Consider the following 208,689-nt stretch of genomic DNA (forward strand, 5'->3'; position numbering starts at 1 on the left):
TTTATAGGGTCATCAAAAAAAAAATAACCCTAACCTACCTATCTCTGGGAGCAGTTTCGTTTTTAGGGTCATCAAAAAAAATAACCCTAACCTACCTATTTGAAAAAAACCTGGTTATTTTTACCACTAGCATTAAAAAAAAGAGAAAATATGGAGATAGAGAATATTTAGTTAGTGAAAAAAAAACCTACTGGTTATTTTAACTACTGGGATTAAAAAGAAAAGGGAATAAATTGAGAAAAGGAAAATTTAGTTTATGAAAAAATGTACACGAAAAATTAAATAAAGCGAAGAAATTCCACTGGGAAAAAATGAAAACGGAGTAATTGCCTCGAAGAAAAAATGATTTGCGGAAATTATGGGCCATTTTAGCGAGGCGATCCAAATTAAAAGGCTCAAAGTCTAACTAACATTATTGTTAGTTAGACTTTGAGCCCGGGAAAGCGCAACGTACGAGCAACCTACAGCTAGTTCCTTGAGCCCAAGGTCGCCCACTACCCTAGGCAATGTTAACCCCTGCGATTTATGGATGGTGACCGCCCATGCTATAAACGTAAGTGGAAATTGACTCCTGGAACAGCCATGCCCTTGAACTAAAATCGCTAAAAAAATTTTCAAACAAAAACTCAAACGAATACGCTTACCTCGCGCTTCGCGCTCGCTTGATCAATCAGCAATATGATGATTAAGTGCAAAACATAAATAAAAAAATTTGCATTTACTGGGGATCGAACCGGGTACCTATCCCATATCCTTGCTTGTAAGCGTCTTTCCAACTGCGCTATGATAGCATTTAGATGAGCTGACGAAATTTGGTTACTTATTCTCGAGTAAGAATTTAAATATCTAATCTAAAGAGAATAAAGTGTATAGGGGGCAGCACAGGAGCCGTCAGATCTTTGGCGTGAAGCGTAGATATGTAGTTTATGATTCCGATGTAGCCCACGAGATGGCAGAACCTACTATGCACAAGGAAACGTACTTACGAGAACGGTAGATGGTAGCACTTGCTTTGGCAATGTACATGTGCACATATGTTTCCGATTCAGGCCACAAGATGGCAGGCCCTCCAACGCGCACGGTCCCTATAGTGGGCGCGCGTGAACTATAGGGGGTAGCATAGGAGCCGTCAGATTTTTGGCGTGAGGCGTAAATGTGACGTTTATGCTTCCGATGTAGTCCACAAGATGACAGAACCTACTATGCATAAGGAAACGTACCTACAACAGACCTACAAGAACGGTAGATGGTAGAACTTGTTTTGGCAATGTCCATGTTTCCGATTCAGGCCACAAGATGGCAGACCCTCCAACGCGCACGGTCCCTATATGTAGTAGAGGGTTATTGTCATACTAAATTTTGTAGTCACAGTAAATTTACTGCCATCTTTCGATACAGGATTAAAATGAAAATGAAAAAAAAAATCAATAAATGTATATATGTATGGATAAATGATTTTTTTTTATTTTTAGAACGCCATATGATTTTGACCCGTGTTCTTTTACTGATATGAGTAAAAATTGTTAAATATAAAATGGTGTCGCCATCTAGACGAGCATAGGCCAAAGGTATGGCGCCGTATATTGAAGAATCAAATTTTCTTTAAAGCGCAAAAAGCCATCATCTCTTGCAAAAAATAAACGAATGCGCTTAGCCCGCGCTTGATAAATAAAAAATACGATTTTTTTAATTTTTTCAAAATAAAAAATAAAATAAAAAACAACAATTGATACGAAATTTAAGTATAAAAAAATACAAAAAGTTATGTAGCAGCATACAATTACTGGGGATGGAACCAGGGACCTCCCTATGCAAACAAAAAAGCGAACGTTTGCAAAACGCGCCATGATAGTTCTTACTAAAGCTGACGAAATTTAGCTACTCATTCTCAAGTAAAAACTAAATATCTAAATACCGCCGAAACCAGAGATACAAATTTTCTGAATTTTTGGCCATTTAATCTATAAACATATATCAAAAAGAAAAAACTCTTATGATATCGATACGACTATTTGTTTAGGCGACAGGTATCACGACTCCGCCATTTTTTAAAATTTCCAAAAACTGGATTGACAAAAAATTTTTATTTAGTCATAGAATCTGGTCACAAAATTTCATGAGAATCGGTTAAGAATTGCGACCTGTAGAGGAGAACATCCGGACATACGAAAGCAAAATGCCCGAGTCAAAACGTAGACCTTCGCTTCGCTTCGGTCAATTATACTGTGGCTATATGATAATTTTCTCAAACATGCAATGAAATAAATAAAATAAAAAATCCACGAAACCCAAGTTTTATTTATAGAAAAAACTAAAAGTAAACTACACCCAAAATATAACCAACACGTACCTATATCATTATCACGCGTATGTTTTACACGAGTCGTGTATTGTTACTACCCGTATATTTTCATGTATCTTTGATTTTTTCGCCTTGTATCCGTCTGTCGTTTTCGTCACATAAGTTTACATAGTCTTTCATGTTGATATCATGTTTCACATATACATCGTTGCTTTATGCATGGAGTAAATAAGTATAATTTCCACAGTGTTGACGAGTTTGTAGTTACATTCATTTAAAATATGCCACAAAACTGTTTCTAATAAACTGTAAGCCATTTTTCTTAGTTTCTCAAATAATAAAATTGCCATAAGCAACCATATACATACTTCGTCTTTGACTTGGTGGCAGAGGCAGCAAGTTATTAAAATCAATTCTGCTTACGCTGCCAATTCCAACACCTACGATTACAATTAATATTAATTTCATTATGTCGTCGGAACTCATATTAAAGTCAAAAAATCAACAACGCACCATAAATCCAATAAAACAGAATGAATATTTTTCAACTTTACCTGCATAACAATTTAAAAAATATAACTACGCGTGTTTGAGTAGACCTTTTTACCGCTAACGTTTAGATGAAATATTTTAAATGTTTTTATTTGTGTAGTTAAATTTATAATTTAAAATTATAAAATTATTGAATGTATTATTTATTAAGTTCATGTTGATTTTATACAAATAAAACTGCAAATTATAGCAAACATTGTTTATTGTTTTTTTTTATAGGCGTAGTGGCAGAGTGTCATTACGAACCATAAAGCAAATACTGCCTTATGTAACGAAAACGACAGTCAGACGGATACAAGGCGAAAAAATCAAAGATACATGAAAATATACGGGTAGTAAAAATACACGACTCGTGTAAAACATACGCGTGATAATGATATAGGTACAAGTTGGTTATATTTTGGGTGTACTTTACTTTTAGTTTTTTATAAATAAAACTTGGGTTTCGTGGATTTTTTATTTTATTTATTTCATTGCATGTTTGAGAAAAGCACTATACATACCTCGGCGGGAAATGGGTTGCCCGCGCTCAGACCTATCCGGCCTCGCTTCGCTCGGCCGTCTATATGTCTTCGGCCGGCAACCCCTTTCGTCCCGGCCTCTGTAGTAATGTACTAATGCGATAGCGCTATATAAAGTGGCAATGTTATTGTGACGTAGGCTTGTGGCACTCTGGGAAGAGAAGACCATGTTATTAGACTATGCGTGGAATGATGATAGAGTAACACCAAGAAAAGTCTGCAGCGATTTTGATAGCCCACGCAGTGCAAGTGTTATTTACACGTCATAATTTCATAGAAGTTTGACGTTTAAAATAACACATGTACTGCGTGTGTTGTCAAAATCTTTGCAGACTTTTCTCGGTCTAACTCTATACGTCATAATTACGAAGAAGCTTGAGGTTTAAAATGACACTTGCACTGCGTGGGCTATTAAAATCGCTGTAGACTTTTCTTCGTCTAACTCTAATGATTGACAAAAATTATCGTAATGTCCTTCCCCGGGCCTCAAGCTATCTCCATACCTAATTTTCGGTTTAAGCGTGAAGAAAAGTGAAGTGATAGACAGAGAGAGTTACTTTTGCATCTATCGACCGAGCGTTAACGAAGGTCTCAGTTTCACAATGTTTAAATAGATGTAAATTGGCATAAAAGACTTTAGTGCCAGTAGGATCTGTCTTAGACCATAGTGAGTTCGCTTATTGACCATTGTGAGTTCGTCCGTGATAATGACTCAACGAAATTGTATTTTTATTTTTTATGCTTATGCTCATACTTATGCTTATGAAAACTTATATCGCGAGATCTACAGGTCACAGAGGCACTAGTAATATTAGTAGGGATATTTGTCGATTTCCTCCCATACAACCATTTCCAGTCGCCGTTACGACGCGGTGTTGACACATCTTGTGTCGACACCGTCTGTTTCGGTCACAATTCCAGTCGCAGAGTCGTCGCCGTGTCGACACAGTTACCAGAAATGGGGAAGGGTCGACACATGACACAAAGTGACATAAAGTGTGGTCGCCGTGTGCACACATTGTTTCGGGTTTGCGACTACTTTATGCCAAAATCATTCGTTCATTCGTTCATTTTGTTCCTGTCAAATGGAAACTGTCAGATGGAAAAATACTTAAATAAAAATAAGTGACATTAATACGCCATCTCTAAAACGGATTACAAGACGTAATTATATATTGTTTGCATTTATATTACAATAGGACTTAAATTATTATGGGGAATTAAACTGCTCGAGTGATTTGATAAACTGAGTGTAATATAATCAACGCGCCACCACATTGTTTTAGTTTAGCCGGAAATGAAATTGTTTACTTCTCAGTGCCTGTGTTCATAACTATATTATTTGAAGCATTTTTAGTACTTCGATGAGTATACTATACTTAAATAACAGAAATAACGCTTTACATACTACGAAACTTGTTAATTATGATGTATAAATATGGTTTAAGGCTGAGAAATATTGCAGTCACAAAGTAGTTGCAATGTTTCGACTTTGTGTCGACTCTGTGTTGACACATGACACGCGCTGTCAAAAGTAATAACAAAGTTACTGGTATGTTACTGGATTTGCAAAATGGCTCCTTGTGTTGATTTGTTTTCAGATATTCTCAAAGTGTAAAAATGCCGTGGTCAGAGATGGGCATTAATCGATTAACTGTTTATTCGACTAATTAATGGAATAAAAAAAGTTAATTCTCAAATTTTAATCGCGATTAGTTTAGTCGACCTAACATAGATTGAAATTGAATTAATCTGAATATTAATCGAATAAAATATCGATTAAATCTCGATTGAAAGTTGACAGGGGGCTATTTTTGTACGTAAAAATAATAGAAATGTCTTGCATGCAGATGGTAGCAAAACACTTTGTCATAAAAGTCGGGATGGGTGTCGATATATAGGTTTTAGGGAGTGCCGATTTCGAAAATAATGACCATTTTGGAATCCGAAATGGCGGCCATGCACTGTGTCATAAAAGTCGTCATGGATGTCGTTTTATACGTTTTAGGGGGCCCCAATTTTGAAAATGATTACCATTTTGGAATCCAAAATGGCGGCCATGCACTGTGCCATAAAAGTCGTCATGGGTGTCGTTTTATAGTTTTAGGGGGCGCAGATTTCGAAAATGATGACCATTTTGGATTCCAAGATGGCGGCCATGCACTATGTCATAAAAGTCGTCATGGATGTCGTTTTATAGGTTTTAGGGGGCCCGATTTAGAAAATGATGACCATTTTGAAATCCAAAATGGCGGCCATGCACTATGTCATAAAAGTCGTCATGGGTGTCGTTTTATAGGTTTTGGGGGGCGCAGATTTAGAAAATGATAACCATTTTGGATTCCAAAATGGCGGCCATGCACTATGTCATAAAAGTCGTCATGGGTGTCGTTTTATAGGTTTTAGGGGGCGCAGATTTCGAAAATGATGACCATTTTGAATTCCAAGATGGCGGCCATGCACTATGTCATAAAAGTCGTCATGTATGTCGTTTTATAGGTTTTAGGGGGCCCCGCTTTCGAAAATGATGACCATTTTGGAATCCAAAATGGCGGCCATGCACTATGTCATAAAAGTCGTCATGGGTGTCGTTTTATAGGTTTTGGGGGGCGCAGATTTCGAAAATGATAACATTTTCAATTTAAAAATGGCGGCAATGCACTATGTCATAAAAGTCGTCATGGATATCGTTTTATAGGTTTTAGGGGGCGCAGATTTTGAAAATTATGACTATTTTGGATTCCAAGATGGCGGCCATGCACTATGTCATAAAAGTCGCCATGGATGTCGTTTTATAGGTTTTAGGGGGCGCAGATTTCGAAAATGATAACATTTTCAATTTCAAAATGGCGGCAATGCACTATGTCATAAAAGTCGTCATGGATATCGTTTTATAGGTTTTAGGGGGCGCAGATTTCGAAAATGATGACTATTTTGGATTCCACTTTTATGACAAAATACGTAGCCGCCATCTTGGATTATAAAATGATCATCGTTTTCGAATTCTGCACTCCCTAAAACCTATAAATCGACATCCGTGACGAGTTGACGACGCAAGTTATCTTTATTTTCAGATCTAACAAATTGCTACAGAATACAAAGGACAAAAAAGAAGCGAGGAGGTAATGAAACAAGCAAAAATACAGATGATTCCTCGACGCAATTGGGTGATTCTTAAATTGTGTCCAGATTTTTTTTGTCATAAAAGTTTTTATTTTTCACATATTACTCTCACAAGTTCCGTGACATTTCGACCTTGTAATTTTTTAAGTAAATGTTTTTGTTTATCTATGAGGATCTCACTAGAATAGTATAATCAAGGTATGTTTATATTTGATGAATGAAATAGTAACGCAAAAAAAAATATATTTGTGTCTTATATTCCTGCCGAAGACTTTTATTTTACCTTTTCCTTCTACACAAGTTTGGCCAAGTAATAAGAATTTAGGGCTCTCAATTTTATTTTGACTTCTACAACAGTAAAGCTACGAGGCCATGTTTGGTATCGTTTTCGTATAAATTCGCAGTACCAAATTTAGTTAAGGTATCACATTGACACCATTCCGAAGTAAAAACATATAAACTTATTAAAATACTTTCTTTTAAACTCCTCTTCACGCTTAAACTGCTGAACAGTTTTAATTTAAATTTGGTACACATATATTTTGAGTCCCGAGACAGGATATAATAAGTTATCTCAAAAATCATCCTTTAAAGGTGTGAAATGAGGTGTAGGGGGGAATTCAGAATTGACTTCTTGAAGTTAATACTGTTTAAGTTTAGGTTTGAAGTCATGTTTTTTCATCATTTTTAACTAAATCAATGATGTAGACCATCCCAAATATCATATAAATCGGTTCAGCGGTTATTGATTTCCCGTACAAATTTCCACGCCACTTTTCAAGATGATTTTGGTTATAAGATCTATCCTATGTCCTGTTCCGGGACGCAAACTATTTCTGTACCAAATTTCAACGAAATCGGTTCAGCGGTTAAGCGTCAAGAAGAGTTTAAAAAAAACCGGCCAAGTGCGAGTCGGACTCGCGTATTAAGGGTTCCGTACATTAAGTCCGACTCGCGCTTGACTGCACATTTCTAATAGGTTTTCCTGTCATCTATAGGTAAAGAACTATTTTGTGTATTCAGACGGACATACATACAGACGCACGAGTGATCCTATAAGGGTTCCGTTTTTTCCTTTTGAGGTACGGAACCCTAAAAAGATTTATTTTTATTTTGTGGAATGGTGTCAATGTGATATCTTAAATGGATTCAGCACCCCAGATTTATACGAAAACGATACCAAACACGGCCTAGCACCTTCACTGATATAGATATATCAAGATAAAATTGAGAGCCCTAAATAAACTTTCAAGAGCGGATATCTCAAAAACTATTCAACATATCGAAAAAATTGACTGAATAAACTTGTAACAAATTAAATTAACTTTCATTTTGTATAAGTAGCCATGTCGCTGAGATGCATAGTTTCCGAGATATAATCGAAAAACGGGAAAATGGGACCTTCAAAGCCCCCTCTCTCCCCCCCGCTCAAGGGCTACGGCCGGGGACTTTTGATATGTTCACCTCCTAACTTGTCAAACCGAGTTACGGAGTCAAAAATTGTGTTCCGAGCATTTCCCTCTACAACTTTTGGAGCATTCGTTGCCTGACCTAAGTAGCTTATTGAATTTCTTTAAAAACTTTTATGTAAAAGGTTGACGGGTGTTGGGTGTTTATATAGTTTCGGTCGATTATTATCATTTGCATTGCCCATGATGACTTACTAGAATTACGAGCACACGAGACACTAATAGTAGTTTGACAAACCTTGGTTTTCAAGAGGTATTTTATATTGACATTTGCTGTCACAAATTTGCTGTCAGATTTAGTCGCAAAACGCACGCAAAGTGCACACAAATGTGTCGACACCTTGTTACGGAAAAGTGTAGACACGGCGACGACACTTTGTTTCGAAACAATTCTAGACACATTGTGTGGACTCTGTTACGACACATCTGACATTTAGTTACCACTTTGTGATTCTGCGACTGGAATGGTTATATGGGCTGGTCTAGTCGGTAAGTGACTCCAGGGTTCACTTCCCCTCCTTCCGATCCCGAACCTGTTTCTTATACGTGTTTAAGTACATATTTATAATTATGTTATATTTAGATTTTACCCAATGTAAAATATTCTTTAGGCTCTCTTAAACTAAGTACCGTAGACCGGGGTGACTTTGGAAAATTTGGGGTTACTTTGATAGATTTAAAACGGCCATAGAATTACCATTATTCATTATTTACTGAAAATGTTCCTGTAACTAGTTAGATTACTATATATTCATATTCACCTACTGTAAAAAATCTCGCATAAATGTATATTATGGCTTAAAAACTAGAATTTTAAAGTCGCCCCTGCATTTGAAAGTCACCCCGGTCAATGGTACCTATCAGTTTTCAGGTTTTCAGAAGTTCTCGTTATACATTGTACACAGTTGTACTCGTATACTCAACAACACCTGCGGGCTCAGCACGGTTCCATTTTTATCGACTATCACTATGCGCGTCCCTTTCGCACTTACATACTTGTTAGAACGTGACAGGCATGGTGACAAGGGAGAAAACGCGACCGTGCTAAGCCGCCTGCTTGTTGTGGCTTTTGTTGATTTAAATCCACCTGTGAAATGAATTTATAAAAAGTTTCGCAAAAGTATTCAGTTTTAATTAAGTACCTATATATATCTAAGATAATTGAGACACATCTATATTAAAGGGACCTTTCGATGGCGCTTACGCCGCCCAGCGTCGCGCAGCATTGTATTTATATCGGAACATCGTTAATAATGGCGTAAGCGCCATCGACAATAAGGTCCCTTTTCATAGATAACGTCACATATAATTAAAACTAAGTACTTCTAAAAGGTAGGTTAGATACTTACATATTTTAACAGAATATTAACTAAATTAAATAATAAAATAGAATAAATAAATAATAGCCTAATGACGCGTTTAAAACCTCTGTTGGTTTATTAAGTCCTTAAAATAAATAATTCGGTATCTAATGGTACCAATTATTTAAGTAAATTACTAATGTCGTAAGTCATGAAAGAAAACTATTTTCCACTAATTATTCTACACACAATTAATACACGTTTTATTAAAAAATCTGAAGGCCATTGATAATTAAACTACACTCTAGATGTAAGAATGCGTGATTTTGTATGAAAACTTCTATAGGTAGTGGCCCGTTTATATTGATCTTTAGTGTATGGGGAACCATTACTCATGCAACAGAATAAGACGATGATTGGAAAGCAAATAAGGTTCTATTCATGAAATCACGGAACCTTTGAACCACCAAGACTATATGCTAAAATAGATGCGAAAAATAATAAAATACTCGTACTTCCCCATCGGCTCTACACATTGAACTATTGTTAGGGTTCCGTACCCAAAGGGTCCAAACGGGGCCCTATTCTAAGACTCCGCTGTCCGTCCGTCTGTCTGTCCGTCTGTCTGTCTGTCACCAGGCTGTATCTCATGAACCTGACCGTGAGTAAACTTATGTGTTCGCTGTACAGTTTTCTGTCCTGTGGGCAATACAGTTAACAGCTTGTGGGCATGTAGGTAATATTTTTTTATCATACTTATCATAGATTTATAAGGCATAGATTGAGTGTTCGTACATCCCTAGTGAAGCCATTTCAAGTGCGACGTCACGTCGCACTCGTGTCACCGTATTCGATCGGCCCTGGCAGTACTCAAGGTCACGTCGGTATGTGTTCACCTCCCGTTTAAAAATCAAAAACACAGGAAAAATGGTTGTTTGTGCATTGAATGGGTGTCACAACGCATCATATCATAAAAACAAACCGACTTACATTACATTTCACGCGTAAGTATAGAGTTTAATGTGATATTTTTACGTAATCGTAACTACAAAAATCCAATGTTTCGTCAGCCGCCATTTCTTATAAATGTTGCCAGTGTAGTGAATATTTTTTCCTCCAAATGGGACATGACGTCTACATTCTAAAATAAATACGCTCAATTGAATTTCATTGTAGAATTATAGAAAATTATAATTAAGTTAATTATTTAGGTATTTAGTTTTTTTTTATATATTTATTTTGTGTAATTTTCGTTTTAGTTTTCTGACTGTTCTGCTTCTGTCTGCGAGATGGAAGGAAAAAATTAGACTACTTAAATGGGAATGACGCAATATGGAAACATTGGAAACCGACTAAACACAGTCGAATATGCTCTGTCCTATTTAAATTTATTCTTATTATTATATGCACATTTGTTAAATAAAAAAAAAGGTGTCTTATTTCACAAAGTACAGGAATGCAATAAATCGCAAAATAAACAAAAAGCTTTTGCTACAAAATCGAATCTACACACTTCCAAATTATTAATAACCAAGTGTGGATGTTGTTAAAATTCCCCTACTTTGAGAGAAGTAAATGAATACTGGCAACATATTTTGTATATATGTGTTGTGTTTGCTGAGCGTAAAACACGACCGTTCCACGCACACATCGATCGTGTTTCGGCTTCACTTTTGGCAGGTTAGCCGTATGGGGACTATCTGTCTATGCGTTATTAGTTTAAGATACTTATCCAAATAAAAGAGTACCTTTTCATGTGGATAAGGGTTAAGAGCTATGAAGGTTATTTTCTTATTTAACCTTAACTTTATTAAGCCCTTAACTTTAGTGTATGTCTACAGGAAAGACGCGAGCTCAGTTTTGTGTTTTGCCCCTAATGCTATTGCGGCAAACTTTCAAATATTAATTTGTGTAGTATAGACATGTCAAATCAGTGGTCAGTGCTCGGGTCAACGGCCTTCGTCACCCTCTGAGTGTCATCCTATATCATTTGTACCTAGTTAATTATTGATAAGTTTATACAGCACAGTATGGCACGCAAAAACAGTTGGGCAATTTTAAACTACTATACCTAACTTACTAGTATAACACAAGTGAAAAATATGTTTCACATCACCTATTCGCAAAAAGGCTTTTTCACCTCAGCAGCTCGAACAAGGGTACTTTGCTTCTTAAAAACAGTGAGCAAAATGCGATTTTGCTCACTGAGTCATTTTGTCTCACTCAGTGAGCAAAATCGCATTTTGCTCACTGATTGTGTCTCACTCAGTGAGCAAAATGCGATTTTGCTCACTGAGTGAGACAAAATGACATTCAAGTGACCTTTATAGTAATTTCAACATGCGGGGTCTAATACAAGTTCGATATACTTGGGTTCTATTATCTCTGTCCCTCTAGGTATGTTCTCACTGCTTAGGGTGAAAAATTTTGTGTACTACACGAGATCAAAGTTATTTACATCTCGTGCGCTTTTGAATCCCTTACTACGCTCAAGATTCTAAAGTAGATTCACTCGCTACGCTCGTGAATCTATTATAGAATCTTTCGCTTGCACGGGACTCAAAATAAGCACTCGAAGAAATATCAAACTTTGATCTCTTGTTGTACAAATAACTATTTCTTCCCTGCTAGGAGGGATCAAAGTGGCACTTTTCTTCCCTGCTAGGAGGGATCAAAGTGGCACTTTTCTTCCCTGCTAGGAGGGATCAAAGTAACACTTTTCTGTTCTAGCACACTATTTTTACATTTTTTTGCACATTATTTTTTTAGGTTAAATAATCTGTTTAAGCATCAGATTGTGTCAACACGAAGATTTTTTTATTTTCCTCATAGTTGATGTGAAAAGCAGTATGTGTCACACGGTATCAAAATTATTTCGTCTTGGGCGTTAACACTCGAATCCCTCATTACGCTGAGGATTCTACTTTAGAATCCCTCACTACGTTCGGGATTCTATTGTAGAATCCATCGCTTCATTCAGGATTCAATGTACGCCCTTGACGGAAATATATCATTTTGATCCCTTGTAACACAAACTACTATTACAGGTCACCATTTCGAAAAAGGGCTTCTTCCTCCCTGCTATGAGGGATGAAAGTGGCTTTTAAAGGCTCTTTGTTATCAACAAAGGCGTGGCAAAGTATTAGGATGCAAAAAAATACACACAATGACCTTGTCCATTACAGGGGCTGTCCTCCAACGCATAAAAACATTCGGGTGGTGAATAATGTCAAGTGTAAACTGAAATAGCGTCAAAGCTATGGAACTAACAGCTGACGGCCCTCATTACTCATAACCTTCTTGGTTTATTAACTACTTATCAGACAATGTTAATTTATTCCCAAACTTTTCGACCTTTTAGTTGTTACACGATTTAAAATTCACTTTGAGAAGGACTTTGGATTTGGGGGGTGGTATGCAATGCATAATACATGTATTAGAGTAGTGACTTGAATAAATTCCTTATGAAGCATTATCATGGTTATTAGTATGTTTACGAATTATAGAGTGGTAGAAAAGTATATGTACATAGGGTTATGTATAATTTGTAAACATCTGGTCCTTTTCCTACCTTTTTTCTTTTCGGGTTAGTAAAATAGATTTTTATATCCACACGTTCATGACAGGTACATATTATAATGATTATCTTAAAGGATGACTCACGCTTATACAAACGGGCCGGGCACTTCAATTTTCTATAGAAAGCGTCACGTGATTACCGTCACCCATCATAGAAAAAGAAGTTTAGTGTCGAAAGTCACTTCCGGGTCCGGCCGGGTCCGGACCGTTCCAGCGTAGAGTCATTCATTCCTAATCCGGAATAAGTTATTTCCTCAGCCTATTTTACTTTTGAAAAAATATGAATGATTAAAATATACCAAAACAAAGTAAAGTATGGTTGGTAATATGTGGATAACTATAATTATTAAAGTGATGGAAAACGGCACCTTCGTAAACTCATTGACGCAAACGTGTTTTACTAAAACTATAAAATTTTAACCTTGATTGATAGATAAACCATCCCCTACGCCCACGAGAAAGTTGTAATAATGACGTTACTACATAGGAAAGGCTGTAACATAACATAACATAACACTTATGAAATTGGGGTTTAATTGACGCCGAAAGTAGTTCCAGCTATTTAAACAATGTTACGCGAGTGTGAAAGACTATGGCGGTTATTAATTCATTAGATTGGTTGATTTATCGTTTTAAGCATACGACAAATAATGGTGCGTCTTTGTAGATACTCGTAACTCTACTGACATGATCAGTTACGTGCTTTGACCAAGCCTTAACAACCTCCCAAATAATAACACTTCTCCACTACCTATACCTATCATAACTCTACCCTTTTCGACATAAAGCCTAATTTAGGGGGTTACAAGGAACAAACGGGAGAATATCACTGGACATGTTTTCTACCGGCTAAAAAGACAAAACTGGTTAAAATCCGGCCGACCGGGCTGACACCACTTTTTCACTGCAACTGAATAACTTCAAAAAACCATGGTATAATAATATACTCCGCCTGGTACTCCATTCCCGTCTTTTCTAGGTCACCTAACTGACACGCGCCTACGTCATCATGCGACAGCGCTATATGATAATATGCGATAGCGCTATATATAGCGGCCATGTTGTTGTGACGTAGGCCCGTGTCACTCTGGGAATGGAAGACCATGTTTTATTAGACTATGCAAAAAACTACCCTCCTTAGCCTTGCAAACATTTCTACTTATGCAGGTTTGTATACCGAATGCCTTAATTGTTAATTTTATTTTTGGCTTATTATAGTCAAAAGCTCTCTTTTCGTTTATCCTTCTTTTACCCAAAAATAGATATGACTGTGCTGAAACAGCACTGCTGTTAAATATACCTACTTAACTTTGTGGAAACAATAAAGTTGTAACACTATACTTATAACGAGTATAACGACTCACCCTTATTAGAAGAACGTCTATTTAACATACACCCCCGGCCCACACCATTACAAACTATGAAATTATAGTTGTATCGACGAAAAAGCTTTGGTAGAATTAACCCCTCTGGCTGAAAGCAATTCAGTCTAAGCCTCGCGCGCATTGCCGCCACCCGCGCCGCCATATTGAAAAATTTCCCGCCTTTCCACTCGACCGCGTGCAAGTGAAATATTAAAAAAAAATTGTACTGTCAACTGAAATAGATTTTACTTTTTAATTTTATGTATAACTTTTTGGACTTTTTAGTGTTGTGCTGGCATAGACAAACATATGTGTTATTGATGTCCATTGACACTCGGACGTTCACACGACACTGAGGAAGACGATATTTAAATCGATTGTTATGTTGTGACATGACATATTTTGTAGGTCAGACAATGGGGTACACTTTTACAATTCTGATATTTGGTTCTATCGATAGTTATTACAGAAAATTGGCCACCATTTTATTTATTTTACACAATTAAGTATTAAGTAAGGTAGCTGCATGTGTAAACCAATTGAAAAATACCTACTTTTCAGCATAGGTGGCGTAAATAAAAATGACTTGTTGATTTATCTATTGGCAGTCAATGAAACCTTATCAGCTTATCGCAAATAGAAAACAAGCAATAAATTCACGTGTTATCAAGACATAAAAATATTTTACTGTCTACTTTCTACGACCCGCATTTGTTAACAAATTAGTTAAAACTCTATCATTTCACACTCCAAGTTTACAAGAGGGGTCCACTGATTAACAGTCCGCCGGACGGTATCGGCCTGTCAGTTGTTCGGAACTGTCAAAATTTTGTTCTAACTGACAGGCCGATACCGTCCGGCGGACTGTTAATCAGTGGACCCCTTTAGTAAACTTGGAGTGTGAAATGATAGAGCTTTAACTAATTTGTTATTTGTTAACAAATGTGGGTCGTAGAAAGTAGACAGTGGACAGTTAATCAGTGGGCCCCTTAACGCGCGACTCAATAGGTGTCCAAACGCCTTCCAATTTTAAATAATAACGCAGTGCAGTTTTAGACAAGAACTGTCAAAAGACCGTTGAGTAAAAATGCAAAACCAAGATGGCGCTGAAAAATTTACAGCTGTTGCAGCCGTTGAGCCGTGATATGGTGTACCACCATCGCCAGACGCCCATGCGGGCGACTCCAACGACTTTATCGAGGAGCATTTCGAAAAGTGCTGAAGCCCTGGCTAGTACGAAAGGTGAGGGTTTTGCAGCTGTTCTAGTTGTTGAGCCGTGATACGGTGTACCACCATCGGGAGACGGCCATGCGGGCGCCACTGAAAGCTTTATCTAGGAGCACTTCCAAGTGTGACGAAGCCCTGGTTAGTACGAAAGGTGAGTGTTTTGCAGATATTCCGGCAGTTGAACTGTTATGAGATGTATCGCCGTCAGCAGACGCCGTTAACATACCTGTCCAGGGGAATTTCTAAAATTGCTGAAACTGAGACTACTGTACCGACGACGAAAGGTAAGGGCATTGGGAAAAAATAATAGTGTGCCAAAAGTTTGAGGTATGGTGTAAACTAAGCTATGGTTATTGTATAGTGTAAAGTTTCCTAGGCTTACGATTAAGTACGAATTGTAAATCTGATCCCGACGTCATCTACCATTTATATTTGTTGTTTATTATTTAATATAATATTTTATTGATTATTAAATTCTGATGGTAATAATAAGTTTCAGGACTTTCAGGGTAACCCTTGAAATATTAGTCTCCATAAAAAAATCAAAACATAAAAATTTATTGCAGGGAAAGAAGTAAAAACCCGCAAAGCGCGCAGCACGGAGCAACCTGGCGCCGCGGGGCTTGCCAAAGGCTCCAGCTCCTTAGGCCTTCCAGCCCTGGGCAAGACCTGGGGCAGAGATAACGACAGCCTGCGCAGCCGGTCTAGGAATGGCAGGTGAGTTAGGTTCTGTACTCTAGCTCTAGCTCCTCTAGGATACGTGCTAAAACTCGGTTCTCTGAAATGTTTTTTTTCGAAAGCTTTTTTCTGTACTGTTGGAAATCGTCTAAGTCTGCAGTCAAATATATTTGACAAGACCCCCGAAAACAGCAGAATTTCATAGAAATTGACATTTATGGTGTTCCCAAATGTATAATATTTTATTAACAACTCCAGACTTTACTCCGTAAAAAAAAGTTATTAACTAACTTAACAGCTCTTTGGGACCTTTCCTGACATTTTATGAAATTTCTTATCAACACAAAAAGGCTTTCGGAAGAAGGAATGAATGGTACTTTTGGAGAAGTGGGAGTTTTGTGCACATACGCCGCTCTCATTCTACCAGTATGGAGGAAAACAGTACTACCGTGAAGAGATCAAACTCCCTTGACTTACTTGCGATAAACAAGAAAAAAGTTAGGTATGTTCTGCCTAAAATTTAATGCTCGACGACCTTGGCCCATCTTTTGTGAAGTAGACTATTAACTTCTAACGGCTCGGCCATGACATCGAGCGACTTGCGACGGCGAGCGATAACCATAGGTTGGAGCGAAAGATCCCATCGCTGTGTCACGCTCCAACCTATGGTTATCGCTCCCGCCGTCGCAAGTCGCTCGATCTCGTGGCCGAACCGTAAAAAAATCTGCGAGGCATTTTCCATGTCTGTGCCTTAAGGTTTACAGTTTCTAAGTCATTCAAAAATAATTGCACTTGAAAGATTGTACCTCATATGACGAATGTCCTTTGCTTGTCCATCAAATCTTCATCGAAACCCTTTTAATGAGCCCAAACTTGATGTGGTTGCATTTTTTCATCGAAGTGTCCTTTTGACCACCTTCCAACTACATCAGATCCGCGTTATGGATGACTCACGCTAGACCGGGCCGGAGCTTCCAGCGCTTCGTTTTCTATGGAATGCAGCACGTGATCATCGATCAGCCGTCATAGAAAATGACAGTCGGATGCCTCAGCCCGGGCCCAGCCCGGTCTAGCGTGAGTCATCCTTTATCGTCTAAATCACTGGAGTATGCTAAATTTCACCTCAGTGATACCTATATTTACCTGATATATGTTATCGGATATACCTTCCAACTTTTAATCATTCTTTAAAAGTAGGTACATAATTGGAAGTAGGTATATATTTTGTGGAAAAAATCGTTATGTTTAGACGTAAGATAGCAGGTACCTATGTAGGTACCTATCTGTTTAAGTAAAAAGTAAATCTTGCGCTATATTTTTACCCCAATACAAAAATAACAATCAATCCCCCAGCACTTACTGGTAATATTGGATTGGAAGACACCTTTGATATTGATTAAATAATGAAGGTTGTAGCGGTAATGGCCATAGGGGCTGGCTACTTGACCCCTGTACTGCACGCGAGACTTACATATTATGGCTGTTGTCCAAAGGGGTAAGGTAAATTGGTAAAATCACATCAAATTTTTATCTCTCAATAAGTATTTATATCTTAAAGTGACATACATACATATATATATACATAGTGCAGCTCATTGAGTAGACAGATAGACAGAAAACCCTCGAGTTGTGGATGTGTCAACATGAGGGATTCGGCGTGTAATGGAGTCACAGATTCTTCTCAGCGATTTTACCTCTGCTTAGACTGCTTACCTTCTTACCTACCATGTAATGCGGCTCATTGCCAGAGCGAGTTCTGCAGAGCTTAAAATAAATCGAATACCTTTAAACGGGCAATTCTTGTTTCTTTACATAGCTATGGAATCTCGAAAACGGCTCTAACTATTTCGATGAAGTTGAAGTTCGGGGGCGACACATTGATCTAGCTAGATATTATCTATGGGAAAACGCGCATTTTAGAGTTTTTGTACGTTTTCCGAGCAAAGGTTGGTCTCTCAGATATTTATCATAAAGTATAATAGCAGTAGAAAATCCCACTGACCAAAGCTGCTCCATAACAAAGCAGAGATTGGAAAACCAACTTGCAATTTATTTCACAAGGTAACTAACTTACTGTAAACAATTGAATGAGTTTGCTTCAATTGCTTATTATTACGTATCAATTAAAGCTAACGTTTAAGACTCCCAAAAACAGCGGAAACGGCAAATATTAGCCAAACTCCAATTTGTAAGACATAATATGTTTCTCACACAATGACGGTGCGTATTAACGATTTAGACCAAGGTTGATATCAATGGAACTCATTAAGCCCTTCAATGCGCGGAGTAGGTTAACCTTTACCGTTTTACAACCCTAATATTGAATGCAATTAGTTATAAGTGCGTTCAGGAAAGGCCCCAATATTTGCGGGAATGAGTAGAAAGTTAATTGAGTTGGTATTTTTGCGTTCCTTCTTCCATTTCAGTGAAGGAAAACGTCGTGAGGAAACCATACTAATCCCAATAAGGCCTAGTTTCAATTTGGGTAGGAAAATCGTCTAATTAGTGCCAGCGCTAATTCTTGGGATTACCAGGTGACCGAGCCGATCATAAGCTTCCTTAGAGAGCCGTAGCAAAAAGCTGGACCAACTATAGGAAGAACAAGAAGCTGAACTTATTTTACCTAAACTAACAGACAAAATCTCAATTTATTTTATTCTAAATTTATAGGCTTCTAGTTTGATGCCTGAAAACTGCGTTATTTGTTTTTACTTCTGTTTTAAGACTTAGAGACTACAGTGTATTAAGATACAGTTGCTATGTTCGTTTTAAATTCGGTATACCCGTTAAAAGTTTCGCCAGCGTACAAGGTTGAACTTGACCAACTCATTTGAACCGATGTATGAACCATATAATTTGACACATAATACGTCATCCTTATCTACCATCTATGTAAATCAAGTGATTCAAGTTCTCAGTAATCCCTCAGTAATACAAAGAACTATGATCTCACGCTTAAGCGTAATGGTAGTGAGAAACTGAGAACCTCGGCGTAATGGTAGTGAGAAACTGACCTCGCGTGCGGCCGAAACGCTCCATCAAGTGATTCAGTTGAGCTTAGCGTGTTGCGGATTGCGACGTTTGGCTTGTTAATGCTTTCAAGAAGTTGAGTGGTCGTTCTAAGAAATTGGTGTAGGTAGCTGTGAGATACGATTGACACTTGTCTTGAGGTCTACGATCGATAAAAGGAACTTAAATCGATTAGTTTTGTTTATATATTTTTAACCCCCGATGCATAAGGGTCAAACAGATCACTGTGTTATGTCTTTCCTGTAGACATACACAAGAGTTAAGGGCTATAAAGGTTAATTTTCTTATTTAACCCTTATCCACGTGAAAAGGTCCTCCTTTTATTTAGAGAACTATGATAAAATCATTGCTTACATGCCCACAAGCTGTTAACTATTGCCCACAGGAGAGAAAACTAGTGTGTTATCGCGAACAGCACATTTTTCTCTCCTGTGGGCTATAGTTAACAGCTTGTGGGCGTGTAAGCAATGATTTTATCATAGTTCTCTAAATAAAAGGAGGACCTTTTCACGTGGATAAGGGTTAAATAAGAAAATTAACCTTTATAGCCCTTAACTCTTGTGTATGTCTACAGGAAAGACATAACACAGTGATCTGTTTGACCCATAAAGAGGGGTCTGTCCTATCTCTCTGTGTCTGTGACCGATTTCCATGCGATTTTTACGTGATTTAAAGCGAAGTTTACTTGTTTGCGGTGGTTCTTAGCTGTGTAAGGTCTTGGTTTTGGCAGCTCAGATGGAAGAGCACTGGGCTAGCGATCCAGTGGTCTTGGGTTCAAGTCCAAGACAATAAATTTTTCCACTTTTAATTTGTTTCTAAGTTTAGTTCTGTACGAGTAAGGCACCTTTACGTATACCTAGGTATCATGTTGTGATTACTGGTTAGCTCCACCATCTGCCTTTGCTCAGTGCTTTCAGCGAATTAAGTCTAGTCTACCTAGAAATGGTTTTATTACAGTCAACGGGTAATTTACCCCTTCTGCGTACCTTCAGTTTGATTGACTAAATCAATCATTGTTAGCTGAAGCTTAAGCCATGTACTACTACTGAAACTAATTTACTTTTTATTTTAGTGAAATGTCGTATACAAGGCAGGGTGTATATAACATTTCAGAGACTAAGCTGAAAGGATGGTGTTATCTAAGTGAACTAGTTATTATAATCCTAATATATAGGTATATAAAAAAAAGTAAAACAAAATCATTAAAATAAAATATAAAAAATATTATAAAATGTACGACTGTACGTGTTAACTTTAAATTAGAGTTTAACCTAGAAGCATTATAGATATTGTAATATAGGTAACAGCAATAAGTACATCCTTTAGGTACTCTACATATCCAGAACATTCGAAAGCATTTTCTTTATAACTCTGACGCTGAAAACTCTCCCCCCGTTGTTTACTAGTTTCCCTTACAAAAACATATTATAATATGAAATCGACGTTGCTTACCCAAAACTTCCTTCCCAATCAATTATGTTCACTAAAAGCCTATACATATTAAGCAGGGCCCTTGACATTTCGACGGCCAGCGGCTGTCACTCCTAACTGGACTTAAATATTAACTCGGCTACTTGGGGAAATGGTTAACCAGACTTTTAAAGGGGATTTTAGAATTTTAATAAATAGACTGACATGTAAAAAACAAACCGGCCAAGTGCAAGTCGGACTCGCGCGCGAATAGTTCCGTATCATTTACGCAAAAAAATCACGTTTATTGTATGGGAGCCCCACTCAAATGTTTTTTTTTGTATTTGTTATTATAGCGGTAACAGAAATACATCATCTGTGAAAATTTTAACTGCCTAGCTATCACGGTTCATGAGATACAGCCTGGTGACAGACAGACAGACGGGCAGCAGAGTCTTAGTAATAGGGTCGCGTTTTTACACTTTGCGTACGGTACGGAACCCTAAAAAGATAACCTCGTTTATTTATTGAAGAAGGATTCAGAATTTTTTGGATAGCTAAAATTTACCGACTGCCGTTAAAAAAGGGTACATTGCAATGCGTAGTTAAAAAGTACAATGAGCTGCAAAAGTGCATAGCCACTTTATGAGTGGAATTTTGCAGCTGGGTATGGAGTTTTGTAGATGTTATTTAGTATACTCGATCTGCCATGAGCATGATTAAGTTCATAAACTATTAAAGTGTTTTATCGAGACAGAGAATAGACAGGACGAGGTAGTTATTTTTAACCGTTCTCAAACAATACTAACAAAATATAATTAGCATAACTAAAATTAAACTACTTTGCATAAACTCGCAAAATATGGTTGCTTAACGATTTATCTGATCCTAAAACTAAAAATACAATAGGTGCAGAATATAATAAAGGTCAAATGTGGTAGAGATATTTTTATGAGCTGCCTAATTAGGCCTAGGCTTATACTTAGACGACTTAGGCAATAGCGCCAACAGCTGAATAGACTAGCCATTTATTCTTGGCGCATCAGCACGTAATCACCATTTAGAGTTTGTTCGGAAAGAGAAGAGGCGTGGAATGTATTGGGCCCCATATATTCTACGACTCTTCTCTTTCCGCACAGACTCTAACCATAATATCTGGGACACCGAGCTTTGCTGCTTTGCTCGAAAAACATCAAAAAAACTCAAAAATGCGCGTTTTGGACAGATAAGACCTACCTATAAATCGATTTTGCGAGAAAAAAAGTGGTTCTTCTAAGTTCCTCCACTCCATAGTATTTATAGATTTATGTAATAATATATGAATAAGTAATTCAACCGCTGTTATCGTGCGATTTGAATCGATACACCCTTGGCATTGGCAGTGACATGCATAAACTATGCTCATCCAAGCAAACACGATTGGCTAGAGTGGGTTCACGGAATCTGGAATAAAAAGAAAAAGTATATATTAAAGGAAAAATGGAAAAAGCGGTGAACTTCGGGTAAAAAAAACTCGAACCTGCGAATTTTAACAAGTTCAAGTCTTATGGGAAGCGGTGAATTTTGATTTTTTTTTCTTTAATGTAAAAACGTAATATCGCTCACAGACCTGTTTCATAAAACATTGTTAAAAACAATACGATTTTCACTTTCGCGGTGGCGATAAGTTAACATCGCAATTGGCAAAATATTTACAGAGGGCCGAATAGTAGAAACTATTCCCCGATTCTGGCCCCACCTCTCAGTGGTCGCCGATCCTGACCCCAGGGCCGATCCACCGCCCGCGCTGAACCTAAAAAAAAAAAAAAAAAAAAAAAACAAAAAAAAAAAAAAAAAAAAAAAAAACAAATAGCCCCCCATTTCAATTGATTGCGCTAGGTCTCAGCAGTGCCCGGCGCCTCCTTCAGGTACTTACGAAATACGCTAATTAAACAATACACCTTGCTCACCACGGTAACAATAGGCTTATCGACCCTTTTCTATTGTTCGATCTCGACTCGGGCGCATTATTGTGTTACCGAGCATACTACCTGGATGGACCCTTCACCCACCGACGTCTTCATTCATGCCTTCTTTATGTGTGTATTATACTGTAGGTGTTTGTGATAGGTATTAGCGATAGGTATTTGCAATAGGTATTAGCGATAGGTATTTGCAATAGGTATTACCGATAGGTATTTGCAAAAGGTACTTATTTGCGATTCATTATCTTATTATCTTACAACCTCTTGGAGCTATTTCGATTTATAAGGAATACAGTTCTAACCTAACCTAACCTAATTAGAATTTACACAAGTAATCCGTCGGTAGCCTAAACTAACCTAAACCTTCTTTTACCAAACCTAACTAAAATCAACCTAACTTCTCATTTCAAACTAACCTGCTTTCACCTAGTCTTCGTTCAAGTTATGTTTTAACCTAAATACCTAAACTTCTTACCTATCCAAACTAAAGCATCCTACATATCGTATACATACTTACCTATATTGTGCATATTGTATTGTGTTATTTTATTTAGTTTTACCTATTTCTAATTCATTATTTTTGTCTGCGATAAATGCAATTCAACCTAATGTAGCCTTTTTTATTCTTAAACTATTCTATCTTCTTAAACTTAGTATGTAAGTATGTCTCATTATCTAATACTTTATAGTTTATTTTCACATACATTTTTATGTTCTTTGTAACACGATAGAAAGTAAACTCGTAGCTACTTGTTTCTTTGTATTATTAAAATAATAACTAGGCGTGTGAGGCATTTCTTGTGCACTTGTTTTCATTGTTATAACAGCTTAATTGCTTTATTGATAGACGTCTATTATATTTTATGCTGACAATGGATTATTATGTGGATATAATTTGGGTTTGAGTACAGGGAGCGTCTGTTTAGATGAACTTGTTGAGACATGTTACTTTGTATGATTTTAAAAAAATTACGAGACGTGTCAACTGGTTTCAACATGATTTAGTCTAATACGTCGGCATTTCTTGTGTATTGGTATTCATTGTTATAACAGCATAATTGCTTTATTGGTAGACATCTATTATATTTTATACTGACAATGGATTTATTGTTTCCTATTATGCTTTTGAATTTGGGTTTTAGTAAAGAGAGCGTCTGTATTAGATGAACCTGTTGAGACATGATTTGAACGATACTGTATCCTGCTCACTATCACAGTATAAAAGCCGAAGAGAAATGGCTTTGAGTAAGTATTACTGTCGTGGCAGTCCTCTGTATCAGAGCTCCTTGTATCTACTGCAGTATATAGAAATATAGTGTTAATTCAACAGTGAAGTGTTTAAGTGTTTATAGAAAGACCCAACAATGGATGTAAGTATGTCTTTTATTACCGTAACTTACTTTGTTTTGTTTTCACTTGTGTTCTTTGTGTTTTAATTATCAAGATTGTAGACAGTGTGTAAATTATTGTTTTATATTGTTTCAGTTCACTGAAAATACTTTCAAGAACTATTACTACCCGGATGATAATAAAGACGAATCAAGCGATGAAGAGGGTACGCTTGGTCTCAAAGTTAAACAAGCCATCGCAAAGAAACGTTCAGGAAACAATATCGATAGCTTCTTTGAACGACCTAAAAAGCAGTCTAAAGTTGTGAAACGGTCTTCAAATGTGAGCAAAAGTTCACCAGACGGTGTTGCAAACTTGTCATCCGGACAAGACGACGGGGCCTATGCATCACATTTGATTAAAATCGAGATATATGATATGCATAAAATCAAAAACGTCCCACCCATGGAACACTGGAAGCATGCGGACTTCAGATTGAAATATTTTGCGTTGGAAGACGATTTGGAGCTACAAAATACGCGAAATATTATTTATAACATAACAAAGCAATTAGCTTCTAAGGACAGTAGTGTGAAATATTTTATAGATAATAAGAAACAGTGATAGTTATAATTATTAATGATAGTAGTAGCTTAATGATTGTGTTAACGTATTTCTCATTTTTTACCTCTCCTTAAGTACATTTTCCATGTAACAGATTATTTTTATTGTATCACATTACAACAAGTTTTAATTTAATACTTCTCATTTGTAAAGATTACAGTCCCCACTCTTAGAAATCTTATACCTGTAGTCAACTATTTAAATGAAAGAAAGCACTGTATGATTTCTCATTTCATAATGGACTCTTTGAGTTGTGATGTCTACGATCTTGAACTTATCAGACTCTGTGAAGAAATAGAAGAAAATGAAGATCTATGCGAGGCTGCCCGTCTTGTGAGCCAACTACATCGAGAGGCGTAAGTAAAAGTATTCCTGTTCATACATGTTTATAACTCTTAACCAGTACCTGTTTAACAAAGGATGGGTTCCTCCTAACTTGTTGTGACCAGAACTTATTGTTAGGATAAACGTGGGGTGGGAGAGTGCTGGTTATATAAGCGGGGTATCTCGAGTTCATATCATTCAGTGTTTTGGTGCCGTGCTTGTACTGTGATATCCTTTTCCATAATGGTGTTTACTTACTATCATATTGGTCTCACTTTGCCTCGTGATAAGATTGAGGAATTAAGTAAAGAATTTATTTTAGCATATTTTCATAGAAATATAAGAATGTGGTATATATCAAACAAATTACCTCACTCGTTACTGGAAGATTCTGATATTATACCGTATTATACACCATGTGATGGGCATATCAAAAATTCCAAGGGGAATACTCAGTCATCAGATGTGATTGATGGAGTTTTGATGATGCGGGCCTATTGTCAGCAGTGTCGAAAAGACTTACGTTAGTATATACAACCAACCGTTTTAGTAATTATTTTTATTTTATCTGACATTAAGATATTTATGTTTATTATGTATTGTTATAGATCTTCTCAAATAGGACGGGGAGTAAAAAGGACAGCTGCAGTTTTGGAGACCGAAGAATTCTTGGTGAAGAAAAACCGTTCAGCAGCTGCTGAACCTGTAGCATCAACATCATCCGAACCAGTTCCCGATGTCATTGTGAGTACAAATAATAATCATGAAATTGAATGTTCTGTGTGTAATAAGTTTGTTTCTAAAAGATATTTTAAAAATCATTTAAATAGTAATCTTCACAAAAATAATGTTTTAAGGGCTGACATTGAATGGGTTAATGTTCAGTTAATTGAAAATGCTTTTAAGAATAGGGTGGCCACTTACAGAATACTATTAAATGAAAATGTTCACCAACCATTTACTCCCGAATCCATTTTACTAGGAAATAAAGAGAAAATCTTTGCATTATTGGATCGTTCCCTCACTGATCACCATGCTTTAAAAGTAAACTTTATTTTGAATGCGGATTTTACTCAAGAGAGCAAACAAGTAAATAATACATTTGATTTCCAATTATGTAACAATGTAGTTGATGTTAGCAGCGACAAAGATGATATTTTCGAGTCAGTTGTTAAAGATATATTAACAAAATTATTTAACTTTGAGAGAAAAGACAGTGGATGGAGTTTAGTAAAATTTAACTATCTAGATGTCAATGTAAACAAATTTAATCCATTGCGTGGTTCTTCCTATATCGAATTACCACGTGATATTCAGAACAGAAAAGCAGTTATTAATGTAAAAAATAATGATCATGAATGTTTTAGATGGGCTGTATTGTCAGGCTTGTATCCACCTACAAGTCATCGTTCAAACACTGCGAAATCGTATATAGCGCATAAAAATAAATTAAATTTTAGAAATTTAACTTTCCCACTTAAGGTTGGAGATATTCAGAAATTTGAAAAAATGAATGATATAAGTATAAACGTTTTTGGTCTTGAATACAATTCGAAAAGTAAAAAACATGACGTAGTAGGCCCATTACACTTAACAAAGTGCAAAAAAGCTACCCACTTGAATTTATTGTACATATCCAAAGACAGTAAGGGGCATTATTGCTATATCAAAAATTTATCTAGGTTAGTATCTAAACAATTATCAAATACACAGCATGCTGCACATATTTGTGATGGTTGTTTGTCGAACTTTACAACTCGCAACAATTTAATGAATCATCAAAGAAACGATTGTTTCCATGTTTGTACACATTTACCTTCAGAACAGGATAAAAAGAAAAACTGGTTCAATGAAAACGTTTCCTCCAATATACTTACTTTCGATAATTATGAACGTAAATTAAGGGTACCTTTTGTTATTTATGCTGATTTCGAGGCCTTTCTAAACCCGATTCAAACAGGTACAATTAATCCTACTACATCCTCAACAACAAATGTACAAAAACATGAGGTATATAGTTTTGGATACTACATTAAATGTTCTTATAATGATAAATTGTCAGTGTACAGAACATATAAAGGCAAAAATTGCACCCAGGAATTTATGAAGTATATGGAACAAGACTTAAAGGCCATTTGTAGGAGAAATACTTTTGTAAAAACTCCATTGCCTTTATCTAATGCAAATAATGTGCATATTGCTCAGAGTAGTACATGTTATATTTGTGATAAAAATTTAAACGAGGATTCAGTCATTTCCTATAATTACCATACTGGTCTTTATGAAGGAGTGGCACATACATTTTGTTCTGAAAAATACAGGGCACCTAATTTTGTACCTGTATTTTTCCATAATTTGTGTAACTATGATAGTCATTTTATAGTGCATGGGCTTGGTTTGGCGGAAGGCGACATTGAACTGATTCCAGAGAACAAAGAGAAATACATTTCATTTTCTAAGAGCTTACAAATAAATAATCGCACAATTAAATTGAGATTTGTCGATTCACTTAAATTTATGTCCAGTAGTCTTGACAAATTGGCAAAAAACTTGTTGCCTGAACAATTTCATGAATTAAAATTGAATTTTTCATGCGAGGAGGATTTTAAACGCTTATTACGAAAGGGTGTCTATCCCTATGAACACATGTCATCATACGATTCTTTAAACTTAACAGCTCTTCCCTCTAAAGATGATTTCTTTAGTTCCTTGTCTGATAGTCACATCTCAGAAGAGGATTATGATCACGCAAAAGATGTTTGGTCTCATTTTCAATGCAAAAATATGGGTGATTATTCTGATTTATATTTAAAAACTGATGTTCTATTACTAACTGATATATTTGAAAATTTTAGAAACCTTTGTCTTAAGACGTATGGATTAGACCCCGCTCATTATTATACTGCTCCGGGATTAAGTTGGGATGCAATGTTAAGAACTACAAAAATAAAACTAGAACTCCTAACTGATATCGATAAAATAGCTTTTATATCAAAAAATATTCGAGGTGGCATATCACAATGTAGTAATAGATACGCGAAGGCTAATAATATTTTTTTGGAAGATTATAATCAAAATATCCCATCGTCATTTCTTATGTACTTTGATGCAAATAACCTTTACGGGTGGGCTATGTCTCAATGTCTTCCTACCGGTAAATTTGAATGGGTAAATACAGATACTGACTTTAATATATCTGATGACGCTGATCATGGTTTAATTTTAGAAGTTGATCTCGAATACCCTAACGAGTTGCATGACTCTCATTCAGATTTGCCATTTTGTCCTGAAAACGTTTGTTTGGGTAATTCCAAAGAAAAAAAATTAATTCCTAATTTAAATAAAAAAACGAATTATGTCATTCATTATAGAAATCTAAAACAGTGTTTGAAGAATGGTTTGAAATTGAGTAAAATCCATCGCATTCTTAAATTTCAGCAGTCTATGTGGTTAAAAAGTTACATAGATTTGAACACCCACATGCGATCACAGGCATCATCCGATTTTGAAAAAGATTTCTTTAAACTAATGAATAATTCAGTGTTCGGTAAAACCATGGAAAATGTTGCAAAACGCGTAAATGTCAAATTATTAAATCACTGGGAAAATCGAGGAAAAACGCAGGGGGTTCAATCTTTGATAGCGAAACCTGAGTTCCATAGTTTATCCATATTCTCTGAGAATTTAGTGGCCGTTCAATTGAATAAAACTAAAATATTTTATAATAAACCGATTTATCTGGGATTTTGCGTATTAGATATATCGAAAACTTTGATGTATCACTTTCACTACAGCTACATGAAAACCAAATATCCAGACAATCTTAAGCTTCTTTATACAGATACTGATAGCTTAGTATATCAAATTTTCACGGAAAATTATTACGCAGATATAAAATCAGATCTTAATTTATATTTTGATACATCTGACTATCCTCCTAACAATAAATATGATTTGCCGTTAATAAATAAAAAGCGATTAGGGTTTTTCAAAGATGAAAATAATGGTAGAATTTTAAAAGAGTTTGTAGGTCTGAGATCTAAAATGTATACCTTAGATGTTGAAAAATATGACGAGAATGATGAGAAAACCGAAAAATACGGTGTTTTATCAAAAGCCAAAGGAGTCAATAAATGTGTTACAAAAAAATTTACTCTTGACAATTACAAAACGTGTTTATTTAATAAAAATTTGCAACGCGCTCAAATGCTAAGATTTAAGTCTATAAAACATATAATATTCACTCAAAAAATAAATAAAATATCATTATCGCATGAAGATACAAAACGGTACTTATTAGAAAACTCTTCTGACACTCTAGCGTGGGGTCATTATAAAATACCGCAATAATGAAAAAGTTTCAAAGTTGTAATATAATCACACAGAACATTCGAATTCCAAATTATTGTTTGTACATTGTATATTTTTTAAGGTATTACTTGTAAACATGTAAAAAATGTATGAATTTTATTTTATTGTATCTTTTAAGGTATTTTTGTAAATATGAAACAAAAAAAATAATGTTAAAAGTGTGATCATAAATAATAATAAAAAATTTACGTAATCATTTTGTTTTGTTTTTTTGTCTACTATATCTGAGTTGTTTAAATAGTAATCATCTTTCTGAATATTACCATTTAAAGTCCATCCGTTAACATATCAACACTCACCCACACACATACACATAGATTACAATATTTAATAATGATTCACTTTTATCATCCTTTCACCACCATTGTCGCAGGTCCTAGTGGGTGTGGTAAAACGCAATTTGTTACAAACTTTTTGAATAACTCCAAAGAGATATGTAATGTTGAATTTGATGAAATTATTTGGTGTTATGATGAAATGCAACCTTTCTACAATCTGGAAAATGTAAATTATAGTCAAGGAATACCAGATTTTTCAATTTTTGATGGGAAGAAACCTAAACTTCTTATTATAGATGATTTGATGAGAGAATCAGATGGACGAATAGTTGACATTTTTACGAAAGGTAGTCATCATAGAAACTTAAGTGTTTTTTATATTACACAAAACGTATTTCATCAAGGTAGAGGTCAACGTGATATTTCATTGAATACAAGCTACATTGTATTTTTTAAAAATCCCAGGGATAAAACTCAAATACGCTACCTGTCACGACAAGTTTACCCAGAAAACTCAAAGTTTGTGGACGAAGCCTACAAAGATGCTACAAAGGAGGCTCATGGTTACCTCATGATTGACCTGAAACAAAATACAAATGACATATGCCGTTTTAAAACAAAAATATTTCCGTTTGATGGGCATTGCACAGTGTATGTACCTAAAAAGGGGTTTAAATATGATAAAAATCACCATATTTTAGTCAGTTCTACATGATGCATGCAAGAGTAAACACATATAAACATTTACTTGAAGCATTGCAGTTGCTTAAACCCAAATATCGTACTGCATTACTTAAATCTTGTGACGATGAAGAGATCAACATTATTTGTGAGTGCATTTATAACGTCCTAAATGGGAAAATTCCATTAGAAAAAAAAGAAAAGACGAAACTAAAAAAATATAAAGATATTTTAAGAAAATTAGTTTCGAAAGGGAAACATAAAATAAGAAAAACTGTTATAGTTCAAAAAGGAGGTGCATTTCTACCTATTATTTTAGGTGCAGTTTTAAGTGCTTTAGTGAACTCTTTATCATAAACAAAATGGAAAACACAAAAAAAATGTTATTAGTTGAATCAGATTTTATTGAAAGGCTGAAACGGAATGAGAGTCCACCCGAAAATTCCTCATCTCGGCTAGATGGAGAGATGCAAAAAATCCTTAAAAGTAAAATGAATGATCGCGAAAAGTGGACGTTATATTCTCAAGCATTACAAAGATTTCTACATTTTATTGAAACAGATCGAAAACCGTTTAGAATACCCATCGTGATGGAGGGGGTAGATCAAGTAATCAACGAAAGTAATGATATTATAAAAACAAAAGTGAACAAAAAGGAGGAGATTGAAAATAATGAGTCAGTTACAGATAATGTAACTGAAGCAGCCACACCGTCATCGTTTAATACACCACCTGGCGAAATAAATCAAGAACTAATGCCAATTAGTCCGTCAAAAATTATAAACATATTACCCAAATCTTATGAAAAAAAAGCTCGAACGTTGTTAGATTACATTGTTTCAAGTAAACCGAAAATTTGGTGGAAACAGACTGGTGAAGTTGTTATAAATAACCAAACCATTCAAAATAGTAATATTACTGATTTGGTAAGCGACACCGTTAGATGTCTTAAACGTCCTAAGCCAATTGGATGGGAAGTGTTTGCTTTACTTTTAAAAGATATCGAAGTTCCTAGGTCATGCATAGGTAATCCTACAAATTTAGCATTTATTAATGGTACTCCTTTGATTGAACCCTTTACCCCCTCTGTGAAGACGAGAGCCTCAACAGATAAAGATAATAACACTTCTATGCCTCTTGCTACACGGGAGCAAAAGCGATCCGGAAAGAAAATAGAGTGGGAAAGATGGACTCCTTATTAGATATTAACAGAATCTATTATGACGTCTCTAATCCAGCTGGCTATAGCAGTTTAAATAATTTATCAAAGGAAATGAAAGGTCAAATGAACAAAGAGGAAGTGAAAAAATGGTTACAATCTCAAGATACGCACACGCTGCATAAACCTATTCATAGACGATTTACTAGAAATAAATACATTCTCTCGAACTTTAATGAACTTTGGCAAGCTGATTTAAGTGATATGAGTACTTATAGTCAATATAATGATGGGTACAAATATATTCTTTGTGTTATTGATGTGTTCAGTAAATATGCTTTTGCAAGAGCCATGAAGAAGAAGGATTCAGCAACTGTTAAACAATGTTTTGAAAGCATATTTACTGAAGCCAACTCTGTTCCCCGTCACATCCAATCTGATAAAGGTACAGAATTTGTTTCAAAGGCGGTTAGAGATTACTTTAAGAGCAAAAATATTAATTATTATACCACTAATAACCCCGACATTAAAGCAAGTATAGTAGAAAGGTTTCAAAGAACACTTAAAATGAAAATGTGGCGTTACTTCACTCATAAGAATACATATAACTACACAAATATATTACAAGATCTTCTACATTCTTACAACCATAGCTATCATTCTAGCATTAAAATGCGCCCAGTTGATGTTAGCTCTAATAATATTATGACTGTTTGGTGTAATTTATATGATCGCAAAAAAGATAGGCAAATTTCATTAGAAACTAAAAAACTAAATGTAGGTGATCATGTTAGAATCACTAAATATAAGCATGTGTTTCAAAAAGGTTATGAAAGTAATTGGAGTGATGAAATATTTATTATTGATTCGATTATTAACAGATCGCCACGAGTTGTTTATACAATAAAGGATTTAGAAGGTGAACCCATCATTGGTACATTTTATTCTAAAGAATTACAAAAGGTAACTTACCTCCCCTCCAACGAGTATAAAATTGATAAAATAATACGCTCGCGTCGAGTTGCTGGCAGAAAGGAAATACTAGTTAAGTGGCAAGGTTATCCTAATAAATTTAATTCTTGGATACCTGAATCAAACTTAAAGAAAATATGAGTGAAAATAGTTTTTATCTAACTTTGTTAAGTAATAGTTCATCAGATTACTACACGGATAACACGACTGCACATTTCTTAACTAAATTACCAAAGACCATTAAATTGGATGGAGAATGGGTAGTTGGGTTGGTGGAATTTCAATATCCTTGTTCCATGTATAATGTTCAAGAGCACGAAAACATCATTTATTTAAAGAAAAAGGTGTTATCACCCACCGATAAAACTACAAAAATAGTAGATATAAAAACTCATATACCAGCCACTACATATGATAATATAGATCATTTTCTTCAAGCGTTTAATGAAAACCCACAGTTAAAAAATAACGTAAAATTTCGATATGATGGATTAACAAAACTGGTTGGAATAGCAACAACAAATAAAGAAATAACATCTATCATTACAACTCCGATACTAAGTCTGCAATTGGGTTTTAAACCGAAAACAAATTTAAAACAAAATACATTAGGAAAAAGCCCTGCAAATTTATATTTAGGTTTACCATCTCAAATATTTGTTTATACTGATATAATACACCCACAAGTAGTCGGAGATGTTATTACTTCATTACTCAGAATAATACCTTTAGATCCAACTAAGTTCATTTATGGAGCTTATAAAACTCACATCTTCTCACCCGCTCATTATGTACCAGTTTTACGAAGAGAGTTCGATACCATTGAAATAGATATAAGAACAACGACTGGTGTCAGAGTACCATTTCAATTTGGATCTTCTTGCGTGAAGCTACACTTCCAACGAGTAAAATGATTTACAACAGATCGTCAGTCTCTTGTCCTTACGAACATTATTATTCACACCAAGCCGGCTCTGGGATAGGTATTGTCTATAAGGGAGCTCCATATCAACGAGGACATGGTATAGGCAGTTTTTTGGGTGGACTATTTAGATCAGTGCTCCCTTTGTTATCTAGCGGTTTAAAAACCATTGGAAAAAAAACCTTAGGGGCAGGGGTTGGTTTGTTAACTGATATGGTAAATTCTCGTCCTATGGATAGTTCCATTCGATCACGATTTAAGGAAGCGAGCGCTAACCTAAAAAGAAAGGCTGATGAAAAAATTGATTCTCTCATGTCAGGATCTGGGTATAAAATGTCGAATAAAAGAAGAGAACCGCTCATTACTCGAAAAGCATCGCGACGAAGAGGAAGTAGAAATAATAATAAAAATAACGATATATTTTCAAGTTAAATAATGTCATTTCTACACAATCATTCATGTGAATGTGCAAAATCTGAATTAGATATATTTGCCCTTCCATCAACTCAAACAAGTATTGAAAGCGGACATTGGATTCATTACAAACCAATTTCATCTTTAAGTGATGATGGCCCCATTGAATTTCAAGTACCTGGATCAGGAGATGACTACATTGATCTATCACACACAATGTTACATATTACTGCTAAAGTATTGAATCAAGATGGGACAAAATTAAAAGCAGATGCCGGAGTTGGACCCACCAATAACTGGCTACATTCCCTTTTCAACCAACTTGATGTATATTTAAATCAAAAACTCATATCACCCCCAAACAATACATATGCTTACCGTGCTTATATGGAAAATCTTCTCAACTATGGACCGGCAGCCAAAAAAACCCATCTTACTTGTGGGTTATGGTATGAGGATACCCCAGGTTTTATGGATACCGTTGACGCCAACAACAAAGGATTTCAGAAAAGACTAGAATTTATCAAAGAGAGTAAGGAAGTGGAAATGATTGGACATTTGCATGGCGATATATTTAACCAAGAGAAATTCTTGATAAATGGTGTTGAATTGCGTATTAAGTTAGTCCGATCAAAAGAATCATTTAATTTAATTTGTCATCAAGATAAAAAACTTAAAGTACAAATAACAGATGCTAGTCTCATTGTTAGAAGAACAAAAATCAATCCTAGCGTTTTGTTAGCCCATCAAAAAGTATTGGCAACAACGACTGCGAAGTACCCCATTACGAGAGCAGAATTTAAGGTTCTCACAATACCAACAGGGGTCCAGGGTAAAACATTGGATAATATATTTCTCGGACAAATTCCTAAACGCTGTATTATTGGATTTGTATCAAATTCAGGTTTTAATGGAAATTTAGCTTTGAATCCATTTAATTTTCAAAATTATAATATGAATTCATTTAGCTTGTTTGTAGATGGTCATGAAATTCCTTCTAAAACATTACAACCGTCATTTAGTTCTGGTTTAATAGCGGCGGCATATCACACCTTATTTTCTGGAACTGGTATTCATTTTCACAACGAAGGTAATGGAATAAGTAGAACAGATTATGGTGGAGGATATTGTTTGTTATGTTTTGATTTAACCCCTGATTTATCTGCTTGTTCAACTTCACACTGGAATCTTGTTAGACATGGAAGTGTTCGGATAGAAGTACGCTTTGATTCGGCTCTAACTAGCACCATTAATTGTATCGTGTATGCAGAATTTGACAACATTATTGAAATAAACAAAAACCGCGATGTATCTGTAGATTATAATAGTTGAATAACATAATTATATAAATACAATGTTTTCTTTCGTTTACTTTATTTTGTTGTAGTCATTGTTTGCAGCATCATCAAGACATAAATTGTTATTAATTAAGTAATTATGGATACTAATGAGATTCAATTTTGTATGAAGAAATTAAACCCACTTTTTGAATCAAATGTTTTTGCTGCTAACAAAATACCTATTTGGGTCGATCTACCTGTCTTTATTGTTAGTAATTTGGACCCTGACACGAAACCAGGCTCCCACTGGGTTGCCATACACATTGATGTTACTGGTATAGGAGAATATTTTGATTCCTTCGGACGGAAACCTTCAGGTTACCATAACTTATTTTTAAAAAGAAACACCAGACAGTGGTTTTATAACAATAAACCTCTTCAAAACCATTTTACTTCAGTTTGTGGTGAATATTGTCTAGTTTATTTGTATTTTAAATATCATGGAAAAACTATGACAGATATGCTAAGTTTGTTTTCTGATAATTCTGTATGTAATGACCTTATATTAAGGAATATGTTTAAAACATTTTTTGTGAAATAAAATAATACGTGTACTTAAATAAGATTTTTTATTTTTTCATATAATACAAAGACCTTTTAAACCACACATTTTTTTTTAAATTTTATTATTTACAAAATATTTCTTAACATTCTTTGTTACTTAAAAAACGAGACGACACAAAAAAAATCTGTTACATGGAAAATGTACTTAAGGAGAGGTAAAAAATGAGAAATACGTTAACACAATCATTAAGCTACTACTATCATTAATAATTATAACTATCACTGTTTCTTATTATCTATAAAATATTTCACACTACTGTCCTTAGAAGCTAATTGCTTTGTTATGTTATAAATAATATTTCGCGTATTTTGTAGCTCCAAATCGTCTTCCAACGCAAAATATTTCAATCTGAAGTCCGCATGCTTCCAGTGTTCCATGGGTGGGACGTTTTTGATTTTATGCATATCATATATCTCGATTTTAATCAAATGTGATGCATAGGCCCCGTCGTCTTGTCCGGATGACAAGTTTGCAACACCGTCTGGTGAACTTTTGCTCACATTTGAAGACCGTTTCACAACTTTAGACTGCTTTTTAGGTCGTTCAAAGAAGCTATCCATATTGTTTCCTGAACGTTTCTTTGCGATGGCTTGTTTAACTTTGAGACCAAGCGTACCCTCTTCATCGCTTGATTCGTCTTTATTATCATCCGGGTAGTAATAGTTCTTGAAAGTATTTTCAGTGAACTGAAACAATATAAAACAATAATTTACACACTGTCTACAATCTTGATAATTAAAACACAAAGAACACAAGTGAAAACAAAACAAAGTAAGTTACGGTAATAAAAGACATACTTACATCCATTGTTGGGTCTTTCTATAAACACTTAAACACTTCACTGTTGAATTAACACTATATTTCTATATACTGCAGTAGATACAAGGAGCTCTGATACAGAGGACTGCCACGACAGTAATACTTACTCAAAGCCATTTCTCTTCGGCTTTTATACTGTGATAGTGAGCAGGATACAGTATCGTTCAAATCATGTCTCAACAGGTTCATCTAATACAGACGCTCTCTTTACTAAAACCCAAATTCAAAAGCATAATAGGAAACAATAAATCCATTGTCAGTATAAAATATAATAGATGTCTACCAATAAAGCAATTATGCTGTTATAACAATGAATACCAACACACAAGAAATGCCGACGTATTAGACTAAATCATGTTGAAACCAGTTGACACGTCTCGTAATTTTTTTAAAATCATACAAAGTAACATGTCTCAACAAGTTCATCTAAACAGACGCTCCCTGTACTCAAACCCAAATTATATCCACATAATAATCCATTGTCAGCATAAAATATAATAGACGTCTATCAATAAAGCAATTAAGCTGTTATAACAATGAAAACAAGTGCACAAGAAATGCCTCACACGCCTAGTTATTATTTTAATAATACAAAGAAACAAGTAGCTACGAGTTTACTTTCTATCGTGTTACAAAGAACATAAAAATGTATGTGAAAATAAACTATAAAGTATTAGATAATGAGACATACTTACATACTAAGTTTAAGAAGATAGAATAGTTTAAGAATAAAAAAGGCTACATTAGGTTGAATTGCATTTATCGCAGACAAAAATAATGAATTAGAAATAGGTAAAACTAAATAAAATAACACAATACAATATGCACAATATAGGTAAGTATGTATACGATATGTAGGATGCTTTAGTTTGGATAGGTAAGAAGTTTAGGTATTTAGGTTAAAACATAACTTGAACGAAGACTAGGTGAAAGCAGGTTAGTTTGAAATGAGAAGTTAGGTTGATTTTAGTTAGGTTTGGTAAAAGAAGGTTTAGGTTAGTTTAGGCTACCGACGGATTACTTGTGTAAATTCTAATTAGGTTAGGTTAGGTTAGAACTGTATTCCTTATAAATCGAAATAGCTCCAAGAGGTTGTAAGATAATAAGATAATGAATCGCAAATAAGTACCTTTTGCAAATACCTATCGGTAATACCTATTGCAAATACCTATCGCTAATACCTATTGCAAATACCTATCGCTAATACCTATCACAAACACCTACAGTATAATACACACATAAAGAAGGCATGAATGAAGACGTCGGTGGGTGAAGGGTCCATCCAGGTAGTATGCTCGGTAACACAATAACGCGCCCGAGTCGAGATCGAACAATAGAAAAGGGTCAATAAGCCTATTGTTACCGTGGTGAGCAAGGTGTATTGTTTAATTAGCGTATTTCGTAAGTACCTGAAGGAGGCGCCGGGCACTGCTGAGACCTAGCGCAATCAATTCAAATGGGGGGCTATTTGTTTTTTTTTTTTTTTTTTTTTTTTTTTTTTTTTTTTTTTTTTTTTTAGGTTCAGCGCGGGCGGTGGATCGGCCCTGGGGTCAGGATCGGCGACCACTGAGAGGTGGGGCCAGAATCGGGGAATAGTTTCTACTCCGAATCGACCCGACATCGACCTGCATGCAGCGGACGTGTTAAAGTAAGTGTAGGTACTAGGTACATTAGGTACATTCTGCAGCACAAACTTAAAAGCTTCTTGAAATATCATTGTGAGATTATTTTCAATCGAATACTAAATGTAATCAATTATAGTTTTGTTCTCTATATCTTTGTCATTCATCATTCCTTGGCGAGATGTAACCGAAACTGAGAATCTTTATTGACCGAGAGAGGACGAGGGCTTCCATTTCAGCTTGGGAAAATGCTGGTACATACATATACGTTTCTCTCCTCCAGCTCGCATTTCTCCACTTGTTGTAGTGATATTTTGTGAACAGATACCCCCCTGCGAAAAACGTAGGAGAGTACTAGATTGATTCCAGCTCTGGGCACTGGAGGTCTTGGTCACTTTTTCTTTCGTAATGACATATGAGCATTGAGTAATCGAGCCAAAACTCCATCTCCAAATTACCTCCACCTCTGACATATATTTCAGATTACCACAATTTAACTCGCTGGTTGGAAACTGTTAAAAGCTAATGATATGTATTGACGCTGTACCTGCATGCTTCAGTAATAAACCAGTCATTGGTCCAAACGGTTGTTTTACTAAATACCTCAGCTAATAAATAACAAACGGCACGTATTTAACCGGTCAACTAATTAATCGAATTTGGGTAGTTTAATTTCTTTTAAAATATTTTGTTTGGTCATTACACGGTCAACCTAACACGCCCCTCCTCGCTTTGCTCGTCGTCGCACCTATCTGATGACTCTAGCAGAACACAGTGGTAACTATTGAAATTAGTAATTAAAAATTTAAAGAGCTAATGGTATAATGGCCATTAAGCGTTTCATGATTAGAAATTTCGACTATAAGTATATTGACCATTACGTATTGGTAAATTCATTTGAGGTGTTTTGTGTAAAAGGTGACCAATATTCATTAAATTTAACTGCTTTCGTGTTAAAATACTACCTAGCTGAAACGACATGCTCAGTTATGACTATTCGCTATGTGCACGACTGGTGCTGCCCTCATTTTGGCGGAATTTCTACGAATTTAATCTTATGGAGTAAAATTAGTTCAAGCGGCTGCCGCTGGTACTAATGTCGTACATTCCATAAGATTACCTGTGTTTGTGACGATCAGCGCCACCGACTTCGCACGTTCCCAATAGATGATTACTTAAGTGTGAACAACTAGATAACAACAAAATTTTATGATCGCTTTACAATATTAGTTGCCAATTTATTATTTTAGTCGCCAACCTATCACTTTAAGTTCCCTATAATTTTTTTACGAGGCTTGATTTTGCTGCCAGTTTTTTATTAATATGATGATTATATTTGAGCTGATATATATTTTTTGGCGCTAAAATATTAATGCACAGCCATATTATATTATTATATGCCCAATGAAAGTTCCTGTTTAATATTTTAGTTGCCCGGTTAATAATAAGCCATAACAAACTATATGTACGTATCTATCGGTAAAATAATAGAAGTTGTTTACCGATCGACACTATGTAAACAGATGAGCGGACAAACAGGCAATTGTCGTCCGATCCATATCTACAAGGCTCTGTTTGCTGCAGTCATTACGCCATAATGATTCTTATCTTTATTGCAATAAGGCATATTCCGCAGTTAGGTGACATTGTCAACTTTGTATATTTTAATGTCCGATATCGGCGGATGCAAAATGCAGTCGGATATCGAGTTGCAGTCGCTACCAGATGACTTATATTTTGTTAATCTATTCAAAAACAAATGTTTGTACAAATAGTGAATGAGTGATTCTCAAAATAGTGGCATCTTAACCTGTCATCGAGTCTTTGAATTGAATGTATCTTTATTTGCTCTTTTTCATATGAAACAAAAATGTATTTAGATAAACTAAAACAATGTTTATCGAGGCCAAGTCATTATTTTTATTTAAATTTATACTTATATTTATAAAAAATAAAGAGTAGCACTTTTCACTGTAACCTGTCTTGTTCAAAAGCACCGCTCTTCCAGTTTTAGTTCTTTAGATTTTATAAGCATCAATTTATGTAAATAAAATATCATGCTATATAATAACAGGGTCGAAAAGTGCTCGAGTGGAGACCACGGACAACCACGGACTAGCAAGCGCAGCGTAGGACGTCCACCCACAAGATGGACAGACGACCTTGTTAAGGCCGCCGGAAGACACTGGATGCGGGTCACTTCCAACCGGTACGAATGGAGGTCCAAGGGGGAGGCCTATGTTCAGCAGTGGACGTCTTATGGCTGAGATGATGATCATGATGATAATAACATAAACAATACCTTTTAAAATGTACTTTGCACAGGCCTTATATATATATATATATATATATATATATATATATTTTACAAAAATATTCACGCACGAAGTTTATCCAAGGATATTTTCTCTGTTAACCTGTACCAACCTGTACATGCGCGGTATTGCATTTGACTCATACACAGAAAAAATAATTTAGATCATAACTATGGCAAAATATTAGGTAAGTATCAAGCTAACCACCGTAGGGTACCATCATGACCCAAGTGTCGTAGTTTCGTAGAGACAAGTGGTTAAAGGCAGACATCTGGAGTTTTGTAACGGAATGTTAACTTTAACTTGTCTCGATTATTTTAAGAATTTGGTATGGGGCCTAATGTAATAATATCATTTTAATATTGTATGAAGGTTTAATCATCTATGCTAAAAGTGAGACATTCGTATTATTATCCGTTCAAAGGAAAAAATAAAAATGAATGTATTTTTCACTGTAACCTGCTTTACTTTAACCTGTATTCAATGTATAGGTTATTGTAAGTCTTGAAAATAACTTCTTCATTTTCCGTTCCCTTTTGAAAATTTTGGGTACTTGAAGTAGTAAAACATATTTTTCATTCTTAAAAAAAAGTACAAAAAATTTTTTTTCATTAACTTTAACCTGTCGATGCCACTTTTTTGAGAATCACTGGAATAGAATCAATATTACTTTGCTAATCCGCGAAAAGATACCTAACGTGCTAGTCAATCAGTGCTAACCCGTTATACTTACTTGTGTATTTTTTACATGTAATTAATGTTCCCCCCCTCCCACCGCAAGAATAAATACACAAATAAATATAACAAACCACCACCAAAAGAACAATACTCGTCACGTGTTTCGCCTCTCTACGAGGCATCCTCAGAGCCTCTACCATCAGTTGGCAGAGTATTTTTCACTTACTTTCGGTGAATAAACGTGCCGTATGTCACGTTTCACGTTTCTTTAGGCCCCATTCGCACGACAGCTTAAAAAGCGTTGCGTTAAAACCCGACGTTGGCGCTTTTTTACCGTTTCCAATAATTGTGTTCATATGAACGCTTAAAAATCACTTGTGAGTCGTACTGCCACGTACGCATCTCAGCAAAGCCATACTTTATTTGCTATTACGACGTATTATTTGAATATAGCTTGAATATTTCAGGAATTTGTAAGCATAAGTTGACATTTTTAAGGTGAAACTAATAATAATCTTGACGATTGACACCAAAAATTGACACTTGACAGCCAACTGACAGCAGCGCCGGCGCTTTTTTAACGCTTGTGAGAACAGATACACGGAGTTCCGTATGCTCTATTCAATTTGACGCCAACGCTCAACGCCGAAAATCGAACAGTGCTCGATAAAAAAGCGCTGCGCTTAAAAACCGCCTTCGTGTGAATACATACATGGTTATCCATTTGTGTCATTCAAACGCTTTTTTAACGCGCGTTGAAAAAGCTGCCGTGCGAACGGGGCCTTACGGTCTTATGTGCTTCACTCCACTCCGAACGATACTGTCCCTTTCTAACTATACTAAAAAAAGAGCAAAAATTATTATTTAATTAGTACGAGTAAACGGTAAATTACCTATCCAAAGTAAATAACGTTCACGATAGCGTTTATGTCAATGCCAAACTGATGGTAGCCGTGAATATGGAGGATAGAGGTAAGGAGAATCCTTTATGACTTTATGAGAAAACTCCTTTATGGGAGAATATGTATTTGCAAAAACTGGACACGCTGTCAGCTATTATCAGTTCTAAATCTCTCCAGAGTAGCGAAAAAAAGAAAACCCATAAACCTAGTTTTTCATTGTATCAATACCGTACTAAAAATCATGGAGAATGGAAGATTCTCGTATTTAGAAGTGGAAAAACGCTTTCTCTTTTTGTATGGACGATTACGTAGTATACTTCTCTCTTAAGGTTTTTGACGGACACTTTTTCATTAATTAATTACATGGAGATTGTATTCCTTACCTCTGTGGAGGGTCCACTTAGAGCATTTAGAAAGGAGATGTCATCGCTGTCATTTTCTTTACAAAACAGTCTGCGGATTTTTGCGGGGGAGGGGACGTCAAATGTATTGCTATTTCTTCATGATTTGTACGTAACGTAGAAATAGCCATGTCAGTCCATACAAAAGTTTGCGCAATAGTGCAAGTTTCTCGGCAGAGGAGTAAGTAATAATGTCAAAAAAAAAAATATTTTAAACTTTCGCGTTTTGAATACATATTAACTCACATTATAGACGGGTCTAACGCGAATTTTATTCAATTACCTTGATTTACCGACGTTTCGACACAGGTTTCACTGGTCGTGGTCGCGGCTGACTGATGTCCCAGCAAAATGTCAAAACAGAGATTTGTGCATCTACCCGACGAAAAGTGTCTGGAAAAGTTTGGGGTAGACATCACATTTTCAAACCACCCACCACACATAATGTTAATTTGTGCCAGATGTAAGAAGATGTTCGGCGATTGCGGATTTGTGTAATTGGCGATTTTTAACTGCCTAATTTTCAAAGTAGCAGATCTGTTGCGCAGTCCAAAAGATGTCATCCCGTACCAAAATCCGGGCGTTTACAAAATAGACTGTCGCTGCGGAAGTGTGTACATTGGACAAACTAAACGGAGCGTGCAAGAGAGGGTGAAAGAGCACATAGCGGCAACGAAAGTAATAAACACATCAATGTTAGTAAACAATGTATAAAATAAAATATATTGTATTCAAAAAAAAAATTGCAAAATATGATAATTACGTAAACATCATTAATAATCGAGTTAAAATTATATTTTGCGTGTTAAAAAATAGGAAGCAAAGTACCTATACGGCGCGATTACACAGGCTACTTTTGGCTACATATTTATTAGTTTATTACCTATGATGAAAATAGTACACACATGAGAAGGAATATTAAAATAGGTATGTATTATATCATGGTACGCTTCCGTTCGCATCATAACAGCGGCCGTCTCCTACTGCTAAGTAACATTATCTAATAAATAGAGTGTGCGGAAAGAGAAGAGTCGTGAAATGTCGGGGAGCCCATACATTATACCTACGACTCTTCTCTTTCCGCACAGACCCTACGTATGACCTTAATAGCGATCTTAATTTTATAGTAAATGATCTCGAGTATATTTCAGTGCCAAGCGCCCCATTTCCAATACAAAATGAACCCACGTATCGGGTTTTTGGCAATAAATGTGTTTAAACCTTATTTAAATTTTCAGATTCTGAACCACCACCAAAAGTTTTTGAAGAATGTTTTACATTTCCTGTTACCAAATTGACATGAAAAACGATTACCTAGGTACCAAACACAAGAATTTGAACATCGGAAAATAAACTATAGTTCCTTAGTAAAGAAAAATAAATAAACTCACAGAACATTTGTATGTTTTATTTTATTTAAGATAATAATACTTAATAAAATACGTAGGAATTCTTGTGTACATATTATAATAGGTCTAGCGGTATGTTCTTACTATGTGTTATGTGCACCCAGCAACAAAAATAGCAACATGTAACTTCTACATGCATACGCATGCATACACGATGCCATCCGGGTTTTCATGGAAATGTTGTTTTCAAATATAAGTTCATGCCTAAAACCAAAAACTGCTCGTAAGCAATGTGATCTTCGCAAATGTAGCAGTAGAAAATAAGAAAATATGATGTCAAGTATAAATCATTACCTTTGTACTAAATCAGCCTTTTATCGAGCTATTAATTGATTTATCCCTTAAAGTGTTGTTTGAAGTGCACGTACTGTTATAAATTTATACATATTACGTTGAAAATTGCATATTAATTCGTGAAAAATCTGCGTATTTGTTGTGTTTACAAGTTGACAGAAATGTCACGTTGGAAACGCACGTATTTTTCGATAACATCTGTCACGTTTACTCGCGTAAAGTATTTACGTAGAATAATTCTGGCTCAGTTTTCATTGATCGAAGCGAAGGTCTACGTTTTGACTCGGGCGTTTTGCTTTTGTATGTCCGGATGTTCTCCTCTACACTTCGAGCAACACGGAAGGGAGGCGGCATTCGCACTATTTCCCCTCTGCCGAGGTACAAGATTAGCGCGTCAATCTAATCTAGCGCGGGTAATAAAACTAGTTGCACTTGGATTTTTCACTAGACCGAGTCCAGACGCGCGCGTGAACACTGCTGCACAAAAATGCCTGTTTGCTCGGTGTTTTGTTATAAAAAGAGGTCGGGGACATCAAATTTACAAAAAGAAAGTGTTACATTTCCCATGTAATATTTTTTTTTTACATATCATACGTTTAATTACATTCAAACACAATTATTATATTTTAGTCTCATGTAATTGTTGGATTTATCGATTTTGCTCGCTCAGTACAAATTGCGGATCGGTCGAGCGACAAATCCGACTTCTCATCTCTCAGAATACAATAACATACTTCAACGAAAATGTGTTAGTGTGCGTGTTGTGACACTTGTCACTCGTCCGTACACAAAAAGAGATCGAGGTTTGCAAGATTTGTCTTTGACGTGTGTAATTTTCTATGTATTTGTGTCGTCATTACAGATTGGATTTTGTATGTAAGTGTGTGAGAAGTGCGACTGTGTACACCTTTCCCCCCGCGAAAAATGGCAGAAAGATTTGTACGGTGAGATATCGCTTGGGCCCCTCCAACTCCCTTCCGATGTGTCGGAAGCCGGTGTTGCTCGAAGCCTCTACAGGTCGCAATTCTTAAGGCGACGGTAGCGGTGGGTAAAATTTCAGATTCTGTCAATTTACCCCATTTCACACACAAGCGCACTTCACGCACACTACCTCACTTTACTGGGACAGGTCAGTGACCCATCATGTTTTTTTAAGATTGTACTTTTAGTTTAGTATTGAGGGTAAAAGCTCCTCTGAGGGTAAAAGCGTTCCATTTAAAGATGAAAGAGAAACAATGCATTTAATATTGCTTTCCTTGTCTGTTCATGGCACACGTGACGTACCTATAATTCATTTGATTATTTGATTGTTGACTATTTTACTACCTAATATTGCTTTGTCGAGATATGCGTTTTGTACAATTAAAGCGAATAAAACAAGATGTCATTAAGTCAGATGTAAAATGTTATTTACTACTCTATACGGTTTTTCATAAGGTGCAATATCCATTCAATGGGAATTTAAATAAATAAAGTTTCGGCAGGGTGGCAATTCCATTTTGGCGGATAAAGCGAAACAGAGTAGTTCTATCGAACCTGCTTACAAATTTTCACGAGAATCAGTTGAGAAATGTGATCTGCAAAGGAGAACATACAAAAGCATTTTTGCCCAAACTGAAATCGAGACCTTTGCTAACGCTCGGCCAATGATGGTTTAGGTACACCTATAAAAAATGGTTGTCCCTGCTGTAATTTTAATATCTTTATATTTCAACCGGTATAGTTTTACCTTCAAAAATAATCGGTATCGCTAAACAATAGCGGTACCTTACTACTTATACGTTCACGAAATCGGTATCTGCATAACTTGATTGTTAGTAAACTAACCTGGAAAATAATCTCAAAATCACCGAAACATTTATGTACAGTCACCTGCAATAATATGTTACGTCATTAGCGCCAACTTTGCCTCCAGGGAAACTTTGGCCAAAACGACAATTTTAAACAAATTCGTTAATGTAGAAAAATTGATAATAGTTATGGCCACCCTGCTGTTTTTAGTAGAAAATAGGTTATATTTCTGACCAAACTTGTGCATAACTGATATACCAAACTTGTGCATAACTTGACTTGGGAATTTTGAGCGAGTTGTTTAATATAGGGTATATTTCGGCGGGCAAAAAATTGATAAATAATGAATGCAAGTAGAAAAAATTGAGAACCCTTTGACAAATATTTCCGGGTTTGAGTTATAACACATGAAGCATAGATTATGTCTATTCAGATTTAAACTACTTAAAAAGGCCTAAATACACAAAAGTTTTAGCGGTGGGCAAATTAATCCGGTAATTTGGCATCCATACCAACATTGCCCACCACCAAAAACGGATTAGGGTTGTCACTTTCATCTAATTTACCCAACTTCGCAAGTAAAAGAAGGTTATGTTTGTACACTATAATAAGTTTATAAATATATACTGTATTTAATTTGTCTTATTATCCTTTATTTAGATGTTTTATCCCGTTAACGAATGAAAAACACAAAAAAAAACATATTTTTGGCCATTAAACTATTGTAACAGATTTTCTCAAAAGTGACAACCCTAGCCTTTGTAAAATGCTTAGGCGAGCCTTACTTGGAAATAGGCAAAAACGGGTAGGCAACATTGCCCAGCAAATTTATTTAAAAGTTTTACGCTTATCGCTAAGTTATTAACAGGGAATGGTAGGATTGCCCAAAACCTTTAAGTGATCCTTAGACATCATCATCATACGAGCTGTATTTGAATACCAAATTGACGTGGGCAATGTTGGCGAAAACCCCGGATATCTTTGCCCGCCCTCTAAAACGCAAAAAATGGGTAAAAACACGATAAAAAAATTTTTTCTTCAAAACTGATGCGTTTGATCACAATGGAAGTGCTGAGCAAAAAAAAGTCATATGATGTGATATTTTTTGAGAAATTCGCGTTTAAAAAAAAAGCGGGCAAAGTTGGTGATAATGACGGTACCTACTCTTCGAAGGCTGCAAAAATATGTGACATGCTCTTATGGTTCTACAAATAAGATCGTGTCAGATATTTTTGCGGCCTTCGTTGTGTAACATAAACGCTGCAGGTGCAGGTGACTGTACATTTGGAATCATTATTTTATTTAGTTTCAACGAAAGTTTCAAGTTTAGTACGAAAATACTTCAGATATGCAATATGCACAAAATGTAGACCTAATCGAAATAAAACATTGCTTTTTATAGTAAATTTATACAACATTCGATACATAGGTATACATAACAATAACCAGTCCACAGCGCTAATTGGCCTGTAAGCTTCATCCCGGTCTCCAAAGCCGCAAAAACTCGCTAGTACTTAGTGCTGGTCTAGCCGTTATTTTTTCTTGAAGATTTTCAGAGAACAGCACGTACACGCATTATACATATAGACGGAACGAACGGCATAATCATAATAATTTATTCGTCGCAATCCATGGTATTACAGATCTAGGTACAAGACTTTCAGGTATTACTTATACGAATTACATAACTCTTCCTGTTAATAGGCAATATTTTAATATAAAAGTTCTATAATATAATACAAGATTACAATTGTCATCAAAATTCATTGTACGTTTTTAAAATGACGCAAAATGATACCAGCATAATAAAAATTGATCCCAATCAGTAAAGATGAGTCTTCAAACTTTTTTCATTTTAGGCGAGTTTTGAAGGAACATAATACTTAAATTCGACTGTAATCTTATTGTTTTAAGATAGTTTACTGAGGTTTTCAACCATTATGACTCGTAAATAAGAGCAAATCAAATTTAAATGAGACGCGAGCTGATATTTATGTACCCTATTTTTTGAAATACAATTTATCTACTGGTATGCTTTCTCGTGTGCGTATATGATTTAATGTCAATATAATTGTCAAAAGCATGAAAACCAATCTGTCATTTTCATTTGAAGAAGTACACGTGTGCTCCGGTGTAGCCCCAACGGGCATCTTTACTATACATATATTATTATACTCTTTGGGGCATCTGACTTGAAGAAGAATTTTGAGTGATGTCGTCAATGTATGGAAATTGTTCGAAAGTTTACATTTGAGATTGAATCTCTCTGTTGTCTTTGTGAGTAAAAATATAAATCGATAATAAATTGGTAGCTGAATTATCTAGCTTTCAAAATCATACAATAATTCAATTACTGTCAAAGACAAAATTGATTTGCTTCTGTCTCAAACGGAACGCCATATTTTGATTTTTTGATACTTTTAGTGTCGATTTGTAGAGAATAACAGCAAATTAAAAATATAATGGCATTATGAGTCGGTACACGGTTTCTTCGTGAAAAAATATACGTGTAATTTAATGCAATTATTAAACATTTATTGAACAAATTATGGTTACAAAGTGAGGTCTAAATCGAAAACGTCATATACCGGCCCCTTACCGAATTCTATGAACAGATGAAATTTTTTTGTCGAGCCGGTTTTTGAAAATTTTTCAAAATGGAAAAGTTGTGATAGCTCGCGCTTATACAAATAGTCGTATCGGTATCATAAGAGTGTATTCTTTTTGAGACATTTTTACAGATTAAATGTCAAAAAATTCAGAGAATTTATTTCACTGGGTTTGGAGGTATTAAGATATTTAGTTTTTACTTGAGAATGAGTAGCTAAATTTCGTCACCTCATGTAAGAACTATCATGGTGTATTTTGCAAACGTTCGCTTTTTTAGTTTGCACGGAAGGTCTGGGTTCGACCCCCAGTAATTACATATATGCTGGGATATATATAAGTTTTTGTATTTTTTTACACTTAAATTTCATATAATTTTTTTATTTTTATTTTTATTATTATTTTTTTATTTAAAAACATTAAAAACTTCGTATTTTTTATTTATCAAGCGCGGGCTAAGTCAGGTTGTAAGCAGGTTCGATAGATAAGGTTTTAATTGTCAAATTAGGTTCTCTAAATTCTTCTAAACAACGGCGCCATACATTTACTCAGTTTTAAGCTCTGCTCGCGAGGTCTACAGCTCACAGAGCCACTAGTTATACAATTAGAAAGAGAGCGTTTTAGGTGTGAAGTTAAGCACGTATGGAAAACTCGCGTAAAAACGTTTATAACTCATGGTACCAATTGAAATTTTTAGTTCTTTAGATGACCGGTAGAGGCACTGTAGAATTACTCCATACATTTTCCTTAACTTTCTCACTATCGACTGTCATTCACGGAACTCATGGTAGAGCATGAGATGTTGACGGCCCATACAACCATTTCCAGTCGCCGTTACGACGCGGTGTTGACACATCTTGTGTCGACACCGTCTGTTTCGGTCACAATTCCAGTCGCAGAGTCGATGCCGTGTCGACACAGTTACCAGAAATGGGGAAGGGTCGACACATGACACAAAGTGACATAAAGTGTGGTCGCCGTGTGCACACATTGTTTCGGGTTTGCGACTACTTTATGCCAAAATCATTCGTTCATTCGTTCATTTTGTTCCTGTCAAATGGAAACTGTCAGATGGAAAAATACTTAAATAAAAATAAGTGACATTAATACGCCATCTCTAAAACGGATTACAAGACGTAATTATATATTGTTTGCATTTATATTATAATAGGACTTAAATTATTATGGGGAATTAAACTGCTCGAGTGATTTGATAAACTAAGTGTAATATAATCAACGCGCCACCACATTGTTTTAGTTTAGCCGGAAATGAAATTGTTTACTTCTCAGTGCCTGTGTTCATAACTATATTATTTGAAGCATTTTTAGTACTTCGATGCGTATACTATACTTAAATAACAGAAATAACGCTTTACATACTACGAAACTTGTTAATTATGATGTATAAATATGGTTTAAGGCTGAGAAATATTGCAGTCACAAAGTAGTTGCAATGTTTCGACTTTGTGTCGACTCTGTGTTGACACATGACACGCGCTGTCAAAAGTAATAACAAAGTTACTGGTATGTTACTGGATTTGCAAAATGGCTCCTTGTGTTGATTTGTTTTCAGATATTCTCAAAGTGTAAAAATTCCGTGGTCAGAGATGGGCATTAATCGATTAACTGTTTATTCGACTAATTCATGGGATAAAAAAAGTTAATTCTCAAATTTTAATCGCGATTAGTTTAGTCGACCTAACATAGATTGAAATTGAATTAATCTGAATATTAATCGAATAAATTATCGATTAAATCTCGATTGAAAGTTGACAGGGGGCCATTTTTGTACGTAAAAATAATAGAAATGTCTTGCATGCAGATGGTAGCAAAACACTTTGTCATAAAAGTCGAGATGGGTGTCGATATATAGGTTTTAGGGAGTGCCGATTTCGAAAGTAATGACCATTTTGGAATCCGAAATGGCGGCCATGCACTGTGTCATAAAAGTCGTCATGGATGTCGTTTTATACGTTTTAGGGGGCCCCAATTTTGAAAATGATGACCATTTTGGAATCCAAAATGGCGGCCATGCACTATGCCATAAAAGTCGTCATGGGTGTCGTTTTATAGGTTTTAGGGGGCGCAGATTTCGAAAATGATGACCATTTTGGATTCCAAGATGGCGGCCATGCACTATGTCATAAAAGTCGTCATGGATGTCGTTTTATAGGTTTTAGGGGGCCCCGATTTAGAAAATGATGACCATTTTGAAATCCAAAATGGCGGCCATGCACTATGCCATAAAAGTCGTCATGGGTGTCGTTTTATAGGTTTTAGGGGGCGCAGATTTCGAAAATGATGACCATTTTGGATTCCAAGATGGCGGCCATGCACTATGTCATAAAAGTCGTCATGGGTGTCGTTTTATAGGTTTTAGGGGGCGCAGATTTCGAAAATGATGACCATTTTGGATTCCAAGATGGCGGCCATGCACTATGTCATAAAAGTCGTCATGGATGTCGTTTTATAGGTTTTAGGGGGCGCAGATTTCGAAAATGATAACCATTTTGAAATCCAAAATGGCGGCCATGCACTATGTCATAAAAGTCGTCATGGGTGTCGTTTTATAGGTTTTGGGGGGCGCAGATTTAGAAAATGATAACCATTTTGGATTCCACTTTTATGACAAAATACGTAGCCGCCATCTTGGATTATAAAATGATCATCGTTTTCGAATTCTGCACTCCCTAAAACCTATAAATCGACATCCGTGACGACGCAAGTTATCTTTATTTTCAGATCTAACAAATTGCTACAGAATACAAAGGACAAAAAAGAAGCGAGGAGGTAATGAAACAAGCAAAAATACAGATGATTCCTCGACGCAATTGGGTGATTCTTAAATTGTGTCCAGATTTTTTTTGTCATAAAAGTTTTTATTTTTCACATATTACTCTCACAAGTTCCGTGACATTTCGACCTTGTAATTTTTTAAGTAAATGTTTTTGTTTATCTATGAGGATCTCACTAGAATAGTATAATCAAGGTATGTTTATATTTTATGAATGAAATAGTAACGCAAAAAAAAATTATATTTGTGTCTTATATTCCTGCCGAAGACTTTTATTTTACCTTTTCCTTCTACACAAGTTTGGCCAAGTAATAAGAATTTAGGGCTCTCAATTTTATTTTGACTTCTACAACAGTAAAGCTACGAGGCCATGTTTGGTATCGTTTTCGTATAAATTCGCAGTAAGTACCAAATTTAGTTAAGGTATCACATTGACACCATTCCGAAGTAAAAACATATAAACTTATTAAAATACTTTCTTTTAAACTCCTCTTCACGCGTAAACTGCTGAACAGTTTTAATTTAAATTTGGTACACTATATTTTGAGTCCCGAGACAGGATATAATAAGTTATCTCAAAAATCATCCTTTAAAGGTGTGAAATGAGGTGTAGGGGGGAATTCAGAATTGACTTCTTGAAGTTAATACTGTTTAAGTTTAGGTTTGAAGTCATGTTTTTTCATCATTTTTAACTAAATCAAAGATGTAGACCATCCCAAATTTCATATAAATCGGTTCAGCGGGTATTGATTTCCCGTACAAATTTCCACGCCACTTTTCACACCTTCAAAAGATGATTTTGGTTATAAGATCTATCCTATGTCCTGTTCCGGGACGCAAACTATTTCTATACCAAATTTCAACGAAATCGGTTCAGCGGTTAAGCGTCAAGAAGAGTTTCAAAAAACCGGCCAAGTGCGAGTCGGACTCGCGTATTAAGGGTTCCGTACATTAAGTCCGACTCGCGCTTGACTGCACATTTCTAATAGGTTTTCCTGTCGTCTATAGGTAAAGAACTATTTTGTGTATTCAGACGGACATACATACAGACGCACGAGTGATCCTATAAGGGTTCCGTTTTTTCCTTTTGAGGTACGGAACCCTAAAAAGATTTATTTTTATTTTGTGGAATGGTGTCAATGTGATATCTTAAATGGATTCAGCACCCCAGATTTATACGAAAACGATACCAAACACGGCCTAGCACCTTCACTGATATAGATATATCAAGATAAAATTGAGAGCCCTAAATAAACTTTCCAGAGCGGATATCTCAAAAACTATTCAACATATCGAAAAAATTGACTGAATAAACTTGTAACAAATTAAATTAACTTTCATTTTGTATAAATGGCCATGTCGCTGAGATGCATAGTTTCCGAGATATAATCGAAAAACGGGAAAATGGGACCTTCAAAGCCCCCTCTCTCCCCCCCGCTCAAGGGCTACGGCCGGGGACTTTTGATATGTTCACCTCCTAACTTGTCAAACCGAGTTACGGAGTCAAAAATTGTGTTCCGAGCATTTCCCTCTACAACTTTTGGAGCATTCGTTGCCTGACCTAAGTAGCTTATTGAATTTCTTTAAAAACTTTTCTGTAAAAGGTTGACGGGTGTTGGGTGTTTATATGGTTTCGGTCGATTATTATCATTTGCATTGCCCATGATGACTTACTAGAATTACGAGCACACGAGACACTAATAGTAGTTTGACAAACCTTGGTTTTCAAGAGGTATTTTATATTGACATTTGCTGTCACAAATTTGCTGTCAGATTTAGTCGCAAACCGCACGCAAAGTGCACACAAATGTGTCGACACCTTGTTACTGAAAAGTGTAGACACGGCGACGACACTTTGTTTCGAAACAATTCTAGACACATTGTGTGGACTCTGTTACGACACATCTGACATTTAGTTACCACTTTGTGATTCTGCGACTGGAATGGTTATATGGGGGTCTGACGCCCGGCAACGGAATGACCTGTCTAGCACGTTATCTTTTCGCGGATTAGCAAAGTAATATTTTTGGTTTTAATTAAATGTAATTTGTACGGCAACTAAATTTAAAACATGTCACCAACCTTATTCAGTCTTAATCTGGTTGAAATTAAATTTGATTGGAGACGACCAATGGTCTAGTGGGAATGACCCTGCCTGTGAAGGCGATGGTCCTTCCTGGGTTCGGATCCCGATAAGGGTATTTATTTGTGTGATGAATACAAATATTTTGTTCCTGAAGCCATGGGTGTTTACTATGTATATATGTATGTATTTATCTATGTAAGTATGAATATTGTCGCCTAGCCTAGCACCCATAGTAGGTACAAACTTTGCTTAGTTTGGGGCTAGGTTGATCAGTGTAAGATGTCCCCTAATATTTATTTATTTATTTTATTGTCAGTTTGTAATGTACGCTCGCATATACTTACGTCTCGTCTGCCGTATGTATATGGTGATGGGCACCTTTGCGTCGGAGATTTTAGATTTTATACTTATTTGGTTTATATTTAAGTTTAGTTTTTAATTCGTTTTATCTATGTTTAGTTTATGTGTTATTTTAATGGGAAAGTGTGTATGGATTGTCATACAATTTAGTTACCCTACTATCAATTAATCAATAGCCCATCCTGATGACCATGGTGTTGTTTCAGTGGCAGCCGGGCCGGCAGCCTGGACCGAAGCTCCCGGGGCTCCAGCACCACACTCAACTCGGACGAAGACAATATCAACGTCGTCGTCAGGTAAACTAATAGATACATTATTATTCTAGTAACGTTGATTAGCAATCACACAGTATGTAATACAAACATCTTGTTATCAAAATTGTATGGGATTGGCATCCGAGGAATGACACATAAATGGCTTGCGACATACCTGTGGAACAGAGAGCAACTGGTAGAACTGGAACATTTCGACTACAAATCTGGTGAAATAAAAAACATACAATCCGAAATAGCAATAACAAACGCATCAATACTACAGGGAAGTGTTATCGGTTGCCTCTTATTTTTAATTTACATTAACGACCTGCCAAAAATCATTGAAAATCATTGCGTACTCTTTGCCGACGACATCTCTATTTTAACACCATATAACAAAACCTCCGACCTAAATACTGAAATCAAGCCAAGAAAGTGGTCTACCACTTTTCGACTCTATCAATCAGATGATAGAGTCCAAAAGTGGTAGACCACTTTATTAGCTGACCGTACATATACCTACTTCACTAAACTTACAGAAGGCCGCTAGAGCCAAAGAAAATTAAGGGTATTCGTTTGTCTATGTTAGAGCAGAAGGAGCGAAAGCGAAGTGAACCTTTTCCTTTCTCACTGTGTCTGAGCGCAGTACGTACTCCTATACAGATACAGGAGTTCTTCTTGCCTTATGACCGCTTGACCAAATATTTTATAAGCCGGCCTTTTAAGAGATAAGAGATCTTTATTTGCATACCATAGTACAGATGTTATATACATGGACCCTAGAAAGGGTGTAGCAAAAATTGATGGTTCACAATTTCACAGTTTTGGTTATTATTACTACTGACTTATACTTAGGTTTCGATATTATAATACTTATACATTTTCTAAATTGCACTTTTAAGTTGTAACAGCCTCTTCTAACGAATACTTGAATCTTATTACCTATAAACAAGGACTACTACGCTTAAAAACTGTTTAGGGCAAAGACATATGGATTTGAGACTGGATTGTCTATACTTACAGGTCAGCCAACCCAAATTTCATCTTAATCGGTTCAGCAGCTATTAATTCCTTTTCACACCCTAAAGGGTTGATTTTTGGGATAAAATCTACCCTATCACAGTCTCCTTTAATTTATCCTATAAATGCTTTATTCGCCCCTTTTATATTCCAAACTACACGTTGAATCGGTTGAATAGGCGTTAAATGTAAACATTAGTTCAATTGAAAACAAAATTTTCGGAATTGAAATTTGTCCTCGACATTTTACGTTTCACATACGACAATAGCAACCATCCACAATCTATGTTTGTCTAGCCTCGTGTTAAACCTGAAGCTAAAGTCAAGTGGAAGGCCAAAGCGAATTCCGTTAAATAATCGCAAATTGCAGGTGAAAAACCTTTTCCTATAGTACAAGAACAAGGAAAGCCGAACAAAGGCGGCGAATGGTCACCGAATATTGACAGCGGCTGCTGACACAGACTTCGCATTAAAGTAATCGATTTTCATTTGAATGAAGCCATGTTTGTGACGTTGTATTGTGAAAAAAGTGGAGGTCTTACAAAACAAAAGCGGTAGCGGCATGTTCAATTGTTTACATACATAATTATACTCACGCCTATTTCCCGGAGGGGTAGGCTGACACCACAGATTTCCACTTGCTACGATCCTGACATACCAAGCGAACTCTGCACAATGGCAAAGACAGTGTGTGAAAAGATCACAGCAAACGTGAAATTACTATAAAAATTATGACGTTTGATAAACTTGGTGCAGATGGTGCAGATTTAGCTGAGACTTTTACTTTACGGTACCTACGTTATTTACAAAAACTCTGCATCTTATACGTCTCCATCTTATACTATCCTGATACTCAGCGGCTCATGTATTTGTGTTTTTGCAAATTCGCCTATGGATTGTGCCATGAACCCAATGCCGCATACCATACATCGGCGAACACTGTAATTATTTATATTGGATTGTGTCACAGCACGCCAGGAGTGAGTGACAAACTGTCATGGACGTCATGGTGGATTCCACAATCCACAATGTTGACTTGTTTCATAACAAACTTTGTATAAAAACACTTAGGTACTTTTACAGTTTAACATACCATTAAAAGTAGGCAAAAAATTACATGAAATGTATTACAAATAGCCCAAACCTCTAGAATACATTGTTTTTATGGAGTTTCGTTGATAATTGGTAAATAATAATCGCCTACGATCTTTGCTATAAGTTCCAATTTACCTGAGCATAAGTTGTTTCCGCTTATAAAGAAAATAAACATACGGTTGAATTGAAACCTCCTCCTTTTTTGAAGTCGGTTAAAACAAACTGTCAAAGGACATCCTTTGCAACAAAGAGCGCTGTTGGTAAGGTAAGGTAAAGACAGCAAAAGAGGGCACGACTGGGATTTGAACCCGGGACCTCTCACACCCAAAGCGAGAATCATACCGCTAGACCATCATGCCGCTCTGTCGGTTTATAAAACTATATACAACTATATACAACACAAATGTTCCAGACTTTTTGTGTTGAAACCTGGTGATATAAGGTAAGGCACGATGGTCTAGCGCTAGAATATCGGTATGATTCTCGCTTTGGGTGTGAGAGGTCCCGGGTTCAAATCCCGGTCGTGCCCTGTTTGCTATTTTCGCAGAAAAAAGTAATAGGCACCAGTGCATTTCCTAATTGCGTATAAATGACGTTTTTAAGGTATACGGCGATGGGGGTACCTACTGAATCATAACGTGTTACAACCGTCGTCCATCATCAACATCATAACTTAAGAGCTTTGCTCTTGTCGGTGGACTAATCCACTAATTTCTTTCTTGTGCCGTCTTTTAATTTCCTCATAGGACGCATTATTTTTTATTTGGCTGAGATAAGTAATTCTAGGTCTCCCTTCTTCCCTTGTTTTTTCAATCCTGCCTTCCAGAATGTTTAGGAAAAGTTGTCGTCCAACACAGCAGCCATTTTTAAAAACCTAAACTCTTCTTTCAGAGTTCGTCCGCTCAACGAGAAGGAGCGAGCGATGCAAGAACGTGACATGTTGGAATTCCCAGGCAAGGGACAAATCATCTGCCAGAACCCGGGACGAAAGACCAAGCTGTTTTCGTACAATGTGGTCTTTGAGCCTGCAGCCACTCAGGTGAGAAGGAATATCTGATATCATATTATATTTTAGAGGTAACTACAAAATTATAGGTGATCTGTGAACCCTGGAGAAAGAAAACGTGGTATGAGTATCGAGCCAAAAGCAAAATAATCAAATTAATCAACTAAGTAGGTATGTGAAGAAAAACGTTACCCTCATTTATTTTTCGCTCAGAGCTTTGAATTTATTTGATATCACCTATATCTACTTACGTATACAAAAACAAATATTTGTTTTATTGTATTTTTTTCACAAACGTATTTAATGTATTTTTTTAAAGTCGTATTTGAAGTATTTAGCCATGTTTTTTATGAAATTTAGGTATGTTTGGGGACTCGTACAAAATTACATATCTAGCGCACTTGTATCAAAATGTACTATAATTATACATATACCTACATAGGACACATAGGTACATTGTAGATATGTAACGGTTGTTCATCAAATAAAAATATGAATCAATACACCGTAGGTACGTATGTACAGTTTGGGGAAGTGACTGGCATGTTGTACTCTTGTTATGGCCGCCCATTTCCTGTCATTATTAACGATGTTTTTGTTTTCTCAATTTGTTGACTGGATATTTTAAACCAATTAGACGATGTTGGTTGGTATTTTAAATAGTTAGGTACCAATGCAACACTTACTTATTAGTTATGGTAATTATCATATCAATCGTAATGAACTTAGTAGATTTGTTATGACTCTTCATTTAATGTGAGTTTACCCATAGATTGGTGATAATCTCGATTATCTATGTATTTTGAGTGAACTTAATGTTACTATAACCACTAGATTAATATAATGCTTGTTCCAAAGAAAGTTGAATCGGAAACGCCGTTTACAGTTATTATCTTTTTTGATGTGCAATTTTAGAGCTAAATCCGGTTTTCCGAGACATAACCAATGTAGTTGGTACCTATCATACTTAGCAGAGCTATGTTATCATCTAAAATTGTTTTTTTTTTATATCTCAGGAGGACATCCTGGAGTACTCCGGTGTGAAGCGGCTCCTAGAGATGGCAGTCGAAGGATTCTCCTGCACGGCCTTCTGTTACGGGCAGACTGGCAGCGGGAAAACTCACACATTAACCGGCCCACCGGGCTTGGTAAGCCTAATTGAACTACATATATAAAATATAAGTTTAGATTATGATGACGTCCTAAAATACTCCGGTGTGTAGTGGCTCCTAGAGATGGCAGTCGAAGGTTTCTCCTGCACGGCCTTCTGTTACGGGCAGACTGGCAGCGGGAAAACTCACACATTAACCAGGCCACCGGGCTTGGTAAGCCTAATTTAAGTAGATGATTAGTTTGGATTCCCCAGGAGATTTAGAATACTCCAGCTTAGGTTACAAGTCGAACATTTTCCCTGTACGCCTTCTGCTACGAGCAGACAGGCAGCGGCAAGACGCATTAACCGGCCCACCTGGTAAGGTAAGAATAGCGAATCCACTGGGCTTCGTTCAAATTCAATTCAATTCAATTTCTGGCAATATTAAGAGCCACCCCACACTAGCGGCTTTTGAGCGTCGGCGTCTAGTAAGCGCTATGGAAAATGGCGTTGCTGCCAGCCATGTAGAGTTGGCCGCTCGGAAGACGCTAGTCGGGAGTAGCCCTAAGAGCTGACGCGATCTACAGCCGATCTGCCACTGAAGTGATGCCTTTTACCTGGTTGTGCCAATTCGGGCTAGTGAATGTGAAATTGTGACTAGTAAAGCAATAAAATCGGGCTTTGGTAATCGTTAGAAGGATCCCGCGAAAATCGGTTGTACGTAGGTACTTCATATACAAATAGAGTTAGGATTTCAACGTATTTCCTAAATGTGAAAGATCTTCCATTGATTAACAAATATCTTACATTAAATAGATACCGTACTTTTTTACGAAAGTTCCTTGAAGAATCCATATGTAAGTGTTAAAACCTACTATAATGATGATGTACAATTATTACGCAATTAAAACTACGTTAAGTATTGCAGTCAAATTATGACTCATAAAACAATGATATACAGACATAAAATGAAGGTGTATTTACACAAATGTTCAATACAACCTTTTTGGATTGGACTGGAAATTTATAAAAGGAAAACCGAGTGTCATGATGGTCTAGCGGTATGATTCTCGCTTTGGGTGTGAGAGGTCCCGGGTTCAATCCCGATCGTGCCCTGTTTTGCTGAAATACGCATTATCATAATCCTGAAAAATGTGGAATAATTTATTTAAATGCGAAGAAACCATCCTAATCCTACTGGCAGTGGTAGAGTACCTATCTGCATCTCTTTTGCAATACACAGTTGGGTATTATCCAAGTCACGATATGCACTTGTCACTGCGGCGCGGCGGCGCTCGCCCTACGTTTTCACATACAAGTTTCTTTGCCCTGTAAGTGTAGGTATACATTAGGTCGTATACCACGCTTTTCACCTGAAGGTCATTTTAACAGCTTGACAATACACTAAACAAATGAAACCGTCTACTTTCCCAAATCACAATCCGACACCCGAAATCTTTTCACCAAACCTCCACTCGACTTTGCCTCTTCCTACACTGTTGTAAAGTTTAAATTGGTTTGAATTTTAAAGGTAGTTACGACAGTAAACTACCCTCGATTATTTATGTATGGGCGCTGATTACGTAGCGTGACGCTGCGGCCATTTATCTGTGTCCTTTGGCGCATGGTCATTATTCAAATCGTGTTATGGAAATGGACATACGTCACGTGTTGCACTAAAATTCTTTGTGTCGTGTTAAACATATAGGCCATTGTTGAAGGAGTAATTCACGGACGGGGTGATTTATTGGGAAAGCGTCAATATTGTTAATAGCTGAAGATAAACATGATGATAACAAGAACCGACAGGATCGTATTATGTATGTATCTATCAACAAATGTACATACTTAATTTGCTTTGATATTTTGACCTTGAAGTCGATTCTAATTCTTTTTTTTTAAACATTAATAATATATATATTAACATAAATATAAATATTGTATAAAAACTTATAAACTAAAAGTAACTATCCTAAATAAATAAAAATAAAACATCCCTAAACCTAAACTTCAATAAAAAATCATCCCTCGGCAAGGTGCCGTAGACGCTGGCAGCATTACCTCGCTGAATTGCAATGATTGATTTGATTGTTATGGTTTTGATACGATCTAGACGATAGTCTCGACGCACGACTTTCACTTCATTTCGCATGCACCAATCAATGCGAGCTATCTTCAGGGTCATATTAAAATATGATCAAAACCGTAACTAATTCTCAATCTGAATCAGGTTTCTGTAATATGTTATCGCCGCTGAGGAAAAAACTTGTGTTGGTCCGTATTTCTGTATTTCGCTTGCTTGGGGTTCAAAATCAGCACTCACAGCGAAAACCAACTTGTACCTACCTATTTTTATCAGTCAATTTGCATGCGATATAGGTTATTTATTATTACAAGCTTTTATTTAGTTTTACTTGACCGTTGTCTGTCTGTCTGTGCGTGTGTAATCAAATCTTGCAAGTTAAATTTGATCCACTTCCCGGTTTCCGATTGATCTGAAATTTTGCATACATACGTAAGTCGGGTGACAATGCAATATTATGGTGTCATCGAGCTGATCTGATGATGGAGACCGGACGTGGCCATAGGAACTCTGTGATAAAACAACGAAACCTAATTGTGTTTGGGGTTTTTAGAATTGTCTCGATGAGTATTAGTTGCCTGTGAAAAAAAAGTACAGTCAACGATAAAAGCTTGTACCAAAATAGAAATTTTTGCCAAAAACTTATGTTATATTTTTAGTTACCTATACAAATACATATGTACATACTCGTGTATTTTACTTTTTAGGTATAAAAAGTTCATTACCTGCCTCAACAACATCCATAATTCCATACCTATATTATCGGTTCTTGAATGGAAAAGTACATTTACTCATAATCACCTAATCATCCTAAATACATATTTCATACATAAAACGCCGTCAAAAACTGAATTCTGAAAATGACTAAACGAATTGAGTAGTTGCTAGGTAGATTTAACAGCACATCTAAAAGCTATTTGGCCGCAATCTGACGATGGAATCTAAAACTGTCCCCGTTAGTTACTAGGCTATTACCTATCATCGATCGGCGTAGGTACAAAACTGGTTGTGTCAATTTGTTATATAGTCTGGCCAGCTAATCGTGACAAAAGAAAACTGTCGGCTACGTTCGCGTCAGTAACGATGCCCGTCTTTTGGTTATAGGTCAACACAAAGTCACTTGGACTAACAAGCTATGGATTATAGGTCAACACAAAGTCACTTGGACTAACAAGCTATGGATTATAGGTCAACACAAAGTCACTTGGACTAACAAGCTATGGATTATAGGTCAACACAAAGTCACTTGGACTAACAAGCTATGGATTATAGGTCAACACAAAGTCACTTGGACTACAAGCTAGAGCGTTTAAACTACTCGAGATCACCACAGGCGCTCTCATTTTGGACCCGTACTTAGATTTAGATTTATTTATTTCATAATATGAAATTACAATATAAATTATTTTACACTATAGATCTATACGAATTTATATTATGATCGTCAAGTAGGAAAATAACATTTGATTATAATTTTATACCATTTAAAAACCATTATAAGCAATCAATTAATTAACTGAATTATTATGACAATGTCAAATAATATAAAATGAAAAACAATGTCAATATGGCCATGGCTAAGCTAAGCATGGATATCTCATAATGAACTTCAAATTAAAATAAAATAAAATGAAATACAGGTCAATAGAAAAATTAATTACATTCAATTTAGATTATTACATGTCATTTCCATATATTCATTTACGGAATATAATGGATTATCCAATAAAAAGAGTCTCAATTGGCGTTCTTAAAGAAACAATTTAGTTTTAGGGATGAAAACGCTAAAGGGTCCAGGCGGCCTAGCCAAGGTGACAATCGCTTGCGCTTCGCCATCGAATCGCTTTGTGTCTCTCTATCACTCTTCCATATTAGTGTGACAGTGACAGTTGCGATTCGTTCGCTACATAGCGTTAGTGATTGACATGTTGTCTACGGGATCAGGCCATACAGGAATAGATTGGACGACAGGCAGGGGTAGCTTTAGCTGTTGGTTACAAACAGTTGAAAGCTGCACCCCTACTTTTTTTGTAGGGTTCCGGAACCCTTATAGTTTCGTCATATCCGTCACTCCATATAGGCAAAGATATATGTAACTTCGTATAAGATGAATAAAGTCTAAGGAAAAAACGTGTCTCGGAAATAAAGAAAAAGTCATTCTCGGATAGATGGCGCACACACCTTTGGCCTATGCTCAGCTAAATGGCGTGACAACACCGTTTCATATTTAACAATTTTAACACATAGATATCAGTGAATGAACATGGGTCAAAATGATATAAAAATAATAAAATCATTTATCCATATAAATACATTTTTTGATAATTTTATACGTTTTCATTTTGAGTTTTAGTCGTGTGTCGATGGCAGTAAATTTACTGTGACTACAAAATTTACTATGACAGGACCCCTCTATACTATCTATTATCTTTGATATAGGTATGTAATTAAAAGTGAAAAAATATCAAGTACCTTTAAAATCAACGTCGATAAGTCTTTAGAAATAACATCATCATCTTCCTCGCGTTGTCCCGGCATTTTGCCTCGGCTCATGGGAGCCTGGGGTCCGCTTGACAACTAATCCCGAGAATTGGCGTTTTATGAAAGCGACTGCCATCTGACCTTCCAACCCAGAGGATAAACTAGGCCTTATTGGGATTAGTCCGGTTCCCTCACGATGTTTTCCTTCACCGAAAAACGACTGGCAAATATCAAATGATATTTCGTACATAAGTTCCGGAAAACTCATTGGTACGAGCCGGGGTTTGAACCCGCGACCTCCAGATTGAAAGTCGCACGCTCTTACCGCTAGGCCACCAGCGCTTTTTTAAGTCTTTAGAAATAACATTCCGATTGTTAATAGGGTCGTCTCCGACTTTATTGCGAACCCAGTCGACCCTTATAAGGATCCTTATAAAAACAGGTTACTTTGCACACTTGTACCTTGTAGAAAGTACTAAAGTAATTTTCTCAAGCTAACTGTTCTTTAATACCGGCGTTAAGTTAATTTTATTGCAACATTAAATACAGCAGTAAAGTTAAGGTAAACTATGTAAAATGAACGAGGAACGTTAACGGTGGAATGTATCTAATAAAGCTTGTTTGATATTAGATTTCTCATCCACCGACAGTTATATCCATTAATATAAATAATAATGGATCTTGCCTAAATACAGTCAGCAGCAAAAGTTGTTAGGTGAGCGGGGTTCAATGAAAATCCCTCAGAGACATCACTCATCAATTATGCGTACAAGGTTCGTGTGAAAGCCACATACCTAAGGGAAGTGTTCCTGCATTTGCAGCTGAGTAGGTACAGGTACACATTAATCGTCAGGTTCCTATCTAACCAATTAATGAACAGGCAAAAGAACAATTATTCATGTTGCGATAACTCGTAACGAGCGGGCCGCTTAGCGACAGACAGTTAACGAGTAAGTAAAGCTTCTAAAAATATATATTCCATTCCAACTAATGACCCTTTATTATGGACCTTACACCAACTTATATGTAGATTTTAACTTTTTTCATTCATCACGTAAATTTTACTTCAGTTAAATTGTGTGTACCATTATGTATTACCTATGTAGATAGGATAGGATCGGGACAGGTGACACGCTCTCGTTTCGGAGGCCAAGATTCTCTTTGGATCGCTGAGCCAAAATAGTTAGTTATGTAGATAGGTAAAGGTTTTAAAATTGATTTAAAAAATATACATTTTCATACTATTGCGGCATTTTGTTCAATCTTTATGTGTATAGATACTGTGTGTTTTGGAGGGTCTGCCAATCGAAAAATTTAACGCATATAAACATGTGCTGCCCTCTACAGTTAATTGAGCACACGCACACACTTTGTGCGTTGTAGAATCTGCCATCTAATAGCCTATTTTGGAAACTTAAACTCCTACTTTTAGGTATACTTCGCGCAATAACCAGGGGGCTCTTTTACAGCCTCATACAGCATGCATCCACCCTGTGTTTCATAAATTCATAATAAAAGAGTGATTTCAATTAATATAGGTCACAAAGAGCTTACGAATCGTGGCCTTTAAGCAGCAGGGTATAAATATCATTTTCGCCTACAGGTGGAAAGGGGAGCAAGCCCATTCTCCAAAGAACACGGGCTGGTGGTGCGGTCTTTCGTGTACCTGTTTCAGCTGATACAGGACCGTCCTGAGTGCCACTTCATTCTCAAAGCCAGCTTCCTTGAGATCTACAATGAAAAGGTCAGTTCTGCAGGCCAAAAAGTTTTGGCATAAAGTATTACGCAGTACGTACCTATATGTACCTAGTAAATGGTAGTGGTTTAGGCGCTATAATGAAGACCATCATGTCATGCTGCCCTCACATAACATTCTTGATATTACATAGGACGTTGATTGTTGTTTTGGGAACGTAGCCTAACCTAAACCAATTTGGGAGTTTCACCAAATTATCTCTATTTGCATGAAGCCAAAGGGCTCATTTAGATGATGCGAGAACTCGCATGCGAGTTTCATTACATTTACATTGCGTTATTTGATCGATCGGTTGAGTATGATGTAACCCCAATGGTCCGCAATGTAACTAAAATAGCATGCGCGTTCGCGCGCCGTCTAAATCAGCCCTAAATGGGACACAAATGTTAACTAATATTAATATTCAGGTGATAGACCTGCTGAACCCAGGCACCGCTCGCAAGCCGCTGCAAGTGCGCTGGTCGAAGGAGAGCAGAGGGTTCTACGTGGAGAACCTGTTCACTGTCGACTGCGAAGAGCTAGACGATCTCTTCGCTGTGCTGGAGGAAGGTAATTACGTAAGGGAATTAGGGAAGAAGGGGGTCAAGCAGAATCTCATGTGGGGTGGGGGAGAGAGGGGGTTTCGGCAAATATCACGAAATTGAACGGGGGGAAATCCTCAAAACTGGACGCTTCCGTAAGCTCAAGTTAAAGATTTGTATGTAAATAAAGTCTGTCAAGCCATTCCGTCAGTAGAAAAGAGCGGCGTTAAAAAGGGTTATCGTCCCATAGAGAATGTGATTTTCGCGCCTTTTTATACTGACATAATATATATATTTGACCGGTTTGACCGGCTATCTATATGCACCTAGATTAGGTTAATCGGAAATGAGCAGATGCCAGTCGGGGCGTGTGTGCTTCACAAAAGTCCCTCTCTGCTGACAGGACTTTGGGTTTGACCTCCTGACTCTCGTCTGACCCCTATTATGTCAATTCAGCATGTCCTGTTACCACGGCTAACTTTGAGAGTCTATATTCAACTAGGCAACCGAATTCCAAGAATTAGCTCAGGCACTAGCTTTTGAGAAATAAACTTTGGCATTTGTCCGGTGTATGGGAAAGTTGGACCGCCTGCGCAGGGGATGTCGACGGGCCACGTGGCCCTTGATGGTCACTGGAGAGGTTGTGGTGGAAAATAACCCCATATATACTTACCTAAAGGTAGTGAGGTTAAGAGAAGGCAGGCCTAGGCTATCACTTCAGGACTCGCGTATCTCTGCAGTTGACTGACTTTAATTCAACATTTTCCTCAGGCATGCGTAACCGCGCAGTAGGCTCGCACGCGATGAACAGCCATTCATCCCGCTCGCACACGCTGCTCTGCGTACGGGTGCGAAGAGACTTGCGTACCGATGGCGACGTCACTTGTTCCACCCACGGCAAGATCAACTTCGTGGACTTGGCAGGCAGCGAGATGACCAAGAAGACGCAAAGCACGGGAAAGACGTTGGAGGAGGCCAATAATATTAATAGGAGTCTTATGGTTTTAGGTGAGTGCGTGTAATGGTGTTTCTTTTCCTTACATGAAAGTGTTATCTTATCCCATCACATCCATAACCTCGGTCAGAAACCACAATGTATCGGATGTCCCTAAAACCAAGGCCAAGACTTATAAAGGGCATTTAGAACAGGTGAGTGTATGGGCTATAAGATTAAGCAAATTTACCCTTAATTAAAATCTCATAGATTTGACATATAGGCACTTTTATGATATACCTATATGATTGTCACCTTCCTAAGGGAATTAGGGTATTCCCAACTTTGGCGTGAAATAGAGATAGTGATAAAATTCTTCTATGCTCTTCATTCTGACGCCGCCATAGCCGTAGCTTAATGGGACTTAGGGTATTCCCGACTTTGGCGGGAAATAGAGATGGTAATAAACTTCTATGATCTTCATTCTGACGCCAGCATAACCGTATCTTTTAACGCATTCACTGACAGGGGGCGTGGCCTAGGAACAAACTTACATACAAACTTACAGACACATGTGCGTCGGGGTCAGTGAATGTGTTAACTAAGTACTCAATCTTTCAGGATACTGCATATCTCAACTAAGCGACGGTAGGAAGAGAGGTCACATACCGTACCGGGACAGCAAGCTGACGAAACTGTTAGCTGACAGTCTAGCGGGCAATGGTGTTACTCTAATGGTAAGATAAACCTTTAAGGCATTCTGGCCAGGACAAGACAAAGGGCACTGCCTGGCCTGCCTTATGAACCCTGAGTTTAATAGAGTTAATTAAAGCTGTTGTAAAAAAAGATCATACCTATAGAGTGAGTAATAAATTTTTCAACAATTACTTTTAGCTGTTTCAACCTTATTGTACCTATACCGATTTCTCAAATTCTCATGATTTTCCTGTTAAAATTAATTGTATGTATTTTCGTCAAGTGATCATATGTGAAAATTATTTTTATCACAGATAGCGTGTATAGCCCCTTCGAGATCGAACATAAGCGAAACGATCAACACTTTACGATATGCAGCCCGAGCTAAGAAGATCAAATCCAAGCCTATCGTCAAAATGGTAAGAACTTCGTCTATGACAAATCAATACTCAATTCAAGGTTTTGCACACTACAGTGAAACCTGTTTAATTGGCACCTGGATAAATGGAAAACCTCAATAATTGCAACCAAAAGTCCGGTCCCGGTCCCTTGAGACCAAAAGGCCTCTATAATTGAAAATTTGGAACCTCTATAATTGCAATTTAGATTTTAGGGCTTTTCGTAATTTTGCCTCTGTAATTGACCACATCGCAACTAAGACCTCTATAATTGACACTGTGCTAAAAAAAATCCGTTATTTTTGCTCTTCTTTTTACCTCTATTATTGAATCGAGTCTTACTTATTACCTCTGTAATTGAAATAATGTAGTTGTAGACAGCAGAAACAATATTTTAATAGCAATGATCATTTTATTTATATCTTCATCCAGAATTCAATTTATTTATTGGGTATCTATCACAGCCTGTAGTAGGTGAAATAGTTTCGATTAAATCAAAAACAAAGTATGCTTTTTACATTCTAATAAAACTTTCTTCTAGAATTCAAGGGATTTTTTAAAACCCAAATGAGTAATAAGAAACTAAAGTAGTAATTAATGTAGTGTAAAAGTGCAAGTATAAACAGAAGCTATATATAGACCAGAAACCCAGAACGTAAGCGTGTAAATCTACTTTCAATGGTTATTTGCACCTCCATAAAAGAAATTTGTCAGAACGCAACCTCTATTAATGAAAACCTCTATAATTGACACAACGATTTTTTGAACCTCGTTAATTGACACGACCTGCTTAAATGAAAAACCTGGTTAATTGACAAAAAATGGCCGGTCCCTTGAGATTGCAATTATCCAGGTTCCACTGTATATAAGTTATTCAAGAATAGTATATGTACCTAGTACCTAATATGGAACAACAAAAATGTAAAGAGACATAATACTAATTAAAATATACTATTAAATACGGTAGGTACTTTTACTCTCATAACATTACCGCTGCAGTAAATCGCAGCCGCAACTGTAAATCGCTGTAGGTACGGTCAACAACAGAGCTATGAATACAGGCAAAGTGCCAAAAATATGTATACACGACCTTAATGTACAGGCAATCAGGGTTGGGCAAAATACTGGCTTCCACGTATTTCAAATATAAATTACAAAATACATTTTTAAAAGTATTTGAAATACCAAATACAAATTACTTTGGTGACGGGTATTTGAAATACAAAATACAAATTACAGTGTTTAAAATAATGTATTTCAAATACAAAATACAAAATACCTTTCAATTTTTTTGTTTAATCATTTAGTTTTTTTAATGAATATCCTTTCCTAAAAACTTATAGGGTCATTGCGCTAGTTTTCGTCCACTTGACGAAATTTGAATATAAACCTACATTGCTGCACAAATTTGGACTGATTTCAATCCTTAATGTCGAAACAATATATATATCTGTCTACATATCAAAATTATGGACCAGACCAGGACTGGTCCATAAATTCAAAGTCGCTCAGCGAGCTATGGAAAGGGCTATGCTCGGAGTCTCTCTGAGGGATCGTATTCGAAATGAAGTTATCCGTCAGAGAACTAAAGTCGTCGACATAGCGCACCGGATTAGCAAGCTGAAGTGGCAGTGGGCCGGTCATATTAGCCGTAGAACCGATAACCGTTGGGGTAGACGAGTTCTCGAGTGGAGACCGCGCATCGGCAAACGTAGCGTAGGACGCCCTCTGACTAGATGGAGCGATGACCTTCGCAAGGCGGCTGGCAAGAGCTGGTCCAGAGTTGCCGCAAATCGTGCTCAATGGCGTGCAATAGGAGAGGCCTATGTCCAGCAGTGGACGAGAGCAGGCTGATGATGATGATGATGATATCAAAATTATATTTCGCAAGTAGTAAATTAAAAATGAAATATATTATTTGCTAATCCGTCAAGTAGTCTAAAACTAGAGCATGGACGGAAACTACTGCAATGACCCTATACCCTGGCTGTTGACGAAAAGTTCCGCGCAGAATAGCTCGCGCATTGTATTTGCCCTCGTACAAGTCGTACATTATATTTAAATAAACGTTCCATTTTAGGATTATAGAATTTAATTAAATGTATTTTGTAGAAATGTATTTTGATGCTTGAAGTATTTGAAATACAAAATACAAAATACATGTGAGTGCAGTATTTGAAATACCAAATACAAAATACTTTTCCAGGTAGTATTTGAAATACAAATACAAAATACAAAAATGTATTTCAAATACGTATTTCAAATACATGTAATTGAAATACTGCCCAACCCTGCAGGCAATAAAGTACTGTATACATATTTTTGACACTTTGCCTGTATTCATAGCTCTGTTGTTGACTGTACATATCTAAAACCATAGGTAACACAGTAGGAAATTAGGTCGCCAAAGGCTAAGTTTGGCAATCCTCTGTCAATTGTGTCTCTTCATGTCTTTATAGCTACAATAATTTACAGAATTTGTTCGCATCTTTAACCTTTTCGACGCCGTGTCAAACACAAAAGCCGTCACGCGGATGCCACGTCACCGAAGTGACAAAACTGAAATTGAACTTTATGCATATGCACGTAGGTCTATGTTGCTCTGTGGTCTGTGACCGATTAATCAGTATTTGGCGTTGAACCTCCGGTGCGGATATATCGGTCATTGGCGTCCAAAAGGTTAATAACTAATCATGAATTGCACATATTCAACTATTGATTGCAGGACGCAAGAGATGCACTCATACTGAGTCTAAAGCGAGAGGTGGAAGCTCTCCAAGCAGAAAACCACCACCTCAGAACTGCGCTACACGTTCATTCAGATTACAATGTGGATTACAGTAAGTACCATCACATCGCCCACACTCTTACTGTCCATCGGTGGACATTATGATGCCTCATGTAATAAGGTTTATATTGCTGTTTGTGCACAAAATACGGCTCGAAAGACCGAAACTGAGTTTATAGTCCCTGCTAATTTTTAAGTAGAAATTATCCATTGACATAAGGAATAATTGCAGACTTTAATACACTATAAGTTCTAGTCTTATACATAATAGAGTCTATTAAGAGCGCTATTACATTTCGGCGTTGAGCGAGTTTAGGTATTTTACGCGCTGCGGCAGGCCGTGCGAGCTCAGTATGCCGATCCCTTCTACCACACTCGCACTACAATGATGGATTAAACATTCTTGATCCTTCGCGAAGCATATTGAAATCAACCATAACAACACTAACTGTGCTTAACTTTTAAAGTCCTAAAACTGTTATTTGGTAAGTACGAAAATACTAAATGCAGTGCAAATGTAAGTGTGTGCAGTGTTCATAAATTAATTTTTCATCTATTTTTGACGATTTTTGACCCCCCCACCCCTCAAATCATCCAAAAATCATGCTTTGAATGACTCTGTTTCCTCCTACGTCATACTACCATCTTCCGATGTCCATACCCCCCCCCCCCCCCCTCCTTCCATTTGAAACGACGTAATTTATGAATAGCCCCATACTCGTACTTATGAAGGTATAAGTATTACTCGAAATAAATTATAGGTACTCGCTTATTTACATGTTTCGTCATAGCATTTGGTACCTATAGGTTGTAAAGTTTGTATCAACGAGGGTTTAAAAACGAACTAGTATTGAGGATCTGATGATAATGATGATGATTAAGGTGGTCACGGATACCAATCAACCATGTAGTAACATGATTAGGCTCGTTTGATTCGTCTCAACAAGATCTTTGACACTGAAGATACACAGGGTCTGATGATGGAGCTGGAAGGTGGCCACGGGTACCAGTCTATCATGTAACTAAACCACTTCGTGTTTGGGCTCGTTTGATTCGTCTCAACAAGATCTTTGACACTGAAGATACACAGGGTCTGATGATGGAGCTGGAAGGTGGCCACGGGTACCAGTCTATCGTGTAACTAAACAACTTCGTGTTTGGGCTCGTTTGATTCGTCTCAACAAGATCTTTGACACCAGACAGTACTCAGGGTCTGATGATGGAGCTGGAAGGTGGTCACCATTACCAATCAACCATGCAACTAAACCACATCGTGTTTAGGCTCGTTTGATTCGTCTCAACAAGATCTTTGACACTAGGTGATACACCAAACACGAAGCCCAAACACGATGCCCAAACACGAAGCCCAAACACGTAGCCCAAACACGAAGTGGTTCAGTTACGTGATAGACTGGTACCCGTCGCCACCTTCGAGCTCCATCATCAGACCCTGAGTAGTATCTTGTGTCAAAGATCTTGTTGCGACGAATCAAACGAGCCCAAACACGAAGTGGTTCAGTTACATGGTAGACTGGTACCCGTGGCCACAGTCCAGCTCCATCATCAGACTCTGAGTACTAACTTTTGTCAAAGATCTTATTGCGACGAATCGAACGAGCCCAAGCACGAAGTGGTTTAGTTGCATGGTTGATTGGTACCGGTGACCACTTTCCGGCTCCATCATCAGACCCTGAGTACTATCTTGTGTCAAAGATCTTGTTGAGACGAATCAAACGAGCCCAAACACGAAGTGGTTTAGTTGCATGGTTGATTGGTACCGGTGACCACCTTCCGGCTCCATCATCAGACCCTGAGTACTATCTTGTGTCAAAGATCTTGTTGAGATGAATAAAACGAGCCTAAACACGAAGTGGTTTAGTTGCATGGTTGATTGGTACCGGTGACCACCTTCCGGCTCCATCATCAGACCCTGAGTACTATCTTGTGTCAAAGATCTTGTTGAGACGAATCAAACGAGCCCAAACACGAAGTGGTTTAGTTGCATGGTTGATTGGTACCGGTGACCACCTTCCGGCTCCATCATCAGACCATGAGTACTATCTTGTGTCAAAAATCTTGTTGAGATGAATAAAACGAGCCTAAACACGAAGTGGTTTAGTTGCATGGTTGATTGGTACCGGTGACCACCTTCCGGCTCCATCATCAGACCCTGAGTACTATCTTGAGTCAAAATTAATACATATAGAATGTCAGGTCGTTTCAAATATTTTTAATCCTGTCCGGTAGTTTATTAAACTGTACCATTATAAATTATAATACTATAAAAACAGTGCTAGGATCAAAGTCTCTCGTTGCGGTTTGCACGCACACAGTATAGCGTTTTACACGGCGCCCGCCGCACACAATGATAAAAAATCTCGTTGTCGCCGTTGAAAATGTGCGGAGCCGACCGACACACGTCCTGCCTCTACAAGCTCTGCCGCGGCACTGAGCTGGCGCAGCGCGCGTCATCGGTAATATAGAGTAGTTTTCAAAAAATTGCCAAAAAATTATAGTAGAATTTCATAAACACTAATGTATACCAACAGTATAAGCAAACGTTGCAGATTGCTTGAGTATGAAAATGACTTCGATATTAAGTAGATTTTCGTAGGAATTGACACTTGTTTCGGAGAGAAAATTGAGTTCGTTTTACTTTGATTTTCTCTTTCTCAAAGGTGTGTAGGAAAAATATCGTTTGATATGCCTAAAGTACAGGGTATTAGTAATACAAAATAGCCAGGTTTAGCAGAGTAAACTTCTCAACATTTCCAAATAAGAGCTTGCCATTCAGTGCTTCACGGGGTTTTTCGGAAACGACCATCAGAAAAAAAATCATTACTAATTTAATAAGTCCTTTTTCTAATATTTACAACGATATTTAAAAAGATAAGAAGACGCTTTTACTGGAACAAGTACTCATTGTTTCTAATAATGAGCACAAAGTCCTGAATTTCGTCGACTAGTATCATCAATTTTGCGTTATTTCGACTTTTCTTGTAAGAGCGCTCTTAAGCCAACTTTGCACGGACCACCGACTCGAACAGAACAAAAAAAGTAAAAAAACTTTTTACAAAAAAAAAAACCGACTTCAAAAAGGATGAAATAAAATATTATTCGGACTTTTACTTAGACTTAAAAAATATTTTTATTATTAATATAAAAATCATACTTCAAACATATCAGTTGGTAACGAATAGACTTAAAAATATTTTAATATTAATAATAAAAATATTTTTTAAGTCTAAGTAAAAGTCCGGATAATATTTTATTTCATCCTTTTTGAAGTCGGTTTTATTTTTTTTGTAAAAAGTTTTTATTTTACCATTTTTAGTTTTAACGCATTGTTAAGAGCGCGACGCATGAATGAAAAACAAGATCATGTTTAACACTAAATTCGTGTACCTATTACTTTAGTAAATATGTAATCAGGAATTTTCTTGAGTCCGTCTGGGAAATTATAATTCCTGTCAACTAAATCCATCCTCCGCCCCGCCACTGACCCAATCCCTCAACCCTCGATCACTCAACCTCACAGCGCATCAACCCCTGATCCAGGAACCCCTCGACCCTGGAACAGCAACCCTTCAACCGCCATCCCCCGACCCCTTAATCCCTGACCCCTTAACTCCTAACCCTAACCCCCGATCAGTAGCCTTACCAGCTTACCACGAGTTTGACATTGATATATTCGCTAGCGTGTGTGTAATTAACTTACTTCCTATGCATCTCGCTCGTACTAACATTAGTGTGAGCGAGATGCATAGAAAGTAAGTTACGAAGACGTTAGCGAATATGTCAATGTGAAACTCGTGGTAAGGCTACTGATCGGGGGTAGTGCCACTCATGGTAAGGCAGTTGCAGTAGATCAAATTGGTGGTGTTCGGAAGCAAATGCTCGAGTTACTTTAGAAAACCCCGAAATCACTTTACACGTGCCTTTAAAAATTGAGGAGTTCCCTCAATTCCTCTTGGATTCCATCATCAGACCAGAACCAAAAATAATACGGAAACACCTTGAAGGTAACTTCTTCCAAACAAAAAAAGAATTACTCAAATCGGATCACAGGTGCCGGAGTAATCGCTGAACATACTACATTTAAAAAAATCATCATCATTATCATCAAAACAATCGTCATCATCAGGTCTACTTCATCAAATTGGTGGTTTTCGGGAGAAAATGCTAGAGTTGCTTAAGAAAACGCCCAAATCCCCATGCATGTGCCTTTAAAAATTGAGGAGTTTCCTCAATTCCTCATGGATCCCATCATCAGAACAGAACCAAATTAGTATGGGACTAACTCAGAGGTAATAGCTCCTTTCAAACAAAAAAAGAATTACTCGAATCGGACTACGGATGTCAGAGTAATCGGTGAACGTACATAGAAAAATAAAATAAAAGAAATAGCCACAACCGAATACAGAACCTCCTCCTTCTATGAAATTGAAGTCGGTTAAAAAACATACAATCGAGATGATAACCTCCTCCTTTAGAGATTTGGAAGTCGTTTAAAAATGAGAGAATGTCATTATATATAAACATATTTTCATAGAAATTAATGATGACTTTTCTGCACTGTGTTATTGCAATGCCATACAGAGTTAAGTTAGGCTTGGTCAGACTATCCCATTTTAGTTCTTTTTTTTTTTTCATTTTAAACGTCTACTCTGACAAACCCACTTTGTCAGTAGAAAAAGGCGCGGAATTCATATTTTCTACGGGAATAAAATTCTTCGCGCCGCTTCAGTAGAAAATGGCTTGCCTTGTAGTTGTACTAATGTAATATGTAATATGTATGTGTATGTATGTAACGTGTATGTGTAATATGTGGCTTGGCTTGTAGTACCTACCTAAACTTATATATAATTAATTAATGACTATTCCCAGACCAACGTCCACGCGACACCCCTCCAACACTCGAAGCCAACAAGCTCTACCAGCTTCCTCAACCAGAGCTAGTCGAGCTCGTCCAGCTCCACATGGACGAAAACTCCGCCTTGAGGACCGAGAACCAAGAGCTGTTCGGCATCAGGGACCAGCTGCTGAGAGACCAGGAGTTGCTGAGCAGGGAGAACGAGCGGCTGTTGAAGAAACTGGAGGATGTCAACTCGTAAGTTTGTATGTATTGGTGTGTTTTTGTCTTTAGAAGGTAGTAGACTTTAACAAAAGCCCGATAGAAATAGAAATAGAAATAGTTTATTCGTGGCATAAAACATAGGTAACAGACAAAAGAGAAAAAGAAAAAAAAGAAACAGAGGAACAAAAATAAAATTTACACTTAACATTACAACACATATCATTACATAACAGAACAAGTAAATATAGCCACGAAATGGTCCCGACTCAGCATGGTGTTAGCCTTGATGGGCCAACGCTGGTCTTCCGTCGGGGCCATGGACGAGTGAATCACGGAAACGGAAAGTACACAATACAATACAATACACGATACCGTTATTGCTACCTTTAACCTTTTCGACGCCGTGTCAAACACAAAAGCTGTCACGCGAACGCCACGTCACCAAAATGTCAAAACTGAAATTGAACTTTATGCATATGCACGTAGGTCTATGTTGCTCTGTGGTCTGTGAACGATTAATCAGTCTTTGGTGTTGAACCTGCGGTGCAGCTATATCGGTCATTGGCGTCCAAAAGGTTAATAAGGGGGTTCTACAGAAAAGATCGAAAGAGCTGCTTCCAATGTATGGCCAAGGAGTAGGCTGTTGCTATCAATCACTTGGTCGGTAAGTTTCATCATTTCATGTAAGGTGCAGGGGGACAATTTCGACTGCGGGATAATTTCAACTAATCGAAATATAGATGGTCAAGCAGATCTTGTCAGTGAAAAAAGGCGCGAAATTCAAATTTTCTATGAGACGATATCCCTTCGCGCCTACATTTTTCAAATTTACCTCCTTTTTCTACTGACAAGATCTGCTTGACCAACTATATCTATATATGTTTTACATTATTAACTATAGAGTCCCACACAACACATCTTTTTCGCTATCTGGACATATATGGCACTCTATAGTTAATAATGTAAAATATGGAAGATATTTCGATTAGTTGAAATTAACCCGCAGTCGAAATGGTCCCCCTGCACCTTACCTTAAGTCTATAGTTTAGTCGACTGCCACAGAAGATTTCTACGTAACGACATAGCAAACTTGAGGATCTGCCAAAATCAGTGAGGTTATTTATTTGCCTACTCGGATAAAATGTGTCCTACAATATCTGAACTTAATATACCATTGTAATCATTTATAAATGTTCGTAGGACTATATTCGGAAGCTGATACCCCGACAGGTTAGTCGTAAGACTTGCCTGTGCATGTCTAGCACAAAGATTTAACAAAATTAACCTCTTATTCTTAGTCAGCAATCGGCAAAGCCGTCAGCATAAGGCCCGCTCTACACTCGAGTTCGCGGCTTCGCGTCGCGATTCGCGCACGAGTGTGGAGCGGGCTTATTGTCCGACAACCAATGCCCACGATTTTGGGGTTTATTACTTCGGCAGCGAAAAATATGCTGACGGCTATGACCTTTGATGACTCTAAAAATGATATCTAAAAACTATTAACTTAAATGCATGGTTAAAATTACCTATTTAAAGCATAAAATATCAAATAAACTACTTAATAACATGTTATAAACGTCTAATATTTTTTCAAGCACATTCTCTTATCACGTGTGAAAACTAGATCAATTTAGAGTAGGTAATTTAATTTCATTACTCTTAAAATAATGCATTAATTTACTCTGGCTAACTACCTCCGTTATTAAAAAGGCGGCAAATTCAAAACATGTAAAGTGCGACTACGCTGAAGATCGGTTTTCCTAGGATAGCGGTGCCGTCGTATAGCGGCCGTCTCCATACAAAATACTCTACGACATCCATAATTAGCCTTATTATTTTGTATGGGGACGGCCGCTATATGACGGCACCGCTATCTAGCTTTAAACTTAACTTTACTTACGTTACCTATTTGATTCTGTCTACCTTCCGCGTCAATAATGCTTGAATTTCGCGCCTTTTTATTAACGCAAATGGCCAGATTACGATTACATAATCACTTTTGACGCCCTTATTCATCGAAGCACCAAGACCTTAATATAGGTACAAATTGGTCAAATTAACTGTTACACTCTTTTCAGCGTATGCATTCGTTCACCGATCATACCCGCGCGCCCAGCGTATTCTGACATGGGGTCATCGGATCAGCCTAACATCTGGACTAATCCCGCTGGGTCGTCCACCAATAGCGTCGCCAGCGCCGGCAGTAGAGGCAGCTAGAATTTACTGCCACGTAGGTTACAGTTACAGAGGTCGCAAGAAATGAGGTATTGAAGTGAAGTTGAGCTCATATCTGATGAACGTTTTTCCACTCCACCAGTCTAAGCCGAAAAGTTTACCTAATAGGTATTAGCTTCACTCACTATAGGGTAATTGCGTCAGTTCACCGTCCAGTGCCTGCTGTTTCCGTCCACTTGGCGTAGTTGCCACAAAGAATTGTGTATAATTTCAAGAATTGGGTATTTTTTTTTTATATTATATATGTATATAGGACATTCTTACACAGATTGACTAAGTCCCACAGTAAGCTCAAGAAGGCTTGTGTTGCGGGTACTCAGACAACGATATATGTAATATATAAATACTTAAATACATAGAAAACAACCATTACTCAGGAACAAATATCTATGTCATCACACAAATAAATGCCCTTACTGGGATTCGAACCCAGGACCATCGGCTTCACAGGCAGGCTCACTACCCACTAGGCCAGACCGGTCGTCGAAATATATAATATAATATCAATATATAGGTATATATTAAAATTATACACAATTCTTTGTGGCAACTACGCCAAGTGAACGGAAAGAGGCACTGGAGAGTGAACTGGCGCAATGACCCTATAGTGCTGTGAAAGGTGACTTCTCTGAGCTGTAATGTAACCTGAAGTGGTATACACTGCAAAGTACCCTAAGTTAAAATTGTAATGTGAGATATATTAGGCAACTTAACCCTTTATAAGGCAATTAGGTGCAAAATTTTAACGACTTGACTAAAAAAAAAATGTTCAAAATTGCTACAGGAAATATATTGCCTCTGCCTTATAAAGGTTTAATCCTGTTTTATTACTTGTGCAGTTGATTGTATAGTGTATATATTTGTGTAAAGACACTATTCAACATAATAATACTAGTTTTTAGTAGTAGGTAAATATTATACTTGACAATAAAGTGTTTCCTTGTAGTTTTAGTATAGGACTTAGTTTTCACTAAGCCCTCCATATAATTTGTAGATGTAGGTATAAATAAAATAAATACAATACAAAATGAGGTTTGTCATTAATTTTTTAATGTTTTTATTTCCTGAATAGATGGAAATGGTATGTATTGTAAATAAACGCTTAATAAAACCAAAATTACATTGGAGTTTTTATTTACAAATATTTTGGTTTGACTGATCCATAGACTAAGAATCCTCTAGAGTCTAGACCGAGTTTAGAGCAATTATTTCATGCAACCGATGATGGCAAAAATGCGGGGGTGCGCGGGACGAGGTGAGCGAAGTCCCGTGCCGTGATTGGTCCGTTCAAAGACACGGACGTCACACAAATACACTTTCGACTCGAACATGGAGTAAATTACCGTATGCGTGGCAGAGGGGGTAGCGCGACTATGCTAAGTCTGGAGGATGTTTTGTCTGTGGACTGATCTTACAAACCAACAACTTTTTTTTTGTACCAGCAGATTTTATGGAAAAAACACTTCATGGAACAGTAAGTAGCAACGGTTTTTTGTAGGCAACTAAATTTCAAATAGAAATATTTTGTTCAATATATTCACTGAGGAAGTTATGACCAAATATTTTTATAAATTAAGATATACATTAGTGTCAGGAAAGTAGTCTTATTTTTAAACAAAATTTGCACTTAGGTATTTAGGTCATGATATATAAATAAAATCCCCCTCATCAACCGCCATCAGCAGATTGGTAAACATTTTACCAGAGTACCATGAACCTTAAATTGAAGAAAAATTACCAATGTCCAAACCATTAGTAATTTTTCATGTGGCCCTATGGGTGGTTTGTCACCTGTTTAATTTATTTGTCCAATGTGTATTGCGTCTCACATTTTTACTTAATGAGAGAGTGAGATGCAATGAGATTGGACAGGTGGAATACCACCCTAAGTTAAATCCATCTTTAAAGTCCAAGTCACACATTTAATAATACAACAAATAGCCTAACATCACAGCTACTACTAGTGTCTTCTGAAGCCATACTTCTTTCTCTCATAGAACAGATCAGTCTTTGAGCTTCCCAGGTTCACAATCTTTGGACACCCGTCTCTCTGAAAAGTAAACATAAAATATCAAGACATGCAGTGGAAACTAAAGTAAAATAAGGCAATGATATTACAGCAATTTACCCAACATTCACTGATTTAACATTTCTAAAACTTGACTGTGACAATGTAAAAATATAATAATCTCACTAGAGGTGTTCTTATAAGTTCGGTTTATTTTATTGTAGGTGACCTACATTATTTGCGAGTTAGTGGAATTTTAACTTTCTGTTAATTAATTAAATAAAATTCCAAATAGACATGTCCCGCTGAAGGAATAAGTCATGCAAAGCAATAAAATTAAGCAATAGCCCTGTTTTAGAAATGTATTGTACTATGCAATCTTTATGGCTCAATCTGTTACAGCATCCTGCATGTCCCTGCCTCCATTTGCCTCATAAGTTTTTTTTACAAAACCTTAAATTAGGGCAAGGTGCCCTTAAAAGTGGACTTTACATCCCTGTCAACTTGCTTAGTCATTCAGAGGGTTTAGTTACCAGTAAGTATTGTTAAGTATGAGCTACTTACATCTTTTTCCTGGATAGTGCATTCTTTGCAGTAATACGCGTCAGACACGCCGGGCCCGCCGCAGATAACGCATCGTCCCTGGTACGAGCCGTAGTTGCACTCGTCGCAGATGCGCACCAGCGTGCACGGCCGCACGTACGAGTCGCATATCACGCATTTACCGTCGCATTTCTCACACAATCGGCCTATAGCTGAGAAAACAAAGTGAAACGCTGTATGATTCTATTGTTGTGAAGGTAGACACATTTCCAATGGAATTATTCATACTTACCGACACCGGGCTGTTTCCTGCAGAAAATTAAATCTGGATGATGCTTAGCCATATTTTCTGCCTTATATTTTATTAAAATAAGCACAAAATAACACTACTATAACCTCTTTAGGGAGACGCCGAATTTGACGTCGATGACGTTTCAGTTTAGAAGTTTTTTCGAAAAACTACTGCGAGCACGCTTGGAGTAGCCAAGATTTATCTGAACAAGCACGGTTCTTATTAAGCATGCTGAAAAACACCTCAACAAAATTGTTCTGGACTGTTTGAGGTATGATTTATAACGCCAGATACGTGCCATGCGTCATTAAAAAAAAAGTGACAAGTGAATAGAATTGACTGCATTGACAGTGACAGTGACAGTTGTTTACGACTTGTCTGAGAGATCTCACGTGTTCCGTGTTATTTATTAATCATTTTTAAACAATTACATTAAATAAATATGACTGAAGAGAATGATTCTTCCGGCAGTGGAGAATCCGGAGATGAGAGCCAGGATGAAGAGCAGCAACAAGAACAACCGCAAGAAACTGTCGAAACCGAAGAAACAGTAACTTTTAAAGATTTGGTATGTGGTGCTTTTAATTGTAGTGTTTTGTAGAATTTCCCAATTTTAACAATATAAATGTATAGATTTTTTGGATACCAACAGCGTGCGTCAAAATCGCACATCTGCCTTATTATATTTGTACATTACGAACTTTTAGAAACAATTACTTTGAGGTTATGTTACTATTTTTTGTATTCCATTTTCAGGGCGTAGTCGACGTATTATGCGAAGCATGCCAGGAGTTAAAATGGAAGAACCCATCAAAAATCCAGAAAGAGGCAATACCTCTAGCACTGGAGGGCAAAGATATCATAGGTCTTGCAGAGACAGGATCTGGCAAAACTGGTGCCTTCGCACTGCCTATCCTGCAGGCGCTGCTCGAAAACCCACAGAGATACTTTGCCCTCGTACTTACACCTACCAGAGAGTTGGCATTCCAAATTTCAGAACAGTTTGAGGCACTTGGTGAGTTCTAGATTTTTTTTGTTTTTTTTTTTTGAGATACTTTGCCCTCGTACTTACACCTACCAGAGAGTTGGCATTCCAAATTTCAGAACAGTTTGAGGCACTTGGTGAGTTCTAGATTTTTTTTTTGAGATACTTTGCCCTCGTACTTACACCTACCAGAGAGTTGGCATTCCAAATTTCAGAACAGTTTGAGGCGCTTGGTGAGATCTAGATTATTTTAGATACATGAATTAAACAAGTGGTATGCAATTAAAAATTACCAGGGGTTTTAGGCGCAGAGCAGGGGCTTGTTTGCACAATTTCTATTATCCACATTAACAGAAACATGATTGATTGCGATGTTAACTAATTACCTTAGCAAATGTGGTAACATGTTTTAGTTAAATTTAAATTTTTTGATAACTTAATTTTAATTTATACAATTGTCAGTACAATATTGGATTGTATTATTAAAACTGTATGTTTGTCTGCCTCGATTATAAATTTATTGTCTTTTTTCTGCAGTACTTTCTTTAATTTTGGTATTTCTATACTTCATTCATTCTACATTTTATTATAGGAGCGAGTATAGGAGTAAAATGTGCAGTAATAGTGGGAGGCATGGACATGGTGGCGCAGGCCCTCACTCTCTCCAAAAAACCGCACATCATCATCGCCACGCCCGGTCGACTTGTTGACCATCTGGAAAATACTAAAGGATTCAACCTGAAGGCTTTGAAATATCTGGTAAGTGGGTTAATTATCCTGTTTATTTTGTCATACATTCATCCTCATCATCAACATCTCAGCCATAAGACGTACACTGCTGAACATAGGCCTCCCCCTTGGACCTCCATACGAACCGGTTGGAAGCGACCTGCAACCAGCGTCTTCTGGCAACCTTAATAAGGTCGTCTGTCCATCTTGTGGGTGGACGTCCTACGCTGCGCTTGCTATGGTAGTCATGGCAAAGTCGATGGAGGAACTCAGCATGATGCTTGATGACCTCAACCAAGTTTCACAACGGGTGGGTTTGAAAATGAACATGGACAAGACAAAACTTATGTCAAATGCCAATGTTGTGCCCATCCCAGTCTCTGTTGGGAACTCGGCACTCGAAGTTTTTGACTCGTACATCTACCTAGGACAAGTAGTCCAATTAGGTAGGTCTAACTTCGAGAAAGAGGTCAACCCCCGAATCCAACTCGGTTGGGCAGTGTTCGGGAAACTACGTAATAGACGTGCGCGCCGACCTAAAATTTGCCGGCGGCGGCGCGCCGGCAATTTTTGGTCGGCGCGGCGCGGCGGCGCCGGCGTGTAGTAATTTTTTTCATTTAGGTATTACCTACTAAAAACTGCAAAAATTAACTATTTATAGTTTTTCACTGCACAGCACTATACTCACGCACACGCTGTTCTTGTACATATCCCCGATTCTAACATATTTTTTTAAACAAAAGGGGGTGGCTGTCTTCACGATACCCACCCCAAAAGACTTTTTGTAAATTTTGTATGATTCTTTAAATTCTCCACATGAATGGAGTATCACAAATAAGCTGCTTTTTCACCCTGAGAAGTGTTCCGTGATGTCCTTTAGCCGTGCTCGTTGTCCCTTATCTGTGAACTACACCGTGGGATCTGAATCTATAAAACGCGTTGACACTGTCAAGGACCTGGGTGTCATATTTGACCCAAACCTTCATTTTCATGGCCACATAAGAACCCTAGTTTCCGACTGCTATCGGAGATTGGGCTTCGTCATCCGCAATGCTCGTGAATTTGACAACCCCTTTGTGATTAAACTTGTTTACACCGCCCTAGTTAGGAGCAAACTCGAGGCAGCGACTGTAGTGTGGAACCCCCACGAGGTCACGGCCCTGCTTGTAGAAAAAATCCGAAAGGCGTTTTTGCGATTTATACAAAAAAACCTATGGGTACTATCACTTCCTTTACCCGACGAAATTTCTGCTTGGCACCCTGGGCTTTAACTCCCTGGAAGTGAGGCGTAAGTAATTATGCTCTCGTGACCGGGTCGTGCCGAATACGTGGGGATTCAGACTGTCCACAGCTGGTATCGCAACTGGTACGCCTTCTTGTGCCCCCTCTGCTTCAATCAAAGATTAATTTTAGGCCACGTAATCGCGACTTACTGGCAGTTCCCAAAGCGCGCACTGTGGCGTACAGGAACTCTCCATTAGTTCGCGCCTTACAATACCTAAACACGCTTCTCAAGTCAGCACCTGAATGCGATGTTTTTGCCAGTGGTTGGAAGACGTTATGTGACGAATGTAAGAGGTTATGTGAGGCGATGGATGATCACCCGTCTTCAGTTAGTATTTAAGATTATTGTTATTGTATAACACAACTTTATGTTAACGTTTTTGGGGTTTTAATAAAAAACCCATACGTGTGGGGTATCTATGGATAGGTCTTCAAAAACGATATTGAGGTTTCTAATATAATTTTTTTCTAAACTGAATAGTTTGCGCCAGAGACACTTCCAATGTGGTAAAATGTGTGTCCCCCCCCCCCCCCCCCCCTGTAACTTCTAAAATAAGAGAATGATAAAACTAAACAAAAATATATGATGTAAGTACATTACCATGCAAAGTTTCACCGAAAATCGGTTTGAACGAGATCTAGTAAGTAGTATATTTTAATACGTCATAAATCGTAAACCGCAATTTTATTATGTTACTTGCTGCTACGGAACCCTTCATGGGCGAGTCCGACTCGCACTTGGCCGCTTTTTTTTTTTTTCAAAGTGGGGTGGCTGTCTTCACGCTAACCACCCCATCCCGAAATCAGCCAAACTAACTATGTGAAGTCATCGGGCGACGTTAGTTCACGTTTTTTCAGGCATTAAAATCGTTAGGATCTCATTAGATTTGCCATAAAAAAATAAAATCGAAAAATTCATATATATGGACATGCACCGGCGCGCCGAGTGGACGAGTCGGCGGCGGCGCGTATGAATGGCGGCGCGGCGCGCACGTCTTCTACGTAATGTCTTTTCGTCCGACATACCTCAGTGCCTCAAGACGAAAGTCTTTAATCAATGTGTGTTACCAGCGATGACTTACGCCTCCGAAACGTGGTCATACATTATAGTTCGTTTTTTTTAGCATTAGAAAGAACTTGTAAGAAGGTAAGCGATCTTGACTTGTCTTTTAAATGAAAAACGCTTTTTAAAAATCAATAACTATTACTTATGAAAGCAGAAGAATATAAAACATCGTATTAGTTTCATAATTGTTACATATTTGCCGTAACTTATTTTTAAAATGTGTTTTTCAATTAAAAGACACATCAAGATTGTTTACCTTATTTCTAATGCTAAAAAAAACGAACTATAGGGCGTAGAAAATACAGATATTGTGCATAATTATTTTCCATCGTATTTTCACGGAAACGTACGAACGCGTCTTGCTATTTCAGTCAGTCTCTGTACAAAAAGTACTGAGACAAGAATTAATGCAAAACTAGCAACTCAGTTGCACAACACATGTTAGAAATTACCATTGTGAACACATACTTAGGGGTCATCCATAAATTATGTCACACGAATTTCAGGATTTTTTCCCCCTTGTCACAACATGTTACATTTTCTTGACCCCCTATCCCACCCCCTAAACGTGTGACGTAATTAATGGATGACCCCTTAGTTCTATAAGAAGGTATTTTATGCACTGATTGAAATGGCTTGTGACTTATTTATTTATTTATTTGTTAGCCTGTTGTGTCCCACTGCTGGGCAAAGGCCTCCCTCTCTTTCTTCCACGCGTCTCGTTCTATGGCAATATTAGGCCAATCTTTCCGAAAGACGTCGAGATCGTGCCGCCACCTCCTTCTAGGTCTGCCGTGCCGCCGCACTATGTTTGGTGTCCACTCGGTAGTTTTCTTGGCCCACAAGTCGTTTGGCATACGGCAGATGTGTCCGGCCCAGTCCCATTTAAGCTTGGCGGCTGTCAGGGCTACGTCGGCTACTTTGGTTTTGGAGCGCAAGATGGAATTTCTGATTCTGTCAGTCAATTTGACACCAAGAATACTGCGCTCCATCGCTCTCTGGCAAACCTTGAGGGAAAGCTTTTGAGCATTAGTCAAAGACCAAGTCTGAGCGCCGTAGGTGAGGATCGGTAGAATACACATATCCATGAGTTTGCGTTTCAGCGATGTAGGAAGGTCTCCCTTCATGTATTCTTTCATGGACCAATAGCTCTTCCAGGCATTTTCGGTACGTCTTGCGACCTCCTTGTCTTGTCGTGCCTGGAAAGAGACTATTTGGCCCAAGTAAATGTACTCATGGACATATTCAATTCCTCCGCCGTCTACTTGAATCCTACGTTTGGCGCTGTTTGTCATTAGTTTGGTCTTTGACATGTTCATTTGCAGTCCGATCTCAAGGCTTACCGTGCTCAGTTGTTGGAGCATGCTTTCGAGTTCTGTAGCCGACGCTGAGAAAAGGACGATGTCGTCAGCAAAGCGAAGGTTTGTTAACCGTCTGCCGCCGACTTCAACGCCCCTATCTTCCCAATCGGTCGCCAGCTTACGGAAGGCCTGTTCCAAGGTGGACGTAAATAATTTGGGAGATAGCGGGTCACCCTGTTTGACGCCTTTTTCAATTCTGAAAGTTGGGCCAGAAGACTGTAATTTTATATTTGTTGTGCTGTTATTGTAAATGTTGCGTTGTTGTGACTTATAGCAAAAAGAATTGATAGTATAGAGGGGTCCTGTCATTGTAAATTTTGTAGTCACTGTAAATTTACTGCCATCTATCGACACACGACTAAAACTCAAAATGAAAACGTATAAAGTTATCAAAAAATGTATATATATGGATAAATGATTTTATTATTTTTATATCATTTAGATCCAAGTTCATTCACTGATATCTATGTGTTAAAATTGCTAAATATGAAACGGTGTCGTCACGCCATCTAGCCGAGGATAGGCTAAAGGTGTGTGCGCCATCTATTCGAGAATGACTTTTACTTGAATTCCGAGGCACGTTTTTTCCTTAGACTTTATTCGTCTTATACGAAGTTACATATGTCTTTGCTTATAGCAACTAAGGGCTTCTATGCTGTTTGTAAACTTCCAAACGCAAAGTCTGTCAATCATAGAAGCACTTTACAAAAATATTACAATATTTGCAGGTCATGGACGAAGCAGACCGCATTCTCAACATGGACTTCGAAGTGGAAGTGGACAAGATCCTCCGTGTGATCCCCCGGGAGCGCCGCACGTACCTGTTCTCCGCCACCATGACCAAGAAGGTGCAGAAGCTGCAGCGGGCCTCGCTGCAGAACCCGGTGAAGGTGGAGGTATCCACTAAGTACCAGACGGTGGATAAGTTGCAGCAGTACTATGTGTTCATCCCGGTCAAATATAAGGTTAGTACTGGATTAGTACATAGTACTTTCCTAAGAATTGGGAAAAAAACATGTAGATTTCTATGAATTGGAATTCACTCCTGTAGTCTGTACTCTTTGATTAATACTATCTTTGTCTCTTTCATGCAAGAGTGAATACTCTATCATTACTGAAGCAGTGCATCGTACAATAGTTAACTGTAAAGTTAGACTGTAACTTTCTTAACTCTGCTGTTAAAAATTTTACAACTCCAAAAACGTCATCTGAATACCTTGCCATGCAACATAAAGTTTATAATGATGCTTACAAAAATGACAAATACATATGTTTTTTAATGGTAAAAAAATTACAAAGTTATAAAAAAGACTGAAAAGATGTCTTCATGTCATTTGTTTTGAATTATAAGTGTTAACGCGGCATAACATAACATAGCGGCATTTGATCGATCGAATGAATTCGTTGCTCCAATAAAATTTGTTGTTTGTTGTTGCGAGGTTTGTAGAGGCCTTAAATAATAAATGAATCTCTTACAGGACGTATACCTTGTGCACATCCTAAACGAGCTCTCCGGCAACTCGTTCATCGTGTTCGTGGCCACTTGCGCCGGCGCGCTGCGAGCCGCCCTACTACTGCGCAACTTAGGCCTCGCCGCCGTACCGCTGCACGGCCAGATGTCACAGAACAAACGACTAGCGGCCTTGAACAAGTTCAAGAATAAAAGCAGATCGATTTTAATCTGTACTGATGTAGCGTCAAGGTGAGTTTGTCTCGGGAAATCATCACGAATTTTATTGGCTTGTTTTGTATTTTATATACCTATGTACTATCTACTGGTTAGGGGCATAGAGATGATAATAGATAAACATTAAAGAACACTGAACTTTTTACAACTTCCAGTTTGCGGTTTCTAATGCAGTAGGCTGTAGAATTTCAAACTAGCTCAATTTGAAAACTAAAGACTACAATTTCGTTCCTACTAATATTTGTATTAATCCAAAATGTTAGTTTACCTAATAAATACCCCTGTCACACTTTTGTTTAATTATGCTCAATGTTTAAAACATTTTGCCACTTTTCCTTCCAAGACCGGCGACATATGTAGTAAATTGGCACACTATGATGTTGTGATATAATATTATACCTACTTATTCTATTTTTCTTTTTGTGTCCTAAGCAAAGCAGACTTCTTTCAAGGCACTCTTTTACCTCACCTGGTCATTAAATGAAAGTCCAAGTTTTATCAACTGTGTTAGAATCTCACAATTTCTTATTGTGCAGAGGTCTGGACATCCCTCACGTGGACGTTGTGATCAACCTGGACATCCCCCTACACAGCAAGGACTACATCCACCGCGTGGGCCGCACTGCGCGCGCCGGGCGGGCCGGTAAGGCTGTCACCTTCGTCTCGCAGGTGAGTCACACACCTGTGAACTGACTAACTTTTACATAGACTTTTCGTCGGTCTCTTAACTCTATATACAAATTTCTATTTTGGCATTTTGCTGGTACATCAGTTATCGACGACCCCGATCAGTGAAACCTGCGTTAAAACGTTGGAATTAAAGTAACAATAAACAGATAAATTCGCGATAAACCCGATTTTGTTTTATCACTAGGTTAGTAAGGGTAGTATTCCATGGGTCCAATTTCTTTGTCTAATGTCATTGCGTATCACTCTCTCATTAAAGCAAAATGTGAGACGCAATACACATTGGACAAAGATATTGGACACATAGAATGGTACCCTTAGTTATCAGTGCAATGAGTACAAAGTTGTGAACTGACTGATGTGATCCTCGCGTTTTACTGAACGTTTGCTGTGTGAGGTTGTATCGGTATAAAAATAAAAGCAAATCTAACTCAATATTAATCTACCCAATCCTTTATCTGTTTTCACATTGATTAGCGTTATAGTCTGTATCTTTAGGTATTTAAATAAAAGTAAACAAATATGTAATTTGTACATTTTCGGGTAGTTTATAACATTTATTGGTTAACCAACCAAATACAAAACCACCTGGATCTGTCACTGAACGATCTGACTGTAACCTACATTATTTGATCATGTAATGTTTTCATCTACCCTCAACTGACTTAAGGAGCCATCTGAGGGTAGATTTTGCTACTTTTATTTAAATACCTAAAGATACAGATAAGTGCGCAACTTCATACAATTGCCACCAAACGCGAGTAGCAAATGTGTGACCTCTCTCTCGCACTTAACATTAATCATAATCAATGTGTTAACAGCTTTTTTTTTTGTTAATTCTAGTACGACGTGGAACTGTACCAGCGCATCGAGCAGCTGATCGGCAAACAGCTGCCCCTCTACCCGACTGAAGAAAGCGAGGTTATGGTGCTACAGGAGCGAGTAGCTGAGGCTCAGAGACTTACGAAGATTGTAAGTATATTGTATGGTTATTTTCTCTGCAATTTCTAGAGTCGATTATACAGGGTGGAAAGGCACGACGATCCTTTCCGGAAATGGGAGATAGTTTAGCCTAAGCTCTATATTTTCTCCATAGAAACTATGTTAATATGGGCAACCGTTTCTAAATTATGACCTTTTAAACATCCACGCAAAAAACTACTTTGTTCTAACCCTAACAGGTGACAGGGTCAATGAACTGACTTGTAAACAATCAGTATTCGACAGGAAATTATGCTAATTTGTTGCCATCTAACCATTTTTAGGTCTGCTTACAGCACGGTAAGAATCATTGCAGGATTTTCGCTTTCTTAGTGGTTCCACTTGTTCAATACTTGAATGAAATAGTTATGTTATTCCTTAATATTAATAATACTAATCACAACATTGTTTACAACGACAGTTCAAATGGTGACATTGACAACCACTCAAAAGTACGCAATCGTCTTATAAATATCTCTGGTTTCCTTGACTGATAAATAGGTTTTAGTTTCTTAACACGTTTCACAAAATTATTTTCGAATAATAGGAAACTATCTAAAATAATAAAAAATTACATGTAGGTTGTGTTAGTTGCACCAAATGAACTTGCAAAAATGAAATACTAAGAATAAATCAAGAATAAATACTTCTTCAATACCAAACTAACAAACCTTCTTGCGTGGTAGGAAATAGACAAGACGTCTAATGTTTGAAATTAAATTTTCATTGAACTATACTTATTGAATGTCATATTCTTCAAATAAAAATGTTAGATGCTCGTGGCTATTTAAATTTGTGGGGCTGTGTAAAAGATATGGTGTACCAAACCAAACGGAATGTGAAACTGCGGACGAAATGAGACAAAGGCTAATTGGTGCTTTCTGCGGAGGATAAATGACGAAGAGCATACACTATATCGCATGTGCATCGACATACTCGGGTACGGGCTGCGGCGGCGTTGTAATACACGGAGGTACATTTGAACACCGTATGTGAAAAGAAGATAGTATTAAATATTGGAAAAAAGTAATTATCTAAGAAAGTAATAAAATTGTTTGTAATATTTTTGCATGCATTTGATTTATTTGACATTTATGCGTCATTCATACATCATTGCGATACTGTCAACGATCGGAAAAAAGTGTAAAGTCCCGAGCTTTCCCGACGGAGATCCTTAATCTAGCCGTCATGTGCACATGCTATAGGGTTATCACCACAGTTAAAAAGTAGTATTTTTGCAATTTTTATTTTTTACTCAATTAACGATTCTTACCATTACCAATAGTCTCTGTATCACTTAAACGACCTAATACTTCCGGGAAGGATCGTCGTGCCTTTCCACCCTGTATAAAATAAAAAACTAGGTACTTAATATTCACACTCGACAGAGCAGATTCTATCCTATAAGTATAAGTATTTCATCTACTAGCAATGGGGAGACACTCCTGACTTCGGGCAAACTCGGCTCCGTTCGGCTCAGCATTGCTCCGAGCAATTATTAGGGTTCACACAACTTGACGTCCCTTTGCGTGCACGACCACAGATAATTACTTGAATTTTGACAACCCTAAATCAGCGGTTCCTTAACTTTTTTGGTGACGGAACTCTTTTGGAAAGCGAAATATTTGACGGAACCCGAAACTAAATATTTTCGTTCGTCACTGTCGACCAGATATACATACCTATTGTTTTTTTCATATTATTACAAGTATTTTCGCGGAACCCCAACAGAGGCATTGCGGAACCCCAGGGTTCCGCGGAACACACTTTGAGAATGGCTGCCCTAAATAGTCGAAAGGGATAGTGCCATAAGTTAGAAAGGGATATCATGGTTCGACCCTGAATCGCTGTCAAACTTCGGTTTTGTAGGAAGTGTCCTTTCTGTACGGTAGCACAGAATAAATAATAGTACTAGGTACAGAAGGCTCACTCTCTAACATAACACGTCTGTTACGATCAGGACAGATATGGCCGCTAGGTGGCGACAGCGCCACGCGAGCCTTATGGCTAACCACCAAAATTGGTGTGGAACGGATGTACTTTTAGCTACCTGTAGCAAAGCGACAAAATCGCGGAGTGAGCCACGCCTGACGGTAGTACTATTTATTACTTATTGTGTGCTACTAGTAGACAGAGCAGAAATCTACCGAGTATTTAAATAATAGTAAAAGCATCTTTCATTGACAGACAATTTGATATGAAAGCTGTTATTTATCTCTCTCTTGTTATCCCTAGGAAATGAAAGAGCTAGAAGACAAGAGGAACACAAAGGGCCGCAAGCGCGGCGCGGACGATGATGATGATGACACGGAGAACGCGGCCGGCGTGCGCCGCCGAATCAAGGGGAAGGGGAAGGGAAAGGGGGGAAGTAACCGTGGCGGGAAGAAGAAGAAACGATGAATATACGGTTAAATATTACGATGGGTTTTATTCAAGGCAGTCACATTATAATAGTAAACCCTGTAAGCTACTCTGCCGAGCTTAGGGGCTGTCCATAAACTACGTCATCGATTTTTGGCGATTTTTGACCCCCCCCCCCCCCCCCCCTATAATCATCCAAAAATCATGCTTCAAATGACCCCATTTCCTCCTACTTCATGCTACCGTCATCCGATGTCCAGACCCCCCCCCCCCTAATTTGAAATGACGTAATTTATGAATAGCCCCTTAGCATAATATAATAACGACGTATGTATTATACTTGTAAGTATGTACACGACTACTATATTTTGAATTCAACATAATTTACATGATACACTATAGATTTAAATTCAAATGTACAAATTATACACAAAAATGACACACATAATGTTACAATGATGTTCAAAATTGGATGCGAGTAAATTGCCGTTTGCCATGTAACTTGTGAGATCATAATTATAGACGTTATACTCGTAGTACAGACCTACGACCTACTTACCGCTATAATGCCTCTAGAAACCGTCTTGTATTATAGAATCAAAAAGCTCGCGATGAACATCTTTCAACCTATGACATCGAAAGTCAATAGCTATGCAAGCCGGAGAGTTACCCTTATTGTCTATATCTCTATACTGTACCGCCTTTGACTTCACTTCTATTAATATATCGTTCAAACAAGCACACTGCCATGGATTCCGTTCGAAATATAAATACTCGAGCCTACCAAACTGAGAAACGAAATTTATCGGCAAAAATGTTAACTTGTTGTAAGATAAGTTGATATGAGAAAGGTTTCTGCAGCCGCTAAATGATTCAAGAGTTATGTATTTAATACGATTTTTCTCTAAATTAACGGTTTTTAAACTAGTTAAATTCGTAAATAGTTTATCTGGGAGGTATCGAATTTTATTACGACTCATATCTATGTTTTCTATATTTTTAAGAGGCCGAAAGAAATCATCGTGAATAAATTCAATAAGGTTGTTATATAGATGGAGTTTTAGTAAGTTTTCAAACCAAATACATTTGTCTGGATTGTCCAGTGACTTAATGTGGTTATCATAGAGGTATAACTGTTTGAGAGATGGGTGTGCGGCGAAAAAAGGTATTTCTTGCAAGGAACTATTGTCTAGCCATAGTGTACCTAGTGAATCTAAGCCCTGTAGTAAAATTTGAGGCGTACCGGTCATGTTATTTCCCGTAAAACCTATTCTTTCCAATCGTCGAGTATTTTCGAAGATGTTCGGAGGTATATCTTTGCCTTTAATTCTGTTATAGCCTAAATATAACGATCTTAGTTGGGGGAGAGATTTAAACACGTCGGCATTTAGGTTTGTTATATCGTTCGAGCTTATAGCAAGTAACTCAAGATTGGGATGTGCGAAGTTGTTGGATTCAATGTGGCTGATGTTGCATTCTTTGAGGTCTAGAATAGTGGCCTCTGGGTCTGGGTTGTTGGGCTGGATGATTCGTTTGACGGTTGCCAATGGGCAGTCGGGCCAGGTGACGTAGTCAGCGGCAGTGAGGGTCACCAGTGACAACCACCATACGCTTGTAAAAAACATCTGAAAGTAAGTAAAGATTCGAAGTGCGCTTGAAGAACTCAAGAGTCACTAATAATTTTAATTAGGATAAACATGCAAAGCTTAACGTAGATGTCGGTGCAATCAATCGTTAAAAAAATATGTAAGGATTTCTAATAAACCTCAATTACTATATCATATTTGATTTCTGGAATTACCCGACATTTTGAATTCTTCGGAATTACTCAAATACACCCTTTATGACAAATTCAAATAAACATAGAGGGTATTACCTAACTAGACTATAAACGTTTGTTTTGTTTCAAGACAGTTGGAAATTACATTATGTATGTAATTTGTGGGTTTTTAATCACATTTTAATTTACTGCACCCTAATTAAGAATCAGTCAAATTAATAGTACATTATTGTCGAGGTTCGGAAGTAGCTACTTGCAGGCTGAGGATTCGTTTTAAACGGACGACCTTGGGAGTCCGTTTAATTGAATCCGAAGCCAGCAAGTAGCCTTCCAGCCGAGTCATATATAGTGCTTTTCTCAAAAATGGTGCAAGAAATATAAATATCATAGAAATATTTTACAAAAGCAACGTTCTTACGTATATATTTTCACAGAAAAAAGTAGAAACAATTGAAAAAATTAGCTTTGCCGCCTTTTTATTTTTTTAATAAAAAAATAGAAGTGTATTTTTCTGCCGAAAATACGCCAACCTATTTGAGACAGCTAAATAGTCGCGGTACTAATCATCTGTTTGGCTGTTTAATGGGCCTGTGCCTTCATTTGATATGGCCATTTCAACTTTTAAAAAGTTTGGAACTCGACAAATAATGGAATTTGTATGCAACATTGCAGTCCCAAAATCGAGACTGCAATGTTTTTAACTTTTTAATTTTTGACTGACCATAAACTACGCGCTTCGCGACGTATTTTTTAAACGGCAAAGTCGACTTTGCCGTCCATTTTTGAGAAAAATACTTACCTACAGAACACCTAGTCTAAATACACGAAATGTAACAAGGTAAATCAGAATCTTAATAAAATCGCAACTTACCGTAATTAACTGTATAAGGCAACCGGTATGGTCCTGTCCAAGTGTCCAGTTCAATTTTACCGTTTTTGTTTGAATGAAATTGTCGCCTGTCGTATGCACATGTCAGAACATAATATTGCCTGTGACTGAGGGAAAATTATCCGGAGCCGTATTATATTACCTACTCAATACAAACCAACCGCATCTGCTTTTGGCACATATCATAATAGATGAAGTGCCTATATGCGTTTCGCGGTTACAACTCATTTTAAAGTATGAGAGCGTGAGCGCTATTAAAAAAATCAGGTACATTCACGTTTACGACCGTTTATTAGGTGAAATTACTCATGTAAATCAGAAATATAGACAAATACTGAGTTTTAGTATACCTATACAATATTGCAGTTTAAAATAATTACCTCCTTGCAATTTCAACTTTAGCATTCCGATTTAAGGTTCAAATTAGATTGCACTTTCAGGAAATGTGACTTGTCTCTTCAAATGAATTATCAAAGCTGGATTATTAGTGTAGTAAATGAAGCAAGTTGTTGTATGGAGACCCATGCATTAATTTCTCAGTCGATGAAATTTAGCTTGGTTATTGTATAGTATGAGCCGAGGCTAACATATAAATATCCAAAAAAAAAAAACACTCCTAAGTTAAGTAAAAACACAAATCTGATTATATATTGAACCGAGTAATTCCTCAGTCCAAAATTATTTTACAAAATAAGTTATTTGTATCAGTATGTGATACTAGAAAAAAATCTAAAAGTTTTGTCAAACATGACAATATTTTTTTATGAGAATTCCTTTCTTTGACGCTCATTTTCATCGGAAAATTGCTCTGTCATTTTTTTCTTTTTATATGATCTTAGAATATAATTTGGCGCAGTCGGTAAAAAAATCCAAAAAAAAAAATGCGTACCCAAATGTATGTATTATAGAACTATTAAAAACTGAGAGTGGAATTTTTTAGATTTTCATTTTGTAGGTATAAAACGGCAATTAAATGGCATTCCAGTGTAAAAATTAGACTGAGCAATTTTCCGGTCCAAGACACGCCAAAAAATTATGTTTTATTAATACTGGTATTTCTGCTGGGATATTTTTTTTGATATTTCATATATTGTTGCAATACGTTACATGAATATGTCTGGTGAAGAAAGTTTGAACGGAGCATTTTTCCGTAAAAAGATATTGACTATTTAAGACTTTAGGTATTTACTTTAATTCTATTATTATTATTCTTTGGAAATTTATACAATACTTTTTATTTATTGATACTTTATCATACTGTAAAGTTTTTTCTGGCTGAGGAATTACTGCGGGGTCCACTACCTTTATTTACTACACTATATGTAGTGGTTATATTCTTTTTGGCTGGATTAATTGGAATATTTTCGGATTATCTGGGAAAACCTTGTAGATTGCTGCGGCTTGGAAATGGGTTAAGGGTTGTTGGCGTTCAAAGTAGTGTTCCAAAGGACTCGAGCCCTTTTAGCCCGAAATTTAAGGCTCCCGAGTTCTTTTTAGAGCTGGCTTAATCAAAAAGGTTTCAAAGGGCTAAAGGTTTTAATAAAGCTAGTCTTAAAAAAGGCTAGAGGCCTTTTTTTAAATATATAACCTTTTGGGGGGGGGGGGGGGGGGTAATTCGAAGCATGTTTTTTGGATTTTGATTATTTATTTTATTTAGTGGCAGAGAAAAACGGCCGCAATTGACGAACTTCGATTTTTAATCAATGTCGTAGTAAACAAACTTGAGGCTTTTTGATTCAATACACCACGCGCAGAACGCGTCGAGTTTACTTTTTGTGTAGGCTTTGAGGCTAAAAGGCTTTGGGGCTAAAAAAAGGTTGAGTCTTAATATTTAGATAAAGACTTTTTAGCCTTTAAATATGTAGTCTTTTAAAAAGGTTATTAGCTTCAAGAGTCTAGGCTCTTAAATAGAACTAGGCTCGGGGGCTAAAGGGCTAAATAGGCTTTTAGCCTTTTAGGCGTCAAGAAATGAGACGAGCTCTAAAAAAAGAGCTAAAAGGCTCGAGTCCTTTGGATCACTAGTTCAAAGTGTTAAGTAATATTATAGTTAATAAAACGTAGTCTATGGGTGGTAGTCTATGGTTGCGGGTTATCCAACACCCCATATAACCATTCCAGTCGCAGAATCACAAAGTGGTAACTAAATGTCAGATGTGTCGTAACAGAGTCCACACAATGTGTCTAGAATTGTTTCGAAACAAAGTGTCGTCGCCGTGTCTACACTTTTCCGTAACAAGGTGTCGACACATTTGTGTGCACTTTGCGTGCGGTTTGCGACTAAATCTGACAGCAAATTTGTGACAGCAAATGTCAATATAAAATACCTCTTGAAAACCAAGGATTGTCAAACTACTATTAGTGTCTCGTGTGCTCGTAATTCTAGTAACTCATCATGGGCAATGCAAATGATAATAATCGACCGAAACCATATAAACACCCAACACCCGTCAACCTTTTACAGAAAAGTTTTTAAAGAAATTCAATAAGCTACTTAGGTCAGGCAACGAATGCTCCAAAAGTTGTAGAGGGAAATGCTCGGAACACAATTTTTGACTCCGTAACTCGGTTTGACAAGTTAGGAGGTGAACATATCAAAAGTCCCCGGCCGTAGCCCTTGAGCGGGGGGGAGAGAGGGGGCTTTGAAGGTCCCATTTTCCCGTTTTTCGATTATATCTCGGAAACTATGCATCTCAGCGACATGGCCACTTATACAAAATGAAAGTTAATTTAATTTGTTACAAGTTTATTCAATCAATTTTTTCGATATGTTGAATAGTTTTTGAGATATCCGCTCTTGAAAGTTTATTTAGGGCTCAATTTTATCTTGATATATCTATATCAGTGAAGGTGCTAGGCCGTGTTTGGTATCGTTTTCGTATAAATCTGGGGTGCTGAATCCATTTAAGATATCACATTGACACCATTCCATGAAATAAAAATAAATCTTTTTAGGGTTCCGTACCTCAAAAGGAAAAAACGGAACCCTTATAGGATCACTCGTGCGTCTGTATGTATGTCCGTCTGAATACACAAAATAGTTCTTTACCTATAGATGACAGGAAAACCTATTAGAAATGTGCAGTCAAACGCGAGTCCGACTCGCACTTGGCCGGTTTTTTTGAAACTCTTCTTGACGCTTAACCGCTGAACCGATTTCGTTGAAATTTGGTATAGAAATAGTTTGCGTCCCGGAACAGGACATAGGATAGATCTTATAACCAAAATCATCTTTTGAAGGTGTGAAAAGTGGCGTGGAAATTTGTACGGGAAATCAATAACCGCTGAACCGATTTATATGAAATTTGGGATGGTCTACATCTTTGATTTAGTTAAAAATGATGAAAAAACATGACTTCAAACCTAAACTTAAACAGTATTAACTTCAAGAAGTCAATTCTGAATTCCCCCCTACACCTCATTTCACACCTTTAAAGGATGATTTTTGAGATAACTTATTATCTCCAGTCTCGGGACTCAAAATATATGTGTACTAAATTTAAATTAAAACTGTTCAGCAGTTTAAGCGTGAAGAGGAGTTTAAAAGAAAGTATTTTAATAAGTTTATATGTTTTTACTTCGGAATGGTGTCAATGTGATACCTTAACTAAATTTGGTACTGCGAATTTATACGAAAACGATACCAAACATGGCCTCGTAGCTTTACTGTTATAGAAGTCAAAATAAAATTGAGAGCCCTAAATTCTTATTACTTGGCCAAACTTGTGTAGAAGGAAAAGGTAAAATAAAAGTCTTCGGCAGGAATATAAGACACAAATAATTTTTTTTTTTGCTTTACTATTTCATTCATCAAATATAAACATACCTTGATTATACTATTCTAGTGAGATCCTCATAGATAAACAAAAACATTTACTTAAAAAATTACAAGGTCGAAATGTCACGGAACTTGTGAGAGTAATATGTGAAAAATATAAACTTTTATGACAAAAAAAATCTGGACACAATTTAAGAATCACCCAATTGCGTCGAGGAATCATCTGTATTTTTGCTTGTTTCATTACCTCCTCGCTTCTTTTTTGTCCTTTGTATTCTGTAGCAATTTGTTAGATCTGAAAATAAAGATAACTTGCGTCGTCACGGATGTCGATTTATAGGTTTTAGGGAGTGCAGAATTCGAAAACGATGATCATTTTATAATCCAAGATGGCGGCTACGTATTTTGTCATAAAAGTGGAATCCAAAATAGTCATCATTTTCGAAATCTGCGCCCCCTAAAACCTATAAAACGATATCCATGACGACTTTTATGACATAGTGCATTGCCGCCATTTTGAAATTGAAAATGTTATCATTTTCGAAATCTGCGCCCCCTAAAACCTATAAAACGACATCCATGACGACTTTTATGACATAGTGCATGGCCGCCATCTTGGAATCCAAAATAGTCCTCATTTTCGAAATCTGCGCCCCCTAAAACCTATAAAACGATATCCATGACGACTTTTATGACATAGTGCATTGCCGCCATTTTTAAATTGAAAATGTTATCATTTTCGAAATCTGCGCCCCCCAAAACCTATAAAACGACACCCATGACGACTTTTATGACATAGTGCATGGCCGCCATTTTGGATTCCAAAATGGTCATCATTATCGAAAGCGCGGCCCCCTAAAACCTATAAAACGACATACATGACGACTTTTATGACATAGTGCATGGCCGCCATCTTGGAATCCAAAATGGTCATCATTTTCGAAATCTGCGCCCCCTAAAACCTATAAAACGACACCCATGACGACTTTTATGGCATAGTGCATGGCCGCCATTTTGGATTCCAAAATGGTCATCATTTTCAAAATTGGGGCTTCCTAAAACGTATAAAACGACATCCATGACGACTTTTATGACACAGTGCATGGCCGCCATTTCGGATTCCAAAATGGTCATTATTTTCGAAATCGGCACTCCCTAAAACCTATATATCGACACCCATCTCGACTTTTATGACAAAGTGTTTTGCTACCATCTGCATGCAAGACATTTCTATTATTTTTACGTACAAAAATGGCCCCCTGTCAACTTTCAATCGAGATTTAATCGATAATTTATTCGATTAATATTCAGATTAATTCAATTTCAATCTATGTTAGGTCGACTAAACTAATCGCGATTAAAATTTGAGAATTAACTTTTTTTATTCCATTAATTAGTCGAATAAACAGTTAATCGATTAATGCCCATCTCTGACCACGGCATTTTTACACTTTGAGAATATCTGAAAACAAATCAACACAAGGAGCCATTTTGCAAATCCAGTAACATACCAGTAACTTTGTTATTACTTTTGACAGCGCGTGTCATGTGTCAACACAGAGTCGACACAAAGTCGAAACATTGCAACTACTTTGTGACTGCAATATTTCTCAGCCTTAAACCATATTTATACATCATAATTAACAAGTTTCGTAGTATGTAAAGCGTTATTTCTGTTATTTAAGTATAGTATACGCATCGAAGTACTAAAAATGCTTCAAATAATATAGTTATGAACACAGGCACTGAGAAGTAAACAATTTCATTTCCGGCTAAACTAAAACAATGTGGTGGCGCGTTGATTATATTACACTTAGTTTATCAAATCACTCGAGCAGTTTAATTCCCCATAATAATTTAAGTCATATTGTAATATAAATGCAAACAATATATAATTACGTCTTGTAATCCGTTTTAGAGATGGCGTATTAATGTCACTTATTTTTATTTAAGTATTTTTCCATCTGACAGTTTCCATTTGACAGGAACAAAATGAACGAATGAACGAATGATTTTGGCATAAAGTAGTCGCAAACCCGAAACAATGTGTGCACACGGCGACCACACTTTATGTCACTTTGTGTCATGTGTCGACCCTTCCCCATTTCTGGTAACTGTGTCGACACGGCGACGACTCTGCGACTGGAATTGTGACCGAAACAGACGGTGTCGACACAAGATGTGTCAACACCGCGTCGTAACGGCGACTGGAAATGGTTGTATGGGACTCTTGATAATGATGGACAGAACAATGTTATTGAATTATCAACATGGTTAATGTATTTGATAATGGCACAGAATAAATAATAGTACTAGGTACAGAAGACTCACTCTAACAAAACGCGTCTGTTACGATCAGGACAAATATGGCCGCTAGGTGGCGACAGCGCCACGCGCGGCTTATGGCTAGCCACCAAAATTGCCCATACAACCATTTCCAGTCGCCGTTACGACGCGGTGTTGACACATCTTGTGTCGACACCGTCTGTTTCGGTCACAATTCCAGTCGCAGAGTCGTCGCCGTGTCGACACAGTTACCAGAAATGGGGAAGGGTCGACACATGACACAAAGTGACATAAAGTGTGGTCGCCGTGTGCACACATTGTTTCGGGTTTGCGACTACTTTATGCCAAAATCATTCGTTCATTCGTTCATTTTGTTCCTGTCAAATGGAAACTGTCAGATGGAAAAATACTTAAATAAAAATAAGTGACATTAATACGCCATCTCTAAAACGGATTACAAGACGTAATTATATATTGTTTGCATTTATATTACAATATGACTTAAATTATTATGGGGAATTAAACTGCTCGAGTGATTTGATAAACTAAGTGTAATATAATCAACGCGCCACCACATTGTTTTAGTTTAGCCGGAAATGAAATTGTTTACTTCTCAGTGCCTGTGTTCATAACTATATTATTTGAAGCATTTTTAGTACTTCGATGCGTATACTATACTTAAATAACAGAAATAACGCTTTACATACTACGAAACTTGTTAATTATGATGTATAAATATGGTTTAAGGCTGAGAAATATTGCAGTCACAAAGTAGTTGCAATGTTTCGACTTTGTGTCGACTCTGTGTTGACACATGACACGCGCTGTCAAAAGTAATAACAAAGTTACTGGTATGTTACTGGATTTGCAAAATGGCTCCTTGTGTTGATTTGTTTTCAGATATTCTCAAAGTGTAAAAATGCCGTGGTCAGAGATGGGCATTAATCGATTAACTGTTTATTCGACTAATTAATGGAATAAAAAAAGTTAATTCTCAAATTTTAATCGCGATTAGTTTAGTCGACCTAACATAGATTGAAATTGAATTAATCTGAATATTAATCGAATAAATTATCGATTAAATCTCGATTGAAAGTTGACAGGGGGCCATTTTTGTACGTAAAAATAATAGAAATGTCTTGCATGCAGATGGTAGCAAAACACTTTGTCATAAAAGTCGAGATGGGTGTCGATATATAGGTTTTAGGGAGTGCCGATTTCGAAAATAATGACCATTTTGGAATCCGAAATGGCGGCCATGCACTGTGTCATAAAAGTCGTCATGGATGTCGTTTTATACGTTTTAGGAAGCCCCAATTTTGAAAATGATGACCATTTTGGAATCCAAAATGGCGGCCATGCACTATGCCATAAAAGTCGTCATGGGTGTCGTTTTATAGGTTTTAGGGGGCGCAGATTTCGAAAATGATGACCATTTTGGATTCCAAGATGGCGGCCATGCACTATGTCATAAAAGTCGTCATGTATGTCGTTTTATAGGTTTTAGGGGGCCGCGCTTTCGAAAATGATGACCATTTTGGAATCCAAAATGGCGGCCATGCACTATGTCATAAAAGTCGTCATGGGTGTCGTTTTATAGGTTTTGGGGGGCGCAGATTTCGAAAATGATAACATTTTCAATTTAAAAATGGCGGCAATGCACTATGTCATAAAAGTCGTCATGGATATCGTTTTATAGGTTTTAGGGGGCGCAGATTTCGAAAATGAGGACTATTTTGGATTCCAAGATGGCGGCCATGCACTATGTCATAAAAGTCGTCATGGATGTCGTTTTATAGGTTTTAGGGGGCGCAGATTTCGAAAATGATAACATTTTCAATTTCAAAATGGCGGCAATGCACTATGTCATAAAAGTCGTCATGGATATCGTTTTATAGGTTTTAGGGGGCGCAGATTTCGAAAATGATGACTATTTTGGATTCCACTTTTATGACAAAATACGTAGCCGCCATCTTGGATTATAAAATGATCATCGTTTTCGAATTCTGCACTCCCTAAAACCTATAAATCGACATCCGTGACGACGCAAGTTATCTTTATTTTCAGATCTAACAAATTGCTACAGAATACAAAGGACAAAAAAGAAGCGAGGAGGTAATGAAACAAGCAAAAATACAGATGATTCCTCGACGCAATTGGGTGATTCTTAAATTGTGTCCAGATTTTTTTTGTCATAAAAGTTTATATTTTTCACATATTACTCTCACAAGTTCCGTGACATTTCGACCTTGTAATTTTTTAAGTAAATGTTTTTGTTTATCTATGAGGATCTCACTAGAATAGTATAATCAAGGTATGTTTATATTTGATGAATGAAATAGTAAAGCAAAAAAAAAAATTATTTGTGTCTTATATTCCTGCCGAAGACTTTTATTTTACCTTTTCCTTCTACACAAGTTTGGCCAAGTAATAAGAATTTAGGGCTCTCAATTTTATTTTGACTTCTATAACAGTAAAGCTACGAGGCCATGTTTGGTATCGTTTTCGTATAAATTCGCAGTACCAAATTTAGTTAAGGTATCACATTGACACCATTCCGAAGTAAAAACAAATAAACTTATTAAAATACTTTCTTTTAAACTCCTCTTCACGCTTAAACTGCTGAACAGTTTTAATTTAAATTTGGTACACATATATTTTGAGTCCCGAGACAGGATATAATAAGTTATCTCAAAAATCATCCTTTAAAGGTGTGAAATGAGGTGTAGGGGGGAATTCAGAATTGACTTCTTGAAGTTAATACTGTTTAAGTTTAGGTTTGAAGTCATGTTTTTTCATCATTTTTAACTAAATCAAAGATGTAGACCATCCCAAATTTCATATAAATCGGTTCAGCGGTTATTGATTTCCCGTACAAATTTCCACGCCACTTTTCACACCTTCAAAAGATGATTTTGGTTATAAGATCTATCCTATGTCCTGTTCCGGGACGCAAACTATTTCTATACCAAATTTCAACGAAATCGGTTCAGCGGTTAAGCGTCAAGAAGAGTTTCAAAAAAACCGGCCAAGTGCGAGTCGGACTCGCGTTTGACTGCACATTTCTAATAGGTTTTCCTGTCATCTATAGGTAAAGAACTATTTTGTGTATTCAGACGGACATACATACAGACGCACGAGTGATCCTATAAGGGTTCCGTTTTTTCCTTTTGAGGTACGGAACCCTAAAAAGATTTATTTTTATTTCATGGAATGGTGTCAATGTGATATCTTAAATGGATTCAGCACCCCAGATTTATACGAAAACGATACCAAACACGGCCTAGCACCTTCACTGATATAGATATATCAAGATAAAATTGAGCCCTAAATAAACTTTCAAGAGCGGATATCTCAAAAACTATTCAACATATCGAAAAAATTGATTGAATAAACTTGTAACAAATTAAATTAACTTTCATTTTGTATAAGTGGCCATGTCGCTGAGATGCATAGTTTCCGAGATATAATCGAAAAACGGGAAAATGGGACCTTCAAAGCCCCCTCTCTCCCCCCCGCTCAAGGGCTACGGCCGGGGACTTTTGATATGTTCACCTCCTAACTTGTCAAACCGAGTTACGGAGTCAAAAATTGTGTTCCGAGCATTTCCCTCTACAACTTTTGGAGCATTCGTTGCCTGACCTAAGTAGCTTATTGAATTTCTTTAAAAACTTTTCTGTAAAAGGTTGACGGGTGTTGGGTGTTTATATGGTTTCGGTCGATTATTATCATTTGCATTGCCCATGATGACTTACTAGAATTACGAGCACACGAGACACTAATAGTAGTTTGACAATCCTTGGTTTTCAAGAGGTATTTTATATTGACATTTGCTGTCACAAATTTGCTGTCAGATTTAGTCGCAAACCGCACGCAAAGTGCACACAAATGTGTCGACACCTTGTTACGGAAAAGTGTAGACACGGCGACGACACTTTGTTTCGAAACAATTCTAGACACATTGTGTGGACTCTGTTACGACACATCTGACATTTAGTTACCACTTTGTGATTCTGCGACTGGAATGGTTATATGGGTGGTGTGGAACGGATGTACTTGTGAGTGACTTAAATCGCGGAGTGAGCCACGCCTGATAATGGTTTAGTTTCTCATATTGTATACTTCCTCACTTTGTTCAATAGTAGGTAGTTAGTTCCATGAGCAGTACGGTTACCATCAGTTTGTTTAACGAAGATATTGCAGCTTCAATTAATAGCTATTTCGTTCCGCTGTGTAGCGTCCCGTTTGCACTAATATGTGAGTGCGAGCGAGATGTATAGAAAGTAAATTACGTTCTCGACGGCGTTTATGTCAGTGACAAACTGATGGTAACCGTACTGAAGACTTGCCCCCTTATTCATAAACGCGCTACAAGCATCAATTAGCTAATAATAATCGGTTGTCTTTATCTGTCATTTTGACTTATGCATTTGTAAGAAAGGGTAAATAGTTATTTGTTTCACTCGGGGGCAAAGTTGTCGTTTAACCGCTCGTCCTAATATTGATACCCGAGCAAGCGAAATATTCCAAAATTGAACCACGAGCGTAGCGAGTGGTTCGAAAAATGGAATCTTGAGCGTTGCGAGGGTTTCAAAGCACGAGGGTTAAACAAAATTTGTCCCCGAGTGAAACACAAAATTTTTCACCACACCAACCCGAAGCAAATAAACAAAATCATATTCAAATGCATGTTATTAAATATTTATCATTCAAAATCATCATTTAATAGTCAATTCTACCAGCAAACATAAGAAAACAACTCAAAATTTGCATTTGATTACTTTTGCCTCACATGTGAATTACTGATAGCAAAGTGCAACTTTGCTATCCGTTTTTAAGTGCAAAGTAAGCCTTTCCGAGCTGGTGGTGAAAATATAATTTAACTAAATCAGGACCGTAGTTTTATGAATAAGGGGGTTAGCCAATTATCTGGCAGGGTTAGTATAAAATAAACGTCAACTTTCTGAAAATATATAACGTTTTTAAATCGTCAAGTGACAACTAAAACTAACACAAGTTAACCTTTCTACGCTAATGACGGATAAATCCGCACCAAAGGTCTAACGCCAAAAACCTTAGAGAATATAACCAAGGCCCCAACGTTTTCTGTTCTCTTTGACGGCGCAGCAACTAGTATCATTTCTCTCTCCTCGCTCTTTTAAAAATGCCGTTTGTCAAAAAAGGACAACTATACTGGTGACAAGATGTACTTCAAATCAAAGTGTTGCCTTTTTTGGTGCATCCAGGCTGTGTATGTGTGCGTAAAAACGTGTATGTGTGCACTTTTAGGGATGTGAAAAGTCGATTTTAATCATGTTATATATCGATAAACGCTACACAGCGGAACGAAATAGCTATTAATTGAAGCTGCAATATCTTCGTTAAACATAAACATAATTGAAATGCTAATGAATAATAAATATATTAGAATATAATAAAATAATTAAATTATTGCGGAACACATATTTTAGTAGGAATTTATGTATTTTAATTAATTATCTGAACTTTCCCTTCGTTCCCTGCTGGGGCGTGACGATAAAATTGTGATCTGATAACCACAATAAAGAATAAAAGCGTTTTTGTTCATTTTAGGTATCGTTAAACCTTTGAAGTAAAATTAAAATTGCAAGAAATGTCGATATGACTTTATCGACATGGCTACAGCAAGGTGGTGTTAAATTGTTAATCGTACACTAAACAAAAGTGGCAACAGTGACAGCTCGCTGAGGCGTCATCTAAGTATATCATATATCTATGAATATAACCAACGGAGACGCCATGTCTATCATTTTCGGTACAAAATAGTCTGCCATTTTTTGCGGGGGAGGGGCACATCAAATGTATACGTAACGTAAACATAGCCATGTCAGATAAACGTCAGTCCATACATGTGATTGACATGAGGTTGACCATTGGCCGCCTATTTTCGACAGAGGGGAACGCCTGTTCATGACCACTCCGTTTGGTTATATTCTCTAAGCCAAAATCGGATTATCCGTCACTAACCACAGAGCAAAATAGACCTACGTTCTATGTGCATATGAATAAAGTTCAATTTAAGTTAGGACACTTCGGTGGTGGTCCGAGTAACAGTTTTTGTTTGATATAGCGTCGAAAAGGCTAATAACCATAGTGAACCATATTAATACCTAAATAAGGTTGATTTTTGATTATTATTTGTTTAGTACATAATTAGTGAGTTTTGGTTGTCACCTGACGAAATAGAGGTGCTGCATGTACTTGTCGTTGTAGTTAGATACCTTACAGTCCTTACACAATCTTTCTCAATCAATCAGTTGCTAATCATTGGGTAGTTTATCTTATTGTTAGCACATTGTTACTATTCATGTAGAGTCCTAATGATATCCTAAAACAGCGACAGTGCTAAAAGATCAGGCACACCAACTGATTTTTATCCGTAGATCTTTTTATACTTACCACTTTTATCCGAAGAATACAAGTCCCAGCAAAGCTTATCAGGGCTACGTTCCTCCTAAGTCCTGAGTTCCTTTAAAAATAACAAACTAAAATCGAATTTTGAACTTTAATGGAATAAAAGGTTCCAAATTAAAAACTGCAAATATGACTCTGGGTCTTAGGAGGTATACTTATTGCAAAGAGTAATTTCTAGTGTTCTAAATTATTAATATTGATAATTATAGAAAATTTTGTCTACGAAAAATGTTGTAGATAAAAATGAATTTTATATGATAGTTGCTGCATTGTATATATTTGCTTTAGGATTCAATATCACGTATAAGACTACATTACTTCAGCGTGAAAATTGTTGGTAAAATCAACCAGAAAAAAAATCAATAAAAATGTCTCGTCAAAGCAAATAATTCAAATAGAGGACCACAGCCAGGTGATCAATTAGTCATAAAATAATTGTTGACGAAGACGAATCGGGAATCAGAGAGATTCTCAAGCAAACAAAATGTTAAAATGGTTTCTTACAGTTTATTCTACAAAATAAACAGTCATCTCTTTCAATAAAAAAATAAATAAGAAAAGAAATGCCAAAAAGCGCCGCGCCTGTAAACGACGCCCGCGCACTTAACTTAACCGTTTAGAAGAAATCACAACATTGTTTTAAATTTTTTTAATCGTTATTTATTATTTCTATACAAATAGAACTGTACAGATAATTTTTTAAATTATTATTTACCACATTTTCAACTGCTCTCACGATAGACTTTTTACAAAAGTGAAAACTATCAACATCACGCACGGAATAAACGAGATCGCGCGCTGCGTCCGCTCGCCGCCGTCCGGTCCGGTCCGGCGGGATCCGGTCCGGGTCCGGTCCGGTCCGGTCCGGCGCAGCTCCGCGCAACAACCACCCTCACACAACTCACACGGAACGAGACGGAAGGCTTCAATGTTCGCGCAAGGCAAGTGCAACAATTCTGGGAGAGCCCCGTACGTACAGCGGTCAGATGTACGGTCGACGACAAGGCTCGCGGCCGGCAGTCGACAATAATACACTGTCTCACCCCCCACCCCCACCCCCCCGAGTGTCTGACGCATACAAATAATTTATCACAAATAAATAAGTACAAATTAAACCGACGATAATTCTAATTATCCGAATATAATACAATCGTGGCAGTGATTTACATACAATGCTCTTACACAATTTATATACTTTTGTTCAATTTAAATGCACTAATTAAAATTAAATGTACAAATCACATAGGTTTCTTTTTATTAAATTTCACAATGGGCGGTGAAAAAGTGTATTATTTCTATGTAATGAATCACACTGGATGTCTTACAGCTAGGCGGCCGCGCGGCCTTTATTGCTATGTATCGGGGCCGTCAGCGCGGCGCCATCCACACGTGTCGACTTCGCGTAACGTCACGTACGGAACGTTCAGAAAGTTTTCCCGAGCAGTACAAAAAACGTACTCAAGGTGAAAAGTAAATTAGTTTCTGAACGTGCCAGTCGACTGGGTCTTTTACATAAACGTTGGAATGTTAAATTTCATACGTTTTTTCGCCGATAGTATAAAATTTCGCCTCGTAATGTAAAAAAACTCGATACACGATATCTTCAGTGGATGGCACCGCCTGACAGTAGGGAGGAGACACCGCGCGGTCGCAAAGCCAGCTTTACCGCTCGAGCGGCGCGAGGCCGACATGCGGTCGAGCCTCGCCTCCCCTAGGCGACTATACACAAGTTAATAAATCAAACACCCCGGGCTCTGCGGCAGGTTATAACTGACTTACCTAAATAGGCACACTGTTGTTGAATACTACGACTAGCATATTATTTAGTTGCTCGGTGATGCCGCGGCGCTGCGGGTGCGTCATGGGCCTCATTATACTACGGATGTTCTATAACTATACGGGTCCCACTGAGCGGGTCGAGTTAGGTACTAAATCTAAAGGTAGCCTAGACAACATAATTCACCTAGCGTTTTCCTAATTGTGATGTCTAAATGTTTGAGCTCGGCAAAAAAGGCTATAAAACTATTTTATAACCTTTTTTCGTAGCTGTGAAAACCGAATACGTCATTGGGTTTATCACGGCTAGGCTTTGAGCTCGGAACTGAAGACTACAATAACATGTTTAGTCGCGAGTCTAGTGGAGGAGCCATGTCGCAGACGCAGCGCTGTAAGCCCGGGGTCCCTATATCAATATCACATTGTTATCTATAATAACCGACCAACGGCGGAAGCTAGTTGCATCACATGATATCTTTCGCTTACTTCGTTCACATGCAAATTCGATACAAAAAACCGTGTACAACAATAATACAAACTGCCAGCGTGCAAAGTTATTTTACAACAGATCGATTCAACGTTTACTTAATTAAAAAATCAGACATTACCATCTTTTTTTTTTCATTATTGGAAAATTCATCACAGAAATACTTAACTTACTCTACTGAGAAATATAAAAAATACTGACGCAACGGAATCCGCGATACGGCGACGCTAGCGTCGTCAGTGATTGTGACTATTTCAAATGTTACTCATACTTTTTAGTGTCCATAAAAAGTTGCAAATTGAAACTAGGAACGAACCGAACCGACCGTTCTGTGGAGTTAGACTCCTGCACCATTGCACTAGACACGGGTTGTTGCGCTACTGTCTCTGTCGCACACCTCGAGGGCTCAGTTCAGGTCTCGGTCCTCTAAGTACTTGTATTCGAACGTGAAGCCCTCCTTCTTGCGCTGGCCCCACTTCTCGTAGTCGAAGTAGATGTACGTGCCCTGGAATATATATAATTACATTTTGTAAAAAAATATAAGAAAAGAGGTCGGAAGAGGGTCATCTAATATTTTTGGGAGGCTTTGAAAAAACATGTGTAATTATTATTTTCTAAAGAAATGAATTTACTACAGGTTAGCCGTTCAACTACTTTATATAATTATCAAATTGCAATCAATGGTATTAGAAAATAGAACTGTTTTAAAATCGAATGAAATGAAACGCCTATCGTGCGCGGTGCGTCATTGTGAACCTTGCTGGAATGTAGATTGATATTGGGTTAGTTGCGGAGTTAAAGCTTCGAAGGTTAAGCGATTAGCCGAGTCCACACAGAGCGAGCATACGCGCGAGGCAATATCCTCGCGCACAAAACTGCCGGTGTAGACGCGCCTCGGTCTCGGAGCGCGCGCGAGGCACGTCTACACCGGGAGCATTCCTTGAAATTGTCTACCGTTTGTGCCGTACAAACGCGAATTTTCTAAATATTTGCAGGTAAAAGTTTCCTTTTCTATTACAAATGGTCAAAAATATGCACACAAAAATAATCGCCTGCTTTAAATACCGAAAAATAAAACTCGCAAAATAGGAAATAAAATGCGTTTGTACGGGACAGCCCACGGGCTCCACCGGCAGTTTTGTGCACGAGGAAATTGCCTCGCGCGTATGCTCGCTCTGTGTGGACCCGGCTTTTTACATCATACCTGCTCGTACTCTTCGTTGATGAGCTTGGGCTCCTCCTGCCGCTAGAACTACATCATGTACTTGGTGTGGAGCGTGTGGAGCCAGCTCTGGTCCTTCAGTCTTCTCTGACAGTCGCCAGGATTGGCACAGACATGTCGTACATGTACGTACCAGCTCGTACTCCTCGTTGATGAGCTTGGGCTCCTCGTGCCGCTTGAACTATATCATGTACTTGGTGTGGAGCGTGTGGAGCCAGCTCTGGTCCTTCAGTCGTCTCTGACAGTCGCCAGGATTGGCACAGACATGTCGTACATGTACGTACCTGCTCGTACTCCTCGTTGATGAGCTTGGGCTCCTCGTGCCGCTTGAACTACATCATGTACTTGGTGTGGAGCGTGTGGAGCCAGCTCTGGTCCTTCAGTTGTCTCTGACAGTTGCCAGGCGTGGCACAGACATTTGTACATGTACGTACCTGCTCGTACTCTTCGTTGATGAGCTTGGGCTCCACGTGCCGCTTGAACTACATCATGTACTTTGTGTGAAGCGTGTGGAGCCAGCTCTGGTCCTTCAGTCGTCTCTTGACAGTCGCCAGGATTGGCACAGACATTTGTACATGTACGTACCTGCTCGTACTCCTCGTTGATGAGCTTGGGCTCCTCGTGCCGCTTGAACTACATCATGTACTTGGTGTGGAGCGTGTGGAGCCAGCTCTGGTCCTTCAGTCGTCTCTTGACAGTCGCCAGGATTGGCACAGACATGTCATACATGTACGTACCTGCTCGTTCTCCTCGTTGATGAGCTTGGGCTCCTCGTGCCGCTTGAACTACATCATGTACTTGGTGTGGAGCGTGTGGAGCCAGCTTTGGTCCTTCAGTCGTCTCTGACAGTTGCCAGGCGTGGCACAGACATTTGTACATGTACGTACCTGCTCGTACTCCTCGTTGATGAGCTTGGGCTCCTCGTGTCGCTGGAACCACATCATGTACTTGGTGTGGAACCGCCAGCTCTGCTTCTTGAGCGCCTTGGCGGCCAGGTACTGCGCCTTGCTGCCCTCCATGTAGTAGAACACGAAGAATAAAGTCTCTGTCGATAGTCGCTGGAAGAACTCCACGCTGTCTGAGTGCGGGACTACCACCTGCAATGTTAACATAAGGTTATAGTAAGTTTTTCGAAGAACTTCAGAATCTTAAGTCAAAATTTGGCAGAGCTTGGCGGCGATTGCAGAAACAGAACTATTATTTGTTAGTCGTGCACTTTTCAAGGTATGTAAGCCTGTTAGTCTGTTCGGAAAAAGAAGAGTCTGGAATGTATTGGGCCCATATATTCTACGACTCTTCTCTTTCCGCACAGACTCTATTTACTACGCGCGGCAACAACGTGCGGTTAAATATAGTGTTGTTACGCCAGGTCGTGCGTTAAAGCAGCAGCTGATATTCGCTTTTTCAATTTGAAAAAGTATCTGTTCGTATTTAAAGTATAGATTGACAGAGAAATATAACAGCGGTTGAAAGAAATGATTGAAATAAACGGGGGGAGGCTTTTACCTGTAGAAGATAATGAGTCAAATATTTAAAGCATTTGATTAGGGCTTTGAGCATATTGTTCTCATTGTGTGCTCAATCCTATGAACGCCACTACCTGTACAAGATAATGAGTAAGGAACAGGCAAATATTTAGAACATTTGAGGGCTCTGAGCATATTGTTATCTCATTGTGTGCTCAATCCTATGAACGCCACGCCTATCATACGCGGCGGGTCATTGTGAACCTTGCCGTAATGCACTAAGATTGATATTGAGCTGTAGCGCGTCGGTTAACGTTTGGCGCTCAAAGGGTTAACTCTGCCTAAACTAAACACACACCTGGTTGTAGTACTGTGGAGTCTGGCAGATGTTGCGGGGCAGGTAGTGTCGCGCTCGCTCCGAGTCGCTGGGGTGCGGCATGTGGTAGAACGACGCCTCCATCATCTGGAACTGTAGCTGGTGCTCCTGGAATTACACACAAAATTTGTTAAGTTTCTTTTTCGACCTTTTATTACTAAAATGTTGTTGGAATGCTAACTTGCAATGATTGTGGCATTACAATGCCCTACATTCACTGCTAAAATAGGCTACGTCAGTCACCTGAAAGCGACTAGGTCATGGTCAAAACCGTCCATGACCAGAGGGCCTACCACAAACCACGTTCGACGTGTTGCCTCTCTGTCGCACTTGTAAATTCGTACGTAAGTGCGATAGAGAGGCAACACGTCGAACGTGGTTCGCGGTAGGCCCTCAGGACCCGATGATGATGAGTCGATAGAGATGTGTAGTTACCGAGTTGAGAAGTAGCGGGCCGAGCGGCGCGACCCCGAGTAGTGGCGGGATGTGTAGTTACCGAATTAGATAGAGAGATGTGTAGTTACCGAGTTGAGAGGTAGCGGGCCGAGCGGCGCGACCCCGAGTAGCGGCGGGATGTGTAGTTACCGAGTTAGATAGAGAGATGTGTAGTTACCGAGTTGAGAGGTAGCGGGCCGAGCGGCGCGACCCCGAGTAGCGGCGGGATGTGTAGTTACCGAGTTAGATAGAGAGATGTGTAGTTACCGAGTTGAGAGGTAGCGGGCCGAGCGGCGCGACCCCGAGTAGCGGCGGGATGTGTAGTTACCGAGTTAGATAGAGAGATGTGTAGTTACCGAGTTGAGAGGTAGCGGGCCGAGCGGCGCGACCCCGAGTAGCGGCGGGATGTGTAGTTACCGAGTTAGATAGAGAGATGTGTAGTTACCGAGTTGAGAGGTAGCGGGCCGAGCGGCGCGACTCCGAGTAGCGGCGGGATGTGTAGTTACCGAGTTAGATAGAGAGATGTGTAGTTACCGAGTTGAGAGGTAGCGGGCCGAGCGGCGCGACCCCGAGTAGCGGCGGGATGTGTAGTTACCGAGTTAGATAGAGAGATGTGTAGTTACCGAGTTGAGAGGTAGCGGGCCGAGCGGCGCGACCCCGAGTAGCGGCGGGATGTGTAGTTACCGAGTTAGATAGAGAGATGTGTAGTTACCGAGTTGAGAGGTAGCGGGCCGAGCGGCGCGACCCCGAGTTGCGGCGGGATGTGTAGTTACCGAGTCAGATAGAGAGATGTGTAGTTACCGAGTTGAGAGGTAGCGGGCCGAGCGGCGCGACCCCGAGTAGCGGCGGGATGTGCGCCTGCGCCAGCGCCGCGCCTCGCCGCACGCTCTGCAAGTATTCATAAAACATTGGTTAAAGTAAATATGTTTGATGTAGTATGATATTAGGGGATACTACGAGTATAAACCATGGACTTGAAATACCACGAGTTTATCGTCGCCGACACAAAACTGTGACTTTATAACATGTCGTTTTTTGTCGTACTTACGCGCGTATTATACGTAAAAGAGCGGCATCCCTATTGCATAGAGTGCAGGGCAGCACCAACAGTCTCCTAAACGCATTTGTCGACAGAGTAGACTGCCCATTGATGAGGCCCGTTGGAATCAAGTACACGAACCCAACGCATCATCAAAATAAATAGTATTAAGTAGTCTTAGGTATTTATTATTTTACATATTGAAATAGAAATAGTTTATTCGTGGCATAAAACATAGGTAACAGACAAAAGAGAAAAACAAAAAAAAAGGAAAGAGGAACAAAAATAAAATTTACACTTAACATTACAACACATCATTACATAACAGAACAAGTAAATAGCCACGAAATGGTCCCGACTCAGCATGGTGTTAGCCTTGATGGGCCAACGCTGGTCTTCCGTCGTATTGTACACTAACATAGATATACCTAGTAGTTAAATTATATTTTTTGTACTTTTGACACTATATGGGATTTGTGCCTGAAATAAATAATTTCAATTTCAATACACATTGGACCACGAAATTGGACAGGTGGAATAGTGAATACCAATCTTAGCTACGTGATATCCTTCTTTTCTTCGTCTATGCTATAAACATAGCCTATATTTATATTTCTTGCAACGTATTTGTCACAAATCGAAAAACAGTTCGGATTTTTCGGAGCTCAAATATGTACCATCAGCCGTAAAATTGCATGGCGAATTTATCAATGAATTCATTCATAATTTCTCCAAGCTATTTCGCAGCTCACTGTACAGCGAGCTGTAAAAGTGCATACCCACTATGATTAGATTGAATTCATAAAGTGGGTATCACAGACAAGACATCCTCCAGACTGAGCATAGTAGCGCTACCCCCTCTGCCACAAATATACGGTAGTTTTACTCCGTTTTCGAGTCAAAGTGCCTTTGTGTGACGCGCGTGTCTATGAACGGACCAATCACGGCACGGGACCTCGCTCACCTCGTCCCCCGCACCCCCGTATTTTTGGCAGCATCGGTTTCATGAAATAATTGCTCTAAACTCCGTCTAGAGGATTCCTAGTCTATGGCGGGTATATACGTTTTCAGCTGTGTGTATATTAGTAAGAGCGGCCTTACTTGTCCTTGTGTGGTTAGCCCCGCTCGCTGCACTGCCTCCTGTGCCATGCTCTTGAGCGACGCGGTGCCGCCCGCGCCGGCCAGTAGTGGCGTCGTCGCCTCACCTCGCCCACTAGAAACATTAACACTCATTTAAACAAAGTTTCACGAGAATCGGTTGAGAAATACCACCTATAAAGATTCACCCCATCGACATATATCTAAGGACGGGCCTTACGGGCGCTAAAAATGGTGCTAGTTAAGCGGTGTCACCCACGAATTCGAGCCAATCCTGCAGTCTAATGCAAAGAGTTGCGACCAATCGCGCGCGTGATGCGCACTCATCAATCAACCAATCGCGTTGTGGCGTTAGACTGCACGATTGTGCGTGACACCGCTGTACTGGCCCCATTCTTATTGCCCGTAAGGCCCGTACTTAGATATATGTCCATGTATCAGCCTCTTCAGCCGCGAACAGACACACGGATACATTTGTAGCCAAGCTGAAACGAAGACGCTGCGCGTTCGGCCGGACATTATTGATATTTTTTAACGTGTTAGTACGTCAACGACCTCATGAGACGAGGAGTATTTTCGAGATAACTACCAATACAGTAAATAACTTACTTATTGACTGTGTGTTGCGGCGTGTGTGGATGGTGGTGGAGGGGGCCGTTGACGGTGAGAGGGGACACGGCGGGTTCCGTGGGAACACTGGGCGCGGGCGCGATAGAACTCTTTGACGTCTGTAAAATAAAATGGTAAAAATACTGAGTTTCATTGTATCATCTCATCTCATCTCTTGCGGTTACGGTTCACTTAGAAAAACTAATGTCTGCTTGGCAATGTAATGCCAAGAATTGGCACAAACAATACTTGAAACCAAAGCCAATGCCGTTTGGCATCCCAACCCAAACCAGGGAACCCTGGTCTAATTGGAATTAGTCTGGTTTCTGCTCGATATTTGACGATCGATGACGATGTCGATTGGAGAGGGTTGATTGCATTCTAAGTATAATTTAACAGTTTACACATGGTTTAGCACCCTTTCTCAGATTCCGCTACATTGATTGCATGGTAACAGTTTTCTACAAACTACAAGAGCCAGGATCGAACTGTTTGGAAGGAATTCACGTTCCTAAAATATAAGATTACAAGTATTATAATCAAAAAACAACAATTTCCATTCCACTTTCTCGAAAGTGCAATAGGTAAAAACAGAAATATATAGTAGAAATGTTCATGACTATTAAAAATAATGGCAGTAAATACTGGTCGTTATGGGTCTCCTGCAGGGTGGAGCAGAATGGGACTGATCTCTATTTGCTTGTATGATGGCAAGTATGTAGAAGGTACTGAGTGTACTGACCGGTGGCGGCGGCGCGGGCGCGGGCTGCGCGGGGTGCGGCGCGGCGGGGAGGGGGCCGTTCTCCACTAGTTCTGCAACACACACACGCACACGTCACGTCAGATACAGAAATATAAACACCTAATACCAATTACTATTGGTCTTTTCATCCATCGGCCTTAAAAGGAATGCACCGCGACAGAACCTAGCACGCGAAATAGACTACCCATCGTTATCTGTTATTTAAAAAGAGGCGAGTAGTATATGTCGCGCGCGAGAAACAGAATCTTTAGCAGTGCACTCGTGCTAAGGTTGCAATTGACGCCTGACACACGAGAACGATTTAAACTAACGGTGTATTTGTACAATACAATTTTATAAAATATGTGTATGGCGAATCGATGTAGATTATTTCATGATCGTATGCGATTTGTTATACACGCGTTCGATATAACTGCGGAACGAACTACACATACAAATCGTTCACATGGATGCTGTAAAATCATATATAGCACGCTCGACTGATTAGATTTTATCACATCAGTGTCGTGTTAAATTTGATTAAGGTGCAGCGGGACAATATCGACTGCAGGTTAACCTCAACTAATGGAAATATCTTCCATTTTTTACATTATTAACTAAAGTCACACACAACACATCTTTTTCGTTATCTGGACATTTATGACATTCTAGTTAATAATGTAAAACATGGAAGATATTTCGATTAGTTGAAATTAACCCGCAGTCGAAATTGCCCCGCTGCACCTTATAGCCATTCAAACTCAAAAAAAGTTTTGCGTTTAAAATTCCACAATCTTCTTTCATTTTATTATTATAACCGTACAAAGCAGGATTTCAATGAAATTTAATGGGGTTGGCAACTGTCAAAGGTTTGCATAGATGGCGCCACCGTAGCTTGCCCCTTTTTCTATGAGATTTGGCTTAAAGGGCTGGCATCCAGCGCATTAAAAAAACAAAAAAATGACACAATTCTAGGGATTGACAGGGCAAGCTATGATGTCGCCATCTGCTGAATACTTCGACCGGCCAACCCCATTCATACAAGTAGATATGCTGGAACTTACGAACTTTATCCGAAATCTTTCTATAGTTTAATTTCTTTAGTTTAACTTTGAACACAGCTTTAAGTAGTATCACGTTTTCATTTTTACTAATAGATTACTAAGAGATAGAGAGCAAAGAAGACTCATGGCCCATTTGCTAATCAAAACGCAGAAAAAATGTAGCCCTTGTTCTTCTGACCTCATCTTCCATATACATAGTTGAAATTATTTGAAATCAAGTAAATTAACCGAGCCTCACTACATTTTTTCTTTATATAGTAGACTATTCAGGTACTGGTAAATTATATTGTTAAACAAATATTTTTTGCGTTATAAAACCAAAGAAAAAAATCGTACATAGATATGTTAATAAGTTCATCTCAGGTAATTTCAACCACACAAAAAACCTATTCACTTAGGTATAAAACTATAAACAATAAGTATGCACTAAAATGTTCTGGTACTTATTACACATTTAAAAAAACACTGAATATGCATGCATTCCTAATACATAAATAAAAGGTACTCGACTGTTAGGTGTATTACAACCCACGTAGGGTTCAAGTTCGGTCAAGACAAGTTCTTATTATCAATAAACTGTACGTGGGAATAAGACGCGTCTTTACATTAAAACTTCGAAGTACCTGTTAGTACCTATACGACGTATTCATGATTTATTTAGATAATTGCTTTTTTCCGAAGGCAAAACGCAATACCTAAAACTAGACCTTATATCATCGCAATACGGTTCACAGTAAACAGTATAATTGAACTATCAATTCAAGTTTACGACTTCTAACCTCACATGCATCTTTCATAAAGCACGTGTTGTTTACAAGAAGGTTGGCATGGCAACCCACACAACATAACGGTCTGTCATGTTTGTAACTTTGCTATTGAAAATGCAACCTTAAATACATCAAATAAAGTTTAAACTTAAACGTGCAACGAAAAAAATTAGAAGCAGTAGTCGATTTGCAACGTCCTACTTCCTTATAATTAGATATCTGAATCGATAAAATGAAGAATTGAGTACAGTCGAAAAAAACAAGTGACTCATTACTTGAGTCATGAGTGACGCCATAATGCGTGTTACTTGTCGTGTATTTATTTACGCTGGGCGGTTTACTACAAGTCAATGCACTTGTTTATATCTAGATTTGGAGCGCAGTGAGTGATTTCAGATTGAGGTTAAATAATATAATTAACGTTATAGTGTCATAAACGTATGTTTAAATATTGGAGATCAAAACACATTTGCACTTGGAGGATTGTGTGTCAGCATAACCGTTCTTGTTTTCGTAGCACTTAGAGACTAAAATCTATCATTATTGTTCATAGTAATTTCATGATATCAATATTTTCTTTGAAACTTAAAAATATTCATAGATTAAAAACAAAACTTTCTTCCTGTTTCCTTTCCGTTTTTAGCCTATCCTCAAGTTCATATGTCGTCACAAAACATCGTCACATCTATAATGGGCTGTTGTACGTAAATGAAAGTAATAAAGTCCTTTGTCTTCCACGTGGAGGCGATAACTTGCGAACAATCAATTAACACGTATATCGATAACTACACTGCTACGCGTATAGCTTCTAAACAATCACAAACACAATTACATAACGAGCAACTTTGCGTAGAAACTATTAAAAAACACACACCGAAAAAAACTAAATACGCAACACATCGAAAACATACCACATATCCGCGCAACACCGTCAAAAACTCATGCACACACGAAACTTATTTACCATCGTCCATATTTTTAATCTATCCGGTATTTAGGCGGGAAATCATGTTTTTATTTTTTCTTTTATTTATATATTTTTTTCTAATTAGATGCTGGCCGGTTGGAGGACGGGTGGCGACTGTTTGCGCTCGGTGGCGCTGGCGCGAGGCCAACTTCGCTCGGAGAGCGCTAGGATTGGCGCGCGGCCAATGGCGGACGGTGTAACGTTGTAATGTGGCGAGTCGCCATTCACGCGGCGATAACGTTGTTTATTTGTAAACAATGCTGATAACGCTCGCTGGATAACTCTAGATGTTTGATAGCGTGAGTATGAATCACGTACACTATCTATAAATCGCTACACTTACCTAATTGCATTTTTATCTTGGACTTGTTGTTCTAACCTTAGTTTTGCACTCGCTATCTTTTAAAACAACTGATTGCGAATTCGATTGGCAGGTTACTAATGTCATATATGTTTTTCTTATGCGTAAGCGTTGTCAACCGCGGCGCTTGTCAAGGATTATGTTATGAGTAACAGAACTGTCAAATTTTGAAAGATATTTTTTTCTAAAACTCTAATGTGCATTCGGAAAGTTTTCTAAATTTGTCATACATTAGTACGGGAATTGAATTATTTTTATTATAAGTTTTGTTTGTTTCCTGTAAAAAAAATCACCGAGGACTTTCGAATCTTTAGAAACTTTCCGCAACATCTGTATTCTAAAATGAAATGTACTTGTAACGTATCCGGGTAAGTTAGAACCGTATTGCGGTTTCAAACGTCATACTTCCGTAAATAACTTTAGACACATAGGGCAAACGATACCGCTGTTATGATAACCTTGGGAATGACAACTTCTCGATATAACTAGTTTGCGGATAGATTAGACAACGTGCGCGTTTTCTACTTATTCGAACATCTAGGCATAGGGATCGCCCAGAAATCATGTGATCATATTTGGCCTATTTTTGACTTGAATGTTATTTATTGGGTAAATACACATATAAAATAGAGCGGATTATTTGATCTGATTCAATTTTTGTTGTATTTCCCACTTTGAAAAAAAAAAATTACAACTGATATCTGATCTGACCCCCCCCTCCCCCATCGTGATTATTCGTGATATTTTTCATACCCCCACCCCCCCTCTAAACGATCACATGATTTCTGGACGACCCAATATAAAAACTAATACTGCTTTAACTAGATACAGATACACATACACCAGTATCAAAGATAATGGGGCTCTCTAGAAAATTGTCGGGTATGTGACCTAAGTATGTGAAGCTGTGGTATTCCACCTGTCCAATTTCTTTGTCCAATGTGCATTGCGTCTCACTCTCTCATCTCATTAAGCAAAATGTAAATACACATTGGATCAAGATATTGGACACGTGGAATAGCATCCTAAGAAGCCGACATTTGGCATGATAACGTTAAATAACTAAGCTTTGAATTCAACGGTATACAATATAGATTTCTATAGGTTATTAAGGTAGCTGCCACGCGCGTCACGTTGGCGACAAAGTGCACCTTTTTTGTGGAAAGCCCTAATTAATCTTTTGGGAATTTTTCGTTATATATTCATTAATTAACCTACAACCTTTGTTTTCGTGTATTTCTAATACAAAACTCCCGTGAGGTATGATATAGGGTCCGCCAGTAACTGGCCGGTTTTAGTAATTGGCCACCAAATGAATTATAATTCACCTATAAACAGAGTTCATTTTAGTATAAGGTTTTAATAACTTGCCAGCCTTCAATAACTAGCCGCCTTATACTAAAAGGAATTCTGTTTATAGGTGAATGAATAGAAGACCCTACATAAAAATGTCATATTAACTCATGTTTTACCTTATCGAGAAAAGCAAGCAACTTTTGACTAAAAAACCTGTACCTACAACTAAAAAGTACGTATATGCATGCTTTGCAGTAAATACCGAATTAAAATATCAAAGTATAAATAAATCATGAATCGTGCATAAAAAACCGACCCAACTACTTATTCGAAACTAATAATTACGCATAGCCAACAAAAAATCTGTGCTTCTAGACATGAAGTCCACTTTTCAAGCTGGAGAGTGGAGAGGATATGTCATTAAATTACTAAATGAGGGCTAATTATGATTAATTTTGACGCAATGTCTATTCTAATCTTATTAACGTATCGAAGGAGTGATCAGGGGGCTTGGACATTTTAGACAAAATGACAATCGTTGATAGAAAATGTCAATTAAAACTTTTTTTAACAGTAATGATAGAAAAGATCTGAGATGTAAATAAGATTATAGTTTTCTAGCTCTCATTTAGTAGTCTATAACATCTGACAGGACAAAGCATTGAAATATTTAACACACTCATGGCTTCTGATATGCCGTAGGAAAAATTACAAAATTGCGAAATTTCTACGAGATAAATTATTTCGGAAACTTCTCATATTTTTGTACGGGATCCGAAATTTCTCATGCCCAAAATGAAAATCTCCTTTATTTCCCGTACATTTTTCTAAAATTATAGAGAACTTTTCGAACTTTTTAGAAACCTTGTGCAACTAGCACATCTGTAGTCACGAGTGTGAAATAGTTGGTGCATTGTGTAGTCAGATAAGGTAGCACATCATGGGCACTCACTGGCGCTGTAGACGCGCGGCTCGTGCGCGGGCGCGGCGGGCGGCGCCTCCTCGGGCGAGTACTCGGCCAGCGCCAGAGCTTCACACATACATATCCCGCTTATATATCACGTTAGTACAAGTTATCATATTAGTAGTAAGCCCGTAGACTAGGAATCCTCTAGACGGAGTTTAGAGCAATTATTTCAAGAAACCGATGCTGCCAAAAATACGGGGGTGCGGGGGACGAGGTGAGCGAGGTCCCGTGCCGTGATTGGTCCGTTCAAAGACACGGACGTCACACAAAGACACTTTCGACTCGAAAATGGAGTAAAACTACCGTATTTGTGGCAGAGGAGGTAGAGCTACTATGCTTAGTCTGGAGGATGTCTTGTCTGTGGTACAAGTTTAATCATATTAGTAATAAGCCATATGAAATACAATACATTATTTAGTAGAGGGCGGAGAGTTGGAATAGAACATTGAGCACCACCGGCAGTTGTTAGCAATGTAGTAATTCAATTGACGGGGCCACCGTGTTTTCTGGTTGATTAATCTAATATCTGATAATTATTTGATGAAAGGTAAACTCATATTCTCGCGCATGAGAGGAGGCCTGTACCTAGGGTTGCCAGATGGTCGGGATTTGGCGGGATTCTCCCGATTTTTAGCAGGTGTTCCCGATTCCCGACAAAGTGTAAACTGTCCCGAAAAACAGCTTCTCGTTATAAAACAATAATTTCAAGTTCCGAACTGTCGTCGAGCGAGCGAGCTGACGTAGTGCCAATAATGTAAAATATCGTTGTTTTTAATACAATTACTTTAATTTGAATGTATTTTTTTAGAGATGCCCCGAATAGTGTATTTGCCCGAATCTCTCTCGGCCGAATACCGAATATTCGACATGACATGCGAACATTTTGAGTCACAATTATTATGCAAACTGTTCGCCATCAAAGCACTACGTTTGCTAAGATATATTTTTATGTTAGAGTCAATCAAATTTGTATATTAGAGTCAATCAAATCAGACCCATGATAAAAATAAAATATTTTGTAATCAATAAATGCTCAAAAACGTGCCTTCGTATTTAACTACTTTCCAAGAATATATTTTAAATATTAAATATACCTAGTTACTGGTTATTTTTTTTGTAATTTTTCTTTTTAGGTAGATGCAACAGATATTCGGTATTCGGCCGAATAGTAGGCAACATTCGGCCGAATACCGAATATTGGGCAAAGTGTCCGAATAGGCCGAATACCGAATAGTTGCCGAATCATGGCATCATGGCAATCGTGGCATCTCAAATTTTTTTTTCCCGACTTAAATCCCAAAATCCCGAAAAATTTATATTGTTTCCCGATAATAGCGCCTTTCGATCTGGCAACCCTACCTGTACCCAGCAGTGGGACGTATATAGGCTGAAATGATGATGCTGATGAAACTCATATTATCTATTTAATTTTTAATTCTTGTTTAGTCCTTTACTGCTAGACAAATATATTAAGGATTTATCGTCTATTACTGGCCACTTTTAGTAACTGGCCGCCCTAAACTAAAAATGAATTCTATTCACCTATAAACAGAATTCATTTTAGTATAAGGTTTCAATAGCTGGCTAGCTTTCAATAACTGGCCACCTCATACTAAAATGAATTCTATTTATAGGTGAATAGAATTCATTTCTGGTTTGCGGTGGCCAGTTACTAAAAGTGGCCAGTTTCTGGCGAATAACACTATTAAAAAAAAACATTTTTTGTACCTATAAGGTGTCCAGTTATTAGAAGATGGCCAGTATTAAAACAATTTACCTTATTTTGTTCCTTACATCTTCAGTACAATACTTTCCACACTCTCAATAAAATTAGTTTCGATAGACACAGTTCTGCGAAAGCTGTCATGCGGATTACCGACATTAATCTGTAATTTAGTTCGGGAGCAGTTTAAAGAGAGGACTGTTATTCTATTGATCAGAATATCTCTCAACTCCCTATGATGAGCACAAGTATATCTTTAACCCTCAACTGACGCGCGAAGACTACAGCCCAATATCAATCTGACAAAGTTCACGAAGACGCGCCGCGCACATTAGCAGTGGTGCTCAAAGCGTTAAGAATTCCGATTCTGAGACTCAAGCTGTCCCTTCGCCAATATTATGGCTCCTTTACACGATGGGCCAGCGCCGGCCACTCCAAGGGACGCAGCCATGCGGTAGAATGAGATAGCAAAATCACTTGCTCCCTCTAACGCATAAATGCGTCCCTTGGAGTGGCCAGCGCTGGCCCATCGTGTAGAGGAGCCATTAAGAAAAGTTGTACTCACCAGTGTTGTTAGGCTGCCGGTGCGGATGCGCGGCGTGCGGGGGGTGCGGATGCGGATGAGGATGCGGCTGCGGCGGGCTGGGCGGCGGCGGCTGCTTGTTGGGCGTGGACGCGCCCGACACGCCCGTATTGTTTATGCTGCGGGGAAATATCACTTCAGTACATGAATATACCCTGTGTTAGGCCGTGGCCGTTTCGTGCCGTACGCTGTGTACATTACAAACATCGACGCTCTTTAACTATCCATCGGTGGACCTTATGCATTTTGTAATAAGGTTTACGAACTGTCAGTTGACAGTGTGGACGATGGTACTGTCCCCAGTGTAACGTTTCTGCCACGAAAGGCTTATTTTATCCGAAGGCCAAGGAACGCACGCTCAACGCTGACTGTAATACAAGAAACTAAAATTACTACAAAACAACCGGGTCGGCAAACCGGAGCCTCACATAGAAAATTGGGTCTCCCCAAGGCGCCTAAAAATGAACGCATTAGATAGAATCATAAAATTGGTGTTTTCTAATATGGTTGGCTCTTCTTCCCAAAAGTTTGCGGATCCCTGCTAGAACGTGACATTGTACACAGAGTATGGCGACAACTAGAGGCTAGAAGGCTTTACAAAAGATCATCTCCATAATCAACAATGAAGATAAATATATTTAGTTATAATATTAGCCTATAAGCTAAAAATGTATTATGTACTCTGAAAGTATTCTTATTCTTTAAAGTGTGTTCTTTTCTACCATATTAGCCGATAACAATTCTCAATAGCACAATAAAATAAAGTAGATTACGAGAAAAATAACGTACTTTACCTTATCTCACATAATTACTTGCAAAAGAATTGTTTACGGTCTAATAAATTCTACAAAAATGCCGTATATTATGTGCAATAACAAAATTCACTTAAATGACTTCTTGGGGCCTATTTACACATTGAATAGTGTTTAGTGCGAATTCATACATTAACTAAACGCAAGGAATTAATGTATGAACTCGCACTAAACACTAATCAACGTGTAAACAGGCCTTAATTCAAAGTAAATCAAAAAGTAAAATGTAAATTAGCTTTAACCATAAATTCGACGTTTAACCCTTTTCTTAAGAAACTAAAAACAAAGGTAAGTTCAATCCTCACGACACCTGACAGAGCAAAAAAAATACAAAATGAGGGTGTTAAACTATGTGTATGTATTATTTATGTCAGATAAGTTACCAAGAAAAGGGTTAAGTTATTATAGGACTGCTATACACATTGGGGCAGCATTGGCCAATCTAAGGCTATGCGGCGTTGTGTATAGCAACCTTTAGTGCCGTGAATTTTGTTCTAGCACGTATCACGCTCCGCGATTGGTGCGCAATTTAGGGTCCTAACTAAATCGGTTGTTCAATACTTACGCTATAGAATTACCGATTTAGCAAGAACCCTGAATGGGCATTTTCGCGAGAAGAGATCCAATCAACTTTTTTTCTAAAGTAGGTTTTAATATCATTCCTACTCAGAATAACGAGCTCTTTAGATCTAGGAGAAAAAAAATATCCCAAAAAATTTAGTAATTTTACTCACTCTCCATTTTGTAACCGCCGTACAAAGTGTTTGAAAAATGGTTACGGATTGGAAAAACAAAATATGGGACGCTTTTTTTTCTTCTAGTAGCATCGAGCTTGTGATTATGAGTAGAAAAAAAAACATTAAATTTACCTATTTTAGAAAAAAGTTGATTGGATCTCTTCTCGCGAAAATGCCCAAATGGCATCACAATCCCGCGTGACTGTACACAGCAGTAAGAAGAAAGTCAGTGGACTGACCTATTGGTGGAGGCGGCAGAGTTATTGAGCAAGGAACTAACGAGTGACGTGCTATTACTGACCACGCTGTTCGCCGCCCGCAGCGGCAGGGGCTTTACCGGCTGCAAATATACACCACAATATAGCAACACACACACAGGCCGCCTGGTTTTGGGTTCGCAGCCTATACCATAGAGAAAAAAATACATAGATTGCTCACCCCATACATCAGTGCTGGTACCAAAAAGACTATTATTTTCACAGTCGACATCTAGCATCGAGTAGCGGAATTATCAGTACTGCTACTTGACATGTAGCACCGACCGGAAAGTCTAATGCTCAACAACATAAGACTTTCCGGTCGGTGCTACATCTATTGTAAAGTAGCAGTACTGATAATTCCGCTACTCGATGCTAGACGTCGACTATGAAAGTAATAGTCTTTTTGGTACCAAAACAAGTGTATGGAGTGAGCACTCTTGTCTTACTATATTTCTCTATGCCTATACTAAATTTTTTTTAGGTGAGTTTTCGGCTGAAAGCCTAATCTGTTAACCAAAAGGAATTGTTTCTTTTATGCAGCGCGGTTAGCTACCGAATTCGTCGTGAGTGACAACGAACAAGCCCGTTTTAACCCTTTATAAGGCTTAATGGTGTCAGGAATTATGCAAATTTGAAGCCTATCACTTTGAAAAGTTCAAAATCAGGTGGGAAATATATCTCTGCCTTATAAAGGCTTAAAAACCATTTTACCATATTTTTTGTTCATTTAAACTCTTTTGCAACATAAAAAAGGTACAAATGGCGGATTTAATGCCTCATTTTACTGATATGGTTGAAATTTATGAAACAGCTCATTCAGAGATAACACAACACGTTTTGGCTTTTCTGGCAGGAGGATTGGCCGCCCACATTCAGGTAAAAATATTCGGTAGAATGAGCTGTTACACGAATTTGAACCATAGAATGAGCTGTTACACGAATTTGAACCATAGAATGAGCTGTTACACGAATTTGAACCATAGAATGAGCTGTTACACGAATTTGAACCATAGAACGAGCTGTTACACGAATTTGAACCATAGAATGAGCTGTTATACGAATTTGAACCATAGAACGAGCTGTTACACGAATTTAAACCATAGAATGAGTTGTTACACGAATTTGAACCATAGAATGAGCTGTTACACGAATTTGAACCATAGAATGAGCTGTTATACGAATTTGAACCATAGAACGAGCTGTTACACGAATTTGAACCATACAATGAGCTGTTACACGAATTTGAACCATATAAAACAGATGGTATAATTGCTTTTTAAGGGGTGTTCTTCTCACTCGTGACGGATTCGGTAGCTAGCCGCGCCGCATGAAAGATACAATGCCTTTTGTTAGAGATGCACATTTAAGGCAAAAAAATCACCTGAGAAAATATCATCTATACACGCATTGATTAGAGCGTGTGCGGCACGCCGCACCCCGCTCCGGTGTACGAGAGAGACAGCACTATGCACGTATATAGCGATGTCACGCTCGTACAACGGAGCAGCGTGTGGATCCGCATCGAATTTGAAGACCGATGTTCGGCACAATGGGGTGTCCGGTCGAAGTATTTTATCAGATGGCGCTAGCATAGGTCTTACCTGTCAATCAGACGAATAATGTCAAATTCGTGTTTTTTATTGGAATTTTAGCTAGTCAGCCTTTAAGCCAAATCTTATAGAACAAAACTAGAGACAGGTAAAACCTATGCTGGCGCCGTCTATAGAAACCTTTGACAGTTGCCAACCCCATTATGAAGCCAAAATCATTTGAACAGGGTCCACATAGAATGAACCGCCTTGCGAAAAATTCCGATGTAGCTGCCTGTGAAGAGGTGCCTCGAGGCATTGCAGCGTGCTTTTGCCTCGGACGAGGCAATTCGTTCTGTGTGAGCCTGCCCAAAGAAGATAAAGTCAGCATTTCCATCTGTAGGCACTTGTAAACCGGTTGAATCTCTTATCATAATATAAATTCGTGTAGATTAGTCTAGCATAATTTATAATGTAATTTAATATTATGAGAATAAATATCTAAATCTAAATCTATAATTTTTTTTTAATCATTAGCCCTATGCTTAGTTAAGATGTTTTTGGATTTACCAGTCTGAATTTGCGACTCTTTCTAACCCCCCCTTACCGTAAGTACGTAGCAGTCTCCATAGGCCTAAATAGCCCTTCAAAATATATTATCGTTCGTCCCTTTTCATACAAAATCAAAGGAAGGGATCCTAGAAAACGCGAGGAGACTATTGATAAACGCCGACTACTGATAAGCGCACCTTTTCGAGACGAATGTTCCGTCCCGATACCTTGCAGTATGATTGCAATGGCATAATCTATTCATAACTCAAATCTAGATACTTATTGTGAAAGTAACTAGGTTTCAAGTGAGAGAATATTAAATACAAGCGTTTTAAGTATTCACACTTTCTGCGATATACATTTCTATACAGGAACGTAAACTATAGGTCCAAATAAACCAGCTTAGAACCCAAAACCAACAACAAAATCAATTTGGAAAATCAATACTCCACATTGTACTAAATATACAGTATAATAATGTTAGATGATGAATGAATGATCGTGTTGTCTATGGTACTCACTTTCGCTATGACCTCCTCTTTCTTTTTCTTCTCAATGTCTATGGAATCTGTGGAGTGGTTGTGGACTTCTAACGTGGGAGACGGAATGGGACTTGTTCCTGAAATGAGAAAGAACAAACGTGAGTACTGAAAGAAATATTACGTCAATAGGTGTAAGAAAATATTTAGCATATTGATCATAATGAAAAAGTCATGATACTCATGATTTAAGAGGAAAGGGCACGGCCGTTTCTCCATACAAACGTAGTTCCCATTTTCCTCTCCATTTTTTTACGTAATTGGATGTATATTAACCATAGCATGCCCCCGATTTTTTTACTAATGGTAAAAATTAGGAGCAAAAACATTTAAATTTTTAAATGCTCTTATAATAATTTATAATTCGAAAAAAATCGAACGTAGGGCCATAGCTGTGGTTGGTATACAACAAATTGTGTTAAAATATTTTCAATAATGTTAATAAACAGAGAGCAAAATGAGGACTCCGTTTGTATGGAAAGGCGATTACGCGCGGGTCCTCCACTTTCGTCTTAAGGCATAACTGTCAATCTTACTGCATAATGGAAGCACCACAGAGCACATAATATCTACAGATTTCTCACGAGCAGAACCCAGCGTTAACCGCGTTATATAATTTTGCCCCTAATGGGGCCCACTGATTACCAGTTCGCCGGACGATATCGGCCTGTTAGTTAAAAGCAAAATTTGACAGTTCCGAACAACTGACAGGCTGATATCGTCCGGCGAACTGGTAATCTGTGGGCCCCTTTACGCATGATATATTTTATTTGTTGCTTGCCAGACTGTAGCCTATTTACTGCTTGGAGCAGCCGTGAGTTGAGCGTTGAGAGATAATATTAACACAGCAGTTATAATATCCAGTGGCGTTGACAGTTTCCAATCAGCAAAGAAACTGTGCCAAAATACACGTTCAACTAATTGGTATTCGTGGAATATATGTTCACCGATTTTGAACCTTCCCCGCATTAAATTAGAGTATAAAATAGGGAAATTTTCATTTTTATAATGTGTTTGGATTACGTATACTTATTTCAATGGCTCAACGACCCAAACGATTACGTACATGTTTACAAATATTGAGAGTATCCAAAGTTTTCCACAGAAAGTAGAAATTATTTGTAATTTTCAAATGTAAAAACGTATTATTCAATAGTTATTGGTTATTTATAATTGTAACACTCTCCCATTTATTTATATATCACTATAACCGGGTTTCAGGTGTTTGTATGTATATGTACTATGTAAAGTACCTGATATAATGCTAGTGGGCGAGCCGTTTGACTCGTTACTATTAGAGTCTGTAGTGGCGGAGGATGGTAGCCCGACGCCACTAAGTTCTATCTCGTCCAAACCGTTGAGGTCATCGTATATATACTCGTTCTCTTAAAAGCCTGGTTGAATGTATATGTCCTATGTAAAGTACCTGATATAATGCTAGTGGGCGAGCCGTTTGACTCGTTACTATTAGAGTCTGTAGTCGCGGAGGATGGTAGCCCGACGCCACTGAGTTCTACCTCGTCCAAACTGTTGACGTCATCGTATATATACTCGTTCTCTTAAAAGCCTGGTTGAATGTATATGTACTATGTAAAGTACCTAATATAATGCTAGTGGGCGAGCCGTTTGACTCGTTACTATTAGAGTCTGTAGTCGCGGAGGATGGTAGCCCGACGCCACTGAGTTCTATCTCGTCCAAACCGTTGACGTCATTGTATATATACTCGTTCTCTTAAAAGCCTGGTTGTATGTATATGTACTATGTAAAGTACCTGATATTATGCTAGTGGGCGAGCCGTTTGACTCGTTACTATTAGAGTCTGTAGTCGCGGAGGATGGTAGCCCGACGCCACTGAGTTCTATCTCGTCCAAACCTTTGATAACGTCGTATATGTACTCGTTCTCTTAAAAGCCTGGTTAAATGTATATGTACTATGTAAAGTACCTGATATAATGCTAGTGGGCGAGCCGTTTGACTCGTTATTATTAGAGTCTGTAGTCGCGAAGGATGGTAGCCCGACGCCACTGAGTTCTATCTCGTCCAAACCGTTGACGTCATCGTATATGTAATTGTTCTCTTAAAAGCCTGGTTGTATGTATATGTACTATGTAAAGTACCTGATATAATGCTAGTGGGCGAGCCGTTTGACTCGTTACTATTAGAGTCTGTAGTCGCGGAGGATGGTAGCCCGACGCCACTGAGTTCTATCTCGTCCAAACCGTTGATATCATCGTATATGTACTCGTTTTCTTCGAAGCCGGGTTCTAAGTATGAGTCTATGTAGTATTCTACGTCGTCTTTGATCCTTTTTATCTGGAATTTAGAAAGAAAAGTGATTAAGCGCGAATATCGTACAAAGAAAATGTTAGGTTGCTAAGTTGGTATATTTTAGTCAAATAATTAAATTAAATGTCAGCCTCAGACTTTCAAACTTAGTTAATTATGTTTAGTTAATTTTTATATTTGTGCAGCAGGGGCCATGTCGTAATTTATCTTGCAATAATTACTATGTAGTAGAGCGCAACAGACTTATATACTATGGATATTTTCAAAGCATAGGATGTGTTTTCGGGATTCCTGTCCCAATTTGATTTTTACCAGTTGCTCTTCAGTAAAGGAAAACGGTGAAATAAGAGTCGGTAAGAGACTGGACTTATTCCTAAAGGCATAGATTCTCCTCTACTACTTCAAACTTGACCATTCGCTTTCGTAAGCCGCTACGTAATTTTTTCCAATCCGGAAGCGGACCTAAGCTCCTTTAGGACACAAACGCTAAGATAATAGGGTGTTAATCAGTAATATTTATTTGTTATTACCTGTTCAACTTCAACGGACATGTTGTCTAGCATGCGCAGCAGGGTTTCGAGCTTTTTGATGTGAAAGCGGTGCTTCTCTAGCTTCTGTTTGAGCTCCTCCATGCGATCCTGCTTCTCTTTGTCCAGCCGCTTCTTCTTGCCGACCAGCAGCGACTCGATCTCCGACTCGAACTGATCAACCTGTAAATGTAAATAGAAAATGTTAGGATAAGTCAGGGGTCGGTAAATCGTGGTAAGCCACATGTGGCAAGTTTTTAACGGGACATGGTTAGGTAAGGTCAGAGGTCGGCAAAGGCGGCTAGCGAGGCGCATATGGTTTCAATCTACCAGGAATACTTGAAATATAGAAATAGATCCTTCTATAGGTATAAACAGATTTCAATATAGGTCTACATACACAATTCGTACAGTTTGATAAAAACCGACTGTAGAAGAAGAAGAATAATATTTATTTGGTAAGAACCTTGTTAACAAATATCGATAGGTATCCTGTGGCCCCACACTAGGCTAAGCCTGTGACGTGGCAGCCGGATTCGCAATTCGTAGGCTAAAGGTTAAGAAAAAACTAATAAATCAAATAAACAACAAATCAGATTGTCCCTCTAACGCATGAGTTGAATGACATCTTTCTCACTCATTAGAATAAGCTTTAATGGTTGCTCAGGGCAATTGTGGGCAAGTCAAATGAAATTAACGTGATAGTCTCCTATCAAAAAGCTCTCTATAACTTTTTGTTTAACAGTGACAGGTGGGATAAGCTATCAAATACTGCTGATAGTGATAAATAATGATGTTTAGGAGGTTATTCCTAATTGTTCGGTTAATGTTTTTAGTACTAAATATTACATTTATTGTAAACTACGAGTATGTGAGGTGTGCAATAAAACTGTATTTTCACCGCTGTGTAAAGGTAATCAGAAAGTAATTATACCTCATAGTTATATCAGATAGTAAAATATTAAAAATAAACAGCAAGATAAGAGATAATTAGGTGTTGAATGAAAATAATACACATTGACAAACACAATTAGCATAGTGGCGCCACGAGTTAGTGATAATAAAAAACAAATAATTGTATTTACACACTGCAATATGTAAAAAACTTTTGGTGCTATGTATTTATTCATATTCTTACATTTTTTAATGAAAGAGGGATTAGGCATCTTTACACCAGATTGTATATCAACAAATAAAGCGGGTTTTAAGAGCAAAATTCACTTAATTGGTTTCCAACCAAATATTTTGTATAGAAAATCGCATGCACTTCTTCTTGAACCATCGAAATAGGGCTTTTATGCTGGCTCTCACCTGTAGGTTGAGCGCGTCGATGGACTGCACGAGCCACGCGGACATCTCGTCGCGTTCCTTCTGCGCGGGGTCTAGCTTCTGCGCGGCGCCGAGGCCCTCCTTCGAGTACGTCTTCGTCTTCCATCTCCCGTTCCACTACTTTGAACCTTAATACAAAGACAGTAGATCCACCTGTGGTCAGTGCTCTCACCTGTAAGTTGAGCGCGTCGATGGACTGCACGAGCCACGCGGACATCTCGTCGCGTTCCTTCTGCGCGGGGTCTAGCTTCTGCGCGGCGCCGAGGCCCTCCTTCGAGTACGTCTTCGTCTTCCATCTCCCGTTCCACTACTTTGAACCTTAATACAAAGACAGTAGATCCACCTGTGGTCAGTGCTCTCACCTGTAAGTTGAGCGCGTCGATGGACTGCACGAGCCACGCGGACATCTCGTCGCGTTCCTTCTGCGCGGGGTCTAGCTTCTGCGCGGCGCCGAGGCCCTCCTTCGAGTACGCCTTCGTCTTCGTCTCCCGTTCCACTACTTTGAACCTTTCCATTTGCTGGAAAATAAATTTGGAAATTAATTAGAAGAGTATTTCTAAGCAAGAAAATCACACAAAGAAATGCTTGATCAGTATATCAATTAGTCTTGCCAAGAAAAGGTTAAGTTCCATGTACAAACTTAGTAAAATCAATCAAAAATGTCTAGCATGTCTCCTGAATCAGGGTTCCTAAAGATATAATAAAGCCTTGACATTAAGTGCAAAAATATAGAAAGATTAAGAACCCAGTCTTTAAATTAAAAGTTCATTTCATATAGGACATAGGTAGTTTTATATTGGTATATAAAACTAATATCATATAAACATATTTATCACTGAATCATACACCCAATTTCTAAATAACAGAAATATATTTATAACTGATAACCTTTATACAGTTCATTTTTAAAATAAAATAGACATCAAATCATGGTTTTTACACATTTTTTAGAGTTTATTGTTGCTATATGAATAGTAGAACACATTTTGTAATGGGGTAGGTCAGAATCGTCATCATACTAATAACATAGTCAATTAGTCATTTACACTAAAATGTTGTACTTAAATTTTATTATTATTTATTTGTAACTCAATTTGTATTTCAAATTTATGTTACTTTGATTTTGATTTGACATTGTTATTTTTTTGTTTTATCTATGGGCATTTTAGCTAGCTTAATTCAGAACGGTTTGAGTCACTGACCAATGCCCAGTCATGTAAGCAAGTGACTGAACATTCGTCGACCAGTTTACTCGACCTAAGCCTGTGTGACGGTTTACCACAACAGCATGTAAATGATAATAGCTCCTTCCACACTACACAACAAAGCACACCTAAACCTAATGTTATTATGTATTCTGATGAAATTGGAAGCAATATGAGCTCATTTTTAAGCTTTTACCTAAAGGGACTTAGTACAATCAGCAATTGTCTGCCTCACAGTAGCTTTGAAAATATCTTAAAACAAATTTTAAATGACAGTAATATTAATTCTAAGACAACACTGCTTATTCTTATGGGGAATAGGGGTAATGTGAACAAAAATAATTTAATTAAATACTTTGAACAGTTAAACTCGCTTGCAGTGCATGAAATTATTTTTTTCACATTCCCCTATTGTGAGCAAATGTCAGAGGCAGAAAATACCACTAGACATAAGTTAAATATATCTCTATATAATCTTTGTACATATAGTAGTAAGTTTAGCATAATTGACACTAACAATTTTGTTAGTAAATACCATATGTCTATGGTGTTTTTGACTAAAGGCAAGTGTTGCCTTTCAAATTATTACAAAAGACAAATAGCTTTATCGCTATCATATTTACTTGACATTTCTGCCAAGAATTTGGCAGACAATTCTGCTCCTATTGAGCAGCCCAGTATGAACATGGAATTGGTTCCAGTCATAACCAATGATTTAATAGATTTAAACTAGCTGTTAAGACAAAAGATTCTGTCTCTGGCAATTTAGTTTTAAATAAATATAATGAAAAATACTGCAAACATGGAAAGTATATCCACCTGGTGCATCAAAATATTCAATGTATTAGAGGGAAAAATTTACAGATAGAACTTTTTTTGAATGATTTTAATATTGATATTTTATGTCTTACTGAACATTGGTTAAATAATAATGAATTAATGCCCCAATTTAATAATCACCAGGCAGGAAGTTCGTTCACCAGACTTAGTTCCATACATGGTGGGTCATTAATTATATTAAATAGTCAGTTAAAATTTAAGGAACGTAAGGACATTGTATCCATGTCTGTTGAACGGACTATAGAACTAAGTGCAGTAGAATTAGAGCAATTTATTGTTGTCTGTGTGTATAGGCCGCCATTAAGTAATTTTGAATTATTTGAAAACATAATGGAATCTGCCCTACTTAAAATATCATCTTCTAGTAAGAAATTGCTTATATGCGGCGACTTTAATGTAAATATTATGGAAAATTCAACAATGTCTTGTAGATTATTGAATCTTTTTAAATCTTGTAATCTCAACCACATGTTTATGGAGCCCACTAGAGTGACTGCTACTAGTGCAACCTGTATAGATAATATTTTCACAGATATTTTTCCTATTGCTAAAAAAGTTATCAGCAATTTAGAATCAGACCACTTAGGTCAATTAATGGTATTTGAGGCATTAAGGAAAAATACCATGAGAAAACAAATAACTTTTGTACCAGTAACCTCGGACCGCGTGGAAAGAATGAAGCTAAGTTTAGTTCAGGCGCTACCCTTTTTGTCTTCCGATATGAGTCCTAATAGTATGTATAATTCATTCTTTCACACTTTTATGGATCATTATAATGCGATATTCACCTCAAAATCGGTCGTAGTTAGTGGTGCATCAGTTTTTAGTGAGTGGGCTACTGCGGACTTACATCAAAGAAGACGTGAACTGTATGCCTTATATGAGGAACGGCGGTTTAATCAGAGTGATGAATTTAAAGAACATGTGAAGGAGTATTCGAAGAAGTTTAAAGTAGATTGTCATATAGCTAAGCGAAATTATCTAAGTCAGAAAATAAAAAGTAGTTCCGACATTGTTAAAGCAACCTGGAAAGTTATAAATGTGGAGACTGGTCGCTCGAAACATACAATTAAAGAACTTAAACTAAACATTGATAACAAAATTATAGATTCCAATTTAGAAGTAGCTACAGAATTTGAAAAATTTTTCACCGAGGTACCAGTATCCACAACTAAGGATTTAAATTCATCACCCTCATCTGCTGTTACATTATTAAAACATAACGCTCCAGAGTGTTGTGGAGACCTTCATTTTGAACATGTTTGTACCTCAGATGTAATAAAGGCGTTTAAATCAATTAATGTCAAAAAAACTAATGACCTCTGGGGAGTCTCTGTCCATGCTGTCAAATCCTTAGTAGAAATTGTAGCGCCTGACTTGGTAGTTATATTTAACAACAGTGTTGATTGCGGCGAGTTTCCTGATCTAATGAAACATAGTAAAGTAATTCCTTTATTTAAATCTGGTAGCAGCTCTGACCCCACTAACTTTAGACCGATATCTGTGCTACCAACATTTAGCAAGATTTTTGAAAAATTAGTTCTTTCTCAATTAGTACGACATTTTAACGTTAATAATTTGATGCATAATAAGCAGTTTGGTTTTACACGGGGTCGCTCAACAACCGATGCTGGTGTTGAGCTAATTAAGCATATTTTCGATGCCTGGGAGGAGTCACGAGATGCTTTAGGTGTCTTCTGTGATTTATCTAAGGCCTTCGACTGTGTTTGTCATGAAACATTAATCAGGAAACTTCATTATTACGGAGTTAGAGGATCGGCACTGAATTTACTTAAGTCCTACTTAAATGGTAGAATACAAAGGGTCGATGTGAGTGGACAGCGATCACCTGGGTCATTGGTCTCTATGGGTGTTCCACAGGGGTCAATATTGGGGCCTTTCCTGTTCCTTATCTACATAAATGACTTGCCATTCCTTATTAAGACCCACCATGATATAGTATTGTTTGCAGACGACACCTCACTTATTTTCAAAGTCAAACGACAGCAACAAGCTTACAATGATGTAAACAATGCTATTTCAAAAGTAGTAAATTGGTTCAATGTTAATAATTTACTGTTAAATGAGAAAAAGACTAAATGTATTAAGTTTGTCACTAGTAGTAACGTAAGGCATGTGCAAACAAGTGTCATTGTGAAGGATGAGGAATTGGAATTAGTTGATAGTGCAGTTTTTCTTGGTATAACTTTAGATTCTAAACTCCAGTGGGGTCCCCATATTGCTACTCTTTCGAATAGACTGAGCTCTGCAGCTTTTGCAGTGAGCAAAATCCGTCAGTTAACTGATGTGAAAACAGCTCGATTAGTATATTTTAGTTACTTCCATAGCATTATGGCATATGGTATTTTACTGTGGGGCGGTGCTTCAGAGATAAATACCATTTTTGTTCTGCAGAAGAGGGCTATTCGAGCAATATACAAAATGAACCATAGAGACTCGCTTAGAGATAAATTTAAGGAAATTGACATAATGACAGTGCACTGTCAATACATTTATGAGAATATTCTGTACGTACATAAAAATATTGTAAATTTTAGGAAAAATTGTGAAATCCATAATATTAATACTAGAAATAAACATAAGCTCGCAGTGCCCTTCACTCGGCTCCATAAAATTAAAAAATCATTCATGGGTAATTGTGTAAGATTTTATAATAAACTTCCAAACCATATTACTGAATTATCTATTAATAAATTTAAGAATTATGTAAAGCGTAAACTTATTTCTAAAGCTTATTATACCACACAAGACTACATGAATGATATTACAACGTGGGATTAATTGTTATTCGAAATGATTATTTATTTATTAGGTATATTTGATTATTGATGAGGAAATGGATATTCCGATGTAATACTATCTACTTCTTTTGTCACTTATGCTTTTTTTTTGACATTTAGATTTTATTCTAGAAATTCTAGACTAGTATTTTTTTATACAATCTTTTTAATGTTTGACGATCCTTTTGTGAAATTTTTAGTGTTAAATTTGATATGTATAATAATCCAATTTTATTATGGAATAATATTAACATCAATAAATTGCTCTGATAATTAGATTAAGATTAATTACGATTCATAAGAGCTTGTTGCTAGGCCTACATGAATAAAGTAAATTTTGTTTGTTTGTTTTGTTTGTTTAGCCTGATATAAACATATTGAATGAATTGAAAAAATGTATGTACACAACTACATATATTTATTTATTACGTTGTAGGCATTTAGCGTAACCGCGTATATGTAACTGCGTAAATAAGAAGCCAATTTGGCATATGTGAAAGTTTGTTTGCACCACCAAAACTAGAACCTTAGCAACAAGCCTTCACTTCAGCCAAAACAAGGTTTCCATTCAAAGTTATATAAAACTTAACAACTGCCTTTGTTAGTAATGGCTTCATTCAAAGTTTGCAATCATGTTATGGTGTTTGTAAGGTTTTATACTAACAAGCAGCATAAGTAAGATTTAGTTAACTTCGTAAGTCCCCGCGTACTTGTAGAAGTACAAATTAATTTCGAGTTATGAACTCTTATAGAAATAAAAAAAAGTTCCAAATTCAAAAGCGCAAATATTGGCTTGGGTATTACGAGGTAACAATTTTAGGTTAGCATAACAAAGATATAGCAGAATATGCTTTTTATTTTTATCAATAAGAACTTGACCATTTGTACCTAAGAATTTTATAATAAGCGTATTGGTGACCCTTGGAAGGTAATTACTTTTTCGTTTAACTATGTATTTCGTGACCTCTGCTTTCTTTCCTACTTTTTCGTCTAATAATAAATAGTACATTATTGTCGAGGCTCGGAAGTAGCTACTTGCAGGCTGAGGATTAGTTTTAAACGGACGACCTTGGGAGTCCGTTTAATTGAATCCGAAGCCAGCAAGTAGCCTTCCAGCCGAGTCATATATAGTGCTTTTCTCAAAAATGGTGCAAGAAATATAAATATAATAGAAATATTTTACAAAAGCAACGTTCTTACGTATATATTTTCACAGAAAAAAGTAGAAACAATTGAAAAAGTTTCCTTTGCCGGCTTTTTATTTTTTAATTTTAAAATAGAAGTGTATTTTCTGCCGAAAATACGCCAACCTATTTGAGACAGCTAAATAGTCGCGATACCAACATTATTATAATAAGTACTTATCATCTGTTTGGCTGTTTAATGGGCCTGTGCCTTTATTTGATATGGCCATTTAAACTTTTAAAAAGTTTTGAACTCGACAAATAATGGAATTTGTATGCAACATTGCAGTCCCAAAATCGAGACTGCAATGTTTTTAACTTTTTAATTTTTGACTGACCATAAACTCCGCACTTCGCGACCTATTTTTTAAATGGCAAAGTCGACTTTGCCGTCCATTTTTGAGAAAAGATAAGTAATGCAATTATTGTAACCATTATAATCATCTGATTATAATATATTACATCCGATATATATTCTAGTAACATTTTTAAAGAACAACAAGGATAATTGTGTTCAAATAATTACTTATTTAGTCATTTAAGTACTTAATTAAGACTGAGCTACTGAAAAACATCATTAATATTTTATTACTGATCGACATTAACATTATGTCAGGCCAATTTAAATGATTGTGAGACACATTTAGCATATTGTATGATGCGTCATAAGTAAAATGTCAACAGATTTTTTGCTATGTAAGAATAAAAAAAGTTGGAGAGCTATTAATTGATTTTTAATAATTTACAGAGTTCAATAACCTCAATTACGATAATAGAATTCCATTCAAACATATGTTAGGCTGGTTCTAGTCTAATTGGTCTACGAGAGGTGTATTTTAACCAGGGATGTTGCGGATGCAGATTTTTTGACATCCGCGGATGCGGATGCGGATATTTAAAGCCTCACATCCACGGATGCGGATGCGGATGTCAAGATTTGGTACTTAAAAAACGTCAAATATTAAATTTTTAGTAATTTTTTTTAAAAAAAACGAAACGTTTAGTATTTGAGCAAGAATATAGTAGGTATAGGTGCGTTTTATTTAATAAACAGTAACTTGGCCGACTTTTCGGGATCTAGACGATTTCGTTATATATAATGACGAAATCACCTAGCACTTACGCCGCCGCTTAGACGTTCCTGTTACCGACTTGGTAACAGGAACATCCGCATCCGCATGAGCTCCGCATCGATTTTATGCGTATGCGGATGTTGAAAATAATGCGATGTTCCGCGGATGCGGATGCGAATATTCGCAACATCCCTGATTTTAACCCCTAAAAACACAGAAGGTTGTGAGTTCAAGTCTCCTCGGCGCTCAAGTGCTTAGTACTACTAATGATTCCGATCAGGAAAATAAAACAAAAAGAGAGACATTATCAAATTAAGGGTTAAGAAAAGTACAGAGATAGTCTACATAGTGTAACAGGTATTTTTCCATGTTTTTTACTTATTTTGTAAACAAAGTAGTTATTTTATATGATAATACCATCAAAACCAGTTTTGCGTAAACAATCTGCCATATGTAAATGTGATGTTTACACTGTATTCAAATTTAACAGTATCTGTGTCAAATATAAGCAGTGTTGTTTGGAGATAAACAAGTTACGAAATACAAAAAAATACAGTTAGACTGACTACTATAAATAGATAAATGATATAATTTTGGTTGGGCTTTACACCTTGCCTTGTGCTACAGGTGGCAAAGGGTGGTATTCTACCTGTCCAATGTAATTGAGTCTCACTCTCTCATTAAGCAAAAATGTGAGACGCAATACATATTGGACCAATGTATTGAGCAGATGGAATACCACACATAGACCAAGTTTGGAGTTGTTGGAATAATAAACCCTTACACTACACATAGGGATATTTGCCAATTTAATATAAGAAGGATTTGTATCCCATGGTTGCTGTTTTACAAAGATTGGTTTGTTGTATTTTTAATCATTCAGATTATCTAGCCAAACCTCAAATCATCCAACGGCATAGCTGAAGATATTATGATCGAATGGATCAATTTAATATATTTTCATGTGTATATAATAAAGGTTATTATCACGTTTTTTTTTTAAATATATGTTACTCATAGTTCTTATTATGTTGTACTTTATTTTATTATTTGAGGTTATGACTATTAGTTGAACAATGGGTAGTATAGAAAAACGATGTTTTTCTTACAAGAAAATTCTACCTACATGTAGAAAAATGTGTCACCCATTCATATCAATAATATGCTTGACATTTTTACTGTTTTTGTCACAATGTAAAGGTAGTAATATGTTGGTACTCACCGTTTCTATTAGTTTCCTATATTCTAAAAGTGTACTCTTATCCTTAATCTCTCCGGAGGCGATCCAAGACTTGATTTGATCTCGTAACCTCTGGAGTTTCTTAATTTCCTTCTTGAGATCTGCCTCATACTTCTCCTTCTGGTTACTGTTAGTGGCATTGTGAACCTTCTGCCAAATGTCCTCAAACGTCTCCACCCCTTCCGTTACCTTTTTTAAACACCTGTCTATTTCACCTGCAAGCAACATACGTCCATATTAACATAAGAAACAAAAAACCTGTTTGCAACCTTGTTTTTAAACAAAAACAATGCTAGTTTTCAACAACAATGTACTTAAGCCCTATCGCTGGAGTAATTAAACTTGATGCTTTCGAATTATCACTCGTATTACAATTCAAGAAATCGAAAAAAACTAACGACTCAATAGTATCAGCATCGCGGCTATGAACTGTCAAGAGGAGCTTGAATACTTCTTATATGCCACGTTATGGAAATATTCGCTACAATATGTTAGCCACCGTCTAGCAGAGCTCTTCACCGCCAGGATGGCAGAGGAGTCGTCAATCTGACAATAATGCTCTAGAACACGTATATCGGTTGGGGTCAATCTCTAACCTGATAACATGACAATTACCTTGTAATTTTCTTGTCGCAGCCATAGCTATTTACACATGTGGACGAACGTTTCGTACATATCCTAAACATACAAACTATTTACAACAAAATGCACAAAAATTATTGATAAACAGACAAACTACACATCTGAAGCTTTGTTCGATTCCAAGATGGCTACCGTACACCGCTCGAACTGTACAACAATAGTGACTGAACGCATCCAGGCTGACCACCACCTGATGATCACAGCCTCGCGCCTGGAATGGTAATTAGCACGAAGCTTTCATAAATAATATGAATGGTTTGTCACCAATATATCAACAAACTTCAAATTTTCCACAAAATGATTTTATGTAGGTACGTCGCGTAGACCATCAAGTGCGCAGGCGCAAAATAATAGAGTTGACCATAGACAAATTGGCGAAAAAAACGTTGAGAAATGGCGAAAATGATATAATTTCTTTACACATGCAAGTACATTTCATTGTAAATACAAAAGTGAAGATAAGTATTTGTTAATTTGGAATTAAATAGCAATGATAAACTTAATAAAATAAATTTCTAAACGGAAATATTCTTTTAAGAAAACTGTTTAATTTGTCTATGACTAACGTCAACTCATGACATAGGAAGTTCATAAAATCAGTACTAGATGACGCTAAAAGCAAAAATAATTTAAGTCATTCTCAATTATCTAGATGGCGCTCATAACAGAACGTCCGCTCATCGTTCGCTAGTGTTATACAGAAGTAAATACTTTTTTTAACTAGATGGCGCTAAAATCAAAGCTTAAAATAGTTTATACTAAAATTCCTAGATGACACTAAAAACCAAGGGCCCAACGTTTTCTGTTCTCTTTCACGTCGCAGCAACTAGTATCATTTCTCTCTCCTCGCTCTTTTAAAAATGCCGTTTGTCAAAAAAGGACAACCATACTGTTGACAAGGTGGACTTCAAATCAAGTGTTGCCTTTCTTGATGCGCCCAGGCTGACATATGTGTGCGTAAAAGCGTATATGTGTGCTCTTTTAGGGATGTGAAAAGTCGATTTTAATCATGTTATATATCGATAAACGCTACACAGCGGAACGAAATAGCGATTAATTGAAGCTTCAATATCTTCGTTAAACATAAACATAATTGTAAATGCTAATGGATAATGATTATATTATAATACAATAATATAATTCAATTATTGCGGAACACCTATTTTAGGACGTATTCATGTATTTTAATTAAATATCTGAACTTTCCCTTGGTTCCCTGCTGCGGCGTGACTATAAAATTGTGATCTGATAACCACAATAAAGAATAAAAGCGTTTTTGGTAATTTTAGGTATCGTTAAGCCTTTGAAGTAAAATTAAAATTGCAAGAAATGTCGATAGTTTATCGATATGACTTTATCGACATGGCTACAGCAACGTGGGCCTCATTGTTAATCGTACACTAAACAAAAGTGGCAACAGTGACAGCTCGCTGAGACACCGTCTCTATATATTATAAGTCTATGCTAAAAACAAAAATTAATAATTCTTTATTATTTTCTCTGGAGGGGCGTTGTTTGCTAAAAATTACTTTTTAGTACAATCTGTCCAAAATTATCATTTTGACCCAATTTGCAGGCGTGACTACAAATCACTGAATATTTATTATTTACCCCTTTCTAGAATGCATAATACAATAATATTTTGTATAAACGGCCTTGGACAATAAAATGTCTATAAAAGCCCGTTTACTGTAAGTAACTTTATTACCGAAATTTACTACCCTATGAACAATAAATCTGATGAAATGGCAAATAAACAAGACACACAAAGTATTATCACCGTGACAAATTTTAACAGTGATAATAATATTAATTCCACAGGACAAGTATTTCAGAAGCTTTTAATACTACCTACTACCTAGTAATAAATAATAATAAAATAAATAAATAATATAAACGATTGGCTTCAGAAACTGACGTATTTTTTTTTTAATTACACCCCAAAGACTCGACACATCTCAAGTGACTAAGGATGGTATTCCATCTGTGCAATGTATATTGCGTCTCACATTTTACTTTAATGAGAGAGTGAGACGCAATGGCATTGCACAAATAAATTGGACAGGAGGAATACCACCCTAATGACGCCTAAATGCAGAATTAGATACAGACATATAGAAAGACGACGACTCGACGACTACATCTAGACGAGGCGCTTGTAAGGGCTTGATGAGGTTCCTTTATTTTTTTTTATTTACTTTAATACCATGCAGTCATAGCCCATACCATAGCCCGATGTCGGCGGCACCTAATGTGATTGTTTTATAAGATCACTCCTATACCTAATACCATACATATGTCTTTGCTAATACCTACCTACCTTACACTTCCAGAGTGTCGTGTTCAGTAGGATCAAAACGCAGGCCAATGACAGAGAGTACCTTAAAGCTACAGATTTTACCATGTACAGTCACCTGCAATTATATGTTACTCTTCGAAGGCCGGAAAAATATGTTAGCTGCTCTTATGGCTCTGCAAATAAGATCGTGTCAGATATTTTAACCTTCGTTGCGTAACATATTATTGCAGGTGACTGTTCATACAGTAATACACATACCTACATGTATATTGACACCTAGCTCTAAATATTGCTTTATCGAAAGGTAAGGTACCTACTCGTACTTAAAAATTAAAGTGACATTGCTATCGTGTATCGCTATTTAAAAAATCTAACCTGAAAAGAAAGATAAACAACGCAAAATAGATGCTAGTCGTTGAGTTGTGAAAACCTGTCCGTATTACAATATACGATACAATTTAGTAAACAAGGAGAAATTAACTAACTTACCACGTTTACGCGATGTATTATCCTCTTTCTTGTTGGATTCCGTGCCAGCAGCCATGGTAAATATCTATTTAATAAAGAACTAATGTTTGACAGAACTAAGTAGTTCTACTACCCGCTTTAATTTTATTGACAGAATGTGGGTAGATATTAATTCTCTTCATTGTTTTTATTTTCTTTGTGTACACTAACCTTTAGGCAATTAAGATGAATGTTACTAACACTCCTATGGACTTTGATGGTCTGCAATAAACGATTTTTATTTTTATTTTTATTTTTATATTATTAAGTTACTAGTTAGATAGCGTTTAGTTTCGTTTATTTAGTATAATTAATGAATCAGGTAATGTAAATAATAAATGGGATTTCTAATCGGTCAACTTTCTGATGTTACATCAGTTAGCTGCAGACATAACTAACCCCCCCTGCATAGAACTCCGGGCTCAGCATGGTTCCGTTTTTAGGGTTCCGTACCCAAAGGGTAAAACGGGACCCTATTACTAAGACTTCGCTGTCCGTCCGTCCGTCCGTCCGTCCGTCTGTCACCAGGCTGTATCTCACGAACCGTGATAGCTAGACAGTTGAAATTTTCACAGATGATGTATTTCTGTTGCCGCTATAACAACAAATACTAAAAACAGAATAAAATAAAGATTTAAATGGGGCTCCCATACTTACAACAAACGTGAGTTTTGACCAAAGTTAAGCAACGTCGGGAGTGGTCAGTACTTGGATGGGAGACCGTTTTTTTCTTTTGCTTTTTTTTTGTTTTTTTTTTTTATATGGTACGGAACTCTTCGTGCGCGAGTCCGTCTCGCACTTGCCCGATTTTTATTACCTGTCACTATGCTCGTCACTTTCGCACTTGCATACTTGTTAGAACGTGACAGGCATGGTGACAAGCGATAAAAATGCGGCCGTGATACCGCCATAGCTAACATTAGGATGATACCTATATCACCAGTAATTAGTACAAAAATCGAATAACAACTTTCAGCACGTATCCGAGGGGAAAATTAGGTTCTCCTATTTCTTTAACCTTCAAATTAGCTAAATTAGAGTCAGAAATGAAATAAATATGACATGCCACAATATTTTGGGAGTCAATATTTACTTGGAGCGATTGGCACTGGCAGACGCCGTCAGCGTCCGAAATGATATTTGGTTTTATATATGTAGGTACATAAGCGAGTTCGTGTAAGACGTGGTTTCCATAATCCCTGGGTAGGTACTTATCCCTACTAATCACTGCAGATAATATTAATATACCTAAGTATATACCTAAATTCTAAAGTACCTAACTCTGTCTTTCTATTTGTCTAACCTCTTTACGGTTTAACCGCTGAACCACGAACCGATTTGGCATTCCACGGGCTGTCCCGTACAAACGCATTTTATTTCCTGTGTTGCGACATTTTTTTCGGCATTTAAAGCAGGCGACTATTTTTCTGTGCATGTTTTTACCATTTGTCATAGAAAAGGAAACTCTTATACATGCAAATCTTTAGAAAATTCGCGTTTGTACGGGACAAACGGTAGACAATTTCATGGAATGCTCCTTTAGATGAATTTGCAGAATTTGGTATGGTGGTAGTGGAGTGGTGGTTTTGGTTTGGTGGTAGTGGAGATGGTCGTAAAAACTATTATATAATCTGTGGTTTGAGTCCTGGGAAAGGACATCTTAGGGTAGGTTTTATTATCTCGGAAATTATCCTTTTAGATAGATAACTGGGCTTCTTTGACCAACTCTAAGGACAAGCAGTATATAAGTGCTTGCACCTCCAACTTGGGTTATACACATTTTTTTTTGCAAACTCATTCGCGTATTTCCTGTAAACATCGCAAATTTAAGGGAACTTAAAGCTAACTCGAACTCAAATAAGAAAAACGGGATATCTATTTACCAGAATCGTTAACTTTGATTGTATTGTCCGCAGAAGTGACCTTTTTCTAAAATGTGTTTGACCCACTTAGGTACGAATTCCGATCCGGTTATGAAGCCGGATACCTTCTCGGTTGTGCATAGTACTTAATTTTATTATGTTTTCAATATTTGCAATGTACAATTTACTGCCTCGACGCTGGCAGAATTTTAACATATAATAATAAAAAATAAAGGTGTAAATCAGAATGCTGTACGGCTAAAGGAACAGTCACGATCCCAAGCCGAGGTGTTAAACACAATATTTGATCTGGCAGGCCTTCGGTGGCTTGTGACGGTGGCTACTTATAATAAATAAATGTGTAATAAATTCAAGTGTTACCTACACTTACTACCTACCATCGCTGATAAATAACTTACCATGCGTGATCCTTATTGGAAAATAATAGAGTCTATATTTGGTTAGTTACGGATCTATTAGTAATTTAGGTGTGTAGGTATATTAAAAAAAACCGGCCAAGTGCGAGTCGGACTCGCGCACGAAGGGTTCCGTACCATAATGCAAAAAAAAAAGCAAAAAAAACGGTCACCCATCCAAGTACTGACCACTCCCGACGTTGCTTAACTTTGGTCAAAAATCACGTTTGTTGTATGGGAGCCCCATTTAAATCTTTATTTTATTCTGTTTTTAGTATTTGTTGTTATAGCGGCAACAGAAATACATCATCTGTGAAAATTTCAACTGTCTAGCTATCACGGTTCGTGAGATACAGCCTGGTGACAGACGGACGGACGGACGGACGGACGGACGGACGGACGGACGGACGGACAGCGAAGTCTTAGTAATACGGTCCCGTTTTACCCTAAAAATCAAGCTTATTTATTTAAAGAGTTCTGCCTCGTTCGCCGAATGATTTGCGACTATCGGACCGATACACTCGATGAGTTTTCCAAACTTAATTTTACCCACGGAAATTTGATATTTCCAGTGCATTTTTGAAGAGAAAATTTTTCAGGAAAACTCATAGTACGGTCGAAAGTTTAAAGTTATGATCCATTTTTTTTTATTCCTAAGCCATAAATTGTGTCGCTTAACTTCAAACTCGGGTAAATCCATTCGACCCTTTCAGCAAATATCTACCCTATTACCTTTTCTTAATACCAAAATCGTATAATCTGACAGATGGATTTACCCGAGTTTGAAGTTAAGCGACTCAATTGTAGGTATGTGTACATGTTGATGTTAGGCAATACAGTGAGAATCAATACAATTTTACCCAGTGGGTGTAGCTACATGTTTACTTACATACCTTTACTTTCATACTTTTGTACCTTGTCACAGTGACAATATTAGTCTCTAGCGACTTTCATATTGATTGTCACTGTGACAAAGGTACGAAATGGGTCATACCTAAATTAAAACTTTCAGTACATTCGTGAAGTAGGTACCTAAGTTCTTAAGATGATGATTTATTTTAAATAAATAACCTAAGCCTCTCTGTTTTTGGTAATACTTAAAAGAAGCCATCTATCATATAGGTAATTAAATACCTGCGTCTTCCCCTGCGTGGCCATCGGTGTACCTAGTACCTAGTACCTACATATGTGTGATTCCCTGCCCTCCCCTCCAAGGGAAGAAATTTCTAAATATATATGTATAATTAGTACCTATTAGCCTATCTCTACTCTACTATCAGGTATAGTCTATATTTATTAAATTATTTGAGCGTCTTTGGCGTGAGCTGTAAACTTATGATTCTTATGAAATACACAAATAAACAAAAGCGTAGTCTATTACTACCATTCTCTGGTATATCTGTATAAAAATAGACATGACTCTAAATGAAGACAATTAGAGTGTGGCAGAAAATTTTGGGCTTAGAGCATTGTTTTATTCACTCCTAATGATGATGCCTGTACCAATGAGTTTCTCACAAGTTCTGGCACGAAATTTATTTGATATTTTCCTCTTACTCTTAGGTGTCGGAAAATATCCAACAAACGCCATTTACAGGAAAGAATTCAAGTGTGAAATTGTGAAGTGTCCAATCTGGGTCTCTATGTTTCCCATAAAGTTTTAAGTCATAATGTATTGTTTGTCCACATTTTCGTTAGTCATAATTTGTTTTTTCTCAGAAACGCGTAACTTTTCAAGATCGCCACAAAACATAAAACCTAACCTAACCTATCTATAGGATAACCCTACGAAAATCCTGAAAAGTTAGGTAACGGTTTCAGAATTTTGACTAATGATAATCTGACAATCATTACATTATGACTTTCAATAATTAGGTAAGTACTTACGTCAAACAAAGGGACCCCGTCCAATCGGCTTTGGGCTAGCATGGAGATTACCAATACAGTAGGTACTTAATTTTCTAGCCGAGGAAATAAGAGGGTGTGCGCCACGCAATCCAGCGATATTTTCCAACCCTAATCCAAAAAATCCGAGGTGTGCAGGAGGTGTGTAGTACATAGGTACTATGAAATAAACCTCAAACTCACGAATAAAATGTCGATATCTGATCAGCCAGAATCTATGAAACAGGAATGTTTTTTCGCGTTATCGAGATTAATCACATAGTAAAAGTTGGTCAGTCTGACCTATTCTATATCGACGCCCCAAAATATAGCTGGTTGAACATACGTTAGCCCAAACCATAACAGGCGGGCAGGGGGCAGGGCTATAGCCGCGAAAATCGAAGTTCGCAAATTGATGGCCTGTTTTTTTGTTATTCTAATTAAGCCTTCATTGGAGTAAAAGAGAAAGATCTCCGCAATTTAGGTACGAATTTTGATTTTCGCCGTAGGCCCCCAGGTACTTAATGTATAATAAAAAATAGTTTACAGATGGTTTACAGTAACCGCGTTATTGAGTCGAGACAGACATGCGGGTGCATTATCTTTTTAAAAGTGAAATCACTGATCTACTTTAATGTGTGAAATAGCAAATGCCATAGGTATTAGTTACATAAAGGAGTCACTGTCCAATAATACGGGTGGAAAATTAGTAAAAAAAAGAAAACGATGAAAATGTTCAGAACAATATGGCTGTTCCTGAGCTGATTGAAACATGCATACGAGTGATATCTTCTGCGACCTTTCCAAAGCCTTCGATTGTGTAGACCATAAGACGTTAATTGCCAAGCTTTGTTTCTATGGCATTCAAGGACAAGCATTAAATCTAATACACTCTTATCTAACAGAGAGAAGCCAAAAGGTTGCTGTAAATGGTGCCTTGTCGTCAGATGAAGTGGTAGAGTTGGGTGTGCCACAGGGATCGATTTTAGGTCCTTTTCTGTTTCTGGTTTATGTGAATGACCTGCCTTATATGGTAAGCCGAGAATCCGGCATTGTTATGATCGCCGATGACACTTCTTTGCTTTTCAAGGTGAACAGAAAAAACACTGAGCTTGCTGAGATAAATGACACTCTTTCTAAAGTATGTGATTGGTTTGCTGCAAATAATTTAATGTTGAATCCAAAAAAAAACAAATGTATGAAATTCTCTTTAGTTAATGGTTCTAATCGAAATTTAGTCTCTAATATCAAACTTAATGGTCAGTCTGTTGACTTTGTAGAAACAACGGTGTTTTTAGGAATAACCCTAGATTCAAAACTGCAATGGGGATCCCATGTAACTACATTAGCTAGTAGGTTGAGCTCAGCTGCTTTTGCAGTCAGAAAAATGAGACAGTTAACTAATGTAGAGACGGCACGATTGGTTTACTTCGCCTACTTTAATAGTTTGATGTCATACGGTCTTGTACTGTGGGGTTCTGCTGCCGATATAGAAACTATATTTATACTGCAAAAACGAGCAATAAGGGCAATATATAACTTAAGAACGCGGGACTCATTGAGAGAAATATTCAAGAAAATTGACATTTTAACGCTACCGTCACTATATATTTTCGAGATAATAATGTATGTTAGGAGGAATTTGTACAATTTTCCAACAAATACTGATAAACCAAAGGTTACCAGAAATTCGGGTAAGCTTAAAGTCTCATCCTACAGGCTAGTAAAAACAAAAAAGTCCTTCTTGGGGAATTGTACAAAGTTCTACAACAAAATTCCTTTAGAAATTTGTAAGCTAACGGATGCAAAATTTAAAACCGTGGTTAAACGAGCACTTATTGCTAGAGCGTATTATAGAGTTAAGGACTATATCACTGATCGGGATATATGGAAAAAAAAATTGACATAAACCAAAAAACGGTTAAATAATTGAAACTGATTTTATTTTATTTGATGCTATGTAAGTATACCAATTATGCAATGTGTTTGTAATTATGTATTTGATGTTTGTTGTGATTGTTTAATTTAGATTTAATTCTGTACAATTGTACTTTTTTGACCTTCATAGGTGCATTATGTTAATGCCTAAATTGAATAATAAAGAAATTGAAATATATGTCTCCCAAATAGGTACCTATTTCAGTGTAATGCGTGTAAAGATTTTTGACTGCCTATTGAACCATATCACCCGCTTAGTGAGTTCTTTCTATATGTACTAATAACAATTCAGCCTATAACGTGGTCGACACAAGCCTTCTCTCACGCGCGAGTGGGCTTAAGCTATCCCCCATTCTGCCACAATGCTGGTTGGGGATTCCACCTTTCTTCGCATTTATGCAAGTGTTCTCAGTGTTCTCACGATGTTTTCCTTCATCGAACTAGTTCTTTCCATAAGTCTCCTTTTTCCTCGCGTTAAGGATGACTCACGTTAGACCGGGCCGTGTCCGGGCCGGAGCTTCCGGAGCTTACTTTTCTATGACATGACAGATGATCACGTGATGCTTTCCATAGAAAATGATGCGCCGGAAGCTCCGGTCCGGACACGGCCCGGTCTAAAGTGAGTCATCCTTTATCCCGGCATTTATTTCCACGGCTCATGGGAGCCTGGGGTCCGCTCCACAACTAATCCTAAGAATTGACGTAGGCACTAGTTTTTACGAAAGCGACTGCCATCTGACCTTCCAACCAGGAGGGTCAGATGGCAGGGCCTTAATGGGATTATAGTCCGGTTTTCACAATGGTAAATATCAAATGCTTAGTTCTTTCTATAAGTAGGTACCTATGTAAGAAAAACAATCTCTCACTGGGTGTAACATGAAATCCCTGTGTTTGCGACGCGCTGCGTCATGTCTACCTCATTAATCATGTGGTGCGTCATTAGCATCGATTCTCCATTACAAGACAAACAGCGGCGGACAATTAGCGATATTGCATTAGGATTTATGCAAGCTCTGTTGGCTAAGGGCTTGGATACCTGGGCAGTGGCGGATTTGCCCCAAGGCCCAGTAAGCCAGGGTAGACGTGTGCGCCGATTAAAAAACGATCGGCGGCGGCGTTTGCCGAAAAATCGCCGGCGGCGGCGTGTTTTCGGCGTGAAATCGGCGTGACCTTGACTTTCAAGTTTCTAAAGAAAAATCATCAATTTGTCGTTTTTCTTGAAAATATTGATTAATCCAGGTTGCTAGTAAGTGAACTACGTAATTTACGTATAGTTTTGAATAGGTTTTGAGTAAAATAGGGTTTGTAAATGAATATAGGATAGGTACAATAACTTGATTTCCTAGTAGGTAATTGGCTTGTATTTAGGGGGTATCTGGTCCCAATGACTTTCGATCCGATCTGTATCTCTCTGTAACTCCGTTTTGTCATGATGTTCATGGCTTATCTTAAACTATCCCAGACATAGTGGTCTGCTACGGCTTCCCTTTAGGTAATGGCTTTCTTGCCGTACAAGCACCAGGCTCACTGAGAAGTATCTTCTTCTTTCTCGTTTTCTCATTGCTGAGGATTGCGACCACATGTAATTTGTCTCAATTTCGTGCGGTCATAAGCTGTGTGAATTGCACGGTGCATAATGCCGCCAGCCATCGACCATCTCACACATGCTCCACTCTGAGCACATTTGCCATTCATTGGGCCAAAATTCATATTACATTTCGCCACATCATGCATTGGAAACCGCATAATAAGTCCGAAGAAAGATGTTGTAGAAACCCGAATGGCGATATTGAGCTATTTGAAAATTAAGGGGTTTGTTCTTCTAGCTGTCTTAGGTATAAGCAGCAGTCTCCGCCAACACTATATTTCTAAAGCGCCAACCTTTGCACGTCACCATTTTTGAGACCCATACTGGAATATAGGAAAGACGAGAACTCCTACCACCAAGATATACAAACTTGCTCGCTTTTTCGTAATCGCCGAGTGCGTCGGTAACTTGGAGTACGTTTGCTTTGTCCACAACCATTACTTTGGTCTCAGAATGGTTGGTCTTAAGACCACTCTAGAACTTTCAACTTCAATTTTCTTCAGAGGCACCATTTCGATGTACAATATAATATAATACAAATACTCTTTATTGCACACCTCAATAAAATAAAACAATACAAAAGAAAACAGAAATACAAGCAGAAGTAAACAACAGGCGGTCTTATCGATAAAAAGCATTTTTTGTTGTTACTCCCGTAAGCCAGTCGACAATAGTACAAGCAAGGATGATGATCGCAACGCAACATTAGCTAGTTAGTTTTCCTTTTCTGTTGCTCCTTGAGGTTTCATGGTACGAGGGGCGTTCAATATATAATGAGAATGAGATGCAAACTCTTTAAATATTAGGAAAGTAAATACTGGCCAGTAAAGCTAATCTACCTAGCTGATTGCAATGAAAAAAAAAAACTAGCTGATCTTTGGTTAAAAAAAAATACGGCGATTTCTTTGCGATGCTATTGAGTACGTTAGCGAAAATGGAGAAAATTGAACTGCGCGCCGTTATCAAATACTTGTGTTTGAAAATGTTTTCTACGGACTAAGTCAATTTAGATTTACGGGACACTTTAAGGTCTAATGCTCCTCCGTATTCGACAGTCACACGTTGGTGCGTCGAATTTAGACGTGGAAGAACATCGACCATGGATGACCCCCGCCCCGGACGCCCTACTACAGCAGTAACTGAAGAAATTGTGAAAAAAGTCGAAAACTTAGTTTTGGCGGATCGTCGTGTCACGGTTCGTTTTAGTGCTGAAAATGTAAAGATTTCAACGGGGAGCGTGCATAATATTTTACATGAACGCTTGGGTATGAAAAAGGTATCAGCGCGTTGGGTACCCAGAATGCTTACTGACACGCAAAAACAAACTAGAGTCGAGATTTGTTAAGAAGCTTTGGACCTGATACAGCAAGACCGGGAACTTTTTTTGGCGCTATTTATAACAATGGACGAAACATGGCTCCATCATTACGACCCTGAAACGAAACTGCAGTCTATGTCATGGAAAAGGCCATCATCTCCAACTCCGAAAAAATTCAAGGTGGGCCCATCTGCCGGTAAGGTCATGGGCTCTGTTTTTGGGATGGTAAAGGGGTCGTAATGATTGAGTATCTCGAGCATGGAGCCACTATTACGGGCACTTTATATGCTAAACAAATAGCAACATTGCGCAATGAGATCCGTGAAAAACGGCGAGGTAAACTCTCGAAAATTGTGTTGTTCCATCAGGGCAATGCACCGGCACACAAGTCCGCCGTTGCAATGGCTGCAATACGTGATGCTGTGTGTGTGCTAGTGATTTCTACCTATTTCCGAGATTGAAGGAATACCTAAGAGGCAAGAAATTTGAAGACGACGACGCGGTAGTCGCTGCAATACAAAAAAATTTAAGTACTCAAGATAAAACCTTTTTTAGAAATGGAATTTTAAGTTTAGAAAAAAGATATACTAAGTGTATTATGCTAAAACGTGACTATGTCGAAAAATAAAATAACATTTAATAAAAGTTGTATTTAACATACTCATTCTCACTTTTTATTGAACGCCCCTCGTACATGAGTCATGTGTTTTGGTTGCCAAGTTAATTGCAATGCAAGTATTTTCATGAAATAGCATTCTGACTCTAAAAATAGGTAGTCTTAAGGCAAAGCTTAAAGAAATATTGTTAAATAATTATTCTAGAAACCACTGTTAGTATAGCATTATTATTACTTTTAGTGTAGTTAAAAAATCGAGGTGAACTGTTAACTAGTTATACTTGTTTGCATTTCTGTACACTTCTATTTGAGCTTGTTTTAGATTTAGGTACTTTTAATTTAAGATAGAAGATAAGAGCACACCGCCAACAAACTTGTACAGTTTGGCGAAATTTTTGGTACTGTTTTTGTATATGTTTTATATAACAATAAATTAAAAAAAAAAAAAAACTTCGTATGTGAGGTGAAGGCATACAAATTCTAATTAATAGTTGAATGTGAATACACAATTTACAGGTAAAAATACTGCATATAATGCTCCCTCATCTTTTTTGACGCTTAACACTAAGGATTACTCAGTTACTTTAATCGGTGTGTCAAATACTTTGTGCGCCTGGCTTATTCTGTTTCATTTAAAAAATAATTGATATACCTATATTTGACAACTGTAACATATACAGGGTGGAAAGGCACGACGATCCTTTCCGGAAATGGGAGATAGTTTAGCCTAAGCTCTATATTTTCTCCATAGAAACTATGTTAATATGGGCAACCGTTTCTAAATTATGACCTTTTAAACATCCACGCAAAAAACTACTTTGTTCTAACCCTAACAGGTGACAGGGTCAATGAACTTACTTGTAAACAATCAGTATTCGACAGGAAATTATGCTAATTTGTTGCCATCTAACCATTTTTAGGTCTGCTTACAGCACGGTAAGAATCATTGCAGGATTTTCGCTTTCTTAGTGGTTCCACTTGTTCAATACTTGAATGAAATAGTTATGTTATTCCTTAATATTAATAATACTAACCACAACATTGTTTACAACGACAGTTCAAATGGTGACATTGACAACCACTCAAAAGTACGCAATCGTCTTATAAATATCTCTGGTTTCCTTGACTGATAAAAAGGTTTTAGTTTCTTAACACGTTTCACAAAATTATTTTCGAATAATTGGAAACTATTTAAAATAATAAAAAAATACATGTAGGTTGTGTTAGTTGCACCAAATGAACTTGCAAAAATGAAATACTAAGAATAAATCAAGAATAAATACTTCTTCAATACCAAACTAACAAACCTTCTTGCGTGGTAGGAAATAGACAAGACGTCTGATGTTTGAAATTAAATTTTCATTGAACTATACTTATTGAATGTCATATTCTTCAAATAAAAATGTTAGATGCTCGTGGCTATTTAAATTTGTGGGGCTGTGTAAAAGATATGGTGTACCAAACCAAACGGAATGTGAAACTGCGGACGAAATGAGACAAAGGCTAATTGGTGCTTTCTGCGGAGGATAAATGACGAAGAGCATACACTATATCGCATGTGCATCGACATACTCGGGTACGGGCTGCGGCGGCGTTGTAATACACGGAGGTACATATGAACACCGTATGTGAAAAGAAGATAGTATTAAATATTGGAAAAAAGTAATTATCTAAGAAAGTATGTACATTTATGCGTCATTGCGATACTGTCAACGATCGGAAAAAAGTGTAAAGTCCCGAGCTTTCCCGACGGAGATCCTTAATCTAGCCGTCATGTGCACATGCTATAGGATAGGGTTATCACCACAGTTAAAAAGTAGTATTTTTGCAATTTTTATTTTTTACTCAATTAACGATTCTTACCATTACCAATAGTCTCTGTATCACTTAAACGACCTAATACTTCCGGGAAGGATCGTCGTGCCTTTCCACCCTGTATAATACAAAAAAATATAATGGTAATCCAAGTATCAAGTTAAAATAGCTGATTAACAACACTCAAGGTCACGCCGATTTCACGCTGATTATTTATCGGCGGCGGCGGCGTGGCAAAAAAGCCCGGCGGCGGCGGCGCGCCGGCGCGGCGCACACGTCTCCGGGCCTACAGCGGTAAGTCTTAAGTTACATAGGATTTTTCTCAGTACCCATCCATCATACCGCCCTGGTAAGGCGGTAGTCTATATGAGAAAAAATCCTGAATAGACCAAGATTTTTCTTATAATAATGACCCCATGCAGATGGAAATACAGGGTGAAATTGTGATCTCTGATATATCATACTCTGAGGAGTGGATACGTAGGTACTTCTTCTTCTTCTTCCAGTGCCATCTCCTACCGGAGGTCGGCTATCGTGAGGGCTATACGAACTTTAGACATAGCTGCGCGGAATAATGAGCGTGTGCTCTGTTTGAACCATATTCGGAGATTATTGAGCCATGAGTTACGTCTTCGTCCGGATGATCTTTTTGGATCTTTCCTTGTACCTATAATGAGTTGAAGGAGTTCAATACTTCTAGGTAGGTCATACTGAACAACTTTTATTATGGGACCAACCCCGAAATCGCGAAAAAAAAATCTGCCGTCTCATACATTTTGGTGAATCAGAGTCAATGTTTTCTATAGAACCAAAGAACAACCCTCAGAGTTTGGTCAAAGATAACAATTTTACCCTGTATGGTAGTATCACTTAGCGGCACTTGCAGCATTCACTAATCCGGGGTTAACCCGTTAAACCAGTGTCAAATTGTACTGGTAACCATGGTAATTCCAGGTTTAACCGTTTAACACGGAGTTAACGCACATGCACCAAGTGGCGTTGAGTAGTTTAGTACAGAAATATAAAAAATCTTGAATAATCTGTCATATGATAAAACAGGAAACTTAACGGATTGGCAAAAGCTGGCGTTTATTTCAGTATCTCGGCCATCACACTGCCCTTGCGCAGCTGGAAGGGTAGCACCTGTTAAAAGAACCACATTTCAATGAATTGGTGCAACAGATGCAAAATATCAGTTGCAACCTAGTTCGGCGCCCTTTGTTTTGTTGAAAAGTTTGTACTAATAACATGACTTAACATGTGTAAAGAAGGAGAAAAGAAACAGAATCTCTTTAATTCAATTTTATCTTGTTTAATTCTTTTGCTATGGTAGGCAGAAAATCACCCGAAAGATAAAGATAAAAGATAAAGATATTTATTTGCAAAAATGTAGTGATGAACATAGGTGGACAGTAATTTTTGATGCGTACATTTCACTTGAAGAAGCATGCAAATTTTTCTTACTAACTAGGTACTATAACTAAATATATACAAATTGAAGCTAAGGTAAGTTATATAATAATAACATCATCAAAATACACATATGGTTTCATTTCTAAGTACCTATGATTTACAATAATACCATAATATAAAATTATTTATTCATTTATAAATGTCAATTTCTACCTAAGATTTACAATTCATTATATAAAAATTATTTACTCATTTACAGATGTCAAGTATTCATTAATTCTATATATAATAACATTTATCTAAGCAAAATTTATATACTTAATTTGTGTTTAAATTCAGGCATCTCTGAGTTCCTTATTTCTACGGGTAAATGATTAAATATTTTTATTGACATACATAGATCGTTATTCGCAAAGAAAACTGACTTTGAGTGGTAAGGATAACATAGGTCTGTACCGTTTCGGGATTGATAAGTTGTGGTAGATGACTTATGAAAACTTACGAAAATAATATATTACAACCAAAACTCACTAACTCACTTAATAATTAAACAAAACTCATCCTTGTTTTGGTCTTCGTCAGCTATTCCACAGCTCCACTTCACTATAAAAACTTACTAGCTAAAAAAACATTAAAAGGAAAAATACCCAACATATTTGAAGTGTTTCTTCAATTTATCCAAGATGCAATCGTCAGATAAGATTCCCGTTTTATAACAATTACCTGAATTACCTAAAGTAAATTCGTGTGAATGTATAGTAATACGAGTAGGTACCTAGCCGTTAATCCACATATCATACGTACTAAGTTTTATATTTTCTTTTATTTTTAATCTCCATAAAAATTTCATCAACGTTTTACGCACATAATTATCAACAACAGAAGAATGCAGGACTTCTAAAAAACAATGTTTTCCCCAATAATTACATTCTTTCACGTTGATTCATAATAATCATAATAATCGTTCTATTTTTGATCCACTATTTCAGTTAACCGATATGCTATCTTTAATAATGCTTAATTGGAAAATTCCATCGCTTCGGAGTGGCAGGAGTTACTTTATTAAAGAATTTACAACTGATTATCGGGTTGATAATTTGACATGTTTATTAGTTTCAATTTGTGCAGAAAGTGATAAACTCTTGATAATTTTGTGTATATGAACTCAAAGTTAGCTTAAAGCATTGCATATTTTGTTGGTCGAACGTAGTGAAAATCTCCGTTACAGCAAGGGTAAAAAATTTAAAAATGCTTTTGTAGTCTGTCCGAACCGAATACTACAGGTTGCATTTCTCGACCGATTTCCGCGTTTGCGAGATGCCTTAATAATTACAATTATTATTTATTCGAATTATTTTATCGGTTAATTTTTTGGATTTTTTTAGGTGGTGCCCTGGCCCTGAGGGTTCGCAGGCATACACACAGAGTTAGTTGTAGTTACTTCAGCGCGTGTCAAATTCTTTATCATTTCTCATGCTCTGAAAGAGGGTCATTGTTGATCTAAAAGGTGTGCAGAAAATGATACGTGATGATGAGCATTTTAGGTTCCAAGTACGATTTTTTTTTACGATAAGCAATTGAAATTTGGGTATACATGGATTTGTTATACCTACAATTTTCATTCAGGGGCCGATTTTTGAATTTCGATCGTTCGATTTCGTCACTCGAAAATGTTAATTTTAGAAATACGAGCGATAGAAATTGGGAATTTAGTGGTATTGACCACTCGTTTTCAATTCTATTAGTAGAATTTAAATGCCTAGCAGTCGAGATATTATTGAACGAAATACACGAAATCGAGCGGTCGAATTTAAAAAATCGGCCCCTGATATTATACTCCCCATTCCATAAATAACGATAGTTTTGCCTAAATTGTTAATTAAAAGTACCCTCAAAAAATACTATAATAATTTATACTTAGTCATGTTTTAAAAAAAACACATGCATTTTACTTTCCTCGTATTCGAAATGAAAAGTAGAGTGTTTAACTCGGGTGAAAGGCATCATTTCATCCCTTGGTTAACAATCTACTATTCCGCTTTTTATTACATGTTAACGCGCTGTCCGGAAAATTTTCGGGGCATATATTTACATCATCACGAGATCGTCAAAATTACGATCAGACAAAGTGTTTTAAATTTTATACTAAATACAATAAAATGTAAATTTTACTACCTGTAGCTTCCAGTGTTGGCACGCCGCCAGATTAAGATTACGATAAAAATAGAACTAGCTAAAAACGCCAGTGTTTAGTGACCTTACTACTCAAAACAGCGGATTAGCGGGACTGATAACAATTAGAAACAAAATTTATAGTGCTTAGGGTTTAAATATTAAAAATTAATTGAAGCTAGGTGTGGCATGCCGACTGGTAGCTTATCTACAGGTTATGACTTGAGATTTTTGGACGGTAAAAAGGTGAAATAAACAGCAAATGTTTAATGTCATCGTAAAAAATATAAAATCATTTTAAAAGTGTACATACTGTATCTACATATCGGTAAAAAAACTATGAATGTAATAAAAGTTAGGCTATTCTAGACTCAAAAAGAGTCTAGACATAAATATTTGAACTAGTGCTCAAATCCCTGTATCAAAAGTATTTCAGAAAATTCCGAGGATTACAGCTACTCGTATATTTTACGTATCTCCAACTGATAAATTGGTATTCGATCGATAAAAAGATCTATAAATCTTGCTGAAAAACACTTTTAAACTTATGGCGCGCTGCCAAAACATAGATAGGTATACATTTACAAACACACTTCTTTTAAATAAAAGCTGTAAGCAATTATGATTTATGACCTGAAATACGTTATGGAGATAATTGTATTGAATGTTTATTTGATGAACTCTAAATCAGTGGAAGAGAAAACAAATGAGTGTAAAATTTAGCTCAGTGTGTATGTAGTAATTCAGAAATTTAAGGCGATTATAAATTTAATACTAATTATAAACACATCTCTGTTATAATTTAGGTCATAATAGATCATAATAGCTGGCGGCTACCTCGCACAACGTATCAGCAATTGCGATACAGCGAGGAAATGCCGCCAGCATCCTTGGATTCCTTGGTACAATGCCTCATGTCAAAGGCCTATTTTAGATTTGAGCTAGTAATTAATTATTTAATAATTATATCTTGTATCTATATTTAGGTAATCTGTATGTACATTTCTAAATTATGCTTGCCACCGAAAGTTCTGAAGGGAGCTTTCTCGAGTGATATACCAAATGACTCTGGATAATTCTTTTGTACTGATGATGTTATTATGTACCTACATTATTTCATGCATATTAAAGTTTTGCGCCCATAAACTCTCCAAAAGACCTGTTAAACTACATGTTGTAAAAAGGAGCATCGGAATTTAGATAGGTAATAAAAAAGTCGCCAAGAGTGAATCTGGTCTGGTTTAAGCTACGGAAACGCTTTGGGTAGAGAAAACACATATTTTAAGTACCTAGTATGGAATGCGCTCGGTACTGAGTTTGTATGGCGAGAATTACCGGTTTCGAAACTGTATTTGTATAGAAACCCAGTACCGGGAGCACTCCCTAGATGTAGATGTAGTGTAGGGACGCCCGGCCGGAAGCAGGCGGGCTGTCGATCGCGTGTCGGGTTCATTCAGTCATTCATCCTGGAGTTGGACCGGCAGGTTACTGTCCCGGCGGCATTCCCATACTATTCTCCTCAAATCTTCTTGTTTTCCTGCAGAACAGAAGGACATCTTTAAGTTCGACATCCTTTAGTTCGTTTTCTTTCAGTGTGTCTCTACCAAATGTATTATATCGCGGTGCCGCATATAATATAATACATTCTGCTAGTAAGTGTGAGCTAGTCTCCTCCTTACCACAGTGTGGGCAGGGCACTCCCTAATACCTAGGGGTTTTCAGAAAAAATGGTACCATTTACTTATTTCGAAAAATCATTAATTTTTGGGTTATTTAGACTCAGAATCACGAGTAAGTAGGTACTATTGAACGAGACAAAGAAAAATAGTGTCCCCAGTTTTTTATACAAATTTTGGGTGTCAGTTTTGTGACGGGCCATACAAAATGTATGTGAAAATATGTAACAATCTGACATTTTTTTTTAAATCGATAGTCCTCAATGTTAATGTAAAAAGTTAATGGATTTTCGAAAAAAGTCAATGGTACACTTTTAAGCGAAAATGCCCACCTTCAAGATCGCTGATTGGTGCATGCAGATTGAAGTGAAAGTGATCTGACGATCGCAAAGGTCGTATCAAAACCAGTTCCATAACAAATTGTTAAATTTGAATTGGTCTCCCAGACCGAATTCACAACTAGTTTCTAAATACCACTGTATATATATATATATATATATCTGTATCTTGTTTGTACAACTATGAAGCGTTATAATTGAGTGCCTCAGGTGCAAAATTTATACCCGCATTAAATAACCCTCAATGTTTTTATTTGTGTTTATAAATAAAGCAATAAATAATAAAGTAATTTGTAATTTTGCGAGCACCTCGAGAGAATAAATTATTAAAAGAATTAATTAAATTATTGTGTGGAGTTATTCATTAAGTATACAAAATTGGGCCTTCGAAAACAAGTTAATTATAGGGCAGACTATAAGGAATAAATAAGATTATACATATTAATTATTATAACATACCTACCTACTAAAGTTAATTTTATTTACATAGGTACTTAAAGTACATACCTTAATTTATGTTAAAGGTCCATTATAATGGATTTGAGCCACATCTAAATTCATACATCAAATAAACTTATATGAGATAAGGTAAATAAATTTAGAAGCCAATAAATAAAACCGAGAAATAAATTTATTTAATCGGTATGTATCAATCTATAAAAAATCCATTAAAAATCAAATAAATCGAGATTATTAACTTCATAGACATTTATTATATAATTAATAATAATAAATCCGTTTATTTAAGACAACATAGGTCCAACACAATCAAATAATAATAAATACTATAGAAATTTTAAAATATTAGAACATTCCTGACATTCATAAAAATAAAACAACCAAATCACATTTAAAATATAAAAACTGTTCAGTTATAAATAATAAGTTACTTAAATTAGAATAAAATCATTAAATTACTGTAAAATCGTTGTCAAATGTAATTAATATCTGGGAGACTGAGTTTTGCTCGGAAAACACTTAAAAAATCAAAAATGCGCGTTTTCCCAGAGATAAGACCTATATAAATAAATAAATATGAAAATATATACCTACAGGAATTGCTAGTTTCAAGGTATGAGATAGAAAATTAATACATTTTAATCCCTTCCTTTTGCAGATATAAAAACCCAACGCCTTCCCCGATAAGCGTCGTTAATCGAAATACCTAACAATATAGGTAAACGTGCTAGTGCTCGACATGCTAATGCCCAATAGATGACACCTTGCTGTCACGTCTATTGACAATGAATTAAGTTTCAAGATGACATGTACAGGGACCGCGTCGAGCACCAGTACGTTTACTGTATAGACTTTAAAAGTCTGTACCTACAGCTAAAGTAGAACTAAGTGAGGAAATATCATTATAAATGTCATATTTTCGTAGAAATTTCACTGTCGTTGCAAATTTACACTAGCTAAAAATTATAAAATAAAATTCAAAAGGCATTCAATTTGCATACGGGTTTCAGCCAGTTTGAAGGTGAAGTTCAAACTAGGCTAGTTAGATACCCAGATAGAGAGCTAGATAGCCACAGTACGAAAATATTATTCTTGTATAGGATGTAATGAAAATTCTTCATACGCGCTGGGGGCCGATTTTTTAATTTCGACCGCTCGATTTCATGTATTTCGTTCAATAATATCTCTACTACTAGGCATTTAAATTCTACTAATAGAATTGAAACCGAGTGGTCAATACCACTAGATTCCAAATTTCGATCGCTCGTATTTCAAAAATTAGCATTTCGCCGTTATCCACCGATTTTCGAGTGATGAAATCGAGCGATCGAAATTCAAAAATCAGCCCCCTGGCCGAAAACTTTTATTAAGTGTACAGTATAAAAAAATCAACAAGCAGTCATTGATGTGCATTTGTTTTAAAGATTCAGATTCGATAGATAGGAGTACGAAAATTTTGTTCCGTTTCGTATGAAAATTCCTTAGGTTTCAGCGTTCCTTCGGCAGTCCGTCTTGCTGATCCATCGCGAGCAGACGCTATCAACAGTGATGTCAACTGTCTATTTTACGTAAACAATATTCGGCGAAATAGAAACAGTGGATAAAATGTTTTTGAACACACATGATGTTTAGATTCATGGACACATGATGTTTAGATTTAGCAAGTTTGTGGTTTTTAGTGACAATGATACATAATTGACTGTTTATAGTGATTTAAGGATTATTTAGTGAAAATGTGTGCCGTTTGGAGATTACAAATGTTTGCCGTGCTGTTTTTAATTTTATTAAGTAAGTATGAATTATTATAAAATATAATTTTGATTAAACTTTAAGCTGAACATTAAAAGTTCATATGGTTAAAAGTTAAAAGTGTTAGTTTTTGTTTATCATTATCGTTGATAGGCACTCCGCATACGTATTCATATAATAATATGTATTATCTTTCAATCAAAGTAAGATCTATATAGGTACGTAAAGGCTAAATAAGTTTCTATCCTAGAATAATAATTTTAGCTACCATGTTTACGACAATTATTATGACAATTATGAGATTCACATTTACATTGTGGTTTAGAAGATATACTCAGTATACTATATTTGAAAGTGTAATGAAAGATTTGAGTACCTATAAAACTGAAGTAAATAATACTTATACATATTTGTTGAATTTTTAATGCAATTTAATAACATTGTATTGATTTATACTATTGTCCCTAATATTACTTTTAGGTACATTATGTTAATTATAGGTATATTTGAATAAAGTCTTATATTGTTATTCCAGAAACAACAAAACCCACATTTTTGAACTCATCATAAAACACGGGTCAGATACCAATTTTACAGCAACATGTACCTATGTTGTATATTTAAAAATGCATAAAATGCAAGACAGGCCACTTTTAACTTTATGTGTTTAGCTCTAAACCAAAGAATGTGTCTTGTTATAAACTCAAGCTTTCGTATGTGTGCGGTGATCAAAATTCTTGGGTTAAACTTTAGTCGTGCCGGATAGAGCAAAAACATGATTCTTGAAAAATATGAAAAATTTATCTTAAAAAAAAGTAAAACCGACTTCAAGTCTTCATCAACAGTTCCACTTTATCAAATGGCACTCTTTAATTGTAAATGCTTAGTTTGTTGATGAAAATACAAAAATCGCTGTATTCTTATTATAATCTTATAAGTACACATAATAAGATTTGAGGAGTTACCTCAATCCCTCATAGAATCCATCATCAGACTAAACCTTGATAAAAATGTTCTTTATAAATCTTACTGGCTTAGTAAACTTAACCAAGAGGACAATATCAAATCAGAAGAAAACAACAATACATTTGAAAGAAAATTAAAACAACTTTTATTAAAAAAAGCATATTATACAATAACCGAATTTATGGAAGAAAAGAAATTTTAGACATAGTACGTCCTACAATAAACCTATTGATTAATATAAAATATTCTAAATATCTATATAATGATAAGTTAGTTATACGTTTGTAAAAGCCACTAGAGTTATGTTAGAGATATATTAAGTACCTGTAACTTAAGTGAATTATGTATGTACTTATGTTTGCTACACCCTTTTCAGGGTCCATGTGATACCATAAGAAATGTAAATACTACCTAAAATGTACCATGGAAGCAAGAAATAAATGAATACTGAATACTGAATACTGACAAATCGCCAAAGTGAACTATGTATCGTTAAAGAGTTCCGTTTTGATCATCATCAGCAGTTCCATTTTATTCATAGTCACTTTTTCTGAACGTAAATACTTATTACTTTATTGGTGAAAACACAAACATCACGATTCGAGGAGTTCCCTGGATTCCACATGGATCCCATCATCAGAACTGGGATTTTATAAAAACGGGACCACGTGGAACAATATAACAACAATAACAATATCTTCAAACAAAAAAATATTTTCCAAATCGGTTCACCAATGACGGAGTTATGAGGTATATAACATACATACAAAAAAAAAGGTCGAATTAACCTCCTCCTTTTTTGAAGTCTGTAAAAAATACTGAAAATTCGGTCAGGATCGTTATCATAATAAACAGACAAGAGGTTGTATTCTCTAGAAAAACCCCTAGAAATCCGTTATCTGCGTTATATACAGTGAGTAGGGAAAGATGTTGCACCCTGGACATAGTTTTACCTTTACCTCATAATATAGACGTACATAGACCAGGCAGGTTTACTTCGCGGATGCAGGGCCGTCTTAAACTATGCTGGGGCCCTTGGGCACATAAGAATTTGGGGCCCTTTTGGAAAGTAAAGAAAGCGAATTAAACTAACATTTTTCTACTATAAGTAATCTTCTATTTATTATGGGTGATCAAATATACTGTTACTGTCTGTCCTTCGGGGCCCCCTGAGGATGGGGACCCTGGGCACGGGCCCCGTGTGCCCTTATACTCGTAGTAAAGACTGTACTTACTGCGCGGATGGGAGTAGATGAACATCAACAAGCTATTTTATAAGTACTTTATCAATGAACGTAATACATATTTATAACAATTTTAAACTTATCATATGTACAAGGTTGTGGAAAAGTGGATATCTATGTTAGAACACCGACTGTACCACGGCGCCTCTCCATGGTAGGTACATTGGTATGTGTATTTGCCAAAATCAATAAACAAATCGCTAAATTTCTTATTAAATCAATCTTGATATTTGTCTGCCCCCCTTCCTTTATGATAGGCTCATTAGGCTCATCCTTTTTTTTATGAGAACCACAAAAGTCGGTTTTGCCTTGTAACCCCGGGCCGCAAGATGAATTTTCTTAAAGGTGACGTTCGGATGTCACGGCTATGTTTTTATATGGTTTTTATCACTACTAGTGCCCCAACTAATAAAGCCCGGTGGGCCGCAGGTTGAGTATCGCTTTAACCGCTCTATGATCAAGAACATTGTCTGTTTTTCCTATGATTGAGCCATTAATCATTTCCAAGGCCGACGAAAATGAGAAAATCCACATTAGCCCGCGAGACATTCCTCCTAGAAAACACGAATAGTGGTCTTTAGTGATTCTTGTTTTTCACGGACATAAGAATGACTCACGTTAGATCGGGCCGTGTCCGGGCCGGAGCTTCCGGCGCTTACTTTTCTATGACATGACAGGTGATCACGTGATGCTTTCCATAGAAAACGATGCGCCGGGAGCTCCGCCTGGACACGGCCCGGTTCTAACGTGAGTCATACTATAAGCTCTTTTATAGCCACATATTTTTTGCGGGAAAATTGCGACGCCCCGCCCCTAATGTTGTGTTGTGACAGGCAAATAATGAATGACAATATATTACGTGAATATAAATATGATACCTACTAATTAAGGAGGTGTTTGGTTATTTGACGAGTCTAATCAAGGTGAAGCTAAATAAATTGAAAAAAAAAGAGATGGGAAATTAACTACTTTAACTAGGCACTGTCTGAAAAATAGTTTCAAATATAAGGTCCCTCTGATGTGTCTTTAGTGCTTTTCACAGGAAAATTCTCAAACGTAAAACTAAACGACCTATAACAACGATCTAAAAAACACAAACTGAAAAGCTGCTGCTTAAAATACAGAAAGCACAGAAGAGATTTTGAAAATTATTATAACGGTTTCCACTCGTTCATCGTTCCTTGTAGGAAAGCAAGGTTGTGGGACCTAGGAAGATCTAAATTGGCTTAAAGGATGACTCACGCTAGACCGGCCCGGGCCGAGGCGTCCCTCATGTTATTTTCTATGACGGCTTATCGGTGATCACGTGCTTTTCATAGAAAATGAAGCGCCGGAAGCTCCGGCCCGGACTCGGCCCGGTCTACCGTGGTCCGTGAGTGATCCCTAATCCTTTAATGGCCGAATCCCCAAATCACTCCTGCGGCAGACTTGGCAGTGACCGCGGTTGCCGTTTTAGTTATAAAATTACCTATTATTCATTATTATCTTATTGTTTGTCTTGCTGTTTTCGGGGGCCCTTGCGGATACACTTCGACCCATAGGGATCTTTTGTGCAAAATTATTATCTTAAATGCATTGACACTTTGGCCCGATGGGTTGTTCCAAGCTTTAACCACTCTGTTGCTTACGAAGTGTCTATGAGGAATTATATTTATTTGAAAACTTAGTCGAACACGATTAGATGTGTTCTCGAACGTCCTCCACTCCAGTTAGACAGCGTGACTGACGGATTAGGCTGTAACTCAATGATAACGACCAAAGACGCCGCTGATAGTGGTTCCTACACCGCAGACTGGCATACGATACGAGTACTTATTAGCGAAATCCTGCTACATTTTTCTTTTATACCCTCGCAGTATAGGTATATGCGAGCAGCTTAACCTCGTTCGTACCTAAGTCCCGGCGTACTTGTACACAAATTAAATTGGGGGTTTGAACTCTTATAGAAGTAAAAGAAAGTTTTTAAATTCAAAAGCGCAAAAACGAATGTTGACGAAATGCTGGTTTTTTTCCCTCAATAAATAATGAATATATATGAAATAAAACTATTGAAACGGATTATATCGCGTATATTGAATTCATACTATATCCCGACGTTTCGAACCCTTTACAGCGTTCGTGAATTAATATATTTATCATTTAGATTCATATACTTGTATTACGGTGTCTCTCAATGATATTGGTATACTATGTAGCTATTAAATGGCGCTAATAGCATTATTTACTCCGATGCCATAATTTAAATTTTTCGCGAAACTGAAATAACTCGCACATTACGAGGTGATCATCGATATCTTACTGACATTTGTCACGGTCGTACTATTTTAAAATGTATTAGTACGGCCGAGTTCACAGTCATCTTTACAAGCGAAAGTTCCAAATATATGTATATTTGACACGCCTCATCATCATCATCATCAAAATAAGGTGGAGTAAATACCATACACCAACCTCTGCCCCCCGCATCTATATCCGCGTAGAAGTTGTACAAAACTTTTAGCTCCATTTTCACCCATTTATAGATAGAACTGTAAAAATAAATCTTTTATAAATGGAGCTCTACGAAGACTCTACCACATTTGTAGACGTTATGTTTCAAATTGCAAGGTTTCTTTTAACGGTTTAGGCTGGGTGTAACGGAACTGTTTTATAGGTATAAATAATACCTATTAGAATATTTGTATACATATGTATATGTATAATATTTAGACTTATTAATTTGCCTACGAAGCAGGAGGTCCCGGGTTCAAGTCCTGGTAAGCGCATTTATTTGTGTGTTTATCACAAATATTCGTGTCATTTTTAAGATCTAGTCATACGTTACTTCTATATAGTTATTCTAGTTCATTCATATATCACTACACCTTATACTTAAAAGAAAGTCCCCTGCCGCTTCTGTCTGTTTGTGTGTGTGTATGTTCGCGATAAACTCAAAAACTACTTAACGGATGTTTATGCGGTTTTCACCTACCAATAGAGTGATTTTTGAGGAAGGTTTAGGTGTATAATTTGTTAAGGTTTTGTGTAACCCACGCGAAGCCCGGGCTGGTCGCTAGTTGGTAATACCATAGAGAAAAAAATACATAGTTTGCTCACTCCACACATCAGTTTTCGTACCAAAAAGACTAATATTGTCATAGTCGACATCTAGCATCGAGTAGCGGAATTATCAGCACTGCTAAGTACCATCAAAGATATATGTAACTCCGTATAGTTAAGATAAATAAAGTCTAAGAAAAAAACGTGCCTCGGAAATGAAGAAAAAGTCATTCTCGAATAGATGGCGCCATATTTTTGGCCTATTCTCGGCTAGATGGCGTCGACGACACTGTTTGATATTTAACAATTTTAACACATATCAGTGAAAGAACATGGGTCAGTATGGAACAATAAAAATTAAAAATCATTTATCGGTATACATATTTTGATTAATTTATAAATTTTCAATTTTATTTTAAATTTTACTCGTGTGTCGATAGATGGCAGTAAATGTACCGTGACTACAAAATTTACTATGGCAATAGCCCTCTTGTACCAGTATTAGTACTGTCAAGTGACAATAATAGATGCAGCACCGACCGGAAAAATCTTATGTTGTTGAGCATAAGACTTACTATACTTCTCTATGGTAATACTAATAAAACTTGAGTAAGACCTATAATGTTTTTCTTCTGGTTGAACTCGACGGGTGGCGAATTGGCAGTCTTATTAGCAGTCTATAGGTCGCTGTCGTTACCCACTTATATAGCATCTAATGTCATAAAAGCATCAATTGGCCTCCATAACGATAGAATATGTATTGTTGCACTAACACAAGATCCATTCACATGGACTCGTCTAGGTACTTTATTATATTAGTTACATAGCCAATAATTGCCTATGTAACTAATTACATTATGCAAATTAAAATTTACTTCGTATAATATCGGTATTGCAATTAATGCTCCTAACTTGACAAGTTGTGTGATCCTAAGCTAAACTATCTTGTGATATCTAATAATTTCACTTTGGAGTAAAGCCACTTTTACTTTCACGACTATCTAAAAACAACAAAGCCAAAGGCCGGTAATCTCAATATTATGTGAAACGAGGCGACGTACAAACGTGGTACAGTCACCTGCAATAATATCCTCTTCGAAGGCCGCAAAAATATGTGACACGCTCTTACGGGTCTACAAATAAGATCGTGTCAGATATTCTTTCGGCCTTCGTTGTGTAACATATTATTGCAGGTGATTGTAACCACGTGTTTGCCGACATTATCAACAGGTGATTACGGTAATCTTTTATCTCCGTATCATACTAGCTTGATGGGTTTTCTTTAAAAAAACACTCTTCAAGAGGGCGCCGACCGTCCAGTGGCTCCAGTGGTCCCTCATTAGGGAGATTGTTTTTTGTAATAAACCAATCCATTTCTGTATATGGATTGTACAAATATTTTGCCGACAATCAAATTATAGACAACGAAAACATTCGGGTTAATTTTGGACCATAGTTGCGACTTGCGAGCCTTTGGGCTATAGTTATAGTATAGTATAGTATATATATATATATATATATATATATATATATATATATATATATATATATATATATATATATATATATATATATATATATATATATATATATATATTAGAGTATATTTGTATAGGTAATTAATATGTTATTCGTAATTTATTGATTGTTTTTGCTGTTGTAATTGTAGCACCGCTCACAATCTCTCTGCTTTGCCTTAAGGTTGACTGGTAGAGAATGCTTGCCATAGCATTAAGTCCGCCTTATGTAGGTTTTTCTTTTGTGCAATAAAGATTAAATAAATAAATAGTTATAGTTTGGTGATGCTGATGGTTTTACGGTACAGATCAAACGAAAGCCAATGATAGAAGACTTAAAGAACTACCATCTCAGTGAACCCCAGTCCTCCACTCGTTGCGATAGGTAAGGTAGTTAATAGGTACTTAGGTAGGTACATATATATTACGTATCTGATGAAGTTACTGCCGGCAGCCCGCAATGACCGGCCCAAAATCAATATTTGGCCGATAAAACCGATTTATACATCTATCGCGGTTATATCGGGCAATCTTTGATGAATTGATTTACGCCTACCCTAGTTTATTTACGGTTCTGCTATAGACTGGAAGACAAACGATAGTTTTCCAACCTTACTATGAATACTGACAATGTACCTACCTACTTATTAAATTATTTTTATCAAGCAGTAACGTCTTTTCGTTCCTTTAATACAAAAATTTGTGAGGCACACCCCTATTAAGTACCTACCTAATATACAGCTGAAATGACATTGAGTTGTAGACACTTGTTCTACTAGGCTGTAAGATTGATTGTTTATTATTTATGTTCCATTACAGGTTACTATATTTTTGCACGCTATGAATGCTTTATAAACTACCTATACATCCTATAAATATTGAAATACTCAATGACAACATATACACATTTTGTCATCCATACAAAAATGTTGCCTGTACTGTACATAAAACTTCAGTAATCTACCTAACTTGAATTTAATTTTCAAAGTCTTGTAAGTGTGTTATTCTGCTGTAACGGTGATCAAGTATAGGGAAGTTTTTGTAGGTATAACTTAAGAACAAGGCAATCATTTTGTAATATTTATGGGTTTTCTGTCATTCAAATTAAATGTGTTTTTAAAGTATCTTTATCCAACAATTATTTAATTAATGTATTACCAACATTGTCTGTGCTTCGTTCAGGCCCAATGTTCCCTGCTCGGTATACCGATGACGCAAGCAAACCTACGATGGACTCCTAAACTATAATTTACGATCGGTCCGCCTTCATAAAATCGAATGTTTTAGTGTCGAACGCACTTTTTGTGAAAGGTAATATGGTTTCCGGGTACCTAGGCGATAAAATATTTATATTTTTATTTGCCAGACTATTTTTTTTATTACCAGACATAAACATTGGCTACTTTTTGCAATAATCACGATTATCTCTCTTTATTTTAAATACGCAATAAATAACCAAACATTTAACAAACTCTGATAACATCATTTGTCTCATTTAGTGATTCCGAAAACCATTACTCAAGAAAGACTTCCACATAAATAAAATGGAAAACAACAAGATAAATAGTGGTACTAATTTTATACGGATTGATTGATGAAAGTTCTACAATATTTTATTTAATTACATTTACTGATGTGAATTAATGTTCGTTAGTCTAAAACTCTAAATCACGTAAATAAGATCAATATATTATGCATAAATGTGGCTGCGGGGTAACAGTGGCTGGCCTTCACAGTGCCTGTTTACTCATTGATCAGTTATATCATTATCATCATCATATTTATTCATCAACAATACAAGATTGTGTTTGAAATGCAATTAGTTACAATAACATTTTGAAAATAATATAACATTGGCGATTTATCGCGAGATTAAGGGGCCTACTGATTCACCGGACGATATCGGCCTGTCAGTTAGAAGCAAAATTTGACAGCTCCGCACAACTGACAGGCTGTTATCGTCCGGCGCACTGATGGTAATCTGTGGGCCCCTTTATACATTTGCCACGCAAGTAGCTAGTCATAAAATGTACGAACTCGCAATAAACACTAATCAATGTGTAAACAGGCCCCAATGTAAAGGTCAGCCGCACTAACCCATATTGACCTAACTAACTACAATGGGCTAGGCCCTATTTTAGTTTTAAGCTACCTAAGCTAGTTATTAATTTTCGTTTAGTAGTACCGCTGTATACAGGGTGGAGCATTTCTAATAGAGACTGAGCTGAAAGGATAGTGTTATCTAAGTGATCTAGAATCGAGTTATTATAATCGTAAGGCTGGATAAAAAAGTAAAACAAAATCATTAAAATGAAATATTTTTATATCAGTGACAACGCTACAAAGTTATTTACATTTTAAATTGACACATGTTATGTCATTCAATAGGATCTACTTGCTAGGGTTGAAACATATAGATTTTTGCACTAATGTTTAACTTGCCCGTTTGCGTAAAAATCCTTCATTCTGTTCCACCTGATATATCACAATCAATCACAGCCGACTCTAAGGGAGTCGCGATGTGACGAGGACGGTTTCAAGAAGGTGGAGAAGAGAAGAAAACCGGCTCGTCAGAATCAGTGTGGTACCGCACCGACTGGACCCAATCATTTGCTGCGTCCTGCAACACCGTCGACGCTGCTGTATGTGTCCCGTCTACATTACCTTACGAAGGGCGATGACATCATAAAGTATGTGAAAACGAAGACCGGATTCATCCTGAGGGTCGCGAAGTTGGATCTCGACACAATGCGAATTTTAATTCGTTTGTGGTGAGCGTTCCGACTGACCATCTAGCGACCTTCACCAAGGAGGAGTTTTGGCCGAAGGGTGTCAAGTTTCGTCGGTTCCGCGGCCGGCTCCCTGACACTGCGGGGTTGCGTAATGCATCGCAGCCATAATGTGATATATATATGTATAGTTTAGTTTTTTTTTTTAAGTTTTCTTTTAAAATATATTTTTATATAATATGTATGCTAGTTTTAAGGTATTTATGTATGGGCCATTAGTTGCCTGAAATAAAGATTTTCATTCATTCATTCATTCATTCATATCTTGTATGTAAATAAATGAATTTAACTATAATTACAATTAGATCTATAGGTACAAACAAAATAAATACTGGATTTGTAGAGACAATTTGATTAAGTATTAGGTACCTAATTATCTAAAATAATAAAAGTAGTAGCAGGAATCACTTTATTGTACACAACATAGGTTTACATAAAAATGCTGCTAGACCGAATACGACATCACTGACATCAGGTAATTGACTGAATCACTATGATTGTATGCAGGGCCGTCTTAAACTATGTTGGGGCCCCTGGACACATAAGAATTTGGGGCCCTTTAGGAAAGTAAAGAAAGCTAATTAAACTAATTTTTTTTAACTATGATCTTCTCTTTATTATCGGGTAATCAAATATACTGCTACTGTCTGTCCTTGGGGCCCCCCTGAGGATGGGGGCCCTGGGCACGGGCCCCGTGTGCCCTTATGGTAAAGACGGTACCTACTGATTGTATGTACCGTAACCCTAACCAAAATCTACATATATTAGAACATGGGAAGCCATAGATAATTTGAGAGAAGGCCGAAAACATACTTTGCTGTAGTTAGTTTATATTAAGAGTAGCTCTAATATTAGACTAAAGTAACGTAGATCGACTGAAATATGCTCGTATTTTACTGTAAACAAAGGTAACTTTTTTAGGTCAGGCAGTCGCTTTTCATAAAAACTTAGTGCCTACACTGCCCACGCCAATTCTTAGTATTATTTGCCAAGCGGACCCCCGGCTCCCGGCTGGCGAAAAGCACGGAGAAACGCTTTGGAAGATGATGATGAAAGGTAACTTTCTAAGAAATCAGTTTTAGGGAAAGATTTGTAGTGACCGCGAATTAGATTTGATTTAAAGTAAGTACTTGCGGTTTTGATCTTATTTTAATGTGACCTTGAAGATGGCTCGCGCTGATTGATGCATGCAAAATGAAGTGAAAGTACTACCGTACAGAAAGGACACTTCCTACAAAACCGAAGTTTGACAGCGATTCAGGGTCGAATCATGATATTTCTAACTTATGGCACTATCCCTTTCGACTATTTAGGGTTGTCAAAATTAAAGTAATTATCTTATCTGTGGTCGTGCACGCAAAGGGACCTCAAGTTGTGTCAACCCGGATTGCTCGGAGCAATGCTGAGCTGAACGGAGCCGAGTTTGCCCGAAGTCAGGAGTGTCTCCCCACTGATGAAAGTCGTGACTAAAATACGCGCCAATCTCCAAGGCGACCGTCAAGGTCGTATCGAAACCAGTTCAAAACCGTATCAAGTTGTTAGAGTCGGACCAAAAAAAGTCTGCAGCGGACTTGATAACCCACGCAGTGCAAGTGTCATGTATACGTCATAATTTCATAGAAGTTTGACGTTTAAAATAACACTTTCACTGCGTGGGCTATCAAATCCGCTGCAGACTATTCTTGGTCTTGACTCTAATCTGAATCGGCATTCTGTCTGGTATAATAATATACTCCGCCTGGTACTCTCTTCCGACCACGTGACTGACACACGCCTACGTCATCATGCGACAGCGCTATATAATAATATGCGATAGCGCTATATAAAGTGGCAATGTTATTGTGACGTAGGCTTGTGTCACTCTGGGAAGAGAAGACTATGGCCTTCTGTTTGAATTCGTATGAAATCGGTTGTGATACTAAAACGGTAGCAAAGAAGCATACTTACGGCCCGACTGATGTGAAGCAGTTACCGTAGCCTGTGGACGCATGCAACAGCAGGTATGTCACATGTGCATTGCCAACCCTTTAAGTTTTTGGACGCCAATGACCGATTAATCGGTCACAGACCACAAAGCAACATCGACCTACGTGCATATGCATAAAGTTCAATTTCAGTTTTGACACTTCGGTGACGTGGCGTCCGCGTGACAGCTTTTGTGTTTGACACGGCGTCGAAAAAGTTAATGTACCTACTTACACAAAATCCTTTAAGTATCCGAAAATGTAGTTCCTTCAAATGAATCAAAGATATAGTTACATAGAGTGAAGTACGTATATTATTATTGTAAACTCGCTTATTATGTACCTTTTAAAATAAACATTAACTTTAGTAAGTATAAGTATCTATTTTAGTAATTACCAAACTGGGCGGGACATGTTGCCAGGCACAGTGATGGCAGGTGGGCCAAAATGTTAACGGAATGGTGGCCGGTTACAGACGAAAGGAGTCCCTAGCGTCCGTTGGCTTACTTGGCTTGTTGGGTGGACATTCGGAAGATTGCGGATCACTTCTGGATGATATTGGCTCGGGATCGGGACACTTAAGTGGCGTACTCGAAGATAAGAGAGGCTTATGGGCCTATGCTCAGCAGTGGGTGATAAAAGGCTGATATGATGATGATGATCTATTTTAGTTGGATTTGACACACGAACTAAAAGTACTTATGCATCATTAAATTTTATGTGTAAATCCGGGTGGCGAGTTATGTAAATACGAAGTTCTCATCATTTATTTATATAACCTATTATCGTTTTGCGTAAACGTCAGGCAAGTATCTCAAATAGATTTTAATGATAAGTTTTTTACGCACTAGAATCCGGCTTGCTTCCTCTCCGCTGTTTTATGGCATAATGAGAAACATCATTTTGGACTTTTTATTGGTGTGGGGTGAATTTATTATGGACAGTTCATGGCAATGATACAATACTTAAATGTTTGTCGGTATTTAACTTCTGTCTGTATTTTAGTGGGTACATTTGCAAAAAAAGTAGGGTTATCTACGATAGGGCAGAGCCGGTAAACTTTAATGAAGGGTTTATTATCCTGTATATTGTTATATACAAGACAAAAGGCCTGTGCAAACCGGATGCGCGTAGACGTGATGGCGATTTTGATAGCACACGCAGTGCAAGGGTTATTTTAAACGTCAAAATTCTATAAAATTATGATGACGTATAAATAACACTTGCACTGCATATGCTGTCAAAATCCGTGCAGACTTCTCTTGGTCTAACTGCATGTGTATGTTTCTGTGACACTCTAAAATAAGAGGTAAACATCGTTGAGTGTTGTTGTCTAACTAATACTTACCAGATCTTTAAGTACCCATGTTTATTCTGATAACTGATAACACATTACGTGCGAAACTAGCATGCCTAATACAGAGGCTTAAAATATTACGTAACGTTTTGTTGCTGTACCTAGGTCTGTTGCTTTACTGAAACGGTCGGTGTGTTCAGAAAGTAAAAGTACAGATTCGCGGTTCGAAGGATTCGCAGCCATTTGTTCACGGTCCTGCTGGCCTAGCCAAGGTGAAAATCGCTTGAGCTACGACAACGAAACGCTTTGTGCCTCTCTATCACTCTTCCATATTAGTGCAACAGTGACAATTGCGTTTCGATCGCTACGGACCGTAAACGATTAGCATGTTGCCATGTTGGCTACGCGGCCTGCGCGGCCTACTAGCTCCATCCAGCCGAGGCCAGATGATGCAGCCTCCTTTTGTACATACTTATGCGCCCTCCACTCACATGTAGAAATTAGAATGTACATCTTAGGTATATGGTTTCTTTTTGTGTATTCTTTTTTGTCCCTGGCCCACGTGATCACTATTTTAGTACCTATTCTAACTAGTAAATAGAAAATTATTAGTTTCACTCCTGTCTCTGCTTAGTACAAAAAATTATTCACTGAACTTAGTTTGTAGTGTCACGACCGACACGTGTCCATCTTCTTAATTGATTTCCTTCGTTCACGCCCGCCGCTGTTGACTCCTCGCTTAGCACGCCGTGACACATTCATTACCTTCCACCGACGTTTGTATTGTACCGTCTTGTACTTATCTCCGTGTACTTAATGAAGATTGAAGTGTGTTCTTTGCTTCTTCTAGGAGGACCTTCTAATTTCTAAGCTCCAAATTTAAAAAAATGTTAGACAGCACGAAATATTGGAATAAATAAGCAATTTATTGATGGAAACTCCTACTCAATTGGGTCATAGCCTTGACCACTGACTACTGCTTCCGCGTTTGTTAAATGTAGATTGTCACGATAAGAAAGTAAGGCGGGTAAGGGAATTACGCTTCCATGCTTTTCTAAGTAAAAATACATGTTTTTCTTACGAATGTTAGTTTACTTTTCAAGAAGTTTACATTTTGCACCAATCATGCCTACACCAAACTTAGTCACAACAGCGTAACCGCTACAGCGTCAAGAGCTACTTTCATAAATTGCAATACAGTATTATTGACTAGGTATTAGGTAGGTACCTACCTACGCCTGAAATGGACTAATACGATGCACTAAGGGGTAAATTCACGATCTACGCGGCCAAAAGTCGATTTATCAAAACAATAAATACCTCTGCGATAACAGCTACCTGCGGTAGAGGACCCTTTAGCGGCTAGATAACAACCCCTCCCACCCTCGTATGCACTTTCTAATTCGTTTCACGTCAGTCGGAATTTGATCGTGTCACTTCGTGTATGTTACTTGTTCTCGGCGCTCTTAGAAAAGCAAAACTTTGACGGTGTGGTTTATTGTTTTTAAGAGATCAAGAGTGAAAAAAATCATGGATTCTGAAACAGCAGGTTAGTAATTTATAAGCAAAAATAAAAATATGCTTTATTTATTTGTTTCTGAGGCTAGGTTAATGCTCTGAAAGAGAGACTGTTTTTGAGCGTCATTTTTCGCAAAAAAAAACTTCACTCGTTAATAAGTAATACAATAGGGTGAGATCGAGCAGAATTGTTAACGACATGTTATAGTCTATTGCTTTGGTTATTATAATTTAAAAAAAGACTTTCCGCATGCTTACTCAAAAATAAACTTTTTTTTGTATTGAGTTTAATCGACATGTTTATTTGTTTTAGATGTACCAAATACGTCAGAAATGAAGATCGTGACTAGAAAACACATATTTTATCTCTTCAAAAGTAAAAATTTACCTACATTGGAAGAAAAACTGTGTTCCTTAAGAGATCAACTTTTTTCTAGTGAAGGCTGCACTAATGAGCAAATAGAATTATTTAAAAGCAATTTTGCTTATTTCAAGTCAGAATTTAAGACTAGATGGAGTAAAGCTCAGTATAAAGAAGACAGATTCATAAAAAATAATAATTCTTGGCTAGAAGGCTCTTTCGCGATTGTCGTTGCTGAAAGTCCGTTGTTTGTAGATATGCCAAAGGCAAATTTCGGCAACACGAATGATGGAAACACCAGCAGAAGGTTTTTTGATGATCCAAAATTAGCATCAAATATAACTGGAATCAGTTACGAGCTGATATATAGATTAAAAGTAATTTTAGAGACGATATCAAGCTGCCACAAAATTGACTCTGAAAAATACGACAGTTACGCAAAGGAAACAGGAGAACTATATGTCAAATTATACGGATGGCATCCCATGACGCCCACGATGCATAAGATACTAGTCCATGGTGCTGTTATTATAAAAAAAATGCGTTACTACCCATTGGACAGCTGACTGAAGAAGCTGCAGAAGCGCGTAACAAGCATTTCCGATCTTATCGACTTGATTTCGCAAGGAAGTTTACGAAAGAAAGCTGCAACACGGTTATTTTGAATCGCTTACTTTTGAGTTCCGACCCCTTACTGAGCTGCAGGAGAAAAGTAAAAAAAAGAAAGCACAGTACTTTACTGACAGAGACGATAGAATTGCTATTGCCTGCCGATCCGAACCCAGAGTGCTCTTCCGGAAGCGAAGAAGAAAACATCATAGCAGAGACTGTAGCTTAATATGGCAACTGATTTTATTTCAGTAATAAATTATTATATACATTTTACTATATTTTTAATTTTTTCCTCTTTTGTGCAGATGTCGAAATTTTACATATCAGTAGAATTTTGAAAAAATTACCCTATAAATTAAAATTTTTTATCATGAAACAGTTGTTTCAACTTCGTAAAACGTTAAAAAATACAAAAACCCGCAAAATAATTTTGGCCCCGTAGATCGTGAATTTACCCCTATGTGCGATGCATTAAGTAATTCAAAGCGTCTTCTCTTAGTAAAGAGCTACACTTTAATACCTAGGTCTAAAGGTGTGGCTCTCTTGACGCAAACAACGTGCTAATGTACTTATTGGATTATCTATCGCTGCAGCTTTGTACATGGACTAAGAAAAAAATTATAGTGTAAATACAACTAAATACTGGAATTGATATCTATCACGTCATAGTCGTACGGTTTTAAAATGTCGGAATCCACTTGAGAGATTACCTGCCGATGAATGGCATTGTACCGCTTAAAGAATAGAGTTAGAATTATAATAGCAGGTACTCGATACCTATAGGACCTTTTGGAATTTAGAGCCGTGGTCGCCCAGGGTGTTGGACGTGTTGGTCTATATTTCATGTTTAATTTCCAAAAGGTTCTATATCGAGTAGGTACTTGCTATTGTAATTTAACTCTATCCTTAAAGCGGTAAAGATATTTAGAATCTTTTGTTGTTATTGCATTTCATTTTTCGCAGGTAATTAAGCAGTTGGTTTAACAAAAGATAACTATGCCATTCATCGTCAGGTAGTCTCTCAAGTGGATACCGACATTTTAAAATCATCCGACTATACCTACCGTAAAATGGGGTGAGTAGGGTCCAAACTGAAATTCAAACCTCGATAACATTTTATTTTTACATATGAAAACTGAATGATGTATATAATAAGTGTTCCGGACGTTTGTATTTTAGTTTTTATTTTATTTTGGGTAGTTCCATTTCATAACTTTGACGATAAAGAGGAAAACCCACCTCACCCCGTAGTGCCTCGTATTTGGGGTGAGAGGGGTTTTCATAAAAGGTGATTTTGGAAGATTGTTGGATCGATTTTTTTTATTATGCGTATTACTATAGCTCCATTTTAAATTGGAATACATTATTTTTGTAGCAGTAGCCTTAAATCCCTTCTCACCCCCCTCTCAAACCTTCTCTCCCTATTCATAACCCACCTCTCCCCGCGAAACCTACTCACCCCGTTTTACGGTACTTGATAAAAACTATCATTTTCTAACTACATACATATAATTATGTGGTTTCTGTGTTTTCCAAACTAGTGTGTAGGTATAAAAGCAATTCATAAGCTTAAAAAAAAATTCTTAGTAGGTACGTAGGTACCTATCTACTCGGGTTCGGGATTCATCGTATCTTCATTATCTTCAAAACAATGCGGATTAAAAATTAAAAAGCCAAGAACTAACCTCGCTCACTTGTAAACTGCACCTAGATTCTAAAAAATCGGGCAAGTGCGAGTCGGACTCGCGCACGAAGGGTTCCGTACCATATAAAAAAAAAACAAAAAAAAAGCAAAAAAAAAAACGGTCACCCATCCAAGTACTGACCACTCCCGACGTTGCTTAACTTTGGTCAAAAATCACGTTTGTTGTATGGGAGCCCCATTTAAATCTTTATTTTATTCTGTTTTTAGTATTTGTTGTTATAGCGGCAACAGAAATACATCATCTGTGAAAATTTCAACTGTCTAGCTATCACGGTTCGTGAGATACAGCCTGGTGACAGACGGACGGACGGACGGACGGACAGCGAAGTCTTAGTAATAGGGTCCCGTTTTACCCTTTGGGTACGGAACCCTAAAAACATGTTTGAAATTGAAAATCTCGGTAAGCTAAAATCGTCTTGTAAGTGAAATAGTCAACGAAATAAAAATTGGCCAAGCGCGAGTCGGACTCGCCCACCGAGGGTTCCGTACTTTTTAGCATTTGTTGTTATAGCGGCAACATAAATACAGCAACATAAATACATCATCTGTGAAAATTTCAACTATCACAGTTCATGAGATACAGGCTGGTGACAGACAGACGGACAGTGGAGTCTTAGTAATAGGGGACCCTATTACTAAGACTAAGTTTTTACCCTTTTGGTACGGAACCCTAAAAAGCGCCATGGCAATGACACCGCGGCACTTAGATAACTTGGCTTCATAAAGTTGTGACACTATTTGCTGTGCTCGTAAAAGGATCGTGACTAAGTGTTGTTAGGCATGATTAAATACAGCTTCGGAAAAATTCAATTGATATGGTAAACATACTGTCGAGGGCCGCCCACAAGTGTGATGGAAAAGTGGAGAACGTAATATCGGGTGATATATATAACTGAGAAAAATGTATAATAACGTAAGCAGGCCTCACCCTTTTAAATATAATCAATAGGTTAGGTACTAACCATTTATTTAAACGCCCTGAGTGGTATGTGGAAAGGTAAACGCCCTAAGTATATGCCAGTTTAACTCTAATAGTTGACAGTGGTTTTTGTCATCATTGTTATGTATTAAGATTGAAGGTGGCCACTTAAATTTTACCCTCATTAGATGATTAGACCGTCTACGTTAAACAGTAATGGTTACATGTGCTAGATAGATAGGTATAATAATCGAATAACAAGTAGGTATTAGACCATTATTAAGAAAGGTGTACAATTGTCCGAGAGCACAATAGATTATTCGAATAGACTTCTATATTTTATTGGCAAAAAACTGCATTAATTTTTTTTTTAGTTTTTGAACAGAGTTTGAACCTTGTTAAAAAAAAATTAAGTCCAAAATATGGTGGGAAAACATTTTGCCCAACGCTGAAAAATTAGGAAAAATCAACTGAACAACACAAAACAATCTACTGATTTTCGATGATTTTCTAACTAATGTAGTGTCTAATGTAAGTATAACACTTTAAACTCTCGCGTTTTGTACACATATTTCCGTCCGTGACCACAGCTGGTGCAACTCAGCTGAAACGTCGGAATTAAAGGTAAAAACAATGAAATTATATCGCGGTAGACCCGTCTAATGTAAGTGTCATGAAGCCACCCGTCCACTCGTATCCGAAATGCTGAATGCTTCATTAATTTTGTTTGTATGTACATACATACTTACTGTTTATATGTATACCTATAGCAGTCAGCATCAATAGTAACGTATAGTACAAGAAGCCAAAGGCAGATATGCCATCTTCTAAAAGTATTTTGTCAATAGGGACATAATATCTTCAGTCTGCAGTCAGTGCATATCTTTTGAAAAAGCTATAAGAGAATAAAACTGTGGAAATAGATTATATCGACCCGGGTATGTCCTTAAACTACGTCCAAGACCACCGGTGGACGGGCAGCAGCGTCCCTCAAATTCGGTGTACTCGACTGCGATCGCCAACCCGCCTGCCAAGCGTGGCGATTACGGCATTCACAATCCAAAAGGGGGAGGCCTATGTTCAGCAGTGGACGTCTTATGGCTGAGATGATGATGATGATGAGATTATAACGCGTAGACTGTCACTCGCTGACCACGAACACGTAAAGGGTTCCAAACGTCGGGATGTATTATTTAATTCATGATGTATACGCGATATAGCCATTTCCATAATTTTATTTCATGAGTAATGGTTCATAATCAATAGTTCGCCGGGTATTTTCCACCATTTATGATGCTGACTGTACAAGACGCCACTTTTCGATTTCAGCCTGAAGCCCCACATCTCTGCTTCTCCAAACAAGTTGATTGATTCGCTCCACTGACATTCTAATTATTTATATATGCTCTTTTTATCCCCACAGACGACCTCGGCCGGCCATGATGGATCGTATTTTTACGAATTTTATTTCCACTTACAAATAATGTGAAATATTTATAGGTTTACCCAATACTATTTCAATACAAAATACAAAATACAAATACAAAATTCTTTATTTCATTAAAAACCATTACATATTTTTACCAATGGCTGGTGTCTCCCTGTAAGTTATTTACAAAATAACCTGTGCTGGGAGGCACCGCTCTTCCATATCTAATTTACAATTTATTTAGTATTATACTATCATATACTTAATTATTATGTGTGTGTGTGTGTGTGTATGTGTGTGTGTGTATGTGTGTGTGTGTGTGTGTGTGTATGTGTGTGAGTGTGTGTACAATAATCTGCAATGTTAAATTTTCAATTCGTACCTAAGCAAAATCTCTTCTAATTCTCATGAATTCGGAAATCTTAACAGATTCTAACCATACCTAGAGCTACTGGTTTCTTGAATATAACATTTTATTTATTTTAGTAATAATTTTCTATACAATAACGAGCAAGGAAGCGGAAATTGGTAACTTTTGAAACTCTACTTCTAAAAATAAAACTACAATATAGGTATTATACGTACAAAGTTGTGTTAGGTATATAATTTGATTCACAGCAGTGAGATATTTTAAGATAAATGTTTATGTTTTATTTTGTCGTCATAAAATACATTTTTGCAAAGCGTAAACACCAAGCTAAAATGTAGCTACGTGCACGTGTATACAACGGACAATCCCGCTCAAAATAGCCTAATTTTATAAATAATTTACGATGAAGTAATTCTCTGTACGGCTCGGTGAAATGTTATGACAAGACAGATTAAACTAATGCACAACACAGTATTAGACTCATCTAATGACTCATCAGTCTCATCACGCTAGGTATTCCGTGTCTAGCACGAATGTTAATCGGTCCTCGGTCTATAAAAAATTGTCTATGCTCTGGCGAGTATTTAATTAAATATGTTAACTTCTCAAAATTGCGTAAATACAAAAGGTCAAGTTACTTTACATGGATTGATGCGAGCTAAGGACACATTCTATATTTTGCTGTAACCGTTTCCAATTTTAATTTAAATTGATGTAATTTTAAAACTTTGACGACTTTTACACACAAATTATTATACACAAAAAAAACGTTAATTTCGTTTCTAAAATTTGAAAATTATCTCTGACTTTTCGAGCACGACATTGCATTAGTTAGTCCCGGAGAAGTACTGGCAATATCAACATCATATTATTCTACAAATTTCCGCGAGTTTTTCGAGCTGTTAGTTGCAATGGGCCCTTCATAATTTCGAGTTAAAATAGCAGTGGACATGCAGCGATATTTCGACTGCATTATGCTGCTCTCAGCCTCTTTAAGGTTGACTCACGCTAGACCGGGCCGGAGCTTCCGGCGCTTCGATTTCTATGGAAAGCACCACGTGATCACCGAATCAGCCGTCATAGAAAATTATATGTCAGACGCCTCGGCCCGGGCACGCCCCAGTCTAGCGTGAGTCTTCCTCGTTTTTGTCTGTACGAAGTAATCCTTAATGCACATCCACTCAGCTTCTCTGCACATCTGATGATCGTCCAACTCAATTGTCTGTATCGCAATCCAGCCGTTCCTTCAGGCCTTGTACTCTTTATTTACCCTGTGAAGGTGCAGCGATCGAAACATAACTGCATTTGCTGCTCGCCTCAACCGCTTTAAACATCTCGTCTGGTATCCTAAGCTAAGTCATCCTTTAATGTGCATCAGCATCTGGTGTTTGTCCGACTCAAACTGTCTGGTATCGTAAGCCATCCGATCACTTAAGGCCTTGTACAAATTTCTCTTGTAAAGATGCTTTATTAGACTTCGCATTGGCCCAGATCCTCAGCAATGTTATCACGATTACATTCGACACGTCACTGATAACGCTGTTTAAAATTGACAATTATGTTTGCTGAGCAGTCTGTGTGCAAACAGAGGCTAGCGGGGCTAGCGCCAGGCATTGACAATATAGGTAACAAGCATCCAATGTTTTAAAGCGACATAAGGTTATAGCTGTTTCCCACTGACGTCCAGTTTTTTGCGGGTACGGTTTATTGCAGGATCCAGTTTTCTGTAGTAAGTATGCATGCAGGATCCCGCAAACAGAAACAGCTCTAGCTTTCGAGGCCTGATTTAATATCGCGTGACCTCTTAACGTTTGGTAACATAAAATACTAAATCAACTCATAAATCTATACGAAGTATGTATGTCTACACTAAAAATGGCACATATAGCATTAAATAGATAGAACAATTAAATTAATAAAAAAATTGCATCTTTTGATGTACCTATCAACCCCACCACAATTAAGCAGTATTGTTAAATACATTCGTTTTTAATAAGTTCATTATTAATCTAGTACCTACCTGATTGAATTTTAAGCCTCGAGGATGCCTGAAATCACGTGCGCCTGGAATCGATCACATGTCGTGTAAATCTCAACTACAAAGCGAGTGAAGTAATTGAACGGGTTAATTGAAGCCATCAATTGTCTAATTTAAGCATATGTTAAAATAAATAGCATAAAAGTTGTGTTTACAAAATTCTAACGTTTTAATAGGGTGACTTAATACGAAATGGTTGAAATAATCAATTTAAGGACGAGTGTGAATTGAAGCCTGAAGCCGAAGGCGAGGCCTTAATTATTACTAGTAGCCCTAGTAGGCAATAGATAAATGAGAGGATAAATTAAAAATGTTTCATGATGTAAATGTCCCTTAAAAATGTCGGTTGTAGTATCTCTTACGTCGTGAGCACAATATTAATTGGCAATAACCAACACAAAAGTTTGCAAATGGGGTCATATTTGCTAACCTATATATATGCCTATTGTCATGTAGAATCGTGACCAAGAGTTTTTGCATGACATTGAAGACATACATGAAGCAATGAGGGTTAATGAGATATTTAAACTACAGATCAATCAAGTGACATTGGCATGTTACTATATAATATATAACCTAATGTTAAAAAGGATCTTCTATCCTTTTGTAAAGGGTTAGTACGTAAAATACAAACGTATTTTATTACGGAAATATACATAATATTGGGTGCAAGTAAAATGGGAATTAGAAATGCATAGTATAAATAGTAGAAATGGTGAATAGATAAAAGCGATAAGAGCGATTACTATTACATCCTCTAATTAAGACGGGAACATAGACCTTATATATAGGTAATATGTAGTCCGGTTTCTTCATTATATTTTTGAAGTGAAAACTTCTTTAGCGGCGATGTGCACTTTTTGTGATGGGGAAATTTTTTTAAACTCGCGACAGCGTAGACGTAAGACGCTTCGTAAGACGGACACGTGACCTGATCGAAAAACTGTTACAATGTCATTGAGTTTTCACTTCTGCCGGCACTCCCGGCAACCCGTTGTTTTTTTAATTCATATATGCCAACTATTTCGGATACGGCCCGGGGTTGGAACACTTGGAATCCACAAACAGTACAATGCTACCAGTTCATAAATAAATTACGGTAAACAGTTCATGTTTTGCTTATTTTATAACCACTTAAAGCTATTTAATGTAGGTACCGATCTGTTTTTCCAGTTTCCCTTTGAAGTTAATGTGTTTAACAGTAGGTACTATTGCATAAAACGGCCATTCAGTCAGCTGCAAAATGCTCTTGAATGACATGTAAACAGACTAATGAATTGTGCTCTCGAGTCCGTTCCATTGTACAGGAATAGAACCATTGAACTCGCATTACTCACTTACAGTGAGAATAATTGAGAATCGTCGTTTAAAAGTTTAAAATACCTATTGTATTGTCAACTGTTTTAAATCGTGATATGAATATGGATGGAAAGAATTAATTACAAATGAAAGAATTGATTTGGTGATTGTTAATTAAATTTACGACTCCGTTCTCTGACCCTACTGTAGCCTTAAGTAATATACCCAACACTTTTTTCGGTAAGTAACGTTATGTGAATAGAAACGATCAATCACAATCATTGGTTTATTTACGTATACTCCACTCTACAACCTCAATAACACATTGATGGTTTGCTGTTGAGCGGAATGCTTGCTCTGCAGACTAAACATCAAAGTTATGGAAATAAAAAACTGGAACTGATTATGATTAAACATCACTAAACGACGCCGCTTCTTTATAAAGGGATACACTAGGCGACAAATGTCCCACGATACGTGTCGCCATTGTGTGTCAAAAGGCGCGCGATGTCGCCACTTCATCCGACATAATATACTGGGTCAAGCAGATCTTGTCAGTAGAAAAAGGCGGCAAATTTGAAAAATGTAGGCGCGAAAGGATAATCTTCCCATAGAAAATTTGAATTTCGCGCCTTTTTCTACTGACAAGATTCGCTTGACCATCTATAATTCAGTCACCTCATTTGTATAATTTGTTTGTTGTCAGGCCGGCGAGCACTTGGCGAACTGGTGACGGTGGAACTGTATAAGCCGAACATCACGTCACTGACAGCGCGCGCCATCCACGCTGCCGGCTACCACCTACACACAGTTGGCCATCTGTAAGTATGTTGACGCAGTCCTGCACCTCCTTAACCAGCTAGATGTGTAAGAGAGAGAAGGCTGGTGACGGTACTGACGATGGAACTTTATAAGCCGAACATCACGTCACTGACAGCGTGCGCCATCCACGCTGCCGGCTACCACCTACACACAGTTGATGGCCATCTGTAAGTATGTTGACGCAGTCCTGCACCTCCTTAACCAGCTAGATGTGTAAGAGAGAGAAGGCTGGTGACGGTACTGACGATGGAACTTTATAAGCCGAACATCACGTCACTGACAGCGTGCGCCATCCACGCTGCCGGCTACCACCTACACACAGTTGGCCATCTGTAAGTATGTTGATGCAGTCCTGCACCTTCTTAACCAGCTAGTTATGTGTAAGAGAGAGAAGGCTGGTGACGGTACTGACGATGGAACTTTATAAGCTGAACATCACGTCACTGACAGGGTGCGCCATCCACGCTGCCGGCTACCACCTACACACAGTTGGCCATCTGTAAGTATGTTGATGCAGTCCTGCACCTCCTTAACCAGCTAGTTATGTGTAAGAGAGAGAAGGCTGGTGACGGCGGTACTGACGATGGAACTTTATAAGCCGAACATCACGTCACTGACAGCGTGCGCCATCCACGCTGCCGGCTACCACCTACACACAGTTGGCCATCTGTAAGTATGTTGATGCAGTCCTGCACCTCCTTAACCAGCTAGTTATGTGTAAGAGAGAGAAGGCTGGTGACGGCGGTACTGACGATGGAACTTTATAAGCCGAACATCACGTCACAGACAGCGTGCGCCATCCACGCTGCCGGCTACCACCTACACACAGCTGGCCATCTGTAAGTATGTTGATGCAGTCCTGCACCTCCTTAACCAGCTAGTTATGTGTAAGAGAGAGAAGGCTGGTGACGGCGGTACTGACGATGGAACTTTAAAAGCCGAGCATCACGTCACTGACAGCGCGCGCCATCCACGCTGCCGGCTACCACCTGCACACAGCCGGTAGGTATCGTATCTGATAAAAAAAACTTTAAAATTAAAACAAAGATATAAATTGAAAATTCTGTGAAATTTAGCATTTTGTGAAACTAAATCGAAATAAACGACAGTTCTGACTGAAATGTAGGACGTTGATATTTGTAATAGAGCTTCAAATGTTACAGAGCTCCACTACGAAACGATTTTTGAAATTTATTCCCTAAGAAGTGAAAACTTTTTGCGAGCCCGAACTTGCAGCTCTTTGCAACAGTTCAAGGCAGATTCACCTTAAAAAAATAAGAATTTTAAACCCTGAATATACTATTATTATTATAGGTAGTTTAATTTTGGGCTCTAGATTTGAATCGGCAACACAACGGAGCGATACGCATGTACCTACTGTCTTAATGCTATAGGGCTTTAGATAACTGCCTACATTCCGCAATTCCCAGATATCTATTTCGGTTGGAATGACGAGTGTTTTGTTTTGCAGGACCATACGAGATGCGCCGCTGCTCGAGCATGTCAAAGTTGAAGATCTGACTAAGATGCCTAATCTCAAATCCTTGTAAGTACCTATTGCATTACTTATTATCATTTATTTTCTTTACTTATTTATTGACAACTAATCCATCAAACGAAATCCCGAAGCGAAATTGTAACCTACGTTAAGGAGCCCACTGATTAACAGTCCGCCGCGCCGCACGGTATCGGCCTGTCAGTTGTTCGGAACTGTCAAAATTTTGTTCTCACTGAAAAGCCGATAAGTCCGGCGGACTGTTAATCAGTGGGCCCCTTTAGTCTATAAACATTTTGTGCGGTTCAGGGGCCCACAGATTACCAGTTCGCCGGACGATCTCAGCCTGTCAGTTGTTCGAAACTGGGGCCTTACCATGATGTCCTTATTGCGATTCTGTTTAGGACCTAAACTGAATCGCTAAAGGACGGAGCTATATAACTTATATAGCTCCTAGTTTAGGTCCTAAACAGAATCGCAATAAGGACATCATGGTAACGCCCCTGTTATCTTTTCCGTTTAACTGACAGGTCGCTATCGTCCGGTGGACTGGTAATCAGTGGACCCCTTACCAGAGCTACCAGAAGCCTGTTTCATCGCGCTGACAATTGACACTTGACTCTGACACTAACAATTTTCTGTACATTTCCGTGTCGATAAGTAAGGACTAAAGGACAGTACAAAGCGTCAATATTAGTACATTATTGTCGAGGCTCGGAAGTAGCTACTTGCAGGCTGAGGATTCGTTTTAAACGGACGACCTTGGGAGTCCGTTTAATTGAATCCGAAGCCAGCAAGTAGCCTTCCAGCCAAGTCATATATAGTGCTTTTCTCAAAAATGGTGGAAGAAATATAAATATCATAGAAATATTTTACAAAAGCAACGTTGTTACGTATATATTTTCACAGAAGAAAGCCCTTGCCGCCTTTTTATTTTTTTAATAAAAAAATAGAAGTGTATTTTTCTGCCGAAAATACGCCAACCTATTTGAGATAACTAAATATGTATGTATGTATTTTATGTATTTTTATTCTATAATATTATTTATGTATTTTATGACTTGACAATACGTTAGTTTACTTTTTCTAAATATTACTGTACATCCCGTAAGTTTGTCTATCTGACCTGACTGGAGTTTTCCTCTCATCTAATCGAAGGTTAGCTGGAAGAGATCCCTTATAGGGATAAGTTCGCCTTTGTACTTCCATTACTGTAATTTATTTTTGTAAACCTGTGTTGTGTACAATAAAGTGATTACTACTACTACTACTACTAAATAGTCGCGGCACTAATCATCTGTTTGGCTGTTCAAAGGGCCTGTGCCTTCAATTGATATGGCCATTTCAACTTTTTAAAAGTTTGGAACTCGACAAATAATGGAATTTGTATGCGACAATGCAGTCCCAAAATCGAGACTGCAATGTTTTTAACTTTTTAATTTTTGACTGACCATAAACTAAGCGCTTCGCGACCTATTTTTTAGACGGCAAAGTCGACTTTGCCGTCCATTTTTGAGAAAAATAATATATTTACTTGTTAATAGCAATTTACGGCAAAATTAACACTGTTTGTGAAACAGGGGTCTGCTTAACCTATGTTAACCTAACCAAGAATTACACGAATGTAATCAAACACTGGATATTAGTGTATATAATATACGCAATTCATATTTAGGTATATAAGATAATGTTATAATATAAATAAGTATATTTCTCAATATGATTGTACATATACCTACTTTACAAATGAGTAAGGTGTAACAGTGTGTACATATCTTTAATATCGACTGCGCTTAATAAAAAGACATGTTTAGTATCTTTCAATAAGCATATCGAGGTACGGAAAAACCCACGAAAAACCAGACTTTGATTTCAGCCGAAATTGTCACCCTAATCTAAAAGAACTCAATATGCTGAGGAAATTTAAATGTTTTATCGATAACGGTACCTACTTGACAATGCTAACATGCTACTTTCGATGAATAGCACAGGTACTTACCTACTGATAAGATAGTTAAAATATCTATTGCCATCTTTGAGCCATTCATACATGTAATGGTGATTCGGTTCTAATCTACAAATAAATAACCTAGGTATGTAGGTACCTACTACCGAATACAATTGTTTATAATTTATTTTAATGGATGGGTACCTACTTAATAGATAATGATATAGGTAGCTTATGTGAGGTAGCTTATTAGAAGTACTCGTCTAAGGCCCACTTGCACAATCCCACTAACCCTGGGTTAAGCGGTTAAACAGTTAACCCAGTGTCAAATTGTATTGGTAATCATGGTAACTCCAGGTTTAACCTGCTAAACTCGGGTTAGTGAATGGTGCAAGTGGCCCTAAGTCGTACTAAGCCAAATCTCATTAAAACAAAACTAGAGACAGGGAAAACCTATGCTGGTGCCATCTATGCAAACCTTTGACAGTTGCCAACCCCATTCGTCTTGTATTAATGGTACCTACAAAACAGGTACTTAATGAGTGCAACTTTACCGCACTAGTGCGATAATTAGCACATTACGTAACTATGTCGAAAATGTAAAGGGCCATATGTACTGTAAAACGTTCTACGATACATGTGCGTATAGGTAATTCGCAAAGAGTGGCGATAGGTTAAAACACGACCGAAGGGAGTGTTTTAAATCGACACGAGTTACTATTTTTCGCACTTTTATCCTAATGTACTAATTGCTATCCATTCGAAATAATATTTAATTATAATTACCTACTTATAGAAATTTTGATGCAACCTGTAGTTATTATATTGGAGCAATAAATACCCAGACTTTTAAACTCGCTAAAATAGTATCAAATTTCTTTCCCACAATGACAAGACAGCATCACTATCATGGTGAGTCATTCATTAAGAATGTCAATTGAGCCCATTGGATTTCATAAAGCCGTTTATGATTTCTTTGTCTGAGATAACTATAGACCGACCGCTTAAATGAGTCCTCGCCTGCGCGGTACGGGGGCGACGGGGTAGGACGACTAAGGGCGGCGGGGAAGGTGCGGGCGCCGTACGCCTGCCGGCCGCACCTCCGTCCTACCCGTCGCCCCCGTACCGCACAGGCGGGGGACTCATTTAAACGGTCGGTCTATATTTATGTAGGTAGGTATGAAATGTGATACAAATGCAGCTTAAGTAGAGTAATGTAACGGTTCTCCCCTGTATAAGTCAATGCCCGTGGGCTGAAAAATCTTATGGGAATTGCTTGCTAAAAAGCTACCCACAAATACTATAAATTTAAATTTTAACAGATAAAACTAGGAGGACGATAGTCGATAATAATAAACGATGTCTTACTGATATGTATTTTGTGAAGCAAAGAATTCCCATGGAGAAAATGATAAAAAAACCCACACTACACCGCTATAACCTATATTACCTAAGTGCCTAAATATTTATGTATTAAATCCATTTTATTTATTTATTATATAAAGGGTAATTAAAAAGTATTATTGCTACTTTTATGCCAAATGCATAGCAGATTATTCCAAAATTTAGATTTTATATGTATAGAATATACAGATATTTCTAGAGATAAAATGAAAGAAAAGAAGGCTACGAGAACGATTATGAAGTTGATGATCTTGATATGTAATTTAATTTATTTAGCTTTAAACGGATTTGGGGATAAAAATTAGCCATCACCACAATATTTAGGCATCGAATACTTTTTTGTAACGGTACGCACCGTTACAACCGACCGTACCTAGACCATTTGTTTTAGTTTTTCGATTTTATGTATTGTATTGTATGTACCTACTTGAAGCACATGTTCTGATTCTATACTTCCAAATAGCCCCAGAGCCAGATTCAGATTCATTTAATTACACAAACTGAGTTGCACCAGCTGTGGTCACGGAAAGACCTTCCGTCGCCACACGGTTTTTCCGTGACCACAGCTGGCGCAACTCAGCTGAAACGTCGGAATTTAAGTTAAACACAATGAAATTATATCGCGGTAGACCCGTTTGTGTAATTAAATATGTGTACAAAACGCGAGAGTTAAAGTGTCAGATTTAACAATATTTTATGGTTTTGATACGACCCTGACGATCATCTTGGTGATTTGCGCGCATCTCACGCTTCACGCATAACCTCCACTTCATTTCGCATGCATCAATCAGCGTGCAGCGTAAGCGATCTGCAAAAACCAGTGCAAAACCACAGAACTAGATTCCGTGTGCAAAACCCACAGACCATCCTCAACTATTAGACGGAGCACATAAGTCAATCGAGGTCACCACACATATGCTCTCTAATACGAATTTAGTATAGCAGAGCGACCGCTTATTTCAGTTGCGCCCATAATTATTAGGACCACTACTCGGATATTTTAAAAATTATTAAGCTTTAGTGGTATTCTTGGGCTATTGTAGTATAAGTAAAATAGCGTAAAATACAGATCTATTGTGCTGACAGATTCGTAGCATTTCACAAGTAAAATTGTACATATGTGTGGTGACCTTGTGGCTCTTTGTAAATGCTTCATAATACGGTGTCTGTGTAGTCTGTGGCAAAACCATAAAAAATTGAGTCGAACTCCCAGATTTACAAAACTGAAACTCTACATTCGCCATCAGATATCTCGGAGCGGTCAAGATGCTCAAAAATATCTAAAGCCTGGACAATAGAGGCGTGTTCAAATATTTGTGAGCAACTTAGCCGCCCCGATATATCTGATACTGTACATTACAATTACAAGGTAATATGCGTTTGCGCAGGTACATAACGCAAGCGCCGAAGCTGCAGCGAGTGGCGCCGCTGCCCGCGCTACCGGAACTGCTCACATTGTACGTATGTATGTCACTCTATATTACTATTCACTAACACCACCATATAATTACACAGTAACCTTTTAGTGCAGGGGTGTTCAATCTTCTTGACCGAAGCCAAGATGACAAGGACAAGGAGCCATTTGATGGTAGACTTCGTTTACTTCTATTTAAATACCTAAAGACACAGACTATAGGAAAATCACGTGACTATCCATACATTATTTAAGTTTCGATTAGCGTTGTCCATCAATTATTGTCAACTTGGCTACGCTCCCTAGCTGTTTCTTTGCCGCTTGCCAAAAGGACGGGTGCACGGAAATTAGTTTGGAAACTCATGTTTTAGTGTGGTGAGCTCATGGAGTGCTTTTAACTTCATAAAATTTGAAATTCCCTTCATTTTGAAAGTAGTCAATATAAATTGGTTTATTTTGGGTGATGGGTGCTGATAGATTTGAGCATCCGCGTGTAATGAGCATTCTGGCGAACAGAAGGACTAGCGTTTGTCGAACAATTCGCCCAATCTGCTTACTAAAAAACTTCGAATACTCGATATTCTGCTCGAGTGTGTTCAAGTTTTTCATATAATTTATTTAGGTAGTGAAAATTCCAGTAAAAACAGCTCGATCACATATTTTAATGTTGCGTGAGTTCTATTCTGAAACTATTCGCTTAGGGCATAAAGGTTGTATCAATTTGGCAATAAAACACATCTGACAAAGGTCTAGAGACATCTTGATTGCCATTTCAAAATAAAGGAGATTTATCTAGAAATCCAATTCGCAGCATGATCACGACGTCGGGCCTAGTGGAGGTGCCCAACCTGAGCCACGTGCACGAGAACAGAGCCAACACCTCCGCAGCATATTTGCAAGCCATGTAAGTGCCTGATTCTGCTCAAACTGCTATGTTGGCTGGTACACTCAACATCAGTAGTAACGGATGAAACTACACGCCAAAAGAATCTGTCACACTGGATTACTTATCCAAATAGGGATGTAAGTATCTTAACAGTTTGCGTCTAAAAGTATCTGTCAGAGTCTAAATAAATTGTTACTTACATATACTTAGAGACATTTACATACAGAGGCATTGACCGCCGGATCATAGGGGGGCAGCAATTATAATTATGCGCGTGCGATAGAGATGGATAATGGCGGGTCGATGTACGAAAATCTTCGAGTTTAGCGTCTTTACTTTACTGGGACAATGTACAAAGTGAACATAAATATTTATTTACCAACAAGCAACGAATCTATATATAAAATTACTTTATAATAAAATAAAGCGCGGCGGTCAAAAGGTTAAAACAGTTCCAATTGTTCGCAGAGACCTTGAAGGCAACCACATCAAACGTATCCCGGCACACGCGCTGCGCGTACGCGCGGCTCAAGTGTAAGTCACTAGGTACATACCGACGAACGCATTTTTTTTTCTTTTATTTTTGTTTTGGGAAGGAAGGTGTCCTTTTACTTGGCGACAAATTTTCATGGGTCAATTCTTTAGACGACGCGCAGCTCAAGTTAAGTCACTAGGCATAATGGTACTTACCTGCTTACATACCGACCAACGCATCTATCTTTTCTTTTGCTTTTTGTTTGCATCTATATACTTTGCTAGCGAAAATGCTTCGTCGTTGTCGAGATATAAATTAAACCCTAGCTTACTAACATTCTCCTTAACTTACTTATTATAAATCACAAAGATTATAGAGCAGATTCCCCTATAACAACGCTTTAAGCGTCCTATCTACAATTCATGCAAATTTTGTGATAGTTTTAAGAACCATGAAAATCTACGGGTTTTCTTCAATAGAGATTGCTCTTTTATCCTGTTACCCTACTCATAGTAGACTCTCCCCACTTACTTATTATAAGTATATACCAATAAATATACTGTATACAGGAAGAAATTTTATCGGTGATCAGGAATCAAATTTTCTAATTCAGTCACAGTCATAAAGATCACCAATAAAACTTCTTCGTGTATACCAATATATTTAGGTAGGTCTGATCACTCCTTTAGGTATACCTACCTGCTATCTTGACAATTCCGTTATAAAAGGACAAAAGTGCAAATATTACGCATGACGACAAAAAGGTGATCAATGTGATCATCCTATCTTGTAATTAATGAACAACAGTCATTGTGTTATTGTCACCTTAAAAATACAAATAATTCAATCCAGTAGTTACTTACCAGATATCAATACGTTCGACCTTAGTGCGTTCGATAAGGATATGATGTTAAAAATAAGATTACGTTTGTTTATCGCTATAACATGCGTCTTTATTGCAGTTCACTGAACTACAACCTGATTGAAGAGGTGCCGGCACACGCTTTCAAGTTCGCTGAGATTTCCAAACTGTAAGTATAATCCTTTTCACTTTGTTCAATGTTCTTAAAGTGCAAAGAGAAGACCTATTAGTCGGAGCACAACCGCCTATAAAAGTGTGGGTCAGTTTAGATACCCTGGTTACACAGTAATGGATACTAACCGAAGGGAAGGAGAGATAGGTCTTCGAATCTAAAACGCCCTAAGATGCTCAGCAGCGCTACACCGAGTTCTAGTGTCCAAGCTGATATGTAGACCGACCAAGTATCCGCTGGCAGGGTCACCTGGAGAGGATCGTTTGAGTGAGGAAGCCCTGTCCGCTCTCGGTGTACCCAACTGGCGTGAAGCAGCGCAGAACAGGACAAAATGGCGTTCTCTTGTGTCAGAGGCAAAGATCCTTTTCGGTTCACTGAGTCATCAGAAGTAAGTAAGTATAATCCTGATTCTGACCAAATTAATACATATTTATGCAATCGCATTGACACAATAATCTAAATATATATAGGTAGGTATAAAGATCAAATCAATCATGACAATGACATCAAAGGTCTGACTCCGATGCTGTTACTACTTATTTCAATACGTGGAAATTTAGTTACGTGTTATGATTTTATAAGTACGTCATTGACTGTCAAATTTACGAAATATTACAAACAACAATACAATTTATGAAGTTTGACCTTTCTTTAACATTTAAATGCACTTGCAGGATACTCGTAAATATATTTTATCCTCTAGCCGCCCTGAGACCTATAAAAAGGTCTCCTGTTACATTCTATTTTGAACTTTGTGTTGACAAAATAAAATTTCATTTTGCTTGGCAAGGTTTGACGTATGGGCGGCTAGAGTATAGCGTAATGTATGTAGGTACCTATACCTATAACTATAACGCAATGTCATCGGTTACAACGTTGCACTTCTAAACTAAAGTCAACTAATTACATTTACGACGTATTGTGTTCTATTTTCAGGAGTTTCAGGGGCAACATGAATCTGAAGCATTTGGATGAAAATGCCTTCGCCGGCAACCTGGTGCTCCGGCAGTTGTAAGTTACAATATTTTAACTAAATATTTTTTTATGCTGTAGGTAGTTTTTAATTAAGCAGTTTTTTAGGGTTCCGTACCCAAATGGTAAAAACGGGACCCTATTACTAAGACTCCCCTGTCCGTCTGTCTGTCACAAGGCTGACATCTCATGAATCGTGATAGCTATTAGCTATAGACAGTTGAAATTTTCACAGATGATGTATTTCTGTTGCCGCTATTAACAACTAATACTAAAAAGTTCGGAACCCTCGGTGGGCGAGTCCGATTCGCACTTGTCCGGTTTTTTAAGGTATACCTTCCAAAAGGGGTTTTTCTTTAGTGTGCAGGGATGGTGTAGTTTTTACGGTAACTTTGAAATATGTATCTAATTGTAGTTTATTACGTACAGTGATTTATGCATTCATGCCAAATTGCAGCTTTCTAGCACTAACGATCACGGAGCAAAGCCGCAGACGGACGGACAGACAGACTGGCGAAACTATAAGGGTTCCTAGTTGACTTGGGAACCCTAAAAATCGTTAGAACTATCTTGAAGATCCGTTATCGGCTCTACGAGTATATCTATGAACAATAGATTACATGCAAGAGTCGATAATCCGTTAGACCTTCTGATAGTTCTAATAACTTTTGACTATAGTAGTATACCCTATAATGGACACGGAACCAGTAATGGGACAAAGAAACACAATTCCTCTAAAATAAGTATATAAAAGTAGTTTATAAACACTGGATATATTTTTATCATAAATAAGAGTCCTAGAGCTGATTATGTTTGAATTTTTATTAAATTCGGTTATTTTTTAAGAAATGTGCTTCAACCCAAAAGTTGTCGTGCCGCTGAAAAAAAAATATCACTAAAAAAATTCGCTAAGAGAGGTGAGTTAATTTATTAAATTTTAATTAATTAATACTTGATGAAAACTAGAATGTGTTTTGTTAATTGCATTTACCATGAGATAAGGTATACAATACACTATGTTGTGACTCCACAGATGTAAAAAAATGGTGGTATTTGGCCCAATCCCATTATAGGAGCTGTAAAACTGCATACCTCCTATGATGGGACAATTGACATAATGATGCTTGCCATGCCATAATTTCATATTTTAAACAATACAGAAGTAAAATGTAGTTACGAAATATGTCAACCAGGAGGTATTCTCGGATTTAGGATAAATTAATATCGTTTTTCCAAACTTTTATTTAACTTGCCTTTTTAGTTAGTGTGGGTCAAATCTTGGTAGCTGAATTTGACCCACTTTTCGATTTCCGATTCAGTTGAAATTTTGTGTAAGTACGTAATTAAGTATGCAAATCGGATGATAATGCAATATTATGATAACATGGACTTGATCTGATGATGGAGACAGGAGGTGGCCATGGGAACTTTATCGCAATAAACCCTAACTAATTGTGTTTGGGTATATTAGAATTGTCTCGATAAATCTAATACAATAATAATTGGCTGTGGAAAGAAAAATACATTCAGCGATAAAAGCTTATACCAAAAATTGTTTTTTTTGCCATAACTTATTCCCCATTTCAATATTTTATACTGATAGAGCAATGTCCATTATAGGGGGCCCATTACTGGATCCACGTCCATTACCGGGGGCCCATTACTGGAGCTTTGGTGTCCATGACTGGAGAAAAAAAGCATAGTTTTAATTTGTTAATTATGTGGAAACTCATTGCAGTATCTTTGATACAACACGCCTAAAACATGAAAGGCGGATAGGACTTTCATCTTTTAACACGCTAAGCGGAAGACCATTTACATGTACAAGGGAAATATCATAAATACTCCAAATTTCCTCTTAAATGTCCCATGACTGGTGCTGTTACTAAGTACCGTGTTTTGAATAAACCTAACAATTGCTTTGTTTTCTTAAGTTGGTAGGTATGCTGTCAATTAGATAGGCCAAATAATAAAAACGAAACACTGTACAAATTAATTAATAAAATAATCCAGTGTAGACGAAAACTTAGTAGGTAACTATATATACTTAGGTACATAATATCTAAATAGGTTACTTACTAAGCTAGGTATATTGCCTTATAATAGGTCTATGTAAGCACGTGAGTTCTGTGAACACGTGTGTATTGTGTACCTAAATGTCAATTTATCTTAAATTTATTTTAGTTGCATTACACGAAAGTCACAAAACCACCTTGCAGTGTTTGTTTAGGTAAAAACACACATAATTTAGATAAACAACGTCTTATCCAATTAGTTAAGTACAAAAATAATGCATTTAGTAGGTATTTGTATGCTAAGATTAAACGCTAATTGGCTATAAAACCAAATATTTACCATCTTTTGAATACCTATATAAACATAAAACCAATATTAATTATAGTTGCTAACTTTACTCATTACTTATTATTGTTTTATGTTTTCATTCTCAACAATGGCTCTCACAGGTTGAAGTTAAGCGACACATATGTGCCTACTAGCAACTACTAGTATATATGTATCTCTAATTAGTAAATTTGATTTTTAGCGATAATAACATACTTGGCGCGCTATTACTAAGACTACGCTGTCCGTCTGTCTGTCCGTCGGTCTGTCTGTCTGTCTGCCCGTCTGTCTGTCTGTCTGTCACCATGAGATGATGTATTTCTCTTGCCGCTATAATAACAAATACTAAAAACTGAATAAAATAAATATTTAAGTGGGGCTCCCATACGATAATCGTGATTTTTTGCCATTTTTTGCGTAAATGGTACGGATCCCTTCGTGCACGAGTCCGACTCGCACTTGGCCGGTTTTTTCTTAATTAGTGCTTGATAATGGACACCTAGGCTACGAGTAATCTTTCCTAAACAAGTTGCGCGAATGACTCAAAATACCTGAGTTAAACGGTATAATTAGGTAATTTAATTATACCTATTTGATTTGTTGCAGAGATTTAAGCAACACCGCAATTACCTCCTTACCTATAAAAGGATTAGAAAAGCTGGAAATACTCAAGATAGAGCGCACCCCCGCGCTCAAATACATCCCATCGATATACGATTTACAGGTAAAACTAGATTTAACTACAGGCGTATTAAGGCCGATTTAGACGATGCGAGAACTCACATGCGAGTTTCATACCATTGCGGGTTTTTTTGGTCGGTTGAATTGGACGTAATCCACAGTCCGCAATGTAACTAAAATCGCATGCGAGTTCGCGCGCCGTCTAAATCAGCCCTTTTATGATTGTAATAGCGCGTAATGAATTTGATCTGGTTTTTTTATGATGACAAAATAATGTCATTTTGTTATCACTCGCGCGTGCATTTGGCTTGTACTTATTCGTACTTACATGTCCTTATTCTATTGACGCAAGCGAGACGTGCCTACGGCCGAATGATACAAAATAACATAATTTAGCGCCACTTGCACCATTTCACTTACCCGGGTTAAGCGGTTAAACCTGGAGTTACCATGGTTACCAGTAATACCAGTACAATTTGACACTGGGTTAACGCTTCAACCGCTTAACCCCAGGTTAGTGGGATGGTGCAAGTTGCCCTTACTTAGATATCATTTTGACATCAAAATGTAAGTTCGAATTGCCCTCAGGGATTAGGTCCAATTCAATTATCCCGGGCAGCATAGCTTTTTAATGCTTTTATTGACTTAATGCTAAACCTCATTTAATCTAGCACATATTGTATGTCGACTTATATGTCGAGGCGCCACCCAAAAGCCGTTTACTTATAAGCTTAAAATTCTGCTGCGTGACTGCTAATATGCGGTTAAAACTTATCTAATTTACACCTTATTCACATACTATGTGTATAAGGCTCATAAGGGGGTTTTCAGATAAAATGGTACCATTTACTTTTTTTCGTTAAACCATTAACTTTTGGGTTGTTAAGACTCAGAATCACGAGTACTTATTAAACGAGACAAAGAAAAAAAGTGTCTCCAGTTTTTCATACAAATTTTGGGTGACAGTTTGGTAACGTTCCATACCTTGATTGATCTATCTAAAGTAAACTTATTATTTAGATATGTTAGAAGTTGTTTTGTTCAAATAAATTGTGTTTGCTACAGAGCCTGAAGGAGGCCCACTTGACCCACCACTTCCACTGCTGCGCGTTCGCGTTTCCCGAGCGCCATGACCCAGCTCGACATGCACTTTATGAGCTCTACATGAAACAACTGAAAGAGGTAAAGTATTTAAAACTATACACTTCCACTGCTGTCCCTACATCAGCTCTGAGCGCCCTGCACTCAATGAACTCTACATGGGGTCCCTTTGTTTCCCATAAAGTTTTAAATCATAAATAATCATAATGTATTGTTTCTTACTATCATTAGTCATAAAACGCAAACCGTTAACTTTTCAGGATTTTCGTAAGGTTATCCTAGATAGGTTTTTTTTCCTATAGATAGGTTAGGTTAGGTTAGGTTTGTTTTATGGCAATCCTGGATAGTGACGCGTTTCTGAACCAAATAAATTATGACTAACGAAAATGCGGGCAAACAATACATTATGACTTAAAACTTTTTGGGGAACAATATTAGAGACCCACTCTAAAGAAAGAAAAAGAGAGCCTGAAGGAGTGGCACTGGACTCACCATTTCCACTGCTGTGCGTTCGCTTTCTTGGAACGTCATGACGTGGCACGCCATGCGATCTGAGTAGAGCTCATTAAACAACTGAAAGAGGTATAGTAGGTACCAGTGGCGGCCCGTCAAACATATCCATAGGCAAGCCTAATTTGGCTTACATATTTCCTTCACAACTCTGCTCAAACGTCCAAAAACAGGCAAGCCGGTGGGAATCGGCTTTTATGGACGCGCCGCCACTGGTAGGTACTTAAAACTACACACTTCCACTGCTGTCCCCGTCTTCTACTCCGAGTCCCGTCTACTAAATACAGTCTACATGGAACGGTTTAATTGCTTCTACACGAAGAGGTAGAGTACTTAAAACTCTGACTACACGGACTCCACATTATGAAGCCTTTACAAAGAGTCCAAGGTCACCACACAGCAAGCACTTGCAAGCAAGTTTCATTATATTGCGGTATATGAACGCAGTTTACCTTAGTACCTATAATAACCTATAGACCTATAGTCTGACATCATCATCTTCCTCGCGTTGTCCCGGCATTTTTACCACGGCTCATGGGAGGCTGGGGTCCGCTTAACAACTAATACCAAGAATTGGCGTAGGCACTAGTTTTTACGAAAGCGACTGCCATCTGTCCTTCCAACCCAGAGGGTAAACTAGGCCTTATTGGGATTAGTCCGGTTTCCTCACGATGTTTTCCTTCACCGAAAAGCGACTGGTAAATATCAGATGATATTTCGTACAGTATGTGTTCCGAAAAACTCATTGGTACGAGCCGGGGTTCGAACACGAGACCTCCAGATTGAAAGTCGCGCGTTCTTACCGCTAGGCCACCAGCGCTCGTACCTATCTAGTCTGTATCTATAGGTATTTAAATAAAAGTAAATAAACAATTTATACATTTTCAGGTAGTTATAACATTTATTGGTTTACCAACCAAATTTAACTTTAACCTACATTATTTGATCATGTAATCATTTGAGGGTAGATTCTGTTTACTTTTATTTAAATACCTAAAGATTACCCCCTTATTCATAAACGTTTACTAAAGTTGAGAAGCCGATAATAATCGTTTGTCCCTTTTCGACATATTTGTATGATGGAAAGGGACTAACGATTATTATCGGCTTGTTACCTTTAGTAAACGTTCAATAACTCATACAATATTTATTCCCCAATGGGGTTGAAATTTAGTAGATGTATAATTAGAAAGAGGTATGTGTGGTCGGTGGGGACATCAGGATATCTAAGCTAACAAGTTCGCGTCGGATAGTATAGGTTTATTAAGATTTTACTAAAGACAGGTGGTTACATAACAACAACCACAACAACAACTTTATTTATAACAACTTTTATTTTTCAGAAATGTGCTCAAGATGCAAAGTCTGCAGAGAGACGACAGAGATCCCTGGAGCCTATCAGAAAATTCGACACACAACGGTTAATAAAGCAATTGCAAGGGTAAGCAAAGCAACGAGTATCAATCGCATACAATAGAATTAGGGCTCATCTAAGCCGACCGATCAAATAACGCAATCTAATGAAACTCGCATGTGAGTTCTCGTACCGTCTAAATGAGCCCTTAAGGTGGCAAAAATAGTAAGTTATAGTTTTACCCTCGTTCACAATTCATCATCATCACTTTCAGCCCATATAGCCCGCCTCTCTTTTAAAGCGCCACCGCTCGTACCGGTTCTGATCTAATTATACACATTATTTTTACCGCATCGATGGCAAAAAAAGGTGCAGCTCGCATGCCATGGTGGGCAGTTACATTACAGTAGCCTATTGGCATTTGTATCTCCAGGCGTAACACGCGCGTTGCTGACCCCTTTTTTCGCCCTTATTGAAGTGTCCCAAACTATAGTGATACGATTTGATGCATGTAACACCAAGTAAGTAGGTAGTAGATCAAATATATGTGCCATTCTCAAGCAAAAGACTACTTATTGTCGGTTGTCAACAAGGCGCTATTTCCATAAAGCTTCAATTAAAAATCCACCTTATATATCTACAACCGACAATGTGGTACCTTTTGGTTGAAAACGTCACATACATATAATTACATAAATATCGAACATATAATTACATAAATATCATAAGCTGTTTTGTCCAGGAATTCAGAAGAAGACGAGTCAACGGCAACAACGAGCGAGGACTACTCGCCGAACATGTTCGACTTCGACTACGGCGGCGAAGTCAGCTCCGAATACGGCGACGAAATGTTTCACGAGGCCGTTAACACCACCGGCGCCGAGATGCTGGAGTGCGGCAACTTCAGCGCCAAGTAAGATCCAGCCGCTGTCAATAGGGCTCTTAATTGTGAATCCAGCGACTGTTCGATGTCCTGGAATACAGCTATCCAAAAGCTCACAATATTTAATCAATAATCACATAGTTTAATTAGATGAGGTATACCATGTTCAAGAGTAGAGAACTGGAAAAGCTTGCTTGTCTAGTGTGATACAGTAGATACGAGTATGTTACCTATCCCTACAGTCGCGCATTGCACGCATTAGTGGGCCATTTTATTTAAAGTTGTCCCCTACATTTTTTTTTCAAAATTGGGATTTTTTATGTTATTTCTACTCACAATCACGAGCTCTTTCTATCCTAATAGGAGAAAAAAAGTGTCCCAAGGCTTTTTTCCCATTCCGTTACCATTTTTTCATAGACTTTGTATGGCGGTTTCGGCATGGAAAGAAAGAAAAATTTATGGAAATCTTGGGACACTTTTTTTCTCCTATTAGGATCAAAAGAGCTCATGATTCTGAGTAGAAATAACATAAAAAATCCCAATTTTGAAAAAAAAGTGTAGACAACTTTAAATAAAATGGCCCTAGGCTCGAGAGCAATATCTTCATAGGTCGTGCCCGATGAGCAAGGCCACGCAAGGCTATAATATGACTGCTGGCTATGAGAAATCTCTCAAGATCATTCAGGCCTCCGAGTAAATAACGGGACGGACTAACGCCAAATTTTGTCAACAGGCTACGCGTGGTGAACTGCACGCCCCTCCCTGACGCCCTCAATCCTTGCGAAGACGTGATGGGTTGGACGTGGCTCCGCGCCAGCGTCTGGTTCGTGGTCGCCGCGGCAGTCGTTGGCAACCTCGCTGTCCTCATCGTCCTCCTCGCCAACCGCTCGGAACTCACCGTCCCACGCTTCCTTATGTGCCATCTCGCGTTCTCTGACCTGTGCACTGGAATTTACCTCTTCATGCTAGCTGTAGTAGACCTACAATCTTACGGCGAATTCTTCAACTACGCTTACGACTGGCAATATGGAGTTGGATGCAAAATCGCTGGATTCTTATCAGTTTTCTCTGGACAGCTATCAGTCTTTACTTTAACTATAGTGACTTTGGAACGCTGGTTCGCGATTACCTTTGCGATATATTTGGAGAGGAGAATCTCTTTGGGAACGGCAGCTAAAATCATGATCGGTGGCTGGCTGTTTTCTATTCACATGGCCGGGTTGCCTCTGGCTGGTGTGTCAGATTATTCCTCTACTTCTATTTGCTTGCCAGTCAAGAGTTTATCGACCTCAGATGCATTGTACCAAGGATCGCTGTTTCTTTTCAATGCCGTAGCGTGGGTGATAATAGTGGTGTGCTACGTGGGGATATACAGATCGCTTGGAGGCGGTGGAGAAAAGTACGGAGGTAGAGCAGCAGCGGCGGCTGCTGAACGACGCATCGCCAACAAAATGGCTTTACTAATCGGTACGGATTTACTCTGCTGGGCGCCGGTTGCCTTTTTCGGAGTGACGGCGCTCGCGGGGGTTCCTCTAGTCGACGTGAGCCACGGAAAAGTACTGCTAGTATTTTTTTATCCTCTAAACGCGTGCGCTAATCCGTTCCTTTACGCAATACTCACAAAGCAGTACCGTAGGGACTTTATAAATTTGATCGCGCGCAGCGGGCGCTGCAATTGGTTGGTGAAACGGTACAAGCTGGCGGCCACGCCCCCCGCTACTGCGCACACTCAGCAGTCGGCGCCGGCGCCGCTTCTTCCACTAGTGCAGTATGGGAGGAGCACGTCGCAAATCAGCAAGGAAAATGGGGAACTGCTTTAATTTACGTTTGTTATTGATATTTGTAATTTTATGCTTATTAGATAATTTATTTATTATGTTGTTTTTTATTGACCTATTCCAATTGAAAAATACTTTGTTTTTGGTAAATAAGTTTTTGGTGGTACAAGCTTTTATCGCTGACTGTACTTTTCTTACGACAGACAACTAATACTCATCGAGACAATTATAAAAACCCCTAACACAATTAGGTTGCGTTGTTTCATCACAGAGTTCCTATGGCCACCTCCTGTCTCCATCATCAGATCAGCTCGATAGTACCATAATATTGCATTGTCATCCGATTTATACATGCATGCAAAATTTCAGCTCAATCGGAAACCGGGAAGTGGATCAAATTTATTAACTTGCAAGATTTGATTACAGACCGACAGACAGACAACGGTCAGGTGAAACTAAATAAAAGCTTGTAATATTGAAATGAGTGTTGTTGGTATTCACTATTAAAATGGTAAGTAATTATTTGATATTAACACTTTCGCAACCAGGCAAAATTTCAAACAATACCCCAGAAACCGACAGTATATACTCGCTAGTCGGGCAACGACATGCAACTCAATGCCGCACGCCGCGAACCCGCTAGTCGGGCAAGCGGCGGACGCTCAGGGCTGTGCCAAGTAACTTTCGTATAAGTACGTGGATAAAATTAAATCTGCTGTCTCATCTGTTTAGGCTCCCCGTTTTGTTCTTCTCCTAATTCTAACTCCTATTGATACATACCCGTGTATGCAATTTCACGTAACCAACTAATAAGAATTTTTATTTTGTAATCGCATTAGGTAAAGTAAATAAAAATACAAAGTGAAGTAATAAAATATAATAATCAACTGTACCAACTTTTCGACCACATAATAATCAGAAGACTTACATTTTTTTCTGTTAGTGGCAGTGGCAGCCCTGAGGTAGTGAAGATGCAATGCTTGCCCGCCTGTCGGGCACTTCGGCGTCGCGTGTAGGTTTATAGCTCTTGCCCGACTAGCGGGTATGCCGGCATCTGAGTAAAGTTTACGAGTGCCCGAGAGTCGGGTACGCGGTGTCGAATGTGTTAAACAATGTGAGACTAAATATACAATGAAAATGATGCAATGATTAGATACACCTTATTGTCCGCGAGGAAATTGCCTCGCGCGTATGCTCGCTCTGTGTGGACCTGGTTAGTGAAAAGAAAAACTACACTGCAACTATTTTCGATGTCTTTACTAATTTTGTCAATACATACATCAACTTAAGAAAATCTGAGCATCTTCTGAAACACCACTTAACACTTTACTATCAATATACTCTACCACTAACTTGTCACCTTCCAGCAACACTTCTTGCATCATCAGGTCTCCAATCTCCACATCCATCTTCTGAGGACTGATGCAGTATCCGTCCAACTGTCGAAACAGCCTAAGTTTCACATCACTCATCTTGTTATTTTCATTTTTAATGTCACAAGTGTCACAAATACTGTCTATTGCTCGGCCTAAACTCCATTTTGAGCTTATAAATACAGGCACAGAATCCTTTAAATCAGGATCTAAAGTCACAGATTCTAATGCTACTAGTTTATCCAGATCTTCAACGATTTTCATAGACTTGGCTTCCATGTTTTTTGGTTTTCCAATAGCAAAATAGACGCGATCTGAAGCAGGGATAGATTTAGGACCTTTTGCTTTTTGTTTTATCCTCATGAGATGGATTTTTGAGGCTGTTTTCACTTTAGCTGTAGATTGAAGTGCTTTTCTTATGTTTTCTGTTATCTGCAATCAAGAGATATCTGTACTACTAAGTGTAAAAAAAACAATACTTTCCAAAAAGAAGAAAACAAAAAGTATTTATCAAAATTAAAATTAGTCAAAAATAAGTGGAAAGATTGCATAGAGTATGGCAATCATGTTGAATAAGATTACTTAGTTTGTCAAGTGAATATGCAAATTTTTGTAAGCAAATGTAACGGGAATGTACCTTCTCTTGCAAATGCTTGTTCGCCTCGTGGAACTGACGTCTTGGGGCTTCCAGCTGTTCTATTTTAGCTGCCATGGTTTCATCATCAATTTCTGGGCATGACCTGAAAAATTATATTTAAAAACAATAATATGATAATTTTTGCTATCAAATGCTGGAAATGTTACCACTGCTGTCAAATGATGTAAATTTACACACAATAAAAACATTAATAAGATGTAAGTTAAGTTTCACCATTAACGTTTGGCGAGTGTAATATAAATTTGAAATACTGTACCATCATACTATTTGTAAAAAAAAAAGTTGCTCAGACCCTTGTAACTGTACTATAATATAGTTGGTCAACCAAATCTTGTCAGTAGAAAAAGGGGCGAAATGCAAATTTTCTATGGGACGATAACCCTTCTCACCTACATTTTTTAAATTTGCCGCCTTTTTCTACTGACAAGATTTGCTTGACCAACTATATATTAAGAAGTAATTTTACTTACTTACTTACTTCGCTGGCTCAGCACCCGAAGTGGATGTTGGCCTCCGACAATAAGCTTTTGTAGCACCCTAAATGGCTAATATCGTGAAGTACTTACGGATGAAATCGGTGTTCAATACAGAAGTGTTTTTGACACTTTGGACACAATATTTCATGCAAACTACCCTTCCGACAGCCTCTTGACGAGCAACGGAATATCTGATCATCGCTTTTCAGCTTTATTTCCTTCGGTTCGGGCGCTAACTCACACTCTCCCGACAAGCTGTGCTCAGTAAAATGTTCACGACAAAAAACCTTTCCACATTTACATTGTAACGGTAGAAAATCTATCTGATTGCAGTTTTGGAACATGCAATGTTCGCCTAATGTTGGAAACTCCATTTCACAGGTGTTTTATCAATCTTTTGCACTTATTTCCGAGTGAAAATGTATTGCTTGGTCATGAAACCAAATCAAAACAAAAATGATGAAACATAACCTACAAACGTCAATGTCAGTTTGACAAATGACAACTAGCGTCCGTTCAGAAATGTTGGCACATATGATGTTTTACAAAAATAACGCCATCTAGCGTCCAGTAGAATAACATTTTTTTTTTCTAATAGACCAACATCACATTTATCTTAAAGGATCTAGAAAGATTAAAATCATTTGAAATCATAATACACGTGTTTCTGTAAGCTTGGGTTTTGGTAACTACACACACCTTATTCATTCGCAATAAGGTTTACGATTTATCAATAACGATGTCTACAATGGTTAGGTAAACTGAATAGTTATTTGTTTTTATGGAAAAATGGAAACTCGAGCGTTGCGAAGGTTAAACAAAATTTGCCCCCCGAGTGAAACACAAAAATTTTCACCACACCAACCCGAAGCAAATATTAAATGTAAAATATCAAAGAAAATCAAATCCAAATGAATGTTATTAAGAGCGCTATTACATTTCGGCGTTGAGCGAGTTTAGGTATTTTACGCGCTGCGGCAGGCCGTGCGAGCTCAGTACGCCGATCCCTTCTACCACACTCGCACTACAATGATGGATTAAACATTCTTGATCCTTCGCGAAGCATATTGAAATCAACCATAACAACACTAACTGTACTTAACTTTTAAAGTTCTAAAACTGTTATTTGGTAAGTACGAAAATACTAAATGCAGTGCAAATGTACATAGGGGCTGTTCATAAATTACGTCATCTATTTTTGACGATTTTTGACCCCCCCCTCCCCTCAAATCATCCAAAAATCAAGCTT

The 208,689-nt window shown here is 37.5% G+C and overlaps 7 protein-coding genes and 2 non-coding genes across 17 annotated transcripts; 4 read left to right on the top strand and 5 right to left on the bottom strand.

Moving 5' to 3' along the window:
* The first annotated feature begins 14,213 nt into the window (after positions 1–14,213).
* LOC134796285 (kinesin-like protein KIF12) lies at positions 14,214–77,073 on the top strand. Of its 6 annotated transcripts, XM_063768349.1 has the most exons (15): positions 14,214–14,632; positions 15,220–15,453; positions 16,005–16,155; positions 53,784–53,873; positions 56,838–56,985; positions 57,969–58,100; positions 64,213–64,353; positions 64,773–64,914; positions 65,658–65,894; positions 66,442–66,557; positions 66,831–66,935; positions 69,640–69,754; positions 74,590–74,812; positions 75,980–76,009; positions 76,858–76,976. In XM_063768349.1, the coding sequence occupies exons 2-14, from the start codon at positions 15,312–15,314 to the stop codon at positions 75,996–75,998; spliced, it is 1,761 nt and encodes a 586-aa protein (XP_063624419.1). In that variant the 5' UTR covers positions 14,214–14,632; positions 15,220–15,311; the 3' UTR covers positions 75,999–76,009; positions 76,858–76,976. The 6 variants fall into 6 exon arrangements, with proteins under 6 accessions (XP_063624419.1, XP_063624416.1, XP_063624417.1 ...); XM_063768346.1 differs by lacking the exon at positions 75,980–76,009 and having other exon boundaries at positions 14,215–14,632; positions 76,858–77,073; XM_063768347.1 differs by lacking the exon at positions 75,980–76,009 and having other exon boundaries at positions 14,215–14,619; positions 76,858–77,073.
* On the bottom strand, positions 56,234–56,305 carry Trnap-ugg (transfer RNA proline (anticodon UGG)). The gene has a single exon. It is a non-coding gene; the product is annotated as a tRNA-Pro (tRNA).
* Positions 56,393–56,475, top strand: Trnap-ugg (transfer RNA proline (anticodon UGG)). Its single transcript has one exon. It is a non-coding gene; the product is annotated as a tRNA-Pro (tRNA).
* Positions 77,074–77,897: 824 nt separating the features above from the next.
* LOC134796602 (PHD finger-like domain-containing protein 5A) lies at positions 77,898–80,011 on the bottom strand. The gene is made up of 3 exons (XM_063768773.1): positions 79,858–80,011; positions 79,587–79,777; positions 77,898–79,064 (listed from the first exon to the last, which is right to left on the bottom strand). Exons 1-3 carry the CDS (start codon positions 79,907–79,909, stop codon positions 78,975–78,977), a joined length of 333 nt encoding a protein of 110 aa, XP_063624843.1. The 5' UTR covers positions 79,910–80,011; the 3' UTR covers positions 77,898–78,974.
* Positions 80,012–80,206: 195 nt separating this feature from the next.
* LOC134796290 (ATP-dependent RNA helicase DDX47) lies at positions 80,207–91,055 on the top strand. 3 transcript variants are annotated; one of them, XM_063768362.1, is made up of 8 exons: positions 80,207–80,425; positions 80,614–80,872; positions 81,435–81,601; positions 86,011–86,247; positions 86,761–86,984; positions 87,506–87,638; positions 88,500–88,628; positions 90,873–91,055. In XM_063768362.1, exons 1-8 carry the CDS (start codon positions 80,300–80,302, stop codon positions 91,035–91,037), a joined length of 1,440 nt encoding a protein of 479 aa, XP_063624432.1. In that variant the 5' UTR covers positions 80,207–80,299; the 3' UTR covers positions 91,038–91,055. The 3 variants fall into 3 exon arrangements, with proteins under 3 accessions (XP_063624432.1, XP_063624433.1, XP_063624434.1); XM_063768363.1 differs by lacking the exons at positions 80,207–80,425; positions 80,614–80,872 and adding an exon at positions 80,912–80,979; XM_063768364.1 differs by lacking the exons at positions 80,207–80,425; positions 80,614–80,872 and adding an exon at positions 81,007–81,075.
* A 315-nt stretch (positions 91,056–91,370) lies between these two features.
* Positions 91,371–93,769, bottom strand: LOC134796603 (leucine-rich repeat-containing protein 15-like). Its single transcript, XM_063768774.1, has 2 exons — positions 93,650–93,769; positions 91,371–92,623 (listed from the first exon to the last, which is right to left on the bottom strand). The coding sequence occupies exon 2, from the start codon at positions 92,621–92,623 to the stop codon at positions 91,571–91,573; it is 1,053 nt and encodes a 350-aa protein (XP_063624844.1). The 5' UTR covers positions 93,650–93,769; the 3' UTR covers positions 91,371–91,570.
* Positions 93,770–106,668: 12,899 nt separating this feature from the next.
* LOC134796307 (CCR4-NOT transcription complex subunit 3) lies at positions 106,669–141,049 on the bottom strand. The gene is made up of 16 exons (XM_063768391.1): positions 140,690–141,049; positions 140,057–140,289; positions 132,094–132,249; positions 130,406–130,585; positions 129,695–129,902; positions 127,571–127,668; positions 124,948–125,048; positions 123,142–123,278; positions 120,839–120,916; positions 115,432–115,502; positions 114,690–114,808; positions 114,084–114,195; positions 112,745–112,831; positions 111,491–111,616; positions 110,554–110,763; positions 106,669–108,949 (listed from the first exon to the last, which is right to left on the bottom strand). Exons 1-16 carry the CDS (start codon positions 140,712–140,714, stop codon positions 108,851–108,853), a joined length of 2,040 nt encoding a protein of 679 aa, XP_063624461.1. The 5' UTR covers positions 140,715–141,049; the 3' UTR covers positions 106,669–108,850.
* Positions 141,050–162,422: 21,373 nt separating this feature from the next.
* Positions 162,423–205,031, top strand: LOC134796260 (lutropin-choriogonadotropic hormone receptor). Of its 2 annotated transcripts, XM_063768302.1 has the most exons (13): positions 162,423–162,805; positions 186,540–186,654; positions 188,127–188,201; positions 192,891–192,959; positions 193,728–193,820; positions 194,271–194,336; positions 195,240–195,308; positions 196,248–196,322; positions 199,233–199,350; positions 200,373–200,489; positions 202,262–202,359; positions 203,015–203,185; positions 203,889–205,031. In XM_063768302.1, exons 1-13 carry the CDS (start codon positions 162,751–162,753, stop codon positions 204,973–204,975), a joined length of 2,208 nt encoding a protein of 735 aa, XP_063624372.1. In that variant the 5' UTR covers positions 162,423–162,750; the 3' UTR covers positions 204,976–205,031. The 2 variants fall into 2 exon arrangements, with proteins under 2 accessions (XP_063624372.1, XP_063624373.1); XM_063768303.1 differs by lacking the exons at positions 162,423–162,805; positions 186,540–186,654; positions 188,127–188,201 and having other exon boundaries at positions 192,923–192,967.
* Positions 205,032–206,171: 1,140 nt separating this feature from the next.
* On the bottom strand, positions 206,172–207,902 carry LOC134796604 (AN1-type zinc finger protein 1-like). Its single transcript, XM_063768775.1, has 3 exons — positions 207,531–207,902; positions 206,944–207,046; positions 206,172–206,738 (listed from the first exon to the last, which is right to left on the bottom strand). The coding sequence occupies exons 1-3, from the start codon at positions 207,812–207,814 to the stop codon at positions 206,214–206,216; spliced, it is 912 nt and encodes a 303-aa protein (XP_063624845.1). The 5' UTR covers positions 207,815–207,902; the 3' UTR covers positions 206,172–206,213.
* Between the last annotated feature and the right edge of the window lie 787 nt (positions 207,903–208,689).

The sequence above is a fragment of the Cydia splendana genome, chromosome 13, assembly GCF_910591565.1.
Source record: "Cydia splendana chromosome 13, ilCydSple1.2, whole genome shotgun sequence".
Classification (NCBI taxonomy): Eukaryota; Metazoa; Arthropoda; class Insecta; order Lepidoptera; family Tortricidae; genus Cydia; species Cydia splendana.

What these genes read in the sequence shown, in the direction of transcription:
- LOC134796285 (XM_063768346.1), top strand. Translation starts at nt 15,312, where the DNA reads ATGGCGCTGAAAAATTTACAGCTGTTGCAGCCGTTGAGCCGTGATATG. An exon ending in AGCCGGTCTAGGAATGGCAG is followed by an intron (nt 16,156 to 53,783) that starts GTGAGTTAGGTT and finishes GTGTTGTTTCAG; the next exon opens with TGGCAGCCGGGCCGGCAGCC. An exon ending in AATATCAACGTCGTCGTCAG is followed by an intron (nt 53,874 to 56,837) that starts GTAAACTAATAG and finishes CTCTTCTTTCAG; the next exon opens with AGTTCGTCCGCTCAACGAGA.
- LOC134796602 (XM_063768773.1), bottom strand. Translation starts at nt 79,909, where the DNA reads ATGGCTAAGCATCATCCAGATTTAATTTTCTGCAGGAAACAGCCCGGT. An exon ending in CAGGAAACAGCCCGGTGTCG is followed by an intron (nt 79,778 to 79,857) that starts GTAAGTATGAAT and finishes TTGTTTTCTCAG; the next exon opens with CTATAGGCCGATTGTGTGAG. An exon ending in GCACTATCCAGGAAAAAGAT is followed by an intron (nt 79,065 to 79,586) that starts GTAAGTAGCTCA and finishes TTTACTTTTCAG; the next exon opens with AGAGACGGGTGTCCAAAGAT.
- LOC134796290 (XM_063768362.1), top strand. Translation starts at nt 80,300, where the DNA reads ATGACTGAAGAGAATGATTCTTCCGGCAGTGGAGAATCCGGAGATGAG. An exon ending in TGAAGGCTTTGAAATATCTG is followed by an intron (nt 81,602 to 86,010) that starts GTAAGTGGGTTA and finishes CAATATTTGCAG; the next exon opens with GTCATGGACGAAGCAGACCG. An exon ending in CTCAGAGACTTACGAAGATT is followed by an intron (nt 88,629 to 90,872) that starts GTAAGTATATTG and finishes TGTTATCCCTAG; the next exon opens with GAAATGAAAGAGCTAGAAGA.
- LOC134796603 (XM_063768774.1), bottom strand. Translation starts at nt 92,623, where the DNA reads ATGTTTTTTACAAGCGTATGGTGGTTGTCACTGGTGACCCTCACTGCC.
- LOC134796307 (XM_063768391.1), bottom strand. Translation starts at nt 140,714, where the DNA reads ATGGCTGCGACAAGAAAATTACAAG. An exon ending in ATAGGAAACTAATAGAAACG is followed by an intron (nt 132,250 to 140,056) that starts GTGAGTACCAAC and finishes TTTATTTTCCAG; the next exon opens with CAAATGGAAAGGTTCAAAGT. An exon ending in CCGGCAGCCTAACAACACTG is followed by an intron (nt 120,917 to 123,141) that starts GTGAGTACAACT and finishes GTATGTGTGAAG; the next exon opens with CTCTGGCGCTGGCCGAGTAC.
- LOC134796260 (XM_063768302.1), top strand. Translation starts at nt 162,751, where the DNA reads ATGTGTGCCGTTTGGAGATTACAAATGTTTGCCGTGCTGTTTTTAATT. An exon ending in GCTGTTTTTAATTTTATTAA is followed by an intron (nt 162,806 to 186,539) that starts GTAAGTATGAAT and finishes GTTTGTTGTCAG; the next exon opens with GCCGGCGAGCACTTGGCGAA. An exon ending in TGCGGCAACTTCAGCGCCAA is followed by an intron (nt 203,186 to 203,888) that starts GTAAGATCCAGC and finishes TTTTGTCAACAG; the next exon opens with GCTACGCGTGGTGAACTGCA.
- LOC134796604 (XM_063768775.1), bottom strand. Translation starts at nt 207,814, where the DNA reads ATGGAGTTTCCAACATTAGGCGAACATTGCATGTTCCAAAACTGCAAT. An exon ending in ATTGAACACCGATTTCATCC is followed by an intron (nt 207,047 to 207,530) that starts GTAAGTACTTCA and finishes ATAATTTTTCAG; the next exon opens with GTCATGCCCAGAAATTGATG. An exon ending in ACAAGCATTTGCAAGAGAAG is followed by an intron (nt 206,739 to 206,943) that starts GTACATTCCCGT and finishes TCTTGATTGCAG; the next exon opens with ATAACAGAAAACATAAGAAA.